At 41.1% G+C, this 288358-nt stretch overlaps 8 protein-coding genes and 1 long non-coding RNA gene across 24 annotated transcripts; 4 read left to right on the forward strand and 5 right to left on the reverse strand.

Moving 5' to 3' along the window:
• The first annotated feature begins 2119 nt into the window (after nucleotides 1-2119).
• Nucleotides 2120-43512, forward strand: mao (monoamine oxidase). Its single transcript, XM_032567456.1, is given in 16 exon segments — nucleotides 2120-2228; nucleotides 2231-2305; nucleotides 14140-14234; nucleotides 16778-16915; nucleotides 29268-29372; nucleotides 29478-29569; nucleotides 30431-30572; nucleotides 32564-32713; nucleotides 33904-34063; nucleotides 34144-34240; nucleotides 36681-36734; nucleotides 36835-36892; nucleotides 36976-37073; nucleotides 38710-38821; nucleotides 39521-39583; nucleotides 39713-43512. Coding segments are annotated over 16 exon segments (1695 nt in total). The 5' UTR covers nucleotides 2120-2134; the 3' UTR covers nucleotides 39875-43512.
• Nucleotides 30579-32563, forward strand: LOC116722989 (uncharacterized). Its single transcript, XR_004339886.1, has 2 exons — nucleotides 30579-31578; nucleotides 31675-32563. It is a non-coding gene; the product is annotated as an uncharacterized LOC116722989 (long non-coding RNA).
• A 39024-nt stretch (nucleotides 43513-82536) lies between the features above and the next one.
• On the forward strand, nucleotides 82537-230342 carry caska (calcium/calmodulin-dependent serine protein kinase a). Of its 11 annotated transcripts, none has more exons than XM_032566746.1 (28): nucleotides 82537-83399; nucleotides 136299-136411; nucleotides 146928-147033; nucleotides 151506-151583; nucleotides 151874-151946; nucleotides 177368-177470; nucleotides 182433-182608; nucleotides 183460-183582; nucleotides 186937-187020; nucleotides 187113-187212; nucleotides 188764-188781; nucleotides 189185-189306; nucleotides 201172-201249; nucleotides 204749-204829; nucleotides 209317-209505; nucleotides 209650-209728; nucleotides 210550-210635; nucleotides 213595-213663; nucleotides 214420-214488; nucleotides 215042-215077; nucleotides 218336-218377; nucleotides 218798-218994; nucleotides 220578-220693; nucleotides 224983-225048; nucleotides 225119-225199; nucleotides 225283-225485; nucleotides 226357-226440; nucleotides 229247-230342. In XM_032566746.1, the coding sequence occupies exons 1-28, from the start codon at nucleotides 83341-83343 to the stop codon at nucleotides 229421-229423; spliced, it is 2808 nt and encodes a 935-aa protein (XP_032422637.1). In that variant the 5' UTR covers nucleotides 82537-83340; the 3' UTR covers nucleotides 229424-230342. The 11 variants fall into 11 exon arrangements, with proteins under 11 accessions (XP_032422637.1, XP_032422636.1, XP_032422647.1 ...); XM_032566745.1 differs by having other exon boundaries at nucleotides 82540-83399; nucleotides 224968-225048; XM_032566756.1 differs by lacking the exon at nucleotides 188764-188781 and having other exon boundaries at nucleotides 82540-83399.
• gpr82 (G protein-coupled receptor 82) lies at nucleotides 157705-167135 on the reverse strand. The gene is made up of 4 exons (XM_032566757.1): nucleotides 167028-167135; nucleotides 162211-163001; nucleotides 160284-160418; nucleotides 157705-160205 (listed from the first exon to the last, which is right to left on the reverse strand). Exons 2-4 carry the CDS (start codon nucleotides 162994-162996, stop codon nucleotides 159966-159968), a joined length of 1161 nt encoding a protein of 386 aa, XP_032422648.1. The 5' UTR covers nucleotides 162997-163001; nucleotides 167028-167135; the 3' UTR covers nucleotides 157705-159965.
• On the reverse strand, nucleotides 168849-175819 carry gpr34b (G protein-coupled receptor 34b). The gene is made up of 3 exons (XM_032566758.1): nucleotides 175406-175819; nucleotides 173615-174167; nucleotides 168849-173524 (listed from the first exon to the last, which is right to left on the reverse strand). Exons 2-3 carry the CDS (start codon nucleotides 174139-174141, stop codon nucleotides 172972-172974), a joined length of 1080 nt encoding a protein of 359 aa, XP_032422649.1. The 5' UTR covers nucleotides 174142-174167; nucleotides 175406-175819; the 3' UTR covers nucleotides 168849-172971.
• Nucleotides 230343-234382: 4040 nt separating the features above from the next.
• nyx (nyctalopin) lies at nucleotides 234383-244133 on the reverse strand. The gene is made up of 4 exons (XM_032567090.1): nucleotides 244031-244133; nucleotides 239828-240114; nucleotides 237930-238234; nucleotides 234383-237372 (listed from the first exon to the last, which is right to left on the reverse strand). The coding sequence occupies exons 1-4, from the start codon at nucleotides 244131-244133 to the stop codon at nucleotides 236550-236552; spliced, it is 1518 nt and encodes a 505-aa protein (XP_032422981.1). The 3' UTR covers nucleotides 234383-236549.
• A 66-nt stretch (nucleotides 244134-244199) lies between these two features.
• On the reverse strand, nucleotides 244200-260087 carry ddx3xa (DEAD-box helicase 3 X-linked a). 6 transcript variants are annotated; one of them, XM_032566768.1, is made up of 21 exons: nucleotides 259752-260087; nucleotides 258005-258053; nucleotides 256736-256783; nucleotides 256045-256104; nucleotides 255104-255196; nucleotides 254920-254991; nucleotides 252994-253167; nucleotides 252522-252657; nucleotides 251677-251784; nucleotides 251495-251594; nucleotides 251284-251419; nucleotides 251032-251129; nucleotides 250856-250954; nucleotides 250607-250767; nucleotides 250362-250506; nucleotides 250134-250278; nucleotides 248962-249143; nucleotides 248688-248805; nucleotides 248450-248603; nucleotides 247916-248037; nucleotides 244200-247302 (listed from the first exon to the last, which is right to left on the reverse strand). In XM_032566768.1, exons 1-21 carry the CDS (start codon nucleotides 259794-259796, stop codon nucleotides 247220-247222), a joined length of 2328 nt encoding a protein of 775 aa, XP_032422659.1. In that variant the 5' UTR covers nucleotides 259797-260087; the 3' UTR covers nucleotides 244200-247219. The 6 variants fall into 6 exon arrangements, with proteins under 6 accessions (XP_032422659.1, XP_032422661.1, XP_032422663.1 ...); XM_032566770.1 differs by lacking the exons at nucleotides 254920-254991; nucleotides 255104-255196; XM_032566772.1 differs by lacking the exons at nucleotides 254920-254991; nucleotides 255104-255196; nucleotides 256045-256104 and having other exon boundaries at nucleotides 253060-253167; nucleotides 259752-260086.
• Nucleotides 260088-264462: 4375 nt separating this feature from the next.
• On the reverse strand, nucleotides 264463-270531 carry nup35 (nucleoporin 35). The gene is made up of 9 exons (XM_032568809.1): nucleotides 270233-270531; nucleotides 268444-268611; nucleotides 268230-268366; nucleotides 267361-267418; nucleotides 267186-267294; nucleotides 266235-266304; nucleotides 266017-266145; nucleotides 265812-265940; nucleotides 264463-264747 (listed from the first exon to the last, which is right to left on the reverse strand). Exons 1-9 carry the CDS (start codon nucleotides 270243-270245, stop codon nucleotides 264670-264672), a joined length of 891 nt encoding a protein of 296 aa, XP_032424700.1. The 5' UTR covers nucleotides 270246-270531; the 3' UTR covers nucleotides 264463-264669.
• Nucleotides 270532-271376: 845 nt separating this feature from the next.
• On the forward strand, nucleotides 271377-282841 carry dnajc10 (DnaJ (Hsp40) homolog, subfamily C, member 10). The gene is made up of 25 exons (XM_032567385.1): nucleotides 271377-271485; nucleotides 272513-272755; nucleotides 272849-273011; nucleotides 273130-273180; nucleotides 273313-273395; nucleotides 274149-274280; nucleotides 275223-275316; nucleotides 275657-275734; nucleotides 275881-275924; nucleotides 276707-276772; nucleotides 276855-276920; nucleotides 277023-277112; nucleotides 277193-277300; nucleotides 277369-277483; nucleotides 277597-277724; nucleotides 278768-278884; nucleotides 279039-279140; nucleotides 279240-279300; nucleotides 279477-279571; nucleotides 280548-280681; nucleotides 280768-280821; nucleotides 281436-281583; nucleotides 281784-281906; nucleotides 282000-282107; nucleotides 282195-282841. Exons 2-25 carry the CDS (start codon nucleotides 272549-272551, stop codon nucleotides 282204-282206), a joined length of 2379 nt encoding a protein of 792 aa, XP_032423276.1. The 5' UTR covers nucleotides 271377-271485; nucleotides 272513-272548; the 3' UTR covers nucleotides 282207-282841.
• The last annotated feature ends 5517 nt before the right edge of the window (nucleotides 282842-288358 follow it).

Consider the following 288358-nt stretch of genomic DNA (forward strand, 5'->3'; position numbering starts at 1 on the left):
GAACAGAGTGGGGCATAAATCTGAAGCAGGATGGAGACGATTCATGCAGTCAAAACCAGACGTTTAACTTTAAGGAACAAAAAGACTAATAATCATTTTTTTACTCTCTGAAGATAAATCAGAACCAAACTTCTCTTCAGTCAGATTCACCGAAATGATTTCCATTGCCCAAAAGCCACAAAAATGAGAAAAGGAATGCGTCTTCAAGATCAGAAATTTACATACATCTGCTCAGTATTTGGTAGCATCAGCTTTGTACTGGATGGATCAAACCGTTTGGGTTTCCTTCTAGAAACGTCTCCCAACATTTTTCTGGAGTTCTGGTCCATTCCTTCAAACAGAACTGATTGACCTGAGTGCCTTTTGAAAACCCTCAAACACACATTTTCAGACCTGACCACAACGTCTCCATAGGACTGAGGTCAGAACTTTGTGATGGTCAAACCAAAATGCTGACTGTGTCGTCCTTCCAGATGGACAGATTGGTGCATTTGGAAGTCCAATCTGTGCCCAAAGCTGTACTTCCTGCCTGATGTCTATAGATGTTGCTCCAGTATTTCTTTCCTCACGACGCAATCTATTTTATGAAGTGAACCAGTTTCTCCTAAAGCAAAATAACCCCACACCATGATGCCGCCGCCACCATGCTTGACAGTTAGGATGGTACTAGCATCCCTGTTCTTCCTCCAAATGTAACAATGGTCATTATGGCCAAACAGTTCCACTTTAGTTTCACCAGACCACAGATCGTCTCTCCGGAAATGAAGATCTTTGTCACCACAGTGTTCACCTGCAAAACTGAAATCTGGCCTTTTATGTTTCTGAATATGTTACAGTTTGTGGCATAATGCGACACGGTGTGAGAAAGATCCAGGACTGTGAATACTTCAGCAAAGCACTACCACAGCTTTACGCAACTACACTGAAAAATGGAAGCAGGTAATCCAACTTCAAAAACAACTGGAGTCAATTTGTTAATACTATAATCAAATTTATCCAAGGAAAAATACTAAATGTAAGTTGACGGTTTAGTTGAGAAAATGCAACTATCACTGTTTTCTATGTTTCCTGTCAATTTGAACAAAGAAGCAAAGAGAAAGCAGAAGCCAGGAACTCTTTTTATCCAATAGTTTTCTTTTTATATTTGTAGTTTCACGTAAACCCCCCCCCAAAAAACTTTGGGTGTCATTACAGTAATTACAACATACTTAGATTTATTAGGTTAAGTTACACTCACTAAAATTGCACAGGTTAATGTTACTTAATCAGCTAATTTAATGAAAACAAAAAAAAATCGAGGCCTGTTTGCATACTTTTTAAGTAAGGCGAACTAATTAGGTTTTACAGTGTTTAAGTTTTTGTCATTAAAACTTATTCAAAATGATCAAGTTAGTCAAGTTGTCAACTTAAGATGAACAGAATAAACAATTTTTAAGTTTTGAAAACTTCTTTTTTTAGGCATACTTTTTTTAAAGCAAAGTCCACTTATTACGTTTTACAGTGTACAGCTCTAGAATGGATTAGATCTGGTCTGCCTCTGCATTGCAGATGAACACTTTTTATTAATAATAAAAGTGAAAATTTCACACGTTTTATAAATTTTATTAAGAGTGAAAATCCAAAAATAAATAAATAAATACAACGAAAGCCTTGGATACAATAAATTATTGCTCATTTATTCAGCAGATTTCTTAATTCATTCAAATTCTGTAGCAAATAGAACCATAAACATCTGAGTAGGATGAATTCATCAAATATATATATAGAACAAAACTGTCTGTTTAATTTATTATTGGACCGAAGAGGAAATGAAAAGAGAACTGTATGGCCTCAAAGTGATTTGAAGTTGAACTTTTTTTTTTTTTGCTTCCCACGGCAAAAAGTGGAGACAGAACAGCTGTGAAAGGAGGATCATTCTCCTGTTTTTATGGTTTTTGGAATCAACTCAAAGATTTTCGATCATTCCGCCATCAATCTTTGACTAAAAAAAAAAAAAAAAGCCTGATAAGAGAAGACTTTGGGCCTGGCAAGTCTCATCTGATCAGGAATAAAGTTCACGTCCTGCTCACCCCGCAGACCCACGGACACCTCCCTTAATTAATCCTCCCTCCCCCGGCGCGCGGGGCGCTTTACTATGTGTGGGCGGAGCCAGGTGGGTGTGGGCCTGTTTAATACAGATGCGCTCCTCGGTGTGAAGCCCTGCGTTCAGCGGCGATCGGACGGTTCGGTTCGGGAGCAGAGCGGCAGACGGGAACCATGACCGGCGACAACTACGACGTTGTGGTGATCGGAGCGGGGATATCAGGTAGGAGCGACTACCAGGGATGATTATTGATTCCGGGGAGACTTGAGTCCGGGCGCTGTGGGCGGGGTGGCCGGCGCAACTGTTGCACAAGAGCCGCTGGATCACCGCTGGGGGAAGGAAGCGGACGCAGAGCGATCCGCTTCCCTTGATTCCGGTTTCCATCCACGCATCTCCCGCCCTCCCTCCGCTGCTTTACTGCGGGTTAAGTAGCGGCTAATCAGCCGCAGCGGACTTTGTATTACATAAGAGGAAGAGGAGGGAAGGGTGGGCAGAAACCATTCCTGGTTCCATCAGTGAGGCTGAGCAGCTGTTCGCTTCACCGCTGTTCGCTTCACTGCTGCTGCTGCTGCTTGTTGTTGGTGGTGATGGTGTTGGTGATGGTCACCATGGAGGAAACTCGGTCTGTTAGGCGACACTTTCATGAAGAGAGAGAGGCCAAGTAGTTCCAGGAATTTCCCCGAACAGATGTTGTTTAATGTGGAGCTGCTCTGGCTCCACAAACTTAACAAATCACGGTGATGTGATTAACCTGGAGCCTGGAGCAGAACACGACTCAAGTCTGCTGCCGTTACTATAGTTACTACAACTTCCTGAGGTGTAAATGACTACACTTTTAAACCCACACACCCACAAGTATTTTTTTTTTTTTTAAAATGTAAACGAATACTCTTGTTTTCTTCTTCTCTTCTTTCGCTCCATCCTCACAGCCAGTCGTCTGTTACGATTTGCGACACATTGAGGCGCCGGGCTAGAGGGGCGCCAGAAACTAACTAGGGAAATTGTTTTTCCCGCCATAAGAACCACTGTTATTGTTAATCAGACTTATCAGATAACAGGACTATGGTGTTGTATTGAGTGAAGACAGTACAGCCCAAATATTGCTGCTGCGTTTAAAAGTGTATCTGTTTTACGTTTCATTATCAAGTTAAGCAAATGATTACTGTCTGAATGAGAAAATGAAGTTGTTACCTCGAGAAAACCATCAGGACAAAAGTATAGGAGGAAATTGGTTCTGTAACAAGCACTTTTCTCTATTATTTATCTCACATGGTCCAGTTACCATTACAAATGAGTGTAAAACCTCGTCAATATTCCGCTAATGTTGAAAAAAAGGCAATTTTGCGACTGCGGTGTTGAAGAAGTTCGTTCGCAATAAGTCATTAAAAAGCGCGCCTCGCCGTCTGGTTGTCTTCTTCTTCTTCGTGGTTTGCGCCAGCGGCAACATCCGACTGTTGATCATGTGACTGGTGTGACGTGAGAAATAGAAGTGTTTCTTTTGTAGCTTTGCAAAACAAACCGATTTTGATGAAACTAAAAAAACACCTCATGCTAGCGCCGAGACTTTTTATCGAACAACAAGTCGTTTTTTTTCTTCCCAAAATCGGCGTCTCCATGAAGCAAACTTATTTGCAAAATATGAAATTACACAATGATTATACGGTCAATGGAAATTCAACTATTACCGAGTTACCATTTCTTCTTAATTGTAATTTTTAATGTTCATATATATATATATATATAGTACATTTCTGTCATAGTACACGTCTTAAACTTCCTTCGTAATGGTCTTAAAAGTCTTAAATTTGAGTTGGTTAAACTTGCAGAAACCCTGGTTTAGTTGCCTTCTTCCCGACAGCAGTGCCCAGCAACAGGTGGGGGAGGGTGAGCTCACTGCACCTCGTTATACTCCTCTAAACCACAGCAGTGGTAGGACATTGCTTTATGACACTTGTGCTCATTGACAGCCACACCGTTCTGTTCAGGGTGGTGGAAAACCCCCAGTTCCCAGTGACCACTGCCCCGTCCGTCAGTCTGGCAGATCTATCGGACGGCCCCAGAAGAATTTAGGTCAGTGTCAGGTCAAATACCAGTCAAACGGTGAAAGCAGCTCCAGCAGAGGAAACGTTCATTCACCAACACAACGAGGCGCTGATGTTCCCCATCAGGCCGGCGTAATCACACCGTTTATTTCACCGCGACCTTCTAACGTCTTCCGATGAGGACCACAAGTAACAATCAGTGTCCAGTCAGAGGACACGTCCCTGTCCTCATCCCTCGCCTTCCCTGTGTTTTGCTCTCGTCATTTTCCTGGCCGTGAGACGGTGGGCTGCCGCTTTCGGAGGAAACGCTCAAAAGTGTGTGACAGCCGAGGAAGAAGAGACGCAGAAATGATGAGGGAGGGGAGGGAGGAAGGTCTTCCCCTCGTTTTTATCCCCCCTCAGCAGCTGGTGGCGTGGGTAACTTAATGAGGCAAACACAGGAAGGGGCAGGAGGAGGAGGAGCCGGGAGTTTGGGGAACGAAGAAAGGGAAACGAGTTGGAAAACAGGGAAGTCGAGGGTCAGGGATGTGAAAACGGAAAGATGAAGGGAAGTGGTTTTAAAGTAAACCACCGATGAGGCGATTCTCACAAAGTTACTCCTAATAATCCACGAAGGGGAGGATTTGTGGAATGTCTCGACTGATGAACTCGTCCAGAATTGGACGTGCCTAGCCAGGAACAGAGCATTGTTCTGAGCACAGAGAGCAGGAAGTGCTCATGTTTACACATTCATAAAGACACGATGTATGGTTTATTAGCCTAAACTCTGAATGTGATTCTGATCAAAGGAAATTCCTCCATCTAAGGCTTAGAGGTCAAAAGCACCAACGTGCAACCTTGTTGCACAGCGCAGTGATGAGGACTCAAATTCAATCTATGTTCTAACACAAAAGTTCACTCAGTCATATTGATGTAAGTGATCCTTGTAAGAAATAAAATCAAATTTCTTCTTTTCTTGATGTGAGAAAAGTGTTTCTGTTGCTGCCTTGCAGAACACACAGAAAGACCACCGCAACCTTTGTTGCTGTGTTTCATTAAGCAGCTATTTTCATAAATCCAAGTTGCACTATTTTACGGTCAATGGAAACGCAGCTAATGACACGTAACCAAAACAAATCCCCCAGTTTTACCGAGTCCCTTGCGGGGCGTGGGGAATTTTTATTTTGCGTTACCTCGCAATAAGCAAATACTGCTTACTGGAAACATTGAGATGGAGCTGCACATAAAAGCAGTCCTTTATTAACCATTCAGACTACCGACACATAAAAGACACAATCAGAACTATTTCTGACATTTCAGATGTCAGAAATAGTCCAAATAGTTTGGATATATTTTTTTCTTTCTTTCTTTCTTATGGAAAGTGTTTATACATCTAAGAAGGGAGATGAAAATCCATGTTTGACCCGTCTTGCTTCTGCGTTTTACACATCGGTTTGTGACACATTTCTAGCCTCAAGAAAAAGACATAAAACTCCAGATATCTTACAAACGAGATATTAACATACATGGAAAAACCTTACGATGACTTTGTATTGTAGCAGAAAGTACAGTGGCCACCAAGAAAGACTTTCGGTATTCAAATATGCCACATTCACTGATCGGTACATTATTGCGAGTCGACGCTAAAGTATTGAGAGGTAACGACGCAAAAGAAACATTTTACCCCATACAAGTTCATATGGGGTAAAATATGGGGGCTTTGTACAGTTTAAAGAAATGCCTGTCATCATTAAATGTACATATCAATCAATAGTTGAAATAATAACATAAAAAAGAAACTGCATTCTTTCCCTTTCAAGAAAACTGAGCGTCTCTGTGTTTGATCAATGGAGAAGTCCAATACGGGCCTCAACAGAACCGGCCCTCAGAGGCATTTTACCCTGAGAGCGGTTCAGTTTGAGGGTCTGCTTTTCTCTCGTGTTTGAATGCTGTTGAATAATCCAGGTCCTGATTCTGGTGAGTCACTGCTTGTCAAGGAGGCGCCAGCGTGAGGGCTGCTGAAAAAACAAAACGCACAGGATCAGTCAGTTTACTTACCAGCCCGAGTAAAAAGACCTTCTTGCGTAACGTGTTTGAATCTGAATGCACCATAAATCCAACGCAGTTTACTTTACAGAAAGCTTTTCGGCTCATGTCTTGATCATAGTGACGAGTGAGATTTTTCCGTATTTAAACACAGGAAGGCAAGTTTGTGATTACAGCACTCAGTTCTGATCCTAACTAGAAGTCAACAGGTTTGTTATGGATGGTGCAAGCCATACATTCTATTGTTTGAAGGCCATAAATAGCAGCGATAATGATTGAAATCTGGATTGTTCGTACTGTTCCTGTCAGTATTTCAGCGTGGCCTTCACTGTTTTAGTGTGACTGATGAATTTGGGCCCTAAGGACAAGAACACTCAGACAAACAGGGATTTTCTTCCTAAACATTTTAGCGTACCTCCCAAAGGCTTTTACTGGCCTGGTCTGGCGACCCTTATGAACATTTTCCTGGAGCGCCGTTGCCTCAGAGTGTCTAATGTAATATATTGAATGTGGTTTTTACACTCCAACAACAGGGCAGGCCGCCGCCTCACATTGCAGCCTTATATCACTCTCCAACGCCGTCTGCTCTGAAGGTTTTAGTGTTGTTTATTTTTTTATGCAGTTCACATTTTTCAGGCTAAGGTGCCATAACACCTTATCGCTCATTCAGCAAAGCAAACGTACATTTTTCTGACTACCTGTCTAAATACCGTCAACGTGGTTCCAGAACCACATCACTACTTTCTGCTTCCAAACAGCAGAACATTTTATTAGAGCTGCCAGTTACAGTCGTTGTGTGTGTGTGCGTGTGTTTCCATTTTTAATTATGTGTATTCACGTTCCTACATGTTTGTCTTGGGTGTGTGTGGCCAGTAAAGTCATGTGTGTGGACATAACCTCAGCCCTGTTAATCTTCTGAATCATAACACTGATTACATGAAGACATGGAGCTGATGGATGTTTGTACAACTGGAAGTTTCTCATCTGTGTGTGTGTGTGGGGGTGTGTGCGTGGGTGCGTGTGCGTGTGCGTGCGTGTGTTTCCAGCAGCACATTTGAGGGAGGGGCTCTAGGCTTGAACTGTCAAACTCTTTGGAGAACGATCAAGCTGAATTCATAATCGTTCTATACAGTTGTAGTTCTATTTTAGGGTTTTACAACAATGAAAATTCAACTTTCACAACAACCAGATCCATCTGACTTCTTACAGAGCAAAGGCACAACGCTGTTAAGATGTCAAGATGCTGCTCAAAATTCAAATTCAAAAGTACTTTATTGATCCCAAAGGGAAATTAAATGTTGTCGTAACTCATTCATTTAGATTCTTTAAAGAGTTATTGAAGATGGCGATGGCTGTTGGCAGGAAAGATTTTCTGCAGCGGTCTGTGCTGCACTAAATCTGAAGAAGCCTCTGACTGAAGACGCACTGTTTTTGAAAGATGGTGTTGTGAAGAGGATGGTCAGGGTCGTCCACGATTTTCTTGATCTTATGAAGAATCCTTCTTTGCATAATTATCTCCAGAGGTTTCACAGTCGTCCTCTACATGAAACAAAGTTTATTGACCTAAGAATCTAAGGTGCGGCGATAAACTGGCCGACCGATCAGTCAGCCCAGATTTTCATTTTCAATACTCTCATGTGAGTTATACAGCTGCCTCATCTACCTCCGCAGGTCTAAGATTCAACGCCGCTGCGTTTCAGTTGACCACATAATCACGCAAATTGAAATTACAAAAATGAATTTGCTGAATGGGAATACACAAATTTAGAAAAAAAAACACATTTTGTTTTATATATTTATAAATTTTATTTAATTTTTTTGGAAAAGTCTGCAGTAGGATGAGGTGATTTTTCGGCTGTATTGAAATTTGTGTATTTGGCAAAACTGCGATGGAAATCTTTTATTTTTTATTTGCTTTTCACCAGTCATGTGATCAACAACCGGATGTTACTACTGGCAGAAATGATGAAGAAGATGACAGGAAGTGGTAGCAGGATGATGGTGCAGCATGTTTTTTTGGGGGGGGGTTTTCACGATTTATCGCGTGAACAAACTAATTTACGTGTTTCTGGAAACACGTATCGGTGAAAATAGGAATCGGCAGGTCAGTCTTTCTACAGATCGGTGATTGGCCAGAAAACTGCTATCAGTGCACCTAGCAGTTTGTGTTTAGCATGAAAATCAAAATCAGTTTAATCAATTACAGCAAAACACACGTGGGTTTATTGAAAATGTAGATTTTTGAACCAAACTGCTGTAAGTCAAATTTTATTTAAATGTACGAAAATAGCTCACCTGTATAATATTTGACCAAAATTGTAAAGATCCACCGTGGAGGGCCTGAAGAGCCACATGGGGCCGCAGGTCGCAGACTCCCTGGTCTGGGTCTCTAAATGTTCTGGTTACCACTTTGAAAAGGTCAAGTCGTCCGTTTGGTTTCTCAGTGATTGACGGCATTTCGCCTCATTTCGCTGCTGTTAGACGGCTGCGGTAAGCATCCGCTGCTGGGGAACACGAGATGGACCTAATGTGATTGCTCTGCGCTTTGTAAATGCCTCCCCCAGCGTAGATCGATATGGAGCCTGTCGGGGGAGGGTGGGGCCCGATTCGAGCGGCAGGCTTGTCAGTCAGCCTCTGTTGGATCTCTCTTGTTTGTGCCTGCGTGTAAATAGCACCCTGATCCAGACGAGACGGGCTCGCATTAAGGACGGAACATGCAGACGCCTTTAACCAGAGAGACACTAGCTTGACCTTTAGCTGGAAGACAAGATGCTGACAGCTACATGAAACACCGTGGCATGCTTTAGAAGCCACTTTACAGATTTTTGCTTTTTACATTTGTTTAATCACCCAGTTTCATATCACCAACCTAACTATTAGATATACGTAGATACCCATGTAAATCCGTATTCCAGTTCACAAATGATGATTTCAATTATTAAGCGAAAGAGTTACCCAAACCAAGCTGGCTTCTATATAATTGTCGTGTGACATGCATCATAATTCTGCATCAGAAGCAGCCAGTCGTGGTGAATCCAGACGCAAACAATATCTGAAAATTCTGATTAGGAACTTATAAAAGAAGTCCCACCACTCTGAACTCTGACTCCACATCCAGACAGATTTTTCTGTACAATTTACAGTCAACGCTCCACAAAAGACCGTTGCTATTAGCTGTGCTTTGTTTTTTTTTAGCTTCCTGTTATGATCTTGTGACGATTTGTCGCTGAATAACCTTAAGATCAATACGTAGACGGCTCCGTCCATAAACTGTTAGCTGCTGCACGATGTCGACGTTCTTCTTCTGCGCATGCGGGTCGCCGTTCACACTGAAGTCTGACCTTGGTCGGGTTTAATTAGAAGCATCAACGACCAGATCACATAAAAAAAGAAATTACGTTTCAGGAAAAACATTGGACTTGCTGTTAGCCGGGTCTAAGAGGTGCACGCCTTTCACGAAGTTAGATTTTTGTCAACAAACAAATTCCCAATTTCACATTAATATGTGAAGTTGTCTAACTGAAATGGAGCTTTGTGCTGTGTTTTTGCAGCATTGAGTTTGGAACTTTCCCATTGACGCCAGTTTTGCCGTTTTCTTACCGACTATAAATTTCTATTGGTGCTCTCTCATATTTTGTTCAGTAGAATCGGAGCTATCAGTGAAAAAAAGATCTTAGTTTAGTTTAGACATTTTTTACACATCCTTCTGTGTTCCTATAGTGTCAAAACCTGACTTCACTTTGGATTTTAAACTTTGGTATTGAGACGTATTGTGACAACCCCAATTCTGCTTTTAATGCACAAGTTTTGAACTCCTGAACCGGTCTGCAGGTGTAACTGCGTACAGTTTGCACACTCGTGATAAAAGCCAGACCTGAAGGCTCCGGGTCGGCTCACGTTTTCTGTCCCTGAAGAAAGGCCGATGGGATTTAGACGCCCTGGGGGGACAGAAGCTGTGAGAGCGAAGAGACGAGTGAGCAGCAGCAAGGAGATAACGCCACTCACAGGAAATGGCCCTTCAAGGACAGCAGGGCTGGAATAGTCACATGATCACAGACCGAGCCGGGAGAAGATCCAACAGGCTCAGATAACAACCAGTCTTTCAGGAATGGCTTTATTTACACAAGCTCTAACAGAAACATCTTTGGCAGCGAGATTCTTTGTGTAAATAACCGTTAAACTGAACTAAATCACCTCCGACTGTAAGAACTGTATGTCCACTCACGAGGACATTGTTTTATATTGTTTGACTCGTCATATTCACACTCGTCTGTGTGAGTATGACGAGTTTTTGAAAAATGTGGCCAAAAATGGAGCGTCAGATTTTAGTGGTAGGATTTCTGTCTTTGGTAAAAGACCACGAGCCGTTTCACCCGCTAGTGTTGGACTCTGGCTTTTGTTTTGGTTGTGTTTACCCAGAAAGCTCTGCTTTTGGAACAGCTCTTGACGTATGCGTACGCTTTTGAACCGTGCCAGAGTTCACTTCACCCGAGCAGAGACCTGGGTTTTCAGACAGACCAGAGTTCGCTTTGTTTGGTCCGAGTCAGAGTTCGATTGCGCGTTCGCTCCTCCTGAGTCAATCAAACTTTCTAAGGTAAATGAGTTGAGATTAAATCTGACTAAAACGGGACTGGTGTCACACTTAATCTCAGTTCAAAGTTGTTACTCCGAAGCGGGCATGTGGTTCAGCGTGACGGACACACCACTTGAGTATTCAGCCTCGGCTCTGCGTTTCAAGGAATGTGCATCTGTCTGATGAATGTCGGCGTCTACATCTTTATATCATCATGTCCCGAGGTGCAGAGAGCCTGGAGCAGCAGGGTGCAGGGCTCAGAGGGAGGGAGAGAGAGAGGACTGCTTTCTCACTCCTCACAGTCTCCACCGACGACCGGCTGACCTTTTCGGACCGTTTAGGAATTCACTGGAAACAAACGACAGATCCTACTCAGACGTGAAAACAGACACACATTAGCTGCCTTTTCTGTCCAAATACAAAACAAAAACCATAAAGCATGACAGATTTGTGTGCCCAGTGAATAACAGAAAGCAATACATCATCATGTACCAGCCATCAGGCTCTTCCTGTTTCTCGTTTCATGGTTGTTATCTCTCCCTTGCTAGAAGCATGAAAGTCCTAACTTTCATGGATTTTTTCCCAAAGCTCCGTACACTGATATGAACTTCACGTTGAATTGATCAGATATGATTCGTGTTTCACATCAACATCAAGTTGAAACCAGAAGTTTACATATACTGAATAAACACAAACACCTTTTTTTCTCCTTTTGAAGCTACATGAGACCAAACTTATCTTGTTTTAGTTGCTACAATAATAGAATGTGTCACATTTATTTATTGATTTCTTCAAGATCAGAAGTTTACATATAGTATGACGAGGGAAGGCCCAGATGGTGATGTCACGGCTTTGGAAACCTCTGATAGGCCAACTGACACATTTCAGTTAACTTTAGGTTGACCTCTGGATATATTTTAAGGAACAACCGTTCTCCACTGTGAATAGAGAGGTGTTGAGCTGAACAAGGCGGCTATTAATGTTAATTCAGTGTTTGGAAGCGAAGCCTAGACAGACTGAACAGCTTCGTTGAAACTAGCTAAACCTGCTGAAACTAGCCAGGTAGCTAGAATACAATTCTAAACTGTAGAAAATCAATGTTTACAACTTCTCCATTTGTTTTCTGATTGGCGAACACACACACCAATCATTCAATCGGTGGAAATTCTACTGTAAGAATCTAAGTCAATGGGAGAAAACCAAGACTGAGCCGTGAAATCAGATGAGAATCCAGCGGAATTGTGTCGGAAGGTGATTTCCAGGCTAACGGATCGCTGCAGTCCCTGGGGAGTTCAAAACATGGACACTTCCGGTTTTAACTCAGATATTCACCACAGGAGCAGGATACAGGCGGTTTGTAGAACCAGTTAGATTTAGAGAGGTTGCTGAGGAAACAGTCACAAACAAAAAGCCTAGCAAGCTTTACCCCATTGTTGTACGATAGATTGTTGATTCTATGTTGTAATGATGTAAAGCATTTTGAAATGCCTTGCTGCTGAAATGTGCTATACAAATAAAATTTGATTGATTGATTGATTTGATTGATGTACATTCTTATATATGATCATATTGAGTGAGACATTGACTACTGTGAAAGTTATTGACAGAGCATGTATGTAGACTGCGGGTTTAGAGATGTTTATTAGATCATTTTTTTGTTTTTAAATAGAAAAATGACATTTTCCTTATGCATTCTACTAATATGTTCATTTCCCTCTTTGATTTGTGCTTTACTTAAATTATCACAGAGAACATGCACTGAGAAAATGTAAAAATTTTCATGAGTACATTTAATATGAAAACGCTATTTTAATAGTAACATGTTGTCACCTTCCTAAAATAACAGCCTACGGGATTTTTTGGCAAAAGTGATTTTTTTTATTGCTGCCCAAATAATCTTTTGGTAAAAAAAAAAGAAAAAAAGAGGACAGGATTTTTTTTCTTCTTTTTTTTTTTTTTTAGTTTGCAAAAATCACTTTTGGCAAAAAAATGTATTGGGTCATTATTTTAGGAAGGTGTCAATACAATCCTGTACAATTTCATAAGCGTACAGTAATTTAAGTCTTATACTGAAATTTTTCTAGCAAAATTCTACTTTCCCTCGGAGTAGATGCTCATGCCTCCATGTTGCTGTCAGTTTGCTCCTTTTACACTTAAATTTCACCAGTGAGGGAAAATAAAATATATTTCTATTCTATTGTCTGTTCATTCAGTAATGGAGTTGAACAGAAAAAGTCTTCATCCTAGTTAAGTTAAAGTAGTAATTTATTCTTATGGATCTTCTAACATGTGTGTATATATATATATATATATATATATATATATATGTATAAAGCTTTTTTTTTTTATAAACTAAAAAGAAAAATAAAGAGGAAGTCTCTCTCATGGAAAACCATCTGTGTGATCTGAGCGTTATCCCAGCAGGACGTTGGGTTTTAGCAGTGATGGCTGTAGGCATAAACAAGAGACGCAGACGGAGCCTCTTTGTTTTCCAAGACAGATGCTGCCCTTTTGAGCCGCGCGCAGGTAATGGCATCAATTTAACAGGCAGAAGATTTGTGAGCCATCTCTGGTCCGGCCTGATGCGCTCTCATAAGCCTGGCTCAACCGGAGGGGGGGGTTCGGACGGGCAGGCAGGGCTGAGGCCAGATAAAACCCAGCAAACTGGACTTAAACTGGTTTAAACCCCGCTGGTCTCAACAGGCTTAGTGGGACTCAGGTGGAGCAAGTTGTGGGAAGAGCTGGGGGTTAGCGAAGATGGTGAGGGAAGAAGAGAATTTAGGCCAAAGGACATGAAAATATTTACACAGATGTGTTAACCTGGTGAGAGAGGAGCGATGGGACAGTTTGTGAGCCGCTCTGTGTGTGTCTGGACCAAAAACCGGTTCAAATCTTAGAAGGAAGATGTTTTATTTCCTTGCTGTACTGAAAGTGAGACGCAATAAAATGATCATGGCCATTTAATGTTGTCAACAGAGTGCTTGCAGGAAAAATAAAGTTTTCAATTGAGATCACGGCAAAAACACACAATCTTACCAAAGTATCTTTGGTCTAGTTTCTAGTGCAAATATCATAGTACAGTTGAAATGAGACAAAACTAACTTACAAGTAGATTTTCAGCAAGAAATATGAGCTTGTTTTAAATCAATAATATTGTTGAAAAAGCAGTGATGGTTGTGAAGTCTAATGGCTGCTGGGAGGAAGGATCTGTAGTAACGCTCATTTGTTCACCTAGGATTCACCGTCTACCAGTGAGGCTTTGCTAAGTTTCCCTAACCCTGCGGCGGTGTTTGCTTTCAACTCTCTACACTGATCTATGGTTATCAAAAGTAAAGACATTTTTTTTACAAAAACATACAAATGAACATATGTTAAGCACTTACATCTCTCTCTGTGTGTCTTTCTGTGTTTTTCAGGTTTGAGCGCTGCAAAGCTGCTAAAAGCGAGCGGGCTGAATCCTGTAGTGCTGGAGGCCAGGGATCGAGTCGGCGGCCGTACCTTCACTGTCCGGGTACGACTTAGACTTAGACTGACTTTATTGTCATTTTGCATGCACAGGGTGTATACAGAACGAAATTTCGTTGCATACGGCTCAGGACAATGTTTTGAGCTTTCAATTGTGAGGTTACTCCAGAATAAAATAAAATACAGTATAAAAATATGAATATAAAATATAAAATATAAAGTGCAGGAGTGACAGTAAAATATAAGTTATTTAGCTCTGTACATGTGCAAGGTATGAAGTGGAGACCAGATTTTAAGTGCAGTCCAGTTAAGAGTTCAGCAGTCTGATGGCAAGTGGGAAAAAGCTGTTTCGGAACCTGGTGGACCTGCACCGGACGCTGCGGAACCTCTTTCCAGAGGGCAGCAGGGAGAACAGTCCATGGTGGGGGTGTGAGGGGTCACTGACGATGTTTCGGCCTCGGGACACGCAGCGCTGGGATGAAATGTCCTGGATGGAGGGAAGGGGGGCCCCGATGATCCTCTCTGCTGTCCGCACCACTCTCCTCACGTTCTTCCAGTCGGAGGCGCTGCAGCTTCCACACCACACAGAGAGGCAGCTGGTCAGAATGCTCTCTATGGTGCTTCTGTAGAAAGTCTTGAGGATGGGCGGGGGCAGGTGTGCTCTTCTCATCCTCCGCAGGAAATACAAACGTTTCTGTGCCCTCTTGGCCAGAGACGTGGTGTTCACAGTCCAGGTGAGGTTGTTAGTGATGTGCACCCCCAGGAATTTGGTGCTGCTGACCACCTCCACAGCCGAGCTGTTGATGAGCAGTGGAGCGTGGCTGGGCCGGTTCTTCCTGAAGTCGACGATCATCTCCTTCGTCTTGTCAACGTTCAGGATCAGGCTGTTGTCTCTGCACCAGTCCACCAGCTGCTCCACCTCCTCTCTGTAGTCCAGGTCATTGTCGTCTCTGATGAGGCCCACCACCGTTGTGTCGTCCGCGAACTTCACGATGTGGTTGGTGGCGAACCTGGGGACGCAGTCGTGTGTCATCAGAGTGAACAGCAGAGGGCTCAGGACGCAGCCCTGAGGGGAGCCTGTGCTGAGGGTGATGACATCGGAGGTGTGTTGTCCGATCCGGACTGACTGAGGTCTGTCGGTGAGGAAGTCTAGCAGCCAGTTTCGCAGGGGGGTGCTGAAGCCCAGGTGTCCCAGTTTTCCTGCCAGATGCTGTGGGATGATTGTGTTGAACGCTGAGCTGAAGTCCAGGAACAACATCCGCACATGAGTGTTCTTCTCCTCCAGGTGAGCCAGGCTCAGGTGTAGGGCGGAGGAGATGGCGTCCTCAGTGGAGCGGTTTCGGCGGTAGGCAAACTGGAACGGGTCGAATGTGGAGGGGAGTCTGGAGACGATGTGTTCTTTTACCAGCCTTTCAAAGCACTTCATCATGATGGGAGTCAGTGCCACAGGCCGGTAATCGTTGAAAGAGGTGACTTGAGGTTTCTTCGGCACCGGAATGATGGAGGCAGTTTTGAGACAGGCTGGCACTGTGGCTTGGTCCAGTGAGGTGTTAAAAATGTCTGTTAGGACACCAGCCAGCTGACCTGCGCATTCCCTGAACACCCGCCCAGGTATGTTGTCGGGGCCTGGGGCCTTCCGTGGGTTGACTCTTTTCAGAGTCTTCAACACATCGGCTGTGTCCAGGCAGAGTGCCTCCTCTTCCTGGTGGGGAACAGTTTTCTTTGCCGGAGTACTGTTCAGTGCCTCGAACCTCCCAAAGAAGTTATTGAGTCCATTTAGAAAGTCAGCATCAACTTCACCCACTGGGGGGGAGGATGGATTGTAATCTGTGATCGCCTTTATGCCTTGCCACATACTTCTGGTGTTGCTGGTGTCGTGGAAGAACTCCTGTATTTTTCGACTGTGGGTTCGTTTTGCTAACCTGATAGCACGGTTCAAGTTGGCTCTCGCTGTCCTCAGTGCCTCCTTGTCGCCAGACTTGAAGGCTGAGTTCCGTGCTTTTAGCATTTCACGTACCTCCTTAGTCATCCAGGGTTTTTGGTTGGCCCGGGTGATAATGTTCTTAGTGATGCTGACGACTGGCATGGTCAGCTGTTTGGTACAGCAGGAATGTGTTTCTGGAATAAAGCCTTAAAGGGGCGGTGTGATGCAAAATTGACTTTTTTGAGCTTCATGTGATAATGTTATTCCTGTTATTATAATGTTATTATGTTATATAATGTATCATCAATGTACAGTACATGTGTGATGTACATGTACATCACACATGTCCATGTAAGGCAAGTGTTGCCAATCAAGGCATAAATGTTTACGACTGTCATGAAGAGTCATTCACTAAATAATGACACCTAATTCAAAGTTGACACATTCAATGGACTTTTTCTACAAACCAAAACATGGACTCATATTTTCTGAAAATGTCGAACTCTTGTTTTGTTCCGGTGTTTACAGTATTTTGTTCTGTCTGATCTTGTGACCTGTAAATAATTGTTGCATATGTATTGCTTATAGCAGACTCAGCCCTGTTTTATACAGCATAACTCTGATCTCTTTTTGGGATGCGATCCGTTTCCCTCTGTTGCTTCCAGAACAAGGAGACAAAGTGGGTAGACCTCGGTGGGGCCTACATCGGACCGACTCAGAACCGCATCCTACGGTTGGCTAAAGAGTACGGCATTAAGACCTACAAAGTCAACGAGCAGGAACACCTGGTGCATTATGTCAACGTGAGTCCCTCAGTTTCATTAACTCTCTCACTTTTTCTTTCTGATGAAATATTAACATGTTCCTGAGATGGTTTTCTCTTCATCTACCCCATTTCTGCTTACGGTTTCCACTTAAAGCTGCAGACACCCTTAGACTGTCTGACTATCCAGGATTTACAGACCCATTCAATAAATTACATTACTATTATTGAAAAGTCCATTTATTTCAGGAACTTTATCACTAAGTGAAAAACAAATTCTAGAGTAATTACACACAGACTTATGTTTGAAATCCTTTATTAATGGTAATTATGATGATTTTCTGCTTAGTTAATGAAACATGACATTTCAAATTCATCATATCAATAAAAAAACAGTTTAAAAACAGAAATGTTAAAAGAGTGTTTGAAAAGTTATTTTCTAAAAGTTCTTTTATTCTGATGAATGAGACTCTCATATTTTAGTTTATTGAACATGGCTGTTTCTTTTTGTGTGAGTCAATAGTCGGCGACTGGAGTGAGCAGCCTATCTGAATTAGAGTTTAGATTTATGACCCAAATCAAAATGATATGCATGATGGTCGGGTCGGACTCAGGCACCCGTGGCGCGTTTTTAATAAGCCTCCAATACAACCAGCACAGAGAAAATTAAGGCACCATAAAACTGGTGTTCATCTACTTATCTAGTCTAAACAGAGGAGCAGGAAGCTTAAAAAAAGAAAGTAACGTAGAGTAGTTAATTAGACTTAATTAGTCATGTTGGATCATGATTGGTCACCATGTCCACGGCTTTTGTCAGGATGGATATTTTAGACCCAATGCAGTCTCTAAACTAAATCCTTACGCGTTTTTTAGTCTAAGTTTCAGATTTTTTAGTCAGAATTGTCTGGTATAGAACAGCTAATCGCTTTCTTTTGTTTCCTTTGTGAACAAAAAAGTATTTTCTGTTTTTTTCAGGAGTGAAGCTTGAAACCCGGTTTGTAAATGTAACAATTTGTAATATCTGTATTCCAACAAAGCGTGAGCTCGGCCTTTTTTTTTTTTTTTTTTTTTTTTCAAATACCAAAATGATGTGTCCGTTTCTTTCCTAAACGATGAACAGTCAGCTGCATTCTTGTAGTCTGGTTTTTCAGACTTTGTTCACAGACCTGAGATGTTGTGTTTACAAAATTCAGGTTTTGTGTGACGATTTGATAACCTTCAACCAGTTTTAGGGATTGTAATGGATCAATAACGTTTTTATGTTAAGAGCACAAGTCAAGTCACATCGCAGTGTGGGAGAGAAATCACTGAAAAACAGGATTTAGCTATAATTACAGTCTTTAGCATCTTATGCTGGTGATTACCACACTTAGCATGGCTACCATTAAAACTTTTGGTCCAGTTTTTAGAGCAGATACTTTTAGTGTGGTTGAAAAAAGACAAAACTAATTTGCAAGTAACTTTTCAGCCAGCTACAAGAGCTTGTTTTTAGTTTTAGTGAGTAAATCCTTAATATTGATGAAAAAGTGACAGTTCCACCAGTAGAGTACTTAACTTATGGGAAAAATGTCTTATTAGAAGCGATTTAATCTGCCAGTGGAACCAGCACTTTCTATCAATATTAAGAAATGATGTACTTACAACAATCTTCTGTATCTTGATGAAAAGATCTAGGAGCTTTGAAGCTTTTCAGCTTAAGTTAGCTTTGTTTTTAGTGTACCGTGATATTTTCACTAGGAACTGGACCAAAAGTACTTGGTAAGGTGTTGTGTTTTGTAGTGCTCACATTGACAACAGCTAGCTCTGTGTTCTTCCCTCTGTAACACCAACCACACCGAAGAGTCTAAATTAGCATGTTGCTTTCACTGGCTTTCCAAATTTCCGACCAGTCGGCCACCGTTCAGGGTCAATTAAACTGAACATGGATTATAGTATGGAGGACCTTCAAATTTTGCTAATATATTTGTGACATATAATCCTTACAGAATATATTCTGTTGGGCTTCATCAGAGTGTGGGAGAGTAAAATCTTAACTTTAAATAATCCTGGTTATTTTTGCTTGACACAGAGTTTCTCTGTAGCTTTATGTTTTACAATTCTTGTTGCAGTTGGCTAAAAGTTTGCAGTCAATTTCTCTGGATAATTTTTCTCCCTCACGTTGGTCACACCCTGGGCTACATTATCCTGACCAGTAGGGACAGGAGGGTTTAAAAACCAAACCATATTGTTTCAGCCAGCAGGACAGCCTTCCTCTCCTCTCCACCATTACCGACCAGAGAAGCAAATCTTTGCCTATGGGATTTCTGTAATGTAGTTTCTTAATTCTTTGAGTAAATGAAAGGCAAACAAAGAGATACCATTTTCTTTAGTTCTTTCTGTTCTCTGCCTCATATCTCGTTTGGGTGGGTGCACCACTTTCCCTGCCACAGCTGAGCTCCTCCGCCTGATTAAATTAGCCTCCGCTGCCATATACTCTGATAGTCAGGTTGTAAAGCTGAGAAGTGCGGCTGGCAGCTCTCCCAGAGGAAGTGCAGGCTGTATTTCAATCGTAAGTGCAGAGGTGGACTTCGAGCTTTTGTCCTGAAGGTGTGGACACAATAGCGTGCAAATACACTTACAAAGCGTTATCAGGAAAATTGTCCAAATGTCCACCACCGCTCACCGTAGCGTTCAATTAAAGCCGTAGTAATCTAACAGTCCCGGGCTTTTAACAGGGCAATTGAAAACACTGCGCTGCTACTTTTGGCAACTCATTCATGAACACTTTCTCTTCTCTATTGCTGTCTGTGTGACAAAGCAAATAGTACTGTTTACAGTACTATTATCGTATCGTTTATTATTTATTGTGATAAATTTCTTGTTGTCAGAAAAAAATTCCAATTATTCATATTTCAAAACTAAAACTGTTGGTATTGTCAGGGTTATTATTCTAACTATTTTCCTCCACTGTTTGTTCAGTGATGGTATCAAAAAATATCAATACATTCGAAAATATGCCAAAGCAACTGACAAACAGTGTACTGTATGTATCGGGATTCAACACCAAAGAACACACAAACAACAGAACATTCGGTCCGTTACGGTGTTGCGTTGCCAGGCTTGATGTTTATTTTGTGATTGTTAATACGATTATTGATAAGTGATTGCTGTGGTATATTAGATACTGCTGTGGTAACTACTAGATTAGCTAATTTAAACATTTGCTCTACTTTGATCTGTCAGCGCAGGTGTGGAGAACACACATGGAATTCTGCAGCACATCTACATGTTAAAAGTCAAGCTAGCGTCCTCCTCTCCCTCTCAATTTTTTTTTTCCCTAAAACCTTTTCCTGACCATATCGCGTGTTGTTGTAGCGTTGACATTAGTAGCAAAACACTGCGTTCATTTTTCTTTTCAATATCATGCGTACATTTAAGATTCAGCGTGTTACGTTGAAAACTTGTCAGCTAAAACCAGTCATTGGCGAGTCGTTTTTTTCCCCCTCCAATAGGAAGCTGGCTGGTGGCATCTTGCGCGTGTGACGTCACGCTGCAGCACGTCTATATTAGTGCCTCACGTTTTTATAATGACAACCATTCAGCTAAAACGCTGGTTGTTACTTTTCTACCCTTTCATCAAACTATAACAATTTTATCAGTTTATTAAACGTAAGAATTTCATCACATGCACTTGTTTTGAGATGATTCTTTTTTATTATTATATTGGAATTTTGTCCCTAAGCCTCTATTTGCAATTAAGCTGCACCAGTTATATAATGAGTGATTGCCAGTGAAGCGTGGTTTGGACCCACCGCTGTGTCAGTATCTCTCATGTTCTATTGACCTACTTCAGCGGCTGTCTGTCATGTCACCAGTAAACACACAAGCGGCAGTCAGAAAAGAAATCTCTCACTGACTGTTGTCAACACGTGAGCTCCTGCGTCTCCTTGGCAACTATCTATTGCAAGATGTACGATCGGCGCAGCCCTCACAGCTTCCTAGCTGGTTTCCATGGCAGCCATCCTCATCAAAAGCTGCTCAACAAGACGCCTCTGAGTGGATGTTTGTGTGTGTGTATGTGTGTTTGTGCTTTAATTCTTTCAATAATACAGCTGTGTGAAGAGGTATGTAATTGATTGAACAGCTGACTGCAGAAACCTGGGAGAATCTGATTGGTTGGATGTCCGTGTTGAATATTGAACAGTAGTCCAGGTGCCCATCACTGTCTGAGTCCAAACACAGGCCGCTTTGACATTTCCACCATATAACCTCAAGTAAAAATAGTCAATTCTATTTTATTGTCCTAATGTATTACATGGTCTAAATGCTATATTTACAGCAGAAATGCTGCTGTTTAAAACGATATGGTGACGGTGGATATCCCCAGACTTTGGCACTTTCTGTGACATTCTGTTGAAATCTATAAGAAGTTTTTCTATTTTCTTGTTTTTGTTGCCGTTTAAGTTCCTTTTTTTATACTTTAATAACTGACTGCTTGCACTGGCTTATGGTGCACATAGACGAGGCTGGTTTAATTTGTATAACACCAGCAACAAATAATTATTATAAGTAAAAGTACATTAAAATAATTACAATAAGTTTGAGGCATAACTTGAATCATCTATTTTTTGTAAAGTGCCTCAAGACGACATTTTTGGTGAATTGGCGCAATGTGACTAAACTGAATTGAATGAAAGTGAACTGAATTGAATAGAATTAACAACTGTACCAGCATGCTGCCCTGTACGAGTGGTGTAATGCCATCCAATCTAGCTAGGCATGAGCTATGCAGTTCATGTAGAAAACAAACAGAAGTGACCCAAGAACACAGCCTTGAGGAACCCCATGTTTGAGCTTTATTTGCTCAAACTTATAGGTGGTGAAAAAGAACCAGAGAATCTGGTTTCTGTACCAAAATCAGTGTGAGATGATCCACTCTAGCAGATATGTGGGATACAGATGGACGACACAAATTTCAGCTTGGTAAAAAAAAAGTTATCTTGGTAATCAGGACAAACATTTCATGGTGTTTTAGAAAAACAACGGTTACCTACGGAAGTTTATAAAAAGCCGTCATTCTTGGACGAAGAGCGTTTCGAAGTTCCCTTTAATTCAACTTATGGAATTTAAAACAAGGGATGTCACAGCTGTAAAGACTCCAACAAAGCTTGAATTTTGATTCGTACAGAATGTTTGCTATCATCCTAATGTTGCTTTGTGAAGGAACAGCAAGCATTCAGGCTGATGTTTACACCAGTCTACCCTGCATGACAACATCTGGCTGTCTTTTTTCTGGTAAAACCGTGAGTTTGTAGTAATCTAGCAAGCCTTTGTGTAATTAGGGTTAGCTTTCAAGCAAGCTGCCAAGCTAATCAGCTTTTCTGTTGCAGATTCTAATCCTAAAGGCCAGAGCTGGTTTCCTTTATCAGCAAACTAGTGTCTAACAGGCAGTGCAGCTCCACACTGGACTCACTATCAGAGATGGGGAAATACTCTCTGAATAAATACTCTGCTCCTTATCAGAGATGAGGAAAGAGCCCTGCTGCTCCCTCTGTTCTGTTGGGTTCAGCAGCTTCTGTTCCTCTCTGTGTGTTGGTCCGTTTATGTTGAGAGAAGCTGCTAAAATCAAGCATGCTCATGTTTTGTAAGACCTAAACATGTCTAGAGTAATTAATGGGAGGTTTACGGTGCATTCACTGTTTAATCCGCTTTAGTCGAACTCCAGTTTGTTTGCCTAAGAAGACTCGGTCTTGGTTCGGTTGAAGTAAACTCTGGCACAGTGCAAATGTTTTTGAGAACGGCAAGAGGACCGGAGAGCGCTAGAAAGCAGGCAGCGCAGGGCATTATGGGTAAATGCATCCAAAGCAAGCTAGCAAGTTTGCGCTAACAGGAGAAATAGCTGCTGATCTTCAACCAATGCCAAAAGAGAAATCCTACCACCACCACAATTTGACACCACTCCATTTTTGTTTACCTTTCGTGAAGAAGGAAGTTGCGCTCATTGTCTTCTCCACCCCCAGCATTCCATGTTGGGGGTGAAATAGCTCTCTGTTTAGGATTTCTCAACTGTTTTTCTTCAGTTGTGAGGATATAACGTGTTTCTGCTAATTCTTTTCTTCTTTTTTTTTTGACTGTAGAACAATATGAGCAGATTTATTTGTTTTCATCTGAAGTATAATTCCTATGAAAGAATCCTTGAAAGCAGAGATCATAATCCAAACAAACAGTAAATTTTCCAATCTTGAACAAAAATTTTCCTCGCAAACAAGCTTTTTCTTCAGTGGTTCTTGGTGCAGCGCCGCCACCGGCGAGGAGGTGAACAGGTCTCTCGGAGGGTTTGCTTGCTTTGACTCTGCAGTGTGAAAGAGAAGCAGCTGAAAATGGAACAGCTGTTGTTTTACAGCTGTTTTACTCCAAATTCATAATTCACTTCATGAGCTGAAAAAAAAAGTTTTTTTATTCAATGAAAAGAAACTATGATGCCAACATAAATGATAGCAAAAATGGCTGTCTTGAATTTCTGTACACATTTCTGACTCTGATATAATCATAACGGTGTGTAGATTTGAGTTGTGGGCTGTTGGATAATTCTAGCGCCGGATCAGGACTCAGTAGCTGAGCAGATGCTGTGATTAAATCCCAGTTAATGTGATGTTTGAGTGTCAGAGAGCCGCTCCATCCTGGAGAACCGCTTCCTGTTCTGACTGACCTGCAGCTCACTGATGTGGAAGGACGGCGGCCATCCTCCTCCTGCTCCCTCCGCTCTCCTGTCTTTCTATTCAGATGGCCAGCGTAACCATGGTGACAGATCACAGCAACATGCTGTTCCTCATCCTCTGCAGGTGTAACTTGGAAAAATAAAAAAAAGACAATATCACCAAACAATTTGTGGATTTCAGCTGAAAGGGAGATTCACGTATTACATGGAGCCGTTGCACAAAGAATAACACCGCTTTATTTGAATTGTTTATTTCTGAGGGTCTGCAGCCACAAGTGGCTCTTTAGGCCCTCTAGTGTTGGCTCTTACTAACTTTGACCAAAAATGATAAAGTATTGAGCAACTTTTAAAACATGTAAGCCTAATAAATAAGTGCTGTTACAGTTTCTAATACCTATTATTTAGAGAAAGTTTTTGCAGTATTTTTTTTTTATGCAGAAGCATATTAGAACAAAAAAAACAAAAAAACAAACTCTGAAGTGTTTCTGAGATTGATCAATCTCAGAAATTGTCCAGAAAAAAACAAAACAATAAAAACTTAAAAGACATAAAAAGTTGAAAATTTGCTTGTTTTTTTTTTTCCCTCTAACAAATTTCCAACTTTAAATCTTGGAAATTTCCGAGTTTTTTCTAGAAATTTTCTGAGATTGATCTCAAAGTCTGAATTTTTTTGGGGGGGCAGAAATTAACCCCCCTTCTTTTGTTCTATCTACGTTGGCCTAATATGCCGCGGTGTTTTATTTTATTTTATCTTCGTCTGGCCTAAATAGAATTCTTTTTAAAATTCTTATTCGGAGGTTCTATTAAAGAAAATCTATGCATTCACTTTTATAGAAGTGTTTGATTTTCAGAATTTGAAGTTATTTTTCTTTCATTAAAAAAAAATCTTAAAAGATATTGATTAAAATAAAAAAACATCAGTTTTGTTTTGAAGGGTCATGCAACTTCTCTCAGCCGGACCAAAGACAAAAATGTCTCTTACAGTTGTGAAGGCTGCTGACGGCTGGGTCTGGATGAATGAGACGCAACAAAATTCATGTTGTTAGAAAATGACAAAAAGGGCTCAAATACAAAAAAAAAGGGATTGTGAATAGATGTGTTCCTATGGAGACATATGCCTGTAGACTGCACAGTGTGTGCTGTCAGAAGCTGATCAGGCCTGAGGGTCGGCTCAGGAGGCCCAGGCTGCTGTTTTATACGGCAAGTGAACCAAACCGACAACTTCATGCACTTCAGTGGACAGAGAAGAAGCCCACGTGATGAAAATACCCCGGCACAAAGCTTTTACTGTCACATACAACCTGCTACTCAACTAAAACACAAACAGCTGTTTGATGGACAAACGTAAAGCAAGACCTGCATTGATGAGATGACATAAATGTTCATGCCGTGAAACTGATTCTGTATTTAAGCAGCTTTTCGTTTCATTTCAACATTCAGCCGTCTTGGGTTCACACCTGAAACCATAGAAACAACAGGAGAAAATATCGGACAGCTTGGACGTGACGGAAACTGGACATTCAGACGAGACGGAAACTTTTGGCAAACATTTTTATGGTGCTCGACTACGAGACAAAAAAAAACCCTTAATGAATGCAGTAAAAAGTTGCTTGGAAATAATAGTTATAAGGCATTTGTGTAATTTAAGTTTTTTTTATTTTATTTTATTTTTGGAAAGGTTTTAAAAATTTGAAACTTTCACACTGGACCAAAAAGTCATAATTTGTGTTAGAATAAACATTTGGATGAAATAACTAGTTGTTTTTTTTGTTTTGTTTTTGTTCTTGTTGGTTGGTCTTAAATTTTATTTCTATTATCAATAAAAAAAGTCTTTAAAAGTCTTGAATTTAACTTGTCTTCAGCTGGAAGAACTAAAGCTCAGTAAGTTAACTTCAATATTGATCTTCATAAAAAAAACTGTAAAAAACATGAACAATGTACTTTTAAAAATTGTCGACTCATGTATAATACACTTAGTCAGCAAGAAAGTGTGAGGATTTGAGTTTTCTTTGTGTTTATTTTAGGTTTCTGTGTGTTGTCCTGTCTTCCCCTTGTTTGTTCCCAGCTGTGTCTCGTTCCCTGATTACTCTCTGCGTATTTAATCCCACCTGTGTTCCTTGTTGGGTCCTTGTTGAATCTGTCTTGTTTATCTGTCTAGCGTGTCTAGCTGTCAGTTATCAGTCATGTCTACCTGTTGCTACCAGTAGATGAGCTTTAGCCTTCCGCTCTGTGCTGCCTGGACTTTTGGACTTGGTTTTGCTGACTTCAGCATTAAAAACATAATTTCTTCATTTCAACCTGGGTTCCCAGCATCTTCCTCAACACCACTTGCCGCACCTCATGACGGAAAGTTTTCAAGTTTTGTATTATTATTCTGTTCTATGATGTTTTTAAGAATCGTAGATTCTTAAAATCTGCGATTTTAAAAAAGAATTTTCAACTTACCAATAAAAGTAAAATAAAATCCTGGTGTTTTACCACGCTGTGTGCACTTTTACATGTGTTTGATCTGGGTTTGCTGAAGGTGAATGCGTTCACGTCTAACTGAAGGTGACTTCTGGTCCACGTTGAGCACAGAAACAGTGTTGCAGAGAAATTTCTTATTGACCAGAGGGGAGTTCTTTGAATTTATGACCTGCAACTGGTTTGGAGAAAAGAGTTTCCAGAGCCATAAAAGAGAAATGGCTGACTGTTTGAATTTGGCACAGCGCTCTTGGCGCCCTTGGAAATGCGAGCGTATCCAGGGTCACAGAAGATTCATCCAAAGCAATCTGAGGTTTTAAAGTTTATTCAATTGATTTTTCAGCATTTCAAAAAAAGAAAAAATAAACATCTGAGGTTACAACATTCCCAAACCGATTTTATCTGTCGTGAAAGGCTGATATCTGCTAGTATTCAGTTACTGTTTAACATCAAAATGGGATTTTATGAGCAGAAAACAGCTGGTGAAAGCCAAAGTCAAATCTTTACAAAGAAAAACGAGGCTGATGTGGCGGTTTTATGTAAGAATCATCTGCAGAAAACCAAATTAAACGACAGTAAAGTTACATTGAACAGGCAGTAATGGTTTGAAAAGTCTTCCAGTCGCCACAAACAGACCAACTTTGACAACAGAGGATCAGTCCTGGTAGAGATTCTGGGGTTTGCAGAACAGATGCAGCTCTGGAAAAAAAAAAAAAAGAGACTACTGCAAAATGATGAGTTTCTCTGATTTTACTCTTTATAGGTTTATGTTTGAGTAAAATGAACTTTGTTCCTTTATTCTATGAACTCCTGACAACATGTCTCTGAAATTTCAAGCAAAAATTTTGTTTTTATTTGCAGAAAATGAGATAAGATCAAAATAACAAAAGGGATGCAGTGCTTTCAGACCTCAAATAATGCAAAGAAAACAAGTTCATGTTCATTTAGAAACAACAATGCTAAAGTTTTAAAAACTCAGGAAGAGTTCAGGAATCAGTATTTGGTGGAATAATCAGAAGGTTTTCAATGGGGTTCAATTCAGTGGATAATATCTGAGCTCTGATTGGACAGCATTACCTATTGCAGATTTCATGTAGACATCAGTGTTGAGGTTGTCTGAGCATTCTTAAAATGTCTTAAAAAGTCTTAATTCATGTATCTACAATTAAGGCCTTAACTGCGTTAATCACAGATTAGGTCTGTTTCATCTCATTTATGTACATTTTCTGTCAGGTGAAAGTTTGAGTCTCACACAGTCCTTGTGTTTTGTGCCTCAAGGCTAATGCTAACTAGCCGTTAACATACCCTTGCTAGCTTGTTAGCTAGCTTTTTGTTTTTGCGTATGTCAGTGCAAGTTTGTCTGCGGTTCGCTGGACGATGTTCGTCTTCACTTCTGCTGTCAACCTGTACAATACTGACAACAAAGCTTGGCACTACATGGTCGCACGGTGTGTGAGAAGCACAAAGCTGCTACCAAACAGAGCAGAAACTTCACAATTTTTTGCTATGCTTGTTTGTAATACATCATCCCCTCTTATTCCATAGATTTATTGTTTGGGGTGTTTTTGGTCTTAAATTTAAGCCAAGGTTGCAATAAAAACGTCCGTAAAAGTCTTAAACTTGACTTGAAGAAGACCTGCAGAAGCCCCGGTATCAGCGGGACAATCTGACGGTCACCGGAGGTCAGCCATAAATCGGAGTGAACGTGGAATCGGCACGTTTTCGCTCATAGCGAAGTGAAGCTTATCTGTCTCAATTTGTGCCTTCTCATCACTTTTTCCCAATGTGGCACATAAACGGCAGGTGGTCCCATTCAAACAGTGTGTGGAGTCATGGACGCTGTTATCTGGAGTAGTAAAATATTACACAAGTCCTTCCTCTCTTGTCTACACAGCCCTTTGAGTCCTGATCAGTCACTCTGACTAAGCATTCTGGAGGTCAGCCGGAGGCTAAAGGGCAACCGCTATGCTAACTTGAACAGCTCACACACATTCACAGTAAAGGGCATTCCAGGTCAGGCTTCCAGTCCAGAACCAAGGTGCATAAAGAATAAAGATTGCTTATATTTATAGTGCTTTGAACTGATTGGGATTTAGAACTTTGATGTAAGTCCTTCAGGTCTTTACTGGTGCTGCTTGGCTAATATGGTTTGTGTTGTATTCCATTCAAGTTGTTGTGGAGAAAAATAGATGTTGGTCATTTCCACTCTGATATTTAAGACGTTCGCCATGGGAAGACATTAAAAAACAGTTGCATGAGATATATTCATAAGTCTCTAGCGCTCCTTATTAGCCAACAGAGGAAACATTGGCGTCTTATTGGGGCGTTGAAGCGACAAGCTCTTTTAGTTTGGAGCGACTACGCATATGTGCGGCGTTTTAGGGGAGTCATGGGGGCAATTTTTTTTAAAGGAATAGCTGTGGATTTCAACACCTTAGAAAAACAAACTCAATGTTTATGAACTTTAGTGATGCTCTGAGGCCCCTGGTGGAGAAAGCTGAGCGTTCTCCAAGGAGACCAGAGTCTCAAATTAGCATGTCACTGCTGTATGCTAACCGGCAAAGTGCATCCGCATCATGCCGGATGCACTTTTTTTGCATCCGGCATGATGCGAAAAAGTGTTTCTGTTGCAGTGTCGTTGAAGTAAACCAATTCTGATATGGCCGAAAAAACCCACCTTATTCCAGTGCAAAAACTTTTTATGGAAAACGTGAGTTTTTTGTAAATTGCCGTGTTTCCATAAAGCAACTTTTTTTTTTGTAATTCCAGTTTATGGTCAGTGGAAATACAGCTAGTGATCACAATGCATCACAGGACCATGGAGTGTTTTATTAAAGCCAAGAAGCGATGTCAGCGGTGTGGTTGTTTTTTTTTTTTCATTGTTTTTTACAGGACACATTGCAACATTATCGGTTATAATGTTATAACCGATGAATATCTGTTATCGGTTATGACATTATTATCAGTATTGGTAAAAGATATTTTCATATCAGGGCATTCTAAAACAAAATCTCGAGAAAAGGGAACAGTTGTGGTTCAAGGTGATTGCAGTCAGAGGGTATCGGTGGAACTGATGGGTCCAATATGGCAGCCAATACTTACATCACCTGCCTGTCTCTCTGTAAACAATCTTATCTGCTTCCATTGCAAATTCTGCGATAAAGGACGCAGTCTTCAGTGACTTATCAAGTTCACGGGGAGATTATAACGCTGTTTTTTATCGATCGGACAGGGAAAGTCGTACCCGTTCAAAGGCTCCTTCCCTCCCATGTGGAACCCCATCGTCTACATGGACTTCAACAACCTCTTCAGGACGATGGACGAGATGGGCCAGGAGGTGATGATGATCTAGACTCTACGCTCAGTCTAGATCATTCACATCGCTGTTTTGCTGCTGCAGCATCCCTATGCAGTTTTCTCATGCTGCCGTGTGAATTTGTAGATTCCCAGAGAGGCGCCCTGGAGAGCTCCCCGTGCCTTAGAGTGGGACAACATGACCATGCAGGAGCTGTTCAACAAAATCTGCTGGACCAGGTGACAGAACTGAAGATTTCCAGTTTAGCTTTGTTTTTTTTTTGTTTTTTTGAATCTCTCTAAACTTTTTAGCATCCTAAAACATGCCTCCGGTTTCTAAATGCCACAGAAATAAAATCATACCAAGTCCAAATTGTAACAGCACATGGAACAGTGTCACCAAGTCGGTAACCTCGTTTTCTCCTGTCTTAAAAAAAAATTGAAGATCATTAAAAATGTAAGTTATTCAAAAGGTTAAGCAAACAGTTGGTACCAGATATTTAAATACTCTGTCAACCAGGTTATCAACCAGAATAATGACATATTTCTTTACTTTTATGTCAAACACATCTGGTACTGACCTGAGTTGAAAGGTTACACAGGCACGTAGAAGTTTTCACTCCTGGAGGAAATGGGATGAAATGTGAGAATGTCATCTAAACTGTACTAGGACACGTTTTACTGCAGGAGGGACTGGTGCGCTTCGCATGTAGAAACCTCATGAGAAAAGAACATCATGTGAAAATATAGACGTGACATCTCAAAACATCAGTCAGGAGGTTAAAGCTGGGGTCCAAATGGGCGTAAGGACCCTAAATTAGTTCCACAATAGGGGGGGGGGGGGTTAGATGTGTGTTTAGAGAGCATCTGTAAACATCTGATGTCTCACACAGAGTGATCTATCTGAAATGTTTTTTTTTCTGTTCATGAAAATTGTAGCTAATGGAAAATAAGTTTTGCAGAAATTGAGAATATGTTGTTAGAACAATTGAAAAGCATCTTTAGAGATGGAAATAAAAAAAAAGGTTTATTATTATTTCAATAAAAACCAGTGCCGTACGCTTCATGCATTTTCTTTTGTTCCCCTGTTTCCCTCCACAGTGCCGTTCGCCGCTTCGCCACCCTGTTTGTCAACGTGAACGTGACCTCTGAACCCCACGAGGTGTCGGCACTGTGGTTCCTCTGGTACGTGAAGCAGTGTGGGGGGACGATGAGGATCTTCTCCACCACCAACGGGGGGCAGGTGTGTGTGCAGGGCCGAGTTTCTGTCATCCAAATGGAAAACCTCCATGTTAAAGGGCCGGTATCATGTAAAATCGACTATTTTTAAGCTTTATATTATGTTATAATGTTATCCCTTCATCAAAAACATTGCAATAACTCTTTTATGCATGTTTGAAAAAACATTTAATCTCCCGTGGCAACTATTCACGGGGGTGCCTAAATGCTTGCGCTGACCAAGCTCTGTCTTTTCCACACAGCTCCTCCTCAGAGCTGCAGTTTCCGTCCGCATTCACAGCTCCTTCAGACTAGCGGCAGCAGCAGTTAGCAAACACCTGGTGGAACTGAGCATTTTCTGATCTTATCTTAGGAACTAGCCTTCAGCTCCTAAGAGCGATGTTAAAGGCTTTATGGGGAAACCGTTGTGCTGGAAAGAGCAGGAGTTTCTTAAAGAGACAGAAGCCCAATTTCAAGGTGTTATATCACAAAGTCACATGTCTTTTAAGTCTCATTTGATATATACTGAACAACTGACGGTAATATAGTTCTTCATTGTGCTAATTGGTATAATATGTTTGGAAAACACAACACCGCCCCTTTAAATGAAGTAAAATGTGAACCTGTTTGTTTACATCTTGACTCACATCCTTTAAATTTGGGTTTCGAGGACTCGTGTTTATGCATTATGAAATCCCCCCGCCTCTCCAGGAGAAGTACAGTAATGCAGAGCGTCCGGAGCAGACAGATCCGGGGCCGGGGCCCTGGGGCCGGGGCCCTGGGGCCGGGACCGTCAGTGGCAGATCCTGAATTAGTCACAGTGTTTTTTTTGTCTGCTCTGCGTTGGCTCAGCTTCGTTACAGGCCTAACAAAGGCTGCTTTCTTGCGGTGCTAGGGGAACTTCATTCCCTTCCAGAGTTCAGTGACCCCTCGTTGCCATAACGACCGGGGCCTGGAACTGTGTCTCTGTAAATGGGTGACACTGATGTCGTTTTGCAGTTTTCAAGTTCTAAAACTTACACAAAATGCGGGTGCAGTCACTGCAACGTAAAAAAAAAAAATCTGTCTCAAGTACTTATTTCCTTTTAAACCGTGATGATTCATGTCTGACTGTCGTTCTCTGCCAGGACCGATTCAGGTTCAGCTTTTAATCTAGTCGCGTCTGATTGGCGAATTGCACCCAAAGGCTAGAATGGAATCCGCCCGACGCGGTTAGTGATCGGGGAAGGCCGAGACGCCGACGCCAAGCACACGGAAAAGGTCGCTGCCTAATCAATTTTGTGAGTCAGAGCGTCAGCAGCACCTTGTCTCTCTCCAAGCCTCCACCCCAAACCGCAGACTGTCTTCGTGATGTAGCAGTAGGTGGCCTGAGCTCTGCACACGCAAATTTGCAGCGAAGGGACAAGTGAAGATAACAGTGCAGAACATCTGGGAGGGGCAGCGGATTCGATCGGATCCTCCACTGAACACGGCTTTGCTTGTGCAGGAAGAGCTGATCTCTGTGAGACCGGACGGAAGGACGAGGATTTCACTGAGGTTTAAGAGAACAGTTTGGATCTACACTGTAAAGAATCACTGTAAAGACTACACAATGATTGTACAGCAAGACTGTAACAAAACTACAGTAAAACTGCATTAGAATTACAGTAAAATCAGCAGAAGTACAGTAAACTAGTAACAGAATTGCAGCAAAACTGTAATATAATTCTGCAAAACTGTTACAGTAAAACTAACAAAATCCCAGCAAAGAAAATGTGCAAAAAAACCCCACAATTTTAACTCCTCACAATAATTCTTCCACACATGAATCCCTCTAATGGAAGCGCAGAGGCTTTTAAAATTCGCCTTGAGCTTTAGTTTTTCTAAACGTTTCCTCTTAGGTTGTGTATTTCATTTCAAACCAGCTCTGCACACACTTGACAAACGTGGAAAGTCTGAGGTGTGTAGATGTTTTATCCGGCCTCCGCGTCAGAACACACACTCTCTGACTGCCGCTCTCTCGGTCGTCTGTTGAAGGAGAGGAAGTTTGCGGGCGGCTCCAGTCAGATCAGCGAGTGCATGGCCAAGGAGCTGGGTGACAGGGTGAAGCTGCAGTCGCCCGTCTACAGGATCGACCAGACCGGAGACATGGTCGTCGTGGAGACGGTGAACAAAGAGACTTACACGGTGAGTGGAACCGAACCGCGGGACGGTGGGAGTCGAGGAATCGACATAAATCGCAACTTCAATGAAGATGGGACGTCATGCAGAGCAGAACACGATGATTTAAGAATCATTTTCAACCTGTGTTCAGGTGAATTCACTACAAAGCAAGACATTTAAAGAGCTAACTGATCAACTTTATTGTTTTCTTTGAAAATGTTCACCTATTTGCATTTTGATGTCTACAACACGTTCTAAATCAGAGCCATGTTTACCTGTTACATCACCTTTCCTTCTGACAAACCTCAACACGCTTTTGGGAACTCATTGTTGAAGCTTTTGTATTTTTTAATTCTTTTCCCATCGTTGTTTGAGATACTTCAGTTCTTCAGCAGCCTGGGGCCTCAGTTGCCGTATTTTGCGCTTCACGATTCAACAAACCTTTTCAAAAGTCACGGGCGATCGGCGCTGGTTCAGAGACATTTCTCCAGATTCTCTGAGTCTTTTGGTGACACTTTGAACTGCACACCATGAAATCCCTAAACTCCCTGCAGTTGCACTTTGCGTAACGTTGTTCCTAAAACGTTGGAACTGTTTGCTTGTTCTCGAAGCGATGCACCTCTTGTGAACGACTGAGGCTTTGGAGGACGCTCCCTCTGCTCCCCATCCTGACTCTCATCTGCTTCCAGCTAATAAACGAGAGATTTTTTGAGTATTTTTCAACTTTCCCACTTTCTTGTTCCCAATGTTTTTAGAACGTGTTGCCGGCGTCAAATTCCAGATGTGTGAATATTTGCATGATTGCAATAAAGTTTCCCCTTTGAATATTAAATATCTTGTCTTTACAGTGAGTTCAGTTGAATGCAGGTCGGAAGGAACTTTAAAATCATCATGTTCTGCTTTCATTCATGTTTTTATACAACGTCCCAAATTGACTGGGGTTGGGGTTGCCTCATTTCAACTACATACAGCTTTTAAATTATTTCATTCAGTGGCTGTTTGACTCATAACTTTAGTTTTTCCATCACTTTCTACTCCTCCCTCTCTTTCCTTTTATAACTTTATATGTATTAAAATTGTAATTAAACTTGGACGTACTGTGTAGCTTCAGAGCAGAAACACAAATCTCAGAGGAGGAGAGAAGATTTGTGTTTTGCTGCCATCTGCTGGCCGCATCCGTCCTGAATTGTTCTGCCAACTTTTCTTCGCTTCAGGCCAGATACGTCGTCGTGGCAACGCCGCCCGCCCTCAACCTGAAGATGCACTTTAACCCCGAGCTGCCGCCCCTCAGGAACCAGCTGATCTACCGCGTGCCCATGGGCTGCGTCATCAAATGCATGGTCTACTACAAGGAGAACTTCTGGAGGAAGAAGGGTACGGAGAGCAGGACGGGGGGACGGGAGAGGGCTGCATCCCGGTCAGGGGCAGCAGGTTCTAATGTTTGGTCTCGTCAGGTTACTGCGGCACCATGGTGATCGAGGAGGAGGGGGCTCCTATAGGCCTGACTCTGGATGACACAAAGCCTGATGGGACCGTGCCCGCTATCATGGGGTGAGGGTTAGTTACACAACAGGAGAGCGAAAGAGAAGAGAGAGAGAGGGTGTTGTTTTTCTTCAATCAATCAATCAATCAATCAATCAATCAATCAATCAATCAATCAATCAATCAATCAATCAATCAATCAATCAATCAAATTTTATTTGTATAGCACATTTCAGCAGCAAGGCATTTCAAAGTGCTTTACATCATTACAAACACAGAAACACAATGCAACATAGAATCAATAATCAAAACACGACATTAAGTCAAGTTCCATCAATAAATTTGTAATTGATTACGTTTCAAATACAATTCTAAACAGGTGGGTTTTTAGTTGAGATTTAAAGGAAGTCAGTGTTTCAGCTGTTTTACAGTTTTCTGGAAGTTTGTTCCAAATTTGTGGTTCATAGATGCTGAAAGCTGCTTCTCCCTGTTTGGTTCTGGTTCTGGGGATGCAGAGCAGAACCAGAACCGGAAGACCTGAGAGGTCTGGAAGGTTGATACAACAACAGCAGATCTTTAATGTATTGTGGTGCTAAGCCATTCAGTGATTTATAAACTAACAACAGTATTTTAAAGTCTATTCTTTGAGCTACAGGGAGCCAGTGGAGGGACTTTAAAACTGGTGTTATGTGCTCTATCTTCCTGGTTTTAGTGAGAACGCGAGCAGCAGCATTCTGGATCAGCTGCAGCTGTTTGATTGATTTGTTGGACAGACCTGTGAAGACGCTGTTGCAATAATCAATACGACTGAAGATGAACGCATGGATGAGTTTCTCTAGATCTGGCTGAGACATTAGTCCTTTAATCCTGGAAATGTTCTTCAGGTGATAGAAGGCCGACTTTGTAACTGTCTTTATGTGGCTCTGGAGGTTCAGGTCAGAGTCCATCACTACTCCCAGGTTTCGGGCCTGATTGCTGGTTTTCAGTTGTAATAACTGAAGCTGTGCATTGACTCTAGATCTATAACTCTAGATCTATAACTCTAGATCGTTCCTCTTTAGGTCCAAAAATAATAACTTCAGTTTTGTTTCTGTTCAACTGGAGAAAGTTTTGGCACATCCACGCATTTATCTGTTCTAAGCATCTGTTCAGTGATTGGATTTTCTTGCCACATTTTAAAGACTTAAGAAGTTATTTATTTATTTCAAACATGGTAGAAGTATAAAATCACACACCTGAACTAGGAATGCAAAAGACATATCTTTGTACAATAATCTCAACATTTCAGATTATGAAAGTAATTTTTATTTCCGATGAGGAAAACTTGAGTAAAAATTAAAAAGCAGCTTTCAAATGATGATTTGTTTTGCCAACAGAAAAAACAACAACCTGACCCTATGTGACAAAGTAATTATCTCACTGCCTCATTATGAATTAATTAAACATGGTGAACCACAATTTTGGAAAACGCAGCTCAGTTCTACTTGCTACAAACGGATTCCCTGAGCTGTAAATTTAAAAAATCATTTAAAGGGGCAGTATTATGTGTTTTCTGGGCACGTAGTGGCATTTTATAGCACAATCAGTAACTATGTTACCTTCAGTTATTATAAAAATACTCCCTATCAAATATGACTTAAAAGAAATTTTACTTTGTAATTTAAAGCATTGAAAAGCTCTTTAAGATCTTTCTGAAACTCCGCCTTCAGAAAGTCATCAGAACATGGCTCCTCTGTTAACCCTTTAACAACGTTTTACTAAGCAGTAGCTCCTATAATGAGCTCAGCTGATGTTCCACCATGTGCTAATTGCTGCTGGCTAGTCTGAAGGAGCTGAGTGGGGGATTGATGGGTGAGGGCTGCTCTGTGAGGCCAAAGCTTGGAAGCCTTGTCTGGAAGGTGGAGCTAGGTCCAACCAGGTGTTTTGCACAGCTGAATGGTTGCCATGGAGATTAACAGATTTTTTTTTCAAACACGCATGAAAGAATCAAAGCAACGCTCCAGGTTTAGTTTTGATGAAGGAATAAAATTATGACATTTTTTGGCTTTTTATGGCTTTAAAAAAGTCCATTTTGCAAAATGCTTCCACTTTAAATCCATTTGTATATATTTTGTTAAAGGGTTAATAGAGGAGCCATGTTGTGATGACTTAAGTTTCAGAAAGAGCAGGAGTTTCTTAAAGAGACAGAGGCCCAATTTTAAGGCGTTAAATTATGAAGTCAAATTTCTTTTAAGTCAAATCTGATATTTACAGCATTTTTTTATATAACAACTGAAGTTAAGATAGTTACTTTACTGTGCTATACAGTGGCACTATGTGCTTGGATAATACCCCTTTAATAATTTGAATCATGAAGTGACAAAAAAAAGAGTAATCAGTAAGGGGCAGTTAGTTTTTTACATCTCTGTTTTGTGTCCAAGCTGTGCACAGCAGAGCGCTGGGGAAGGTGGCGCTGTCAGATCTAATTATATATAAATATATAAATCCGTGTCTCTCCCTCTTCCTGCAGGTTCATTCTGGCTCGCAAGTGCAGAAAGCTGGCAGACCTGACCAAAGAGGAGAGGTGTGGAAACACGCCGGCGACCGGCCGTCGGCTGAGCTCAATCTCCCCCCCAAAGCTACCAGCTAGCTTTAGCCTGAACTTTGTTCTTGTTTTCGTTCAGGCTCAGGAGGATCTGTGAGATTTACTCCAGAGTGCTGGGCTCAGAGGAGGCTCTCCACGTGAGTCCGGACACGCAGAACCACGAGCAGCAACACGGCAGAACGCCTGACCCGCTTCTCACATGGCCTCTGGTGTCTTTCAGCCGGTGCACTATGAAGAGAAGAACTGGTGTGAGGAGGAATACTCCGGCGGCTGCTACACAGCTTACTTTCCTCCTGGAACCCTGACCCAGTTTGGCAGGTGAGTTATCCGCGGCCCACGCGCTTCTTGTTGCAGATGTTGAGGGTTCAAACCGAGGCTGAGGCCTCTGCTGCTGCACAGGGTTAAAGGCTGAAGAGCGAAGTGAGTTCAGGTTCAGTTCTGGTTCAAAGGGTTTTAGGGTCCCAAAGCCGGGTTCCTTCTTACTTGTCATTCATCCACAAATTCATCCATTTTCTAACACCCTGGTCCCCAGTGGGGTCAGGAGGTGCTGGTCTCTATCTCCAGCTAAAGTTCCGGGCGAGAGGCTGGGTTCACCCTGGACAGGTCGCCAGTCTGTCGCATACTTGTCATTCAATTCAATTCAAATTCAAAATACTTTATTAATCACTTTATTGATTAATAAATAGAAACTTGTGCTGAAAATCTAATGTGTTGGCAAAATGTAGTTCCTTTTATTACTTATACTGCAGTTTATTTAATAAGGTAAAATCTTACTTTTGTTGTCCCAGTAATTATTGCAATAAATGATAATATTGTTGTCTTGAGACCATTTTCAAGTAATATATTGATACTATTACTAATAATAATAATAATAATAATGCAGGTTTGCTCTCTCAAAGTTTAATAAACTTTAACTTGTAAAGAAAACTTAACACTTGAACTGGTCGGTATTTTAAGTATCCCAAATTAAACATGGCAACCAAAAATAACAAATAAAACGTAAATAAAAAAAACCCACTGACAACCTAAACTGTAAATAAATTGAAATGACGTCTCTAAACAAGTTTACCCTTCAAAAAAAAACAATCATTAGAATAGAAATGAATTAACTCATTTTAATTTGTCAAGCAATTAAATAATTACAAAAGTATACTAACTTAATATTACTTACATTTTTTAATTTATAAGAAGTATACCTTCAGTATCCTGTTACCAGCTCTTTCTAAGTTCACCAAAATCTACAGTCAAGAACACTCATCCTACAACCGCTAAAACCCATTTTTGTTGGTATTTTGTGAAAAAGGAAGTAGTTCTCATTTCGTCTTCTGAGGATTTTATGTTGATTCCTTCGGTGGTTCTTGGTGCAGCGCCACCACAGGTGAGGAGGGGAATAGGTTCTTCAAAGGGTTTGGCTGGTTTGACAATGCAGTGTGAAAAGAACTGCAGCAACTGAAAATGTAACAAATGTCAAAACTTTGGTCCCAGATTTAACCGAGTCTACCGGACTATCAGGTGTGAAAACATTCTTAGTTTTAATGTACTTAGTGTTAGACTTTTCTTTATGCTTTGCATTATAAGCCAAGTGTACTTCACTATACTATTCTTAAGCATATAAAACACAGCTCGTTCAAAGTAAACTTCAAGTACACTGCCTCATTTCTGGCATAAAATAAATCCAGCTGAATAAATCGCTTTTTGCTAAGGGGGATTTCAGGATGAGATCAACAGATGTAAGAGATCAGGAACTGGAGTTACTTATTCTAATGAACATCTAACATCAGTCACAATAAATCCAGCACATTTCTCAAATTAGTGTGTTCTAGCAGCACTAGGAAGCTTTCCAGTGGCGTACAAATGTAGAAATAAAAAGAACATGGAGGCTAAAGCTATCAATCAAAGCACAAATCAGTAAAATAACTCCTCCTGCGTGTTCTCTGTCGTTTCCTGTCTGCAGGGTTCTGAGGGAGCCTGTTGGCAGGTTGTACTTCGCCGGCACGGAGACGGCGTCAGAGTGGAGTGGCTACATGGAGGGGGCGGTGCAGGCCGGGGAGAGGGCCGCCAGAGAGGTCAGAGAACTCTTTGCATTTTTTACAGCCTTCCCCCCACACACATTTATGACTATAAAAAAAATAACAAACAAAAAAAGCACATCACTATCCAATAGAAGTGAGAGGGAAGTTTCACCTTCCAGCATAACAATCGCTCCAAACATACGGCCAGTGCTACAGTAGATGAGCTAACCTGACCTCCTCTCTGAGCTTCTATTGCCGCCTGAAGAAATGTAAAGCTCCCGGTCAAAAACAACCAATCAGAGCCAGGGGGAGGGTCTTAGCGCTGCCAATCAAGCTGCAACTTACCAACACAGGAATACTGCTTATCCATCGTCATCGGTGGCTATGCTAAGCTAACTAGTCATAGTATTCATGGCAGGTTATGTTGTGGTGGACCGGCTGAAGTGTAGCATATAGAGTAAGTGAGCACGAGAGTGATTGACAGCACTAAGACCAGCGTCCTGACTCTGATTGGTTTATTTCTTACTACTGGGAGCTAAAATCTTTTTATCTGTTTCATACTGTCACAAAGTAATGATTATTTTAACAAATATGTAAAAACATCTTTTTTTTCCTCGTAAGTTACATCCTACAGCTTTAAGTCTGGCTTTAGTCTGAAAGTCGACTTGAGTCTTTGACCCCCCGCGTCTGCTGTAGAATCCATAAAAACCATAAACTCATCTTTATTATGTCACAACCCGCTGTTTCTCACAGGTCTTGTGTGCGATGGGTAAAATCCACCAGAGTCAAATCCACCAGCCAGAGCCTGAGAGTCAGGTGAGGGTTGTTTTCACGTCTCGTCTTCCAGCAGAAGTCGTTCAACCACTTTAGCATAAACCAAAATAGTAATGGCTGGCTTATAGAAGTCGTTCAGCCAGCCATAACGTCCGTCTCTTCCCCCTGCAGGAAGTTCCTGCCCTGCCGTTTGTCACCAGCTTCTGGGAGAGGAATCTGCCGTCGGTCGGCGGTTTCCTCAAGCTCACGGGCGTCTCCGCCGTCCTGTCCGCCGCCGCCGCCGCCGCAGCGGGCCTGGTGGCCTACAAAAAGGGCCTGTTCCCCAGGAGTTAAGCTGCCTGCACCTCGTCTTCTCACTCTTCTGCAACTCAACGGGACACAACTCAATAGAAACCATATTCATGCACTTCTGTTTTTTTCTCTTTTTTTGTATTCTTTATGGGGGATTTCGAAACGCTAGGCCTTGAAAGGCAGACTCTCCAAATGAAGCAAAATCAGATTCACTTTGAGTGCAAAGAGTGAGCGGCTGTTCAGTCTTCAAGAGAAGAAGAGCTAACTGTTTAATTAGCACTTAATCTGTATCTCAGATTATTAAACCAATGAAGGAAAAACAATCTGGAATCAAAATAAATAATCTCTACTAATGTTCCACACATTCATCCTTCTCGTGGGTGTGTGTGTGTGTGTATAAGCTCTGCCTGTTTGCATGTGCACCTGATTTGGTAATTCTGCCTTTGTGAGTGTCTGTTCGTTGAAGTGTGTGTGAGCGTGGAGGCGTGTGTGTGTGTGTGTGTGTGTTTCTGTTGTCTCTAATTACCTCTGCTGATTTTAGGTACTGGTTCATTCTGACCTTGCTTGTTTAATGAGATCTAGTAACACTGAAAGTGAGTAGGGCTGTTCCATCATCAGTTCTAATATCATAGAGGACAATCAAGATTAAGGCTGTTTGTTTTTTTTTTGTCATTTTGTGATCTGAATGTTCCATTAAAACGTGAAGAAAAGAAAAATAAAACAGCAGCTTTGTGACATAGTGTCTCTTTGAGCCATTCTTACTGCTGTTGTATGTTTTTATCTGAGGTTTAGTGCTAATCGGTCTTCAGTATTTACCGTGTTCGGGTAATGTTAGCTAAACAGAAGGGTATTCTCAAGTTCAATGTTTCATTTTTGTTTAGAATGTCATAAAAATGTGGTTGTACATGTAAGAGAAGTTGCTCCGGGGTCCAGATGTGACAGGACAAAATTTACGTTTTTTATTTTGTTTGGGTTTTTTTTATCTAAAGGAAACAAATCTAAATCAAATCATTTATTCTCTAAACTCACATCCATGGCAGTTAGCTGGAGGTGAGGAGTGAGGTTGTTGGTGTAGATAGGGCTGTGGGGGTGTTATGGGGTGTATCTCCAGCCATCACTGATAAAGAGCTGTGGTCACTCTATGGATAAATTCCTAAATACAAGGCTAAGTTTTGGAAATGTGTGAAAATCCAGAGCCATTTCTCACTTGAGATGTAATTAATGAACAACTCTTCAGAACCACACCGCAGAGATAGCTAGGAAACAATTAATGACTGTAGCTGCCTGTGGCTAATTAATTCATTAACTGTGGCTAGCTTTAAGGTGTAATTTTCCCTATCTGGAGCAAATTAAGCTAGTTAGCTGTTGCATGTTACCTGTAGCTAACTGTGGACAATAAATCGTAAGGCTAGCTCTGGCTAGCTAGCTGTAGCTTTCTTTGGTTGCTCATTTTTAAAGCTAACTGTTGACTTTGGGCTGTACCTAGCCAAAGAAAACTGACGGTCAAAACTTGTGGCTATTAAAAAGGTAAAGCTGGCTGTGTTCTGCTGGCTGTAACCAGATGTAGCTAATAAATGATAAAGCTAGCTCTGAGTTATGAGCGCTCCCCAGCTAAATATGTTATAGTGATAACTGTGTAGTTAAACAGTTTTCGTGAATATCCTGCGATAGTTTTCATTTTCACTATTATACATTGAATTCCTGGTATTCGCACAGGTTAGCAGAGCACGGCTGTCCATGATTAGCTAAAATCCACACATACTTCCAAAAATGCTTAGGACTGCATAATTTAATAATTCACATACCAAATATACATAAATAAGCATCAGTGAGCACCATGGAAATTGTCTTAATGCTACTGCAGAGGGTTTCATACAGTCTTCCTTTTTTCCGCTCTTAATTTGACACAGCCAATCAGCGCCAAGAAAAGTAAATGCAGCTTCTGGATTGGCTGTTTTGCAAACACCATTCAACTAGCATTATGTTATTCCAGCTTCCCATGGTGTGTTTTCTTTTAGCTAGAATATTTTAGATATGATCTACGAAAAAATACAGCGAATAGTTGAATCTGTAAATTGTGAACAATGGATAGGGGTCCACTATGACTGAATTCAGTTATTAGAGGTGGAAAAATCCTTGTAGTCACCTAAAGTTTGTTAACACCGAACATAAACCAAAACAGTAATTTTAGTGTTGGTTTAAACTATAACGTGTAAGCAGATTGCAGTTCCTTTTTCTCCGCCGTAGTATAAAACAGATCTTATGTGTGAAAATTTTCTGTTGCAAATCTGCAGTAAAGCTTCAACTTTGTGGTAAAAACTGCATTATTTTAAACCTAAGATATATAAATCTAAATATATTTTATTGATGTAAGACTGAATTAAAAATAACAAATTACAGGGTGGGGTTTCCTAAGGAGAGTCACAATAGATGAAGCCGATCTATTGAGGAGAACTTGTGTTGGTGTGTCGGCCATGTTAAGAGAACTGTACAGTGTATGGCTACAGTGAGGATCGTGTTCTTGTTCCAAAGACTGGTGTTTGTGACTGTAGTTGTGTCTGTTGTGCCTTAATGAACGTCTTGGTGTTTTGTCATTTTTCTCAAGTGCCTGTGTAACTCTGACTGTTTCTCTCTCCTACCTTTCCCCACACACTGTTAAAGCTAACACTCACCAGGTCACTGCCTCAAGGGACCTTCGGTGACACTCAACTCAAAATTCGATTTTTAAATGCCCCCTGTGTTACCTGAGTGGAATCCTCATAATAAACTTGACTCAGGTAAAGCCAGGCGTATGAAGTAGCACTCTGACTGTTGGTGTGATCTTAACTGGTCTCCAGTGGAACCGAGTCTGTGTGTGTGCTTTGTATTGTGATTGCAGTGCTTCACCATGTGTCCCCTGTGCCATGTTGTAGCGTCCTCGTGTCTTCATGGTCGCCTCCTGTCTCACATCCAACCACCAGTAGAGGTTTTCCAAGCTTAGTGTTGAAGAAAGGATCTGTCACTAGCTGCGTTTCCATTACTAATGTGTGAAAACCTTTGTTGATATGCAGCTAATGTCGAAAAAACCCAATTTCGCAATTGGGGTGTTTCTGTAAAATGAAAAAACGCAATTGAAATCACATGTGAATAGGTTCGTCCACGCGATAAGTCATCAAAAATGACAATGCCATGATAGTTCAACCATTGCAGTTTTGCGAAATAAACCAATTTCGATGCGACCGAAAAAAACCCACTTCATGCTAGCGCCAAAACGTTTTAACGAAAAATTAAAGCTTTTCAGAATTTGCCATATTTCCATTAAGCGACTTTATGTTTAAAATGTCAAATTGTGCAAATACCGTATATGTGCAAATACAATGGAAATGCAGCTAGTGATGTTGTTCACATTTGAACCCATCTTGTTTACAGTTGGCTGATGTTAGTGAACAAACGCCAGCACGCTCTGTAGGTCTGTCATTTGGGAACTACAGCACCGACACCAAACCATCAGCAAACATAACCTACATGGTCAAGTCCTTGTTGATTTCTTTCTCTTTTATTGATTGTTTTTCTTCTTCACCTGATGTGCACACGAACCTCCCCAAACTAATCCTGTAACGCGTCCTTTGATGTCTTTGATTCCTCAAAGCAAGCTGGTGATATTCAAAATGTGAAATAAATCCTAATTTCATCTGATCCTATCGGTCTGTGTGTATAATTGTGAGCTTGATACATGCTTGTATTGGTCTTGCTGCAGTTTTTAGGGAGTCCATGAAAAATTTGGAGTAGTAAGAAAAAGTCAGGTGTGAATGGAAAGAGCTCCCTATATTATGAAAACTTTCCATTGTACAATAAGACCTGGTTGTTTTTATATAAAAAATTATTTAAACTTGCTATAGATTCCTCTCTTTCAGATATCTTTTTATTGATTATTAGAAATACACTGCCTGGCCAAAAAAAAAGTCGCCACCAAAAAATGGTCACACTCTCTAATATTTTGTTGGACCGCCTTTAGCTTTGATTACAGCCTGCATTCGCTGTGGCATTGTTTCAATAAGCTTCTGCAGTGTCACAAGATTTATTTCCATCCAGTGTTGCATTAATCTTTCACCAAGATCTTGTATTGATGATGGGAGAGTCTGACCACTGCGCAAAGCTGGTTGCTGGTTTCTCGATCAGTGACTGCATGTTGTTTTTTATGACCTTTTATTTTTGTGTTTTTATGCTGCCTTGCTGCTGAAATGTGCTATACGAATAAACCTGATTGATTTTTGGATTGATTGATTGATTGATTGATTGATTAACTTGCATGTACTGTGACCTCTGGTTAAACTAATATACTTCCTGTTGGCAGATGTTATTAACTGGAGTCACACATTCATATTTATTCATAGATTATTGGTAAGTTCAAGAGATTTTTGTAAAATGGACAGACCTTAAATTATACTACAAGCTGCACTGATGCGGTAAAGTCAGTGTTACTAACGTCGGCGTTCAGTGGTCATAATGTTATGCCTGAACATTCCAGTTGCCACAGTTAATGTACTGTATAATGTGCTTTTTTCAGAAACACATAGATCTTCCCAATTAATCAATAAAAACATGCTACTTGCAAGAATATTTGTTAGTTTTCACCAGAAGGATTTATGTCTAACGTCAACATTTTAAAGCCGTTTATGATGAAGTTATCATTTTCGCATATAAGCATAAGTAAACGAAGGTGATGCAGAACGTTATGTCCTATATCTTGTCCCATATCAAAGAAATTAAGAACAGATTGTCAAAAAGAATCACTAAAATTTCATAAGCTGATCATTTACAATTCATAAGGTAAAATGAATCAAACTGCATCTGATTCATTCAGTGCAGACACATAAATATTACAAAGTGGATTCTATGTGAAAAGGAAAATGTGGAAATCATTGCAAATCTCTAGAGCGGCGGTCCCCAACCTTTGTATTACCGCGGACCAGTCAAGACTTGGGAGGAGGACTTTATTCAGCTGAGTTTAACGCTGTACAAAAGCTGCTGGAAAAGACAAGTGTTTGGTTGTTGACTTACAATCCAGAAACCACGTGCTGCATTCTTGTTGGTTGTGCAGGAGGCTCTACTTCTGCTTTTCAAAGCTGTACAGCTGTATAATTGCGCATCAGTTTGCGGCCATTTTCAAATGCGAGTGTAAACGTGATGGGGACGTAGCTAGCGGCAGCTTAGTTGCATTTAAAGTAACAAGAAGTCTTAAAACGGCTCGTTCTAAAAGCTCAAAATAGGCCGAACTGATTAAACTTAAGTGACCCGAAGAAGCAGCACAGGAACTTTTTAACGATAAAAACTCCCCCCAAAATTTAAGATAAAACAATACAAGGCCATTTTGGGAAATTAAGCACCATTTTTAATTTGAGCTGAGGTGAAAACCTGCTGAGGGGAGGAGAGGAATCTCCCATAAAGAGGAAAACACGGTGGAAAGTCAGGTAAGCTAACTAGGCTATTATGGGTTTCACCTTCCTGTCGGAAGCAGTCTGTTAGTTTCTTTACCAACAACATAGTATTTTTATGTATTTTTTTTTACAAACAACTACCAAAGTAGTTTGAAAGTGAACTGAGCCAAGTGCTAATTCTTCACCGTTCATGCTCGGCTCTGGAGAACTCGAACAACTAAGTTTGTTTGTTTTCACTACATAAACTATTAGAACTAAAACCAGAACCGGCTGCGAGCTGAAAAATAGAGCAGAAAATGTCCAAACAGCAAAGAAGCAGGCAAAGAAACCAGAGGCATACGGACCGCTCCGGCCTATTGTCGCTGACGTCACATAGAGCCGCCATCTTAGAGCGGCCCGCTCCACTCGGTGCTGTGTTAGTGAAGTATCGGCGCATTTAATTCATCATAAATCGCTAAATACTTAACAGATTTTCACGCCTTTTTGCTGGAAACCTTAACTAAACAGCTATCATAGCTATTAAGTTTTTTAAACAATAAAAAAACACACCGACTCCAAACAACTTTTAAAAACTATTCGTCGCTCCGTTCCATACTCCCGTCCTCACTTCCAACGTCTGTCATGGCACCTCGAATGATTAAGTGACACAGTTGCAAAGGGTCAATTTTTTGGGTCATGTGGAACTGATCTGAGCGTTTCCATAGAAACGAGCAGAAACGAAACATTGCCTCAGAACTATTGTGACCTCATTGTAGCTATGACCTCATCTGTGATGTGGTCAAACGATCAAAGAACTTCTGAGGTAATGAGGGCTTGTATTTCAAATCATCAGTTCATATTCAGTCAGCTCTTCGAACTTCAACACTGTTTCTACCAAAGCTTTTCATTATGAACAGGATTTTAGTTGGCGTGTTTTTTCCCCTGGGTTTTGGACTAGGATATTTGGTTAGCACCGGAATGCAGAAGGTTTTTGACAAAATCTTTCCTGGTAGCGACACAGACGAAAGTGTCTCTAAGGACGAGAGCACTGAGTCTGTATACGATGATTTTGAACCTTCCCCGGTTGGGGAAGTTTTAGAGGAGCCTTCCTCCCCACAGAAGCAAGCTTCCCCGGCTGGGGAAGCTTGCTTCTCCCAGTATGATGATCTTGATGCCATCCTTTTTGAAACTTCCCCGGTTGGGGAAGTTTTAGAGGAGCCTTCCTCCCCACAGAAGCAAGCTTCCCCGGCTGGGGAAGCTTGCTTCTCCCAGAATGATGATCTTGATGCGTTCCTTTTTGAACCTTCCCCGGTTGGGGAAGTTTTAGAGGAGCCTTCCTCGCCAGAGATCCAAGCTTCCCCGGCTGGGGAAGCTTGCTTCTCTGAACACGATGATTTTTGTGCTTTTCCTTTTGGTCCTTCACCGGCTGGTAAGGACCCCGAAGTTGAATCCGAAGGCTCAACTTTTGCTCGGACGAAGACGGCACAAGAAGACTGGACCCATGAAAAGAGCGCTGTCCAGACCACTATAGGGAAGGATTTCTTCAATCTTCCCTCAGAGAAAGAAACAGTTGAGTCTGGAAATTCAAATGCTGTTTTGTCGAACGCAGCAATATATTGGTGCCATGCGGCAGTTGATACCTGGATCCACGAAGCTATCCAGGAAACTGTCCGAGGGAAGGATTCCTCCAATCTTCCCTCGGAGAAAGAAACACTTGAATCTGAGAACTCAAGTGCTATTTTGACAAACGCAGCAATAGAAGATTGGTGCCAGGTGGCAGTTGGTTCCTGGATCCAAGAAGCTGTCCAGGAAACTGTCCGAGGGAAGGATTCCTCCAATCTTCCCTCGGAGAAAGAGACAGTTGAGTCTGAGAACACAAGTTTGGCTTTGACCAAGGCAGCACAAACTGATGGGACACAGGCCACCACTGATAGCTGGATCCAGGTACCGAGTGCTGCCACTGACATAGGGAAGGATTCCTCCAATCTTCCCTCAGGAGAGACAGTTGAGTCTGGAAAGACAAGTTTAACTTTGACGAGTGAACAACTAGAAGCTTGGACCTGTGAAGAGAGCACTTTCCAGAGCATAGTGGTACAACTTCTGTTACTGTTGTTTTTTGTTTTAAGTTTCTTGTGCTTTTTATTTTTATTACGGTTTTGCTTTTACTTTAGTGTTTTTTTCTGGGGTTTATTGTTTCTGTACACTGTTTATAAACTTGCTTCTTTTTTCAGTTCGGTTTCAGAAATACTCTAATGAGAATGACTACAATTGGTATTTTTTAAAATTGTTGCCCCGCTATAAAATCCCAGTTTTAGAACATCCTATGTGTTGATGAACTGGACTAAATTGTTCAAAATGGGTAAAACAGCAGTAAGTGTGAACCAAAAGATGAACTGCAGTGTAAAATTGGAAGGTTATTGAAAGGCAGAACCCTGTGAAAATAAAAACTTCTGAACAAATGGATAGTAAATTATGGGTTAATATGAGTAAATCATTTATATAGAATTGGGAACTGGAACATTAGATGAGTATGTGAATTATTTCCCTCCATGCTGAGAAGGTAGTAAACATTTTTAAAAAAGCTTCAGCAGGAATATTTTATAAAAAGGAGGTTTTAGAGGGAGAAGAGGAAATCTAAGATCAAATAATTCAGGGTGTTGTGGAAAAGAAGGACATTTGGCCAGAAACTGTCCTGAGAAACAAAACGCCTGAGTATAATTAGAATCAGCTCTGAGTGAACCAGAGTCTTATAATGAGACATCGCATCCCAAATGACATGAAGTGAATGAAATGGAAATTGATCAAACAAAGGAAGTTTTGCTAAATTTACACGATTTGCTATCAATGGTTAACATTAAGCCTGAAATAACTATTGGTTATTGGGAAAAAGATCTTTTTGTGTGACACTGGTGCATGAGGAGCTACTTGTAGAGAATCAACACTAAACTGTAATAAGACATGATTAAAAGCAACTACAGAAAGAAGAGAGTGTTGCAAATAAAAATAAGCAGGAGGAAGCAACAAGTATGTTTATTTAGACTAGAGAACAATGAAGCACCAGGGAGGAGTTGCAACTCCTGCTCACAGCAGCTTGCAGCAGCTCAGCAGGGGAGAACAGGCAGAAGCTGCAGCGGTGCTGCAACTCCGACCCCCACCAGGTCCAACTGACCACCATATGAAGCCCCCTGGCAAAACACTAATGCATGATAAAAAAGTTACAACTTTAGAAGTAAAGCAACAGAAGACTCCCACATTTTAAAATGAGATGAAACTAAAACATATCTCATGATACAAGAGCCAAATGCTAATGAAGCAGCAGAAGAATTAGGAGTTTTTCTTGAAATCCTTATCAGCTCTTTTTCCTGCCCCTGCAAGAGGTGAGAGGAGGTTCATGAAGGGGGGAGTGGGTTTGTTTTGTGCTCCATCTGACAATAGAGATAACTCAGGCTAGTGGAGTAACCTTAAACATAAATTGTGAAATCTAAAATCGCAAAGGATCCAATGAACCTTTTTCCTAAGGAACATAGAAATAGGCTTTTTAAACCTTTGGGTTTTGCTTGGAAACAGGTTATAGGAAGTTGTAGAGAAGTTATTATCATCGCATAACGCAGGATTTTGATGTAGTTTTAGTTTCCTAAATTCAGGAAACAATTTCCTCAGAGTGGGTTGTTTAAGTAAGCAAATGATTTATGAGTAATGAAATAATATGGAAAGTTTTAATTGATATCAATTAATTGATATATATTTCATTTATATTTAAATATAAATTTATAAATCATTACATTTATAAATGTATATTTAAATGAGAGGATTTGAGATTTTGGTTTAATTTCAGGATGGTCATTTTTAACTAAGCAAGAAGAGATAACTGTGGCCATCTAGTGGTGTTTTACCTTGATAAATTTGACCATATTTACAAGGTAAAACAGTAACAAAACGCCCCTTTGCTAATAGATCTTCTATAAGCAAAACAACTGCCAGCTAACCTAGCAGTTTGTTAGTGTGTAGCTCACACAATAGGTACCAATGAGGTCTCTACTGGAAATAGGTTTACTGATCAAATAACAAAAAGCAGCAGCAGAAATAAAAGTGTTAAATATAGAGGAACAAACTATTATGCACAAAAAGATACCTAGAGATATGCAATAGTGAAGCCCTGAAGTAGAAAATGATTGTGGATAACTAAAAGGGCAGCTTTGAATACTGGTAGAATGTTTCAGGTAAAATAATAAACCTGTTTCATCGAAATCTCTATTTATAGTAGTAGAAATTGTGATACATTAGCATGTAATGCATCATCAGGGGGGATAATACATTACAGTTTGACCTTTTATACACTGCCTGGCTAAAAAAAAAGTCGCCACCAAAAAATGGTCACACTCTCTAATATTTTGTTGGACCGCCTTTAGCTTTGATTACAGCCTGCATTCGCTGTGGCATTGTTTCAATAAGCTTCTGCAGTGTCACAAGATTTATTTCCACCCAGTGTTGCATTAATCTTTCACCAAGATCTTGTATTGATGATGGGAGAGTCTGACCACTGCGCAAAGCCTTCTCCAGCACATCCCAAAGATTCTCAATGGGGTTAAGGTCTGGACTCTGTGGTGGCCAATCCATGTGTGAAAAAGATGTCTCATGCTCCCTGAAATCTGGACTCATCAGACCACATGACCCTCTTCCATTCCTCCAGAGTTCAATCTTTATGCTCCCTAGCAAACTGAAGCCTTTTTTTCTGGTTAGTCTTACTGATTAGAGGTTTTCTTACGGCTACACAGCTGTTCAATCCCAACCCCTTGAGTTCCCTTCGCATTGTGCGTGTGGAAATGCTTTTGCGTTCACAATTAAACATACTCCTGAGTTCTGTTGTTGTTTTTCTTCGATTTGATTTGACCAAACGTTTAAGTAATCGCCGATCACGATCATTCAGGATTTTTTTCCGACCACATTTCTTCCTGGAAGACGATGGTTCCCCACCATCCTTCCAGTTTTTAATGATGCGTTGGACAGTTCTTAACCCAATTCTAGTAGTTTCTGCAATCTCCTTAGATGTTTTCTCTGCTTGATGCATGCCAATGATTTGACTCTTCTTAAACATACTAACGTCTTTTCCACGACCACAGGATGTGTCTTTTGCCATGGTTGTTTAAGAAATGAGGAGTTACTCATTGCATCAGCTGGGGTTAAATAACTTGTTGCCAGCTGAAAGATAATCGCCTATGCAGTTCTTATCCAATAGGAGGCTTGTACCTATTTGCTTAGTTAAATCCAGGTGGCGACTTTTTTTTGGCCAGGCAGTGTGTATTGATAGATGCTGTACAAAACCATGTATGGTAATCAAATTTGAATGAATGTGTGTAACATATGTATTCTTTCTGAGCGGCCTTAAACGTGGAGTGTAAAATGCGAAGGGTGAGGCAGAAAGTACCGTGCCTCATTGATAGGGGGCAGTGCTGAGCCCAATAGACGCAAAAGGCGCTCTTCTTCTACGCATTGAAAAGACTGGGAACAATCTGGAAAATAGAGAAAATACAGCTGGATTAGAACCGTTCAAGGTCGCTCTCGTCTTTGAATTACAGGGGTGGCACAGGAAGCGGTATGAATGAATGGAGAAAAAAAAACACTTACACAAAAGTGTTTCACTGTAAAGGTGGTTAGTAGTGTGTTTTGTTGCAACCTGACGTGTGAAATAAACTTCAGTGGAGTTTGTAAACAAAATATCTGTATATGTTTATGTCTGGTTGAACGATGTGTGTGCCCTAGATAGCTATCTTGCTAGCTATCTTGTTAATCTTGTTTATTTAGCTGTCTACCTTGCTGGCTATTTTGTTAGCTATTTTGCTAGTTATCTTTTTTGCTATCTTGATTATTTTGTTTGTTATTTTGCTATCTATCTTGCTGACTCTCTTGCTAGCCATTTTGTTAGTTGTCTTTTTCCTATCTTATTTGCTAGAAATGTGGATGGATGGATGTATGGAGACCCAGGCTGTAGTTTTTTGAGTCCACTAGGGGGCAGATGATAACTGTTACAACGACACAGATGCCTGCGCAAACATAAATGCCTGTCATCCTTGTACACACTGTAGCTCTCATTGAACTCATGTTTATTGCTACACACACACACACACACAGACTGACACGGAGGAGGGAAGCTGTCACATTAATCCTGGGCCGGGGTTGGTCATGTTTAGTCTCGGGGCTGATTCTGCTGGTTGACATATGGCACTCATGTTGTTCTCATCACTCTGCGTGTGAGCAGTGATAGCCAGAGGCCCGTCCAATCCCGGCCTGGCACACCAGGCTTAGTCACTGTAAACACTTCCCAATCCCACGCTCCCAGACTGTGACAGCGCGCTCGCCAGGCTGCAGCAGGGGTTGCATAACCGCAGCGTGAGCAGCATCAGCAGCATCAGCAGCATCAGCAGCATCAGCAGCAGCCTCATGGGTTGCTGCTGGGATTGCCTCTCCCCTCCCCTCCCCATCATTTGACACAGGTGTCAACTGACAAGCATCCATATGCATACGCATGCACAGATGAACACACACCCATAGTGAGTTCAGATCCAGCGCAGTTGCAGCTCGCTGCGATAGGAAACCTGTCAATTTGCCTCCCAATCCGTCAGACGGCCGATTGGACTCGGAGTCCTGAAGTTTGACCTAGAAACCACTGGCTCGGACAAAAAAAACAACAAAAAAACAAAATCACCACAACTACGCAGCAATGTAATCAGCTGCAATCTTTCAATAAATGTCCCTGCTCCCACATGAGAGCTTTGTTTTTTTTTCTCCAGGATGTGATCAGAATCCGTTTCTGGGCTGCTGAGGGGAAATGAGGTGAACCGTTCCCGCTCAACTGTTCGCACGACACTTCCAAGAGGGGCCGCAGTTTGTTTTATGCTCCTTAGATCAATATCCACCCTGGAAATGTCCTCCATAAAACTCCTGTTTTCTAACAGAGTCCAGTTTATTAATGGCTAATAAAACGTCTTGTAGCCAAACTTACAAGGTGTTTATGGGGAGCAGGCACGCTGTGTGCTTACAAATCATTCAGGGCGTTGTTTACTGTAGCAGTTAAGCTCTTATCAATCCTAAAGCTACATTAATAAAACATGCATCTATGAAGTTTTAGCTGCATCTTTCCCTGCAGGTTGGTATGCGGATGATCGCGCACACTGCAAAAACACTAAATCTTACCAAGTAGTTTTTGGTCTAGATTCTAATATAAATGTCTTAATACACTTGAAATAAGACAAACTAACTTGAAAGTAACTTTTCAGAAAAATATAGAGGCTTGTTTTAAGTCAATAATTCCTTGATATTGATCAGAAAAATACTCAGTCCCTCTGCTCCTTATCTGCTTCAGCATAGAATCCACCGGCCTGAGTTTGTTGTTGTGATGTATCCGATAAGTCAGATCAGATGCAGTGTGCAGTCAGTAACTGTTATCCAACAAGGACATCATTTAAATTAAAGTTTCTTTTTTTATGTGGTTTGACTGCTGTATTTTTTTTTAACCTACTTAACACAAAATTCATGTCATCCAGTTCTGAGGATGGAGAGAAAGAAGAGAAGATGACAGAGGAAGAATCAGGACAGACAGGGGAAGGCAACAGGTTGGTCTAATACAGCTACTTCTTAATATCTGTAATTTTTTTTACAACTAATATACAATGCTTTTTTTTTGACCATATGACTTAGTGGAGAACACCAAAGACAAGGGATGAAGGAGACTGACACGAGGTCAGTGATGGTATCTGTTGTAGAGGAGGCAAGTGATGACATCAGGAAGGAATAATTAAATTAAGGAGGCAACAAAAACCTAAATACCGTGATGGTTTGAATTTAATTACTATATTTTACAAGTGCATGAATAAGGGAGAGCTGTATGGACATATTAAACCTGGGGCAGGAAGGGAGTGGGGTTGTGTGTGTGGGTGTGTGTGTGTGTGGGAGGGGTCGGGGGGCAGGTCGCTGATAATGTATTTGCATACACCCCAGAAAGTATGTATTTGCGCCCCTGCTAGCACCAGCTAGTGGCTTTCGAAGTATACCGTTACTGTGTAAACGAAGATTGTAATTAGAATGTCTTCATGTAAATGTGTTAACAGAAATGGAACAAAGATTACATTTTCGTTAGGGTTAGGGGGTTATCATTGTCATGTAAACAGGGCCTCAGTTTGAACGTTTCTGTTGGATTTGTATTATTGGTATGCAACGGAATGTGGCATTGAATCACTTTCCGTTGTGTTGGTTCTGTTGCCTTGGAAACGCAGACGGCCGTTTCAGGTTCATAAATCTAGACTTATTTCTGATTGCGTACCTGAGATAAGAGGAAGACGACTGATGATTGGACGGACGGTGAAGACTCATCAGTCTTTCTTAAAGGCCCCAACGTACTCGGGCGCACTTCAGTCCGCGGAGCCGGACGTTCACCGGACAAGGATAGATTTTTATGACCGCGTATTCGGTGTTGCACATTAAACTACCCTGTGGAAACAGTGTTCACAGTGAACTGGTTTTCATGTGACACCGGGCTGATAAGTTTGAGAATAAGGGTTTTATGAGTTCATGTTGTTTCAAAGTTGACATCAACATGACAACAGTCAACATAAAGTTGTCACGGGGATGTGATAGACATGTAAGCGAAAATGCTTAACAGCAACAGGCTTTATACTGTATATTCGCGCAAATATTGACATGGTGAGTTATGCAAAAGTATAAGAACAAAAAACAAGACATCATCCCAGACTTCTTTATCAGCAGCGGAGCAGAGAGGTGGTCCGTGTGTGTCTCTGACTTTTTTCTCTTTCCTCGAACAACGGCAAGGAAAGGATGATTGGGTATGTGCTCATTTTCAATTGCTGCACAGATTATTACAACGGTCACAATTGTGCTTTAGGAGCATAATAAACAAAGCTTATTGAATGGATCCCTGATTACAGCTAAAGCCAGCGCAGCCTCCTGCTGCTCCTCTGCCTGCAGTAGGAGGCTGTGCTGGCTCTGGGCAGCGGTTCACTGTCTTTGCCAGATGAACCAACATGCGATTGCCATTCTCTGTTCATTCACTGAGGTGAGTTAAGGCTTCCCAGATGGTGAAGAAACAGAGCTAGGCGCCCAAATACTTCGTCAAACTTGCTAGTTCTCATTAGGATTGTGTGAAATAAAGGAATTTATCACGAGAGAATTTTAGGTAATCAGTACGCCCGAGTATGAAGACCCAACCATCCGCGGACAGTGCGGTTCGTGAAGTGTGCACAGTATGTGGGGGCCTTTACAGTTCCAGAGCCGTGAGTGTCTCTGCTCTGCTCTGGCTGATTGTTGCAGCAGGTCTTTGGTGAATCAGCGGGCCGGATGGAGTCATTCCAGTCTGAACTGAGCCTGAAGGGCCTCCCATCCCCCCACACCCTCCACCTCTCACCGCTATAGGCTCTCTAACTTATTGTTCTGGGCTGCTGGGACCTCGGCGAGATTTACTGCAAGATCCCAAATTGATTGCAGCATCGCCTCTTGTTAGACACTTTCTGTTCGGCTCGGCGAGGAAAGGCAATCTCTTTAGTCGTCCGCCCTCATAATTTATGGAACATGTTTGCGGACGTTGTGGACGCGCTCAGAAAGAGAGGACGCAAATTATTAGGACTGTGTCGCAATCGATGCGCCGGGAATTACAACATTCAGCACCGCTGAAGTGTTTCACGGTTTGTCACGACGCAAACACAAACATCGACGTATTTTTGTTTGGAGTTCAGGTTCTCTGGATGGAAATCCAGCTGTTCTGTTCCGGACCTTTATTTCTCTGGACAAAAAAACAAAAAAGTATCCTTTTGACATTATTTGTATTTTTGTTTGTTTGTCCAACCTAAGAAAGAATATCTGGTGAAACCTCTGAGTTTTGAGGTATTTTGCTAAGAAAGAGCAAATTGTTTAGTTGGTTGAGACAAAATCAAACAATAGTGACCTCATTTACCTGCTGTTTGATTTTTGTGTGTGAAATGATTTGGAAAACATGCACAGTTGTCCTGCCGTGTCACATTTATGAACTACTCTTTGTCAGTCTGAAGCTTTTTAAGAGTAGCACTGCTTCAGCATATTTTTATTCACGTAAAAGTAAAAAGTACCTCAAGTAAGAGTAAAATAGAATTTGGTAAAAAGGCAACTAAAGTGCTGAGTAACTAATCGAAATGTTAGTAAATTAATATAAAAAAAATGTCATCGGACCGACCAAAATATAAAGTTGTGTGACAATTTTGATATTTTAAGACCAAAATGAAAATGATTCCTATAGGTACCAAAATAGCAGAATTAGACAAAAAAAATCAATTTATTTCAATACAGAAACTATGAAAGTGTATCAAAAACTGATTTCTGTGTCTGCTGAATTGGTTCAAACAAAGTTTATTCTGTAAAGTTACTCAGAATTTCTCAACTAAAAGTTTTGATACTTCATAAAAAGAATTACTCAAGTAAAAGTAGTAAGTGTAGCACAGTCAAAATACTCCTAAAGGTACATTGTTTTTATCAAAAAATTACTAATGTAAGTGATTACTACCCAACTCTACCCAAATTACAGTATTTTTTTTTTTTTTTATATTCCGTTGCATTGATTATATTTGTATTTACCAATATCTAACACTTTGGATGGAGCAATTTTGGATGGACAACATGTTAAAAGGGGGTGAATGCGTTCCCCAGACTGCCTAAAGATGAGTTTGTAGGGGAAGAGTTTGAGCTGCAGGGCTTTTGTTACATTAAGACGGAGTTGCTTATTGTGAGACAGAACATAAAATCCGCCCCAAATTGTGTCAAAGTGTCTGTTTCCTGTTGTTTGTGAAACGGTGAGGTGTGGCCTCCCTGCAGTCTGAGCTGCTACAGAGATCCCGGCGCTATGGGGTGACCATTACCTGAGCGACGGTTTCCAGGTGACATTGACGGAGCGCTGAGGAGAATTTCCTCTGATAAGGAGCCGTCAGAGCTCAGTAACGACCACCATCAGTCACTCTGTCAAACCACACAGACAAAGGAAAGCGAGACCAGAAAGAAAAATTAAAGCTCAGGTACGATGTTTGAAAATGTGGGGGGGGGGGATGAGATGACGGTGTGGAGCTGAGAAAAGAAAGTAAAGAAGAGAAAGTGGAGGTTTAATCTGGAAAACCGAGACGAAACTTTGACTTGAAGTTTGCGTCTTGATTCGAGGAGCCGGAGCTTAAATCAGCAACGAGGCAGGTCAAGGTGCTTCACGCCATGAACACACAACACAGCAACCAGTTATGAAAACGGCAACAAACGGTGAATTTTGTCAAATGCCATCATCAAAATCATCAAGATAACATACATCAAATATCCTATCAATGTTCCAGTTATTATCAATCACAAATACCTCTAAAAAGGTGAGTTTATATCCATAATTTATAGCACATGTGTCAAACGCAAGGCCCGGGGGCCAAATCTGGCCCACCACAGCTTTTTGTGCGGCCGTCTAGGCTCTGAAGGGACACATAAATACAACCTTTAAGATAACAGTGTGCTTAAACATTATTTTCTCAATCAGATCAAAGCAGTTTTTATCTGTTTACTGTCAAATCACATCAATCAGTCCTTCCACTTTTCTGCGAATTATTGTGGAAATTCAGACAAAATCAACAAATCCCTGCTGTTTTTTGCATTAATGCATAATTGTGAGTTTATTACAGATTTTTGGCAGAAGTGGTGAAAAATATTGGATCCTTGTGACCGTTTACTCCCAGCTGCAGGTGGATGTGTTTCTTACTTCTGCTAAACATCTGCCTCGGATGACTTGATTTATAATTCGTAATGAAAAGATTTCTCGTTTGTCGTTGGTAAAAGACCACCAGCCATTTCTCCCACTAGCACTAGACAGACTCATTTGTTTTGGTTGTATTTACCCAGAATGCCCTGCGCTATAGTCCACTTCCTGCTTTTGGAGTGGTCTCCGATCCACTTGGCGTTTACATCTGCATTCAAACCGCGCCAGAGTTCACTTCAACCGAACCGAGACCGAGGTTCATTTCCACGACTAGAGTTCTCTTTTTTGGTCCCCATCAGAGTTTGATTGCGCGTTCACACCTCCCCAAACAAACCGGACTTTCTAGACAAACCAGAGTTCGATTAATGCAGACTAAACAGGGCTGGTGTGGATGAACCGTTAGAGTCTTGGTTGGAAGATCATCTACAACTAGAGCAACATTTCTAAATATACAGACAGAGCTACAACTCAGTTGTTCACATCGGATCAAGCTACTGTAGTTTAGAAAGTTCTTGTAGGAAAGTTCAAGGCAAAGCAATACTCCTGCAAGGCATGACTGTCCTGTAGACACATGGTTGTGGATTTTATCAAGGTTATTTTAGTTTGCCCCCTTTTTTTGCTGCCATGGAGCAAAGTCCTTTGTTCCTCCGCCTTCTGAGCTCTGTCCATTGTTCCATCGCTTTCAGTCGCAGAACAAAACCTCAGCCGTGCTGCCATTCCTGGCTCTTCTTGTATAAGGCATTATGGAAACAGTGTGTCACTTTCTCTGTGATTACAATCCATTATCATTCAGCTCAAAAAAACAAACAAAAACGCTCTTCATTTTGTCTGTCATATTCAGTGACACGGTTTATCGTAACGTCTCCCTTGAGTGCTTTTTGGAGAGCAGCCATCGCTCGCTATCACAGCTGCTAATAAACCAGACAGGACAGACAAATATGCAGAGGATTGGAGGTCTGAGTACCAACGCTACTCCGAATGGCTGGAAGACGGGGAGGGGGGAAGGAGACGTCCAAACGAAGCAGAAGAATTGGAAATAAATCCGTCAAAGTGAGAACGGAAAACAGCGTTTCCTATTCTCTCGATATGTCAACCTGTCCTGAAAGACGGAAACAAACATTTGCTTTCAGATCATTTCCACGGCCTCAATTACAAGTTAGGAGACTTTTTAGAAATGGTTGTCATGGCTACAAGCGGCTACGAGTACTTTTTCCACATCTATCGCATCTTGTTGCGCTTGTGCTTATCACTTCCCCCTAAGATCATGTCAGAGATTTGCACCTTCCTTCCTGCCCTGCAGAGTCCTGGCTAACACTGACCTTTAGTCAACTCTTGACCCCACGCCCACCCAGAAACACCTGTTACAACTCCCTAATCAGCCGCCCACACTAGGAGCCCGACTGCTCCCACTCACATGTGAACCTCTCGCCCTACTTGCTGTGTTTGCTCCTACTGAGCGCCTTAATGAACCAACCTCCGCAGTGAACTTGCCTGTCCTTGTTCTGGAAACACACGGTGGCAAAGAAATCACAAACCTAAAATCGTCGCTGTAGCAGCTGACGATGCTGTTAACTGCTTCAACAAGTACAGCACAAAAAATAACAATGTCGTCATTTCAGGAAGTCCTAGATTTTACAGGTAGAGGAAGATATTTCAGTCCTGTGAAGACGACGGTCATCCCTGCTGCTGCTGCACCTTTCTCTGTTCCACTTCTATGAAATAAAACGTCGTCCTGGGATGTTTCACTTTATGTGCAGCGGATCTATTGCTGGGTTTCAGATGACGTGGCACCAACGTCACGCAATGGGGGTCAGGAAGTAAATGCAGCCCGTTTACTTGTGATGATCCAGCATCCAAATGTCTAAAGCCTGTGTCCTGTAGGGTCATTCTAGCCGTTCTAATAGAGAGAAAGATTAACGATATTTTCGTGTTTTGAAGGGAGCTGGTCACAAGGGAGATCATTTTAAAAAACTTACCGAAAAAAAGAGGAGAAAAGTGGCTCAATCTACAGCTAAAAACAGGAGCTGCGGAAACTAACAATGCCAGAGTTTGCTGCGCCCACTTTCTAACAGGTAACGATCCATTGCTTAGATTGTATTTTCGGATGTTTTACTGGACAGCTACTTAGAAAGACAAGCATTTATATGTCAGGTAAATGTAAGCATCTACCTGACATATAAATGATAAAAGATATATTATTTTTACGCCATAGCTTGGTAGAACCATGTTTTAATCTGGTTCCTGTAGATTACTGTGAATGGCTGGCCTGCATTGTCAAAGTTCAGTATGACTCAACATTAACACACAACTCCAGCATAAATTTGGGTTTACAGAAGCTAAATAAATTAGCTACAAGTAGATTCAAGCACATAGAAATAACATGGGGCTTTTTGTTAGCGATAGCATTGATACCATAGACTAATAACTTAAAATAGCACAACTCACTATTCGCCCGGGCAGAAACCATTTAATGCTTCTTTTGATCCTAAACGTTTGACCCAACCTGAAAGAAAATAACTGCATGCTTCCAGGATTTTGAAAGCTTTCGTCTGGTCTGCAGCACCAGATAGTTAGTTATGTGGATCGCTGGGTAAGTCCTCGTCTGTTCCAGCCTATTTAGGGCATTAGCGTACTCGTTGTGATCCATTTTGCTCTGTTTTGAACCGGAGAAATCCACTTCCTGACCCCCATTTGAATTTCGCCCGTCATCCGGGTCCCATGTCTGAAACCCAGCAATAAGAGTTTCTCCTTCTGAAATGAGTGTCAAACTTTATGACAAAAATCTAATCTTCTGAGTTGTGCGTGTCAACAGTTCTTAAACGTTTAAACTTTTAACCCGAAGGGTAAATTGGTTTTCTTGATCTCTACTGTATTTGAAATGACAAATTCCTTCTGCTTTAAATACTATCCTGTTCTCTGGGAAACAAAGTCGAAGTTGTTGAGCTGAGCTGCACCCACAGAGGAAGCTGAGAATATATTGCGGCTGCTGATAAAGTGACTCTGCGAGGAGTTGTTCTGTCTTATTAGACAATAGTTCTTTGCATAACTCGGTGCATTTCTCCTAATAGAGCCGCAGCAGAAACGGATCTTGTTGTATTTCCTCATTTTTTATTGTCTTGCTGTCTGCAACAAGGAGTCGGAGCTGAGCAGCATCTGTCCTCTCTGTCAGACGCAGGAGAAGCCATTGTTCTGTTCCCTTTACTTCACAAGTTCAGCTCCAGGTTGTGAACGACTTCAGACCTGATTTAACTGCGTTCGAAACTCGAGAAGAGACATGTACAAAGTGACAAGTATTATGCATTTTATCATGAAGTCAAGTTTATTGTAGCTCATATCACCAACAAGACAGTTGAAAAAAAACCAGTAGCAAAACAGAGATGTAATGAAACGGTGTTACGCAGACAAAATTAAATCAATGTTCCAGTTATTATTAATCAAATGCAACTCTAAGCAGGTTGCCAAAGTTCCTTCAAATGAGTTAAAAGAACAACGTTTCAGCTGTTTTACAGTTTTCTGGAGGTTTGTTCCTGGTTAGTGGAGTATACAATCTGATTGCTGCTTCTCCATGTTTGACCAGAGTGACCTGAAGGGTTGATTCAACAACATCAGTTATTTAATGTATTTTGGTCCTATTTTTATTTAGGTCCAAAGATAATGACCAGAGTTTTATTTCTTGTCAGCTGTAGAACGTTTTGGCACATCCACACTTTGATTTGTTTTAAGCGTCTGTTCAGTGCTTGGATGGGTTCTGTCTACATTTAATGTATAGCTGTGTGTCATCTGTGTAGCTATGGTAGTTAATCTGAACTATCAGGAGTACGCAGGTATTAATAAATAAGAGGGGACCAAAGACTAAACCTAGGGGAACCCTGCATGTGATTCATGTGTTAAAACAGGAAGAAAAGAGAAGAAAAAGAATGAGCAAAGAAGTAGTTTCTTACCACACGTTAAAGCTGTGTATGTGCCTGGCAGAGGATCCTCCATCTCTCTAAAACAGAACTGTCATGGCTCCCACATGCCACAAAATACTGGGAATATGCACGACTGCCACGACATTTACACAACTGTCACTCAGATATTTTTACCAATGAGCCAATCGTAGCATTAATTAATTTCATGGAACATTAAGCAAATACTCTGTGCGTATTCTAATGTTCATTCATTGCCTGAAGTTGATAGTGAATCTGACAGCATGACCTACATTCTGACTAACTTAGCATAAGGTTGTCCGATTATCTTAGAGGCGCTCAGAGTATTGAAATTTCTTTACCAAGCAGCAGTCAGTAGATCTCTGTTAATTCCACATGTTTGATCCCAACACACACACCCACACACACACACACTATACAAAGTGGGAACGCTTTAAAAGTGACACACACACATCAAAAACATAAAGACTTTAAAGATCCACAAAATCTCGTCCATCTCCTCATGTTTAGACCTCTTTCAATATGGCAGCATATGTGGCAAGAAGACAGGGCTGACAAACGTAAATATGCTTTCTTACTCAAAGTCATTCATTATTTTAATACAAATGGCTTTTAATGACACACACACACGCCGATACACACGCAAGCCCACTTTCTAGCTATTCTCTTTACTTCGCTAGGAAACTGCGAGAAAACAGGTGTTCATACAACTTCTGACGGGAACTTTCTCTGTTAAGGTGGACAAACTCCACCCACACTGAGTGACACTCAGCAGAAGTGGAGGGAAAAATAAATACTCTCTGCATGACTCATTTATCTTGATTTTAATCAGCGGGTCAATTAAAAATGTAAATTCCATTTTTTATGTCCAAATGAGTAAATGAGCAGGTTGTCGTCATTAATCCTTAATTTCTGAGAAATAATAAAACATCATTGCACAAATATTGATTGAAATGGTTAGTATTGGAATTAATAATCAGATACAAAAATGTTTTGGAGGAATTTTTTGGTTTCTGACACTACTGCATGATTGAACATTCCCCGGGTCAATTTGACCCACCAACATTTTTGCTGTACCCTAGAAACGAACACAACAAGAGGGTTAACCCTCCTGTTGTGTTACGGGTCAAATTGACCCGTTTTAAAGTTTAATTTTTTATTTTTTTTTTTAAATAGTTGGAAGTGTTTTTTTGCATGAAACTTTTTCTATTTGTCTTAATAGGTGCACTCTACATATAATTTGAAAATGATTCATTTTACACATTTGCACCCCTCCCTGCGTCTACGTTTTACATAGATACTGCTCGGGTCAATTTGACCCGGCAGCCAAGTTGAAGTGCAAAAAAAGATTAAAACATGTCCATTTCTATATGTGTCCTTGCAGCTATGAACCATATTTCACCTCATACACATACACACACCACACCACACCCCTACACGCACACACACACGCACACACACACACCCACCACATTTTGAATCAGAACCCTGGAAGGAGAGGGTGAGTGTGTATCTATTACCCTGTTAATTGAATTCAAAGCAGCTGCATAAATATGGAAACGTTCTGCCACATATCTAGTTTACAGTTCCTTCCATCCCGGCGCACTGATAACAGAAATGTGTTTATGGACGTCCTGAAAAGAGGAGAAGGGTGGTGGGGGGCAGTTTACTCAGGAATACTGTGAAGACACAGTCAACCATTAAAAACTGTGTTGGGGGGGATATCTCTTCTCCTGCCACAGAGGCTTAAAACGTTATTCTGTAGCTTAGATAGCAACACAACAGTGCTGAAGTGTTTCTCCTGATTTATTCAAAGCCCTCTCTGGAGAAAACCACTGTTGCCTTATTCATTAGATTTCTTTGGTGGCTCTAAGTAGCCGTAGAAGGCAGAGTCAATCGAAGGCAGATCACTTTATTGGTCCTCAGACAGCGCCGTGCCGCAGGAGACCGTCTCAGGAATAGTTATCCCTTTTCTCTTTCTGGCCGGCTTCGCTCCGTCTCCCACCTTCCGAGCCTGACCCCATTCACACGCTTCAGTGGCCACTTGCATTGTGGGCAGCCCGGCTGATTGTCCGGAGCCCGGTGAAGCCAGGTTCACCTTAATGTCTGACTCATAGGCCGGGACTAAAAGGCTGGGAAGCAGTGAGCAAAAGCACAGGTGGAAGCACACAATGAAGAGATTCACCTGAAGAATGCTGGAAGGTGGTGATTCTTCTAGCTTTTTTTCCCCTGATGTTCAAATTTTGCTTGTATCAATCAGTCCATCAGGCGTATAAGGTGTCCACAGACATTTTTTTAATCAGACTGAATGTTGTCGCTGTGTAGTTAGGCTTTTATTTATTTATTTATTTATTTTTTTGACATTGCTGGTTTTCAACGGTAGTTGGGTCTTTTACTCTGACTCGGTTTCAGAACAAGTGAACATCTGTATTATTGATACCAGGAAAATTGGTGTTTGCATGAACCTTCATCCGATGAAGTCAGTGTACTCTATTCTGACTTTGACAGTTTGACACCCTGTATCGATGCCTAATTTTGAAGTAAAAATGAAGAAAGGAGTAGAATAGTTCTTCTGTGTCGTCACACTTCTGGAAACTTTGTAGTTGACAGCCATCTTGATAGGTATCCGTAACTAGCTGTCATGACAGTTGCTGTGACGATGATAAACAAGCCACATTCTCGAGTCGATCGTGACAGCAGTGATTTTTGTTTCATGTGGATCAAAAGTGTCTATTCGTTCTTTTTGTTGGACTCAAAGCCATTATCACGGCTCATCATGATTTGTGCTGCTTTTGCCTACCAAGATGGCGGCTCAGTCCTGTGGGAGCTATGTATAAAATAGACATGTCCTCTACTGTTTTCACAGCAACACAGTGACAGGGCATTGAAGCATCACACGAAAATAAAAGTATTAAGACATATAATAAACAAGAACAATACGGTACAGTAAGGCCAAGACAATAACATACAATACTGTGCAGTAGTTATCTAAAATACCTTCTATTTACAGTATATCCAGAGATTCTGCTCACCACGTTGTTATGATCCACCTGCACAAAGTGTGAAGACTTGGATTTTGATCAGGAGTGTATAAAGTTCATACCAACGGCTCAAAATGCTTGTACAGAATACAACCAGCTTCACCCATCCACACTCACAACGGTCACACATTCACGCACAAACTGGCAGTATTGTTGGGCAACATGTTAATCTTGCTCATAGGCACTTTGACAGATGGTGGGATTAACTAGAATGAGCCTTGCAACCTTCAAATACAAACAGTTTGCTGTTGGACTTATTGACCACATGTTTATTTTCATTCAGGTGCTTTTGTACCCAATATGAGCTTACATACATATTATTTGTTTATTGAATTAAAGAACCAATATCAACAGAAACAGGAGTGTGAATTCTGTATAAAAACAACTTAAAACAATTCATATGCAAGATTTAAGCAATTTGATCATTATATATCCACTAAATCAAACTCTTTAGTCCCCGTAACCATCGCCATTTAACTTAGGCGATAGTTAAGTTAAACAGTATTAAACAGACTGATTTTGATATGAGAGTATGAAATGTCAAAATGGGTTTATTGTCCTCCTGCCAACTCAACGAACGAGGCAGAAATACAGTGGTTGGTTTCAGCTGCATGTTTACAGTCCAGCTGCTGAGATGCTGGAAATAACAAAGAGAAACTGAAGATTTAGGCTGTCGGTCATGAAAGTGAAGCAGCCTCATAATATCAGATCCTCCCAAATATCAACTTTTAATGCTTCAAAGTCACAGCGAACTGAAAATGTGCCCCGAGTAATGAGGAGGTGATGAAAGTGTTTGTGATTTAAAAAAAAAAAAAAAAAAAAAGAGGTGAGCGCTCCTACACCCAGCAGAAAAAAAAAACTAACCTTGATCTTGAAGCTAAGTCAAATATGGCAAATAGTGAAGCTCAGATCTCCCCACAATGCACCTCTGAGAAACCGACGAGGTCATTTTATGTCCTTGGCTGTACAATAGGGTTCTGGCGCTTGTTGGACACTCAGTGCTCTGGTTTGGTTCAAAGTATATAAAAGCAAAAGTTTTACTAAAAATGGCAAAGTTTTCTTTCCAACTGAAGCTGCCTGTCAGAGATCTTTTGTTTCGGTTATGGATATGGGTGTACATATCCGGTGAGAGTTATGTTGTTGTTTTTTCTTGACTTCCAGCTGAGATGGGAAGGTGGGGGTTGAGTTTGTTATTTAGCTTCATTTTTAATTGAAATTTCTTTCTGCTGAAAATGCCATAAGAAGGGCTGGAACTGGTGAACTGTAATTTTAAAAAAGCTTATTTGTCAGTATTGTATTGTTGAGTGTATAGATGAGAGTGTGTGTAGTGAGTTGTGTATTGTATGTTCTTTTTATTGATTTTTATAAAAAATAATTGAGAATAAATAAATAAAAGCATGACATGACCTAACACAGAGAGCTGAGAGCGTGAGGATCTCAGCTTGTTTGTTTATTCATGATTAATCTTTGTTTCTGTCTTGACTTTTGATCAGTCGTTCTCAGTATTCATTGAGATTAGATCAAGTTATTCTTTGTCACAGTTAGATGAATGTTTCCCCATGTATTAGAGTTTGCTTCTCCTTTCGTCCCTGTGCCATCCCTCTCTCTCTCTGTGTCTCTATCTCTCCCTCAGCCTGCCTTCTCCTCCTCCCTCTCAGCTGCACTCAGTCAGAAATCACTCTCCCAGAATTTAACCACGTCTCTTTCTGCTGTTCTTTCCGTTTGCTCCATGTTCCCTGGCTCCCTGCAAAGTTTTTCTCCCAGTTTGTAAGTTGTTGTTTTTTCTTAATACTCTTTTTCTTTTATCATCTACTTCCTGGATTCTGACCAGACGTCAACCAGCCAGTCCACATTTACAGAATCAAACCAAATATGGTTGCAGTCAACTGTGTTACGTTTGGTTTGTGCAGCAAAATGTTCCTTTATGACATTATATTTCCTAAGATTAAAGCAAAAAAGGTTTTCAGAGTTCAACCAGACATCAAGCCTACCCCCCCAAAATGAACAAAGTCAAACAAAATAGACATAAATTAATTGCGACATGTTTATGCAGGTAAACAATTTGTAGCACAGTTGATTGGCAGCAAATTTGTTTGATTTTGTAAATATGAGGGTGCTTGTTGAAAACACCAAAACAGAACATTCAGTCTGTTACAATATGCTGTCAGGACTTGAAGTTAGGATCTAAAATTAGATTCAAATCTCCACCGTTTCTTCACATGCCACACTTTGTTATTTTGTTTATTGTGACATTGATGTACTTACAGCAGAAATAACACAAACTTAGAACAAACTCCCTTGTACTCTCTCACCACTCCGAGGCCCTCGTTTCCAGGAAATGATCATCCTTCATCACCACGTCAGCCATAACTCCAGCTGACCTCTGTCTGCTGAACAGAGGCTAATCTGTCCAGATCTCGATATCATCCGAGCGTCAGATAATCCTACGGATGAGTTTTGGTGAACCTCCGACCTTGGCCTCATCCCCTCGGTTCCCTTCGCTTCTCCTACAACTTCCTTCCAGTCAGCCAGCACCCCTCGTTTGGGTTCAGCGGGGCGGAGAGTCAGGTAGAGGAGCTGGTGAGGGAAGCAGAGCGGAGAAAGGAGCTAAAACAACTCTGTAGACGGAGTCGATGATAAAATGTCGGGTCTTAATGGGGAGATAGAGATGAACAGGATGAATTATTGGTATGAACGAAGGGAAAAAAAAGATTAGCAATGCAACAGTGACTAAGGAGAGAAAGAATGGGAAGTAGGAGAGGAGGAGGGAGGGAAACAGTTTCCATAGTAACCTGTAGTTGTGTGAGTGTGGAGGAATGAGGTGGGAGATGGGAGAGACGGTGATATAGAGTCGTCATCCTTTAACTGCTCTACAGTTTGGTCTGCTGCTGATCCAGTGGATTCCTAAACGTCTCTCCTCTGTGGGGAGTTCATGGATCCAAGGCTTCTTTTATCATGGCAGATAATGTGGAAAGAGGAGAGAAAATCCCAGATGTGTTACAAATGAAATGTGGACATTAGAGTCAGTCAGGTCTCGGAGAAGACGATTTATGTCAATGGAAGGAAAAGACAGACGGGAGATGAATATCAGAACTTCAACGTGTTTTTTAAGCAGTTTTCAGACATTAAAAGTTTCTGTATTGGTATCAGACATTACTTTGTCACAAATATCCAGGGCAGAGCAGGTTCCTGGGGTGGAGTTTGTAAAGTTAGCATAAAAAAATAACCGCAATAATTTAGCTTATTTAGCCTGTTGTATAGAAAAACCATGTGGGTGTTAATTTTTAAGTCATATTTTGACCATGCTATTCATACATTTATAAATGTCAGAGTTCCAAAGTACTTCAATTCAAAAGCTAACTCTAACCCTAACCTAAATAGTTAGTTGTCAAGCTAAATAGGTCTGAGCTAAATATTTATCTTCCTAATGAATTTTATTTAAAAGCTAAATATTTAGATTGTAAACTAAACATTTTGCTGGTGAATTAAAGTAGTTTGGATCTCTGACATCTATATATGAATGATTAACATGGAGAAAATATGAATGAAAAATGTATTATTTGATTTGTAAACTAAATATTTATCTTGTTAATTAAATATTTAGTTTGGAACTTTGACATTTCTAAATGCATGAATGACATGGTGAAAATGACTGAACAAATGAGCCTTTTGATACATTTTGTTCAACTTTGACACATGAAATTTCTGACCTGCAGGTGTTTTTGTGGTTTTAAAATGTTTTGTGAAAACATAGGACAAAATTAGGACAGGAGTTTATTGGTGTCTGCAAAATCCTTTAACATATTAACATAATAAACAGAAACAACAGAAAGACTAAAAACATAATGGTGTCTATCTTTTCCTGCTTGAACAATTTTTTGAGGTAGCTGAGAAACAATACCAAAAACAAATACCAATAAAGTATTGGTATTTTACGTATCAATCCATATCATATCGGATCATATGCCTACTTAGTATCAATATCATTCATATTTTGTACTGATCTGACCACTTCAAGTAAATCTGAAAGGGGCCAAATACTTTTTAACATCAGTGTGTGGGTTTTCTCTATGACCAAACTACCATGTTTTTTTTCTCTCTGTCCAAAGCCGATTTTCTGAGCAGACTAAGATTAATAAGACAGATCCTCAAGGTCACTCCTGAGCTGCTATTAATTTTTTTTTTTTTTACATGTCTGGAAGAAATGTTCCTAGTTCCTAGGGTCCAAAAGCACCACAATCTCAATTTGACAGCCGGTCCGAGTGAATGACTGCATGCACAGGGGGGTCTGAGCGTTCAGCATGCGCCGCTGTGTGCAAGCATGTGTGCAGTTTTTAATAGCTTTGTTCCCTTCAGAGGAGGCAGCGAGGCAGCAGCCCGGGCAGAGAGAGATAAAGTGTTTTGAGATGCAGCTATAGCAGCAGCAGCAGCAGCAGATCTGGGCTGTTCTTACTGCTCTGCTCTGTGGAAATACTCCACCATGGAGAATCTCCTGTGATCTCCAACGACCCTGATCCCACCTTGTTTTTGTTTTCAGTTCCGACGCAGCCGCTTCAGAGTCCGAATGTCAATGTCGGTGTATGAAAACATTAGAACCATTCCGATTTTTCACTTTCTCCTGCAAAAACTTTGATACCTCCTTTGCATGTGCAGCAGAGACAGAACGAGCTGTGGTAGTTTGTCCTTTAACTGAGTCGTGCTGAGCTGTGTGGCGACTGGAAGATGGCCTTGTGAAAGTCCCCACAAAGATAACCATGCAGATGTGTGTGTGTGTGTGTTTGGGCGTGTGTTGGTGTGTGGGTGTGCGTGCGTGGGTGTGTGTGTGTGTGTGGGTGTGTGTGGGTGTGTGCGTGTGTGGGGGTGTGTGTGTGCGTGTGTGTGTGTGTGCTTTTCTCTAAGGACACATCAAATACACTCCATCATACCTTGGCACTTTGTAGCAATTACAGCAAATCCAATGAACAGGGGAGGTTTTTACAGGATCAGAAGATTATAATATCATCATGTACCATCATGTGGAGTCTCCAGGGGAGCTATCATGGTAAGGGGCTAGCAACCGAGGAAATGTATCAGAGTTAATCTTGAGGAGGAGAGAGCAGCTGCAGCGACACGCTGCTGATGCTAACAGTCAGACGGGGAGCAGCTAGGACTTCTCTAAAGTTTCATCTCTGTCTGGGAGTTCTCAGTTGTCATTTGGAGTTTGAGTGTTTGGATGCAAGCCAGCGAGCTCTGCTGAGTCGCAGTTGGGGCTGTTGTTATGCCTGCCAGTGCAGGCGGATCGATTCAGCAAACAAGCAAAGGGGAAGGCATGAGCCGGTTGATCAACTGCTCAATCAATGGGCCTACAATCACCTGCTGCACAGAAATATGAGAACTGCTTTATAGAAAGAGATGTTGCTCCTCTGCACTGGAAAAAGGTTATTTGGTGACAAACTGGTCAGAAATGTGAGGCTTGACTCAGCTAGTGAGGAAGAAGTGATGTAAAGAAGAAGGTCATCGCTAGCTGCATTTCCGTTGACCATTAAATTGTGCAATTTGATATTTTGAAAATAAATTTGCTGAACGAAAACATGCCAATTTTGGAAAAACTTTACCACTGACGCAAAAACCATGAAGAAGAAACTGACGGCAAGTTGTTGGAGAATGATGGCGTGGCATGTTTTATAATGACTTATCATGAGAACAAGCTTATTCATGTGTGATTTTAATTGAGAAACACTGGATGTTCTTTTTGACATTTTCTGAATATAGATAAAGTTTTGCTGACGTTTGTAATAGGAATATTCCAATGTCGAGAAAAAAAACCCTCTTGTTTTTTGATAAGTTTTGTCCTTAGGTGAGGTTTTCTTTGTTTTGTTTTTTTTCCCTGCAAAACTGTAACAAAAAACACTTTTTTCACATCACCAGCCGGATGTTGCCACTGGTGAAAATCACAAAGAAGGAGACAACAAGAAGCAGGTGGAGGATGATGACGCAGCGGTTTTTTAATGACGTATCGTGTGAACAAACATATTCCCGTGTGACTTTAATTGTTTTGTTTTTAATGGAAACACCACAATTGCAAAACTGTGTTTTTTTCAACATTCATGAAATATTGACAAAGTTTTGCGCACATTTGGAATGGAAACACAGCTACTGACACGATCAACATTTGACCACGACGCACCAAAGAGCATCAGAGTACACCGACCTTTTCAGTTGTGATTTTTTATTTTAGGCAAAACAGGGAAATGACTAAAACATGCAGGACAATGAGGACGAGGAGTCAGACACTCTGGTTCAAAAATAAATCATGCCACTCAGAAATAAATTCAACTTCCTCTCTAAAAAACGGTAGAGTAAGGAGTCCTTTAGTTCTACGTAATGAAAACGAAGTCATGTGATTTCATTGGGGCTCACTCACTTCAGGGTGTCCAGAGGAATATTCTGTATCAATAACCGTCTGACGGGAATCTTTTTGCCCCAGTAGGTTAATTGTACAAATAGATACTCTCATGCTTGCACACACTCAAAATGCTTCATTAGCCTCCTCTGATGAGCGCGGCTCCAAAGGCCCATTAGCACTTCGCAGGCTGCTCACAGATGTACCAACGGCCCACTGTACCCTCACTGATTTGTACACAATCACACATTTGTTGTGTTTAGATATGACTCTTTTTATTTTCTCCTGTTTGTTAATTGTCCTCTTTCTCTCTCGTCGCTTCTCTTCCTCCACTCTTGGAATCTTTCTTGTGAACCTTTTCGTTTCATTTCCGTCAATCGTTCCTGTGGATCAAACAATGAAACGTTTATGAAGGAAAATAACAGCACTGATTATAATTGCACATTAAGTCCGAACAAATGAAAGCTTTTGCCGCCATGTGTTAATGTCTGTGTTTGTGACACACTGCAATGCTGCTCGCTGAAAGGAAACTTTAGATCTTGAAGTGGCAGCACCTGGTGGACTGCCAACAGATGGCCGGGAGATTAGATAATGAAATAAAGTTTTAACTGCTTGAAGGAAAATCACTTTCAGTCTGTAATCTAACATCACTTCGCTCACTATGGGATTGTGTTTATGTTCTAGTGTGTAGATCCAGTAGGCGTTAGTGATGTTGATCCCAGTTTTTCTTTGTGTATTCATTTGGGTGAGCGCTGACTCTATGCTGCCATCAGCTGGAGGACAAACTGACCACTTTTTTCCCCCCACTTTCTTCTTCTACTATTCTCCGATTTGCATTCATTTTTTAAGAATTATTTCAACTATTAAAGGGGCAGTCTTATGTACATTTGACTTTTTTGAGCTTTATATTGTATTACAATGTTATCCACTCATAAAAAACATAGCTGCAGTGTTGCTTTGATGCTGTCATGCATGTTTAAGAAATCCTATAATCTCCATGACAACCATTCACTTGTGCAGCGCTGGATCGAGGATGAAGCTCCTCCTCTGAGCTGCAGTTTCCAAGCTTCTGAGTTTTCGGCATATAGAGCATCTCCCTACCCCTAAAACCCTCCCAATCAGCTCCTTCAGACTAGTCAGCAGCAATTAGCAAACACCTGGTCTGCTGAGCTCATTATAGGAGCCACTTCTCAGAGCAACGCTGGTAAAAAACCTTGTTAAAGGGTAAATAGAGGAGCCATGTTGTGATGACTGCCTGAAGGCGGAGTTTCAGAAAGAGCAGGAGCTTCTTAAAGAGACAGAGACCCAGTTTCTTTTATGAAGTTAAATTAACAACATAATTACTTGATTGTTATTTAAAAATGGCACTATGTGACTGGAAAACATAATACTGCCCCTTTAACTCTTTGTTTCCTCTCAGTAGTTTTTGTGTTGGCCTGTGACATTTTCCTGGAGTTGGTGATGTCATCAACTAATTGCTTCCCTCTCCTGCTCTTAACTCTGTACTGCACTGAACATCCGTTTCATCTCTGCTACATAGCAAAAAGCGTCTCTCTTCCATTTCGTTAGCATGTCTCTCACTTCACCCGGCGTCTTGAGACCTACAGGCAATTTTATTTTCACCGTAGGATATTAGAAACTAGAAACGGAGTCAGATTTAATTCAGCAGAACAATAAAAGGTATAACAGACACCGGTTTTGTTGCTGCCGTCCTCCGAGGACTTGACGGCGGTTCATATTTGCTCCAGTTGCTGCAGCAGGTCGGCGGCGCCCGACTGCAGAAAGAGACGACGGCCTTTGAGAAGGAAGTAGCAGCTGTTGCTGGGTGTGAAATGTGCGTGACGCCTCTGAGGGGACCCGTGATGGGGTCCAGCTGTGGACCGTACTCTGCTGCTTGAAGAAGGGAAGACCAGTGGAATGAAAACCACGGGAGTTGTTTTTTTTTCTTTCTTTTTTTCCCCAGCATTCACACGCCTGTGTGACATGTTTAGGTTGAGGAAGATGTTGTTCCTCTGGACTCCAGTGCTCTAAAGAAAAGAAAGCACACACACCGGAGTTTGCCATTCATCTCGTTGCTCCTCCGATCTTCACTTCCGCTGATAAGTTCTCTGCAGACGGCCCCTCTGCAGCAGTCAGCCTGACGGATGAGCTGCCTGTTGCTTTTGTACTATCTCACATCCATAAATGAACGGACGGGCGAAGCGTACACAAGCACAGGGCTCGCCTTTCATTCATCGTGTCAGCGCCGCAGCTAACCCAATTATTCATCCATTCTGCGGGCTGCGAAGTCCATTGATCCAGCCCATGTTAACCAGGATTGAATTCTGCTTTTGTTAATAACATTAGAGGGACCACAACCACCCCCCCTCCCACTCCTCTCCTCTTCCTACTGCCTCTTATAGCAGTCTTGTCAGGCACTGGGGATTCTGGTCAGTGTTCCTGGTTCTTTTTGGAATTTATTCATCCTGCGAGGTTTGAAAAGGAAAGCGGGGAACAAGACACAAATGTTGTCTTCTGCGGTTTTGTGGCTTTATCTTTAAAGAATCAGTATTATGTATTTTCCAGCCACATAGTGCCATTTTATAACACTATCAAGAAGCTGTTAGCTTCAGTTGTTAAAATAAATGCTGTACATATCAAATAGGACTTAAAAGAAATGCTATTTTGTAATCTGTCGTCTTAAAATTCTGCCTCTGTTGCTTTAAAAACTCCAGTTTGCCAACACAGGGCAATATGGCAACCCCCCCCCCCTTACACACACACACACTCATGACAATTTAGGCCAATTAACCTAAGAGTCAGACTAGAATTTGAATCCTTGCGTTCTAGGATTCTTTCAATTGTAGTTCTGTATCCATTGACCATATCGTTAGAAAATATGACATTTTGTAAATAAATTTGCTTAATGGAAACACTCCAATATATAAAAAAACTCATTTTTTAATAAAAAGTTTTGTCACTGGGATGAGGTGGTTTTTTTTTGGCAGAATTGAAATCGGTTTATTTCACAAAAAATTACAATGGAAACGCTTTCTTCGCATCACACGAGTCATGTGATCAACAACCGGATGTTGCCATTGGCACAACCACGAAGAAGGAGATGACAGGAAGTGGTTGGAGGATCGTGGCGCAGAATGTTTTTTAACGACTTATCGTGTGAACTGAACCAAAACACACTGAATGCTGCAGCTCATCTACGTGTAAGATTGTCAAAGTCAAGCTAGCATAACTGACCTACGTCTCCCTCTGTTGCAATTATGGTTTTATTAAAACTTTTTCCTAGCCTGTGAAGTGTGACATCCTGTTATGTAGTTGTCATAGTATATTGTATATTGTCAATTAGTAGCAAAGCACTATGTCCCTTTTTCTTTTATGTATCACGCTACATATTTAATGCATTATGTTGATAACTTAACAGCTAAAGCCAATGCTTTATGCACTATTGGTGGAGGCATTTTTGAGGTACACATTGTGTATGTATCCTTTATTTAACCAGGAAGATAGCTCATTGAGATTAGAAACCTCTTTTCCAAGAGTGACCTGGTCAATGCAGGTCCCTGTCTTGTGTGCACCGAGTTGTCAGAAAGTCTTAAGGCAGAATGGACAAAACACTTGACCGTAAAACCTCTGTCACAATGTCTTTTGATTGCTAAGAGAAATCAATAGGATTTTTTTTAGTGCTAAAAGCTTCAGAATCTCAATTTTCAAAGAGTGCAGAAATGGATCTGTGCTGCCAAAGTACATTTCAACAGACCAAACACTAAATATATTGGTTTCATTGTGGCACTGCCAGTGAAATGAAGTTGAAGTAATCGTCTTCTTGCTCTCAGCTCTCAGACTACGTAGAACGGTCAGAGTATTAGAGACTGACACCGGAGGATGTTGATGTCTGCACACGTTGGTTTTCCTGAAGCCTTCTACTGCGGGAGTTCTGTTTACTCTGCTCCTGAAAAATAGAACAAGCTCTGCTTCAGACTTCAGCTAGAGGCAACGCTTAATGTTCCAGAACCAAACCCAGCAGAGGGTATCGTCAAGAAGATCTGAAGCTCTGCATCTGTGATGTGCTCCGGAGCCAATCACGCGTCAGACGCAGCCGTCGCTGATGGGCCGTTTGAAGCGCGAGTAAATACAGTTGTTTCTTAAACAAGTAAATTAAATATTAATATGCTGTGTGTCTGGAAACAATTTGTGCTGCAAACACTGTGCAGCATCTGGAGCCGCGTTGCGCAGAGCATGAATTCTTTACACCATGTTGGAAGCACATAATGTGTTGAACTTACAAGCCAGTAGCACAGAAAGATAAACAGATCTTCCTTCGCTGTGGAGCGGCTGAAGACATCCAGCATTCAATCAGATGAGCACTCAGGTCCGGGTTGTTTGGAATTGTCCAATCAATGTCAAGTTGTGCAGACCATATAGCTAACATTTACAGTGGAAGTATTTTGTGTTTTCCAGACACATAGAGCCATTTTATAGCACAATCAAGTAACTGTCACTTTCAGTTGTTATAAAAATGCTGTATATATCAAATATGACTAAAAAGAAATTTGGCTTTGCAATTTAACGGCTTGGAATTGGGCCTCTGTCTCTTTAAGAAGCTGCTGCTCTTTCTGAAGCTCTGCCCTCAGAAAGTCGTCACAACATGGCTTCTCTGTTAACCCTTTAACAACATTTTTACCAGCGTTTCAGTGAAAGGTAGCTCCTATGATGAGTGTGCAGTTCTATCAGGTGTTTGCTAATTGCTGCTGGCTAGTCTGAAGGAGCTGAGTGGAGGAGTCATTTGATTTTACATAATACTGCTGCAGTCGCACTTCCTGTTTCCACACAGTTCTTATCTTGCCACTGTAAAAGGATTGGGGTTTTTTTTCAACCCTGTCAAAGTTCATTGCTTTTGTCTAATGTTTTTCTTGGTTTATGAAATGTTTTATTTCATTGAAACTGTTTGGTCCCGACTGAATGTATATCTGTTTTGTGCTCTTGTGTGATTGGTGGTGGTAAATATGGCCCCTAGACCAGTGGTCCCCAACCTTTTTAGTACCGCAGACCGGTTAAGACTTCGCACATTTGCTGCGGACCGGGTGGTTGCGCGCGTAGGCAGGAGACCGAAACCCATGCTGTTTGTGGGCTCAATGTTGGCGCGCAAGACGTAACCGACAGAATCCGGTTAAAGGATTTTCAAAATAAAAGATCCTCCAGACTCAATACATAACACGGAAATATTTAATTATTTCTTGCGCGGCCCGGTACCAATTGGTCCATGGACCGGTACCGGGGGGTGGGGACCACTGCCCTAGACCATAAACATTCATCTCCACCATAAAGATTTTATTGTAATGTTTGTAGTGGAGCCAGTAAGAACAGTGGGGATCCTTAAATAAACAAATAAACATACTGTATCATCTGGAGGGAAGATACTAACTGCTCAACATATCTCAATAGAGCCCCACATCAGAAAATTGGAATAATCTGCTTTCCTAAAATTATGTCTGCTGCTAATTTGTTGTTTTAAGTGAAATAGTCAGTCCTCATGTATAAGAGCTTATCTGCCCTCAGACTACACAGCAAAAGATTATTATTATTTTTTTCATGATGGTGTCAGTGAAGAAACTGGTATTCTACTTTTTCTCCTCTGGCTTTAGAGCGTTTTAAATTCATAAGGTTGTGTTTTCATAAGACAAGGAAACATTGTTGTGCTTCGGTTCTGCGTCTCATATTAGACTGAATAAGCAGCCTGTCAAGGAGCGATAAGTCACAGAGGTACAAAACGATTTCCTGTCAAAAAATAAATTGTGTCAGTGGACCAAATTAACGTGGAAGTGCTACAAAAAAAAAAAGAAGGTGTTGCCAGCCAAATCAAATGGTTCACAAAACATCACATGCAGAGAGACCTCAGACGACTGATTTTTTAAAAATAGAAATCTGAAAGCAGTCGCTCCGGGGGAGCGGATGACTTCCTCCAGATCACAGGAGTGCTGAGGGGCTCCAACAATATCTGTGATCATCCTCCTTTCACATCAGATGGATCCACATAATCTCCCCCAGATCTCTGAGTGGCCTCTTTAAGCAAACCGTCACTCACGTCTCTTCATTCAGAGGAGACCTGCAGCGAGAGCCGCCCAGGGCATCAACATCTGCAGTGTGTCCTGGTGGAAGCGATTTGTTTTTCATCGTTATGGCTTATGGAAAATGAAAACCTACAGTTTGATTTCTCAGGAGATTTGAATTATTTTTAAGGTGGAAAAGTTAGGCTGTGGCTGACACGGTTCTGTAGAAAGACTGCTGACTTGACGTGTTTTCAGCCACCATAGAATTGCTCAAACTGAAATTACGAGAAGAAAAAAATGCTTAGTGGGAACGCAGCAGTTTTGAATAAAACTCACGTTTTTCAAAAAAAAAAAGTTTTTGCGCTAGTATGAGCTGGTTTTTCCAGCCGTAATGAAACTAGTGCATTTCGCAAAACTGCAGCGGAAACACTTTCTTCACATCACACGAGTCACATGATCAACAACCGGATGTTGCTACTGGCAGAAACGACAAAGATAACAGGAAGTGGTAGGAGGAAGATGGGTTTTTTTTTCAGACAACATGCAGCTGGCTCCACCAGAGCTCTGAGTCTCTCAGCATCACACAGTTCAGAAAAAGTTGTCATTTCTACGTGCAAAATCTCCAAACTACAATATCTTCAAAACGCCACATATGTAACCACTTTCAAGTAGGCGGGGCTTATCACTCTAATGCCTGAGTAAGACCCAGATGTCTCCTCTGACTGGCTGATAGGTGATGAGCACTGTATTATGGATATATTTCATGTAACTGTTTACATCGGTCGCTACCTTGATTTTTAATGAGTTATCACGTGAACAAACTTATTCACATGTGATTTTAATTTCTCTCCTAATAGAAACACCACAATTGATAGCCATCTACCCTGATCACCTGTTATAATATCTACAAATTAGAGCCGCCATTGCTGGCTACATGCTGTTGCTAAGGTACGTACCTCCTCTGGCGTTTTAAACATTTTGTTGAATTCCTCAGCAAGAGGAAAATGGATTCGTGACTCTCCACTCCCCACCGGTCCAGGGACAACACTTTGTAAAAACTCTTTGCAGTAATTACAGCTGTGGGTCAAATGGGCCTTATTGTCAAGACAGAACAGCTCCTGTTCTAGAGATGGATGACCTCCGCTGGTTTGTTGCAATGTTTTTAGGTCAAACCCCAAATTCTCCAAGAATTTGACCTCTGGACTTTGACTAGGTTATTACAAAAACATGTTGGCATGTTTTTTTGGGGGGGGGAGGAGAGCGTGGGGGGGTTGCCCCTAATGCTTGGGGCTCCTGTCATTCTCAAAGATGAAATGTATGTTGCAGTATTTGAGAATTTGCCTCTCACGATTTTAAATGTTAACACTTTCACATAACACGATACTCTCACTGCTATGCATATGTGTGGGAACAGTGATCTGAGATTTCTTCAAACAAAAGGCAGGAAGGCAGATCAGTTTGGGGATCATGTGACCAAAGCTGCTTCTTCCACAGATTTATTTTGGTTAATCACTTTTTCACTCGAGGCCATGCAGGTTTTAATTCTTCTGTTCCTTAAAGGGACAGTATTATGTGTTTTCCAGACACATAGAGCCATTTTATAGCACAATCAAGTAACTGTTACCTTCAGTTGCTATAAAAAAAGTTGCATATATCAAATATGACTTAAGAGAAATTTGACTTTGTAATTTAATGGCTTGAAGTTGGGACTGTGTCTCTTTAAGAAGCTCCTGCTCTTTCCGAAACTCCACCTTCAGGAAGTCATAACATAGTTTCTCTATTAACCCTTTAAGAATGTTTTACCAGCATCGCACTGAGAAGTAGCTCTTATAATGAGCTCAACTGACACACATTTCCACCAGGTGTTTGCTAATTGCTGCTGGCTAGTCTGAAGGAGCTGAATGGGGGAGCTGGAAGCTTGGAAACTGGAGCACAATTGGGCCTAAAACTGGTGTGGGCCAAAATCAAAATGGCTTTTTAAAGCCGGACTGATTACATATCAGTGATCAACCAGAAAACTGCAATCGGTGCACCTCTACTTTTTTTTTTTTTTACTAACAGCAATATTAACAGTTACTCCATTAAAGCTGCCATAAAAACAAAATTCAAAATTTAGCACATTCAACCAGCTGCTGGCCCGACTCTGACTGGATGGTTTGTGAAACTGTCACCAAACACTCTGGCACTGTGTAGCAATATGTGACGTTCTCCTTATTTATGTCTAGGAATATGAGACTGAACCTCAGGAGATCAGTCTCACAGCATTACGTCATGTTATCCAGCTTGACCAGGTGAACCGGTCTGCTGCTGTGTTCAGCGTCCATCTGACGCTGAAGGAGTTTAGGACCAGCTCCGCTCCAGGAGACTTTATTTTAACGTGCCAAATAGGTCAAGTGCACCAATATTATTTACTGTAGGTTTTTTTTTTTTTTATAGTCAAAAATTACCTCTCCGGTTTTCTCCGCTGCATATTTTGAAATGAAACTTTGAAAAACTGGAGACGTTGGTGTCTGCTCTGATAACATGCAAGTAACCGCACGTGCTTTCACTATACCGCTGTGACCCCAATATCACTTGGATAAGCAAATCTTCTCTGTGTTTGTGATTTCCGACTGCGGCTAAGAACCTCCGGGTAGCACATACACCCCCCCCCCCCCCCCCCCCCACACACACACACACACACACACCCCTACCAGCGCCTCTCCAGCTGAGACTAGAAGAGTGTGTTTGTAAGAGATAAGATTTTTCTCTGATGTCCTGATTTCTCTGCCGTCCTAAGCCAAATAGGTTCAGAGCTTACAACCGGGCAAAAAAATAAAAAAATTCCCACTGGCTCGTACACGCAGCCTCCCGTCGTCGGCGAGGGCTCAGACTGCCGCCGAAGGTTTTCAGTGGCCCAAACAAAGGAACTCTGTGCTAAATAAGCAGACCCGCATCGAGGGAGCTCAACCAGCGCGTACAGGGAAACTGCTGAGGGGCTCGTTTAATTACACCAGATCCTTTTTTCTTGTAAAGAAAAAAAAAACATAAATAAAAGAACAAGCTCATTGTCGTTCATTAAATCTGCTTAATTATTCACTTGACGTTAATTAGGCAATCATCTGGCAATAGAGTCACACGCCAGCGTGAATGAAACATAAATCTATCTATGTTGTGCCCACAGTGGCTTTCTTTTAGGTCATGTTGTTTGGTGGTACAGGGGATTTGGGGGCCTACTGTTTACCCAGGGGCCACTGCAGGGAGGGGCCTCTCAAATAATCTGGAATGAAAAAAGAAGTTTACTGTGTCAAAATTTTTAAAAATTCTAATTAATTAATGTCATGAAATTCATTCTGGCTGAACAGAATGATTAGGAGACTAGAACAAAACACGTAAGAAAGAAAAGGAACAGAGTTGGAGAAAAGAAAGGTGAAGCTACTTTGTTGTTCCAGAATTTAATTTAACTTCAGTTAAAAATACCTTATTAATCCCAAAGGGAAATGAAATGTTTTTTTCACAGAGTTGTAGTTTGGAGCTGATGCCTGTTGGCAGGAAGGATCTCCTGTAGCAGTCTGTGTTACATAACATGTAGAAAACCCTCTGACCCTATTGTAGGACAATCTGATGAAGGATTGTCCGTAATGCCGCAACACATTATTTTCACTTTATCTTTGATTTTTGAGGTATCATTTGAACTTCTGCTATGTTAGTCAGCTGCTCCCTGTTGTAAACCACCATGTTGCTATGGTTACATGTCATAACAAATGCCCAAATGTGAAACCGTAGTAGCAAAAGTCCTTCCAGCTGCACAGAATCTAAAACCAGAGAGAATAGTTGTCCCCCAAAAATCCCCTAAAGTTTCTGGTAGAAACACGGGGATTTAAGTTTTTATAAATGGGGGGGGGGAGATCTGAATGAAAGTAAAATGGCCGCTCCAACCTGCTGCCGCAATTAGCGGAGGTGAGTAGCACAACTAAACATTTTATTTGTCTGGCAGTGTCAAGGTGAGGCCCAACAGATTTAAAAACAGAAGATAAAGAAGCATACAGAGTAGAAGTCTGCCTCTACACCTGCAGAAAGAGAGAAAAAGAGAAACCATAGCAACAGACATATGCATATATAATATTTAACACCAGCCACCGAAGGGGAATGTGACAGGACATAAGAGACATTAAAGACAGTAATAGTAAAACCAAATGATTGGTATTGATACACAGAAGTCTGTATATCAGTACTAGCCAAGCTAAACGTCATGAACTTCATGGACTCAGTATCAGTCACAGAGCCAGTCATGTTACGTTATTCAATTTGTTGCGATGAGTGAAGTCTGGTCATTTCATGAAGATGCCCAGGCTGTGAGGGTGAGCAGGAATAAATCGTCTTCAGAAGACCTTTCAGACATACAGGGAGGCGGCTTTGAAAACCTGCCAACCTCGTACTGCTGTCAATAAAATTACAGAGCTAAAAATGGCAACGTTGCAAATGATTGTAACGTAATGGAACCAATCAATGACTGTGTCAAATGGTGATAATATCTGCACATCATCAAGACCAGAGAGCAGAGCCGGGTCGTTCATTTGGTAAACTGATCGGCCATTAACGGCGAACTGCGTGCACAGATGTCATTAAGTCTAATATTAGCAATGCAGTAGCAAATGAGAAGCGCGGTCTGATGAATAACTCTCCAGGCAGAAAGGCTGTGGAGGTGGAAGAAACGGCTTAAAGCCAATCGTTTCAGCGCAAACCGTAAAAGTAATTGTGTTTCACCGTTTCTTGCTAAATTCATTTGTTTTGAGTGTTTTTGTATATTGTCACCTTTTACCGTATATACAGTACACGTCTATATATTTTAAGATTGTATGTAACAGACTATCACAAAGTAGTGCTTGGTTGGAAGGAAAATTCTGCAACTTTTTTTGATAAGTTTTCTGCTTTTCTCTTATGGTCTAAAGTAAAATCCAGCACAAGCATTCACCTCATTGGAGCGTAGCGTACCTGTGTGATTTAAAGGAGCCTTATCATGTATTACATGTACAATGTTACCTTCAGTTGTCATGAAGATCGTGCATATATCAAATATGACTTAAGAGAAATTTAACTTTGCAGTTTGATGCCTTGAAATTGGGCCTCTGTCTCTTTAAGAAGCTCCTGCTCTGGCTTCGGTATCACAACATTTCTCCATAAAGCCGTTTGCAAACATTTTTTAACGCACTGAGAAATAGTTCATTAATAAGCTCTGCAGATGCACAGTCCATGCATCCCACGTGGTGTATGTACTGTAAGTAGCTGCGTTTCCATTCCAAATGTGTGCAAAATATTCCGCTGATGTCGGAAAAAGCACGGTGTCGCAATTGCGGTCTTTCCATTAAATAACAAACGTGGTCGAAATCACATGTGAATAGGTTTGTTCACGCGATAAGTCATTAGAAAACATGCCACGCCATGATTCTCCAACTACTTCCTGTCGTCTTCTTCTTCGTGGTTTGCACAAGTGGCAACATCTGGCTGTTGATCATGTGACTCATGTGATGCGATGAAAAAAACGTTTCCATCGAAGTTTTGCAAAGTAAAGCAATTTCAAAACATCAAAAAACAAAACAACAACAAAAAACACCCCCACATCATTCTAGCACCAAAACTTATCAAAAAACTTTTCCCTCCAAAATTGGCATGTTTCCGTTTAGCAAATACATTTTTGAAATGTCAATTTGTGCAACTATATGGTTAAAGGAAATGCAGCTACTGACGGTTGACTGGGCCTTCAGGGCAGTTTTAATCAAAAATATTTAGGTTGAATTTCATACAAAAAAATTAGTTATTTTTGGATTGTAACGATTTTCGAACAGTATATTTACAAAGTAACACACCTCATTATGTTTTGTATTAAAAATGTTTTATATTTTATACCCTCTCAATTTCCTTTTTATAATATACAGACCATATGAAGACGGTTCTTCTAAAGTGATACAACTTATTTCATAGATAACAGCTCCAGAGACTTGTAAGCGCTCTGTCCCTAACATTTCCGGTTGGGAATTCCACTTTATTCCCGTCCATTGATCAAGTCTAGAGAAACTGCGGTTTTAGAGCAACGTATATGGCGCCGCAGCTCCACCATGTTGGCTCAAATCCGTAAAGGACTGAACCGAAAGCCCCGCGTATTTGGCACGCGCCAAGATGGAGGACTACGAAGCAGTTTCATAACTCCCGAGTAGGAGGAGCGTTGCTTTCTGGAAGCTCCGCGGAGCAGAGTCCGAGCAGCGCTCAGGCGACGCTGGGAGGACTACGAGGTGAACCGACGGTCTGAGAAGTGCAGCTGGTGGAGCGAAGACGGGGTGTGACGCCCCCGAATTGTCCGCTGTAAAGAGGAGTTCACCCGGGCTGTGAGTCGCACGAGCGGAGGAGTGGACTGTCCGTGTATCCCGGGAAGCTGTAACGTAAAGAGCCGTGGATGTGGGGACCAGCGTAGCCCACCTGGATCCGCGCTGTAACCCGACTCTGATGGTCTGAGCGGCGCTGTCCGCCGGCTCCGCTCCCGCTTCCCATCCTCTCTGAGCTCCACATGCAGAGCCGAGGGAAAGTGTCAGGGAGCGGACACAACAGCAGCAGGAGAAGAAGAGTTTCTCATGTTTGACAGCTTTGCTTTCTGAGACACCGGGAGGCTCAACTAAAGGCGGGGCGGAACCGGGGGTGGAAGGGCTCTCAGACTGGACTGCTGAGCTCTCCTCGTCCCGACACCCCAACTGCACCACAGCCTTATTTTTGGGGGGCGGGGGGTCGACGACGGAGGCAACAACAGGGAACAAGAAAGCTATTTTGTAACTCTTTCCAGGCAGCCGGTGTGTTGTCGTTTGTTATTGTGCAGCGGTCAGCCGCCCCTGGCCTCCGGTGACCACATCCAGGAGCATTACCAGTTTGAGGGAACGTCTATATTTCGTGGAGGTGTGGGTGATAATTCATCCCCGGCCGGGCTCGGACTATGGCGGACGACGACATTCTATTTGAAGATGTGTACGAGCTCTGCGAGGTCATCGGAAAGTAAGTGCCGCTGCTGCTCTCTTCCTCTGTGTGGGCGCTTCTTCTAACGCAGGTCACCCGGGCTTTCTAATCAACTCCTCCTGAGGACCTTGTCACGCGCAGCTCCAAAACGCACGCGCAGCTCCAGAACGCACGCGGGAAGAGCTTGGCGTCAGTTCTCCTGGAGCTGGTGGTGCTGTTGTGCTTTCGTTCGCCTTAAATATTTGTCATTTCCCCCAAAGCACCTTGAATTTTAGTAGTGTTGTTTTGTGACAGTAAAAAAACGGAGCAGGATTTTGTTCTGAGTTTATTGTTGCCTGTTGCAGCCGCCCTAACATACATTAACCGGCCGTAAAATGTGTGCGCTTTGACCCAGTGACAGTTGGCAGGTTGATGAAGAGATTAAAGGGGCATGGCACAAAGAGCGTCATGAGTCATGCACAGTGCACATCTGGTCTTCCTTAGTGACTGGAAGTCTGATCCAGGCTACTTGCAGGAATAGTGACTGCAGAGAGGGAGACATGACAGTAGAGTCTGGGAGTGATGCAACTTTAACCATGTTGTTGTTGTAATCTTGTAAGAGACAAGCTTGCCACATTGTTAATATTCAAATAATTCAAATTCCACTATAACAGATATGACTTAGACTTAGACTTGTACTTTATTGATCCTTTGGGAAGACTCCCTCAGGAAATTGAAGTTACCAGCAGCTCCCAGGCAAAAAAACAAAGTTAACACACAGTAAGCAAAAGTGCAAAAGAATACAAAATACAAATTAAATACTAAGGTACACACCAAATGTGAGTAACCAAAACCTTAAATTATGCAAGAAAAACCTTAAATTATGCAAGAAACAAGGAATAAGAATATAGAATATAAGAATATAAGTAAATATAAATACAACATAAAAAAATATATAAGAATTTGGCGGATAGATTGACCAGTGATATCGTATTGCACTATGTGGTTTGACCTGATAAGTATATGTAAAGAACCCCAAAACTTCAGATTTCATGGTAGTAGTGTAAGCTGATATCATAAATGATAATCATGTTCAACAAAGTCACCAGTGGGCTTGGTTAGACTTTCCAAGGGCAGTAGCCCAGAGCCCCCAAGTTTTGGGGGTGGCCCACAGAACTATTCTCTCTTTTTTTAATGAATGTGTATTTTTGCAAACATTGTACTTTCTTTAAAAGTCATAGGTGCAAATTAGGTGAGTCGTATTATCTAATGCAACCCAATCTACTTACATAAAAATACTTGTTTATTTTCAAATACTTACAGAAGTTTTAAGTATTTGAAAATTATGAATTTATAGTAGATTTTTTGTGGGAACAACATGGAATTATTGCTATGTAGGACTACCTATTAATGTACTGTAATTTGCATTAGTAAACACATTTTTCCTTACTGGATAGAGCACCAAAACTGGCTCCAGTCTAAGGGGCCACATCCTTGTAAATCCTGCTCTGCCAGTGGCATAAATGTTTGAACACCTGCTGTCAATTTTGTCTTATGACCTCTTCAGTTTTTTTTCCTGGCACTTTGTTGATTGGTTTCGTGTTGCTTGTTCCATATGTTTTGGATCATTATAACGACTCATCAAGACTCAGTGATGACTAGTTTGAAGTTTACAGGGAAGGTTTGTAAAAAATTTTATTTGAAATCTCCTGGTTACATAATGTCATGCATGTTAAGAATGTCTTTTGAAGCTAAATGGGCCCACAGCCTCACAGATTCCCTGCCATGCTTATCAAGGGGCCATGAAGTGCATTTCTACATTTTCTTTCCATTGTTCAAGCCAAACTCACCTTGGGCATCTGAATTACTTTTTTGTTTATTTATCTTTTCAAATGTAAGGTTTATTTTATAGTTTAGAAATGGTCATTTTAATGCTCTATGAGTGCGCCTAAGTAGTCCCTTATTAGCACAGTGGATCAGAAATTAGGTCATTCCGTCAGTTTTATGAGTTTTAAGAATCCAGTATGATTTTTTGACATGGAAAGGTACCAGTAATTGTGACAACTCTGATTTTGGAGAATGAATCCTTAACATGGGATGTTCTTCCTCCACTGTGTGAACATGCTTTGGTTAAAGCTTGAGTTTTTTAGGCTGCGTTCACACCAGCCCTCTTTAGTTCGCTTTAGCCAAACTATAGTTTGTTTGCCGAGAAACTCTTAATTTGTTTGGGGAGGTATGAATGAACTGTAGGCCAAAGTTTAATTGAAATAAAATCCGGTGCGGTTCGAATCCATATGTGAATACAAACGGACAAGGGACCGCTCCAAAAGCTGGAAGTGGACTTAAGAGCAGGTTATTATGGGGGTAAATACAACCAAAACAAATGTGCTAGTTTAACGCTAGCAAGAGAAATGGCTCACTGTCTTTTCTGAAAAACGAGAAATCCTACAACTGCTAAAATCTGACACCACTCCATTTTTCTACATTTTGTGAAGAAGGAAGTTGCACTCAGTGTCTTCTTCAGAGGTATTTGTGTTGTTTCCTTCAGTGGTTCTTGGTGCAGAGGAGAACAGGTTTTTCAAAGGGTTGGGACGTTTGGCACAGTGCAGTGTGAAAGCAGACCCCCCCAGCTGAAAATGTAATAAATGTTGCAATTTTGGTCCCCAAATCCAACCGAGTCCAACAAACTATCAGCCGAGAAAACACCCTTTTACTGCTGCAACAAAAACAGATTCTAAATTTTTTTTTTTTATATTTTCCAGCTTTTCCAGTAAACATGTCAAGAATGTTTGCTTTGTTCAGCTGTTGTATTTGCTGTATCTACTTTACTACTAAATAGAGGTGGAAGTCTGTTCCAGGCAAAGCCGTTTCTATCTTTTGGAGTCATTCAAATCGCTGGGCTTGAACCAAGCTCCTCATTGCCTGAACACACCGTCGAACACCTGATTCAGGAGGAGCTTGGCTCAGGCGCCGCCATGTGAGTCAGACCATGCGGGCCGACTGGTTGCGGGACCGCTCCGTGGTGTCGCAGGGATGGTTGACTGTCTTAACGGGGGCGACGAGGCCTGGAAGTCACGGAACGTGTTTAGGCAAGCCCGACTGTGCACTTTTCTTCTCCTCTTCAGTCACAAGCAATCTGTTTCTCTCTCACTCAAAATACTTGCAAGTGTGGGCCTGAAGAATGAGGCTGCTCTTCCTGCTCTCTGTCCTCATGCATGAAATGCAAACATATTCCTCAACAAGCAAAAGACACAACATCCTCAACCTGGATGTCGAGGAGGGTTCACTCCAAATTCAAGTGCCTTGATTCAGCTCAGTCTGACGGCCCCTGAATTGTGGCCGGATTGTGGTTGGATTTGTCAGCTTGTCTGAGATTTGCGGCGTTCAGAGGACAAGAGACACCTTTCATTGTCCCAGCTTCCCTGATCCAGAAACACACCAGACCGCAGTCAGGAAAGGCTTCACTTTAAAAGTTGTTTGTCTTTCGGCGTGTGCGATCTGCAAGGTTTATACCTATGTGGTGTGGCGTATGAGCTGCTAAATATAGGTTATCCTGAATGGTGCTTGGAAAGCAGCTCCCTGATTTCCCTGTAGGTTGTGGGAGTTGGATTTGTAGTGTCTTGAAGGAGTATTGATCTTTTACCACTTCTTTTCATCTTCCAGTCAAGAACCTCCATGTTTTTTCTTGGGATTTTACACGGTAAGCCAACACAAAGCAGGCCATAGTTGTGAAGTTGCAGAAATAGGGCACATGGTATTACTTTTTTTTTGTTCTAAGATATAAAAATCTGAAAAATGTGACATACATCCTGGATCTAGTTCTTTCAGAACCAACTCTTTGAAATAAAGCTGCAGGTCTTGTAGAATATGTTCTGTTTGCACATAAGGAGACCTATAGACATATTGCATGTTCTTGTTTATATCAGGAAATTTTGCAGCATCCAACACTGGAGAGCAAAAACACAATTCTTGTGCTTACCATCCATAGTCTTTTTTAAAAAGCTGAATCTAAACACACTAAATTCCACAGCACATCTACATATTAAGATTGTCAAAGTCAAGCTAGCATAACTGATCTACTTCTTTTAATTAAAACTTTTTCCTGGCCTGTGAAATGTGATACCATTGGACCTTGTTATCCAGCTATCCTAGTGATGACAAGTAATAGCAAAACACTGCGTCCCCTTTTCCTTTATGTATCAGACATTTAAGATTTAGCGCATTATGTTGACAACTTGACCACTAAAACCAATGGTAATCATGGTGTGCGAGTGGGGTTTTTTGCCCTCCAACAGGGAGCTGGAGAGCAGGATCCTGCATGTGTGACATGTCCATTTTTGTTACATAAATTAAAGAGAGAGATATTTCGTTAAAGGTAAACATTTGGACTCATCTTGTTTTTTACCAAATTACTGGAAAGACCGAGCTTGACCGTGTGCAAAGTTTGCATAATGAACATTGAGCCCTTTGGGAACAATGCAAATACACGGAGCCAAGGTACGGTATACCGAACGGTACAGAGGTCTGTGTGAAATGTTGTGTGATTGGTCAGAAGTTTGTGGCCGTGTTTTACGTTGAAATGCGCTTGGACAGCAATGTTGATATTTCACTTCAACTAGTCCACTTGCACTAATCCGGTCTTTGTATCTGCAGGTGACATGAATACAGAAGACAGGTTGAGAAACAATGTACTTTTTTTTTTCTTCACTAAATAACTAGAAAGACCGTCAAATTGTCAAAAACTTTGGGAAATTGCAACGTTGTGGTCCACAAAGGAGGCTGTCAGCAGGAACGTGTTGCGTTCTTTTCATGACACTTTGTTAAAACAAAACGGAGGATGGAGGGAGTAATTCCATCTAAGCGTGGATAAATATTTAAAAATTAAAAATGTAAAATTGTCACTCTACCTTGCAAAGCAGATTGGGGCAGATCACGAGGATCCTTTGCACACCTACAGCAGAAATCATTTTGAATAATTGTCTTCACTCAAGAATCAATTTTTGTCCCCCAAAAATCAGAATCAAGTCGTGAAAAAGATGTTTGTGCTTTTTTCCTGGTGGAGAACTGACTCTACCTTCCTTATCACCTAAAGTCCAGATGAAATGAGACAGTGATTATATAACACAGCAAAATATTTCACAGGAACAAATACTCATGCGAGGCTCTGTACGTAGAAGCTGGAAGCGCATCCTTGGTCTGTCCTGGTGGTTTTGTTTTTCAGCTCCTCTCCCTCTCCAGCCTGTCACTCCAGCGCGGTTTGTGTCCCAAAAACAAGAAGGGCTCGGTGAGGGTGGGAGGAGAGTAAATGGAGAGGTTAGGAGCACAAAGACAGGACTGCGTGGAGTAAATGTGGGAGGAGGGGAAAAGAGAGAGTGGCTGCGCTGGAGATGGGATGAGTGAATGAGCAGCAGAGGTCGGGGGTACAGTGGAAGGAAGCAGTCCATTAGTTTGACTCACACATCAAGAGACACTGTGTGCCTTCAGGCCATTCACTTTTCTAGTTCATCCTCAGAAAAGAGTGATGCATTGGTGTGTGTGCGCGCGGGTGTGCATGGGTGTGTGTGTGTACTTGTTTAGCTATCCTATTTAGGACCATTTCTACCATAGTTCTTAACCTTAAGACTGATGGGTTTCATGGGGACCAAAGTGTGGTCCTAATACGTTATGTTAGACCCCCTTGTGCAGGGTTAGGTTTAGAGGTATGGTGTGAATTAAGATTCGGCTAAAGTTCGGAACAGACAGTAATGGTCTATCCCTAGCCCTAGGAAAAATGTTTGGGTTAGGCATCAATGCCGTTACTAAACTCAATGGAAGTCAATACAAAGTCCTAATATAAATGGAAATGCAAGTTTGTGTGTTAGAGGTTTTCCCCCAGAAAACTTGCTGAGTTACGGCAAGTCATCCATCGACCTATCTTGTTTTTGAGTTAAAAAATGTTTGAAGTTGACAGGAAATGTGAAGATATCACCAAGTAATTACCGTATTTTCCGCACTATAAGGAGCACCACATTATAAGGTGCACCTTCAATGAGTGGCCTATTTTAAAACTTTTTTCATATATAAGGCGCACCGCATTATAAGGCGCATAGAATAGACGCTACAGTAGAGGCTGGGGTTACGTTATACATCCATTAGATGGAACTGCACTAAAGGGAATGTCAACAAAATAGTCAGATAGGTCATTAATAGATTACAAACCAGCGTTCTGAAAACTCTGTTCATTTCCAAAATGAATAAACAGCTGTTTTATTATTTTCCCCGAGGTAAAGTCAGTGACGTGGTATTTTCGTGACACAGTTTATCTTTTAGCAACAGCAAGGTATAACATATAGTGGAGGGGAACTTTTCCTCGATTCAGTAAACACGTAAAAAACAGTCTGATACTGTTACGGTAAATCAAACGTTAGTGCAATCACAATATATATCCACTTCCGCACCATTGATTGGTTCATGTTAAATTCTCTCGCTGCTGCTCTGTTCCCGTGTTTTACTGCATGACTGATCGCCTTGAGCTTAAACTCTGTGTCGTAAGCGTGTCTCTTAATAGGAGCCATTTTGGGGTCTTTAGACAAAACCCAGCATGCACCGCGCGCTTCTTCTTCTACGAGGGAAAATGAAGTCGGCGGCTGCTTACTGTAATTGCGAGACCTGTTGTGGCTCAATATTGGTCCATATATAAGGCGCACCGGATTATAAGGTGCACTGTCGGCTTTTGAGAAAATTTAAGGTTTTTAGGTGCTCCTTATAGTGCGGAAAATACGGTATGTGTTTTTGGAAGACATTATTGACAACACTTAAACAGCCTTAAAAAATAGCTTGCTATTACTGTTAGCTTAGTGAAGCATTAAGCAGGCTTCACTTGCTTAGTGACTAGCAAGTGAAGCCTGGTCACTGGGTCGGCCTTCATGTGGCAGTATATTACTTTTTAATGAATGCAGCGAGGAGAGTTCAAACATCCCAGCTGAACATTTCAGTATTGCTATTTAAACCTCTGGATGCCATATATCACCATGGCTACTCCACGACAAATAAGAGAAATGAACCTCCATTTGCATTCCTCATGGCCTCCGAGGACACTCTGGGGTGCAGTAGGAAGGCTTAATGTCAGTATAACTCTCAGACCAAGGAGGTTATGTTAAGTGTGTGTGTGTGTGTGTGTGTGTGTGTGTGTGTGTGTGTGTGTGTAGCACATGTCACTTCTTAATTCTGTTTGGTCCACTGTGTCCTTTTCCCTGAGGTGACGGAGTAAAGCCTGAGAACTGGCCCCTGTCTTAGGGTGTGTTCACCTAATGGCCCAGCTGGCCATTTCAAATCCCCAACCTTCTTTTGTTGCTGCCTTTTCCATCTCTAACCAGTGTTTTGCACATTTAGGCTGGTTTAGACCGAGCGTATTTACCGGCCAGGCATTTCCACATGTTCCTAATTAAACGTGTGAAACACTGACCTAGATGTGTGGAAGCAGCTCCTCTACTGAAGCCAAGGTCCTCTCTGAGCGGGCCCCGGGGCTCTCTGTGGTAATGGTGGCTGGCTTCTCAGTGATGATCGGCATTGCCAGCCTCATTGTGTCTAAATGAACCTGACAGAGGACAGATTCTGGTGACAGCGGCTCCATTGAACAGATTGGGGGCTGTTGGGCCGGTGGTTGTTAGGGATTGGTATTGGTCGCACAATATTTCATTATCCATGTTTTGTTTTTTGTTTTTTTTCTTTGTTTAAATTGTGATCATTTTGATTTATTTTTATGGTGATGTGTGCTTATTCCATGACATGCAGGTGTTTAGACATAAAATTTAACTATGAGGTGTAACTGGTGTTATAAAGTAGCCTGGCCATCGCCTTCGTACGTAATTCAGCTCAGATTATAATCTGATTTCAGTGCCTTTCTAAAAATCAGCGAACAGAAGGAGAAGTTGTGAACGATGATGTCAATTTTCTGCGTTGTTTTAGAATTGTAGTGTAGCTAGCTAGTTTTAGCGATGGCTAAGTGAACAAAGCCTTTCGGTCCATGTTGGCCATACTTCCAAATATTTAATTGACTTCAACAGTTGAGTCATTTAGCTCGGCACTTCTCTCTTGGCATTGGAGGATGATTGTTACTGCAGTCAATTTCCGGTAAGCTTCATACACGTTACATACGCCAGGGCTAAACGTTAGCGATTGGGTAAAAGTTAGAATTTCCAGGAAGCAATAGTTTTTCAATAGCTGAGAGTCCAGACCTTATGGATGAAGCGAAATGTGGAATAAGGTGCTGGTTTTTACCAGACTAGTTCTGAAGTAGCCTACTTACTAATCCATAAACTGTCCTCTGGGCTTTTTGTTTGGTTCGTTTTTTAAGAGCAGTATTTATGAATTGTAGGGTTTTGACTGTAGTCATGTGCTATCATTCGTACCATCTGTTGTTAAAAAAAGACAGGGATGGATTTTAAAAATACTTTTGTTGTTACTGCAGTAAAAACCAAAAGCTATAAAAAGGCTGTTCATCTATTATAGTGGTGTCCTGAAGAAGCCTATTGCACATGGGAATATTTTCCAAGAACATTATTTGTGTTTGTGGTGCTATGGACGCTGTGCATGCAGTCACAGCTATATAGTTACCTAAAAATAAGTAATACATAGTCTTTTTACTATTATCACAATGGTACCACAAAACATCACAATAAAATTCCAAGTTTATATCACTCACCCTTATTTCAAGCTATAGAAAAATAATTTTTAGGAATGCAGTCATTAAAACTTTGACCAATATCTATACCCAATATTAATACTGTTGTTATAGTGATAGCTATACCAAAATTTTCATTCAATTTCTTAAATTTGATTACTCGATTAATTGTCAGAATAATCGACAGAGTACTCGATTACTAAAATAATCCTTTACAACAGCCCTAGTTTGGATACATAACAACCTCCCAAAATGATGCACAACAGTTAATCTGTATCACTTTGCATTTGGCTCTTTTTTTTTGCCCTTCTCTTCTGCTAAACCTTGTAAATCTTTCTTAATTGGCTGCAGTTTTTTAAACAAAATCCAAATAGCAATTAGCATATTTCCGCCCCAATTTGTCAGCACTGTGACTGAATTGGGGCTGCGGTCTGTGGGGAATAACATACATGTCTCCGTCTCTGGGGGCCTTGCGAGCTTGTGGGTGTGTGTGTGGAAGCGGCACACATTATACAATCTCAGGCTCTCCGTGGGGGGGCCTAGGGGAGCAGAATCTGCTGAGAGGCTGCTTTCCGCACGCACAATTACACAGAGATGATGTAACGGAGAGATCTTACTCCGAACCACTGAAATATTCATCCCTCCTCATCACATTGGGGGAAAACACCCCCCAGCAGGCTCCAGCATCTCCGCCGGGTGCCTGCCAGCACGCCGAAGATAAAGCTCCATCCAGTGTTCGTCGGAATCTCTGCAACAATAACACCTTGTTATGTTCATTGTAAAAAAAATGTTGCACTTGGCGTAATGTGATTATCATATCTATTTACAGTTACGAGTCAACCATGAATTTGCTTCGTTGTTAGAAGTAAATGTTTTTGGAAAATGATATTCTCCCTTGAATCCATTGAGTGCTGTTTGTATAGAGAGTGAAAAGATTTTTTTTTTTAAGTTGCTTGACTCTTGTGCGGTACAAACAGCTGTTATCCAAGGACCAATTCTCCAGCCTTTTCTTCCTCTTTGTAGCATAGTGGGAAGTAGGAAGTGGGAAGTATCAATGATTCGATATTGATACCGCATATCTGTCCGATATCATTGAACAAATGAGTATCCGATTTTATCGGCGTAAATCTAAAATTTCTGAAATAAGCATGCCAGTTGAAGCAATGGATGACAAATGTCTTCAGTCTGGTGCTTTGGTGTCAACTAGACAGTTTTATTTACAGAGACTTCATAATTGATTTTTGTGGTTTCGGTTGATTTGTTCATTTATTTTCAATAATTAAAATGTCTTCCAGTTCAGGTGTTAGATGTTAAAGTTTAAAGTGCATTGATCTTTGAGAATGTGTTTTTTCATGAGTATACCATTATATAACTTGAAAATGGTTTCAAAAGAACAATAATATCCTTTTATCTCAATAACTTCTCCAACTGTTGGAGTCCACACAAAACTTTGTGAATGTTGAGTGAAGTTGCATTAATAGTTGTGATCGCATCCGCAACATCACAACTTCTGGTTTTAATTTTTTTTTTGAAAAAGTGAATATGAAAGTCAAACTTTTACAAAAACAAGAGATTACCAACTATTTTTTGTGAATACAGCTGTCTAGATCTATCTAGACCGCTCTATACCTATCTCTAGCTAGCTAGCTATCTAACTAGTTATTTGTAGATAGCTACAGCATCTCCCCCTGCTCTACCTATCAGCTTGGTTTGCTGTTGGCAGCTGAATTTGTTTGAATAAGTTCCTCTGTCTAGTTTGTCCTGAGAACTTGTACTCCTGCAGGATGATGGATGTTTCAGAAGAACAGTCAGTGTTTTCAGCTGTCAAGCCATCCCTGTCCTTTTCATTCTGGTGTTGGGCAAGTTGTAAGTGAATATTTCACTTACAACTACATAAAGTATTCTTAATGAGGTCGTTGCTGCATGCTGTGTTGAGTAGGTTTAATCAGCGCAACGCCTGTTGCCAAAAACACAAACAAGAAAGACCCTTATCAGATTTATTTTGGCTGTAAAACCCACCGGATTGGGCAAACTGACGGACCGAACCAAACACAGTCCAGGATGTTTACTAGGAGATATTTACCTTGAAGATGTGGGACGGGTCTATATGTGAACGTTTGCTGAAGGGCTGGCAGCTGACTCACCACCCTTCATTTGTTGTGTGTGTTTTTTTCCCATGCAGGGATTAGGCTGCGGTTTGAGCATTTTTTTCATCTATTTGTCCAAAGTTTGTTTACATTTTCCCTTGATTTCAGAATTAACTTCCTCAGCTAACTCATATACATACCATCTGCGCTCGTAGTCATTCTGAAAAAAAAAGACTTGAACGAAGCTGCCTCCTGCTTGTGGATAACAACAGATTTGTGTAGTTTTCTAAAATCAGGATTTGTTTTCTTTTATTACACATGGAGTAAACCCAGGCTGCTGCTGCTGCTGGGTTATTTTTATCATTAAAGAAAATAAAAGTTCCGACAGGCATTGTTAATAATGGAAGAATATGAGCTGATGTAAACACAGTGGGGGAATCCTTTCACACATTGCTTAGTAATATTTACAAATTGTCACTTTAATACAGCTAACTCAATCAAATCACAATCAATTATTTTCTTGGTATCTTCTGATGTTGAGCTAGCAGCTAGCTTGACGTAAGCTTAAAACTGGGCTCTTCTGGCATTGTTTTAACGAAGGTCTCCAGCTTTTTTTTCCAACTTGTAAGTTAAGACATTCTGGCATCCAGCTGAAAGTATATTGTAGCTAAATGTGACTTTGAGACATTCTGTGTAATTCCATATTGGTGTCAGGGTTTCCCCCAGTGTATATAAGCCTGGCGGGCCTCCAGGCTTTACTTGTGCCCTCACAAGGGGCACAAGTAAAGCCCCTGGTGGGGGCACAAGAGGCTTTACTTGTGCAGGCTAAGCACTGCTTGTTTATTTAAGTCTTTTTAAATGTTTGCATTTTTTAAAGACTTTATAGTTGGTGTTCAGGCATCAATCTTTCAGTAACACATAATTATCAAGTGATATTTTCAACTTGTCCTGTCAACTTAAAAAAAAATTTTTAACTGAAAAACACGACGGGTTGCTGGATGAATGACTGCGCTAGCACCCAACCACTGGGCTTAGCAAGTTTTCTGGGGGAAACCTTGAATATTATTTTCATACAAACTTCTAAAGCTGGATGCACACTGGTAGTGCTTTGGTGTGGAGTTGTAAAGGGACTTTTTTAAGGTTTACATCATGTTATAGTATTATTCCTTCATCAAAAACATACCTGGAGTGTTGCCTTGATTCTTTCATGCATGTTTGAGGAATCCTTTAATCTTCCATGGCAACCATTTGGGGGTGACTAAATGCTTGTTCTCACAAAGCTCCGCCTTTTACACTCAACTCTTCCTCGGAGCTGCAGTCTCCAGCTCAGCTCCTCCAGACTAGCAGCAGCAACACCTGCACACCTGCTGAGCTTATCATACAAACTACTTTCTGTGTGAAGCTGCTAGAAGTGTTGTTAAAATCTTAATGGAGGAATGTCATGATGACGTCCTAAAGGCGGCGTTTCAGAAAGAGCAGGAGCTTCTTAAAGAGACAAAGGCCCAATTTCAAGGCATAAAATTACAATGTCTAATTTTTTTTAAGTCATGTTTGATATATACAGGATTTTTATAACAACTGAAGTTAATATAGTTATATACTGTAGAATAGCACTGTGTGCCTGGGAAATATATAATACTGCCCCTTTAACATAAAAAGCATCTCACTAAAATGCAGACGTCATTAGAAGGGATTGCTGGATCCTACACTGTGGAGCGGCAGATGGCCGCCAGATACACACTGGTGTGTGTGTGTGCATGTTGTTTCAATGGAAATGACTAGCAGTGCATTTTCTTATACATGTCATATGTCGCTGAAGTGCTTTGTTTTTACCATTAATGGACCAATAAGTCAGCTTGAAAGCCTAATCTGGATTCAACTGAAATCGGTGCTTGCTCTTGTTTAGAAAAAGTTCTTTCTGGGTTGCACCTCTGGCAGTGTTGGGACTTGTTGAATTTTACAGTCATTCATAATAGTTTGATCATAGTCTCACTTTTCTGAACACAATTAAAAAGTCAAAATACCATTTTATGAGTTCAGTGTCTCTTAAGTTTGTGCTGTTTGTTTTAATATTGTACTACTTTACAGTGGAAAGTGCGCTGATGACCTAAAATTTAAATAAATGTTTCATAATATACTCATACAGGGTTTAACCCAGAAAATGTTTTTCTCATCATTTTAAGACGTTCTCTTGCTAAAGTGGCGTCTTCATTCTGCTAACATTATAACCGTATTCTCGTAATTAGTCCAAAATTCTCATATCCTGGTCTTGTTGTACTCAGTGGTACAACTAGCAGAAGGAACTGAAATGAAAACCACTTTTTGGACATATTTTCTGTCATTTGTAATTTAGAAAAGAAAGCGAAGAAGAAATCGATGAAATCGAATCTGGTTGGAATAATTCTGAGGTTTTGTTTTTACGCCGTATCGCCCGGCCCTGGCCATGTTGCTGTGCCCTGACCTGAGCTTGGGGCTGCACCTGATGAGGAGCATTGAAGCGTTACAGACGGTTCACACCCACTGATACGAGGCGAAATCACCAGTTAGCTGAGCGACCTAGTGTGTGCGTGTGCGCTGGTGTGTGTGTTGGTGACAAAGTCCTTGTCGTCTGAGTCAAGAGTTTGTGGTCGCAGCAGGTTTCTGTTAGCCAACAAGGATACAGCGCCTTCATGAATGCGTTATTAATGAATCATATTCCCGCTGACCCGTGTGTGAACGCACCCCCGCGGAGATGTGGCGTGTGTGTATAATTAGTTTGAACAGTGGGTTCACAGCACTCGCACCCACATTTAGAGAGGTGGTGAGTAGCTGAAGTCACGCGCGGCGCCGCCGTCCTTCCCTCCGCAATTGTGGATAAATAGGATTTTGCTTCCTGCCTAAATCAGCACCTGGATTCAGTTACCAAACGCTGCCGCGGCAACCAATCACATTTTATCGCTGCTTTTCACTCTCCTCGCCAGTTTTTATTCTTTCTTTTTCACTTGGCTCTCGTCGAGTTGGAGTCTTTTTCACTCCAAACCAGTTTCCACGCTGCGTGCCAAAGCACACACAGTCACCTGGGTTACAGCTGCGGGCCTGCTGCAAAAACATCACCCTCTGTGAAGCACATAAGGAAAACTCCACTCCAACCCCAGCCCCACCTTACCCCCTCCCCCGCTGGCCTGGAAGATTACATCCTGGAGTTTTACGGCTTCGTCCTCCCACACAGAGCAGCTGTTCTTCCACTGATTCCCCCCCAGTCTCCCCGGTTACTTTCAAAATGTTCATGTTGGACATGTACTGCTGAGAAAACCACAGATGAAGAGGTTACAGTGTCACAAAAGAGAACCCCCTATGCTAGCAGATGTTTTGAGGCCATAGAAGGGACATTTTAGAATAATCTCCACTTTTTCTTTGCTTGATAATGCCTATTGTTGGGACTATAAAAGATGTGTCACACATATTTGTTTTTTAAAAAGTGAGGAATCCCCCCCTTTTTTGTTTTTACAAATAAACTAGAGGTTCTTCAAATCCCAAACGGTGTTTTAAAGACTCCATGACTCCAAGACAATATAAGATAAAACAATCCTTTATTAGTCCCACAAGTGGGAAATTCAAGCTGTCATGGCAGAAAGAGGACAGAACAATAGAGTAACAGAAATGAAAAACAGCTGAATAAAAAACAGCACAGTGTAGAAAAAAAACACATCATACAAGCTAAACTGGAAATCTAAATATGAAAATATCAGTATATGTACAAAAGAATACAGATGTGTGCATATATAAATACATACACATTTATTTGCTGGGACTATATAGATACAGTATGTGTGTATATGTGTACACACACAAATGTACATTTACAAGTTATATACGTGTGCACATACACACACACGCATTCATAGATATACACCGACAGACATGTAAACGTATTTTCACTCAGAGAAACATTGTGCATCAAGCTTATTAATTGTATTATTTTATCACGTAAATTCGACTTTTTTGAGCTTTGTTTCATGCTGAAGCGATTAGCAAACACCTGGTGGAACTGAGCATCCAAATATTTATATCTCGTAGAGCACTTCTGGATAGATGCAAACTACATCTCGTTGCTTGTACTTGTGACAGTGCAATGACAATAAAGTTGAATTCTATTCTATTCTGTTCTATTCATCTGCTGAGCTCATTATAGGAGCTACTTCTCAGTGAAACACTGGTAAAAATGTTGTTAAAGGGTTAATAGAGGGGCCATGTTGTGATGACTTTCTAAAGGCGGAGTTTCAGAAAGAACAGGAGCTTCTTAAAGACACAGAGCCCCAATTTCAAGGCATTAAATTGCAAATTCAAATTTCTGTTAAGTCATATACATCATTTTTATAAGATCTGAAGGTAACACAGTTACTTGATTGCGTTATAAAATAATAGATAATAAATAATAAATAGATAATAATTCCCCTTTAGTCAGTGTAGAATAATCCCGGCTAGCACTGACTCTTCCATGTATTGTAGTTTATTCCTACTTGTCCAATCCAAAGGTTGGTTCTATTACAAATTCTGAATACGCGGCTTTTCACTTGTTGGTGGCTGATCGCTAGCGTTTGACACAATGTTGAAATTTGTTTTGGTAAATGTATAGAAACTAATTTGTCTATTAAAATCTTAGCAACATTAAAAAGGAAATAAGTACCTTTAGATGGTGGTCTGATTGTTGACAATTTACTCAAATATGCATCAAGGAAGAACATGACTTGGATCAGCAGGCTCAACAGGTTCCAGAGTAAGACTCATGAAACATGGTCTTAAATATTTAGTGAGATCCACAAGATAAGCTTGTTTTCTGTCTCTAGGCCTCTCTTTTTCCCCCAGCGGTGGGCCCATTGCCAATGGAAACACGAAGGCCTGTGTGAATTCTCTTCCTCTACATCTCCGTTATCAGACCCACACGTTTCTTCACGTCTCTGTTAAAGATCTAAATCGTTCCTCTCCATATGTGTTTCCAGCCAGCCGTCCTCAACCCCGAGGCAGAAGTGTGCAAAACACAGTTTTATTTAATTAACCTTCACTTTGCGCGGCAGGTCAATTAAGATCAAATTTACACGTACAATGTAATTAGGCGAGTCTGGCTCACACATTCATCCTCGCAATTAAGAAGACGCAGCGGCTCACCCGCGTGGTCGCGGCGCCGCTTCTGCTTTCAGCAGCCGTCGTTTGGCATGCTGCTGCTGCTGCTGCTGCTGGTGGCGTTGTGAACGTGGACAAGTTTATAGATGGTGGGATCACCATTGCTCTCAACAACTACAGATGAGAGCAGCTGCTGAATTATTGGCTAAAGGTAATGAAAACATCATCTTAAGGTTAGCTAAGAAGCTTAATTGAACGTCAGATTCATGCAGAGTCTACATGATTGTCTGAGCTGTCGCTTCCGCTGTCCTCTAGCCTGAGCTGTAACTGATCCTACATGCTCCTTTGCTCAGATGGAGCTTCCTTACTGAACCTAAAAAATCTAAATCGATAGCATCGGAATAAATTATGGCATGGGAGAGTAGTTCTCCTCTCCAGCCTTGCTATGCATTAAAGGCTGTAAAGTAATTTCATCACCAAGATAAACCAGACTGCCATGAATTTTGTGTGTGTGTGTGGGTGTGTGTGAGAGAACATGTTGAAAGATTCAGCTGTGTGAATCTGAGAGCATCAGTACTAAATTTTTTCACCTCTGCTGAGCCCGATGCAACTGCGACTCAAATGTCATCTGAATGACCCAAAAATACCATTCTGATTGTAAAACTGATGACTTGACCTGCTCTCTGATTAATTCAGCTAATATTTATCTGATGTTATTATTTGGGGGCAACCTCAGAGCCCCAAGCAAACCTTTCGTTTGAGGACTTTCTAGGAAAATGAAGTAGAGTTTTCCTTCCTTCAACATGCTAAAGGTGAACTAAACATACTAACATTCACAGCAACATAGGAAATAATGTGACAGCATCTGGATAGGTAGAACTTCTCGCAAGAGATCTCGACATATTAGAGCAGCCAAAGCAACCAAAGCGTTGTCAAAAGAAACGCTTTGGTTCTGGTGAAAGAAATGCTAGCTGTTATGAGCCCTAGATCTGAAGGTGATTGATTTAAGCTTAAAACACTGTATCTATATCTGATACTCTTACTTAGAAATAGGAATGCGCAATATAAACGGTATATGTTAGAAACGATAGAAATATAGCCTACGATAAAGATCTGCAGTCTACCGGCCAACCGCAGTAATCCTTGTTGATGGTATTTGCAGTAAGTGAGGATGTAGCTTCTGAGTGTCATGCTAAAGTGCATAATTTATCTGGGAGGATTTTGACTTGGAGAAATACTGACCGAGGGACAAGAAACATTTTGTTAGCACTTTGAGAATGTAGCCACTGGCTAAACATTAGTGAGGTCTGACGCTAAGGTTGGCATCTGCTTTGGAACTTCCTGTTGCTGCCAAACTAAAGGGCTATTTTCACAATTCTCCTTAAAAGTCTAAAATATGAACACTGATCAAACCCATCCTATACTGACCAGAGATTCTTTTGAAACGCAGCAACATAGTAATTTCCTCCAATTCAACTCCTAGACCTTTAAAGTCGCAAACATACAGAAAATAATCACAGGATCAGATTTAAAACTTCCCTTTAACCTTGTCCGGTCATAAAGTACAATCAAGGACGTTGTTGCACTTGATCCCATGTCGTTCTCCTTATAACACTGATTTCCACTGAGTGGTTCACTGACGTCACAGTCGAACAGCATGCCTCTCCTTTAGCCTGTGCTCTCAAAAGACACACCACTGTAATTCCAAATCATTTTCCGGCCACCTGGTTGTCCGGAATCGCAGTTTCTCTCTTTCTTTCTTTCTTTCTTTTTTTCTTTGCTAACACTCTCCAAATTGAACTCGATTTGGCCCCTAGAATAACAAGCACTTTTGTGGCTATTGTACTGCAGTACCCAAGCAATGTAGAGCGAAGTCAGCCAACATATTGTGGAGTGTGTTCGCCTGGCAGCCAGGTGGTTACACACCTACAAAGTCTCGGAGGCTCTAACGAGGTAGTAATCCATTCAAACCAACTGGCTGTTAATTGGACGGCGACGCACTCGGCTCCGCTCGTCTGGGGGAGCTGTGGAAGAGCGTGATCGGGAACTGTGGCTGGAATGTTTGCGAGTCTCCGTGGGATGCGGCTCCTCCTCTGTTTGGTTGTGCTTCTCCCAGCCTCCGTCCCACGAAGCCAGCCCAACGCACTCGTGTTTTCATCTCGCACTTCGCCATCCAGTCGCCTCCGTTTGTCTGGCTGAAATGATGTTTAATTCGCTTCGCTGCAGATTGCAGGCTGAATTGTTTTGTGTTTCGCACAGGTGGAAATATGGAACCGCCGGCCACTTTGTCAGGCACACTTGTTCCGTTGCTTTTGTAACACATGGTAAAAACAACTTACTGGAGATTAGATCGAAAGTTGTAATGTGGAAGAAAGGAGCTTTAAGTCGACATATCCATTGAGTGAAATGAGGACAAAAACGCCTGTTTGATGTAAGAAGACTGAGGCCACCTGGTTTAAGATTCTAGAGAAGTAGCCCAAATTACTACTCATCACAACAGAGGTCAAGTCAAGTTTATTAATGTATAACATTTCAGGAACAAGACTGTTCAGAGTGCTGTACACCATAAAAACATAAGACCAATTATTAAACAAGCAATAAACATTACATTTTGCCAACTGCTGTCATCAGACTCATCAAGCAAATCATCATTTGCTTGATAAAATATTCTTCAGGTGACAGAAGGCCGACTTTGTAACTGTCTTTATGTGACAGTGAAGGTTCAGGTCAGAGTTCATCACCACTCCCAGGTTCCTGACCTGATCTCTAGTTTCCAGCTGTAATAACTGAATCTGTGTGCTGACTCTAGATCGTTTCTCTTTTGGCCCAATGACAATCTTCACTTTTGTTTCTGTTCAGCTGGAAAAAGTTATGGCACCTCCAAGCATTGACTTATTCCAAGCATCTTTTTACTGCTTGGATGGGCTCTGTTATACGAGGAATATCATCCACAAACACACAACGTGGGAGTTTGAAGCAGCAGATAGAGAATCACCATTTAAAGGTAAAAGATCATGTTTCCAGTGCTAGTGAGGTGTACCTAATAAAGTGAACGTGTCCAGCTTTGACTTGGATTTGCTTGTAGACTGCGCCTGGTTTAATCTGATGCTCTGGTGCCTCTCATGCAAAATAAAAAAAAGTTTTTTTGTTTTTTTTTTCAGTTCATCTTCATCAAGTTTTGTTTTGAATAGTTTTTTTTTCTGAATGACATGAGTGAACTCCAGAGAGAGACAGGAAGTGGTTATCTCTTAGCAAATGCCAACCACTTCCTGGCTGATATCGATTAAATGGTAGCGCTGATTTATTTTTTTTAGGGGAATGAACGGCGTTTAGCGCCTCCGCTTGGAATCTAAGCTCCGTTTAACTCCGCCGTCAGTCAGAAGGATGTTGCAGCTCTGAAAGTGATCGGAAACGCTGAGCGGCAGATGCAAAAGAGATGGAAAGGCCTCGACGTGGAGGGCTTTAACAGGCCGGAGCCGCATTTGGCAGGGCTATTATGGCTGTGTTGACATATTGTCTGACAGATGGGCGACACATGCTCTGTGTCTCAGTGCCATTGTAAGAGCAACTGGGGCTTGGCGGCAGAGGCGCAGAGCTTCAGGAGAAGCTGTGGGAAGAGCTTCGTCTCCGTTCAAGCTGCCTCAGCCTCTCTAATTCACCCTCTCATATGGAACCTATTTATTTTATCGTTTGTGTTCAATTGATCTTAGAGTTGTTGGAGGAAATAGCGCATGCTCTGTTTTATTAGCAGTTTTATTTTTATCTGGGCCTAAAGCAGAGGTCATAGCCGTCGCAATTCAACAAGTTGTTTTCGCCATAACTGCAACCAACTCAGATCTATGTGGTTCTTTTGAAAATATGTGGTTTTATGTCTCCAGTGAAAGTGTTTAGAGGCTAAAGAACCATGAGAAAACAGGAGACATTTGCATAAAGAGGTGGGATTTAGAGGCGGGCATTTATCGTATCAGTTATTGTCATACATTTCTTTTCATGGTACTAATTCAGATTTATCATTGTCTTGATGAATTCCAATTAATAATGTTCAAATCGGCAGGCCGAGAAATTGTTGCACCCCTAATGGAGATGTTTGTCAAGAGTGATATTTGTCTATGTGGGATTATAATTGCTCTATTATGCATTCACAGACATAGAGTACCAGTAATGTTGCCTTAATTATTTTATGCATGTTTGAGAAATTCTTCAATCTCCCATGGCAACCATTCAGCTGTGAAGAACGTCTGGGTGGACCTAGCCCCGCCTTCGAGCACGAAGCTCTGCCTCAGAGCCGCAGCTTCCAAGTTTCCGCATCATAGCGCTCCCCTGCCCCAGGACTCCCTCACTCTGTTCCTTCAGACTAGCCAGCATCGATTAGCAAACACCAGGTGGAACTGAGCATCTGCTGAGCTCACTGTAGGAGCTACTTCTCTGTTAAACGCTGGTAAAAAGGTAAAAATGTTGTTAAAGGCTTAATGGAGAAACAGTGTTGTGATGATTTCCTGAAGGCGGAGCTTCAGAAAGAGCAGGAGTTTCTTAAAGAGACAATTTCCAGGCGTTAAATTAAGAAGTCAAATGTCTTTTAAGTCATGTTTGAAATGTACACCATTTTTATAACAACTGAAACTAACATAGTGCTATAAAATGGCACTATGTAGCTGGAAAACATAATACTGCCTCTTGAACAGAATTTAGCCTGTTGTCTGTTCAGAGTTAAACTTCTAGGTAACCACACATTAGTTTTTAGTCTGATTCAGAGTTAGCCGTTGTTGGCACCTATGTAATGATTAGGTGTTGCATGTTACTGAACAGACCACTTCCTTTTGGCTAATTTAACCCTTCATGCTATCTTGCTGTATGAAGGCCGTATGACATTGTGGAATTGTTGTAATTTTCCTACCGTTCATGCGAACCCTTCTACTGAAACAGGAAGGGAAATCTATTGGCACATCAGCCCCACTGAGATGTTTATTCACCAGCCGCCACACTCCACAGTCTGTGGACTCGCCGACTCTTTCTGTGCCACTCCTACTCCTGCCCTTGATCAGAGTCTCGACTCTTTATTTGCTCTCCTTTTCTCTGTTGTGAGGAGCTTAAATGGGGCTGTCATTACTCATCCCTTCTGTATGGCTGTTCATAGAGCTCCTCTCTGTTAGACGAAGCCTCTGCAGGAATGAAAGCAATGTAAGGAGCTAGCTTAGACTTCTCAACGACCTGCCATCAGGGGCCTGGAGAGGAGAAAGACTTGCCTAATGACCACCACATCGTGGCCTGGAGACAGGAACACGCTCGCCGTCATGCTCTTGTCCTCCACAGCAGCTGCTGTTTAATAACTTCCTTGTTTCTCCATTTTTGTCGCCTGCTGCAGTTGGGATTTGTGCTTACGCAGCGGAGAGTCGGCGACAGATATGATGGAGTGCGCGAGTGGCTCGCCGCATTGACAGGCTCGCTCGGTCTCGCAGATATCTGCCCTCTCTCCTCTTCCAGCCTGTGAGAACACCCACAGGCTGTCTGCTGGGGGGGAGTTGAGATTCTCTCACAGAATGAGTCGATGCTAGGAGGAGGAGGAGGAGGAGGAGGAAGGCTTCTGAGGCATGATCACACAAGCCTGCTCTCTGGTCAGCCGCGGTCAGGCATGGCAGCGTTCAGGTGCCGGAGTGACGCGGGGGGGAGTGGGGGCGGAGCGGGGCCGTCTCGGTGCGCGGGTCGCAGCTGTTTGCCATCTGCGTTGTCGAGGCATCTGTAAGTGCCGCGCGTCCTTTACCTTCTGAACTCCCGTGTGAGAGACTGTCCAACTATCGCAAGCCAGCATATGTCACCTGGTAACCATGGAAACAGAAATCAAAGCCTACACGCGCGCGCTATTAGGACTTTAAGTCAATCTGGCCCTCATTGCATGTTGTGCCGAGTGAACAGTGGAGGCCTCTGCTCCGGCCTCACAGTTAATGATAAACTACTGTAGAATAAATGACAATGAATGATTTATCGTATCGTTTATTGTGAAAAACTCTCATCACGATAAGAATTTCCATTCATCGTCGTCTCGATTAAATCTGTTAATGATGTTAAAAAACAAAAACAACAAAACCAAACTGTTACGTTAGTTTACTGGAAATGTTATTTTTACTATTTTCTCCACTGTTCCACAAGCATGAGGAAATTTGCGCTGTGTGGAGTTTAGTCATGTGAATCATGCTTTAAGTAAGTAACGTCTAGAAGTCAATTTAAAATAGGAACGCTTTTCAAGAGGTACTATGATTGCTGTGCCATTCATTGACAGCCATGCATTAGGTTTTCATCAACATTTCTATTATCACAACAGTAGCACAAAATATTCCCCATCGCCCCCTAAACAACAGAATTTTGTCATCTTGACAAACACTGTCGGGTCGGGCTGCACATCAGGAACATGATTAAATGTGATCTTTGAACCGAAGCAGTAACCTTGATTGCTGTGCCACTCAAGGCACAGATGGGTCAGTTACATTCACTGGTGTATCTTTGAGCTGAGTGAAGAATATGAATGTTTGGTGAGCATGAAAAGAGCTGAAGTGATTATTTAATAGTTTTCCTCCCCGTATCACAGCCCATGCAGCGCAGAATGAACGTTAGCCGGCGTTAGCCTGAACACACTCCGCTTTAAACGACGAGGAGGATACGCTGTTTGAGCAGTTAGCTTCTTTACAAGACCTCTGCTGGGTAAACAAACATTACACATTCCTGAGTCAACTGTCACACACGCACAAGCCCATATGTTGCTCAGGCAACAACCTAGCTTTTTGCGCATTGCTTAGTTGTGCCTTTTGTGCCATATGTGTTGTGTGTGTGTGTTTACTAAACAGGTGGAGGAGATGGAAGTGTTTATGTGTTGTGTGACAACAGGAGTTTAGGGCTATGCTTACATATAATCATCCAGAATCAGTAGTTAAGAAAAAGTCTGGGGGAAAAAAAAGGGTCTCGATGTATGAAAGGCAGGAAAACGTCTCAGTTTTTTTGGGGTGGATTGTGACCTTCCAGGTTTGAATAATCGCGTTACGATATTATCGTCCAAACAGCTTAACATGCACACAGAGTCCCAGCATGTCCTTCTACTTCTTTTTCCTCTCCCCTCAATGCGATGGGAAGTGATGTAACCATGATGTATTCGTTGAAAGGAAAGCGAAAGTCTGGCGTCGCCGTCAAACGGGCAGAGGGGATAATTGCGGAGCTGTCCGAGCAGCCGGAGATCAAAGTTGAACCGAAGCGGCTACAGGAATGATGAATGAGATCATAATGGAGTCAGTGATCTCTGTGATCTACTGCAGCTTCACTGGGATCAGAATGTCGATTTTTATTTGATTTTTTTTTTTTTTTTTATGATACAATGAGCTCCACAGGAAGGAAGGTTTCTTTGCAGCGGTGATCCCACCGCACAGAGCGAGACAGGGAAGCTTTTAGGATCATCTCCACACTGAGGTCACCGCAGCCTGCTGCATTTGAATTTCTGATTTCTGTAAATCAGAAAAAAAAAATGTTGCAATCAAAATATTTGATAGGGTAAATAAGATGTAAAAAAACAACAACAAACAAACAAAAAAAAGCTTAAAGGAGCTTCTTAATGTGTTTTTGTTTCCCTAGTAGGCAAACCAAGTCAAGCAAGTACAGGACAGTTCAAGCAACAAGACAGTTCAAAATACTTTACAAGATGAAATTACAAAACAATAAGTGACATAGAAAAGAAAAGTTCAAATCAGAATCAGTGATGTTCCAGTTGAATGCATTAAAAGCAACTCTAACATAAGTGGGATTTTAGCGTTGATTTAAAGGAACTCAGTGTTTCTGCTGTTTTTCAGTTTGCTGGAAGTTTCTTCCAGATTAAAAAGACTGTCGGTTATTGGGTATCAAACAATAACAAACAGAAACTCCTACTGGGGCAAATTTACTTTTAGAACAAAACAGATGCTGCGGCATCCAGGTCGTCATTGGCGAGCAAGTTACCGAGGGCAACCACGAGAATAATGATGAAGTGTAATGTTTCATTCTATGGTTAAAAAGACTAAATTTGGCAACGAAAACCAAATGGAAACACAGTTTGTGGAAATTACCATTACTATATTTGGCATGTATTTCATTTTTTACCTGACATACTTAAAGATTTTCAGGGAGTAGAAAAAGCCGAGGCTGTAATAATGTTGGGAAAAAAATCCCTGAAGGTTCACTGCGCTTCTTGTTAGAAGTCATGTTTTGGCCTTACTGAGTTTGTGTATATATATATGTGTGTGTGTGTGTGTGTGTGTGTGTGGGCGTGTGTGTGTGTGTGTTTGTGTGCGGAGGGGTGGTCCTGTGTGTGACTTCTTGGTGTGTATGTGGGCTAATCTTAGCTTTAGCTCCGGATTAAAGGACATAAGCTCATGACTAGTGCTACTGGACAGAGTTGCTCTGTAAGAGCAAGCTGCACCAACAGATGTGGACCCCTAGCAGAGGGAAGCACACATGCATCAACTGACCTGCTGTTCTTCAATTTTAGGTCTCATTGTTTTGCATCTGTTACAAAGAAATGACTGTCACTGTTCCTGTCTGTCATTATATTGTAATGTTTTCTGAAAACATCAGAGCACTCAGTGTGCCCTCCTGCTGTTACGCGGCAACATTTATGATTAACGACGAAGGGAGACAAAAGTCCGATAAACAAACAAACAACAAAAAGACAGCTTGGAGTGGGAGGATTCCACGATGGTGTCGGACCGTACGTCAAGCTCTGGCGATGAGGGAAGGACAAAGCAACCCGCAATTATTTATTTCAAATGAGGATAGAAAGAGAAAGGAAAAGCATGCTGTGACAATCAGCAGAAACGAAACAAAGAAGACAGATGGCAGGTTTTTGCTTCCGGCCAATAAAAATAGAAACTTTTGCCAGAGTTGTAGACTGTCCAAGATTAGAAAGACGGTTTTAGAAAGAGCCAGAGAGACGATGTGAGGACAGGGTGTTAGGGTACACTTCAACCTATCTGGAAACTGCATTTAAAGCTAATATAGGTACAGTGCTTATAAAAGTATTCACCTCCTTGGAAGTTAAATCAGTCATGATCTACAAAATTTAGGTTTTCTGAAAAAATAAATTTATGAATAAAACATTTTAATATTAGGTTCATAAATTCTACCGATTTTAGGTGAAATGTAAAATGTTCATCAATAATGTAATTTTGACATAAAAATGTGAAGGAACCCTGGATAGTGGATCAAACCTACATGTAGTTCCTCTCTCCAGCTGCCACCACAGAGCTCATAACCCAGCTGGATGTTTCTTCTCTCTGTTGAGGAGCTGCTTCAGTCTGCCTGCTGTCCACATGCTGCTGCTGCTGCTGCTAACAAGCAAGAACTTTTATCCTGACAAGTCTCTGCGGACTCTCAGTGGGCTTGCACACCACACGGCCCAGTTCATGGCAGGGATCTGCGTGTTCTGTACGCCTGGCCGTTTGGGACCTGGGCCTTTGGGAAAACATAACTAGCATGGAGAGCAGCGCTAACTCGCTGAAGAAATCAGGCTTGGCTTTGACTGTGGACGTCTTCCTGTCCGTTTGTGTTCCCTCTGAAGGTCATAACACCTCTTCTGATTGGTGGAAAACATCAAGCTGGTCCTCAGGTTCAGGGTTCAGGACTGGCTGAGGCACTTCCAAGTCTCCTTTACTCAACCCGGTGTTTAAAATGAGGTCTAAGCCTTCATTTTCCTGATTTATGACATATGTTATTAAGATAATGACTCAGCATGGTGGTCAGAGGTAGACATAACACCACTGCTTTGATGCTATTTTCTATAAAATCACATGCTCCAGAGCTGTGGGCTACAGCGGAATCTCATGAGTTTCTGTGGCTTATAGTGAGCGACCTCAACAGGACGCGGTTCTGAGATGTTGTCCAACTGGGAAGTCGATGTGAAATGTCCAACTGTTTTCCTGCTCGGACGAACGAAGTTTGTGTGTTTTAAAATAGGCTTCAGTTTGGTTTTTTATCCAAGTAGAGCAAGACAGCCACCCAGGTTGTTTCCACAACCCATAAAACCCTGAGCTTCACTCTGGCCTCCTTCTTTTGTGTTTGTGTGGAAGTTACTGTTTGATTGGTGTTTGGTTTTGACCTCCATCAAAATACCACATTTTGCTGATTAACAATACTAAAAGCATGATTCATCTAAGGCAGACCAGATTTTGCTTTTTTGATCCCATTGTGCATTCACACCTCCCCAAACGAACGACTTTCTAGGCAAACGGACTAGACTTAATGAGACTAAACAAGGCTGGTGTGGATGCACCCTAAGATGCACTGGAGCAATGTTATTAATACTTTTGTTATTGATCTGAATCAGAATTTAAAATTCTATCATTGAGCTGTAGGGTCTATCTAATGGTGTAGGGAGGACACCATTAGAGAAGAAGGACCCATGTCTAAAGTCTGGGCTTTATGCTTGGACGTCTATTTAAAACAGCTTGGCAGCAGTTCAGGCAGGTAGGAGACATCCATCTGTAATATTTTCAGCATCAGGTTGGAAAAGATGTAATTTTCTTTGTCTTTTGTAGATGAATAAATGCTGAACTTGAGATGTTTTTTTTTTTTTTTTTTAAATAGCCCTAACACAGGGATTAAGCTAGTTTTCTGGATCAGAGTAACAGAAAACTAGCTTAATAGAAAACTGAATACTGTGAGCATTGAGAATGAACAGAGGAGGTCCAAATACAGGACTATGCGGAACACCTGGTAAAGCAAACAAAATAGACTTAAATGAGAGCAATGTACAGCAGTAGGAAAAGGACGTCAAGCTAACTTTGGCAACTTCCATGAGCTGAGCAGAACCTGAGGATGGTTTCTGTTTGTAGCAGTTTGGAACAGATTGATGAGACGCTGAGCGGTTTCTGTTCAGATGTAGTGGGAACACAGTTCAGCCGCCTCTCCAGTCAGGTTTCTGTTGTCCTGGTCTCCTCTGCCTCCACCTCTTGGTGTTGCACTCCTACAGACAGGAATCACACAGGAGTATCACTCGACGCTTACATGAGAACTTCTCTCCCTGCCCGTTTCTCGGCTCTTTACTTTCGGGCGGTGCAGGCGAGTTAGGTTTGGGACGGCAGGATGGCGCGAACATCTCTGGCTGCTGACCAGTGAAATGATCCTCACGGCCCAGTGACTCTCGCACGCAGAAATCTCTGGCAGCTCGGCAGAAGTCTGAGAGTTACGTAAGAAGGCCTTGCAGCTCCGAGCGTGCGATATTTGAGGAGACGACGAGGAAACCTTGTCCCGTCCGCTCATCTGTGGCCTGAAATGAGTCTTCAGAAAAGTTTCTGTGTGTTGTGGACGGGGGGAGGAGTGTTGCTTCCCTACCGAAAAGCCGTTTGTCTGTGAGTGCTGCTGCTGTGTGGCTGTTTCCTGGGCCACTCTCAGCTTCGTGGGGTCGTTAACTTTTATGGACTGCAGCCTGAGCTCGGAGGAAACGACCGAGCCAATATGCTGACCACTGTGAGGATCCAGCCCCCTCCACCCACCACCCAGACGTCTGCGTAAAGTCCTCAACGTGATGAATTGGCCCAGATATTGGTAAAAGACAAACCCAGAGTGGTTCTGTTGGGGAGAGTACAGCAGCTTTTCACTCAAAGCTACCCATTTAAATCCTCTGTGCTGTTAATCAAAAGTTGGATTGATTTCATCGATTTCTGCGCAGCCGGAGCCCCGCAGCCTGAGCTGGGCTGTTCTTTAGGGGTGGGGATGTTGAGTACTTTAAAGGGTGCCGGGGGGATTTTTGGCACCGTGGTTTCCGCTCTTTTTGTCAGAGGACCTCACTGCTGTGCACTCTGTTGAGTGCATCTGAGCGGCAGAAAGGCTGGCGGCTGTTTTTTTTGTGTTTTTTTTTGTTCCCTCCCATCCCAAAAGCTCCGGGTGAACGAGAGGTCTGACTTGGTGTAATCACACACACGCTTGTCCTGCTCCGTAATATGATGCCACGGGGCTGGCCGCTGATCCAAGAGCTCCCACATTCCAAACTATGAGTAAACTCAGCTCTGCTACTGACCAGAGCCAGAGCCATGAAGATTTCTAAAATTAGGGATTCACTAATCCAAGTTCTGACTCGCCAATAGGGATTTGAGCTGATTTTTGATTTACACCATCTTTAGAAGCCGTAAGAAGATATCAGAACTTACAGCTGGGTATGTTGGACCAAACCATTTTAATTTAGAAGTTTGGTTTCTAGGACAGCATCTGTTTCAGTATCATCTTAAAAGGCAAAAGCATACGAAGGAAAAGAAATGACCATTAACTGAGTTATGGAGCTCATTGATTGGCTGCAAGGTATTTCTGTTTCCCAAGCTACGTACATTTGAAACTGGGTGGATTTTCCATAAATAATTTGGTGTCTCGTTCCACAGAAGAACCTGTGAATAATGGGCAGGGCTTCATCGTACAGTGGTGTACGTTGTCAATTTCTTATCCGTATTCTAAAAATGCTTAAACATGTATTGTCTATCTTACAGAAATTTAAAAACCTATGATTATTGTGTTTATTGAGATTTTGCTTCTTGATTGGCTTGATTTCTTATTTAGTCTTTAGGAAGTTAGATTAGCGATTGCTGGTGTTAGCACAGTTAGCATTAGTAAAACAATGGTCTTCTGTATATTCCCTAAAGAATGTAGATCCTTCCCACGACAGATTGAAAGCTTAAAAGAATAAAAGTATGACCTTAGCCTTACTCGGTTCAGCCTTAAAGTGCGACCACTTCCCTAAATATGATTAGTTTTAATTTGTACAATTATCAAGCATTTGTTTGTTCTTAATGTGTCTTATGCCTGTAGTTTCTCTAGGCTAAGTTTTTTCTACGTCTCATAACAATGGAGGGGTTTTATAGTTTCAGAGGGCTGATGCAACATTCCCATCTACAGGATGTGGGTCACCACTTCACGCCGCTTACACCTGCAGGGCATCAGGAAGCTGTGTCAAAGTGAGAGCGATTCATACATTCTGTCTGGTTATCAACTGTTTATTCCTCTAAAGCCTAATGACGCCACACTGTGGTCACGACCTGATCTGGGGCCAGTTCAGATGTCAGATTCCACGGCAGTGATGGATGTAGGTCCTGCTCCTGAGTCACATCATGTTATGGTGACCTGTAGAACACCTTGGCCGTCGCCCCTTGGAGCTTTAATCCATCATGGAGTCCAAGGTTCAACTACTGTCGGGCTGCGTCCGTTTTCAAATGTGAAGAGGTTTTATGAGCCTGAGCTCCAAAAGTGAGCGTCAGAGGAGAACTGTGTTTCCATTGACTGTAAAAATTTAAATGACTGAAATATGTTTGCTTTGTGGAAACACGGCAGCTTTGAAGAAGCTCCCGATTTTCAAAATTAGACTACATGTTTTTAATGGCTTGTCACGTGAACAAGTTATTATAAACGTGATTTTTTAATTCTGTTTCTTATTCAACTGAAACACCGCAATTGTTTTTTCGACATTAGCGGAATATCGTCAAAGTTTTGCGCACGTTTCGAATGGAAACCCAGCTACTGATGAGGCTTTTCAAGGCCCATGCTTCTTTTTGTATTTTTTAATTATTTGAAGTCTAAATGATTTTTTTTTTTTTTTTTACCCCTCCAGGGGGGTCTTTTGTGGGCTCTAGTGTCCCTTATATGACAGTAGGCTGACAGGAAACAGGGAAGGAGAGGGGGGAAGACATGCGGCAAATGTCGTCGGGTCCGGGAGTCGAACCCGCGACGGCCGCGTCGAGGACTCAAGGCCTCCAAATACGGGTCGCGCTACGCCCTACGCCACCACGGCACGCCCCGAAGTCTAAATGATTTTGACTGTTTAGGCTTTTAGCAATATTTGGAAGAATTTCAGTATCATCCTGAGTTATGGATAAAGGTTGATCCCTAAGCTTTTACATGAATTTATTAAACTCTTAAAAAAGTCCATCAGTTCATATCTCTGGCTAATGCATTTCAGAGTACTGAGTTCTGACACATTCAGTCAATAGGAAGAAATAAACAGATTTTCCAATATTTAACCTGCCGATCACAACTCAAGGAGAAATTAGGCTCTTCCTTTATTTGTATGATTTATTTCCTAATGATCTATGCTAGAGGCCACATGTTCACACCAGAACACACAGCTTTCTGCCTGTGGGACAATAAGCCCATAAGTGGACATTGGGTCATATGTGCTTCTGTTGCTGAGGACCCTCAGTGTTTTCCTATTGGTTCTCCTATGACCAAAGCCCCCAAAGCTCATCAATGATTTAGCGCTGGGATGATGCCATAGAACTAATGGTCCATCATGGCTATTAATGATGCAGCAGATGTATATGTGCACACTGAGATCATGACATCAGGCAGCCATTGGGACATTTTATTTTCTGGGAATGTGGGAATTATTTTTTCTCTCTCTTTCTTTCTCTGCATCCTGGATAAACTACGATTTATTTGACTCTTTAAAGGAACGGTGTCCCCTTAAAACACAGTGTGCTTAAATATTATTATATCAACCAAATCAAAGCGGTTTTTAGCTATTTTCTGTCAGATTTCATCAGTCTGTCCCTCCAGTTTCTTGCAAATTATCGTAGAAATTCACTCAAAAAACAACAAATCACCGCACTTTTCCATACAAATGAATAATTGTGAGTTTATTGCAGATTTTTCACTAAAATGGTCAAAAATGGTTTAAGTGATGCTAACAGCTGTCCCAGCCTTAATTGATGTCAGATTATAGTCCATTATTTACATGTCGAGTAATAAAAAGTCATATGCATAAGCACAAATATCGTAAATATTTTAAAATCAGTACCACAAACACTTTGATTTTTATTGCACAAAACCACAAAAACAATTGCGAAATCCTGGAGGGACTGAAAAGATGTTCAGTATTGCTTAATTTTAAGAATTCATTAATATCTTAATGGGTTTTATCAATACATTCTGGCACAACCGGCCCTTTAAGAGCATTCAAGATCTTGATTTGGCCCAAAACAAAAATGAGTTTGACACCTCCGCCTTAAAACATTTAAAAACAGAGTTGTTAAACTTTCATACGAATGAAGTATACGTTTTTTGGACATATAACTAGATGATATATGTTTTACTTTTTGCCTGTTTACATGAATAAGGAAGGAGATCGTGGTTTCATGGACCTCTGGGAAAATAAGGAAGCAAAAACAAAATTTACTTGTTTTTCAAAAGCCCTTGCAACTGTGATGTTGTGGAGCTTCAAAGCCTATTTTGACACACTGCTGGAATAACTAACCATACCTACCACTTCTTCTGTCTTGTTAGTGAGGTACCAAACAACGAGATCTTGTTTTACCCTGCTACCTTATTGCGTACATAACAGAAGGAAATGGCTGGCTACAGTTTATGAGCTGAGCTGTCTGTGGTACAGAGGTCATTGTTGGGTTTTTGCCTGTCAGTATCGTAGCCTGCATGTATTAGAACGTAGAGTCTGTTTGTACGGCAGCATTCAAACACTAGGAAGTTCAAAATGCTTCTCAGAAAACTAGTCACACAGAGAGAAAACAATCTCATTAAAAACTAGACATGCATCAAAAGAACAATGGTAACAATTCCGGCATCAAATAAAAACAACACATTAAAATGCAATTTGCATTTCAAACAAATAAAAACCCAAGACATGGTAGAAATGAACTGTTCAAGTGGTCTAAACTGACTATAATGGGAGAGTTGCAGGGAGTTCAGAGGAAGAACATTTCATCAAAAAGAGAGAGAGAATCCAGCTTGAGAGAGAGAGAGACTGTTGGTTAATGGGGAACTGAAGATACACCTAGTGGTCGTAGGTGATGTTGCACTTTACTAAGGCCCTTTGCTGTTGTATAATGTGTCCAGGCCAATTACAATATCAGGGACTTCTGGTTAGAGGGTCTAGTGGATGTCAAGAGGTGTTGCGGTGTGTCTAGCACAGCGACTTTTGAAATATTTCACACATCTGGCATTGCACGTTTTCAGATTTTGAGCACAGATTTAGTAGCGTTCAAAGTGGCAACCTCTACAGTTGGAAAATCTGAACATTTGCAGTTGGACGCAGCATGTCAACCAATCAGAGACCTGAAAACATCTTTAGGCAACAAACTCCGTTTATTTGTCTATTTGATGTTGGGACCAGGATGCAGGGTTTCCCCCAGAAAACCTTCTAAGCTCAGTGGTAGAGGCGCAAGTGTCATAATTTGGAAGCAGTAGCGTATGAGGTCAACAGGAAGGTGCAGCAGCGGTGCAATTGGGGCGCACTTACCTACCGCCCAGTTCAATGGGTCAACTATATACCTAGCTTAATCCACCTTTACTGTCTCTGCTACTGGTGTATAAAAATCCCCATTTAAAATAAACAAATGACTCTTAGCCTGGTGGGGTAAGCCTGGAGGCCCGCCAGGCTTATAATACACTGCGGGAAACCCTGCAGGATGTCTTGCTTTGGTTGATGTTGGTGTAAAACAAGCCCAACCATTAGCTGCCAGTCTGCAGCCTAAATGGTCTCTGCAATCCCCCCCAAAAAGGTTTATCAAATAAAAGTGCAGGTGGGTTTGCATAGTGAGATTGTCTGAAAAACTGAGCATGAAATGATGATTCCATTTTCCACCCAAGCTCAAGGTCAGAGTTAGGAAAAGGAAGGGAGGACAGAGATGGAAGAAAGGTCTCTTAGAACTGTGCCACCTGGGAGCTGGCTGCTCATTCAGTTGTCCACGCCTGCGTGGGCGGAGGAAAGAAAGCCTCTCGACTGCAGCACTCAGAGCTGTCACTCTTCATGCCTTTCTTCTCATCGGCTGGGAGCAGCATGCACACACTCCTCTCTGCAGAAACTAGAAGATGAGGCATTTTTCAACTCATAAAGCTCAGTTTTTGTTTCATCTTTCAGTGAGCGGAATCTTGTGGTTTTTAACTCTAGATAGACTACGATTAGAGTTTGACTGGATGCAGAAGTTCAGCCCACTCATCCAGTCAACATGGTCACAAATCTGGGCTACACACTGCCGTCCTTAGAGACACCTGGAGAACCTTTGTGCTTCATCAAAGTTACATCACAGAGTTGGAGACGAAGCGAACAGTAGAGTAGACTAGAAGGTTTGAATTGGGCCTCTACAGAGACTACGCACAAGAACTGCTGGTAGTTATACTAACTGTACTAATTGGTAATACAAGATGAGTCCCATTTAACTGCAGGGCGTTGTAACACCTACTGCTCTGTTGAACACACACTGTGTGACGTTGCCTCTGGTCTTGATATACAGAATTAATGATCATTAACAGAACCGTTTCTTATGGCACATAGCAATAGATAAGAACTTTAGCTCTATTATATTTTGTAATGTTAACTCTGATGCACATCACATTGTCACAATAAAGACAAGTTAATTAACTATAATCTGTCTTGTTGGATCTGAAAAGAAGAAATGTAACAATGCGGATAATTTTGATTTTCAGTGACATACAGAGTTCTCTCAATTTGGGTTGTTTTGAGAAAATAGTTTTTTCCTTAAAACATTTTAATATCACAATGGTTACATTTTAGATTTACCTAGAAAATAAAATGAAGCCTCTTGGTTTAAAAATTACACTCAAATGTAAAGCCTGCCTGCATTACCCAGTCACATTCAAAGTAGCATGTCCATGTATTTACAATAAACTGCCTGCCTTCTGATTTAGTTAATTTCATATCAAGAATAGTCTTGATATGAAAAACTTGTCATAGCAATACTCCATTACTTGACTGCCTGAAGTCATGTAATACTCAATGGCAGAGCTGAGTGGTACAAAGGGTGTGTGAGGAAATGCTTTTAGAGGAGCTTGAGTAGAAAAGCTGAAGCGGGACATTCTGTCATAAGCTATCAGTCTCACCCATCTGCCCTTCTCTCTCCCCTCGTCCCCTCTGTGTTCTCCATGTTGCATCTTCTCTGGGTCAGGGAACAGGTAATGTGTGCACATTTGAATCTGCCGTCTGGAACTCGTTTTGTATTTGATGGGCCGCCCAGCATGTGGCTCCCCGTTTGCTCCGACTGTGACCCTCTTTCTTTACGCTAGCAGAGATTCAGCCTGTGCTTCCACATCAGCGCCTCTCCTGATTCTCTTCAGAGACTGATTAACTGGAGGTGGACTAAGAAACCAATTACCCAGTATTCAGTTTTGACCCTGACCAGTGCTTCGCCAATCATAAGTTTGAAAAATGTCTGCTCTTTATCCGAACACCGAACATGACAAACATGTTCATCTTGTAACAGAAAAATAGGAACAGAAATTTGGGGTCACTGTTTGTTTTCTTAAAATTATTTTGTCACCTGTTCAGAAATATGTTGAAGGTACAAAAGTAGTTTACTTTTTTTCTTTACTAGTTATTCTCAAAGACAGGTGAGATAAAAACAGACAGTTGGCATTAAGCAGCTCATTATCACACACTTAGGTAATGGTGTCATGACTCTTGTGAACAAGGTGGGATATCAGCAGTAGTTTTGGAAAAATTCAGAATCACGTATTTTACTTTTACAAACAGAATAAAAGTACACATTTTTTAAGAACCTGTAATCAGTGTAACCTGGTCCAGTCCATGTGTTGCTGTCTGACAGTAAAGTTCAAAATGCTTCATTTTTGTGCTTTAAAGGTTTCCTAAATGTTGAACTGTGTTTTCACCCAGCTTATGTTCGATCAAAGCATTTTAGAGTTTTAACTACAGGTGATGAAATTCGGTTCAGACTCGTTTAGAGCAGGCAGAAAAGACCGGAGCTGACGCTATTGTTTTGTCGTTAGCGGCTAGCAGCTAGCTGTGGGATTCTCAAAGTGCTTACACATTGTTTGCATGTTGTCTCATATTAGTTGTTTTTTTTAATAACTTGACAACCTGGTGAAAGCCTCTCCAATACTATTGGAGCAGAGTGCTGTCAGCCAACCCTACCAGAAGTTTTTGTCTGTGTTGATGCAACAAGCTAACTCAGGAAACAGAAATTCAAGCTAAAGCCTCTCACCTTCAGATCCTTGGCTCATAGTGACATCTTAAGCTTACTTTACCAGATAAAACCACATGCTGTGAAGCTAGATGGAGCTCACAGAACAACTTTAAACATTGTTGTATTAAGAGGTTTTGTGACATGTGAAATGAGACCGTGTCTGTAATACTGGGCTAGCATCGTGCTGTCTTCTACATTGTGGTTGTACTATGACATGACTGAGAGTTTCCAGCCCAAACACACCATAAAACAAATAACAGGGCAAATCTCAACCTCTAATGTAGATATATATATTATGTGTAATTTCTCTGCATTTATAGACTTCTGACATTTAACAACACTTTTATTCATCCTATCTTGTAATAAAGGAACTGCTTGGGACTTGAATCTTTGAACACAATGAGACTTGAGTTTTTTGTTGGCGATTTGTCCTTTTAAATCCTGATGTTGCTCTGGGATGTTTGTTTTACAATACGACTACATAGTGACACTTTGATTAACCAATGACTAATTATTGACGATGTCACGTTCGACAACTTCTGGACATTTCAAAATAAATTAAGATCATTCGAAAACATGGCATTTTATTGAAAGTTTTGTGCTTTCAAAACACAATGACAAACCATTTCGAAAGAATTGTCTTTTGAACACGTTCTAACAACCCGACAAATGTTGTGAAAAGCTGCCCAAATTCTAACTACCAACCCAAAGCTGTTTTTTCCACTGTAACATGTTTAAAAGCAGCCCTATTGGACAGAAACCCACCCAATCTGGCAACACTGTAGAGTTCTGCTCTCTCAATTTTTCTGGGGTTTTAGTTTTCTATTATCATTGTTCTCAGAGTTCGAATATAACTTTCTGGGTTTTTGTTTTTTTTAACAGAAATTAAATTTTTGCTCTTCTACCCATCAGTATGGAGGAGTGCAAACAGGCAAGGTAAAGAGAAACCCACGAGCCGGCGTAAGCCTCTTTTCTGATCGTCTGGCCGCTGCAGATAGGCCTGACTCATAATTGCCTCCTCGCAGAGGCTTTATTGGTTAGAAGACAACTTTGCTGAATCACCACCTTAAGAAGTCTTGAGAAAAGAGGCAGAGAATTTTCCAACACAAAGACGTAAAAGCAGAAGACCGGAGACCAAAAGCAGCCCACTCTCCTCAGTGCATGGCGGATCAGCTCAGTGATTCACACTGAACTCGATAACGTGTTTTCCTCCTCACCCCCCACCCCACATTGCTCTGTTTCACCACTCTGTGATCTGACATCAAAGCCGAGCGGTTTCACAACCTCCTCCATCTCAATCAAAAGACCTCGGGGTCGTTGGGGAGGACCTCTGACGGCAAGGACGCCAACGGTTTAAAAGCTCTAATATTGTATGTTTCTCTTGGTGTTTGTCTTCTTTCTGAGGATGATTCTTCTCTTCAGACGGCACAAAAATGCAGCTACAGCAACTTGTACCACAGAGCGTCAGCACAGAGCAAAAAAAAAAAAAAAAAAGGCTTCTCAGTTAATTACCAGGAGTGGGGCAAAATCGTAATGAAATGGCATCATTGGCATGTTACCGAGAGTAGGACTGGAGCTGGAGATAAAAGAACTGGAGTAGACAGAAAAAAGCGAAGCTGCAGCGTCTGTACTTCAGGGGAAATGACTTTTGCAGGCGCTATTTAGTTCCTCTAATGCTCTTTTCTCTCTGCACAACAACTTGCGCTCACAGAAGTTAGATTTGTTTTACATCTCAGCCCCCCGTGTCTGTGCTGGGCTCGTCGCATGCCGTGAAGTGTCCTAGTCAGATGTTGAAGCACACTGGGAACACTGCCACTCATCTTCGCAGTGTCCCTTAATAGCTCACATATTCCTCATGCTTACTTCTTGTGGTTACATCCTTGTCCTTCCCTTGAAGAACACGTGGCAAATGAAGCTGGAAAACACAGAGAAACGAGTCGTCCTTTCGTTCCTTTCCATCCGTTTCTGTTAGCTTATTAAATAACCGAGCTCGGACAAAGACCCAGTGTTTTATCAGAGCTACACGGAGAAACTAGAGTCCCTGTAACTCCCCACTCAGATCCTTCAGACTAGCCAGCAGCAATTAGCAAACACCTGGTGGAACTACACATCTGCTAAGCTCATTACCAGCAGATGTTGTGATGACTTCCTGGAGAGCTGGAGCTTCCCTTACAAAAAATCCCATGACTTTCACATGGGTTCACATGTGGCACATGTGGTTCCCATTTTCCACGTGGGATGTCTATCACAGGGATACACATCACATGTGTATGTGAAACACATGTGGAAATACAGTATGTGATGCACATGAGATACACATGTTTTCACATGAAACATTCCAAAATCACACATATACATGTGCCTTTAGATGTGATCACATGTCATTCACATGTGAACATTTGTGTGAACCACATGTGTGGTACATGGGTTTCAAATGTGACTTTCACAGGTAAATTTCATGGGATTCTTTTGTAAGGGTTCTTAAAGAGACAGAGGCCTAATTTCAAGGTGTTAAATTACAAAGTTTAACTTCTTTTAAGTCACATTTGATATATATAGCGTTTTTACAACATCCGAAGGTAACATAGCTACTTGATTGTGCTACAAAATGGCACTGGATTGGTGAAAAACATAATCCGTGCCTTTTAAAAGCGTCAAATTCGACAGCTGTTGGTTTGCTAGAAAGACAAAAACCAGAACATCAGAGGAATCTCATATTTTGAAGACGCTACGTGCCAGGTAGCACCTGGCGTCGGTTTAGTTAATGGCTCACATTTTTACACATTGCTGTAATTCTAAATGTGAATATCCTGCGTCATAAAAAACACATTTTGGGACTGGATTATGTAATCAATCAATCGATCCATGCAATCCTGTGGTGAATTTCAGGCCCTGGATAACAGGAAGACTGAGGACTTTCTGTGTTGTGTTCATCTGAGTTTTCAAACTCTGGAACATCTCCTTGTACAACCAAGAGGTTACACGACAAAAATAATTAATAACTGCCAATTACAGATGTAAAAAATGTAATAAATCAGTTGAATGATTTTAGCCAACATTCTCCAAGAGAAGAGTTTGACCTGGGAAGATTTGAGTTTCTCCCCCCAAAACCAAAAAAATGTTTTGGTAAAGACTTCTGCTGAACATACTTTCAGGTACTAGAAATAATCTCCTAACAGGATCTGTATAAACAAATCTGGAAATCTTTTAGCATAATTTAGTATGTCAGCTGTGCTGTAGAGAGCATTGCAGAGAAAGCAGATGAAACAGACGCTTGTTGCTGGACAGCTAGCATGTTACTCAGCACTCAGGCTCTGGCAAAGATCTGCAGAGAAGCTCCTGCGATGGGAACGCCTGTCTTTCCATTGACCTGGGAAAACGCTCAGGTTCCCTGGCAGGGAGAGCCGGGAGCACCGCCGACATTCCCATCTTTCTTGCGTTGGGTGAAATTTCCCAGTGGCGTTCCAGAAGGATGGCGAACGCTTCCTTGCAGCAGAGCACAGAGTTCCTTTCTGGCCGCTTTAGTGACATCTGCCGACTTTTTCTGGCCGATGAAATAACTTAGTTGTTTTTCTTTCACTTAAAGGACGTAAGACGTCTTTCATGTTGTAATTTCTCTGTTCCATCAGCTGAGAGATTCTTTTTGGAGTTTCACTGCAACCCATGAAGAAATTGCAGTTGAAGATTTGCCTTATTGAAACTATTTTTCATCACTGTCTCACTGTGACACACAAAACGTGATTTTTCCATTGGAGCCAGTCCACCACGGGTTGAGAAATATAACATGCTTCACATATGGGTCCCTGCTATGGTCTTTATGCAGCGCTCCTCCAATATTGCAGCAATGATCCTAATGTGTTATTTCTAGGCCTGTCGCAATAAATCAAATAATCATATGATAATTTAAAATGACCTCATCCGTTTCCATTTGCGTGATTGTTTTTGTTTCTCTTCCTACTGGATGAGAAAAGGCTTCAGTCTGGTGCCCTGGTTTCAACAAGTCTTTTCTTTGAAGGACAGTTCAGTCCTTCTATTATGTTTGTTTTTGTTGTTTTCTTTAATTATCGTGGATGTCCCAAACGTCTTTCAATTCCAGTTTAAATGTTCATCAGTTTATTGATCCTTGAGAATGTGTCCTTGCCATTATTACTGTTATGTTACTTGAAAATGGCCTTAAAACAGCAATATTATCATTTATCACAATAACGTCTGGGACAATTCATCGTCCAGCTACATTTGTTATTGTGACAATAATGGGTGGAGAAAAGTGTCGGATATGATAAAAGGCTGTTGAGAAGAATGAAGGGAAAGATCAGCAAGACAGAAGTGAGACCAGTAATGTCGACTGGTTTGGAGACGGTCCCAAACTGGGGTTTGTGGACTGACTTACTGTGTGTTTCTCATTTCTACCTCATCACTGCGCTTTGCACAGAGGTCTGGCCGAGTTGGTCACAAAAAACCCCCAAAGACTGGATGTGTTCAGCAAACCAAGGGCACCGCAAGCATCTTCATTACAACAGAGAAACCGGACAAGGCACCCAGACGTGACATTAAGGTCGATCTCGTTGATATGCGCCGACGTCCACGCTCCTTTCAGCTGCTGGTTTCTCACCAGAGCCTGAACACCTTAGCGGGTTGTGAGGCAGACTTCTGGTCTGAGCATCTATTTTATGTCAGAACTCAGTGGTGTGATCCAGCATGAGTCCATCAGAGCTCACAATCTGAACGGCTGTTCTGCGAGACGTTTTAGGGAAAGCCTGTCAACTGTGCGGTAGCCCCGTGTGTGTGTGTGTGTGTGTGGGTGGGTGTGTGTGTGTGCGTGTGTGTGTGTGGGGGTGGGTGTGTGCGTGTGTGTGTGTGTGGACTGTCAGTGAGTCTTGCAGGTGCTGGCATGTCCGGGCTTCTGCCTAATCCTCATGGGAGCGTAAATAAGCAGCCTAGCTGTGCCTCCTTACATAACCGCTATGCCTGAGAGAGAGAGAGAAAGAGAGATTTGAGGGGGTGACAGCATGAATTCAGAGATGGCCAGATGCAGAGAGGGACCGCTGAGGAGAAAATAGCAGCGGCGCAATTAGCTGTTAAAAGAAGGTGTAGACGGATGGCCGCAATTTCCTGATTCGTTGTTACGGCCTCCTTTCATTCCCTGCCAAGCGTGGCCGATTGAAAACATTTGATTACTTGTTGTTCTGGTCCGCACACTCACCAAAACTCTTTCTGACTGTCAGGGTAAAAAAATGATAAAAGTTTACCTGACTTTCTACCAAATGTGGATCCATTTACAGGGATCTTTGGTGGAATACATCGGTACGCGTGCGCATGCAGCCAGCTGCCACATGGAGAGTCGGATAGTCAGTGAGGCACAACTGTAAACCCGCAAAGACGCAAGCATCGGGTGAAAACCAGACATCTTTATCCTTCTGTTAAACCAGGGGTGTCAAACTTAGTTTCATTTTGGGCCTTATCAAAATCCTGACTGTTCTTAAAGGGCCGGTTGTGCTAAAATGTACTGATAAAACCCATTTATCAATTTATCTGTTAAAATATTCATAAATAGCAGTCCTTCTAGGATTTTGGTTGTTTTTGTGGCTTTTTTGAAATCACATATTTTGTGATGCTAATTTACACATATTTGTAAGACATTTTTTATGACATTTGCCCAAATGTGTGATGTTAAATGTGACTTTTTAGTACTCGCTGTATCAATCACAGACTACAACGCCAGCGGTCAATTAAACCCAATGTTTTTGACCAATTTTGAGAAAACTTTGCAGTAACATCAGAAACAATTTGGGAATCTGTTGATTTCTGTATGAATTTTGAGGATTTGTGAAAAACTTTAGGGTCTTATTGAGGTCATCTCGAGTCTAGAGGGTTTGGCCCCTGGGGCCTTGAGTTTGACACATGTGCACTAAACAATTCTTCGCTGCTTTGTGTTGGTCTGCCACATAAAATCTCAATAACAAATCTAAAACTGATGCACAACATTATAAAGACAGAAGAAGAGTTTGCTTCATCTCCAACAGTACTGACAGGAATGAAGGAGATGCTAACGGAGTTTTCTGCTGCAGACTGTTAGCGCGACGTTAGCAGGAATCAAATCCATGCTGCTGGCTTTGCTAATTATTATGACATGTGCGATGGGATAATTCAACAGTAGCTGTGTTTCCATTGACCATAAAATTACAAAAATTGAAAGTACCAAAATAAATTTGCTAAATGGAAACAATAAAAAAAAAAAAAACTCACGTTTTTCGATAACGTTTTTCACTAGGACGAGGTGGTTTTTTTCCATCTGTATCAGGATGGATGTATTTCGCAAAACTGCAATGGAAACACTTTTTTTGCATCACACGAGTCATGTTGTTATGGATGCTACTTCTGGTAAAAACGACTAGGAAGGATATTTGTAAAAAAAACAAACAAATATCCCGAATAGTTTATCCCAAAACAATTCGAGATAAAATAAGCGTATTTGAGTCACATTTTCCTGCTGTGTGAACGCAGCCAGAGTTCGTCCGTCCGTCACGTTTCAAACACTGGGACTGACTGTTCCGGTCAGCATGAGCTTCCTGTTTGGAATGACCGTGCAGAAAACCTGTCCCGGTGTTTTCTGGGTTGCTTTAGGGACTGCACACTCCTGCATTTGCCTTCCTAAAACACCAGGTTTCATTTGTATGAGCTGCTGAACTGTGTTCGCTTTTTGTCCCTTTTCCCACAACTTCCCTTCATAAGCGAGGCAAAAGCTCGGACGGCCGTTGAGTGAAAGCTGATTGAAGCTTCACTGTCGACTGCTGAATCAATGTGTGTGTGTTCCGCGTTAGCGAGAGAGAGGAAGAGAATGAGGCGTCGCCAGTCCGAGATGTCTAAAAGCTGTCAATTAAATCCCGTTTAACAATTCCTGGTGCATCAAAGCTGACCGCTCTGACTTTTCCGGGGAGGAAGGATGGCAAGCTCAGTTGGTCAGCCATCCATCCGTCTCTTATTAGTGGCAGACTGCAGTGAAATGCTGCAGAAGTGTTGGTGTTCCTCTGAGGATGTAGCGCTGTGGTTCTTTCATCAGGTACCAGGTTTTCTCCTGGCTGCCTCACCTCATTGTTTGGACTTATTGCTGTGAATTCATTCAGCCAAATCCTTTTCACATGTTCACTTTAATCCACTTTGCTCAGAAGCAATCGGTGGGCTAGTCGTTAGCCTAGCGTGGTCTGAATAACCAAATAAACACTTGCAAGTGAACTGAAAACTACGGAAACCAAGATGGGACTTTTTCTGCATAGACTTTTTCTCTTAATCTTAATTCTCAAGATTAAGAGTTCATTTTCAGTCTCCAGATTAATTCATTTCCGGTTTTCTCGACACAAGTTAACATCCCATTTTCTCGAGATGAGTTAATTTCTCGTTTTCGCAAGAGAACGGGTTAATCTTGAGAAAACAAGGTTTGTTGATGACTAGAGTGTGTGTTAAATCACAATGCATACCACAGTGGCATGCATTTGAAGGATGGCATCTGGTTCATCTAATCAGGAATCTGGTTCATCTCGAACCATCGGGAAATGAACTCGTTAAACCATCGACCAAAAGTAAATGTGGAAAACATTCGCTCTCGGCGTCCATAGAAAACCGACATATGAAATCATTTCTGTAAAAGCCTTGATTAGTTTTGGTGTAATTTTGCATATCTGCACATTTTGTTACATCCGGTTTGATTAAGTAGATTTCTAGAGCCGCTTTGCTCCTGGTGGCAGCATGTTGGAGTAGCTTTGCTACATTGAGTCTGATTTGTTTTCTTTCTCTTTTTTTAGCATTAATTTATCGTTCTTCTGGTGGAATCATTGCATGTGTGGACAGTTATTCCCTCTGGTTCTGGATTCTGTGCAGCTGAAACGTTACTCAAAAGTTATCCAAAAGTTCCTTTTTAACTTTTGGATAGTCGTTACGGTGCGTATTGGTCTTGTTTTTACAACTGGCAGCAGCGTGTTAGCATGTAATGAGTTAGTTTCTAAGCTTGTTGTTTCCAACTTTTTTGAAATACTGCTATGAGCTCTGACTAGTTGTGTTACCTCCACAGGCAAATTAGCTCAACTCGAACCAGTAGAAGCCACAAACATATTGGGGAAAAAAATAACTGTGGTAAACAATGGCAGTCACTGTGTTCAGCGTCCATCATGGCGCCTCGCGTGATTGAGTAACATAGTTGCAAAGGCTCAATATTGAAAACATTTTCTCAGTGAACTATATATAATTCCTAAATTCACAACTACTAAATGTTTGTCTAACTGGACCCATTCAAAATGGGGCGATATGAATTTAAAATTATATCGAGATATTTTGTGACGATGAAAACTAACCATTACTTATTTTTTAGGTAACTGTGTAGTTGTGACTCTCACAGCAGTCACAGCTCCACAAACACAAACACTGCTCTTGAGAAACATCCAGTTGTAATATGATTCTTTAGGACACCAGTCACATAAAGACTGATTTGTATCACTGATCTGCACACAGTGACTGCATTTAATCATATTTTCAAATTTATTGATATTATTTGATATTCTTAATGAACAAACAGTGGAGAAAATAGTAAAAATAACAATCCCAGGAACACGGACAGTTTTTTTTAAACATTACTTGGAATTTAATGTGACGATAAATGTATCACAATAAACGATGCGATAAATTCCCACCCCTACATCATTCCATGTCACTTTGCAGCAGGAATCCATGCCTCAGTGTGTTACATAAAGTCACGATACAGCGTAGATGTAGTCAACCTAGAGCTGCTGCTCCTCTGAGCCACCCAGCCAGATGGCGGCTGTAGCTCTGTACCGTCCTGGTTTGTTTGGAGGAGCCTGTCCTGGTTGGGTTTGAATGTGTGGACAACGTTGGACTGATTTCTTCCTCTCTGGGCTCTTCCCGCTCCCTCCCGCCTCTCCTAAGGCTCCCTGCGAGGTGTAAACATGCTAATGACGTCCATTTAGCATCAATTCTCTCTAATGAATCCTCCAAGCTGAAGTTTCATTATACCTTCTGACAGCATTGGGCCTGAATCACTTTGTTAATTTATTTCTCATCATTCTCATTGTTCCCTTTGATTATGTCTGTTATATTTTTCTTTTCTTGCTGGCAGATTCTGTTTCTCCAGTGTTTCTTTTTCCACATGCATGCTGGTGCTGTGTGTGCATGGGGCCGGTGTGAGACTCTCACCGTCTCACAGCCTTGAAGAAAAATACAGTATCTTCACATTAAATAAGAAACCTGAAATAAAAGCGTAAAATACGATCAAATTTATTTTCCAAACAATAGAATCAACAGTTAGCTGTTTCATGTTATGCCACACCATTGGTTTATTTCTATGCTTGTTTTTTTTTGTTAATGGAACATATTGAGAAAAATCATAAGTGAAACCCTACTTCAGTCACAAGTAGTTTGATATTAAAATGAGTGTCGGTTGAAATGTGCACAGTGGCGAAAGACTGAAGCTAACAATGGCAGAAACACCCACCGAGTTCAGTGTTTATGTGTTTGACGCTAACATTAGCTCGCTAATTAGCATGGCTACGTTAGCAGCTGTGTTAGCTTGCGCTCTTCCTGAACAGACCAACCGCTCCAGATTTTTTTAGCGGGCCAGATTAACTTTCAAACTTTCGTTGTAAGATGATTTAAATTAGTTGGTAAACAAAGTCTCCACCTGAATCAACCGCCTGTCTGGGCGTGTCACATCTGTACCATTCTCAAATTAAAGTTAGGAATTAAAGTTTAAATGGACATTCATGGCTCAGCGACTTTAACGGTCTTGTTTTAAAATGTTTGTGTATTTGAAGTGGCAGTCAAGCTCGTCCTTGTGTCTCTCGCTGTGACCTACCTGACCTGCCCATGTGCTTCCTGAGATCTCTGAGACTGCTGAAGTGATGAAGTCGGGTCCTGCACAGCTGATGGCGTTTACAAAACGGGGGGGAGGGGGGATATAAGCAATTGATGTCCCGCGGAGTCGAACGGGAGTGTGGTCCGCAAATCACCCTTTGACCCTTTACGACAGCAGCACACACAGAAAGCCACGGACAGATGGCACAGCCAGTCTTTTTGATGATGCCGTAAATTCCCCGTCGTTACCCTGACACGGACTCCACAGAACACGTTTCTCTCCACCAGGCTTCCCTAAATCCTCCTCCAGCATCGGTCGCCATGACGCCCTGCCCACCACCCGTAAGCTCGGCGGCAGAGCAGAGAGAGTGAAGGCTGTTTTCATTATGTGCTCGTTTCTGCGAGCTGTGGGAGTGAAGGCCGTGCTCATTTACTTTTCACGCTGCTGTAAATTCTCGTCCCCATATCTGACATACCTGCACACAATTCAGCCCTCACAGCCGGGAGCTACTTCACCTGGTTTTACCTTTAATTAAACGTTTCAATAATTTCAGAAGATTAGAGATTAAAAAAACAAAGTTAGAACTAAACAAATGGAATGTTTCTGTTTATGGAACAAATCTGTCTACACAGAAACCATCCAGACTAGATCAGTTCTTACTTTTGAAGGGCAGAATTATGTTTTCCAGCCATGTAGTATCATTTTATAGCACAAGCAAGCAACTACTTCCTTCAGTTGTTGTAAAAATGCTGTATATATAAAATATGACTTAAAAGAAATTTGACTTTGCAATTTAGCGCCTTGAAATTGGGCCTCTGTCTCTTTAAGAGACTGCTGCTCTTTTTGTAACTCCGCCTTCAGGAAGTCACCCCAACATGGCTCCTCTATTGACCCTTTAACAACATTTTTACCAGCGTTTCACTGAGAAGTAGCTCCTATGAGCTCAGCAGATGCTCAGTTCCACCAGGTGTTTGCTACTTGTTGCTGACTAGTCTGAAGGAGCTGAGTGGAGGATTAGCTCTGAGGAGGCGGTGCTAGATCCACCCAGGGATTCCACACAGCTGAATGGTTGATATGGGAAATTGAAGGATTTCTGGATGAGAGAATCAACCTGATATAAAGCTAAAAAATATGTGATTTTGACATAATACTTCCCCTCAATCAAATATATCATTATATGAAATAGAACAGTGCTGTATCTTTTTTTATTATTATGGATATTTTTGTATAGTTATGCACATTCCATGTTTTGGGTTTAAAAATGTATTTATAACAATGGTTGAGTGATGCTTGGTTTCTTACGATACAGCCAATTGACGTTTGAAAGTAGAGGCAGACAATATAAGATTCATTTTTCCATCCAACTGCTGTTCATTCAAAACGTTTGTTTACATCAACATGTGACACATTCATTCATTTTAAATTATAAATGAATGAAATAAACAAACAAAAAAATCAATTAATTAGGTTCCTGGATTATAAATAAACGTTAAGATATTCCAAAAATACACTACTCACCTCCCCTTCCTGTCCACATTTCTACTCGTTTTCTTTTGGTTTCGTTTCCCCTCTCCGCCGTTCTCTCCCTCTTCCTGTTCTTTCAGTGTGGGTGGCTAAAGAGCAGCAGTGATCGGAACAAGCCAAGTGCAGCTGACTCCCATTCAGAGCTGGAGCGGCTGCGGCTGCGTGCAGCTGAGGCCCATTCAGACGCCGCGCGCCTCCTTTATGTGCAAGCAGAGTTCTTCAGAGAAACCGAGTTCCGCCACTTAAGCTGCCGGAGCTTCAAATCGTGTTCGCTCCACTCCTCTCCACCTCCCCGTTCTCCGAGGCAGAACCGGTGCTGATGTTTCCTACTTCATCAGGGAGCTGATTTAAACACAGGCTACTTTTGCAGATAGAGCCAGTGTAGACAAAGTATGTTGTTTACTGCTGGTAGCTACCATCAGTATTGTGTCAGTGTTAAATTTTGGTGTATCAACTCACTTTAAATGTCTCGGGGCTCGGTGACACAATGCTGTTGACTCAATACCACAATCAGGGAGCCTTTGAAACGCACCTGGAACATTAAGTATGAGGACAAACTGTTAATGAACTAACTTTCTTTTGTTCAAATGCAACATACATGAACATTCAGGTCATTTTCACAGGCTTGAACTAAAAACACATTCAACTTAACCTTCCGTCTTTAGCCTTTTTCTCTTCCTCTACTTCACACTGTCCTCTCTAGTTGTGCTACGCAGCGCACAGCAGCCGGCTTCTCAGCCAGACAGCCAGGAGCCAGCGCTGTTGTCTTTTCAAAATAAAGTCAATTTTAATGTTTCATCATATTTCAATTAACTTCAAACTCTGACTGTGGTTAGTGCAAATGCACAAATAATATAAGCTATAAAAATATTTCATTCTGAAGGTGTGGCGGCTTTTACTTTGCCACGATGAATTAGAGGTGGGACCAAGTCAGTGTTTAGCGAGTCTCAAGTCTTTGTCCTCAAGTCCCGAGTCAAGTCCCAAATCTGAAACTTTTCATTTCAAGTTCTTTCGAGTCTTTTTTTCTTTCCAAGTCTCTGAACATTTTTTCAAGCCCAGTCTAAAGTCTTACTATTAATGACTCGAGTCCAACAGAGGGAGTCCCCACCCCTGGAGGAAACCCTGCTCACAGTCTCACATTGGTGCTGCTGCTCAATACAGTGCTCACATTTCTGATGGATGGAAGAGGGACAGAGACACTGGTCCCTCTTTGTCTTTTCTAGTTTGGAGTCGTGTCTTGATGGACGAGATGTCTGAGTCGGATACGAATTTAAGCGTAGTTGCTACCAAACAACTACGCTTGTAGTAAAATATTGAGAAAATCTTTAAGAATTTCCTCTTAGCTTGTAATATTTTGTTTTAGTGAGTTTTCACTAAAGTAATAAGCGATGGTCCTGCTTAGCTTGTGTTTATGTCATTTTCCTCTGTATGTGTCATTAAGGTAAGAAGGCCTCACTGGGTGCCGTTACACTTAGCATTACCCCGGATGACTTCACATCTAAATTACTTCTAACCAACCTTCATATCTGTTTTCCTCCATCTCGGTTTCCTCTAGATCGTTTTGCCACATTCCTCTTTTGCGACCTTTTAAAATTTTTATTCCGCTTCCCCTCTCGCCTCTCTTCTCCTCTGTTCTCTCCCTTGTTTTATCCCTTCTCCTCGAGGGCTGCCTGGTATTTGCAGAGCGGTCAGCCTCGAGTGCGGCCCCTCATCGGCAGGGACGTGAAGGCAAGGGGGGGTTGGAGGCGAAGTGGCTGGACTGCAGCGTGCAAGGCGATAACAGAGCAGAGGAGGACTCAGCCAACATCGCAAATGACTTCTTTTTGACCCTGTGTGCCTGCAGAAAGTTTGCAGCTGAAACTCTTTCCTGATTGAACTGCTTTTTCCTCTCTCTGTCGACTTCCTGAAAGTGACGGATCCATCGCTTGTACGCCGGTGTTATCTTTCAGCTGGAGAGATGGAGTTCTCCTCGGAGCCCGACTCTTCGGAGTCGAAACAGTGTTAGAAAAAGCTTATTTTCTTGCTCTTTGCTCGGTTTTGGAGGCAGAGTCTCGATGCCAGACATCAAGATGTTCATGCTGACAGTGAGCTCTAATGTTGAGGAGGCTGTTGAACCTCAATCACTCAGCCCTGGATAAGTGGATTAACTGACTAAACGTAAAGATTTTCAGCAGTGAATGTGGAATTTATCACCTCTGCGCCCTTCCTAAGGTGATCTTAGTTAATTGCGCTCAGAAACGGGCCGTAAACGGAACCTTTATCACTGGACGGAGAGCTGGAGAAACGGCAAAGTGTACAGTTAACGTCAGAATTATGAGATGAAATAACACACACTCACGATACTTTAATGGAAACGACCATAATAAAACTATGCATACTTGTAATGCTTCCAAAAGAACGCAGACAAAATCTCCACTAAGGTTGACCAGTAGCCTTTATTGATGTGCTGAACTGTGACAAGAAAACTGAAAAATAGCTAAACCAAAATGACCAGCAGCCCTCTTTCTTTCTTTACTTTCTGACCCTTTAGTTAGCTTTAATACCTCATCTAAATATTCATTTACCTCATATCGTGCATTCAGTGTAGAGCGACTTCCCACATTGGTAGATGGTATAATTAAACAAGTGTGTTTGAGGTTCACATAATAATTTATTTGCTTACTTGCCAGTGAGTCAGAATGTCTGTACTGGTCGTTTGTTTCTGCCGTGAGAATTTCAAAGTTTCCTTTTGTCTCTTTCACTTGTGAGTTCAGAGGAAAATCAAAGTGAGCCTTCAGGCAGTGTGAAGTCCCACCTCACCTTTGTGACGCTAAGCCGCTTTGGCTTGATCGCCATCTGCTCAAGCAGTCCGCATTTGTGCATGACGACTTGAAATTGAACACGCACACACACACACGCCGGCTCACGCACACACACACTTGAGCAGCCCTGGCGATGCTTGAGACGCAAGCAAGTCGTTGTTTAGCTGTGAAATGGCAGGACTCTCGCATTTAGCACCGAGGTTTCGCCGAGTGTAATTTGCTGCGGGATGTGCAACTCACTCAAGGTTTCAGGTCGGTGGGGCCATGTGTTCGTTGGAGGTGTTTCTGTGTCTCTGCTAGTTGAAAGCTGCTCCTCTGGAGAGAGCCCGGCTAACCGCTGCGGGTTTTTTTTTCAATTTTTTTCTCCGAAGAGATTTTGCAGCACTAGTGGCTCGTATTTTTTAGACAGTAGGCAGACAGGAAGGAGGGTGAGGAGAGGGGGAAGACATTGGTCGTCGGGACCGGGAGTCGAACCCGCGACGTCCTCGTCGAGGACTAAGGCCTCCTACCGCTGCGTTTTTCACTTCGCCCACAAGACGGTTTCAAAGCTGATGAGGAGCAGACTCGGAAGAAAAAAAATATCCCAGAGTGTGAAACTGATGATAAAGACTCAAACGTTTCTCTTTGTTCCACGTCGGACCCTCCTGTGTATCTGCAACCACTAATCGTGGAGGACGGCAGAATGTTCAAACATAAAATAAACTCGTTTTTAGTAGGACTGTCACAGTAACAAATTCTGCTGGACGATAAATTGTCCCAGACATGATCGCGATAAACGGGAATATTGTTGCTTTGAGACCATTTTCAAGTAATGTAATGGTAATGGCATATTCTCAAAAAAATCAACAAACTTTAAATTTTAATGAACATTTAACACTGGCACTGGTATACGTCTTAAATTACCAAACAACAGAAACAAGAAATAAAATGAAGTATGAAGTCTTTGTAAACAAAATTTGTCCCTAAAAAAAAAAAGATCTAGTTGAGACTGAAGCACCAGACTGAACATTTTTTGTCATTCAGTTTTTGGTAGAAAGAGAAAATACAATAATGATAAATTATGCAAGCAGCAGTGATTGAGTTTGTTTCATCATGCGATTGATTAGATTTTTGTGCTTATTGCGACAGGCCTCATTTTTAGCCATTTTTCCCTCTTTTGTTACAGAGATAACTTAGTTAATGTGGCCTAAGAGTAATTATTCCTTAGTTGTTCCTCATGGAGTGTACGTATACAAATCTAGATATAATGTACATGTATTTAAATCTAGATATCATGTGGATCTGTGGGAATGTGGACCAATCACAGCTGGTCAACCCTATTAGGTAGAATTAATAGATTTTAATGAGGTACGACTCAAAGATGGTGTAATTACACAGCAACATTGAACCCAACAAAAACACAAACTTCTGTCAATTAGATACAATAATACATTCTAATAACTTTGACAGTATTAGAAGATAGGGGTGCACATTGATCAGATCATTTAGCATAAGAATTTTCATTGTTACGCTAAATTCTATTTAATTATAATAAAAAAAACATAACTGTCTGCGCTGTCAGGATTATTTACAAAATTTTGTCCACTCTTTGATCAATAAGACTACCAATAAATAGAACTAAATGAGAAGCGATGATTAAATGCAGTTACTGTGTGCAGTGATACAAATCCCACTTCATTATTGGACTGATGTCCTGATGAAGACTATTACAATGTTTTTCAAGAGCAGCATTTGTTTCTGTAACACAAATAACTTTATCTTATAGTTGCTTCCCATAAATATCACAGCATTTTAATATCTCGCTCCGCCGTTATTGATTCCGGAGCGGCTGGCTCCGCGGGGGGTCCCCCTGCCGATCAGGAGATCAAACGCAGGTTACCCGCTTTATGCTGCGCCTCAGTGGAAGTGGCACTGATGGTTGGCTTCTCCAAAACGAATCTGAGCGCTTTCCCCAGTCAGCAGCGCAATCCGGAGATGAACCCTGAAGGTCTGTGTCGAAGTTAATAGACTGCTCGATGGAACATCAGCATAATGCGACCTGCTGCAGCTCATCAATCCCAAAGACCCAAAGCCTCGCCCGTAACGAAGCCATAAAAACCCTCGCGTGATGCCTCGGCCGGCCTATATCGGGAACATACAGGCGCTTTACGAGTGTTTCACGGCTTAATGATCTCCATTATTTAAAAAAATGATGATCTGCTGTATGTCATCCGGTGAGTTAATGGCGGCTCAGCGGGAAGGCTTCCCCACCTGCCAGTCAGTCATGTAAGACATCACATTTGTAACCCGCTACGCTGTCGCAGAGTAAACAACTATAGAAAGTACTTGGAAGGGATTAAGAGCACGCTGCTGCCAGAGATAGCCTGCATGTCTATTCTTAGGCGAGATCAGCTGCTTCATTTATCTTTAAATCCACACACGCTGACATGTTGACTTGCTGACACGCTCAGATCGCCACGCATTGTTGAGGCAGCATGAAGGCCGGGGAGAGCCCAGTACCATGGGGAGGCCTGGAGCTTTATGAAACCGAGGTCGTTTCCTGCAGCTTGTACTTTCACCCCAACCTGTGGACTTGATAATAAACTAGAGACACTGAGTGGACTCCTTAACTGTTTAACAGAAAGGGCCACTCCCTCTGCTGAGGCGCGCCTCCATTGTTCGAGTTCTCGACTGTTAGCTTTGTGACTCTGGTCTGCTGCTTAACACTAACTATGTTTCCTTTGACCACGTTATTGTGCAATTCGACATCTTGAAAACTAAATTTGTGTCATGGAAGCGCAGCAATTTCGAAAAGTGTTGGCACAAGGATTTTGGCCTTATTGAAATAAGTTTATTTTTCAAAACTGCAATTTATTTATTTATTCGTATCACACAAGTCGCATGGTCAAAAACCGGATGTTGCCGCTGGCGCAAAATGCGAAGAAAAAGACGACAGGAAGTGGTAACCTGAATCCTGAAACTGCTACTCTGCAAGTTACTCAACAGGTTGTTGCTATGGTTACCAAAAAGTCCACTAATCTTAATTAGCTAGCTGTTAGAGGTTGAGCGGCTAAAGCCGTTCCTTTGCCTACATCTCCCAGAATGCTGTGGTGTTCTGGATCTGCGTTTAGTCAAATTATTGAACATTCTATCATACATATTATCTGTTGATATTGATTACATGCCTATCGCAATATATTTAATTGATTAACTGACCAGCCCTAATTAATATAATCAAATACTGCAATAATATTGATTCTGTTTGACCCAGATATTCCTCACCCTTCTTCTTCTCTGTTTTTGTGATATACACAGAACTCCCCCAAGCACTAGCACCACTACAAGCTAATAATAATAATAATAATAAAAAAAGGCTGTCTCATTTAGGCATATTTTATTTTGAAATGGAATCTGGTGAAAAAACATGGATGAGTTTTTGTTTCTTTTTGCCACGGAGTTCAGAAATGCTGACGTTATACGTGGAGGCCAGGGATCCGCAGTCACCCATTAATACCTATAATTTGGAAATACTTTAGACTTCCTCTAAGAACACTTATTTCCTATTTGAATAGTTCAAACACCAAATATACCTTAATATCCATCAACACATTTACAGTCTCCTTCATTTCTGCTCTTTGTGTTACAGTCAATCACTGTCAAGGAAAATGAATGCCTCTCCTGGATTGCATTCTTTGAAAATGGCGGCTAATAGCATGTCGAATATCATCACGCTGATGAATTTTGGCTGCGTTTTATTCATAATAATACAGGAATGCTCTACAGAAAAAGGCGAGGCTTCACTCTACCTACGTTTCTACTGGTTACATTCATGTCTTCTCTTTTGAAACTGGCATGTTTTCATCAGTGTCACTTTAAGCTAACTTTAGCCTTCTTTTTGGCACCAATGACTGCCACTCTGTGTGTTTGTGGGTGTGAAATGAGACCACTCAGATGTTTCCATGTGCTCACTGTTCTCTCTCTCTTTCTCTCTGTCTGTGTTGCACAGGGGTCCCTTCAGCGTGGTGAGGAGATGCATCAACAGGGACACGGGCCAGCAGTTTGCTGTCAAAATCGTGGATGTGGCCCAGTTCACTTCCAGCCCTGGTCTCAGCACAGAAGGTGGGGCCCTCACTGATGAAACCATCTCTACTTCCTTTGTCTTTCAGTCTATCTGTTATGTCATGTCCAAGAGTAAAGCGTGTGTGTGTGGGTGTCCCATGCACAAAATGCTGTTGCTGAAGAAAAGGAGATAGCCATTCACACATTTAACATCTATTCTTATGCCAAGTTAATTAGCAAGCCTCAGAATGTGAAAAGCTGTTAGTGATTATCCAGGGGAAAAAAACCAAAAAAACATGCTGCTCTGAATCAAGCCATTTCTATCCAGGAGTAAACTCTGAAAATATGAAAATACATTTGAAGATGAAGGTTATTTATTCCCTTTGTCTTACTGTTGTATTGCCTCAGAAACCGCTCAAGAACGCTTCCTGTTTGTGTTTTTTAAAACCTGAAGATAAAAATCCAGCTTTCTTGGTTTGTGTCATTGCTAACTGCTATGCTAGCATTAGCATATTGATTTTCTGTTTTGATGTGATTCATTGATAAGATGACCTGTTCCTCATTTTGGTAACTCGGGCCGATCATGGATATATCACCATCAACGTCAAAGAAGGGAAAATAGAAAAAAGGAAAATAAACACATTCTTATGTGCTTTGGCCTTTCATACACACACAAAAAAAACAATCAGTTTTATACAACTAAAAAAAAGATTACTTATAAAAACTCAGAGGACAGTGGAGATTTGAGAGATATTTGTGTCTACCTGACAAAATGGAGATTTAAAGTTTTGCGCATTACTGTCTGCGACAAATAATGCGCCAACACATCCACATGCTAGCTTTGACATGTCTCTAAATCAAAATAGTCTTATTTTAATAACTTTATATTCTAATATGCTATTTATAAATAGTTCAACCTGCCTACCTGACTGTCCACACAAATGAACCTCCTAGCGCTGTGTTTAATTCCTAACAGGAAGTCATAGTTATGTTGAAGCAATCTGATTGGCTGACAGGTTTTAGCTTTGCACTACACTGCCCCCTATGGGTTTGGCATATTTAAAACAATAATCAGTGGCAGATTTGTGCTGGTTTGTGTGGATGAAGTCCTTTCTGAAACCGATCCTGCATGTACGATATGATGTAGCAGAGATTTTTTTAATAAAAACCCATTTACATGTGGACAAGGTCTTAAAGGCTGCTAGGGAAAATGGTTAGATTGACATCAGTTAATTCATATTCTTGGCTTATAATATACTGTAGCTCTGCAACTTCACATAAAACTAGGCTGTCATTTAAAAAAAAAACTTCGATATGAGTCATTTTAAAGAAGCTTTGATCAGGGTTGGATTAGGACATCCAAAGCTTTATCAACTCTGCTTGCCTTTCTACACACTGGCCTACTTCTCATTCACTCCGTTGGAGTTTCCCCATTCCATCTGGTTTATTATGCTGTGATTGGACTGGTCCACTGTGGCACTTCATTGCCAAATAATACCTTGGGCACCTTAACAGCGACTGCTAATGAAACAACAGACGGTTTCTATTGACTATAATGGTTTTGGTCAATTCTAACCAGTATTTCCCACTTTGTGTTCCACCATGGCAGACTTTATCACAGGACGTTAATGTAAGTTGGAGTTTAAAAATACCCAAAAAACTATACAGACATTTAAGGTATTAGAAAAGCAAGAACCCTCCCTGGTTTCCTCCGTCTGCGAGCTTTTTATTTTTCAGTTTATTACAGAGTTGTTGTGCACCAGTAATCCTGAAAAGACTGCTGAGTATCGTCTAGACAAAACATGCGGAGGACTTATCCGACATCTCCCACGGGCCAGGAGAGCGATGGAGGGAGGGATGAGGGAACAAAAGAGGAGGAGAGATTGAATTACAGATATTCACAGGGTGGAGTACGGAGCGATAAGCTTGATACAATGGCGAGGGAGCGAGGAGGAATGTAGAGAGAGCGGCCGGTCTGCTGAAAAGCCGTTTACCACAGAGTCCATATTAAACAGTTTGAGAAGCGTGGCTTCTCTCTCACTGCAGTGAACCTTTTTTTTGTCTTTCAGGAAGACAGCATGTGGTGGCAAAATATTGAATTGCTCTTTTAAATGTCAACAGTTGATTATTTTTCTTAAATTTGAAGCCTTTGTAGAAACCAATTGTTTTTTGTTTTTTTTCAATGCTGTATTTTGAAACTTCAGCCCTGGAAATCTCTGCTTTCAGGTTCAATGGCTAAATTTGGCATCAGATGACTAATCAGAAGAGCAGATCTGAAACCGGGTATTACTAATACAGTAAAAACATTCAACTGTAATCCTCGGCGCGTCTGAGATTTTCCATCTTTAAAGCAGAGTGAAACCATTGTTGCTGCTTTAATCGGAGATGAAAAGAGACGTATTAGACACATTACATGCAGGAGCAAATTTGAGTTACTTCAGGATGTTTTCTTAAATGTTGCATCTCTGGATGGTCGAGTTGACCAGTTTCCTTCTCCTCTTTTCATCACGTTTGGTAGGATGCAGAAATTAGGCCAGTCATGATAACATATTTTACTGGATGATAAATTCTCCCAGAAGTTATTGCGATAAACGATAATCTTGTTGCTGTGAAACAATTTTCAAGCAATATGATCAATAAACTTGCATTTTAATGAACACTTAACAATCATTTTAAATATCCCAAATAAACAAACGGAAACAGTCTTTGTAAATTAAACTGACCTCCAAAAGACTAAAACACCAAACTAAAGACTTTTATTATCATCCAGTTTTTGATAGAAAAAGAGAAAAATGCTAAATCATGCAAATTGAATATATTGAACTCATTTTAATTTATTGTGTGATTGATTTATTGTTTATTGTGAGAGGCCTAGTAAAAACGGACATCCGTTTTTTTCCATAAGATATAAGTATGCACCATATTAATATTGCAAAGGACAGTTCAGAATTCAATAACTGATGGGAAATATGTTTGAAATGTCACATGCGCCTTGTCAATAAACGGTTTGAAGGCTTTTGAGATGCTCACCAGATAGAGTCTCTGTGTTGTCAGACGTCTAGACCAAACTGACTGTAACGACTTTCAAGACGTTAAATTACAAAGTAAAATTTCTCTTAAGTCATATTTGATATTAATAGCATTCTATGACCGCTGAAGGTAACAGTTACTTGATTGTGCTGTAAAATGGCACTATGCGCCTGGAAAACACGTAATACCGCCCCTTTAATAAACGAGGTGCTGGAATTATTCGATACTTCAAACTTAAATCCTCCAAGGGTATGAATAGTTTTGGATTCGTGAGCCAGAAACACCCTGAACACAGCCCAGACAAATGGAAGTGGGTCAGAATGCTTTGTGACTTGGGAATGGATTGGTCAACCACGGCTCACACACACACACAGAGACACACACAGGCCGGGTAGAGGTCTGTCCGTTTGATGAATAGGTCAGCCTTCTGAGGGGATGAAAGTGAAAACCAAGATGGAGAATGAAGAAAATTTATAATACTCCATCACCCTCTCTGATCTCTGAGCTCTTCTTCCGTCTTCCTCCGCTGTCCTCCATCCTTTATCTGTCTCCTCCTGCCGTCTTCATGTTCTGTTTCTGTCACGGCTGCAGAAACGGACGGGGATCCCAGCTGCTCGTCGCTCGCGTTCTTGTCTTTTATTTCCATTTAGCAGAGGCTTTCTTGCTGACTATCTCTTTCCTTCCCTCGTTTGTCCCCTAAAACAGCCCCGTTCCCAACAGCCTGGTTATGGGGCTGAGTGCCAGCAGAAACATCAAGACCGCTACATTTAGTCGCCTCTTTGCCTTGTTTACGCATTTCAGAGAAGGAATCATATTGGTCCTGTTCTGTAGTGTCGAAATGAAATTGCTTTAACTTGGATTAGAGTCTAATTTCACTGTGGAGCTCTGCATGTGCAGCTGATTTTAATAATCTGACTCCACCATATTCGGCAGAGTCCTAATAACATGGGAAAAATTCCTTATATGTGAAATAATCTGTAGTACTTTATCAAAAATAAGGAATTATTTACTTAAAACAAGTTTATATATCTTGCTGAAAAGTTACGTGTAAGTTAGTAGACTTGAAATAAGGTAAAACTAAGATATTTGTACTAGAAATTAGACCAAAAATACATGGTGGGATTTTGTTTTTGCGGTGTAAACACTTTCTTGAAGTCATAGCGGCTAACAACCTGCTGAACCTGGGGGTTCACTTAGTTTCTCCCATGATTGAACAGACAGATCTATAACGTCTCTCCACACTCTTCCATCAGGCGTACAGTTTTCCAGTCGGATCCATGTCTTCCCGCTTTTTAAAAAAAGTTTATTTGTCAATAACGCTGTTGATTACACTTCAGCTCCATGATCAATGGATGTGTCCTGGTTTCGATTGCTTCAACACACACGCACACGCGCACCCACCCCCACACGCACACACACTTGCAGACACATAAAGGCCATTTAAGAAGCAATGACGGTGCCTTTCTTCGGGCAGTCTTCCGTTGCTCTGTGACACTGGCTCAGTAATTCGCCTCTCGTTTTGACGAAGCATCCTTTGGGATCTCCAGCCGGACTTCCGGCGACTGATATCAGCAGCGAGCTCGTCCCACCACAATAAAAGCGGCGTTTTTAGCAGCATTAGCATCTTGGCAGAGCCAGCGGAGGCCTAAGCCCCCCCCCCGCATACTCCCCTCGGAGGACCGGCTTAATGTTAGCGCCGAGGCTCACGGCTTCAGCTAATTAAATGTCACTGCGACTACGTGGTGAAGCTATGCGGCGTGTTCACTCGCAGCGCTGCGTGGGTGTGATTACCAGCTACTCTATCGCAGCTTTGCAGAAATATCAACTCGGCTCCACCTTCCTCCCCATTAGTCCTCGTGGCTATGAATCCCTTCAGCAGACGTGGCCAGGGACATGTGGGACGCGTGGGACATGTCCCACTGGGACTGGAGGGTGACTGGTGAATTTAGCCAGCGTTCACCCGGACTGAGCTGGTGCAGAAGTGTCAGTCAGACAGGCAGTTAATAAAGTTAAGTGCTCTTTGAATAAACTGATTGAGATTGTTCCCGTCCAGTCAGGTTGTAAACGTGATCCGCGTTGCTCTGCTCGGCTGTCTGAAGCTCCCACTGCGGCTGCCAACGAACGATGAATGGACGAAGAGATTGAGAGTCTGAATGGAAGGATGACAGCAAGACAGAGGGAGAGGATGTTGGTACAAAACAGAAAAACAAGCGAATCCCTCGCTGTTTGTCAATCATTGTGCGAACCAGGAAGAGGAGAGACGAGCCGGGACAATTCCCACCTGATGTGTCGACATTGCTGTAGTGAATTGGCAGGGGGATATCAGCAGGAACGATCGGAATACACGGAGTCAACGTTAATCTGTTGGAGATTGTCGAGAACCAGCTGATTAGCAGAATGGAGAACTTTTTATTGTGTGTCTTAGTTGACCTCTGTTTGATTTGATTTCTATTCTTCTGTACATGGTTCAATTAATCTGAAGAGTCTAGGTTCTGTTAAAACATCCATATTCTGTATTGTAATGGGGAAAATAAGAGAAGAACCAGTACTGTTACTGGAATGACACCCCATCATCTCATGGTGCTGATGGTTATTGATTAGCGGCGCTGCAAGTGGAAGCAATAGATTCTCAGTCATCCAGGGCCTGACAGTCCTACATGTGTTAGTAGAAGGCAACTGGACTTGACTTGTTCCTTAAAAATATTTCAACTTTCATACACTAAAAAGAGGAAGTGGCTTCAGATTTCATCTTTCTAACACCTACTCTTGCAGCTCTGACTAGTCTCTCCAGGCAGAACTTCAGAAATGTATATATTGGGATATGTGACCGAAGAACTCACATTGAATTGTTAGGGACACGTTTGGGTCATTGGATTATCCCTAATATGTTTGTAACATTGAACAGGGGCGGGGTTTTTAAGGCCAGCACTCCACTTGTCCTGGTGACTTCACTACAACTTACTTCCAACTACTTTCAGAAAGGTTTAGGGTGAGACTAGAACGTCTTCTGATTTGAAGCAGGATCTATTGAACTTCTGCTGATGACTTTATGGATGAATTCACACCAGCCCTGTTTAGTTTGCTTTCATCTAACTCTTGTTCGTTTGCATAGAAAGTCCGGTTTTACTCCGAATAAGTAAATTGGTCCGCCTGCAAAGCTCGGTCTCTGTTCAGTTAAAGTGAACTCTAGTTCTGTTTGAATGCAAATGTGAACCCCAGGTGGACGGAGACCACTCCGAAGCAGGAAGCGGACAACAGCACAAGGTATTCTGGGTAAATACAACCAAAACAAACACGAGTCTTGCACCAGCAGGAGTAATGGCTCATTGTGTTTTACCAAAGAGACATATTACAACCGCTAAAATCTAACGCCACTCCATTTTTGTTTACTTTTGTGAAGAAGGAAGTTGCACACAGTGTCTTCTTCAAAGGTTTTGTGTTGTTTCCTTCAGTGGTTCTTGGTACAGCGCCACAACAGGCAGGGAGGGGAACAGGTTTTTCAAAGGGTTTGATACAGTGAAGAGTGAAAGGGAATCACACCAGCTGAAAATGTAGCAACTGTTGCTGCCTTGGTCCCAAATCAAAGCAGAATCTACTGGACTTTGTGTGAAAGACAACAACTTCTATGAACCAAGCTGGAAACGGTGTTTGTGACTTCAGTTAAAACCAGCGACTTAGAGCTCGGCTATGGCGAATCACTGCTAAGCCTGCAGGACAGGTGAAATGAAAACACATGGCAGGAAGCAAAGTGAAAGACCTTTAAGGATCATGATGAGAGCCGAGGCTCCGGACGCTGCTACTGTTTTGTTAGGTTTTGTTCTCTCTCGATGGACAAAGGTAGTAATTTTCTGTCTGTGTTTTCATCTGTTTTTTTTTTTTCTTGAACGGAAGGCAGGAATGGTGGATGATCTCATAACTGATTTTTCTTGTGTAAATATTCCAACTTGTTGTTATTTCAGCATGAAAACATAAGACAACTGGATGCTAGCGTAGCTGTGTTTGATCTTTCTGAAGCAGATTCCACAAACTGCGAGTGTTTCATTTATTTAGCCTGCAGTGGCCTCAGAAGAGAATATTTTACTGTCAACACTGGTGGATTAAACAAGCCTGAAAAGAATGAGAAGCAATTTATAACACACCATGTGAAGGAAGCGTGTAGTTTTCCACCACTCCAAGGATGTACTTACTTCTCAACAAGCCATAGGAAAGTGAATTATTACAGATAATAATTTCCCAGAACCCTTTTTTTCCATCTCTTCAAAATCCAAACCAACCCTTTAATCCATGCCTGAATGACAGGTTATTACTGTCGACAACTTTTGATCCGTGAAGGAAAACATGTATTTTCCTTTCCAACGCTTTGACGTTTTCTCCATCAAGTCCGACGCTTCTTACCGGACGCAAAAAATCCCTTCAAATCGGCTTCAGCTGCGGCTGATTTAGGTACAGTATGTATACCGAGAAAGGGAGAGAGTAGTGTGTGATGCAGTCGTTACAGGTTATTAAAGTTGTCCTCCTCCGCTGTAGCTTTCTTCTCTTCGGAGCGTCCATGTGGACAGATTTGATTTAAAGTCGCTCCTCTCCTGGAACCTCTCCTAATCGCTCAAACGGGCCTCCAGACGCCACTGCTTTCATCCCATTTTACATGACAGAGCAATTTTCCGTCGGCATCAGAGGCGGTGACGGCATATTGATTCGTCTGAGCTGCTTTTTTTCGTCTTCTTCTTCATAACCGCGCGCGTGGCTGTCATCGCAGATTTGCTCCCGTTAAACATCACCCGAATATCTGTTGAAGTAAAACTGTTGTTGTTTTGTTATTTTCTTTTCTTTTTTTTCCCCTCACTCTGCTTTTGCTCTCCTGAGATCCTGAGCTGTATCTGCTCAGTTTTTATCCCACTGTCACGTCTCTCCCTGGTGATTCCCCTAAACAAGCAGCCCGCATTGTTCTGTTCAGCTTCACTAACCCTCCTCCATTAGCCCTCCTCCTCATTACGAGCCAATTAAAGCGCCATAGACGCTCTCTGCCAGGCTGCAGCGAGACGATCTGGAGTAATGGTATGCATGCAAACAAATGGCACTTGAAAGCACATATGGGAGCTGAGGGCTGCTAGTGTTTTTTTGCATGAGACCCCCTCCTGCCGATGAGTCATCATGGTGGGTCTTTAGGAGTGCGTGCCTCATGCTGAGCTCTGCGTTTTCCATCCATAACAGCTTCCTAAAATATAGACAGCTCTTGTGTTGTATCAAGCGGCTCTGTGGAGAGGTTTGTCGGCGAATAAACGGCATCATAAGCACAGCAGACTGTAAAGCTGTGGAGACGTTTAAATCAGGTTCAGTTAATTGAAAAACAAAAAGCCTCTGTGAAAATAAGTTTTAAAGTGAAATGAAGCGACACAGGAGAGACGGTGGCAGAAGGTGCTCTGATCAGTACAGCGTCCCAAGCCGATACTGATATCGGGAATTGGTTTGATATTGGCTAAAATGCGATTGTTGGATTATACTGGCGCGGATCTAAAATCTCCGATATAAGCCTGATAGAAACACTTCGCTCCAGCATTTAGTCTGCTCCAGTATTTGTATCCAACAACACTTGCATCTTGCTAATAATAAACGGGTCAGTTGTTCTCATACATAAATATTGTTATTGACTATTGTTCTGTTTTTGAGTAATATCACTTGATCAATCCTTTATAACATTCCACACTAAAAAATAGGTAATAAAAGTATTTGACTCAGACGCGACGGTGGAGCAGGGGTAAAACGTGCGACCCAAACACGGAGGCATCAGTCCTTGTCCTGGGTGTCACAGGTTCGAGTCTCGGCCTGATGACTTTTGCCGCGTGCCTTCCTCCTCTCTCACAACCCACTTATCTGCCTGACCACTGTCAAACAAAGGCCTCTAGAGCTGGTCAAACCTAAAAAAAAGAGTATTTATGACTCGTTTTGATATGGTATTGTGCCAATATTGGTATTAATCAATATTCAAAGCTGCAATATCGGTATCGTATCTGCAGTGAAAAAAACACCTTGCAATAAAGTCAACCACACCTAGTAACGGGGTCAACCACACCTAGCAACGGGGTCAACCACACCTAGCAAGGGGTCAACCATGCCTAGCAACGAGGTCAACCACTCCTCCTCACTAAGATGAGAATTTCTGTGGACTCCTCTCTCCGACGTGCTCTCAGCCGACTGAATCACCCTTGAGCCAGGACTCGTTGTTTTTAAAGTTGTAAATCAGGTTTATTTCACTTGGATACAAAAAGCTTGAGAAATGCTGGTTTGGGCTCGTGAAGTAAACAACTGGAGTGGATACAAAGGATTCATAGTGGGAAAGGAGGAGCTCCCTCTGACGTCTAATGTCAGTGTCACAGTTAGACAACAGCTGACTGGGATGTGTGAAGCAGCCAGGTGTTTTACAGCTGGTCTACTAGAGCCGCCCAAATACTGTAAATCTTTAATGGTTCTGCTTGGACCTACAGCAGAGATGCAACAGAAGCAAATGGAATGTGACCAGAAAACGTTGTTTGTTCAACTTTTCACCCTCTAATCAGTTAGGAGGCAGAGGTTCAGGCCTGACACACAGAGTGGAAACTTTTATTGCGGCACTTTTTATAAGGTCATTCCAGTCCTTTCAAAGGTCACAATTTTACTACAAAGAAAGAATCACACTGATCTTTTTATTCAGGGGGGGAGAAAAAGTATACATACCCCTGTCGCAAGATATCGGAGGAATTTATGTAGGCTGAGAATAATCGTTATCTATTTACCCAAAAACAAGAGCTTAATATCTCTTAATTTCAAACAATCTTCACAGCAGTCAGGTGACAACAAGCAGCTGCTGGATTGTTTTGGAGGCTCCACATTAAAGAGGCTAATGAAGCGAGATATTGTGGCGCTAAACTCACACAGCATGATCAAAGCGTTTCTCATCATATTTAAGTAAATGCTTTTGAAGTGCGTATCGCCTGTTTCTTTAAAAGAGCTCTAGTCTGCTTTTTGGGCCACCAGACGAAATAAGCAGCTGGGATTTAACACGCAGAGAAAAGTCTTCGGCTACTTCCTGAAACTAACTCATGTTGTTGTTGTTTTTAGGGGGTTGTGGGAGGCGGGGGGGGGGGGGGGGGGGGGGGGGCTTTCGGCTCCAGTGTATTCGGTAGTGAAGCAACAGGAAAGAGAGTCGTGAGAGGAGGCAAACCGAACCGTGACGGCCGCGTCCAGAACCGAGTCCTCCGCCGCGCCCTTTGAAGCTACTTTTAAACCCGAAATGTGATATTTAGTTGTTCAAAAAACAATCATCTAAGAGTGGCTTTTGACATAAAATGTTTGTGATGCTCAGAAAAATCACAAGCGAAGGTCTAAAAGATCCAAACAATAGAGATGAAGAAAATAAAACCACGGAAAAGTCGGAGTTTTCCGTTACTTGAGTCGCATTTTCTTTCCACTTTATATCTCATAATTTTACTTCTTTACCCTTTTTTCAGTACGGCTCCAACAATGCCATGAGTCCTTACTGTGTTTCTTGTCTTCTTCTGTGTCTCCTCAGATCTAAAGCGAGAGGCCAGCATCTGCCACATGCTGAAGCATCCCCACATCGTGGAGCTGCTGGAGACCTACAGCTCCGACGGCATGCTCTACATGGTGTTTGAATTGTAAGCCCTCGTTGCCAGGTCACATCTGAAGGACACACACAGAGAGGTGGATCAGTAGTGGGGAAGAAAAAAAAAACAGAGGTGGATATCACAGCATGTTTTAAGTAGAATGAGGTGGGATTCAGAGAGGCGTCCACGCAGCCAGGCAATGGAAGAGGAACATGAAAAGAAGCGTGTCCTACAGCGGTTTTATGTAATCAGCACGGATACGAGAAAGCTCGTTAGCCGAGGACGGACCGCGGTGAGAGGAGCGAGGAGAGACAGAGCGGCCTCGCGGAGGAAGAAAAGATAAGATTAAGATTTCGCACTCGCTGCTACCTCCAGCTTCTCTAAAAGCCGCGCCTTCCCTGGAGCTCCTCCCGGCCCGCTCTCTATCTTCATCTCTCTCGCTCTTCCAGAACTAATTCCTTTATCGTGTAATTCTGTTATCGCCTCGACGGGCAAAACGCTCGCGCCGCGCCGCTCTGTCACGCGCACAGAGAGGGGACTTTGAAGGAAATGCAAGTGAGCTCCATTTAAAGGGATTTTCATGCTTTCGGAGCTTTTGTGCGTGTGTGTGCCCGTTTTTTTTTCACACACACATGCCGCGTCTCTCCGCTCCAGATCCCAGGCCACACTAAGCTGTAGGGTGGAGGAAACAGGTGCAGCTAACAGGTTAAAGAGCTGCAGCAGAGCAGGGTGCCCCGGGGCGCAGTGGTTGGAGGCCACTGAGCTCCACCGATCCGCCACGAGTTCGAGTCCCTTAGCAGCATTTCTTTCTGGCTACTTAATTTGAGATTAGTCTATTAATCGTTGGGAATAAATAATTCAGTAAGACTGTATATTATGGCAAATGCAGATGTAAAAATAAAATAAAAGGAGCAAACGTTTGCCAAAAAACTCAGAAATTTTGAAATGAATCTCAGAAATTTTCTATAAGGCACTCGGAAATGTCTGAGCTCAAAAAGTCATACATTTGCGATGAAAAAGTCTGAAATTTTCTGAGTTTGAAAAGTCAAAAATTTTGAACTTTAGAAACTGAAAATTTCCTGACGGGGTCAACCATTTTCCGAGCTTGCAAAGTCAATATTTTTGACTTTACAAGCTCAGAAAATTTCTAAAAAAAAAGTCAATTAATCTTATTAATTGATCCAAAGCTTCTAGATGACATGGTGTGTTGTACTGTGACTATAAAACAATGGACAGGTCATAAACGTTACTAAGATAAGGCTTAGTAATGTTATCTACTAAGATAACATTACTAAAATTAAATACCTTACTAAGGTGGGTGTTTAAATGATGCTCAGATGGTCCTAACATGTTCCAAGAGGTCCTTTACGCTCATACACTCCACCAGGAGATGGAGCCGTTGACACAAGGTGGCATAGATCCTTGATTTGCTCTATCAGAATTTCCCAGCTGACATTCCAGGAGATTTTCGGTGAATCTATGTGAGTGATGGCCTTGACTAAGTTTGCACACTTGGCTCTTGATTTAAAGACATTTGAAATGTAAATAGAAGCAACCAGAGAGAGGACCAATGGTCCTATTTACCTCACAAAGGTCTGAAAATCAACCACCTCACTCGGTTACATCTGCACCTGTGCAGTTGACAATAAGTCGCCCCACTGTTGCCAAATTAGCAACTTTGTTGCTGTATCTAACAATGTTTTGGATTAAAAAAAAATTGTATTGGCCAAAATTGGAACCTGCAGGTCAGGCTTTGTAGAGATCGGTGATTGCCCTAAACCAGGGGCCGGCAACCTTTTCTACTCAAAGAGCCATTTGGGACCGCCTCCCAATAAAAAGAAAGCACTTGGAGCCACAACCCATTTTGACGTCATATATATAAAACCTATATGCTATGTACAAAAATCGATACTATGTTGCGTTTATGAAATCTACGAACTGCTGCAGAGAACACAAAATTTTATTTCTGCATGTAACAAAACACATTTTACACTTTGTTGATGCTCAATTTCAAACAAAATACCCTCTGTCTATTTGGGTCTTTGTATTTAAGAAATAAAAATAGAAACTTACCCAACCCGCACTGAAGGAAAAATAGAAACAGAATGCAGTCACCTGTCCTCCTCTTATTCAGGAGATAAAAATCAAAACTTATCCAAATATTATCCACCGGCACTGAACGAACCAAGCAAACCAAAAAATGCGCAGTCTGCTTCTGTGTCCTGTAGTACGGAGCCCTCTAGGGGACATGGGGAATTTTTTTCTTTTGCGTTCCCTCGCAATATTGTACTGGTCAGTTATGCAGCATAATTGAACACTGTAAGCCTTTCTTACGGTGGGCGCCGTATTTTCTGCTTTAATATAAGGTTATGTGAGGTTTTTCCATAAATGTTAGTATCTTTTTGTGAAATATCTGAAGTTTTATATCTTTCTTTAGGATAGAAAGGCACCACAAACCTACGATATAAACAGAAACCTTCCGTAAGTAGGAAAGAAATAAAAATACGTTATAATTTGGACTATTTCTGAGTTATTATCGCGGGTAATAAATCATCTGACAGTTTTGATTGTGTCTCTGTTGTGTTCGTAGTCTGAATGGTTTAAAGAGCTGCTTTCAGTGCCGCTCCATCTTAGCCTTAACAGACATAAACATGCAGTAAAAAATAAATCGATTTTCAATCAGTGTTTTGCACCAAACAATTTTTTGCTATTAACAAGTTTTTATTATTAAAAACACGACAAACTAATGATGGTAAAGGGCCGCACTGGGTTAACTCGGGGAATCTCATCTGTCCGTGTATCAATCAACTCCAAACCTTTTCTTTGTTCTGTCACAATTATCGATTTATTCCATTTTGATGATCAGGCTCCACACTTTGCAAGGACTGACCGCCCCGCTCACCTGCTTCTTAATACACACAAAGCCAGTATCCTTCCCATTCATACCTGGTGACGTCACTCCCACGTCGACACACCTAAGTGTCAAAGCCTCCTGCTCCTGTCATATCAATAATTACTTATTTCATTCATATGGCTCTTACAGAGCCTCAGTGAAAACTTGTTTATTATTATTAACTGTTTGGTGCAAAACACTGATTGAAAATCGATTTATTTTTTCCTGTATGTTTATGTCTGTTAAGGCTAAGATGGAGCGGCACTGAAAGCAGCTCTTTAAACCATTCAGACTACAAACACAACAGAGACACAATCAAAACTGTCAGATGATTTATTACCCGCGATAATAACTCAGAAATAGTCCAAATTATAACGTATTTTTATTTCTTTCCTACTTACGGAAGGTTTCTGTTTATATCGTAGGTTTGTGGCGCCTTTCTATCCTAAAGAAATATATAAAACTTCAGATATTTCACAAAAAGATACTAACATTCATGGAAAAACCTCACATTACCTTATATTAAAGCATAAAGTACGGCGCCCACCGTAAGAAAGGCTTACAGTATTCAATTATGCTGCATAACTGACCAGTACAATATTGCGAGGTAACACAAAAGAAAAAAAATTCCCCATGTCCCCTAGAGTACCAGGGTTTCGACCTCTCCCCTGAAGTCCCGAAAGAGGGTCAAAAGACCTGAGTCCAAACTGACGATTCTGATGGCTCAAATTAGCATCCCTTCTTTCATTGTAAACGTGGCCATTGACCGTCAGGCCAGAAAGGAGGAGTGGAAAATCATGCAAAACTGCTTATAGGATGCTAGCTTTTTAGCTAAAATCCTTCCGGTCAGTCGACCCGTCTCTGGGCTCCAAAGGTAGAAATGTTAAAATAGGACCCTTCTCTGGTACTTACAGTGCTAGGGGGCTCCGTACGCTTCAGCCTTTCGCATCAGCTCCGAAACGGCCTTTTTTCTCTCCTCTCCCTCGGGATATTTTTTAGCAAAGACAGAGTGTTTGCTCTTGAAATGTCTTTCAACATTTGACTTCTTGTTGTTTGCCAGTCTTTCGCCACATATTAAGCAGACTGGTGAACCAGTTTCATCAGCGGTGAAAGCAAAATGATCTGTCCACGTAGCATTAAATGTTCTGCCATCTTCAGAATGTTTCCTTTTCTTGGATTTATTCATGCTGTATCTTCCAGGCAAGGATCAAAAAGTCAATAAATCAGTGCGCTAAAAAAATGCGGTCTGCCAGACATGTGGGGTTCGTCGCACATCGGCGGACATGACGTATATTTTGGGTGCTAAAAATGTTCAAAACTTTTGTTTTAATGTTACAAGTTTACCATAATCTTCAGATTTAGAAATTTATTTTAAAATGATTTTAATTTATAATTTTTTAATGATTTAATTTTAATAAAATATTCTATTTCCCAAAGTCACTGGGAGCCACAACAGAAGGATGAAAGAGCCACACGTGGCTCCGGAGCCATTGGTTGCCGACCCCTGCCCTAAACGCAGCACAAAACTTGAGCTCCATTAGCTTAAGATCTCATGTAAATTTCCTTTGTGCAGATTTGACCTGAGTTCAGACGTGAGTTTAAAAACGTTCCCTCTGTTTATGTCTGTCAGCATGGACGGGGCAGACCTGTGCTTCGAGATCGTGAAGAGGGCGGACGCTGGCTTCGTCTACAGCGAGGCAGTGGCCAGGTGAGCGTCGAACTGTTCGGTTTTCCTTCAGAGCCTCGCCAAAGTATTCAATCCTGCTGAGTCTTTTTTTTTTTTTTACATTTTGTTACATTAAAACTACACATTTCAACATGTTTCGGGGGCATTTAGGGAAATGATACGCGGGTTTCTAACTTCAGTTGTAAATGAAAATCTGTTAAATGTGGTGTCCATTTGTAGTTTCTTTTAATCTGATGCTTTCAAGCTGTTTATGTCATCAGGGTGAACAAACGCTGAGATGCAACACTAATTACATGACTTCTTGATTTCAGTCATTACATGAGGCAGATCCTCGAGGCGCTGCGTTATTGCCACGACAACAACATCATCCACAGAGACGTTAAGGTACCTCTGACTTCATCCTCCTCATGCTTTGCTGTCATGTTTAGACGTCCTTTGTTTCCTCTTTGCTCTTCCTCCACACATTCTGAACCATCGCGTAAATAAAAAAAACAATAAATACTTAAACGTAACTTTGTCGAGAATTTAAAAAATAAACAGTAAAGTTAAAACAAATAGTTAGTTAAGAAGCTGTTTTCTATGTGTTTATATTGCTTATTTTCAACTTTTCCATCTATAATAAAAAAAAGACAATACTAAAAAAACAATCAAAACAAAATGAAAAAAGAAAAAGAAGTCACTAATACAGACATAGATAAACAATATTGGCGATTAGTGGCGATAAGCAAAAATAACTTGCTTATAAAACCTGACTTAGCTCCGCCTTCAAGGACAAAGCTCCTCCTCAGAGCTGCAGTTTTCAAGCTTCCGCCCCTCAGAGCAGCTCTACCCCATTCAGCTCCTACCGACTAGCCAGCAGCAATTAGCAAACACCTGGTGGAACTGTGCATCTGTTGAGCTCATTACAGGAGTTACGTGTTTTGATGGCTTCCTGAAGGCGGAGCTTCAGAAGAAGAAGGAGTTTTTAAAGAGACAAAGACCCAATTTCAAAGTTTTAAATTACAAAGTAAATTTTTTTTATGTCATATTTGATATGTAGCATTTTTTTCACAACTGTTTCACAATAGTTACTTGAATGTGCTATAAAATGACATTTTGTACCTTAAAAACACTAATACCACCTCTTTAACAGTTTAATTTGTTTTATCGATGCATTCTGGCACACTCGGCCCTTTAAGAGCATCCGTGATCCTGATTTGGCCCGTAATGAAAATGAGTTTGACAGCTCGGCGTTAGAGATTCAGAGTTCCACTTTGTTGCAGGATGGTGAACACCTCTGTTATTGCTGTGGCTTTGTGAGCTTCCTGTGTTTCTCAGGCTTCTCAGCGCCCTTTAAAGGGACAGACTCTCATTCAGAGTGCTCACAAAACCAGAGTCATTAAATATGGAGCAGGGTTCCAGAGTCGCATCTTTTCACGCATGAAAGTCAAAGGATTCATTTAAAGCCCCTGACGGCCATAAGTCCCTCTCTCCACTGTACTTATCTCCCCAACACGCTTTGCCGAACGCCTCCCCCCGATGGCACCTGCGTGTATCCGTTTTCTGCCGATGTTTTCCCACCATTAGATCAGATTAAATCTGTTTAGTGGCCCGAGTCGCGGCAACCCGTTGTGAAGGTTGAACCATCTTTTTCTGGGACCCCGCGTTTGTGCTTCGACGCACCGTTTCCTAGTCAAGAGCAGAGCCGAATGCAGAATCTGGAAATCACAGGTGCGAGGAATCTGAAAACGCTGCGGGACGTTTGATGGGAAACATAAATCCCTGCACCTCGCTTATCAGCAGCCGTACTTCTTTTATCTGCAAACACACTCAGGTGAGAGGCTCTCCTGTCGGATGGAGCACAAGTACAGAGGGCTTTGGATCCTATATGCAGCGGATAACCAGGAATATAACTGCGTCTGTGCAGGAGGAGGGCGGTTTGCACAACCGGTTGATTGCTTCTCTTTTTATTTCTGCCACTAGTGGTCTTTATTTGCAGCAGCTCTCGTTGTTCTGAGTGATTTCAGTCTGCCATCTTGTTTTACAGTTTTAATTTTTTTGGGACTTTAGCTTCCAGAAGGGATGATTGAAATAAAAGCAAGTAAGAACAAGATAAAAAATTATTAAAATTGGAAATTGGATTTGGTATTGAAAAACCCCTGAAGTTTTATTTTCCAAGCGTGATCGCCCAGCCATAGTACCACCACCACCCTGTTTGGTAATTGATTCAATGGCCATTAAATCAAAGTCTATATGTTGTCAACATCATGTTGCATTATTTGAAATTATTATTAATTTCGCTTTCTGCTAGTTTTTATATATTATAGATATAACTATTTAAAAAGCTCATCCAGTGACAAGTGCTGCAAATTAGCTTTTGCTGTAACCGTTTGATGCACACATGGGACTGCTGTTCTGTTCAGTTTGTCTGTGTGTGTCGCTGTCAAATAAACCCAAATTAATTAATTAATCATCCACAAAGCAAAATGTAACTCTGTGCTTTGTGCTCTGAGCGACATCATGCTGTATTGTTTATTTTACATTTTATTTAGAATTTGTAATTACACTTTCTAACTACAGTTTAGTTTTTGCATGTTTGACCATGTAGTCACTCTATTGTTTATGTCATTTTCAGTTTCTTTATTACTTATTTTCCACTTGCCGCTCTACTCCTAATTGCACTGACTGAATAAATCAAAGTTGTTTTTACATGTTTAACCAAGCTTGTGAAACTTTTTGTATTTAAGTGTTGTTCTGACGTGGAGTTATTAAATAATTTGTAATTCAGTACATTTATGTCCATGTTTAAAAAAAGAAAATGTTTTAAGTCAATTCAGTGCAGCTATTCTGCATCAGATCGATTTCAGCCAATACTAAACCTCAGATATCGGTATTGGAAGGTAAAGAAGTGAATCGGTGCGACCCCAGTTTATTCCCCCAAACATTTTCTCCTTAGCTTCGGCTCAAGCTTGTTAATGCGGCGCCTTCTCATCTGAAACAGTTTATTGCTGAGGTGGATACAGATGTGATGACACTACTTACATCCCCATTGTAAAAAAAAAAAAAAAAAAAATGTAGGAACATAAATGATTGTTTTTTGCAGTTTTCAAAGGCAGCAGTTTTGTGTCCCTTACAGGCCCAGCGAGGCTCAAATGCTACATTTTGCATATGAATAGCTACAAGTGTGACTGATGGAGGCGAGACGCATTTCCCCACAGAACACGTGAATGTCAGCTGTATGACAGGAGAAAATGGCCTCAGTCCACTTGGACCTCAGAGCCATGTACTGGCGCTGCTCACAGGATCGTTAGTGGTGTGTGTGTGTGTGGGTGGGGATGTGTGTGTGTGTGTGTGTGTGTGCGTGATGATGGGTGGTTTTGTGGCGGAGCTAACGACTTCTATAATGGCATCCAATGATCCTTGAGGTGTTGACCGTGATGCTCTGTGATTGAGGGTTCTCCTTCAGTCATGCATCAGTCAGGTAGGGTCAGACGTTTCTAGAAATAAACTTTTGTAGGGTGGAATTTTTTTTTTCATTTTCCACTGGTTCATTTACCAATGACTTCCTGTTTTTATTTAAAGAAAATTTAACTTATTTTGGATATTCAAAATATCTTCCAGTTCCGGTGTGGCATGTTCTTCACTAAATTAAAGTTTATTGATCTTTGAGAGGGCAAACTTGCATTATTATGCTATTATCAATATATTAGCTGAAAATGGTTTCAAAATGACAATATTATTGTTTATCGCAATAATTTTTGGAATAATTTATTGTCCAGATAAATGAATTGTGACAGGCTTGCTGCAGCTTTTTATGTGGCCTTCAAGACTCTATAGAGACACATAAATGAACTTCAACATAACAATTTAAAATATTATTTTATTGCTCCAATCAAAGCAGTTTTTATCTGTATGTGGCCAAATTTCAGTCAGTCCCTGCTGCTTTTTCTGCGGTCGCAGAGATTCTCGCAAAAGCAGAAGTTGAACTGTCAATGGAAAAACACAAGAAAAAAAATACACACCTCAAGTTTTAAGTATAACCCTTCCCCATCTGTCAGGTTTCATTAAACAAACAAAATGAGTTGATTCTTGTTTCAGGTTAGTGATTCCTCATCATCAACCGTCTTGGTTAGTTTGATCTGCATTAAATTATTGCTGTCTGTCATTGCGGTTTATTTCACATCAGGTACATTTGCAGCTGCGTTCAGTCTTGGTGGGTCAGGTTCATGGAGAACTTCCTCTTTATACAGTAGTTCTGCTGCAGACACCTTGCATAAGTATTCAACCACCTTGGGTCTTTTTGCTCCTCTTGTCATGTTACAGCAGTAAACTCCAGCTCGTATTGTTGGGATTTTGCATGACAGAAACAAACCATGTCTGTACTATTTTTATGCATTTCAACTATACACAAGATTTTGAACTGCTTGTCAGTAACTGTGTGTAGTTCTGATTATAGGGAATGGTTTGCTGTAATTGTGTGTAAACACACATTTAGCAGCATTAACTGATTAAAGCTGCTTATCAGATGTTAATTGGTTAGTTATTTTTTGTTCCATTTCTGAAAGCAATCTTTTTTTATTCTTAATTATATTTTTAATCATCAGTGAACAAAGTGAGATTCACCTACTGACTGAAAGTAGAGTTGGTTCTGAGGATATTTAGCAGCTAAGAGTGTGTCTGATTTAATTAGGACGTCTGTTAACTCTTGTGGGTGTTTGTTGTGAACTGTTATTGTTCAGTGAAAAAGAGCTGAATCTGCATTCAAATTCATTTTAAACGTTAAACCAGAAGTTGTTGGTATTTTTTGGCTCTTTTACGTGGCGCCTTCAAGTCGGGTCAGACGGGCCATCTTCTAAGTGTGGTTTATGTAACGACCAACGTGGGATGGTGTTACCTCTAAATGCTCAGTTATGTCCATATGCGGCTGAATTAGTCAGTAGGTTTGAAGTGAGAAGTGATCAGATTCATCTGTTAGGAGTCAAAACTCAAAGATTAAGGTAGAAATGTGTAAAAAGCCCAAAAGTATCTTCATCTGTTTATGCTAGAGCATAATCTCACACCGAACATTTTAGAAAGATTTTGTGATTACTGAATTTTTCTGGGAACTTTTAATACTCGCTAATAGACTTGACCAGAACCAATATTTACATTGCCACTGCAACAGAGGGTGCCATCTTGAGTTCACCAAAGCCCCTTTATTTCATTTTCTAGTTTCTCTCCAGTCGGTTGAAGTCTGGTTCAGTTCCAGCCAAAGTAGGTGTGTCTCCATTGGCAGTGAATATGGACAGGAAGATGCGGTGCAGGGTCTGTAGTCGGCGCTCTGATGATTTTGGATGTGTACCCTTGGTTGGCCAGTTCCTAAGAAATCTCTCTGTAAATTTGTTCGCTGTGTGTTGTCCCATCTAGTTGACACCACATGCACTGTTCTGCCACAACTGAGGTTTGGACTCAAGGTTTTGACCATGGAATTATTAGGGGTTCGCTATCTTGCCAACCCCTGCAGTCTTGCCAAAAATTGAAAATGGTGTTTGAGACATTGTTGTTTATAAACCCATGGGCTAATCAACAGATGCAGTGTGCAGTACCTTAAGCGCAATACCCAACTTGGCTTGTATCAGGAAGTGCGTAGGATGGAGTCTGACTGAGGAATGACTGGTTAAAGCTACAACCTTTAAAATGCCATGGGAACCACGAGAGAGCTGTGAAATACCCAGTTTTAAATAAAAATCTGGTGAACTGTGCAAGTCAACAGAAGAACGGGACATCACTGAGTCTTTAGCAAGAAAGCAGCAAAGAATATGACTAAGCCAACACACCGCTGAAAATAAAACTTTCTCAATGGCGCCACAGGCCTCCAAACTAAAACTTACAGAAACCATGTGGGGTGAACAGAGGAGGAGACCGGAACCAGGACTTTGGACCAATCACCAGAGAGGAATGGTTCCAGATTCTCTCTCTTCCTGTTCCAACCTCGTGAAGCCTCATTGTGCAACGGAGTTGGACAATAAGACGAGCATAATAGAAGAAGATGCTATGCTCAGATGAAATGAACTGAATGACAGAGCTTCATAGATTTTTGTCATCCCACACACCAAAACAGACACCCACACACACACACTTTCAGCACATCCGCACTCAGAGTAATTCCTCATTTATAATTTAGTTCCGATTACTGAACAAGTTTTATGACACACACATATCAAATATTTACAACCTGTTTAACTCACAGGTTAAACATGGAAAAGAACCAATAGTTGTTAGAATGAGACACAAAAATGAGGTCAAAGGTCTGAGGTCAGGACTGCAGGACAGTCACCCTGAGCTGAGAGCAAATGAACTTTCAGATTATCTTTGTTGTCATCCAACAGATGCAGAACGATGCATATCAGATCACAAACAGAAACCAGTCAGACAAGCTGTAAGAAAAAAAGAAGAAAAAAAGAATAACAGAATAAAAAAGAGGAAGCCATATAAATATAAGTGCAAACTTCCCATCTGCTTAAATATTTGTGCAGGTCGTGCAGATTATTTCATGTTTAACATGGGGGAAAATATTGTCTTATAAGTGAAATAATCTGCGAATGGAACAAAAACTTCATCAATATTAAGAAATTATTGACTTAAAGCCAGTTAAAATATCTTGCTGAAAAGTTTCTTGTTAGTTTTTGCCTTATTTCAAGCACATGAAAACTAGAACATACTAGAAACTAAACCAAAATTACTTGGTAAGATTTTGTGTTTTTGCAGTTCTGTGGAACTGAACATGATCTTTATCTTCTAAAGCTTGATGAGGCTTTCCTGTCTGATGTAGCTTCAAACAGGAAAGGAGGATGCAGGGTTTGTGTGGTACTATGCACCTTTAAAGAGGCACAAACTGCTAAAAGTGCAAAAATAAATAAATAAAAAAAATGTAAAAAAAAATTTCCAAATTGTCCAGCAGAACCAGAACCAGGCCCTGTGTCCTGCTGTGTCCGACTGGAGTCGGGACAGAGAGGATTCAGAAGCACAGCAGTTTTTCTTTTTCAATCCAATAAAGACTTTGATTCAACCGTTGGTAGTTAGCATGCTAATACAATTAGTAGATTAGATCAAAATGAACAAGTCCGCCACCACTGGATTATCAGGGATGTAATAACTGTTCAATCTCAGTTACTATATATAAATATCTGTCTGCTTAGATATTGAAATAAAGATCAATGAAGGTATAAGCCCAGCATTCTTCAAACAGCAAGCTCTACACACAGAAATTATAATTGACAGCTTCTATATACGAGTTTAACAAAAAGAATACAACCTTACAGTTAAAATACTTTAATAAAAAGAACTCATGAGGCTATAGTAACAAGATGAAAAAGTAATGAAAACAAATAAACTAGTAAAAAGTAAATATCAAGATCTCGCCAAATCCTGTTGCCTCTCACAAGATGGCTGATTAAACAGACAACTAGAAGCTAGTTTAGGCATTGCTTCTTCTTTTTTTTTTTAGCTATCTCTTTCAAGTCTAAGCACCATTAATAGAGATAATTGTTTTTGAGCACTTGCGGCTTGCCAAGGCTGACCGTGGCACAAACAGACATTTAGCTAATTGCAGAGATATTTCAGATAAGCTAGCAAAAAAGAAAAAGATTATAAAATATCAGTAATGTAGACAAACTCATGTTACTGGACTATCAGTGATGAAACCACTCAGGGGAATCAAGTGTGAATAGCTTGAATAACTGATAGTCTTGGTTACTGCTTTCCATTAACTATTACCTTAGTCTAGCTAGCATTTAGCATTTCAGAAGACAGACATTTAGCTTGCTCTATAGCTAAATATTTCATATAGGCTAGGCTAGGAAAGGAAAGAAAAAATACCAGTAAAAAAAGCAGACAAGCTCATGTTCCTGGACTCTCAGTACCTTAGCAAACCGGAGCCATCCATCCAGTTTGCTAGCTTTAAGGCTAGCTCCGTTTGGAACATTCTTAAGCATCGACAATACAAAAACACAATGAAATACACAATGAGGCAATACTTAAGTTGCTTCGTCCTAACTAATTTCTCCAGCTAAGGGAAAACAATGGCGGCTGAAGCTCAGTTGCCAGGGTTTTGTTCCTTTGATGGAATAAAACAGAAGACGACGTCTTTCATCGACTGGCCTGTTAACATGATGTCATGATGTCTCAGTGAAACTCCTCCTTTTCCTGCTAAATGGAAAGTAGGTTAATGCAATGCATTGTGGGATTCATAGTTCTTATATCAGTCTCTTCTTCATCTTCTTCTTCTCATCTTCTTCATGGCTGGAGGCCCAGCACACATGCATTCTGTCCCATGTTGGACCTGTTGCATCACTGCGGTGTTGTTGTGGCATATGAGGCATTTTGGGGGGAAAAATGATGTCTAAAACACAGTCAAGGCACATCTTACTTGTCGCACTTAATCAGTTAACTTCTTTCGCAAGCTAACACCACACTCGATAAGATCACATTTCCTTCCCCAACTTTTTCTGTCTTCTGATTTGCACTCTCTGTAGTCGTCCATATTATTTGGCCTTTGTTAAAGTCCAGCTTGTTGTTCCTTAGAAGGCTCAGGGCCCGCTGGCGAAAGGTCCTGTCCAACAGGAAGTACATCACGGGGTCAGTGGAGGACCTCAGAACGGCGAGCAGAAACAGGCAGTTCTTTAGCTGGAGAGAGAGCAGAGAGAAGGTGATGCTATCTGCTCCGAAGCCAGGAAGTGAGACGTGGAGGTGGAAATCAGTTACCTCGATGAAGACGTTCAGGGGGTGACAGGTGGTGGCAGAACAGGAGGACTCCAGTGAAGAAGACTGATAATGAGCCAGAATGATGAAGATGGGTTTGAAGACGTGATATGGCAGCAGACACAAAGATAGGACAACCTGCACAGAGTTAAAAAAAATAATTGTAAAACATCACCGAACCACCTTCCTTTTTTATAAAGATATGAATACAATTTGTAATAAGGTTTTAGCATAAAACTGTGGAAAAAGTGACGCTCTATGAATACTTTCTGGATGGACTGTATGTCTTCCCTTACTACTTTGTATTTCCATAAATGGTGCAATATACTGTAACAGAGAAATTGTATTTTAAAGTGTGGATGTGAATGTAGAAGACGGACAACATTGTTAGAAACACCGTTTAGCTTTATGCTCAGTGAAATGTGGAGCCACGCTGCTGATGTCTTTTATCCAAACATCTCAACTCTCCACTGAGGCACTCTGAGGCAGAATGACATCCGGAGAACATGAACATACCTCACTTTTCATTTTTTAATTACTTCCTTTCTAAGCTATCAGGATTTCTATTCTTCCTACGCCGGTTTAGAGTAGATCCTTCCTGACAAAGAGTTCATGTTTGATCCAGAACAAAGATGCCGTTAGTCCATCACTTGAAGAGTCAGCTCAAATCGATGGCACCTTGTTTTTGTGACTTCCCTTAAAGTAAAAATTTTTCTCTGCAACAGGAAGGGAAGATTCCTTCCTGTAATATGAACAGTTTTCCAAACAAGCCAAGACTTCTCTACAGTGCAGTACAATAGATTTTCAGACCTTTTAAAGGAAATTAGTTTATTTGTGGAATGGGTTGCAGGATTATTTCTGTTTCACTTTGGGTGCATGATACCAACAGCTGCTGGAGCCACGTAGCCAGTGGCTGAACATTGACATAGAAAACAGTGGGACTGCAGCAGAAACCAGTGCGCCCAAATATTTGCTGTTTCTGTTTACGTTTAAGCTAGCGATAGCATGCTAGCACAGCTACCTGCTGCCAGAAGTTAAAAAAGCAGCTTAAATATTTTTCCTTGTTGCAACTGCTTAGAGAGATAAATACTGTAAGTTCAGTTATTTATTCTGTATTTTTCCTTTCTGCAGTTGGGATGGACTATACATATATATATATATATATATATATACTGTAGATATCACTATGCAACATGTTGCTCTAGCAGGATTCACATGCCTTTACTGTGTGCAGAATAGCAATAAAAAAAATCTAAAGCATATTAGTTCTGAAATCTGCTGTTTACAGAATATTTGTCCTTCCACTCGGAATTCCGACTTCCCAATCAGGAAAAGCAACTTCAATTCCTCTGAGGTTGGACTTTCCACTCAGAAAGTGGGAAAAACTCTAACTACCCTCAGTTAGGATTTAAAGGCGGCTCCTCGCGTCAACAGTTGAAAGCTGTGACGCGAAAGAAAACTAAAGTCAATGTCACATGTTACACAACGTTACACTGAACAAATGAAAGTGATGCTCGCTGATGGACAGCAAAGCTTAATATCATGTTCATAAAATGCACTGCAAGCAATGTGTACTTGGGTGTCGCCATGTTCAAATTCCAACATCTCCAACTATGTTAATTGGAACGCTGTTATCTATGGTCAAACCCAGCTCCTGGTTCTGTCTTCTTAGGCAAATGGAAAGCCTCAACAGTGTTGTTTTTTCTCTTGCATTTAAAAAATCTTCTGCAAGACCTTCAAAAACTCCTTAAGGTCATTGGTTGAAACAACCTTAAATGATTACAGGAAAGTGCAGGTCTTTTGAATGAAAATCTGGTGAAAACTACGTATGTTACTTAATACATCTGTGACTGGAGACCTGGAAGTTTGACTCATCACAAACAGGAACATAATGACGATGAAACTTAGTACTGAAAGAACTCATAGTCACCTGGATGACCACGATGTTCCTGGAAACCCGCGCCAGCAGGCTCTGTGAGCTGGTGATGTTTGCGTTGCGGCGCGAGCGTTTGATGTGCCTCAGGACGGTCACATACGAGACCAGCACCAGCAGGTAGAGGACAAAGAACAGAATTACAAGGGAAACGCTGGTGGTTGAAGACACGCTGCCTCCTATTTCCACCACCGGGCTGTAGCACACCTCCTCACTTCTTGTAGCTTCGTTTATAGAGTAGTAAACAGTCACCGGAACGATGCCCCCCACCGCCACCACCCATAGAATGGCGCACACCCCGTTTGCGAAGGAGACCCGCTTGAGGCTCGAGAAGAAGCTGTGGGGCAGCAGTGAGATGCAGACGCTCGGCCGGGAGGCGTGGGTGTTCCGAATGAGCACGGCGAACCGGCTGAGAGCCACCCAGGTGAGGATCAGGAGGCTGATGTAGATGTTGATGTGGAGCACAGGGGTGATGCCATGCAGGACTATCTGACATGGGATGTCCCTTATGGACCAGTGCATGCCCATGGCGAAGTACACCGCCAGGAAGGGCACCATGATGGCCATCAGCAGGTTAGAGATGCTCAGGTGGGAGAGGTAAATGTGTGTGGGAGAGATGGAAGGGATGCAGCGCAGGAACACCCACAAAGACAGCAGGTTCCCCGGCAGAGCGGTGAGGAAGAGGAGTGCATAGATGGAGGGGAGGAAGTAGAGCGTTGCCGCTGAGGGACACAGGGAACAGGAGGCATTATGGAGTGAAAGTTGAGACGATGGGTCGTCCATTTAATCTGAAAGAGAACAAATGGAGATTAACTTTAAACAAAAGTCTTCATAGTCCTTTTCAGTTTTTAAACCACAAACTTTAATATGTTTAATTTAAATTTAATATGAATGTGAGAAGCAGCTATGATGCTGTGTGAAGTGAATGGAAAAGGATGATTTTCAAAAGATTAGTATCAAAAAGTGGAACGTGCATTTGTATTTGACTGTACAGTCTGTTGAGAATGTTGAGAGTCAACGCAACCAGTTGCAATGACGAGTAGCGTGACTGCTGCTGCATTGGCAGGTGTGCAGTCGCTGCCCTGATGGAGAAGGAACTGGGATAGGAACCCAACCAGCTCATCAAACTTGCTATCATTCATTAGGACTGTGGGAAATGAAGGAATCTGTCACGAGAAATGTAGAGAACTTGTACACTTGACTATAAAACTCCAACCGTCCGCAGAGAGTACGTACAGTCTGTGCAGCTCACAGGGTATGCATGGTATTCCCAAGTATGTGGGAGTCTTAATAAATACAAAGTGTGTTAGCTAGCTGTTGCGTTTTACTAAGCACTCAGAGGTTTATAAGGGAGCCTTGGTGAACAAATATCCAACATGACCTGGTCATGGAGTTGGAAAGGATCAACGTAACTTTGGCTCTTTTGTCACAAGCCATCACTCTGTAAGAAAAGTGTTTTAAAGTTAAAAACAAGATGCGGTCTTCTTGCGTCTAAGTTAGACAAGTACCTGTGGTTGTGGTGAGGCCAGTTCTGTATCATGCCGTGCTGGTATAGCAGAAGATAAGGCACTAAGTGTCTGTCTGACCAACACACCCACACGATGTATGTTTGTTTTTGTTTGGCGCTATGCGAAATTTCTTTAGCTTTTCTTCATATCGCATTTTAGATGTTTTTATTTTCCAGACTCGATTTAATTGTAATTCCTGCCTGATTTCAGATAAATTAATTGCAAGAAGTTGATCCAAGAGTCAAAGACACATTCTGGATCTTCTGTCTATGGCAAACCAGTAGACCATAGACCAGCGCTTGAGTTTTGTTGTTTAGCTACAGAGAGTCCCTCCATGTCTTCCTACCACCTGTCTGTAAGACTGTTTCGGTTAGCATGACTCTTTTCCTTCCTGTTTTAGAGAAAACCTTTTACTTTAAGGGAAGTTAGAAAGAAGTTGCCACCAGTTTCAGCTGACATTTCAACTGAATCTTTTTCTGTATCAAACATGAACTCTGTCAGGAAGGATCTGCTCCAGCCCAACGCAGAATGGCAGAAATCATGGCAGGTTAGAATGAACGTAATTAAAACCACCAATCTCCTTTCTCTGTTGATGTTGCACATGTTGTTCTTAAAGGTAATGTGTTTTAGCAACGTCATCCTTGTAATTGTAACTTGTTGCCCAACATTGTTTCAAAGGGGAAGAGCATTTCCGTAACTGTAGGCTGGTAAAACCAGACATGCTCTGGACGCCTCACTGGGATCTTGGAGGAAAAAGTAGCATCTAAGTGGTGCTAGCTAAAAGGATTGAATAATTGAGTCATATTTTGGACTGCTGGAGGTGTTAACAGGACAGGAAACCACAACAATGAGTTAATACCACAATAATCTTGTGCTTTTCTTGTAACCTGTCATGGGAAAGCAGATTATCTTGTGCTAAAAATTGGTACGGTGCATCAGATGGTGACATTTGTTTGAGCTGTGCATTGTCCCCTTTCTAAATAAAGTTTATTACTATTATCAGCTGTAAGTGACCTTACAGAAGTAGCTGTTGGTTCCTGTCAACCTGCGGTGGGTCGTGAGGCCAGTTTTAACATTTAAACTCCAACATTATTATACGTGAGGCTAAAAAACAAAAAGATCACTGGAAAGCCGAGCAGTATGATGTTAAGAGAAATTTACAAAAACCAAAACTGCAGACCTCAGTGAAAAATTCAATTTATTACAGTTCATACCAGGACGGTAAAAAAAAAAAAAAGAGCAGAACAACTACACCTTGTTAGGAAGATTTTTTTTTATTATTATATATTTTTGCCAGCTTGAATCTGCATGAACTGTCATTTGGACAGTGTAGACCACCGTAGAGATTGTTGACATTATGTTTAAGTCAAACAGTCTATTCCAGCTGTTAAGCATGGTGGTGGAGGGGTGATGATTTGGGTTTGTTTTGCATCTGTCTGCTAGATGGTTAAACCTGCCCCGCTTTTCCTGCAATTTTACTCAAATTCTGCAGTGTGTTATATTTCTGCCACTAACTTTAGCATGTTTAGTATGCATGTTCAAATACTAAATTTGAACATGCATTCAAATTTAGTATTTTTGTTTATTTGGATATTTTTGTCCAAGCCTGCGCAGAATGTTGTGCATAATGTTAACATATCTCTGCACATCAGTGAGACTGATGTAAGCATATATGTGTATATATGTGAACAAGCAATAATTAGTGGTGTGTGCAATTAAATCTCACACACTCTCCTCCCTCACTCTCTTGAGGTGAAACGTTAAACTCAACAAAACCTAAATAAAGATCTGAACCTGTAGAAATCTTTTTCGTAATATTTCCTACAGATTCTGCATTCAGTCGAAATCAAATGTATTCACCAACTCCTTGAACAAAAACTTTAACTTCGGTTCCACTTTGCTCTTAATTAAGATATTTAAAATATAAATGTATGAATGAATCAATATAAAGTAGTTTTCCATGCTATAGGAAAAACTTTGTCCTTTTTCATCCAACATTCATGTTTTTATTGGTAAACGGTTTAAAATAAATTGATCACATCACCGAATGTTTTACGCCACACTCACTATTTATTTTATGATTTTTTTTTAGCTAATAAATAATCACATTATGAATAATATCAATATAATAATAAATAATCACTTTATTATTTATGAAATAAATAGAGGATATAATAAAAGTATTCACACCCCTTGAAGCGTTTGACTTTACAACCATAAACTTCAATATGTTTCATGCCGTATTTTGAATTCATATTTATGTAACCGTTATTTAACCAGATATGTCTCATTGAGATTAAAAGTATCTTTTTCAGGAGAGACCTGGCCAAGAGTGGCAGCAACACACCGTCATTTACATATCAAAACTACAGATATCAAAACCCATTAAAATACGATACGGATAATAAAGGAAGAAAACTAACAAAAAGCAAACACAGCGGATGACAGATCAACTTCTAGTAACATGCAACTGAAGGGAAAAAAAAGGACGTATGATTTTAAATCATCGAAATCATCAAATGAACATATTGATCAATTTTCTGTGCATTATAAATCAGAGGCAGATCTGAACAGGAGGGTTTTTAACCTCAGTTTAAAGGAACTCGATGTTTCAGCAACTTTGCAGTTTACTGGAAGTTTGTTTCAGATTCGTTTTGCATATAAACTGAAGTAAATATACAACAAGCTGGGTGTGGTTGTCTACAACTGGAACATTACGTTTTGCCAAGTCGTCTTTACACATCAAAATGTTGCTCAGTGTTTCATTGATCATGGTTCAAAAGCGACTCTAAACAGGTGGATCTTTTAGATTAAAGATTTAAAGGAGCTCAGTGTTTCGGCTCTTTTTCAGTTTTCCGGAAGTTTGTTCCAGATTAGTGGTGCATAGAAGCTGAATGCTGCTTCTCCATGTTTGGCTCTGGTTCTGGGGAAGCAGAACAGAACCAGAATTCCTGAGCGATCTGGATGACGGTTGATACAACAACAAGAGATCTTTAATGTACTGTGGTACTAAAACAAAGGAAAAGATGTCGTGATGTCCCTGTCAAAGTTTTAAGTACGGTGGCCAGACGATAGAAAAGTTAAGTAATTCATAAAGAAACTATTTGTGAATGGAAGCCAGGCTGGAAAGAGCAACAAGCGAAGTATCCTAGGCATCAAGAAGAGAGGCTGCTGAAGTCAACAATAATATTCCAGTAGTTTCTGGTTCTGCAGCCTTTGAATACTGAGGTGTTCTTTGTTGTGAGTCACAGGAGAGTTTCCGCATTGATATATTTTGACACCATGCAAAGTGTGGTTTCTACATACCTGTGGTCTCAGTTCGGACAGTATCCTCCTCACCTCCAGCCACGCATTCACAGGTACAGACAGAGAGAGAGCTGCTCAGGAGCCGGCCGCTCGACAGTGAGCTCTCAGAGCTTCTTCCTCTTTCTCTACGACTGAGCACTTTTTGTAAATGCTACAGAAGTGGGCTGGTCAGTCTGTAAGCCTCAACCTTCTTTTCACTTCATCTAAATTTATTTCAACTTCAAACAGTAAACAGATCCAGATAGACCACACAGAAGACGGCTACTGAGTTATTTCAGGTTTTGCTGTGCATTCTTTTTTTGTTGTTGTTTTTTTTTGTCAACTAGCTTCCTTCTTTTGTTGCAGAATAAAATTTTTCCCCACACCCAGGAGACTGTTTTGTTGAATATCTGCAGAGCCCAATAGTAACGTTATTTCTTCACGTAAAATGCAACTTCATACTTTGTCCGACCTCATGTTTTAAAACCCTCTCCATTAGTGCTGGAACGACAATTGTTTTATACCACATACAAAAGAAAATGAAGATATCATTACTTTTACCCTGCAGACATGCAGTGGAGAACTTTTATGTTTCACTGTGGAACTTCTAAAAGCAACACTAAAAAAATGGGAGTAAGATAAATCTGTTTGGTCACATTACAGTTTCCCATTCAGCCACAGGAACGATGGATTTAAAGGCAGACAGAGATGTCTTAAATTCATTGAAATATAATTTTTTGCCCCTAAATACGTTAATCACGTGTTGTAAATTTTGTGGCAGGACCGTTTCATCTTGTATATTCCATGTAGCAGGACTTTTCTGTCAGGGAAAAAGTTTGACATCTTCTTTGCGTTCTGTGACTCAAGGCAGTTGAGGCCACCGCTAACTAGCTGCTAACATACCATTGCTAGCTAGCTAGCTTTTTAGCATCTATCATCGAGACGGTTAAGTCTACCGCAAGCTAGCTACTAACATAGCCTTGCTAGCCAAATAGCTGTTTTGCATCTATCATTGATTAAGTGTTCATTTATTGCTGGTTGGCTGGACAATGTTTATCTTTGCCTCACTTTTATGCCACATTCATTCTGAGCATAAAAGCTCGGCACTACAATGATAAGACTGTAGACAGACATACAGTATATAGTGTGAGAAACACAAAGCTGCCACAAGGAGATCCCAGAAACTTGACAGTTTTGCTCCCGTGGCGTGGCTAATGTTAGCATTGATCTAGGAGCAGCGTTTGATGCGACACAAACTCTGGAGTCTGAGGTTTAGTGGATTTTATACATAGTGGTCAAACGCTGGTCTTACTTAGGAATTTTATTTCAACAAAGTTGTTACTATGAAGGCAAATACAGCTGAAAATGAGAAAAGAAAGATGGAGCATCACACCAAAAGAGAGCAGAGAGCCACAGTAAGAATGTAATGTAATTTAGTAAGAATGTGATATAGTTATAAAGTTAATCTTGCAAGGATTACCAGTTCTTCCTCCATTCTATAAAAATAAATACATGTATAAAATATGCTGTTTTCTTTTGTACATATGCCCGATATAGGTCACAAATGAGCAGAAACTGCTGTATGTCTTTCAGCTGCAGTAAAATAACACGTAAATCTAACATCGCATTGGCACAAAGTAAAATCTTTATGTTTCATTAACTGCAGCCTGCCTTTATCCTGGATAACCGCTAATGTCCGTCTACATCCCGATCATATAGTCACCACTGTTAGGTTCTTCTTTTTTGGACCTCTAAAGAACATTATCTACTTTTTTGTTCTAAATAATCAGCAACTTGGTAGCTGAGTAGCAGCAGAAAGAGGAAATCTGACGTTTTTGGGGGTTTTTTTCTGAGCACAGGGCTAAAAACCCAGGAAAGCTCTTCCTTAGAAAAAGGGTTCTCCTAGCAGCCCTTCAGAAATGTTGCTGTTCTGAGAACTTGTGTTCTTCATCAGATGCTCTGTTTCAGCTCTGAGCTGCCCGAACATCCCCAGACGTCAGTGAATCTCTTTTGCTTCATAGTAACTTTTCCTTTTTTTTTTTTTTTTAAGAATACATTTCAAATGTCCCTACTAGTATTTTTCTAATCAAATAATATTAATTTTTGCACATTTTTATAGCTGCAGTGTGTAACTGTAACAAAAACATCGTTTTTTACATATTTGTTTAAAGTGTTTCTATATTATGGCAGTATAATATGAGACAAATAATCTGTGAAGAAGTTGAGCTCTTCTGCCGCCTCCCTGTGGTCTTATTGTCATCTGTGGAAACACACGGCTCGGTCAGAAACAACCAGAGCCTGGCACTGTCGATCACTCTTGTGTACACCCTTCTCACATCCTCCCTCTTTGCTCTCTGCTACTCTACAGCTCCTTGCTGGTAGCGTGACCATTAATCGTCAGCTTTCTTGGAACAGCAATTTGCTTTTTTTTTTAGCACATTTAGCAGCGGCTCCACGGTAAGGCTTGACAGCGCTAAGCCCCTCCTCCTGGCTCTGATTGGTTGTAGAAGTTACACACAGCAGCTCAAACTTTCTGTTTTTATCATTTATATTTAGTTTATTTTCTCTCAACTCTTCCTTTTGTTAACATCCTTGTTTCCATTTCTGTTGTCTCCCCCTAGTGAATTATTTATATGAGCATATCATCTTGCAGGTTTTAGTATTATTACCCAGAATAATGAATGTGAGTTTTTAATTCTTTTGAAAGACAAATGGTTTCCTACACACAGATTCTGTCATGTACCTGTAACCATTACTTCTGATCACTTACTGTATTTCACAACACTGCGGTTAAATGGAGGCGCATATTTAAAGGGACTACATCAGCATGTGACTTCCTGTGACACCACGAGAATCTAAGATAAAATAAAGAAGATAACTGTTAACCTCTACTTGTTTGGTTTACTATTAGGTTCAATCTCCAGATGCCCGAAGGACCCCAAAATGTTTAACCCAAATCACAGCGTTTAAAGGATATTCTTATGAATATTTAGGAAATGTATATAAACTTCTCAATATAAAAAAATTATTTAAAAAAACATGTAAAAATGTCTCATTAGCCTTGAAACAGGCATATAAGCACAAGATTGTTCATTCTAATTGACCTAAAACAGAAAACGCTGTGAGGTTTTTATCGAGTGAATGTAAATATGTGGTTCACGTGTCTGTCCTGCTTCTCCACTGTTCCATTTTGAACTAATGAGTTACATTTACTGAACATAAAAATGGGTTTAGTGCATCATGGGTGAGTGAAAGCTGAGGAATTTCTGTAACATCCTACCATCGTCCTGAAGGGGGCGATGATGTTCCAGCTCAGAAGCACTGCAGAAGGAGTCAGTGGTGAAGAGTATCACTTTGCATTTGGTAAAAAGATGTTTTTAGATGTTTATTCAGTCTTTATGAAATATGATCCTCACCTTGTCAGTTTTCTACCAATACTGAAGAATATGGTCCTTTATTTAACCAGATAAATAAATGAACACATCAAATCTTTGACACTGGGGTGTCTTTTCCATGGGTTCTCTGGTCAAGAGGTCAACTGCACACACTTCAGAAACACAAATCACTTCAAATAAAACAGCAAATAGCAGCAATCATGTATATTGATTCCTGTAGTTATCAAATGTTTATTGCATTTTATATGATGAAATACATGATTCTCTTCTAGTCTTTCCTCATTTCTCAGACTTAGTGAGAGTCTCTTAAACAAACCTGGATGATTATTCAGAGGAGTAACCTAATTAAATAATAAATAACATTTCAATCACCCTTCCTCCATTCTGCTGCCCCATAATAACCTAAACACAACCTCCTGCTCCCTCCCTGGCAACGTCCAAACCGGGGAACAAAACAACTAAACATTGATTGTATCTACATTTATTTTGATTGTTGGATTGAAGACTGGACGGAGACAAATGTTTCTGAGCAGATCTCTGAGAGCATTTTAATAATCTCTATTGTTCTACCATACAGAGCAAGCTTTTAATAAATCACAACCTGTGTTTTAAAGCATCTCTAATAAATACACAATTATTAAATCCAGGTTTGACCACTGGTCCTTTTATAGCCGCCCCCATAAAAGTTTCCTTTCTGTTTTCACTAATAAAATAAAGAGTTAATGAAACTCAGCTCAGGATTGAACTCATTCCTGCTCAGTCTGGCGTAAACTTTTAAAATTTGGAACTACAGGCTGATAAATGCAGCACAGACTTTTTAAAACACAGACAATCAACTTCAGCATCATCACACAGAGGATGAACATGCAACTAAGCTAAAGAAAACTCCTTTAGGCTCATTAAAGAAATGTTTTGGCTTCTGGACGCCCCCAGGCCACTTCGCCCTGGGCAGAGAAGCATATTATACATAATAAAAAAATAAAACGGCTGCTTTGATTAATAAGCCCTTTTTAGTATATGACCAATATGCAGTGTATATATTTACATTCCCATTCTTCAGGGTTCCCTTGGTTTAAGGAAGATTGTTTGACTCAAAAGTTACAGCAAATGCCTCGTATGCTTTTTATTTCCTCCTCTCCTTTTTTCAAATTGATGACTTGCAAATCCAAGTTCAGTCGAATCAGACAAATTTCCAAATGGGCAGCATGATGAATAACTTCCAAGTTTTATTTTCTCGCCTTTTTTTTCTCTTTCCTTCCCCAACTTGTGCTTCAAGTTGAATCAACACCTACAAATCTGACAAATTTCTTAAATGGTCAACTTAATAGATGGCTATAACTTGTACTTAGTAAAATGTAATGTAGAGTTCAAAATCTAAAAGTCGCTCTTTGTAGTAAGTGAATTTTAGTAAAAGAGGCTACTATGATTTATACTGTGGTTTCAGTGGATTTAGGGGAAGTCAAGAGGGTTGAGTATGTACACCACATTTTCAGATTTTTATTTAAGAAGAAGTAAACACTTTCCCTGCCTTGAGGGGTATAGATTATGGATGAATGGAAAACCATGACTCCTTTTCATTTTGCTCCACATTTATGCACTGCTTTGTGTTGGTCTGTATGGAAGTGTTCACTTGCCATCAATTCAGAAGTATCTTGTTGTAACGACAAAGTTTTGCTACAGTAAGGTATAAAAATATGTTTCTCTGACAGATTATGACTTAGGATCTCCCTCTGACTCAATCTTCTCACTCTTGTTTCTCCTAAATATCTAGCTGTACAAACTTGACTGGTACAAACTTCCCTGTTTAAAAGAGAGCCTATTTTAGTTTTAATGACTTGTAAATCTTGTTATATATTAACAAGAAACTTTTTATTTTAATGAGATTCTGCACCTGAATTTGTGCCTCTGGCTGTTAAACGCATCCATACGTCTGAAACACAAAAATCCAAATACAGTACATTTAATTTTGCATTTGTAATGTGATGAATTGTGAAAGTCAAGGGGTTTAAATAGTTTTGCAAGACACATTACATCATGCTCCTTCCCTATATATGTATATAAATAGTTATACTAGCAATAAATGCATAAATTGTGCTAATATTTTTGGCTACATGCAGAGTTTCCCCCAGAAAACCTTCTAAACCCGGTGGTAGGGGCACCAGGGCAGTCCTCCAGCAACCCAACATGCTTTTGTGTTTAAAAACTTGTAAAGTTACAAAAATTTGGAGGTGCACAAGCAGGCATCATAAGTTGGAAGTAATAGTGTGTGAGGCCAACAGGCAGGTGCAGGTGGTCACCCAGTTCAATGCGTCAACTATAGAACTTTATCTGTCTTTACTTTCACTGTTATTGGCATATAGCAAACCCTATTTAAAATAAATAAATGGCGCTTAGCCTGCTGGGGGGACAAGTAAAGTCTGATGACCCGCCAGGCTCCTGATACACAGAGGAGAAACTTTGTTGCCTTACCCGTCAGTCCCCACATTGAATTTTTCAAAGTTGAAGACAAAAACTGGGAGTCCCAGTTTTTAAGTCTCTGGTTCTGCTTATTCTCCAGCTCAGCTGGAGCTTTATAAAACATCTTTTTTCTCGTTCATATTGTCGAGGGCATTCGACTGTCTCTTGTCGCTCCTGCTGTCCAGTTCGGTGCTGGAGTTAGCCCCGCTGGTTCCGCTGATGTCTCGGGTGCAAAACACACTCGACATGAAGCGACGCACCTCCTTCCTCACCGAGGCGGACAGCAGGAAGAACATGACGGGGTCCAGGCAGCTGTTGAGAGCGGAAAACACCAGCGAAATCTCGTTGAACTTGTCAGCCAAGTTGCGCATCTCCAAGGTCTCCTTGGTGATCTGGGTTTTTATGTAAAAGACCCGGAAGACGTGATAGGGGACAAAGCAGACGACGAACAGAAACAGGACAAAGAAGGAGTTGCGAGCGACTCGACTGTAGTGGGGGGCTGTGGGCAGGTCCGGTCTCTGCTGCGACCTCCGCAGGAGTTTCAGGGCGATCTTTCCGTAGGACAACACCAGAGAGACGAAGACCAACCAGAAGACGACCAGCACAAAGATGTTGATGTGTGCTTTCAGCATGCCTTCCTGCGGAATTGTCTTGTAGTGGAAACACCTGAAAACAAAACAAAAAAAACAATCACCTGCTGAGACTTTTGAAGCAAAGCACAAGACCAATGTGTAAACTCTTCTAACTGCGACTTACCTTTTCGCATTGACACATTTGTCATTGCTTTCAAGGACGAATGGGATCATGAAAACCAGGGCCACTGCCCAAATGATGGTGCAGACGACGATGCTCCACCTCGGGGAGCTCAGATTATGCCGAGTACGCTCGCTGCCGTAGATCTTCAGGTAGCGGTCGATGCTGATCAGCCCCAGCAGGGTGATGCTGACATACATGTTCATGTAGAAGAGGTAGCCCACTAGCTTGCACATCGTGTGCCCTAGCTCCCACTCGTTCTGCTGGAGGTGGTACTGGATCCTGAACGGCAAACAGACGACCAGCAGCAGGTCCGCGAACGCCAGGTTCATGAGGAAGATCCGTAGGGAGTTCTTCTTGGAGTGAACGAAGAAGAAAACCCAGAGAGCCACCAGATTCCCGGTGAGACCCAGGATGAAGATGATGGAGTAGAGCACGGCCAGCGGGGTCTGGAGCATTTTGTCGTCCACCTCTTCGCTGGTGTTACACGCCTTTGAGGTGTTCGGGGTCGTGAAAGTGGAGGTCATCATGGCGTTGTGATTCTCAACCCTACCGACTAACAGATGAGATGAAGTGAGAGGGTTTTTCATTATAGTTCACTTTTAATTTGTTGTGACTTTTTTGTCTAATTCAGTTCATTTTACTTTGTGTTTTGAGTGTGTTTGGTAGTTGTAATGAGTTAAAATGAGTTAAATATTGTTTAGTTTCAGGTTAGTTTTTGTTTGTTATAGTAGTGCTAAGAGTTTTTCATACTTTGACCTTTTTGAATTCTGTACCTAAGAATTAACCAAAGCATTGTATTGTGATTACTATACATCAATTGGGTAATGAATACTCACACCAATTCAAAAAATGTATTCAATTATTGATGAGCAACAACTGACTCTGGTGTTTTATCCCAACTTTAGCGATCACCATTTTGCGGACTAATAATTAGTAAGGCAATAAGTGCTGCCAGGAGGAGCATGGAATGCCGTAATTTGCTGACGTGACTTAAAATTATTTTGTAGGGGTGAAAAAAGCTATTTCACATTAGTCTGAATACATAGACGCAGGGGTCTCAAACTCCAGTCCTTGAGGGCCGCAGTTTTTAGATGTGCCACTGATACAAAACACTGGAATGAAATGGCTTAATTACCTCCTCCTTGTGTAGATCAGTTCTCCAGAGCCTTAATGACCTAATTATTCTTTTCAAGTGTGGTGCAGCAGAGGCACATCTAAAAGTTGCAGGACTGCGCCCCTCGAGGACTGGAGTTTGAGACCCCTGACATAGAGTAATAAATACAAAAACAAGGGATCTTGTATCTATACTTTAAGTATGTTTTAGTTAGTTTTACAAACATACAGTATAGTTCCAGTTAGTTATATTTTTTCCACATTAATTACTGTTTTTATTTATTTCAGTAAACAAAAATGTCTTCTCTGTCAGTTTTCATTATTCTGTTAGGTTTAGTTAACTATAATAACTTTGGTAGTTTTTTTTCTGTAAGCTCTGTTTCTGCCTGCTTAGTCAATTATATATTCAGAGCACACCCAAAAACTTCCTGCCTAATATCTGCTGCACTTTGCTTAGTTACCAATCTGTTGTGGTATCTGACTTTGTTCCTAATCTTGCAAAAAACCATCTGCTGGTTGGACTGCATGAGCAAATACATGCAGTCCAACCAGGTCTCCTTATCAGCACATCTGTGACATCACTAATGGTAAAAGAAGAAGGAAGCTAGTTTGACATTTCTATAACCTCCTTTGTATTTCTCACTGCAGGAAAAGGGGGGAAAAAATAATCAAACTCACCTTGTATATCAACAAATCCACATTTGACTTTCCTTTGAGTTGAGTCAGTACAAAAAGAATCCTAAACCAAAAGACGACTTAGAAAGTTTCAGATCTCCTCCTCATGTTTCCGTAGGTTCAGATGCAGAAATAGAAGCAGAGTGAAGTGAAACCAGTTCTCTGATGAGTCCTCTTCGATCTGCCGCTGCCACTCTGGTCATTGTCCCTCCCTGCAATGAGAGGCTGCGCTCTCTTAGTAACGCCGATGTGCAGAATGCTGTGGTGTTGAGCAAGAATGAACGCTGCGAGCGCGGCTACTCCCCCCGGCTACTCCCCACTGTTTCCTCTCACGGTCTATACGCAGCGGAGGCATGCAGGCAGTACAGAAGGCAGGCCCGTATCTGCGGGATCTGATTACAGCTCTGATGTATTGCTTAGTGGAGACAGCTGGGAGAAGATATGACACCTATCAGTACTGCTGTGTGTGCCCACAGCAGTTAGATCAGTGTTGTCAGAGGGAAGCTAAGCCCGGTTGGAGCTGGCAAGCTGTGACAATTCATTTACGCCCAAACACTGTGACTTTTTAAAACTGTAACCTTAATAGGACGGAGGTGAAAAGAGCACTGTAGTTTTGGCAAAATCTCAAATTAGGTCATTTATAGTTATAGTTGATACCCGCCGTTGCCTGGTTAAGATTCAACAATTTCTTTGTGGAATGTATTTATTCTAGGAAAATTTCTCTGTTTGCGTTTTTTTTTTTTAAAGAGCATATCTAAACCATTTGAATATTCTACTAAACAATTGTATACTACTTTGTGTTGGTCTTTCACATTAAATTCCAATGAAATATATTTGTTTGTGGTTGTAATGTTGCAGAATACAGAACAGAAGGGGTATGAATACTATATCTTATCCGTTTGTCTTGTCTGTGTGTCAGAAAATAGAAAAATGTCAGTGTCGTAGCGTCCACCTGCATCATAGGGCAAGTTCCTTCTGAATGACGCTGTTGTACTAGTCATTCAGGTCGCGTGTTTTTCCTGTCTATTATTGCCGTGCTAGCAGAGTTTCTGGCAACGTTTACACGAGACTGCTGCTTGGAAACTGTCTGTATTTTTCGGATATCGGTTGGGAAGAAATTCCACATTTATTAGACAGCCCCGTCAAGAAACCGCGAGTCAGCTGTAGTTGTCATGCCAGGCCACTAGATGGCCCTGTGATTTTAATATGTCGTTAAATGTGTGTGAGCTTTTGACCCATTAGCTTCCACTTCATACTGAACAGTAACCCACCTCCCATTAACAAAGTGCTGGTGGAACACCTATATTCCTCATCAGAAATTGTGCTAAACTAAACAGGTTTACGTATCACAACACAGCACAATGCTATCCGCCATTCACTCTGAGATTTATATATATATATATATATATATATATATATATATATATATATATATATATATATATATATATATAGTATATTATGATTATGTTGGAGTGTCATCTGTATCGGTCATCTGTATCGAAAACCCTATTAGTAACAGGTATATTTTGGCGCCATGAGGTTTCGTTAGGGAGTGTTTGAAGACATACTGTATATGCAGGCTTAGAAACTAGTCGTAAACAGAAACCACTGCAATCAGAGCTTCCATAAAACGTTAATGTTGGTCCATTTTACAGGCCAATTATGTTGCAGTGCCGTAAACCACTTCCATCACTTTACATCATTTTCACGTTAATGCATTTCCTCTAATTGTTCTGAGGTCTTCCTACATGTGAGGTCAGATGCATATCGCAAATAATCTGTGTGACACTACACTTCCCCACTGTGATTAAACTCTGTGTGAGTGTGTGTGAGATCACTGTGGTGGCTTGGGCGTGTCGTTGCTCACATGATTTGTGTGTTATTTTGAAGGAACTTCACCCTCTAATTAGCCTAGTGCCACCATGAACTGATGAGCCTCCGTTCCTCTGCTCTCACCCTCAGCCTCACTGCGTGCTGCTGGCGTCCAAAGAGAACTCGGCTCCCGTCAAACTGGGTGGGTTCGGCGTGGCCATCCAGCTCGGAGAGTCCGGATTGGTGGCAGGAGGTAAAGTAGGAGTTCTCCCTCCGCAGGGTTCATAATACCCACGTTCCCATGATTTTCCCACTTTTCATGTGGGAAACCTGTATGTAAAAAAAATAAATTAAAACATCAACAGACATGTTTTCTGTGACTCTGCTTGTACTATTAAGCGTTTACAGGAAATCATCCATGCAATACTTTCTGAGAAGCTTTACAGGTGTTTTTCCTTTAAATTCTTCCCAGCTGGGTTTTATTTCTTTCTCCGTAATAAAAAAAGGTAAACTAAGCATGTGCGAGCACGCTCATGTTGGCTCATCACCAAGTCAAACATAGAGTTGACAACTTCAGTTTCGGAACTGAATCCAGTCCAAAGCACATCTATCAGACACTTTAGGTTTGTCTCAGATCCAGTAACTAGCAAAAAAAACGTTCATGTGCCTCACATGTTCTCATGTCAGAGCAACAAAACTCAATTAATTTTACCGGGATGTAAGTAACACAAAGTAGTTCATAAATGTGAGGAGAAAAAAGTGCCATGGTTTTCAAAATGAAAGAAACATTTTACATAACACCGCCAGAATGTGGCGTGTTTGTAATCATCCGGATGCTATAATTCTTAGTAATTCTTAGTAAAAGAGTGAACATCTCACTGTTCAAGTTCACATTCAACAATGGAAAGAGAATGGAAGAACTGCAGCCCTGCCACGGCCGATGACGTCTAAAAAGCGCCTGGACAAGGAGAGTGTCAGTTAGGGAAGAAGCTAAGACGTTCATGGTAACTCTGGAGGAGCTGCAGAGATCCACAGTTTACCGTTTTACATCTATTCTGCCTATTCTTAAAAAGTCTTAAATTCACGTATCTAAAATTAAGGCCTTAGTATGTAAGTTAGCCTTTAGCCTTAACTACAGTAATTATCGGCCTTAAATTGTATCATTAAAGGACTATTTAATCTTATGTAGTTTTTGTTCCTTGTGGGACTTTTGTGTCATGCATAAGTTTGAGTCGCGGTCAGACGTCTTCATCGCGTTCTGTGACTCATGGCGATTGAAGCTACCGCTAAACAGCTGCTAACATACCCTTGCTAGCTAGCTAGCTTTTTTGCATCTTTTCTGGCTGATCGGCTCGACACACAGGAAGTGACAAACGACAGCGACAAAAGTTGAACATTTTTCAAGTTTCTTGTGTCGTGTCTCTAGCCCACGTGTGCATGTTTATGTGTACAACCACAAAATTACACACGGACGAATGCAATTGGTCAGTTGGCTGGAGAAGAGCTAGTGATTGTCGCCTCGTGTTTGGTGACACAGGAATCAGAGTCAACACTGTGTGGCATAATGGGTCTGTAAACTTGCATAGTCAAAAGTTTCAGACTAACACCTGTAAACCCCACAGCCAGGTGTACTGGAACCAGATGGCTTCCCGTCTATCAGTCTACCATCAGCTGCTGGTGATGCTGGTCCGGGTTCTCAGAAGGAGACAGCAGCTGGTCCTCTTCCTGTTTTGCCTTTATTTAACAGAATATGCGACTGGGATCAGTGCAATTTAAAAATCAATCAATCAATCAAATTTTATTTGTATAGCACATTTCAGCAGCAAGGCATTTCACCTACATCATCATTACAAACACAGAAACACAATGCAAGATAGAATCAACAATCAAAACACAGCATTAAGTCAAGTTCCATCAATAAATTTGTAATTGATTACATTTCAAATACAAAAAGACTGATACCAGTTAAACGAGTTTCACTTTTTGTTATTTTGTGCTATAATTAAATACTCCACAAGCCCTAAAACGCGTCCACGTTCTTCATCTCCTCTACTTCTCTACTAACTTCTACAACTCCAGCCTTACAGTTTGAGTCGGTCTCACAATGAGGCTGACAAACTCCAGCCTCTGCTTTCCTTCTTTTTCCTACAAAATGCACTGATTCTCAGTCTTCCACAGAAACTATTTCTAATGAGTTTTCTGCTCATGAATTAATGAACTGAACAGCCTTGTGGATCTGTTCTGGATCATGTTACCATCGGCTTGTTGCAACCAACATATTTTAATTTCCGTTTCTGCATCTATGGAAATAACCGAAGATAATAAAGCTTAAAGGGGCAGTATTATGTAAAATCAATTTTTTTGAGCTTTACATCATGTTATAATGTTATTCCTCATCAAAAACTTACCTGGAGTGTTGCGTCTTTCTTGTATGTTTGAGAAATCCTTTTATCTCCCGTGGCAACCAATCAGCTGGGTGGACATAGCCCCGCCTTCAAGGACAAAGCCCATCCTCTGAATAGTTTACAAACTTTCAAGTTTCTGCCTCACAGAGCAGCCCTCCTTTGGGACTCCCCACTCAGCTCCTTCAGACTAGCCAGCAGCAATTAGCAAACATTTGCATCTGCGGAGCTCATTATAGCAGCTACTTCTCAGTAGTTGTTAAAGGGTTAATAGAAGAGCCATGCTGCGGTGACTTCCTGAAGGCGAAGTTTTCAAGCCAATTTCAAGCCTTTAAAATACAATGTCAAATTTCTTTTGAGCCATATTTGATATATGCAGCATTTTTTATAACAACTGAAGGTAACATTGTTACTTCACTGTGCTGTCAGATGATTCTGTGTGGTTGTACAACACACAATAGTGCCCCTTTAAAAATTGTAAAATAGAGCTATAAGCGGAAAACGTTGATCTGGTCAGCTGAAGGGTGGTGCAGCTCTCAGGTCCTGGATCAGGTCTTTGCAGCTCTCCTGTATCCTAAACACACAACTTTCACTTCTCATGTGTCTGCTGTGGATACTTCGACTCCTGGCACTTCTCTCTTTTGTTCTCTGACACCAGGCAGGGAGCGAGTTGCCACATTTTTACCTAATACCTCTTCGGAATTCACCTTGTTGTCGTTGGAAAAATACTGGCTTCATATGCGTCTTATCTTCAAAGGAAATGAGAACAAAGACTGCCTGAAGTACTGTACATGTCCCACGTTTTCCATTTAACTAGTTTTTCCTCTTTTTTGACTCTGACTCATCCTCTGACTTGGTTTTATTTTTTTGATGCCTGAAAAGTTGACTGGTCAGTGTTCTGTGGTTTAATAATCAAGATAATATTTCTTTGAAAACAGGCACTAAGACTTGATACTGTGACCAATCATGAAACAAGGAATAAACATTACATTTTGTCAAATGCCATTCGTAAGCAAATATTTAACAAATACATTGCTCAATGTTCCAGTTACTAGGAATCAGAGGAAGCTCTAAAAAGGTTTGTTTTTAGTCTTGATTTAAAGTAAATCAGTGTTTCAGAAGTTTTGCAGTTTCCTGGAAGTTTGTTCCAGATTTGATTAGAAGAAGTTGCATAGAAAAAAAATGTCTTCCTCCCACTGTCGGCCCCTCCTGTGTTGAAGTCGAGTTCATCTATAACAGATCCAGATGAACTGAAGTGATGAAGTATTCACACCTTTTTATTTATATATATATATATATGGATGAGAAAATATACACATATATATATACTGTATATGTGTGTGTGTGGGCGTGTGTGTATTTTTTTCACATTTTGTACCATGGCAACCGCCAACTTGAGTGTACTGTATTTAGATGTTACGTGATAGACCAACCCAATAAGGTGGTTCATATTAGGAAGTAAAGCAAAATGAGACATGGTTTTTACAATGTTAGCTCAGATGCTAATCGTTAAAGTTTGCTGTGTAGTTTTATTCAACCCCATTTACTCTGGTGGCCCTGAATAAAATCCAGTACAACCACTCAGAAGTCTCCTATGCCATTACTTGTCGGACTTTAATTTGAAGGGGGAAAAAACTACAAATACATATTTTTTTCCTTCCACTTCACAATTATGTGTCGCATTGTGTCGTCCTAGCTAGGCCTGTCACAGTAACAAATTTTGCTGGACGATAAATTGTCCCAGGACTTATTGCGATAAACGATAACATTGTTGTTTTGAGACGATTTTCAAGTAAGAGTGGCATAAAAATGCAAGAACCGATTCTCAGATCGATAAACTTTAAATTCTAATGAACATTTAAACACTGGAACTGGATGACATTTGGAATATCTAATATAAATAAAAAAGGAACAACAAATGAAATAAATTATTAAGTCTCTGTAAATAAAATTATTTTTCAAAAAAAGGGATAGTTGAGACCAAAACACTAGACTGAAGTCACAGTAGTCTTTTATCTTTCAGTTTGTGGTAAAAAAAAAAAAAAAGAGAGAGAAAGAGAGAAACAATAAATCAAGCAAATGAAAATTAGAGTTTCTTTTATCATGCAATTAACTGATTTACTGTGACTGGCCTAGTCCTGTCAGATAAAACTGCTATAAAATCCATTGATGTTTATGGTTGCAACATGATCAGATATGAAAACAAAATATGTGCGATAACTCTTCCAAAGTATGCGTTGGTACAAGCTAGTTCCAGGTAATACAATCTTTTTTTTGCTTTAATCATCAGGAGCTCTTCAGTCTTTGCTGCAACATAACCAGCTGAAGTGAATACCAGAAGATCCTGGCTTGGTTTATATATGTTATAAAATTATAAAAACAGTCTTGGTTGTGTGGTTTGTGGCTGCGGGCAGATAAACCTCTGCTGGCTCCCACATCCCCTGAGAGTCTGCTTGAACTGGACGTCGTTTGACTTAAACAATGTTTCTACCATAAGAGGCAGCAAAACACGTTGAATGCCAGAGCTAAGAAATACATTTTAAAACGGCTGTTTGGACGGTAAAAGAAGAAGCTTTCTTTACGTGTTCAGAGTGAAAAAGTAGAAAGGTTTGTTTCCTCTTTCTGTCCGCCACTCATCTGCTGTTAGCCGCTTGGCAAATAAACTCTGACCCTATCATTTGAAAACGAGGAAGGCTTCTTAATCCCTTCCTCTTGTCTCTATTGTGTAAAATTAGAAGTTGGAACGGGATTGCGGGGCTGTAATTGTTTCATGTGGACGATCGTGATTTACCTGCGTGTCTCTGTGGCCGCAGGGCGTGTGGGGACGCCCCACTTCATGGCGCCGGAGGTGGTGAAGAGGGAGCCGTACGGGAAGCCTGTGGATGTGTGGGGCTGCGGGGTCATCCTCTTCATCCTGCTGTCGGGCTGCCTGCCCTTCTACGGCACCAAGGAGCGACTGTTCGAAGCCATCTGCAGGGGCAAATACAAGGTCAGGGGTCACAATACGGAACCGGCCGAAGTCAGCCACCCATCATGAGTCGACACACCGTCGGTTTCACCAGAACCTCCATCAGGCAGCATGTAGAAAGAGAGACATACTGCCTAATGTAAAAGGAAAAGATCCTTATAAATGATATTATTTATCATTTAAATAATAATAATTTATAATTATATTATTCTCAATAATTTAAAGAATTATTTAAATTATAAATTAAGTCATTTATAATTTTGGATTTTATAAAAATTATTCTAAAAAATGTTTATAAAATAATGTATAATGTATTTTTCTTCAAACTACTCTTTCTCATCCAAATTTTTTTGCTTACGTCAGCATGTTCACTTTAAGCTCTAAACGAATCAAATAACCAAATAAATTAATTAAAAGAGAAAGATTGAGACACGACAGCAGCTGCTAACAGATTTTTAAAAAAATGTTTTTAAATACTTTATTTTTAATGATCCACACACCGACATTGCTTTGATTTTCTCAACTCTCTAAAGATGTAGAGCTTCCAGAATGTGCAATGCAAGGCAAAGTTTGGAGGACTCTCAATCACAGTTACCACAGTAACAAACCTGCCTTCATACATACTAACTATTACCTTACACAACCAAATGATGAACCAACTGTCAACTTACACCACCATTCATTTCCCTTTTTTTCTACAAGTCTGTAATCGTTTTGCGTGACCCACTCTCACCACTACGTTTTACTTGAACACTTTTACGCTGTAAGCATAGCAGACCTTCTCTACACAGGAGGCCTTATGCTGGCGGGCGAGAGTGGAGCGCGTTAAAGCGCAGCACGCTGAACATGCTTTTTGTCTCGTTCTTGTATAGATGAATCCCCGTCAGTGGAACCACATCTCGGAGAGCGCCAAGGATCTGGTGAGGCGCATGCTGATGCTGGACCCAGCGGAGAGGATCACCGTGTACGAGGCTCTGAACCATCCCTGGCTCAAGGTAACGCCGCGTTCTGAAACACTGGGGGGGGGGGGAAAAAAACAAAAAAAAAACTCTGCTCAGTGTTGGGTTTCTATCTCACGCTGCCGCTAAAAGAAATCTATAAATGTCCTTCCTCCTTTGGAGAAACATGCTGCTCTTTCATTCTTACTCATCGAAAGTTTGGACTTTTTCAAACTTTCAGCCTGTTTGGTGTAAAAGACCACGGTGGAAGGGAGACTCGTAGCCTGAAGCTGGAGCGAAATCACCGTCCTCGCTGTGTAAAGACTAAACCGGTGACGGGAAGCGGCGGCTCGGCGGTGGTGCCGCTCGTCTTGTTACTGCAGTCGCTTTCATCGCGTCTCCTTCTGTGGGCAGTGGCAGTGGAGACGTGGACATGATTTCTTGACAGCTCGGCACGCCTGGGAGCCGCCTGACGCGTCAGGCAGTCGTGAACCTTTCAAAGCCAAGTCTGGTTTCGCTTTTGATTTTTTTTCAGCACTGCTGGAAAAGTTTGGCGCCTGGATTCACAAATGTTCTGACACGACAGTTTCTGTTTTCGACACATGAGAATTGGCCAGGCTGAATACTTACCCTGAATATCTTTGGCACATAACAATCAAGGATTCACACCTATAGTCCAATCATTAGATACATTTTATATACATTTTGTAACTGCGGTGTTTCCTTTAAATAAGAAACACAATTAAAATCACACTTGAATCCATTCGTTCACGTGATAAGTTATTAAAAAAGCGTGCCGTGCCATCCTGCCTTGTGTCAGTGATTCAGCCTGATGGTATTTTCGTATTTTCTTTCCACCCATCGGGCCTCTTGCATTGTTTAAATACCACAACCTTCCTCAGCATAGTTTCTGATCCAGTCCATCCCGCTGAGACCACAGTGGACTCTTAGCTCAGTAGCTCAGTAAGAGTCTCTTAGCTCCTATCATGTCATCTTAATCATGACTAATGAGTTCAGTGCCGTCCGGTCGTCTGAACAGTCTCTGGATCTCAGTCCAGTGTGGAAGATCTGCGATGAGGCGGAACGGGAGATTCACAACGTGGATGTTCAGCCGGCAAATCTTCAACAACAGACGTGTCAACATGGAGCAAAGTCTCCGAGGAATGTCTCCAACACCTTTTTGAATCTCTGTCACAAAGAATTAAGGCTGTCCCAAACCAAAAAGGAAGATGCAAGCCTAACATGATGATTTAATTTCTAGTTATGTTTTTTGTCCTAGGTGCACAGTGGAGTGTTATCGTAGATCCTTTCTTCCTGCAGCTGTTACCAACAAAATCCAGTCCCTGCTGTTATTTTTCCATTTCTTGTAGTCGGTTTTTAAAAGCTCAATTACACAAGAACATTACGTTTTACAATATTAACCTTTAGACCTTACCGTACTGCAGGGGTGTCCAACTCATTTTCATGTTGGGTCATGTCAAAAACCTGAATGTTCTTAAAGGGCCGGTTGTTCCAGGATGTACTGATAAAACCCTTTAAATTGCTACAAAATATCAATAAATAGTTGTTTCACCATTCAATAGGTGTTTCTTAAAATTAAATAAGATTGAAAATTTTTTCACAATGATCAGTCCATCCAGGATTCTGTGATTTTTTAAATTTTTTTTATTTTTTTGTGGTTTTATTTGCAATCAAAATCACAGATTTTGTGGCGCTAATTTAGAATCATTTGTAAGGAGTTTTTATGATGTTTGTGCTAATTTGTTAAATGTGACTTTTTATTAAACGCTGTATCGGTCACAGATAATAACTTGACATACATTAAGGCTGAGGGAGCAGTCACTCAAACCCAAAGTTTTTGGCCAATTTTGAGGAAAAAATGTCAGTAAAGTCAGAAAAATTTTTGGGATCTGTTGATTTTGTGCAAATTTTGTGGATTTGTAAAAAACTGGAGGATCTTATTGATATTCTGAGTCTAGACGGCCACACAAAAAAACCACGGCGGGCCACATTTGGCCCCCGAGCCTTGAGTTTGACACATGTGCTACACAGTCTTTATTTCTCATTGAAGGTACACCTACACCCCCCCCCCCCCCAAAAAAAACCAATACATTTTTACTCTGTTCTATAGATAATAACCCACTGAGGAAGGAAGGGCACTCTGTGATCTGTCGTTAATCTCTAGCTGTGTAAGATTAGCCGCCATTACAGCAGAAGAAAGCAGAGAAAGTTCAGAGGAGCTTGATTGGTTCAGATCCTCTCTGTCAGCTTTCCATTTCAAAACACTGAGTGTGAAACACACTTCACGCTCCACTCCAGGTGAAGGGTGTATCTCGAGCTTTTTTTCTCTGTAATCTAAAGCCGGTGCCAGGTTTTGGTCAGGATGAAGACTGAGTGGAATGAAAATGCCACTCAGGCAGGTATGTGACAATATCACATACCTGCAGCGCTGAGGTAATGCTCGAACTGCCAGATGTGATCTGTGCGACGCACGGTTTATTTTTGGATGAACTTACACAGCGGTTGCTCTGTTTTGGACATTTTTCTGTAAAGCGCATCAGACCTCGGCGTGGAAAATCTGTTTTTGACGGATTCGTTGAAACTCGATAGAGTTCTGAGGAAGACCTCTGTTTTTCATTAGTCAGGTTGTGGATGGAATGACTCTCTTCCTGTGCCCAGATTGTGGATGTAAACTCTTACCTGAAACCATGATCTAAAAGCCAAAGAGGCGCCTGTCATGACCCAGTTTTCTGGAATGGGGTCATACTCCAATAGTCTCCTGAGTTTCCTAACTTCTCTCTTTTCCAACCGAAGCAGTTTTGATAGTAGTGAGCTCACAGTGATGACTCAAGGAGAAAAAAAAAGTCCCCGTTGTTTAAATGCTTTGTGCATTAATGTAGGGTAACGTTTGGAAAGTTTTTCCAGCCTGGTTAATTTCTTCTACTTCTTATTCTTCTTCTTTTGTCACGGTTCTGCCTCTCCTCTGAAACAGACTGCATGTTCAGAGTTTCACAGATGGCCGTGAGGGAAGAGTGAGATGATGATCCGTTCAGGCGCATTTGAGAAACTTAAGCTTTTAAGCAAATTAGATTTTATCCATAAAAGGCGATAATTTCTAAACATGGCTATTTTGTCCAGCTGCAGCTTCTGTATGGTATTTAAATTGGCTTTAGTGTGAAGGCCAGTGAACATTGGTGAACAAAAAGCATCACCAACCTTTGAACTCACAAGGCAAATACGAAAATTTGCCATGCAGATTATAAATATTAAGCCAAATGTTCTTGTTAGCTTCTAGCTGTTCCTGTTAGAGGTGGAGCTAAGAAAGTAAAAGTTGAAAGAACGTAAAGATGGCCACCGATGATGCCAAGACGGGAATAAAAAGGTGAAGGTTCTGTTTCTCGTTTTCCGCAGGAGAGGGACCGGTACGCTTACAAAATCCATCTGCCAGAGACCGTGGAGCAGCTGAGGAAGTTCAATGCCAGGCGGAAGCTCAAGGTTCCTGTCCGTCCGTCCGTCCGCCATGGAATGTTCCGGAGGTTTGGCGGCGACGAGGCACCGCGGCTTTAACGCTCCCTGTGTCGTTTCAGGGAGCCGTGTTGGCGGCCGTGTCCAGTCACAAGTTCAACTCCTTCTATGGCGATCCACCGGAGGAACTCAACGACTTCTCCGAAGACCCCACCTCCTCAGGTGCCGCCTCCGCACACAACCTCCACTCTGGTCGAGAACGCGGCTGCCTTCCAGTGTTTATCCTTTTCGTCCTGATTGCTGCTGTCTCTGTTCCTCTCCAGCTGCTCTTAAACGAGCAGAAAATGAACACAGGGGACTGTGCTCATTATCTCATTAAGCAGGTTAATGGATGCTAAGCATTGCTGCAGGGCACGCTTTTTGTTTTTTCTCCTGGTTTTGTTTCAAAGAGCTTGGTGGCCTTTAGGAGAAGAAGGAACTTTCCTGGTCTTTTCTCTGCAGTGCACATGTCTTCAGTTTGTTTCTAACTGTTGTGAGATCAACAGAGGGATTATTTGTTTGTAAACACGACAGAAACCAACCTGCCCGCCTTTAAACTGTCGCTGGTTGTCCTGGTGACCCAGCTTTCTTAGCGTTAGCTATCATGTTGTCAGTGTATCACAACTGACATTATCAATACCAAATGAAGGTCTGGTGGCGACGGCGGTAGGAGTTCGCCCTGCAATCAGTGGATCGCTGGTTTGATTCCCGGTCTGCCCACCCTTGATGTTTGTGTCCCTGGGTGAGACAGCAGCCCCATTTCTATCAGGGGCTTCACCAGTGTGTGACTGAGCCCCTTGATATATCAATTGGAGATACAATTATAATAACATTATAAGCTTGATTATTGTTATTAATGACCTAAACGCATTGGTGAGTGGATAAATATCCAGAAAACATGGCCCAGACTTCAGCGGATATCACTTACTGGGAATATTACTTACTGGGAATTTTGTTCATGACAGGATCACCAGCTTTTAATGAGACGACTCAATGCTTCTCATTGAAAGCTGGTGATCCTATCATTGAGTCCCTCTAAATGATAGAGGGAGGCCCACACCAAGGGCAAGGGCCCCCTTGCCTTTGGTGTGCAAGGGCACCAAAATAGGGTTTTCTAAATCGGTTCACTTATTCTTTAAAGAAAGAATAAATGAAATGCAATCATCTTTACCTATTTTGGTCCCAATTAGGGGTCATTTTGACTGCAGGAGATTCAGCCCTGTTCTAGGTCAACCATTTCTAGGCGGGGGAAATAAAAATAGATGCTAGTTTTCACAGTATTGGTGACCCTAATAGAAAAGCCCCACAAATTTCACATATCGTCACATACCTGAAATAATGGCCTCAGTCTTTTTTTTTAACCAAAATTGATTGTTTTTGTTGTTGTTTTTTTTACCATCTTCTGGATAGAAAGATGGTTAAAAAAAAAGTGACTATTGTCAAAAAAGAATGAACATTATTTTAGGAAGATGATCTGGTGAGGGTGAAGAGAGGTGATCTTCGTTGGCTGCGAGTTGTAAATAACTTTATTAGCCTAACTGTAAATAGTTTCTAACTAGAAACGTAGAATAATATATTCCTGGTTTCTTTCTGTATTTACATGCGCAGCACAGTGGGTGCTGACGCAGCGCGACGTCGATTGATATTCCCTATACAGCAGCACATTTGCCTTTTTCCAAAGTGTCACTCTGTTTCTTTGTGTCTCTCTCTCTGTTAATGCTTCCCCTGGGCTAGGACTTCTAGCAGCAGAACGTAGGTATCCAGGCGCTTAGCGCGCGCGTGTGTGTGTGTGTGTGTGTGGGATTCTCTATATGCAGCAGAAAGTTGTCTTTGATGTTTGTTGTTCTCCAGCTTCAAGCGTCCGTATGAGCTGTGGCAATTTAGTCGACGTTTCAGGTGTTTAAAGAGGAAACATGAGTAGTTTGTTTTGTTCATTTATGCTGTAATTTAATTGTGGAAATGATCTAAAAGAAAAAAAAAAAAATTTAAAAATCTCAAAAACTTTATTCCACTACCTTCATGATCATTAACTACTTTTACTTTGAGTTGCTCCGTCACTAAAGGACAAAAAGATACACTGATGTTTTGTGTGGTTTTTTTTAACATGATACATGTGAAACGAACGGTGACGAGCCTGTGACCTCTGACCTCGCAGGCGCTGTGTCTCAAGTGCTGGACAGTTTAGAGGAGATCCACGCTCTGACGGACTGCAGCGAGAAAGACCTCGACTTCCTCCACAGCGTTTTCCAGGACCAGCATCTACACACGCTGCTCGACGTAAGTGTCCCTCCCACACACACACACACGCCGTGACATCATCATCGCCAAATACATAAGCGTTCACACACTCTGACCCCTCTGAGGTGGCTCACATCTGGCTCGACTCTCTCCACATCGTGATGACTGACGAACAGCTGCAGCCGCCGTAGCCGTCATGTGACCTCAGAGCCTCTGATCAAAGGATGTTTGAGAGGCTTTAATCCGACAAGACACTTTATTTAGACCTTTAGCTGCTGGTGATTCCAACAGTCTCTCACATATTTAGCACCAAAGAAAAGCTTGATTATTATTCACAGATTATTATACTGTGAATAATAATTGCAGTCAATCCATACATTTTTTTTTTCTGCTATTGACTCTTGTTTGGTGTTATTTGAGATTCAATGCTTTTATTGTCATATGCACAGTATTTGTTAACATAATGATAAACAAAAAAACAAAAAAAAAAAAACAGGGATGCACCATATTGGATTTTTGGTTGATATCTGATATGCCGATATAGTAAAACTCATTTAACCGATACCAATACTGATATTTTTTCCCTATACCTGCTTACTGAAACTATACGGCTTTCTCTACTGTGGAATTAAAATGCTGCATTATCTTTGTCAACTTTTTCAACTTGCATTATGTTTAATGTCAAATTTATTCATGACATCTGCTCTCTCTAAGACAATGACAGCACTCAGTTTTTTTATATATAAAAAAGTTAAGTACTGCAGTTTTAAAGCACAGGAAAAATTAATTAATGGAAATAATCTGCAGTGGAGCTAGTACATTTCTTTAACAATATTAAGAAATTATTGACTTAAGCAAGTTAATATATCTTGCTGAATAGTTTTATGTAAATTAGTTTTCTCTTATTTCATTTCTAATCAGATATTTGCTCTAGAAAATAGAGCAAAAATGCTTGGTAAGATTTTGTGTTTTTGCAGTGTACCTGCATCTATCCACACTCAGACTTGTTATCCATCAACACTTTTCTGTCATAGTTTTTATTTTTGAGTAGGGTTTTTTTTGTTTTTGTTTGTCTAATGAGACAAGTCGACCGGTTCTGTGCAGTAAAACCCTGAGAGAGAATTTCAACAGCTGCGTCTGACTGCAGCACCTCAGACCCAGGATGAGATCATGGGAACCGAACCGACATCAGCTTGATTCGTGACGTAAATGAACCAGACCTGTCATCAGCGCGCGGACCTGATTTCCACAGGCTGCCAGCGTGTGCATGTCTGAGCGCGGCCTGCTGCCTGTCAGGCCTCGCCGCCGTCAGTCACTGTCAGGCCTCGTTTTCCTCACAAACACGTTTCATCTTACAGTCGTTCGGCCGTTGAGGAGTTTTCGAGCTCGGTAATTTGACGTGCTGACAGCGAGGCAAGTCACTCTGCTCTTCTGTCTGACTGTGTTAGAAAATCTAATTGTCTTTGCTCTTCTGTTGAAAACATTTACTGTCAAGTCAAGTCCCACTAAAATCCTCATTTATCTGCAGCACTCATTACCATGAGTAATCGACATGGTGAATTTTTGTAGAGGATTTCTTACAAAGGTATGGATAAATAAAACGACAACAACAACAAAACGTCTGGCAATCGTCATAGAAACTGCAGCATTTGGTTATCATCGTCCTTGCTCACAGTCTTTCTTTTTATCAAACTATTTTCATATCTAAATAACAGTATTTCATACGATAGACGAAGTGAAAGGATATTTTGCACATTTTGTTTTTATCCTGAATGAGTCAGTTTGCTGGGTCGCCTGTGCAGCTTGTGTCAGACTTTAAATAGGATTTCCTATAGGGCCTCATGAAATATGTATTATTATTTTTCACATTCTGTTCTTGTTTTTTTTTCTCTCCAAATTCAACTTTATCCATGTAAATGTTTCTGAATTCCATCTTTTTACATTTTAAACATATCTATGAACTCAAAACGTATGTAATCAATTAGTTTTGTGTTATTTACAGCCATGTCTTGGTGGACTTGCAGTTATACCCTACTCTTAATCTTTTACAAATAATGAAGTTTAGATGTTCATAGTTTCGAATAATTTAACTCTGTTAAAGTTGACTCTGCTTAACTTCTCCACAACTTTGTCTGCTGGGATTTTATGAAGCTGTTTTAACAGGACGACTGCATTTCTACTGAATTTACACTTTCTTAGTCCATCCATCCATTTTCTAACACCCTTGTCCCTAGTGGGGTCAGGAGGTGCTGGTCTCTATCTCCAGCTAAAGTTCCGGGCGAGAGACGGGGTTCACCCTGGACAGGTCCCCAGTCTGTCACAGGGCAACACAGAGACAGACAGGACACACACACACACTCACACCTAGGGAGAATTTAGAGAGACCATTTAACCTGTGGGAGGACGCCGGAGTACACGGAGAGAACCCACGCATGCACAGGAAGAACAAGCAAACTCCGTGCAGAAAGACCCCAGACCGGGAATCGAACCCGGTCAGACTTTGTTAGTCTTTCTCTTAATGTGCTACCTCTGCTAAATAATCACATAATGCAAGCACAAATCTGTTTGCTGTGATTTATTTTTGGGACTATAGACTATAAGCCTTATAGTCATAAAAACAAAAGTAATGATAAAATCCTCTTGTTATTTTTACTGGGTTCCTAGCGGTCTGGGTGTGGCCAACAGAGAGGATCTAGCATCTTGTTAAAGGGGCAGTATTATCTAAAATGTGCTTTTTTTATAGCTTTACTTCATGTTATAATGTTACTCCATCATCAAAAACATACTTAGAGTGTTGCCTTGATTCTTTCATGAATGAAGGCATGTTTGAGAAATCCATCAACCTCCCATGGCAAATATTCCGCTGTGAAAAAAGCCGGGTGGACCTATCCCCCCCTTCAAGATGCAGATTCTCCTCTGAGCTCCAGTTTCCAGGGTTCCAAGCTTGTGAGCAACCCTTCCTCTGTAACTCCCCCACTCAGCTCCTTCAGACTCGTCAGCAGCAATTAGCTAACATCTGGTGGACCTGAGCATCTGCTGAGCTCATTACAGGAGCTACTTCTCAATGTAACGCTGGTTGTTAAAGGGTTATTAGAGGAGCCATGTTGTGATGACTTCCTGAAGGAGCAGCAATTTTTAAAGAGACAGAGACCCAATTTCAATGGATTAGATTACAAAGCCAAATTTTTTAAGTCATATTTGACACATACATCATTTTTGTAACATCTGAAGTTAAGATAGTTACTTGATTGTGCTGTAAGATAGCACTATATGCCTAGAAAATATACAATACTGCCTATTTAATTCCCACACAGGCTCTGAACAGTCAGCTAGCTGCTCTCTGCTGCTCTCCGTGACTCAGATGTGGACGGAGGCAGCTGCTGACTGCTGACCCACCGATGCATCACCACCTCACAGACCGTACTTCAGGAGTAGAGCAGACCTTACATAAACATGTCTTCGCCTTCCTTTCCGGCTGACCCTGTTTTCCGTCCACCGTTTTCTTCTTTGCTCAGCTCTTTTTCCGGCCTGAGTGTCCAGCAGCAGGGCTTGGGAGTTTACACTGAAAGTGAGACTGAGACCAGTCGACCTGTCTGCAGTTTGTTTGTAAAATAACTGTGTTCAAACACTTTTATTTCACAGCTTAAATTCTTTCAGAAATTACCAGTATGTGTAAACTCAGTCGATTATTCGTAAAGTAAAAAAAAACAACAACACACAATTGCAGTGTTCCCATTAAATGTGAAACGCAGTTAAAATTACAAGTGAATCCTTGTTTAATGATAAAACATTAAAAACCATGCCACACCATGATCCTCAAGATACTTCCTGTCGCCTTCTGTTTGGTGGCTAGCCAGTGGCAACATCCTGCTGTTGGTCATGTGACTCACGCGATGCAGAAAAAGTGTTTCTGTTACAGGCCAATTTTGATACAGCCAAAAAACCCAACTCAGCCCAGCAGTAAAAATTTTTATTGAAAAATGAACTCTTTTCTTTAAGTTGGCGTTTCCATTAAGCACATTTATTTTTGAAATATCAATTTGCACAATTATACGGTCAATGGAAATGCAGCTACTCCAAAAATGATGAAAGAAAAACTGTCTTCATTATTATTATTATTAATTTTTTTTTTTTCAAATTGAGATGTTTGGGTTTTTTACATTTCTTTAATATTTGGTGTAACTTCCCTTCAGACTGTCTGACTTGGGTCAAACATTTCATGGACCCATTGACTTGCATGTAAATGTTTTGAGGTGACAGGTAAGGGGTTGACTGCTCACAATAATTTGCTATTTTGACCCACTCCTCCTGACAGAACTGCCTTATATATTCTCTGGTTTATAGGCCGCTTCGTTCATACAGACCTTTTCAGCTCAGCCCACTGATCTGTGGGACATAGATGAGAGGGTTTTGCAGATGTTTGTTTTTACTTAGGAAGAAATTTTTGCCCCTCAACATTCGAATATATCTGCAACTCATAGCTTCTTTTATGTTCTTTTTCTTATTTATTTATTTTTTTTACCCCTCCAGGGGGTCTTTTGTGGGCTCTAGTGTCCCTTAAATGACAGTAGGCTGACAGGAAACGGGGAAGGAGAGAGGGGAAGACATGCGACAAATATTGTCGGGTCCGGGAGTCAAACCCGCGACGGCCGCGTCGAGGACTCAAGGCCTCCAAATACGGGTCGCGCTAATCCCTACGCCACGCCCCCCCTTTTTTATATATATATATATATATATAAAATCAACTACAAAACAAAAATCAAGTGGGTGGAACATTAGTTCTAGGAAACCCACCCTTTGTCTATCCACTGCAGCAGGGCTATTAGGGCTGGAGTGGTTTTACTCCAGTCCCTCTCGTGGCAAAATAAGCCACTCGGATCTGTTTTTCTCACTTCCATTAATGGGCAGGGAAAAAAAACAAACGCTTGGCTAAGAAATGAGAGAAGGATGTTTGGACAGTCAAAAAGACATGATGGAAAACCTTTCAGGAAGAAAATTTTCCTTGGGGAAAAGGCTAAATGTTTTTCTCCTTGAAGAGATTACTTTACAATATATTTTACAGAGAATAAGTTTGTAAAAATGTTTTTTTCATTTGCCTTTGAGGGCTTTGATTTTAATATTATTTCCAAAATATAATTAGCTAATTGTCTATTAGCTGCTTTATAGTAGCTAATAGACAATTAGCTACTATAGGGTAGCTACTCTATAGTAGCTAATAGACCACTTTGTAGCTAATTGGGCCCAAGTTGCTGATGTTTTCAGTTCCTCATGCTGTCATCTATTTTGTGAAGTGCACCAGTCCCTCCTGCAGCAAAACTGTCACTTCCTTCCCATACAGTTTAGTTCTCCGTGCAACTAAACACAACTTTACTTTCACTGTGATTTTCTTATACACGAATATAAACCTCTGGTCTCTGTAAATACAACAGATACATTTTCATAATTTCTGCTTTTGTATTATTGTATTTGAAATAGTAATTCTATTGATTGAACTGAAACAATTAATTGGATTAATCGGGATTAATTGATACTTGAAATGATTGTCAACTAATATAGTAATCAATTAATCGTTAACTGGAGTATTCAGACTCAGAAAATGCGTCGTTTTGCTGAAAGAACAACACAGTCAGAGCAGTAATGAAGACAAAACTTTACAAAGAATAAACTCAATGGTTTCAGTAAAAAAAAATCAATTAGCCACCTTTTGTTATCTAATTATTAATTGGTTAAATGACTTAATCAATGGATCAGCCATACACTGTATTTATCTTAAGTCAGTCTAAAAAGTTTGAGCTTTTCTCATGTTGATGTTAGAAGAATTTTTTATCTGCTTTTGCATATTTGCTACAAAAGATTAAGTATGCATTACATGAATGCTATATTATTGCATTTTAGGCAATGCAATGTTCTGTCCCAATGTATTTCTAATATTAGCTAAAAAAAAAAAAAATGTTAAGTTGAATAAAAATCTGCAGAATGTGCCAGTTTTTGTATCCGATTAATTGATTTTGACTTCATCCGATTAATAGACTTTATCGATTTTATTGCTTAATTGCTTACTAAAATAATCGTTAGTTCGATGAAGTCTGATATTTTCCTGCTGAAGCAACACCAGGCCAGCTGGGAACAGACGTTATTTGGATGGAAACCAGCGTCTCAGCCGAGTCTGATCAACCGGGTTCCACTTCACCATGTTCTCACTGTTCTGAGCAGGATATCTGGAACAAGTGAGTAAAGCTCAACTTCCTCCTCCCAGATGTTTGAAGCCTGATCACTGAAAGCAAAAGCTCAAAACCTGGGCCTAAAATCACAAGTTTGACAAGTTTAACTTTCCTCACATGCAGATTTATCCTGCAAGCCTGATAAATAAGGAACCCTGTGGCACACAGAGAGCGTTGAACAGAGACGTGTGTGCTTTCTTAGAGGCTGAATAGGTCAAAGTGTGCGTGTGTTTGGGTGTGTGTATCAGTGTTGGTGGGAGCTGCAGATGTCTCCTTTTAGCTCTACTTTACCCCCCTTATTCCCCCAGTTTTAAGAGAGGGGGATCAGAGCAGGATGGGACGGAGGAGAAGAGCCGAGCTTTGGTGGGAACAATGACGGCTGTTGTCGGGCCTCGGTGCCACCCGCAGGCAGCCGCCGCCGCGCTCCCACGTCCTGCAGACGCTGCCGTTCGCGCTCCACTGGTGTTTCGGGAGCCTTGTGCGTGTTTACTTCCCGTTCTGCTCTCTCCCGACGCGTGCGCAGGATCGGCGTTTTCGCTAGGCGATGCCTCGAGGTAAATTTGAAGCGAGCTCAACGCATTCCGTGTGTGTGTTTTTGGTGTGGGACGTGTATAATGAGGAGCGTTAGTCGAGCACATTTATATGATTCTCTCCTCCCGCTGCACTCGGTGCAGTTCCTGAGGCTCCTCTGGGCCCATTGAGGCAGAGACACGATTTACCCGCGAGTGAATCTCTGTTTACACCTGTCAGTGTTCAGTAATGAAGATATGTTGTTTTCATCTCAGAATATATGGTGCCGTTTTGGCTGCAGGCGCACAGATTGATTCATAGGAGTGTCAGGTTTTCTGCAGTTTGTGTCAGTAAACAAGTCATTCTGCTTGGGTATAAAACATATGAGCTCCTATCTGCAAATGTCAGGTTTCCAAAGTTGTAATCTACTGATTATTTTTACACTTTAGTTTATTTTGATGTAACATGACTCACATTGATCAGGTGGTGATAATAAGACGGTATATCATGGTCCCTGTTAGTGGACGACACATACTAGCGAACATTTTCTTCCCAGTGTTGATGTTTTAGAAGCAGGGAAAATGAGCAAACGTGAGGATCTGAGCGAGTTTGACGAGGGCTTTTCTGACCTGAGTGAAGTCAGGTTAAATTGAACAAAATCACGCGTTTGTGCAGCAAAAATTTTCGTTTGTGCTGTTAGCATTAGTAAATGTTTCCAAAGGTCAACCAACCAGTCCACATTTACAAAATCCAATGAAATTTAGCGTCAATCAGCTGTGCTACATGTGAGTTTGTTTGTGGAGCAGAAAATTATTTTGTGCCCTAATAATTTTTAAGATAAGATGAGATCAGCAGAGATAAACTGAAGCTAAAATATTTATTGCATAGTTTTATTATTGACACCAAATTTGCTTGTTTGGGTTTTTTTAAAATGTGGTGGGGCTGGTTGACCTTTGATGACCTCTGGAAACATTTTGTGATATCTTTAAAAAGATAGTGACACAAACAAAACAAAAATTGCTGCAAAAGCAGAATGAAACCGTTTTGTTTAATTTGAAGAAAGTGGCAGGGAGCGGCAACTTCAGATGCTGATTTGTCTTGACTAGACGACTGAGTCGGACTTGGAATATACCATATATCCGGTTTTTCATATCTATTAAAAACGTTTGTTTGACCACACAGCTATGAATTCAAAGCTGAGTAATGAACTGATCTAAACCTAAACCAATGTATTAGTAAAGATTCTCAGTCTTCCAGGACATTATCATTCTGTATGCATTTACCTTCAGGATAAGCCAATGCAATATCAGAAACTCTTCGTTGTGTTTATGAAACCGTTCTTGCACTTTTTTTAAGGACGTTTTGTCAAAGAATGTTTCACTTTGTCAAATGTGTCAAAGTTCTGTCCACTTTGACCTGATTTATTAAGGATTAGTTTGCCACTGTTGTCTTTTTCCTAATATATTTTCTGGTGCCACATCCTAGTACAGAAAACAGTGACTAGCCGTTGGACCAGGTCACCTTCTTTCACTCCTTCATTGTCCGAGTCAAGCATTAAAAGAAAGTCACGGGTCGGCACAACCATTCGGTTGGTATGTTCCCAATCTTGGAAATCGGGAATATCTAAAAGAACTTGTTTTCCTGGAAAGTTTGGAGACAAAGTCAGCACCTCACACTGTCCTTGAACCGTTTTCCTCGTGTAGCAGCATTTATTGCTTGATGTTGCTTTAAAACCAAACATTCACTTTGGGTAATTTTCTTGATACATCTGAGTTCACAATCTGATCTGCGTTGAAACCTACATGATGTCTCTTAGTCAGAAACCACTGATCTCATTTCAGTGGTAATAATAATTGATGTATACATTTCAGACTTTTATCTGAACTGGTGCTTATATGACTGCGTTAGAAATGGACACTGCATTCCACTGATTGGTTTTGGTATTTTTTCTTCATCAAAGTTTGAACTTCTTTCTAGCATAGTTATCTCTTTCTCCTTTGACAAGCACAAGTGATTCATCATACTGTGACATCATAAAAATAGTACGGTAGCTTGTTTTCCGTGCTGTGTAATTCATGTTTAGGAATGCTCTCAGCAACAGAAAGAAACGTCAAACTAGACGTTTTAGTTTTGAAGCCAAAGAAAAACGTCTCTTGAACTTTGTTCTTCTGTTTTCACAAGAAAGCTGTCAATTCTGAGAAAATTACACTCTGTAACTGGGTCCATAAATATTCCCAACAGCTATCCAGAATTCCTTGCTATGTTTCCAGGGTAGATCTGACAAATGGTGACAAACATGTTGGTGGGCCCGAGAGACAGCTGCGTGACTCCTCTGCTGATATTTTCAGACATTTTCAGAATAAACCAAAAACACATCTTTTGTGCATGTTTGTAAATGTTCTTCCAGTGGGAGATGCTTTACCACACATCTGCTCAGATGCTGCATATCATGTAGCATTACTATGTTTGCAGAATATTTTCAAGCTTTGCTAACTTTTTAGATCTATGTCAGACAGTGGTCAGAAAAGGGAAGAAATTGGAAGAAAAGGGGGAGTGGTGGTTTTAAATGGGTCAAAGGAAAAATGTAGATGTGATGGAGTTTTCGATTTGGTCAAGACCGCGCACAGCTTGATATTTTGAAAACAAATTAGCTTAATGGAAGCACACCAATTGGAAAAGAAAAAGCTTTCTTGAAAAGATTTTGTGCTAGGATGAGGTGGTTATTTTGGCTGTGAGAAAATTGGTTTATTTTGCAAAACTGTAATGGAAACACATTAATTACATCCCACAAGTCACATGATCAACAAGTGGATGTTGGCACTGGCTCAAAGACAGGAAGTGGCAGGAGGATGACGACATGGCATGTTTTTGAAAGACTTATTGCATGAATAAACTTATTCATGTTTGACTTTCTTTGCATTTATTTAATGGAAACACCACAATTGCCAAATTGTGGTTTTTAGCAGAATGCTGACAAAGTTTTGTGCACATTTTTTAATGGAATTGCAGCTATTGGCGTAGCCAAATACAGCCATTGATGTCAATATGATGTTTAAATCATACTGATATCAACCACATTCATGATTCAGCATCAGGAATCCATCAACACTCATTTGAACTACTACTAAAGCAAGACTGACAGCTAGATGTTACTAATTTGTCTTGGAGTGGTTACAGGTGTTAAGGTATAGCAAGGTTTTATAAGGCTACGAAGATTTTCTTTCAGATGGTTTTGCTTTGTAATCCTGCAACAGTCCTGACAAGTCTATCCTTTCATTATGACAGCGACGTTGATGTGTGATCTGTTGCAAATCCTTTCTAGAAAACTGTCAAAAGTTATTTGCTGTAGACATTAAGTTGTCCACATCTAAATGTGATGCTGCTGCTGCTGCTGCTGTTGTTAGAGAGAAAACAGAGGTGTTGGGTATCATTGCACTGCCTGGTACAAACCTCTCTTTATCTTGGAGTGTGTGTGTGGGGGGGGGTGCGTGGGCGTGTGTGTGTGTGTCTATGACTGAGTGCACTTATAGCGGCACACTGTCTGCCAATGTTTTGTGGTGCAGGTCAAATGAAAATTACACGCTCCTCGGCAAACATCACACACTCGTTCCTTTTTCATGTGATAATGGCTGTGTCACTCGGTCGTGGTCGTCTGCGTCCAAGGTCCCAAAGGCCGCTCGGTTTTAATTTGAGCCACAGCTGCTGGCTTTGTCTCGACTGCCTTTCAGGGCTGGTCTGTCCCTTTATGACATCTGCACCAGTATGTTGTTTTAAACCATTTATAATGACTCATGTCCTACAAGCAGAGAGGTGAGAAGTGCTTATTGTCAACAGATAGCTCTAATGATGAAATGATGAATTAACAACAAGCTTTTCTAAAGACTTTTTCACCCTTTCTTTTACTTGCAGTAGCCTATGCACACATTTGGCCTTTGATACCTTTGCAGACACATCTGCACAAACAATACCTCTGTCAGACTCCAGTCTTTCTAATCCAGGGGAGCCCAAAGTGGGTCCTCGAGGGTCGGCATCCTGCATGTTTTGGTTCTCGCCCAGGTTTAACGCACCTGGATCAAATGATGGCTCGTCAGAAGGCCTAAGAAGAACACTGACATGCCGAAAAGGTTGTTGGTACTACCAGGGAGAGAACTAAAGAGTGCAGGATGCCGGCCCTCGAGGACCGACTTTGGGCACCCCTGTTCTAATCATTTGATCCTCAAACGCATGAGAGTTGATCACCAGCTGAGCTGGTTGTTTTGTATTTTCTGGACCAGATTTGCTATCACTACAAAGGTTTTGCAAGTCTTATTTAACTAATCTCACACTAAGATATGCAGGCACTTTGTCTGCGCTGATGAAAATATGCTCACCTCAGCATGCTGAACGCTTGGAATGGAAACGCAACAGGGGACTTTGCCTTATTTTCTTTATGACAGTTGCACTAGTTGGTTGTTTTATAATCGTTTGTGTCCTACAATCAGTGCTTGTTGTCAACAGCTAACTATAATAAGGAAAAGACATTTTAAGACAGCGAGTTGTTCACTCTGTGTTTTTCTTGCAAAAACCTATACACCCCAGACACTCGTTTTTCCTGTGATATATTTGCAGCAAAATCTGTTCAAACAATGCCCCTGTCTTTCTAAATAACCTTTTTACTCATCAAATACTCAAATATAGAATATTTTATCACCAGCTAAGCCAGGTTGTTTTGTATTTTTTGGACTAGATTTGCTACTGCTACAAAATGTTCTTAGTCTTACTAAACCGATTTCATCCTAAGTTATGCAGGCACTTTGTCTACGCTGATGAAAATGTACTCAGCTCAGCTTGCTTGCTTGTTGGGATGGCAACATAGCAGGGGACATTGCCTTACTTTCTAAATAAAACAGTAACTATTTGACAACTTGGGGTTCTCAATGACTGGGTAATATGTTGTTGAACAATCCCAGACTGACAGGTTAAGTACGAAGTGAGAAAGTGACGTCTCAGCTAAACTAACTTACCCCAGCCTGACACAGTTCGACACAGAAGGAATCTTTGTGGAAAAGTACATAAAATCTGAGGGGCAGTAAAAGGTCACTTGGTCTCATTTGACATGCAAAGAATGAGTGGTGTAATGGACGGAGCCTCACTTTCCACTGATTCGCTCACTGGCTTCCTGCTTTCCTTTCAGCTCTACGATAAGATCAACACCAAGTCGACGCCACAGATCCGAAACCCCCCCAGTGATGCGGTGCAAAGAGCCAAAGAGGTGACTGAACACACACACTTCTTACTTTCATCTTTGACTGATAGTTTTGGGTTTTTGAAGCTTGTTCTGTGACTTTATCAGAAACAGCAGCAGAAAGATGTCAAAGGGACAATGTGTTTGTAGAAAAGGGAAAGAAATGCTCAAACTGGTGGAAGGATAACAGCAGGTCACATTGACCCCCGTTTTAGCCAATGCTAACAATTTAAAACTCAAACTGTAAATGTTCAAATCTCATGACGATATCATGAGATTTGGATTTTAAATGCACAGGAGATTGTTGAATCTTGTTGCTCACCGCAACAAGATTCAAGTTACTACAGTAACGTTACATTTGCCCCAAGTCCACCAAGAGTGGACTAAAGTTTTTGATTTTACTTCAGGCCGTCACTGTCATCATTTGTAAATGCTTTTTACAATTAATGTACATTTACTTACGATGAGTCAATACCAAATACACCACATTAGTGAGGAAACTGTTTCACAGCCTCTGTCATTAGCGCATGCTAACACGTTTAATGGATTCAGAGAAAGCCCTTTATCACAACAGAATGGTGTCTAACGAGCACTTTCACTTCTGCTTTCATGAACTCTTCTGGTTTGTGATAAGACATAAACATTACTGAAGTAAATTTATCAAGCCTGATAACCACAGATAAGATGCATTGTTGATTTACTGCCTTATGATGGGGTGGTACTATGGATATTCCAGGCACGTAGTGCACAATCAAGTTACCTTCATTTTTATCAAACATGACTTAAAAGACATATGACTTCAAAATTTGACACCTTGAAATTAGACCTGTGTCTCTTTAAGAAGCTCCTGCTCTTTCTGAAACTCCGTCTTCAGGATTACTACAACGTTCAGTAGATGCTCAGTTCTACCAAGTGTTTGCTAATTGCTGCTGCCACTAGTCTGGTGGAGCCTAGTGGAGGTATTCCGGGGGAGGGGTGCTCGGTAATGTGGAAGCTCGGCCAGTGACTGCAGCTCCAGGGAGGAGCTTCTTTGAAAAGGCAGCGCTCTGTTACACCACACAGCCTGGTTGGCACGGGAGATTAAAGGATTTCTTAAACATGCTTGGAAGAATCAAAGCAACACCCCATGTGTGTTTTTGATAAGGGAATAATATTATAACATCATGTAAAGCTAAAAAAAGTTCATTTTGCAGAATACTGACCCTTTAAGAAGCCAAACTTGCTAGTAAGTCTGACTTTAGCATTAGCGCTGGTACTAAATAAGCTAAACCTGGATACAAACTTGAATTCCTGCTCCAACATAGTAACCTCTACAACTACAAGACAAGTCTTATAACAACTTTTTCTCAGCTCATGTATTCATTCATAATTAATTTCATATGAATATAAACTGGACCCTGACATTTATGGTATTTAGCGACCACAGCTACCGGCAAACGGCTAAAATTCACAAATACTTGAGACCCCCTCTGAAAACGCGTATAACTCCCTATTTTAATTGTTCAAACACCAAATATACCTTAATCTTCATCAATACCCACAGTGGAAACTATCTTGGCAGTGCTACACAAGCTAGCATAGAGTCTGTCTTTAAATATTAGCTACAGAAAGCTAACATCTACAGTTTTCCTGTTGATATTAGCTAGAGAAAGCTAACATCTTCCTGTAAATATTAGTTACAGATAGCTAACAACTAGTCGTCCTGTAGGTATTAGCTACAAAAGCTAACATCTACAGTCTCCCTTTAGCCTACGCTCAGGAAGCAGCCGAATGACCCGTACTACAATCACACTTTGAAAAAAGCTAACTCCATTCTATCAATCAGAACAAATGAAAACAAATGACTCTTCTGGACTGTCAGCTAATAGCATGTCAAACTCTTTGTAAGACTCATTAAAAAAATAGGTAATATTGTTGGAATTCATTTATAGCTAAACATTAAATGTGCAAACTGAGGGAGTTATCAAAGAGTCAGAACAGCGAGATGAGTGGGTGAGACCCAGAGATGTAAATCCCAGAGCTGTTCAGACTGGGGAGGCCGTTTAACGGGAGGGAGCACAGAGTCCGGGCTAATTAACACAGAGTGTTTATACGAGACTTTCAAGTCCGCTCACAGAGTCCGGGTCACATTTTCCTACTTAAATCAGCTGTGATAGATTTAAAGTGGCGTGCAGAACTTCAACAGATGCTGACGATTAAAGAGAAAGAGCAGATTTTACTTCTGATGTTGCGTGTGTTTTAGCTATTCTCTGTCTAGCTGATGCTTGAAGCAAAAACATACTGCACTTAAATGCATCTGAGAGAAACTCAAAGTGTTTTATTACCCACTGGAAACAAAGGCATACTCTTAGAGTTGATTGCTCCTGCTGTAAAAATTAACAGGGCCGCTAATTTCTTACTGAAACTAAAATACTTTTCTTTTCCTTTTTACTTAAGTGTCAAGCATAAATTACAATGTTTAGTTGTGTGCTACATACGGCAGCCTTCCCCTGCCATCTCCATTTTTAGTTTGTTTTTTTTACAAGCTTTCCTTACCGTAACTAAACATAAAATCACATGACCTCAAAAAGAAAGAGGGCTGCCATACACATATAACATGTACATGATCCAACTAATACAGAAAACATCTGGTTCTAGCTAAAGTCTCACAAAAATATCGTAGCAGAATTTGTAGGAAACAATCTGGAGCACAGTTTTACATTTTTAAGTGTTACATGTTTATTAGTTTGTTTATTGGAGACATTTTTAGTCATACCACCACCTATTTGTTTTTGATCAACAAGTTTTGTGTTTTTAACCCCATGTGACAAAGCAGGGGAATTTTGGTATGTAGCCCTTTAGCTAAACACTAATTGTTGGGGTGTGTTGTTATTATTGTGGCTTGCTTGCAAAATTAATTGCCCGTTGGGACATGAATAAAGATCTGAGGACCTCAACTTTTACTTAAACGTGTAATATTGTAATATTGGGATTTTTATCTCAACATAAAGTCAAAGATGCAGCAAACACTGGATGAAAGAGACTAGCTTAGCTTAAAACGGACACATTCTGCATGTGTTGGTTTATCAGAAAGTAACACAAATATTCAAAACCAAACAAGCCTTAGTTTATTTAAGTAATATCAAGTTATACATGTTCAATGACAAGAAAAGCTAACATTTTGTGGTAGGAAGAGTTTTCTCTGGAATCTAATGGGTAAATGAGGCACCTGGATGTAAGAGGCTCCGCCCACCCTTCAGCTTTTCCAAGCGGCGACTCAATAACGCAGGTTTCAGAGCAAACACCCACACCCTCTGAGAGGCCTCTCACCTCTACAATGCCACATTCACCAGTCAGGCAGGATAACCGAAGCTGACACAACACTAAGCACTATCAGGAGGTCACGGGAACCTTAAGAGGGGAGGGGCTGCGGGGCCGCTGGGTCGGTCTCTCTGCATAGTTTGAGGTCCAGCAGGTACGTCGGTGTGGAAGTGACCCGAGCACAGAGACCTGTTTAAAGCAGACTGTCCTTTCTCTGCATCGTCAGGTCCTGGAAGAGATCGCCTGCTACCCGGAGAAGTACGAAGCTAAAGAGCTCAGACGGATACTGACGCAGCCGCACTTCATGGTGAGTAGAGCGAGTGGCAAACGGGCCTGGTAAACATCGTGGCACATTATTGATTTCCCTTTACGTCACTGTAACCAGAAATGACCTTTTACGTGACACAAGAATGCCAGCATCTTCAAAATCTCTTACTAATAAAATTCTGAAAAGTGTGGCTGTTTGTTCAGGTGGTCGTCTTCCTGGAAGGAGAACCTCCTTTTATCACATCATTTATCGTGGAAAAATCCTTGAATTTCTTTTTATATTAAATTCTTGAATTTTGATTTATTGTAGTCAAGACAAATTATGATTGTTTAAAAAAAACCTGACAGTATTATTGGAAATGTTATTTTTACTACTTTCTCTGTAAGAGCAGTTTAAATCACATTTCCTTTTGGTAAGTTTGCTTCAAATGGGAATGTCTTTCAATAGCAGCATTTGTGTTTGTGGCGCCAGGCTGTCACAGCCATACAGTTACCTAATAAAGAAGTAATAGATTTTTATTGTTATCACAATAATACGACAAAATGTTGCGATCCAATACAGAAAAACAAGTGAATTGACTTTAATTGTTTCTTCTTTGTTTTTTAACTCAGACATTATTGTACTGAAAAACAAATGTATTTGATAACTCTGCTCCTCTACAGTTCACTTAAATGCATCAATAGCTTCACAGTCCTGGTCAAACATGTAAAGACAACACAACTTTAATTTGTTCAGTCGGTGCAAAAAGGAGTAGAATAGCAAATTTAAAATAAATAATATAGAAACTGAAACTGATAAAAACAATAGATTGACTAATTTGGTCAAAGTGTAAAAAAATAAACTGCAACAAACCTTCTTTCAAATGGTTGTTTGCAATTAGGAATTCTAAATATGATGTAAAATAAATAACAAAGCATAGAATTAGACTGAGTAGATTGAGCACATTGTCACCGATATCCGATCTAGGATTGTTTTCAATATCAGGACCGATACTGATATTAATACCGGATCGGTGCATCTGTACGTTCATTGACAGCTTTCTTATTGCTGGCCCCTCCATAAAGACCAGGTCTGTTGACTACATCATGGATAGTTGTTCTCTGAAGGTAATTGGATCTTTTATTTGAGTAAAAAGGGGTGAATACAAATCAAAACTTTACTTTTACATGTTGATTTGTAGAAAAAAATTATACACATAGGATTATTTTGTCTTTGCTCACCGAAAAGAAAACACAAAAAATCTGGTGGCGTTACCATTAAGCCACTGCAGGAGGCAGCCGCCATTACTGTCGGCTGCCTCCCTCACTAACCTTATCGCGTTAGTGCCAGTGATTTCCTCACTGATCAATGGGCTGCTCAGTATCAGATGGACAGAATGTCACTGGGGTGTGGTGGGAAGCAAACAGAGGAGAGAGAAATGTATCAAAACAAAGTGAGGTTTGAGGGTGAGATTATGGTAATTAGGAAGAATAGAGGGGGGAGGAAGGGCGCCAGCAGAGCGAGTCTGATGCGATGTGTCGGGTCAGAGTACCGCCACTTCCTCCCCGTCTCTCCTTTGTGGCGCTCTTGACGCAGTGACCCGTCATGTTCCCGTTCCAACAAGAGGCAAGCTGGGAGGAACCACAGCAGGACTCCTGTTAGCGCGCCCGGTCCACTTAGGGAGGAACAGACTGTCCTGGGGAGCAGATGACTCAGTATGAGTGTGTCCATCTGATTGGGTGTGCTGTTGCTGTGACATTAATGCCTGCTAAAAATACAAGCTCAATTTTGTTCTGCCTTATCAAACGAAAAATTGTCAGAGACGCTAACCCGATTAGCTTGTAAGTCTCTGATGTCAAATGTCTTTGTCAGTCCTCATTTATCAAGAAAGTTGTTGATAAAAAGTTTGTATTATACATCTTTCCTTGAGCCTTCTTCTACCTTACCCCTCATCAGGGCCGACCCAAGAGTTTTTGAGGCCCTAAGCAGATTTTCACTTGGGGGGCACACACACCAACATGTCAACACCAGATTCTTTGCCATTCCTAATGTACTCCATCTATAAACACAGCTACATTAGCAGCATTTGTAGGTAGCTTACTTAACAGTGTCATCATGGCTATTCATGTTAGCCTTACAGGAGTAACAAACTAAAAAAAATAATGATTTGTATTTTTTGGTATTTAAGTGTGCTATTATTTAAAATTATTTGAAAGTAACAGTAGTTGATAAAAACTACATTTACAGTCAACAAGTATAATATATTTCCTCAAGAGCAGGGAGATATCAACCTATTATTTATGTAACAACAATAAAATACAGAAATCGTTTTTCCAGGTGTGATAGCATGTAGTTTGTATTATTAAATGTTATTTTAAAAGTAAATGTCCTATATAAAGAAATTTGATTTGAAGTTCAGACTCTGGGCAGATTGACAATAACAAATGTTTCCCAACAATAAATTGTCCCACTAACTATCACGATAAATGACAATATTGCTGTTTTGACGCCATTTTCAAGTAATATATTGATAATCGCATATTAATACAAGCGTGCCTTCTCAAAGACCAATAAACTTGTAATTTTGTAAATAACACTTTAATCCGGAACTGGAAGTTCATTTAAATATCCAAAATAAAACATGGCCACCAAAAACATGAAGAGAAACGGGAATAAAAAACCACTCACAACTGAAACCATAATAGAAATGGATTGTGATGTCGATTAATAACCAGAAGGGAAATTAAATCATTTAAATTTATCTTGTGATTCATTTATTGCAGCAGGCTTAGATGGAAGCCTTGAAAACTGAGTTTGCTGATGATCTTCCGGTGTTACTGTGTCTTGAGGAGCTTCCTCAGGAAACACACCATCTGAATATTTTGTGACAACATCACTGTGACATTTTGCGACGTCGTTTTCATTTCTTGAACCAAGCAGCAAACAGGATGCGCGTAATTTCACATCTTTGTTTTCCACTGACCACAATCGATATTGGCAGAGGGCAGAACTCAGGCTGACGTTCTGAGTTGCTCTCAGAATTTATGAGATTCTCACTGTGTGAGCCAGATCTAATTTAGGCTGTTGTCGCCTTCCTCTCGTTTTGCTGCTGGTTTTACTCAAACACATTCCCTCTTTTTGTATTATTCGTTAAATTCTCATCCAGCTGAGCTGCACTGAGTCAGGCTTTAAACCTTGTTCTCATTCAGACACAGAGCTCCTGTGCGTCTCAGGGCGTGTGTGAAATATTTTGACATGAATTTGGAGAGAGCTGCCAGTGTCTCTGATGTGATCTTCTTCCACAGCTGTGCGTGTGTGTGTTTGTGTGTGTGTACAGCCGAGGGAATCAGTGACAGTTTCCCCCTATTGCTGAGCTTTGATTGCCTTCTTCTGAAGTTCAGACCGGTTTGTTAAAGTGCCGCTCAAGGACCCTGTGAGGCTGTCAGCCGAGTGAAATCGAGCTGTGTGTAGGTGTGGGGCGGAGCAGAAGAACTGGGCTACGGACCCACGCCACATGTGGCAAACTGTGGAGCAGCGAGTTAACATGGAAATCCCTCCAGCTCTTCACTTCAAGGCTGGTTTAAGTTTAACACCACCTCTGAACTGTGCAGAAATCCTCCACAGACCCACATTATTACCATGTCACCTAAAATATCTCAAGTCTTCATTTATAGCCCCCTCAAGAGGAGTTAGGCAGATCATTGACTGAAGCCATTCAGCATTTATAAGTGCTGTTTCTCAGTGTCCACCAGTTATTCTTGATGAACAAGTCTTCAACGGGTTGTTGAAAACTTTTAAAATGACGATCACGCTAAAGTTTGTTTATTCAAAAAATAAAGTTTTCTTACTGTATGGATTAAGTTAAAATTTCTTAAAACTTTTTAGCTAGCTAATGTAGCACTAGCTAGCATGTTACATTAGTTAGCTATTATAACTAATATTAGTTATAATATTATTATATTATAATATAGCTATTATGTTAGCTAACAAGTTACTAATGTAACATTATTTAGTATAACTAATGTAACTTCAGCTAACATGTTATACTAGTTAGCTAATATAACTAATATTACATTAGCTAACATGTTACATTAGTTAGCTAATACATCTAATGTAACTTTAGCTAACTAGTTCAGTTGTGTTCTTGAAGATGCCTAGCTTAAGATAAAACATGTATAATACTTGTCAATATTATGTGAGATTTTGGATACTTGACCCTACAATGACTTTTTTATATGAAATAATAAATGCAGAACTACAATCACAAGATTCTCTGTAGGAAGGTGAATCTTTAATCTGTAGGCATACAGGTAATGTATTCCAGCTGCTGATCAAAATCTCCAAATGTCAGGATTGGTCGGTTCATAGTTCTAATTTTTTATACATCAAACTATTGTGTAACGTTTGAGGTTCATTCATTTTTTAAAAATGCAGCTTAAACTTCTTTATTCTGTTTCTGCTAAATCCTTTTCACTGACGCCCAGAGGCTTCTTAGTGTGCAGTCAGGTCTCCAATTTGCCTCTTTTTGTGCTCTGTGTGACCAACAGGCGCTGCTGCAGGCCCACGACGTGGTCGCCCACGAGGTTTACAGTGACGAGGCTCTGCGGGTCACCCCTCCGCCCACCTCGCCCTACTTGAACGGAGACTCCCCGGAGAGTGCGAACGGAGACATGGACCTGGAGAACGTCACCAGAGTCCGCCTGGTCCAGTTCCAGAAGAACACAGACGAACCCATGGTACATGTCCTCACAAACTCAGTATTTGGAAGGCAAACAAAATCCCAAGTTGTCCCTGTTGAGCACCACCAGCTGTCCCACCAAATGTGTGACGGTAGGAAGAAGTGCCTCTGACTGTAGATTTGTCTGTGTTAAATCATGCAGGGCATCACGCTGAAGATGAACGACTCAAACCACTGCATCGTGGCCAGGATAATGCACGGAGGAATGATTCACAGACAAGGTACGGTTTGACTGCTACCTGCAGCTTAATCAAAGATTATTCAGAAGCTTTTCACAGAATAAACACCCAACTGCATTGTTTTCTTCTTTTTTTTTGTTAAACGGCCATTATGATGTGATTTCCAAGCATATGGTGCCATTTTATAGCACAATCAAGTGACTAGGTTACCTTCAGTTCTTATAAAAATCCTGTATTTGGGGCGTGCCGTGGTGGCGTAGTGGTTAGCGCGACCCGTATTTGGAGGCCTTGAGTCCTCGACGCGGCCGTCGCGGGTTCGACTCCCGGACCCGATGACATTTGCCGCATGTCTTCCCCCCTCTCCTTCCCCGTTTCCTGTCAGCCTACTATCATATAAGGGACACTAGAGCCCACAAAAGACCCCCTGGAGGGGTAAAAAAAAAATAAAACAAAATGCTGTATTTATCAAATATGACTTAAAAGAAAATTTACTTTGTCATGAAGCGCCTTGAAATTGGTCTTCTGTCTCTTTAAGAAGCTCCTGCTCTTTCTGAAACTCTGCTTTCAAGAAGTCCTCACAACATGGCTCCTCTATTAACCCTTTAACAACATTTTTACCAGCGTTTCACTGAGCAGTAGCTCCTGTGACAAGCTCAGCTGATGCGCAGTTCCACCAGTGGTTTGCTAATTGCTGCTGGCTAGTCTGAAGGAACTTTAAACATATCTAATCGATAATAATATAAAACAGGGATTTTTAGTTTTGCTGTAGTGGTGATAGGAAAAAAAACAACAGAGTCTAAAAGAGTGCAGCGTAGCTACAATGTTCCACCGGCCTCGTCTCCTGAGCTCTCGTTTCCTCTCAGGAACGTTGCACGTTGGAGATGAGATCAGGGAAATCAATGGCATCAGCGTGGCCAACCAGACTGTGGAGCAGCTGCAGAAAATGCTGGTAAGTTGCTCTACATTGACCATCTTGCTTTTTGAAGCTTCTGAAAACAGTAGTGCTACGGGATTAGAACATTTCTGCAAATCGTTACATGCAGATCAACCTTTGAAGGCTTGATCATTACTAAATCAACAACGGAAGACACACTCTGCTTTAGAATCTGCAAATCAAGAAGCCGTCGACTGTTCCTACTTTTTTCACCCCCCCAAAAATAAAACTACTCTTTCAAACTGCTAACAAAGTGTGACATCACCACCTGGCAAATAAGTTTCAGTATTCATGACCCCATCACAATCTGATGCATTGTATTTGGATATTATGTGACACAGCAAGACAAAGTTGAACAAAGTTGCATGTAGGCCTGTCACAATAACAGATTTTGCCTAAATGATAAATTTCCCCAGAAATTATTGCAATTAAGGACGTTTTGAGACCACTTTCAAGCAATATAATGGTAATTATATTATGGTAATTCCATAATAATTAAAGATCAACAACATTTAATGATGTCTCCATCAGTTTTGCGTTTCTACATGCTGACTTTTTGCCCTTTCTTCTTTTGCAAAATTGCTCAAACTTAATTATTTTGGATGGAGAGCATCTAATAACAGTCTCCACTGGATTTATATTTGAACTTTGACTGGACCACTCATTTTCATTTCGTGTCACATCAGAACCATGTATGTCCTCAAAGTGTCGCTTATGGCAGAATATTTTTCAAACTACCCATAAACTGTTAAAATATTAAAACTTTCTCTAATTCTTGACATGAAGTAACATCTGTAATTTGGCACTATGCAAATATAACTTTATTTAATTTGATAAAACAATATTTAAATCACTCACTCAACATTTATTTGAATAGCACATTTCAACAACAAGGCAGTTCAAAGTGCTTTACATCGTAAAAGTACAAAGTCATAGAATACAGTCAACAATTGAGGAAACTAGTAAACATTAAATTTTGCCAAGTGCCATCGTTACACATAAAAATGTTGTTTTGTTTATTAGGTTTAAAAGCAACTCTAAGCAGGCAGGGTATTTTGTCTAGATTTAAAGGAACTCAGTGTTTCGGCCGTTTTGCAGTTTTCTGGAAGTTTGTTCCAGATTTAAGCGCACAACCATTATCTTCAAATTTTATTTATGTGGCTTTTTAGACTCTAGAGAGCCACATCAAGGCTGGATTTGGCCTGGAGTTTGACACATGTGCTCCAAATCAAGCTTTAGGTATTGTTTAATACACCGTAATCCCTTCACAGTCATGCGCTACTACGGTTTGTTCTGTCACATAAACTCCAAATAAAAACCTTTGACATTAGGGTCTGAAAGTGACAAAATGCCCAAAAAAGTTCAAAAGATAGAAATACTTTTTACAAGGCATTATACATAAATCTTGTTAGTTGTGAGAAGCCTGTCCAAATATCAAGTTAAGCTTAATGGGAAGTTCAGCAGTTGGAAAACACATTAAAAAAAAAATGACAAGAAGTCAGAGTCAGCAAGTTGAGGAAAAGCAAATGAAAGTTCAGAAACAGAGCAGGAGACGTCTGAAGCTCCAGTGAAACATGAGCGGGTGATGGTTGTTTCCGGTTAGCTTCACAGCGTCGAACTGGCACATTACATTCATCACGGACAAACGTTAGCGGTCGGGTACAGTTTAAAACTTGAACACAATCCGCGCCTCCAGGAATCAATTGACTCTCAGTAGATAAGGGTCGAAGTGAAGCGTAGGACAAGGGTGGTTTTTTTACCGGGATAGTGTCACGGTACAGATCACCGTCACTTTTATGTTCCCCAGGACTTAAAGGAACGGAGTCACAATAAAGAGCACCGAGCATCTCCTGCTAACGTCACCTCAACGTCTTCCTCGGGTCTCTCCCTCTTCTTCTGAAAATATTTCATTTTCCTCATCTGTAGATGTAACCAGAAATGTGTCTCAATGGAAACATTTACCAAACAATTAGCTATGACCTTCTGTTCAACACATATCTGAAACAAGAACGTCAGACTGCATTAATGAACTTTGTTACGGTTGTTCAAATACAACATTCATTAACATCAGGGCTGTTTTCATAGGTTGAAGTAAAATCACATTAAACTCAACCTTCCTTAGGTACTTTGCTTTAACCTTTTCTACAAATCTAGAACTCAACCGAGAACAACTGGAACCAACATTTAGTTTTATACCTCGCTAATCTTACCAAACATGAAGAACCAACACCTAGTTTTATCAGAACAAGAATCCAGAGAAACTCCTACTAGTTTATAAATTATGGACTACTTATTCTTATTCTCATTAAACATGGGGAGCCAATATGTAGTTTTATACTTTAACGTCTTTCTTTTGGTTTGTTGTTTTGTTTGTATTTCCTTCTAATTCATGTAAAGCACTTTGAACTGCCTTGTTGCTGAAAATGTGTTATGTAAATTAAATGACTTTACCTTACCTTACTTTACCTTAGCCTCTACTTCAGACTGTCCTCTCTAGTTTTGCGTCACTCCTGAGAGCAGCGCAGCGCACAGTCACCGGCTACGCATCCAGACTGGCAGGAGCCGGCGGTGTTGGCTTTTTAACATTTCATCATATTTAAGTTCATTTCAAACTTGGATTATGGTTAGTACAAGTGTGCAAATACGGGCTACGCATATAAATACATATCTATCTATCTATCATAATATGCCTTACATCGTTTCAACATGTTTTAAAAAAGTCAATCTGAAGGTGTGGCAGCTTTCATTGTGCTGTGACGTTGTGTCATGATCCATTATACTGGGTGTGAACAACCCTTGATTCTGCACTGGGCCATGAAGACTTATTTCTAGTTTCCTTTTCTTCTGAAGAGCCACATAAATAAAGAGCAGAACACTAGAGAACCACGTGTTCTTCACAATTATGCTCCACATTGTGCAGATTTTATGGTTGTGTTTACGACTCGGCGTGTGTGTGTGTGTGTTTTGTCCACAGAGGGAAATGCGAGGCAGCATCACCTTTAAAATCGTGCCCAGTTACCGGACGCAGGGCTCCTCGTGCGAGGTAACCCCTCTTCCTCCTCTCACTTCATCCTCATCTTCCTCCGCTCCGTACTGCTGATCGCGAGCTCCTGATCTGGTTACTAACCGCTCGCCTGGTTACTAAGCGTGTGTGTAATCCAGGAATGCTGTGCGTGTGTGTGTGTGTGTGTTTTGCTTGGGCTGGTTCAGATATTTAGCACACCAATTTCACAACAAGGATACCGGAACTCGTCTTTCTGTTCTGTTAGGAATGAGCCACACCTGTCTGATCCTGTCCTGCCCATGTCCACAGACCAACTACTGGACCTGTACACACACATCTCCAACCAAACGGACCAAACATGGACGACCAAAAGACCTGGAGCAGACAGTGGGGCTTTTTCCCAGCTGGAGTTGCTTCCATCCTCCAGCTCTTTTGGTTGTCCTGCGCACACAGACACCCCCTGTCCGCCCCAACCCCTCTGACCCCCGTGGCTCTGAGCTGTGGCTGTCTGTGCTAGTGATGACCTCACGCTCTCTGCTGCTCAGAGGAGAACAGCGCCCCCGTCTGGTGTTGTCTTTCAGTGCCATAGGTTGAAACAGGCTGCTGGTGTTTTGTTGATGCATCTCATCACGTCGGCTCTGCGGCCGTGCCGCTGCTCCAGATAGGGCCCTCCCCGTCTCCTCAGACCACTGCCCAGACATGTGTGTGTGTGTGTGTGTGTGTGTGTGTGTGTGTGTGTGTGTGTGTGAGAATGTGTGTGTGCTGCGCGCTGCTGACCTGTGTGTCTTATTTCAGAAAGAGTCCCCCAGCACCTCCAGGCAGTCTCCTGCCAATGGCCACTCCAGCATTAACAGTTCTATCTTGGTAAGGATCCCCCTACCAACCCACGTCTGTCGCCCCCACCGGTGCGTCTCATTGTCCCTCCGCCATGCCGTGGTCGTCCAACATGTCTGTGTCTCCGCTAAATGTCGCCTCACTGTGATTATCTCATGTCTGTCTGGCCTGGTGATGGTTTGAGCAGCAGGGTCTCTTGACCTCTGTTTCCGATATCTGAGTTAACAAATTGGTGTGCCTCAGGGAGCCTGCACGACCCCCCCCCCCCTCCCACTCTGTCTACTGCCCCCGTTCAGGTCCTGCAGGGCCTTCATTTCCCCGCCCAGGTTCCAGACAGATGCTGCAGGGGATTCTGTGACTGCTTGGCTTTGCTCCATGCTAGCTAGGTTGGTGGCTCCACAGCCAGACCTGCAGGAGCACCAGTCCTCTCTCTCGCCGTCTTCACCGCCTGCTTCCGTTTCGTGTGTTTCATGCCGGCTAGACCGCAGATGGTTGATGCATGCGTAGAGTTTCTTGAAAGAAGCTGCTTGGTGTTGACAGTTGACGGAAACATGTTTCTGTAACCATTGCTTCTACCCTGCAGGACCTGCCGTCCACCATCCAGCCCAAAGGTCGACAGGTAATGTACCGTCACTCCCGGATTCACCCAGCCCTCAAACGCTGCTCTGCAAAAGTGTTCACACCCCTTGAACTTTTTACATATTTCATCTTCAAATGTAAACTTTGAGGTGTTTTAGGGACATTTTATGGGGAAGACAAACACAAAGTAGCAAATAATTGTGTAGTGTCATGTGTGGCTCTTTGGCCACACCATAAGAAATGGTCATTTTAGGAGTTTTTCCGTAAGGTCTAGTCAAAAATGACAGGCTTTTCAAAGTAACTATCTTCAAACTATTTCTTCATTTTCATATTTATAGGAAAGGCTTGCCTCATTCTATAAAATACTTTTTTCTTTTGTCAATGCTTTATTGAGGCACATTTATCAATAATTCCAGCTGCAACACAGACATTTTTTCTTTATTTTGGACTTTGATTGGACCATTTTTTTAACAAATTAATCTGCTTCGACCTAAAATATTTCTTTGTAAACGTCTACATGATATTCAGAGTGACATGCACTCTGGGCTATTTGTAAATGACTAATGTTCTCTACAAACCAATAAGGTAAGGGTTGCCCTCAGGATGATTGTTTTGCTCCCCTCTGTTCATAAATGAAACAAATTTTAGCAACAAGCAAAGGCAGTTGAAAAGTAGCAGGAAGCGTTTTGGAAGAAAGACCGACCCAGATTCTTGTCTTGAGACGATCTGGCGGTTGACTAAAATTTTACATCTGACGGGCATTTCTTCTAAAACTGATTACATTTCAGGTCTATAATGAATTAAAATCCATTTTCTGGGCGTGCCGTGGTGGCATAGTGGTTAGCGCGACCCACATTTGGAGGCCTCAAGTCCTCGACGCGGCTGTCGTGGGTTCGACTCCCGGACCCGGCGATGTTTACCGCATGTCTTCCCTCCTCTCCTTCCCCCTTTCCTGTCAGCCTACTTAGTAAAAAGGGACTCTAGAGCCCACAAAAAAGACCCCCTGGAGGGGTGTAAAAAAATAAAAAAATAAAATCCATTTTCTGCAAAAAGGATATTTTTTCTCTTACTAAAATATTTGCTTAGTTTATTATTGAGAATGTAAAATCAAAATAAGCAAAAAATACTTTTAAAAATCAAGTTATTTGAGATCCCTTAGTATTTTACGCCACGTTTTAATATCAGCAGCACTGCTACACAGTATTCACAGATCAGCTAGATTTATAATAAATATATTCAACTATATTCCTTTTGACTCTGTTAGCCAATCAGGTGACTTTTGGTTTGAATACAGATGCAACTATTTTCAGATTTTGACTTTTTGGTGAAAGCCTCGCGTCGTTTCCTTCCACTCCGCGAAAATACGCTAAAATCCTGTAAAATACACTGAAGATTTGTGAATGTTGCACGACAAAATGTGAAATGAGGGGTGAGAATAGTTATGCAAGGCACCTTATAACACGTCCATCCCTCTGTTTGCTCTGTCCGCCCCTCTCCTCACCCTTTCCACCCGGCAGTAAGAGTCATTCAGGACCATTTGAATGGACAGGGTCCGTTCGGTACCAGATGTCTCTTTATGGTCTTGGTTAATGTTGCGGACAGCGTGGAAAGTAATCGGCTGCATCCTCTAAGGAGAACGTGTGGCTTCACTCTGAATGCATAATTCCATCATTTATAGTTAAAAGGCCTGCTGTTGCTCTGCTTTCAGCAGACCACAATGCATCAAGATCAATATCGCTCTGTTTTCTGAGGGGGGGAACAAACCTGATTGATTCTGAGAAGACGGTGCTGGGAGGAAGTGGTGCGAGGGATGCTGGGGAGGATAAACTGCCTGGTGGTTAGAAGAAGCTGCAGATCCAGATGGCTTCAAGAAACAGAAAACTCTCCTTAACAAGCACAATCACACTAATTGATGCTTTTATTTTGAAAGGCTGTGTAATACCACCAGGTTGTTTTGTTGACACAACTTTAGCCATTTAGTCTTTTCATAATCTCACTTCACATCTGCAAACAATCCACTGCATAACCATGTTCTTTAGTCAGGATCGGCTCATTCCTCTTGATTATTGTTTTATGATCAACTATGGGCAAAAACAATTATTAGACGGATTAAATTATCCTGGTCCCCTCAGATGTCCCCACAAGAAGCAGTGGTCCCCACAACGCTACAATGTAGACAGAAATTGGTTCCCACGAGGATATAAAAACCTGGTTCACACACACACACACACACAATATATCATATTGTTTTATGATCAACTATCTATCTATCTATATATCTATCTATCTATTTATCTATCTATCTATCTATCTATCTATAGGTTTATACTTAGATATATACTTTTCTTTTACCTTTTTTGTAGATTGGACTATTTTTCATCCCCAGCAACGCTCAGTCATTCTAGATTAGGTATTTTCTGACATCAAGCACTTGAGCGATACAAGAAAGCTACTTCAATGTTCTTCAATAAACTGTTTTGAGATGATAATATGGGTTATGACTCTTTTTAAAGCAGCTCCAGTTTAATGTGAACCAGTCCCACTTCATACTTCAACTTAGCACTTTTCTTAATCCATCCCATTTCGCTTTAAACGCATCAAAATTCAAACACGTCCCGAGTGAGCAATGAAACCTTCTGCCCTCTATCACCAACACGTTTCTTTCCATTAAACCTGCAGTTACCGGCACCATTTAACATAAACCCCTCACCCTTTTGATTCACACATTTTAGCCCCTCCTTGAAAAATGAAGCACAGCAAAAACACCAAATCACACCAAGTATTTGTCTTTTGTCTAGTTTCTGGTGAAAACATCTTAGTACACTAGAAATAAGACAAACTAACAAGTAACTTTTCAGCAAAATATAGGAGCTTGTTTAAGTCAATAATTCCTTAATATTGATATAAAAGTACTAGTTCCACTGGTACTAGTGTTTTTTCTTTTTATCAATAATACATTTTTGATTTAAAACAAGCTCCTACATCTTATACAAAAGTTACTTGTTAGTTTGTCTTTTTTCAAGTGTACTAAGATGTTTTCACCAGAAACTAGACAAAAGAAAAATACTTGGTGTGATTTGGTGTCTTTGCTGTGAGAATTCTCTTAATGGCCACTAGAGGGCGGCAGACGACAGGCTCACCTGAGTGGCTTGTAGTTCATAACAGGGTCTTAAACTCACCATCTAAGGACCAGCAGGCTTCTAAGCTACTCCCCTCCGCCATCCTCTCCCTCCCCCTGCTGTTCAGTCGTGTCGCTGCGTTTTTGCTGCATGATGCGTGTGATGCTTTCAAATCCTAGATGGGATCCAGACCTCCCACAAAGGACAAAATGTCCGTTAAGGTAAGAGGCAAACTTCCTTAAACCCCATAGAGGCTCAGCAGCCCCCTCTAGCCCCCGGTCATCCCTCCTGACTAACAGACTCTGTGTGGTTCTGGTAGTTTCCAGGCAGGACAAAGCCAAACTTATTCAGATCTGATGGAAACAAGCAAGACCTGTGCCTGAGTTCCTTAACCAACCTGCAGTGTTTGGGTTTATCTCACCACTGAGCCCCGCCCTCCCTTCTTCCTTGGTAACAAGATTCCAAGATGGCAACCTGGACCCCTCCGCCCCTCCTAATGATCCCTGTCCAGCTCCCTGTCCGACCCCATGTAGCTATATCTTTCACTTCCTACAATGCTTCCATCACCAACGCCTTTTACTGACTAGCCCAACACTCCACCTTCCCTGGTTTGAGCCTTCGGTCGTTTTGTTTCACCACAGATCTACGTGAGGGCCCAGTTCGAGTATGACCCCTCCAAAGACGAGCTCATCCCCTGCAAGGAGGCCGGCATCCGCTTCCGCATGGGCGACATCATCCAGATCATCTCCAAGGACGACCACAACTGGTGGCAGGGCAAGCTGGAGAACACCAAGAACGGCACGGCGGGCCTCATCCCGTCCCCCGAGCTGCAGGAGTGGTGAGTGCGACGGAGACGGCTCCAAAAATGGGACGTCTGCGTTCACACCTGGGTCACGCATCAGGGAGACTCCCACCTGCTAATCTGTTCTGACCTACAAGCTGCGGCTCGCAACGTGCTGCACATAAGAAAACGTCAAATGTTAAAAAAATAAGTTTTATGTTTAAGTAACAAAAACTACAAAGCAGAGACTTCCAGAGTCCTGGAGCTGCTGATGAGGACAGCCTGTCACCTTTTAGCTTTTAGCTTTTAGCTTTGCACATCTCGGACAGGGTGTCCGCACATCAGTCGAAATAAGTCAAAAATTCATATATCTAATAATAAGACCATTTTAATATGCCTTAATTCCATTTAAAAATTAGAGTTGGTCTTGAATACAGTTATCACAAGTCTTAAGCTTTGTTGTGGGAGGTCTAATAGAAGTTTTGGGGTTTTTTTTTACATCTAACAGGCTGCTAATATACTCTTGCGAGCTAGCCAGCTAACATTTTCCACCTTTCAAAGGGAGAAAGATGGAAAAAATGTATTGCCAGTTGACTGACCGATGTTTGTGTTCGCCTGTGGCTGACTTCTGTTGCCTGTCTGTACAAGACTAAACGCATCCTGTGAAACAAAATCTAACTTTTAAAGCTGGGATATTGGAAACACACTAAACCTGTTATTTTTTAAATCAAATATACTGAAATTCTGGGACCTTGTAACACTTAAAACTGTACAATTCATGTTTAAGGTAAGAAATCATCAACGTCCACCCAATATACAAAAAATGTTTTGTGACAGAGAGGGGGGTTATAATTTAAGAGGAGAGGGACATTTAAAAAAAAACAATGCATTAGAACAACCAAAGAGTTTTTGTTTATCGGTGTGTGGAGTAGATTTATGGAATGGATTGAATGATGACTTCAAAAAAAGTACAAATATAAACCAGCTTAAAAAAACTGTTTAAAAAGGATCTTATTGGGAAATATGTTTTATAAGATGAGTGTTTTAAAGTCCATAAATGCAATTGATGATATAAGAAATGTTTAAATAATTGTACATCTAAAGATGTGAGATTTAAATATCATGTAAGGTGGAAATAATTTGTGTCGTTTTGGTGTTTCGACATTTAATTGATTATAAATTGATGAGTATGAAAGGGGCAGGACATTATAAGATATTGTATCTTCTACCTGCTCCTTTTCGAACAGATAATATAAAATTGCATGTCACTTGGGCATGATCATTTGTTTTCACTTTTTTTTTCTTATTTCTTGATTTTACTTTGTCCTTTCGAAATAAATAAATAAATATTCACTAAGGGGGCTAAAGCTGTAGAGAGCCTTATGCAGTGTGAGAAGCTCAATGCTGCTTCCAAGAGCCACAAACAAACCCCAGAAATTTCACAGTTTTTGCTATTCTTGATTGTAATACTGCAGAATCACCCAACCATCCTCTATATTTATAGTTTTTCAGTCTTAAATGCAAGGGATATACAGGTGTAGATGTTCTGGGCTGTATGGCGGTGCTTTGTGCTTTGGACTTTGTAACTGTCTTTATGTGTCTCTGAACTCTAAAGCTCTAAACTCTGTTTGCTTTGGCAGGCGGGTGGCGTGCATCGCCATGGAGAAGACCAAGCAGGAGCAGCAGGCCAGCTGCACCTGGTTCGGCAAGAAGAAGAAGCAGTACAAAGACAAGTATCTGGCAAAGCACAATGCAGGTACTGCGATCACACCCACAGGAACACGCAGTGTTGGCTGGCTAACAGGGAAATCAGTGTGTGTGTGGGGGTGTGTGTGTGTGTGTGTGTGTGTGTGTGCGTGCGTGCGGGAGTTGAGGGTAAGCAGACCTCGTAGCTCCAGTAGCAATGCCACAGCCAGGAATGAGAGGAAGAGATGTCAGACATACCTTAGAAGAGCACGGCGGCGACTCAGGGAAACATGAGCAGCTCGGGCGTACTGATGAGCTTCCAGCCTGCTCATCAGTCCACACACATTTAAATACGGTTCACTCCCTCCAGGATGTTGCCATGTACTTTTTATTTTTGTTTGTGATTGTCGCAGCCTAAAACTACAGACTTTCCGCCGCCTTTGTCAAAAAAGTTGCTCTCAAAGTTGCAAATTTTGCCGTTAAATGGTCTCACAAAAACAGTTGAAATTGCTGCAGGTTTTGCGTATGATTGGGTTAAAAAACAAAAGGTGCACCTTTTGTTTTGGTCTTTGGTTACTAAAACACCAAGATAACAAACTTCATCTTTTATTGGAATGTTGCAGATTTCTGATTTAGAACAGTTTTTAATAGCCATGAGTTCACATTTCTTAATACTAAAGGGTAATCCAGATGCCTTTGAGAACTCCTGAATTGCATTGATTGCTACAGAAGTTTGGTTGTGTCATCTGCAAGTTGAGTTAATATAAGCTTATTACCAAAAAGGGAGATGCCTTCTACAGCACTATTTGGAATATGATAGGCCATGAGTTGAGCCACTCTCAGGAAGAGGTATGGCGAGGCTGGGCAGTCTTGTCTTTCCCCCTATAAAGATTAAATCTGGGGGAAGTTCCACCTGGAAGTCAAATTTATGTAAGGATTGTAAAATGAACTAATGCTCCACGGTATCAAACGCTTTATAGAAATCTAAGTATAAAATGGAGCCATCGTCATCTAACAAGTCAGAGTAATCCACCGGCAGCAGGCGGGTGTGAACGTCATGGAGACTGTCGCTGACGCCAGCTGCTGAAACTGATGAAGAGCCTCTCAGACGTTACAGGAAGCGTCAGTCAGATGGGAAAGCAGCACGGAATATGTTGATGAATATGGACGCCACTAACAGTCACCTGCGTCCGGTCATGTTGTCTGTGAACACGACTGGATCCACCGCGGGGCTCTGGAGGCCTTCAGCTGTCCTCCATGTGGTTGGGATACTGTGTTCTGATTGGTTCCTCAGGTCCCAATCAAACTACGTCGACTCTTATTCATAAAGCGAATAAGAGTCGCTTTGTGTTCATGTGATTCCAATGGGGAAAATGTATCGGCTCCTCTGTTGGTCATATTTTACTGCGGTGGTATGATCTCACACTGAAAACAGAAAAGATGGAACCTTTTATTAGTTTGGGGAAGAAATCACATTATAAAATTAAATAACAAAATATTTATATATTTTCCATATAAAGGCCATAAGAAAATGTTATTTTAGCAGCTCTGTGTTTTTAAGCAATATCTGCATTGGTTAAATAATAATAAAGTAATTTGATGTTTTTTAGCTTCAGACTATGTGCTTTATATTTTTAAGTGGGCTCCCTATTGATCTATATTTTCCATATATGGTACAGACCAAAAGTTTGGACATACCTTTTAATTCAGTGAGTTTCCTTTATTTTCATGACTATTGACATTGTAGATTCACACTGAAGGCATCAAAACTATGAATAACACATGTGGAAATATGCACTAAACAAAAAAGTGTAAAACAACTGAAAATAGCCCTTATATTCTAGTTTCTTCAAAGTAGCAACCTTTTGCTGTGGTTACTGCTTTGCACACACTCTGCATTTTCTTGATGAGCTTCAAGAGGTAGTCACCTGAAATGGTTTTCACTTCATAGGTGTGTCCTGTCAGGTTAATAAGTGGGATTTATTGCCTTATAAATAGTCATGAAAATAAAGAAAACCCATTGAATTAGAAGGTGTGTCCAAACTTTTGGTCTGTACTGTATATATAAAGAGCTCACCCTGCTGGTCTTTTTGTACAAAATATTGTTTTAAAACATAATAACGTAGTACATGTTTAGAAAATAATATCGCAGCATCAGACAAATTATTTTGCCTGGTGCTGATTGTAGCAGCAGGGCTAGAATCAAAACTGTTGCAGAACCCCGCTCTCGAGCTAATACCGACTCGTTTTCAGCTCTCAGTGGCGCCATCTAGCAGATTTTAATACTTTTAAAAAGGTTCCTGGGCTACTGGAAGAGAAACGGGTCTTAAAAAGTCTTACCTTTTATTTTATTTTATTACTTTTGAAGCTTTGCAATTAAATTTTGCTCAAGGTGTACATTTTAAATGTGCAGTTGAATGACAAAGTCTGTATGTCTATGGTAAAACCTGAGTTTAACAGTTGCTATGGAGACTTGGAAACATTTTGCCCTCGGAGAGTAAAAAAGAAAGTGCAAAAAGATTTTTTTTAAAAGCTTAATTTAGATGTATTTTATAGGGAATGTTTGGAGCTATCAATAATTGAGATTATTGCGTCGTGATAAAAGGTGAATCCGTTTTTAGCCAGTGTGTGTGTGTGACCAGCTCAGTGTCTGCTCTGTTTCTGTAACATTTTGTAAGCGGCCATGTTTTGACCCTTGTGTTGCTCTCTCTTGCTGTCTGCCTCTGACCGGCCTCTCTACATGTAAGTAACCACCGGCTCCAGCTCTTCCTCTTCCTCCCTCTCTTCTCCGTTCGCTGTCTGCGTTTCACTTTTGTTCCTGTTGTTTTTCTGCAAACAACAAGAAGATCTGAGACCAAAACTGAAACCAGGCAGCTTCCTGTAGCGTTTGTCACACTCCGTTAGACCGTCTCCAGCCCAACACGTGTTTCTCCCTCTGTGTGTGATGTTTGCTGCGCCCTCTGACATCAGCGCGGCAGTCTGATCGGCAGCAGCTGCAGTGAAGAACCCGGTGACTTGTGGGGGTTACATTTCACTTGTCAGCGGCCTCAGATTCACAGAGCTTCATGTTTCAGATGCTGGGAACACACACTGTACAGAGATCAGCAGCACAGACAGTCTGCACCCCCACTCATTTATTCTGGGCTCTGTTTACATACAGAAACATCTCACCATTACTATTATTAGTTATTTTTGTCAATTAAATCCAAAGCTGAGATGTCTGTGGGGTTTTTTTTTGTTCATGAAAATATTTGCAGACTACTTCATGGTAAAAACCTCATGATAGATTCTTGTGACAGATACGGAACACCTCAAGCTGACTGTAGGCCATTTGTGAACTGTTCAAGAGCCGGCCTCGATTACGATTGAAAGAAACAGCAAAATTATGGAATTCCAGCTCCAAACAAAAGCTTACAAGTCCCAACTTCCTAAAATTTTTTATTATCTCTCAGATTCTGTCGGACTTTCTGTCGTTTGTAAACTGATCTGTTCATAAAAATGAACAGTTGTGTTCAGAAACATACGTTCACTCCTCAGTAGCATCATTTTGTCATTGTGTCTCGGTGTTTATTGATGTATTGGACTTCAACCATTTCAGCACAATTTCATAATATAGCATATATGCTAAAGCAGGGTAGCATACTTCCTTTGACCATATATGGTGTCTTTTATGCAGTATATATTCACTTGACCTCTAAATGCCACATTAGACTCAGCAGTTAGAAAATAACATTAGAACAGCAAAACGAGGGCGTGCCGTGGTGGCGTAGGGGTTAGCGCGACCCACATTTGGAGGCCTCAAGTCCTCGACGCGGCGGTCGCGGGTTCGACTCCCGGACCCGGCGACATTTACCGCATGTCTTCCCCCCTCTCCCTCCCCCTTTCCTGTCAGCCTACTTCATAAAAAGGGACACTAGAGCCCACAAAAAGACCCCCTGGAGGGGTTAAAAAAAAAAAAAAAAAAAAAAAAAAAAAAAAGAACAGCAAAACGTTTGTAGAAACAGCAACTTCATGCAACATGTTAGCATAAAGTGTTGGTTTGTATTTGATGCATTCTTGGTTGAAATATGTTTGTTATTCATTCAGTGAAGTTACTCAGTGGGTAGAGAATCCAGAAACTTTACTCAAGTAAGAGTAGCGATACTTCATCATAATATTACTTGAGAAACAATCACCCAAGTTACCCAAGTAAATGTAGCTAGTTACTATCCGCCCCCGATCAGAACCTAAACCCGGTCATCAGCCGTCACTGTTTAGGTCCGTCTGTCTTTCACCACTCAGTTAGCAGATTCATCCAGGTGTTTTTCCTCTCTGCTCACTCTGCTCTCCCTCTATCACCTCCAGTGTTTGATCAACTAGACCTGGTCACGTATGAGGAGGTGGTGAAGCTCCCTGCCTTCAAGAGGAAAACACTAGTTTTGTTGGGTAAGTGATGCCTGGCATTAGAGTCGGGGGTCAGAGAAACGTCTCGTTTACCTCCGTGTTTACCCCTCAGGCGCTCACGGAGTGGGCAGGAGACACATCAAGAACACGCTCATAACCAAACACCCTGACAGATTTGCCTACCCCATCCCACGTAAGACCTCACCACATCTACCGTACATGCCCATCGCACATGTCCAAGTGTGAATACCTCACTTCCTGTCTCTGGGGCTCCAGACACAACCAGACCTCCAAAGAAGGACGAGGAGAACGGGAAGAATTACTACTTCGCCTCTCACGACCAGATGATGCAGGACATCAGCAACAACGAGTACCTGGAGTACGGCAGCCACGAGGACGCCATGTACGGGACGCGGCTCGAGACCATCCGCAAGATCCACCAGCAGGGACTCGTGGCTATATTAGATGTGGAACCTCAGGTGTGTGCTCTTGGTTACCTTGTATAAGTCTTATGCTGTCCCATAACACACCTTCCCAAGTTTGGTTGAAGATACGAGTTAAGTTTAGTTTAGAGGTAGGGTTAGTTTTAGGACATAAATGGTTGGAATGTTGTTTACATTCTGAAATTTTGTGCATGCGCCCAGCCCTGGAAGGCAAAAAGCCGATTCTTTTATTTGCCATTCATAGCCGTGCTGCCATGGTGGAACAATTTGGTAACAGTGTGAAACCCGGAGATGTACAGTAGGTGTTATTAATTCAGTGCGGTGCGACACAGCAAAGGGAAAATAATGTAGAAAAATGCTTAAAAAAACCAACTAAAAACCACTCGTATTCTTTGTTTTAAGATTTGATGTTGGTTTTGTGATTATTAATAACTGTCTGAACACAGCAATGATAGATTAGCTACTTTAAATCTCTGTTCTGCTAATGATCTGTCAGAGAGTTGGTGTGGAGGTCGCCCTTTTTTTTAATTGAAAAAAAAAAAACACCAAATTCCACAGCACATCTACATGTCAAGTTTGTCATAGTCAAGCTAGCTGACCTACTTCACTCTCCCTCATAATTTTTTTAATTAAATCTTTTCACTGTGAAATGTGATACCCTTGGACCTTATCTAGTTGTCATTGTGATAATTAGTAGCAAAGCACTTCGTCCCTTTTTCTTCTCTAAGGTTGAGTGTGTATTGTTGACATCTTAACAGCTAAAACCGAGGGTAGTCATCGTCGGTTAGCAGGTTTTTGCCTTCGAGCAGGGATTTGAAGTAGACATAATGTCTAAGGGATAAAAAGTAAACAAACCTGTATGCTGTATCCCAGCTCTGTTTGACCGCTAACACGTGACTCATTTCAGGCGCTGAAGGTCCTGCGGACGGCAGAGTTTGCCCCATACGTCATCTTCATAGCAGCTCCAACCATCACACCGGGCATTAATGAGGTAAAAAAAAAAACACAGGAAACACACCAACATCCTTTAGCTCCATCTTGCTCATTCGCAATGTGCGACTCAAAGACGCAATAAAACCCCGAGGCCAAGAAGCTAACCAGATCTTCACTCTCCTGAGAAGCCGTGGTCAGCTGACAAAAAGCAGGAGGACAAATGGAAACCAACAACTCAGAACAGTAGGAAGATGAGAACGGGCCGGCAGCAGCCTGGATTTGGTCCAGAAGCTGAAACCTGTCACGTCAGAGAGAATAATAGAAGTTATGACGATCAGTCAACACTGTAAATTGATTCTTCACTCAAACCGTTTGCTAATAAAGCCCTGCAAAAATGATCATATGGGAATGAAGAAAATCAAAAAGTAATGTTAAAGTGAAATAACAGAACATTTAATGTAGTATAGAGTAGAGTAGAAATATCCTTTGTTGTCCCACAATAGGGGAATGTTTTGTGCAACAGCGGCAAAGTGACAGGCAGTCAAATCACAGATTCACATAGAGATAGAAATATGCAACATATAAGCACAACATATGTACAATAAGAACAAAATTTCAACACAAATACTGGGTAGTTCTGATAAAAGAGTGAATGAATTAAGGTCCAAAGGTTAATTAGAAATGTACCAAATGTGGAAATCCACCAGCAGCTCTGTGGTTTTAGCCCCGCCTGCTGATCACACAATGTGTGTAAAGCTGCTTCCTCTTCATTCCCTTCTCACTCCTTCCTGTTGTCTTTTATTTCTGCATGCTGCATGTGTTTGCTTGTTTGCTTGGCTCTTGCCTCAGCCGCCCAGGTGGTGTCGAACTCTGCCAGTAAGTAAAGTCTGGAAGGACTGAAACTGCTAGGTGCTATTTCTAAGCCGTGTGTGTATGTGTGTGTGCGTTTGTTTGTAATATCTTGTGGGGACCATTTTCCTGACACATACTGTGTTGTGGGGACCCATTGCTCCTTGTGGGGACCGAAGCCTGGTCCCCACAAGAGGAAACGCTGTTTTTGGGTCAGGGGTTAGATTTAGGACTAAGGTATGAATTGAGTTTTGGTTAGGGTTAGGCTGTAGAAATGAATGGAAGTCAATGGAAATCCCCACAAACATGTGTGTGTGTGGGGTGTGTGTGTGGGGGTGTGTGCGTGTGTGGGTGTGGGGGTGTGTGTGTGTGTGTGTGGGGGTGTGTGTGTTGGTGTGTATGTGTGTGTCTACTATAAGCTGTAATGGAAAGTGCCTCTTTGTGTGTTAAGCCTCCATTCTCTCCAGTTAGTGAAGGTTCCTGCACACTGAGCTCAACAAGTTGACAAGCTTCTCTGAACTGTGGTTTAGAAAAGAGAGACAGTCAAACGTTTTCATACCTCTTGAACTACAACCACAAACTATGGTGACTTTTATTGGAACATCACATAAAAATGTGATCGACCAACCAGATAATGTGCATAATTGTGATGTGTGTAATATTAAAAATATTTTTAAAAAGTGGCCCCAGACCAGATCAATTCAGTCCCAAGCTGAAACCAGATTGCTAATCTCTCATTAGCTTCCTTAGTGTCCTTGACTGTTTGTAGTAAAGAAGACCCTGTTGAGCTTGACTCTAGTCTGGCATTGTGAAGAGACAAAAATCTCTGCAGAGGAAGAAACCAAACTTCAAAATACAACATTTCTCCTTTATTTACTGGAATTACAGCATGTATTTAGTGGCCTAACCATTTTCCCAGATGGGGGATCCGTTTACAACCTATTGGCAAATCTCAAACCACCGTGTCCCAGAAGGTTCAGCACAGCTACACATGGGAGATTCACATTGTAGTGACTTTGTAACATCAAAGAGATTAGGTTGACCACCTGAGGAATGGAAGACGATGACCAACTCCAGCCAGACAAACTGATACATGTTGTCAAGAAGTTTCTCTTAGATGTTCCAACATCCACGTTAAACTCCACAAGTGATTGGGATTTTGTAATTTGTGCCCCTAAACAGGAGAACAGTTTATTTTTTCATATACAGACCGCTGAGACTGGCCAGACTTTTAAATCTTTTCTCAAGACCCATTTTTATTCTTTGGCATTTGATACATTATAGAATCTGAGCTTCTTTTACAATGACGCTTATGGAGTACCTATGTATTTTGTCTTAACCTTACTTTTAAGTATTTTTTTCTTGTTCTTGTTGTTATTTTAGTTCATTTCATTGAGTTGTGCAACACTTTGGTCAACATCTGTTGCTTTTATTTGCCATATTAACAAATTGAGATTGACAGTGGCTGCGTTTCCATTACAAATGTTCGCAAAACTTTGTCCAAAAAACATAATTCTGCACTTGTGGCATTTCCGTTAAATAAGAAACGCAATTAAAACCATATCAATAGATTGTTCACGCGATAAGTCATTAAAAACATGCTGTTCCACTTCCTGTCGTCTTCTTTGTCATTTCCACCAGCAGAAACATCTGGTTGTTGATCAGGTGACTCGTCTGATGCGAAAAAAGTGTTTCCGTCACAGTTTTACGAAATAACCACATTTCGATGCTGCCAAAAAAAAAAACACCTTATCCTACAGTCAAAACTTTATATCGAAAAACGAGATTTTTGTTGAAATTGGCGTTCGCATTAAGCAAATTTATTTTCGAAATGTCAAACTGTGTCACAAGTAAACTTTCACATCACAATTATGCACTACTTTTGTTGTTCTAACACGCAAGTATCTGTGGTCCTGTGACAAAATATGGAAAAGGTAAAGGTGTGTTAATCGTGCCTGTCCCACTCTCTGCCTGCTTGATGGTGAAACCTTCCCGTTTCTCTCCTCCTCCTCCAGGATGAGTCGCTCCAGCGGCTGCAGAAAGAGTCGGAGATCCTGCAGAAGACCTACGCCCACTACTTCGACATGACCATCATCAACAATGAGATTGACGAGACCATCCGGCACCTGGAGGAGTCCATGGACCTGGTGTGCACCTCCAGCCAATGGGTTCCGGTGTCGTGGGTCTACTGACCCACTTCGCCTGCCTCTCCGGTCGCTCCCGCCATGTCCGATCTTCAGCAAGCAGAATCTAGGAGTTAAAAACAAACAAAAAAAAAAGGATTGAGCTCCTTCTTGCTACTTTTGACCTAAGACTCCCTTCAGCGTACTGTGAAAGCATCAGCAGCACTCACCTGAATCGACCACAGTCTTGTATAAAATCAGAGAAAACCAATACGTGAATATGGTCATATCTGTACTAGCTAGGAGGCTAGATCTTTGTAGATGTTTTGTTTTAAAGAGACAGTACTGTGTTCCCGTTCCTCCCATGCCAGTGTGTTGCTTGCTCTCCGGACCTCCCATCTCGCTGTGGTCCTGTTGGGTGTTGTGAACCACGTCTAGTGAGACACTGGCAGTGGCTACCTTATCAAGAGACCGAAGTTAAAAGCACACAAAGCACACTGCAGCGTCTTCTCATCCGTAGATCGCATCAGCAGCTCAGAATCACTCATCCGGTCCGAGTTGTTTCCCCTTCGTAGGCGCCCGGCGCGGCTCCACGCCCATCCACCCATCCGCCTGCCTGGTACTGTCTCTTCTAAATGAATCCACAAGTGTTTCAGACATTAGGATGAGGTTGTCATGCATGTGGACATTTTTGAGCTTCCATGCTGTCAGTCAGTCAGTGTTCCTCATGAATCTCCATCAAACAAAAGCTGAATTAAAAAAAATAAAATTTCCTCCAACATTCCTGCTGTTGGACAGACTGAATTCCACGTGAAGAAGGAGCGAGACAAAAAAAAAAACAAAACCCAGAGCTGGACGTTGACTCGACGCCTACGCACACCCTTGGAGTTTCAGGCGACATTTCTAAACCACAGATTTATAAAGAGATCAACCATGTACGTGTTTGTAAGAAAAGAAAATCTAATAAAAGTCTTGATTTGTTTCTCTATTTTTTTGATTTGTCGCACGCAAATGGGAAGAGTTCGCTCCGTCGACGAAGACATGGCGTTGAGTCTGACTGTGGACAGACGAACTCTAACTGAGAGCAGTGTGTACACTCGACTTTTTGAAGAAAGAGAAAAGCAGAAAAAGCACCACATGTGAACTTGATGGACTGATGAACTGCCCTGTGTTCTTCAGTGTCAACCGTGTTTCTTTTTTAAAATATATTTTCCTTTTATGTGTTGGGGGGGGAAAAAAAACATACGATGTAGTGGCATTTTATTTTCCCTTTTCCCAGAAGTAGAACGTCATCATCTTAAAATCCAGTGATGTTCCCAAGGTTACAGGTTTACATGAAAACTAAAAGGACAAAGATTTGTGTCTACAAAATTTATATTTGGACTTTGTTACATAGGTATGCTGGAATATTAATATTTTTCTAGAAATACAAAAAGAAATTGCTGGTGACCAGAGTCTGCCAATTTTTACTTTTATTGGTTCAGACCACACAGAAACTCAAAAATTCAACCTTTGTCCAGTAATGTATGCCTCATAGCTTATAGCTACTAGGCTGCCTGGACAACACCCTTCAGTGTGGACTTTCATTGTTGTGGCATGAGGTGTCAAAGTTAGCTAGTTTGAGTATTTGGTAGATGTCCAAAGGTGGAAGCAGAGAGAAAGTATCAAATTATTAAACAGGATTCTGTACTTTCTTTGTTCAAAAACGTTTGTAGATTTCTCAGGCTGCGAGAAGGAGAGAGAGAGCCAGACTTGCGGAAGCTAGCAGGGAGGCTAAACAGCATATGGAAATGTTTCTTGTTTTCATCCTGCCACAAACAGACAGAGGGATCTTGAAATGCTGTAAGCCTGTTGGAGAACAACGAAGCAAAAGGTAACAACTAATGCATCCAGTTTCCCTCATGATGGACTAGCAAAGATTCACAAATCTCTCAGATAAGCAGAGGGTCTCAGAGAAATGACTGTTTTCAGTCAGTATTACTAACCTCACTTGTGCTTTATACCAATGGAAGAGGCTAAAACAGTTGAAGTTGTCAAGTCTTGTTTTCAGTTTTTTTTTTGTTTTAAAATCTTACAGAAATCCTGTTTAAGTCTAGAGCTTGTGTAACAGATTTGTCTTCTTCCGCCAGTGGGACGTGGCTTTAACAGAAACAACTGATCACAGAAAAGCTTCTTATTTTTTTTCTCACAGTTACAGTAAATGAATTAATCTGACACAGATTTCTCTCAAAATGTAACTTTGACATAACTCTTATTTATTTTTGATATGATCTTCATTGAAATATTTTGTGATATTTTTTGATCTTATACACTGAATGGAGTTTTATCGTAGAGCTGTGCTGTATATATACATGCAGCGCAGATGAAAAGCCTGTTTAAATAAAATTGCAGTTTCATATACATTTCAAAGTACGAAAAAGAAAGCATAATAAATATAAACCAGTACTCAGCACAGTTTATGCACATTCAAAATCTAGGTCGAGTTCCTTAATGAAACTACCTCATGCATGCTGAACAGCCCGGACCAGCCTGTGACCCATTCCCTGAGGCTTAGGTATTTCAGGTGAATGCACACTCTGCTCACCTCTCTGTCTGACTGGCTTTTTTTTTTTTGTTATTTCAGTTAATGCAAGTGAGTGATTAGGGTGAACCAGATCCCGTACACTGTGTTTTACTCATGCCCCATAATCCCACACTATTAGTATCTGGGGGGGGAACAGAGGCAGTGTTGACAGTGTTCTGTTTGCCTCTGTCAAAGATGACCATCAAATCTCCAAATAGCGGCACCTCCGCTATAAAGATGTAGCTATTACTTCTCAGACATGGAAGAAACACGAAATGGGGCAATGACATGTCATTATATGATATTATGAAACAGTTTTAACATTTGCAGAATCACTTCATTTCCACTGTTGTCTGCATGTTTGCGATTTTGGTAACAATATTGTAGTTAAAATTACATTTCCTCTTGCCTTTTAAATCCACGGTCACACAAAATAGTGCTACAAGAAAGTACAGTGGCTGTTAGCTGGTTTATGAACCGTGTTAGCTTCCAGTTACAAAATATGTAGTAAGCTGTTTATTTCACGGACAAGTTAGCTCTGGTAGTTTGCAGTAAATGTGTTTCTAAACAGTCCTAAAGACTGAGATTGATGTTGCTCCTTCAGCAGACATTCCAATTTTACAACTGAATAAAATTGACATAATGCATAAATATTATCTTCTATTTTAGCTAACCATTTTTGGAATATTTAGCTAAAATATATGAACCAGTCTCCTCAGGGACCACCAGCAATCACTACTATATATTTTTATATATAGTACTACAGAAGCATGCCAAAGTGACTTTTGGCTGATTATTAGCAACATAATAAAGAATGAAATTAGCACTTTGCCTTTTCCCAAAGAGTTCCCTTCGCATTAAAAGTAGAGTACGTTCATGAAAGTGAAACGGATAGATTTCTTCTCTCTTCGGATTGTGTTTTTAAGTAAAGCTGTACGATTTATCTCTGAAGGTTTTTACTTAAGTGTTTTCCCAGTGTCTGAGCCAAATGAATTAATAGTATTGGAGCTGCAGCCAACATTTTCCTTCTCCAATGTATCAGTAGCCTGTTCTAACTTGCCTTCTAGTGTACCATTAGCCAGGAAGAAGGTTTTAGGGCCAAATGACATGCATTGTGAGAAAACCTTAAGTGGCCTCGCAAATAATGTGCTGACAGCTGTTGCGTTGCTGTTAAGTCCTCAAGAGCAACACACACACTGTGGGTAGAAAAGAGAAGCCTCCAGCCTCTGTTACGCAACCAAAATTTGAACTACCACAGCTTGCTATTGCACATTTTACTGGTATTAATGTTTGGAGAAATGGAAAAACTGTTGTCTGAGGTCATCAGGGTAACAAACTGATCAGGGAAATATATTGAGTTTTTAAAGGAAATTTTGTCAAGATATGTCAAATTAGAGGCAATCTATAAGGTGGTTGCTACAGACTGTCAGGGAAAGGAAAAAAAATATTTTAAATGTTCAAGAACCTGGTCCACAGACATTTTTTCCAGTCTTGCTCCTCTTCACTGGGCAAATCAAGATGTAAATTTTTGTGATATTGGCTCTTGGTTGAGCTGGAGACTTTCCTCTTCGCTGCCACTTCAAGGTTCCCTTTGATCATTTAAATCTTTGACAACTCTTGGAAACACGTTTGACTCTTCTCATACTTGGTTTGATTACATTTTTTTTTAAGTATACTATAGCTGCGAATTGGAATTGCCAAAAATAAATTTGCTTATTTTAGCTAAAAGGTTTAGATGCTAACACAAAACTGCAGTGGAAACAGGTTTTTCACGTCACTCAATTTGTGAAGGACCAGACGTTACTACTGGCGGAAACGACGATGAAGATGACAGGAAGTGGTAGGAGGAGGATGTTCTGTAAGGACCTATCGCGTGAACAAACTTGTTCACGTGATTTTAATTGCGTTTCTCATTTAAAGGAAACACCGCAATTGGTTTTTCGCCATTAGCGGAATACCGACAAAAGTTTTTTGTAGGTTTGTAATGAAAACGCAGCTAGCGTGTGTTTAAAACCTACAAGGGCCCAAAGCTCTACTTTTTACGGAGCCACTAACTCTCAAAGCTGCCACACACCTCGTCCTCTGCGACCCACATAACTGTTCTCTGTTACATCTCAGCATCATTACCGGGTAGAAACAAGAGAAGAGAGATCCAGGGTGAGCGAGGGAGATGAGGTGGAGCCTCCAGCCTCTCCCGGTTGTCTAAGTCCCGGCCTAATCCTACATTAACGGGCCAACAGATTAACTGGAGTTCACCTCTAAAACAGGTCAGTTCCTCGAGCGAGGCTGAAGGGAGCCGGTGAGTCAGCATGTGATGAGTTCAGCGGCAATCGTTTTTTTTTTCCTTCCTCTTCTTTTTATTCATAAAAAAACATATCACGTAGCAGAACTTTGGTCCCGAAAGACAATAGAACCAACCCAAACTAACACCGGGATAAAAAAAGAAAGAAAGAAAGAAAGAAAGAGAGAGAAAAGCAGTGGCTCATGTTAAACAATGACATCCTTAAGCATTAGAAAATACACAACACCGTGTATAAAACAAACACTGCGTTATGCTGTTAAAGATTCATAATCAAAAATAATGACAGTCTTTCCGACTCCGCATTCAGGCAATTGTGACTTGAACCCACCAGACTCGGAAAGAGTTAATCCCAGGAGGCAGAAGCAGTGAGAATGTCCCTCCTGGCCGCCGTAGCGTACAGTAGAAGATTAATGCGTTTATGGAGAGGCTGCGGCGGCAGAGCGCAGAGGAATGAGCAAAGAGGACATCTGTCCAGGAGATAACGACGGGAGCGCTTATCTCCTTTAATGTTACACACAGATGTCAATGAAGATACAAAAAGAAGAAAAAAAAACAGAAAGCACTCGTTATAGACTATTGCATCACTTTAATTCCAACTGAGCCTTATGCAAGAGAGAAGTGCCTGTTAACAGGTAGGTTTGGTTTTATCCGTCTGCAAAAAAATTTCTTTCGTGGAAAAGTATAGACGGTGCTGTGTAGAAGTATTTCTCCCCTTATATATTTAAACTACTCACATTTACATTGTAATGTGTAAGGTTTTTTTTTTTAAAGTTAGTTTTAAAATAATTTCTTAAATGATGAACTCCTCGATCGTCCCAGAGGCTTCTGGGTGGCGTGTCCTGCTCCTAACCCGGCATTTCAGAAAGAGAACATCATGCATAGTCAAACACGGGGGAGGTGGTGTGATGGTCTGTGGCTGGACGGTCCTGGAGAACACTGTCTGCAAATCAACTTACTGACCTTAAGTACAAAGGTCAGTAAGTTGCACAACGTCTGGTTGTGCAACAGGAACATTTTGGAGGGGTCTAGGCAAAGCTTGGACCTATATTCTGTTGGGAGAACCTTAAAGTTTATTATGTAAAATCAACTTTTTTTCATCGTGTTATATTATTCCCTCGTTAAAAACACACCTGGAGTGTTGCTTTGATGCTTTCCATGCATGTTTGAGGAATCCTTTAATCTCCATGGCAACTATTCAGCTGTGCAAAATGCCTGAGTGGACCTAGCTCCGCCTTCAAGGCCAAGTCTCCTCCTCTGAGCTGCAGTTTCTAAGTTTCCGAGCTTCTGCCTCCCAGAGCAGCCCGCCCCAGTGACTCCCCCACTCAACTCCTTCAGACTAGCCAGCAGCAATTAGCAAACACCTGGTGGAATTGCATATCTGCTCAACTCATTACAGGAGCTACTACTCAGTGTATCACTGGTAAAAATGTCAATAAATAATAATAAAGGGTTAATAGAGGAGCCATGTTGTGCTGATTAGCGGTAGAGTTTCAGGGAGAGGAGGAGTTTTTCAAGCGACAGACCCAATTTCAAGTCTCTAAATTAGGAGGAAAGATTTCTTATAAGTTATATGTGATAAAATAACGACTAAAGGTAACATAGTTACTTGATAGTTCTATAAAATAGCACAATATGCCTGGAAATTGCATAGTACTGCCCCCTTAAATAAGCTGTTATTGGTCGAAAGCTCTAGAATCTGGCTGAATTACTCTAATTTTGCCAGGTATTGCAAACACTTGGTGACATTGCCATCATCAATAAATGCCTCCTTATTGCTTATGAGGCAATTACTTATTCACATGAAGCCTGAAGATATTTTTTCTCTTTTATTAAAACATTTTGTTTTTACTCAGTTTAGCTTTTATCTCCAACATTTAATCCTCCTGCCGTCCTAAAAGAGGTGGTAGTGTCTTTGTGTCCGTTTTCACAATAGCTTTATTTTGTGATTTCTGGAACTGACGGTCTGACGGAACACCATAATCGCTACCATGACAACTGCCTGTCTTTTCCTGCGCGTCGGGCATCAGGGAGGGCTGCATGTGACAGGTATACAATAAGAGAAAAACTCTATCAGGGGTGAATACTTTTTGAAACTACCCCATAAAACATGAAGTCCAGGATATATTGAGCACAAGGATTTTAGCTCCAATAGAAACGGTGCTTGCTGTATCGTATTCCATGTGCTACATGTTCCTGGGTGAGAGGAACATCCAAAAGCCGACTCAGAGGCTCCTACAAAGGGCAACAAGCCTTCAGACCTCCTGGGAGAAATAAAAGCACATTTTAGCTCAGAAGCGATATTAAAACTCTTGACGCTAGCGTCCTCTTCTTCATGTACAGCGAAGACAGAGACTAGCATGTGGCAGGTGGAATAAACCACAGAAGAGCCACGTCACCATGAAGCAAAGCAGCGATTGAACCGCCTGCGTCCCTCGGCCTCCAACGCCCGCTGACAGCTGGCCCTCCTCCGGCAGCGTCGCGTTGCGCGCGACCTCGGTCCCGTTCCCCATCTCCTCCCTGAGCTCCTGCTGCAGCAGCTTGGAGATGAGGCTGTTGAAGCGGTTCTCCGTGGTGGTCTGCACCTCTGAGGACGCCGTGGTCAGGTTGAGCTCGGCGGGGTCGACGCACGTGCCGTTCGCCGTGGGGAACACCACCTGGCTGAGGTCCAGGCCCGCCACGGAGGACGGCGAGGCGCACGGGATGTCCCGCACCAGCTTGTAGCTCTCCATCCACTGCTTGAGCCAGTTCAGGGCGCAGTCGCACTCCCAGGGGTTCTTGAAGAGGTACAGGTGGCCCAGGAAGTAGACGGGCTGGAAAACGCTGAGGGGCAGCGTGGTCAGGTTGTTGCTGTTCAGGTGGAGTGTGATCAGGCTGGTCAGGTTCTCGAAGGCGCCCTCCTCGAAGCTCAGCAGCTGGTTCCGGTCCAGGTACAGGACCTCCAGCTCCGCCAAGTCACCGAACCACGTCTTGGACACGTTGATCAGCTGGTTGCCCCCGAGGTTGAGCATCTTGAGGCGGCTGAGCCCCTTGAAGGCGAGCCGGGGCAGGTCGGACAGCAGGTTGTCGTTGAGGTAGAAGTTCTCCAGCCGCACCAGGTCCTGGAAGGCGTTGTCATGGATCACATTGATCCGGTTCTCCTGGAGGTTCAGGTACCTGAGACGAAGAGGAAGAGAAACAGTGGCCATGTTGGCGTCTGTGGGTCAATAATCTTCCGACTACGAAGTTTAACAATCGTAAATGCAGGGACCCTCCGTCTATTTGTGGTTCAATAATCTGTATTGGGACGTTGCATGTTTGGGGGTTTAAGCCTCACTTCCTGATCGGAACATGAAACAAAGTCTCTAATTTCTTATGAAATGTTTTAGTTGCTGCCAAGTGTTTCATAACTGCATTTCATTTACTCACTTGAGTTCTCAGCAAGTGAGAACTCAACAATACTCTGATGTTCAAGGTGATGCTAAGGTTGCTAAGGTAACAACCTCACCCAACCTTCTTTCTCATCACAACCTTCAGTGTGTTTTTTTTTGTGGATTTTATGTAACAGATGAATATAAAGCAGTGTTCGACGTTGAACTGGATGGAACCTGAAACATGGATTCCTTTTCTTCTTCTTTTTTTTCTTTTCTTTTTACAAACACCATTCTGAACATGTCGCCCGTTTCATTCAGACGCCTGTAGGAAGGGAAAGGAAACATGCAGGCGTTTCTCACCTGAGGCTCCCCAGGCCCAGCAGCGAGTTGTAGGCCACCGCCTCGATCTTGTTCCTCTCCAGGTAGATGTGCGTCAGGTTCTCCATGCCCCGGATGGCCCCTGGGATCCTGCGGAAGTTGTTCTGGAAGCACAGCAGCTCCGTCATGGCGGTCTGCTCGATGAAGACGCGGTCAGGGATGCTGAAGAGGTTGCAGTCGGACAGGTCCAGCCGCTGCAGCTTCTTCAGCCCTGTGAACGTCCGGGTGTGCAGGTAGCTGATGTACTCGTTGTGGGCCATTTTCAGCTCCAGCAGGTTCGAGAGGCCCTGGAAGACGCAGATTTTTAAGTCTTGTTGTTGTTTAGATTCAGTAGTTTCATAGCTACAGCAGAAACCACTGAGTCAAAGGAGACAAACACATTTTTTTTCTCACGATCTGAAGTTAAGTCGGACCAAACTTTTCTTGATTTAGTTTAGTTAGAATTACCAAAGTTACTTCTATTTGTGTAAATGCCAGAAAATCGGTGAGAAAAATGGTTTAGATATTTTAAAAAAATATTTTTCCTCGAATTCAAAAGCTTACATACATTTGGTCAGTATCAGGGATAACTGTCTAAGATGTATGACTTTTGGGCTTCCTTCCACAAACTCCTGAGAGGTTAGCTGTCCCATTTGAGTTGATTGGACTCACTCCTGGAACTCGCTGCTTCCTGGTTTGACCCATTGGGAAGGTCAGCAGAAATCAGCCAAGATATCAGGAACAGAGCCGAACAGATGCTGGTTCATCCTTGGGAATAATTTACCTTTGCTTGAAGGAGCTGCGCTCATCTGTTCAAAACATTTTTACCGAGTATGGACACGATGGGAATGTCCAACCATCATGATCAGGAAGGTGACGGGTTCTGTTCCCGAAATGTGCAGATTGACCCCAGAATAAAAGCCAAAGACCTCATGAAGATGCTGGCTGAAGCTGCTAAGGCAATGTTATTATCCACAGTAAAACTGTCCTGTACTACATTAGTTGAAAAGCCGCTGAGCAAGGAGGAAGGCATTACTCTATAAGAAACATAAAAAGCCGGATTATAGTTTGCAGGTGAACACTGCAGTGACAAAAATCTTCATTTCTGGAAGGATGGACTGTATTCTGATGAAAGTAAAGTGGAACTGTTTGGGTATAATGACCATTGTTACATTCGGAGGAAGAACTTGAATGCTTGTGCCATCCCAGCTTTCAGTATATGTTTTGCTGTAGGAGGAACTGGTTTGCTTCATAAAATCGGAACAAAATCATGTGGAAATATTAAAGCAACATCTATAGACATCAGCCAGGAAGTAAAAGCTTGGGCACAGATTGGTCTTTCAAATGGACAATGACCCTGAACATTCAAACTGGTCATGCAGTCTTTGTGTTGGTCCAATCATCACAAAGTCCTGACCCCAGTCGAAGTTCTTATCAGGTCTGAAAAGGCGCGTTAGTGAGGCGGTCTACAGACTGGACTCAGTTCCACCAGTTCTGACAGGAGGAATGGACCAGAACTATAGGAAAATACTGGGAGAAGCTCCTAGAAGGAAACCCAAAAGATATAAATGACCATGTTCATTTGTTGCCTGGAACGTTCTGGAGGAACCTGGACTCCAGAATGAAACAGTTGCAGAAACGAGACATGGGGAATTTTACACAATCTCTTGATAGAAATTATACAAAAAAATTGAGGTTTTAGGTTCTTTATAGATTCTAAGTGAAGTCTTTGAACCTGTAAACTTGCAGAGCAACAATCGAGGTTAAGGGGTAACAATCAGGGACATCTGCTACTTTTTCTATCAAATTCTCATCACATTGAATTCCATTTAAAACCCAGCCGTCTGCCTGGAAACGGATTGCTCAGTTCGATATGGTTAAAATACGACTGAAAAGGAAACCTTGAAAGCTCCCGGGGTGATGAAGGAGATGTTGTTGTGGTCCAGAGACAGAGACTTGAGCGAGGGCAGGGTCCCGAAGGCCCGCTCCGACAGGAACTTGAGCCGGTTCTTCTCCAGGTTGATGGCGGACGCCTCACAGGGGAACTCTCTGGGCAGCTCGGCCAGGCCGGCGCGGTCGCACAGCACGCTGCAGCTCTTCTCCTGCGTGCAGGAGCAGGACGGCGGGCAGGCCCGGACGCACGCCCACCGCGCCAACGCCGACTGGGGCAGCAGGCACAGCACGGAGACTGAAAGGCAACAGGTGAGACAGGGCAGTGAGGCCGAATCCCTGCAGACGCTCCATCAGGGCAGCTGGCTGTCTGGTACAGATGGCGCCATGAGATCAGTTGCTCCATTTTTCTCCAATTTCCTCCATTAGGGAATTTCCTCCCTTGTGGAGGAAATTCAAGAACCAATGAAAGAACATTGGTGGGTTATACAGAGTTCGCTTCTTGTTTAGTTCGCTTCTTGTTTTCTCTTGTGGTTTATGTGTAAAACAACATGATGAGGTGCAGAAGTGTAAAGTTGGAGATGTCAACGTTTTTACAGATAAAATCTAAAACGTGTAGCATCCAAATGTATTCAAACCCCTTTACTCTGATAGTCAAAATTCAGTGTAAATCAGAGGTGTTGCCCAAAGGGCATTAGTGAGATTTTTTACCGACATAATTTTCTTACAAAGCTAAATGTTCAATTTATTTTTATTGTAAGCAGATCCATGTCTATCCTCATACGTTTACTGAAAAGTTCCCTTTGTTGCATTCATATCAGGACCTGACTGCATGAAGTAGGCTCCAAGGTCCACAAAACAACGCATCATACCCTAACGGAGGAAGTTTAAGAACAGATGAAAAACAATATCAATAAATGAAGAAAACATGGAAGAGTGAAGAGACTTGCAAATGCGAACCTTGTTAGACTGCATGGCTCCATGAAATACCAGAAAGTAAATAAGAATTTGATCCAATCTAGAGCTAGCTTTTCCATGACATATGGAGGCAAAACACAACTCAAAGTTCCTCTATGGCCATCCCAATCCCAGATCCAGAACCTGCTGAAAACCAGACCTACAGGAGTTCATCTGGATGATCTCCAACTGGGGATCTGCTCTAGATTAGATTAGAAACAAAAGTAAAGTTATTATCGCTGGACCTAAAGAGGGTCTATGTAGAGTCATGTGGACACACAGCTGGAAACTAGAGATCAGGCCAAACATCTGGGGTAGTGATGGAGTCTGACCTGAACCTTCAGAAACACAGAAACACAGTTATAAAGTCGGCCTTCAATCACCAGAATAGAGGACAAATGTCCCAGCAAAATCTAGAGAAACTCATCCATGTGTTTATCTTTAGTCACACTGATGACTGCAGCAGTCTTCACAGGTCTGACTAAAAAAAATCTTCCACTGACTCAGAGAATGGACTTTAATATAGTTAGTTAATAAATAGCTGGACATCTTAGCACCACCATACATTAAAGATCTTCTGTTGTTGTATCAACCTTCCAGGCTCCTCAGGTCTTCTGGTTCTGGTTCTGCTCTGCATCCCCAGAACCAGAACCAAACACAGAGAAGCAGCATTCAGCTTCTGTGCGCCACAAATCTGGAACAAACTTCCAGAAAACTGCAAAACAGCTGAAACACTGGCCTGGTTGTAGTTGCGTTAACATGGGTCAATATATTAGATGTACTTTTGGTTCATGATTTTTTGATGAAGGCATTTGACAAAATGTAATATTTATTGCTTGTTTCATATATGGTTAGTGTATTATATGTTCATCATGTAAAGCACATTGAATGTGTTGTTGCTGAAATTTTCTATATTAATGAACTTACTAGTAAACTTGTACAGATTTAACTACACTGGCCCCATTTCTTAAAAACTATTAGCTCTTGGTTCATTTTTTGGTTTTTTGTAGTGAGATTATGCCGATGCCATAAAAAATGAATTCATATTAAAGCGTTTCAAACGTTCCGGCTAACGTGTTGACAAACGACGGAACGAAACAGTCACACAGAGACGCGACTCCATCGGATGTGAAGCTGGAACTGACCGGTGAAAGTGAGGGAAGTCATTCCTGCCGTCTCTCATCCGGAAGATGCCAGGATTAGTGGAGGTCTGGAAAAGGCACCAACACCAGCGCCAGCTGTTATGAATCGTACAAATACCTCATGAAATCATCAGCAGGAAGAGACGCAACTGGAGAAGATGGAAGTGGGGTGGAAAGAAACACCTGTAGCCCTGTCTGGAGAACTGCATCCATGTGTGTTAAAGCTCCCTATCCAGACCCGCATGCATGTGTCCGTCCTGTCCGTCCCATGTCAGTCCACATTCTACAGCAAGACCAGGCAAGTGGAGCAGAGCCTTTACATGAAACACTGCTCACTGTGTGTGTGTGTGTGTGTGTGTGTGTGATGGGACACACGAACACACCAAAAAGCTATCTCTTAATGGCCATCAAATCCCCTGGATGGAGTGATAGAAGGAGGGATGGGGTCGGAGGCGGCCGGTTGGTGGGATTACACAAGTAAAGAGCTCTTATATGTTAGCACAGAGTCACAGATGTAACTTAACACACACACACACACACACACACACCCACACACACACACACACAGAGCATGAAGTTAGAGGCAAAACTTCGAGCTGCTTCTGTTTGTCCACCCAGTGATCTGATCAAACAGGTGATCAATACAATTTATTAAACAGATTAGCGGTTGGAGCTCTCTGACTTCACCAGACTTTAATGGCTCCATAACCTGCTTTTTCACAACATGACACACAAATGATACCAAATGGGCGTCACAAACAGAGCCGTTACGAAACCTGCTCAGCAGACAAAAGCCAGTGTGACCTCCACAGAGTGAGCAAAAAAACAACAAAAAAAACCGTTCAGAAAGTGGGTTAAAACATGCTTTTCATTCAACTGGAATATTAATCCACTAGTTTGCATTTTTCCTGCTCCAGATGCACCGACGAGTGTCCAGAGCAGACTGGCTGGACTTTTCTGCAATATGCAGGAGCAGGTTTCACGTGATCACAGAAGTTTAATATAGATATAAAAAACACAGATTTCATCCATGGCAGATTTTTTTTCCACTTAAAACATGTTATATGAAAAAATATGCCAGTGGAACTAGAACTTTAGATCTATATTCAACTATTGACAATCGATAATCTTGCTGAGAAGTTACTTGTAAGTTTGTTTACATATAAATGGGTCAAATTAGAAATTCAGCTCTCTGACAATAGTGGGGGGGATAATCTTCCATATTTGTACTTCCTGCAGAATAACCACTTCTTTCACATTTTCCTCAACTTCCTTGCCAACCATTCAGACTAAACGTTGCTATCCAGAAGTTGTAGCCACACTCCACACTGGTGGCAACATGACTGTAGCAACTGTTGCTGGGGCAGATTTTCCTCACTGTAGCTCAGCCTCTCACCTTGAAGTCTTACGATGCGTTCCAGTTACCTCGGAAGTCTGAACTCCGAGTTGGGTTTGACGGTAGAGACGAGGTAGCAGAGTTTTAGATAAATCGGGATTTCACCATGGCAACATCCTGTTTGCAGTACCTCTTGATCATTTTAAACTTCACTTTGCATAAACAAACACTTTTAATTTGTTCAGTTTATAGAGTTTCTGGTACTACACAGAGGCCTGTGGCAATAAGCAATAAATGAATTAATTGCATAATAAATTAAAACAAGTTCAATCTCCATTTTGTTTTTCTTTTCTTTTTTTACCAAAAACTGAATGACAAAAGTTTTCAGTTTGGTACTTTGGTCTTAACTAGCCCTTTTTTGAGAACCTAATTTACTTTATTTTGATGTTAAATGTCTTCCAGTTCAGTGTTAAATGCTGATTAGAATTTATAGTTTCTTTGAAAATGTGCTCTTGCATTATTTCACCTTTAGCATATTACTTGAAAATGGTCACAGATCATCAATATTGACTTCTAACGAAGCCTCACCGACACAAACGCTGAAATGCAAATAGATCCAGTTGAAATAAGTAAACCTGCCATGACTTGAGGTGTTTTAAAAGCTTGTTCACGTGATTTTAATTTAATGGAAAGACAATAAGCGAAGTTGTTTTTACGTCAGCAGAATATTGAAGATTTGCGCACGTTTGCAACGGACTTGCGATGCGTCAATAAATGACTGTTCTTCTCCGCAAAGGCTGGAGCCTCGTCGGTGGGCTCGGCCCCGAGGCGGCGGCGGTCGCTCTGGTTCCCCACCAGCATGAGGTCGACGTTGCCGCGCATGTACTCGCATGGTATTGTGCAGAAATGAAGCCGATCAACTTAAGGAAAAACACAAAAATGACACAGTTGAAAGTACAAATGAAATCTTTATGCATTTTTCCTCATCAAAACAAATGAAGCTCATCCAATCCATAAACTGATTTCCGCCGCCTGTCGCCCACACAAAGCAGCCGGCCGCTTGCTACAAGTCTTCTCAGCATCATCTACAGTAAACAACTTCTCAGAAAACATGCTTGATTTTTCAACAAACTTTTTGCATTCAAACATTTTATTTTGGTAAAATCTTACATTTTCTTTTTTTTGTTGCACAGCTGAGTACTGTCTCCCCCCCTACTTCCTCCATGCAGTGCAGCAGCCTAGAGGCTAACACAAAAAAAAAAAGCAAAGTCTACATCTAAACAGCTCTGGGGTTTCTCTAAAGATTGAGCAACAAGTCTCGGGTTCTGCTTGCGATTCAGAGCTGAAGACCTGTTCCACAGTCACGGGAGAACTCGAGAGGCATCATATATGCAAAAGTACAACAAGGAGAATAAACCACATGTTTGTTTCTTTAAGGATTGCCATGTGCCAGACATTGACTAGAAAAAAAAAAAAAAAGAGAGAAAACAATCGGGTCAAATTAGACTGAAGGATTAATGCACACAGTTGGAGAATCTGAACACTTCTGCACTGATATGCTTAGGAAATTTATTTGCTCTTTTGAAAGCTTTACTCCAAACCTTGGCATGTTTGCTCAAATCCACTTTGAATTTTGATGACCAATTGGGAAATTCTAATAGATGGCTGGCCATGTGGAGGCCTCGGAAACAGCTGTGGATATTTAGAAACTGAGTCCAATGGATCGTATACATTTAAAAAGCTCACACTACCCCGAAATATATAAATTTCACGCATACAGTTGACATTCAACATTCAAGTGCCAGTGTTTTTTGTACTGTCTTTTGGTCAAGTTTCTGAAACTTTCAAAGAATCACTTGGAGGCTTACAAAAATAAATATTTGTCAAAAATGCTTAATAAATTACACAAAACTAGCAGCAAAAGTAGAATCTAGAAATCTGTGCAAATGGCTAAATTCCCCCCCCAGACTGCTAAATCCCCCTGGTCCCAAATAAATCCTGGATTTCAACGTTGAGAACCCTTCCCCCTTTGTAAACAAGCTGCGTTTTTTTTTGTGGGTTTCCCCCGCCCCTCTCTCTCTTTCTCTCTCCACAAACTCCTCACACACAATATTTGGAAGCTTAAGGACACATATCAGAGACATCTATATAAAACTCTAGATGTGCAATAAAACAACTTTAGTAAAACTCGATGGGCTCGATGTACGAGGGCCTACACACATATCAAGTAGCACCATTCAATCTCTCAATACTGTCAGTGCATCTGCTTTTCAGATTGAAAGAAAAGAAAAAATTAAAGGTTTCAAGGCACATCACACCTGATGAGGACTGGGGAGCATTACGTGTTCTCCTGCTCCTCTTCTAGAGGAAAAGCTGCTCCGATTTTTTTTTTTTTTTTTCTTGATACTACCTAAATGTTCCGTACAGAAGGTAGGACCACCTTCCGATCTTTGGCCACCTTCAGTTTTGTGTGTAAACCAAACGGCGGTGCACTGAAAAAAGTCTCGCCCCGCGCCCTCACCCACCCCCCGCCCCCGTCCTGTGTGGTTGGAGTGCTGCTGCCCAACGTAAACCACCCCCACCCACCCATTTTGCCTGCAGGTTATTTGAAAACCTCAGTGATTACGCCAAATGTCCCGTCTCCTAACGATGAACCACGCCTCCAACGCAGCTTGAAAAAGAGAAAAATGTTAGTAATTAAGTTAAGCCTGCGACTCAAGTTCACGTGTCCTTTCTCCCTTGACCAAAAAACAAAAACACTTGCAAGCGTAAAATACCCAATGTTGTGGTCCTTTTGTGCAGCCATTTTGAACTTCACTTTCAAGATGGCAGGCATTGCTTCGATACATCTTTTTTTTTTTGTAGAGAAACGATTTAAAAAAAAAAAAAAAAAAAAACCTGACTGGGGTTTTTCCCAAAAGAATTTGCATACGCCTGCTCTGAGAACGTCTCAAGTAAAAAGCAACAAAAAACAACGTTCACTGTTCTTTTTTTTTTTTTTAAAGTAGCTAGCGCTTGGTAACAGACTAGCTGCCGTAACACTGTCAAGTCTATCAGAAAGCGTGGAGTTCCAGCATTAGTTTCTTGGTTTTTGTACCTCAGCGATTGTTGGCACTGAGCTTAACGACTGCTGTGTTTCTTAAGATTACGTCAGGAATGGCTAAATAAAAAAAACAAAAAAAACCAACCATGTCCCTAAACAGAGCCTGTCTAGGATAGAGTGAGCAGAAAACAAAAAAAAAAATAAGGAAAGAAAAAACACTAATGGAACTTTGTCCCCCCTTTGGATTAAAACGGCAGCTTCGCACAGTGGCCCAGTTTTAGAGAAACTAATGGCTCCATTAGCTGTTTGACAATAGAAAAAGGCTACATGATGTTAGAAATTTGAGGTTCAAATGGAATCATGACTCCAAGAGCCACAACACCCAAGAGTTTGCCAAGGTTTAAGTCCAAGCTTATTTCAACTTTTCTAGTTTCTTTTTTTTTTTTATGACTATTATTTTTTTTTCCAAACTAAATCTTTAAAACAAATTTTGAGCTCTTGGCCATGTTCATCTGGTGAAATAACATATATTTCCTGGTTAAATTCAAAAAGGCACAGTACATCAACATACAAATAATCCTCAGGTTACCCAGTTTGCGGGGTGGCGGGCCCCGCAGTGAGAACAAAAATACTTTTTTTGAACGATGAAAAGTCCGAGGTTGCGGTCGGACAGTGCATGTAAGCATCCATGCTCGCTCTGAGGTGTGCAAAATCTCTGCGGCGCCCCCTGGCGGTCGGCACGTGCTGGTGATTTTCTTTGCGTCGTGCTGCGCTTCCTTTTGGGGGGAAAGAAGCCGGTGGCAGAGAACTGGGGTTGTAATGTACTGTCTGTCAGTGGAGCTACACAGGGAGGGTTTGTTAAGGTCTGGCTTAGGTTAACATGTGGTTTCCAGCAGGTTGGCATGACAACCTGTTCCTATGGTGTTTAGTTCCCCCACCAATCTACGCTACCAGAGTGGTTGTAATTTCCGCCGTAGCCGTCGTTGTAGAAGTTGCCGCCGAAGCCACCTGGGAGGAGAAAGTCAGGAGGTCAGAGGAAATGACTAGTTTGGGAAACAGAAAGGTGAAAGTCACAGCAGTACAAAAACACTTTAAAGGGGCAGCTTTTATGTAGCCTACAGGCACAAAGAGGCATTTTATAACACAAGTAACTTTAGATGTTATATAAAAGCTATTATTATCAACTATATTTATTTGATATAAATATCAAATATAATTTAACACCTTAAAATTGGACATCTGTCTCTTTAAGAAGCTCCTGCTCTTTGTGAAACTCCGCCTTCAGGAAGTCATCACAACTTCGCTCCTCTATTAACCCGTTAACGTTTTTACCAGCGTTGTTCTGAGCAGCAGCTGGGATAAGTTCAGTGGATGCACAGTTCCACCAGGTGTTTGCTCCTCAGACCAGCCAGAAACAATTAACAATGTTCACCCAGGCATTTTGAACAGCTGAATGGTTGCCATGGGTGATTAAAGAACTCCTCAAAAGAAAGAATCAAAGAATCATGGCAACACTAGCTATGTTTTGGATGAGGGAATATAAAATAAATAAATAAATAAATAAAAATTGATTTTACATGATACCGCCCCTTTAAAAGCTGAGCCACATTAGCTTGCGTACCTCCACCAAAGCCACGGTTTCCTCCGTGACCGCCAGCGTTGCGTCCTGAGCGGTTGCTGTTGAAGCCTCCGGAGCCACCCGATGCCTGGCGGTAGTCTCTGGCTCCGAAACCACCAGAGAACCTGCAGGAGACAAACCAGTAAGTGTTTGCACATGGGAACCAAACAGATATCAGATTTAGCCAGTCTGAAGAACATAAGAACAGAGCTAACTAGTTACGTTTGCTTTAGCAACTTTTAGGAAACGTATTTTTACTACATGGTACTTATTACTTTTGAGTAATTTTACTATGAAGTTGCACTGCTCTTGAGTAAAACTTCTGGGTTCTCTATGCACTGAACTGAATGAAGAACAGGCTTGTTTCAACCAAAAATACAGACACACCTGCAGTTTTGCTAAAGTTTCATAGTTTGTTTTATACACCGAATCAAACAGATTTGGAAAAATTTTTCTTTTGTCTGATTTTCTATGAATTATTTTCACTTTGACCTCTTACTGGAAGAATTGCCATGGGACCAGATTTTGGAGCGTTACCTCTTGGAACGTCCGCGGCTGGTGCTCTTGTGCTGGTGCTCGTAGGCCAGGCTCTCCAGCCAGGAAGGAACCTCCTGCTTGGCCTCAACCAGAATGTCCAGCAAATCTTTGGTTATGTTGCTGTTTTTGTCGTTAAAGAACGACGTGGCCAGACCTGAGCAAGAGTCCACAAGTTATGTTACGCCGCTGTTCTTTAAAGCAAAGAGATCATTTGACGTTACTGAGAGCGGGATCGTACCGAGGTTGCCCACACGTCCCGTACGGCCGATACGGTGAACGTATTCCTCAATGTCGCTGGGCAGATCAAAGTTAATCACGTGCTTCACGTTGCTGATGTCCAGACCTCGAGCAGCCACCTGGACAGACGGAAGGAAATTTATTTGGTGTTCCTCAGTTGGCTCAGTTCCTTACAAGCTCAAAGCTAAGCAGGAGGTATGCATCAGCAACGTTTTTTTTGGCAACTCAGGAATTATTACATTTAGAGAAATGTAGCGCAACTATGGATAACCTACAGCAGTAGCCACCAGGATTGGGCAGCGTCCAGAGCGGAACTGGTGCAGAGCCTCCTCTCTGTCCCTCTGAGATCTGTCTCCATGGATGCTGGTGCAGGCGTAGCCCTCGCGGTACAGGAAGTCTTCCAGAGCATCAGCTCCTTTCTTTGTTTCCACAAACACCAGGGTCAGGGAGTCTTTACCTGGGGGGCCATGAGGAAGCCACATGAGTGGGCTGTGAAGTGCTAAAAATCCACACGCATGCAGCAAGTACGGAAATATAACCTGAACATGTTTTACAGAAGCAGGAACTGAAGACATCACCGAGGACGCAACAGGAAGATTATTAAAGGCCTGGTGATAAATTCCTCTTTACTGAGACATTTATTATACTTCTTTTAATTTTACTGATTATCAAAAATCCAAGATTACTTAAATAGTACATAATATCTGCTATGTTTCTAGACTGTCTGGTTATTGGGTTAAACTTCAGATATTTAATTATGTAGGCCAGTAAAACAACTTTGAAAAATAGTCTTCTTAGCATTCACTCCAGTACCAAGAAAACAGGCCAACCTTCCTCCTCCCCCACAGCCAGGCATGCAGGCCTTAAAACATGGAGGTGCTAAATAAGTTCTTCATTTAGTATCAGAGCTACACAACCAACCCAGTTCAATTCAGTTTAAATTGTATTTCCACACTTAAGACAAAACACTGAATCAAATTCCTAGGAATATGAATAAAGTTACATGACTCTGGTATGAGGTGAAGCTTTCTGTAACCTGGTCATGTTCCTGCAGGGTTTCCCTCAGTGTATTATAAGCCTGGCAGACCACCAGGCTAAGCATTGCTTATTTATTTTTTTATGTTTGCATTTTGTAAGACTTTATAGTCATTATTCAAGCATTGATCTTTCGATAATACATAATCATCAAGTGATATTTTCAAATTTCCTGTCAACTTTAAACATTTTTTAACTCAAAAACACGGCAGGCTGCTTAATGAATGACTGAACTATCGCCCCAACCACCGGGGTTAGCAAGTTTTCTGGGGGAAACCCTGAACTGAAATATCTTTAGACCCTACAGCCAGAGGCCGACATTAGCTTAGCATTGCAGACTTGAACAGAATGAGATTCATTCAACAAATAAAAACAGTTGTTGAATGAAGAATTTTTTATTTTTATTTTTTACCTGTGGCATTGAGCAGATCCAGAAGGAAAGACCTCTTGTCGTTCTCTTCTACCCAGACAACCTTTTGTGTGATGTTCTCTGATGTGGAACCGACGCGCCCCACTGCCAGGAAGATGTAGTCCTCCAGGAAGTCACGAGCAAGGATCTGAGATCAACAACAGCCAACAATGACATGACCAGACTCATTGAACCCACCGCCAAAGCGACACTGTAAAGCTGCTGTCACACCTGAATCTCTTTGGGGAAGGTGGCGCTGAACATCATGGTCTGGCGGATGCCCTTGGGCGGCATCGTGTCCTGCTCCACGATGCGTCTGATCTGCGGCTCAAAGCCCATGTCCAACATGCGGTCAGCCTCGTCCAGAACCAGGTAGCTGCAGACATGATTTGCGTTTAGCCACTGATAGATCCTGGGGTTGAACCTTTGAATTCAAACGTTTGATCTTTCAACAGCCCAGTGAGTCAGATACTAACTTGCAATGGTCCAGACCGATCTTGCCTCTCTCCATCATGTCCACCAGACGTCCCGGTGTGGCTACCAGTAGATGGCAGCCTCTTTCCAGGTCCCGGATCTGTTGGCCGATGTCGGCGCCGCCGTACACCACACAGGGACGTACATGGGAGCGGTAGGCGAACTGGACACCAGGAACGAACAGGAGGTCTTTTGATGTCACAGCAGTGAAAAATAAGAAATGACAAAGTATTTGTTAGCTCCAAACTCACCTTCTTGGCCTCATCGTAGATCTGCAGAGCCAGTTCTCTGGTTGGAGCCAGAACGAGGGAGATGGGGTACTGCTTACGACGGCCGTACCGTCCATTCTCCTGGAAGTTGAAGGAAAACTCAGGACCAACCCAACTCTGTGTGGAATGAATACAACTTTATGGATTATTGCTTTTACCTGTCCACTGCTCTTTGAGGCTTGCAGTGCATCTCCTGGCCCTTCTGTGTAGATCTGACTCAGAACCGGCAACAGGAAAGCAGCAGTTTTACCAGAACCTGAAACACACATGGGCTCTATTAAGTAAAGATGTAAACAAAAACCACCAACCATCTTAAGACAACGAACTTTACTTCAACTGTCTGTAAGGAACGCTATAGATGTTAACCAGTCAGACCAAATGCTAACCCATTTGAAATCAGGGACACTAACCCGTCTGGGCGCAGGCCATCAGGTCTCTCTTAATCTTAATGATGGGAATGGCGTGCTTCTGGACCGGAGTTGGTCGGGTGTAGCGGGTCAGGGTGATGTTCCCCATGATGATCTCCCCCATGTCCACATCATGAAACTGCACAATGAAACAATCATTAGTCACCAGGCTCTTTGTCTAAAAACAGGAACAGAGACAGTGAGGGACACCTACACTCTCAATGTGTGGTGGGCAGTTGCTTCCAGTCGCCTCCACGGGAATATCGTCGTATTTCTCAAAGTTTATCCCCGTGTTGCTTCCAGAGAAAAGCTCGCTGCAAGCAGGATACAGTCAGGATTAGTCTGAATGCAACATACAGACAGATTATCTCCAACCATAAGCTTAATGTTGCTTACTTTTCCAGACGCTCATTGGGTGCAGTAGGCTTGGACCAGTCATCTTCTCCTCTGGAGTCCTCCACCCAGCGGCTGTTCCCACCACCACCGAACCCCCCGCGCTCGTATCTGGAAACAGATGCAAATGTTCTGTTTAAATGTGCCGTTATAATACTGCTGCAGCAAACTGTTGTTTTAGCAAGTGAGTATTTTATAGATTATTCTGACAATTGCCTAAAACAAACTGGCACATTTTGACGATTTTTCATTTAACCACTTAAATTTAAAACGGCAAAAATACATAAAAGTTGTAAACAAATGACTTTTTTAAATACAAACTTAAGTGTCTAAAATGTGACAAGTTTTCCTTTAACGTATGCTTGATCAATTGTAAAAGCATGCACCTGCAGCTAAGGCAGAGTAGTAGATGTGGATAATCCTGATTGATTAACCAGTTAAAAATGGAATGGAAAAGGTTCTTAAGTTTTGTTTAATGGCAGAATTTGAACCAAATGAAGCTAAATCTGCCATCTGAAGAATTCTAGGTCATATTTACAGACAAGGTTTTTCAACTTAAATCCAAAATATATACATTTTTGTTCAGTGTTTGCTTGATTACTGCTCTGTTCTTTCAACAAATGCCGTATACGCCAGCTAGCGATTACTTGTTTACTAAATTCCAATAATTGATTCATCTCGCTTACTTGTTTCAGCCCCAAGCTATAATGAAAACCCCAGGTAAAATTTAGCATCAGCAGCTTATTTGGAAGTTTTTCTGCACAAATGACACCTAGATGTAAAACTGAAGAGATAAAACCTCTGATATTTCAGGGTTGCTGTAAGACTTTTGGAAGTGTCACACACACCTTCCTCTGGAGCCAGCCCCACGGTCGTTGAAGAACGCAGACTTGGACCGATCGTTGCGCCCTCCAAAGCTGTTGTAGGCGGCGTCTCTAGGAGCTCCTCCCCAGCCTCCGTCTTTGTTTTCGTAGCCTCCAAAACCTGCGACGAGGGAAGCGAAACCCCGTCACTGACGAACTCTGAAACTGTTCTGGCACAATCAGCTGTCAGACATCCAGAGATGTCTGCTGCTTACCAAGGCTGGAGCTGTGTGTTTTCCTTAAAGCAAAAGTCCTGTTAAATCGTCAATTTATTTCACTCCTGACCTATCCTTACAGTTACAGACTGGGATGCAAGTTTAAAAATGCATGCCTACTATCAAGAGAATGTAAACAGAGACACTTTTTTAAAAAAAAAGGGTGGGGGGAGGGCTTACGGCTAAGGCTACGCTACACTTGCGGCTACAGTTAGATATTTAAGAGAACAGGAATTCCCCACCTGTATTTTGCAATGGTTGATTAAACGAGCCTCCGCCCCTGTTACCACGGTAGGCGCCACGCCCACCTCTATCATTGCGAGGGGGTCCGCGCCCTCCAAAACCCCCATTTGTACGGTTGTCATGGAAACCATTCACAAATCCGTTGGTGCGTCCTCCGTCCCATCCAGGTGAATCTTTACATAAAAGGGGGGGGGGGGGGAGAAAACAAAAACTAGATTTAGAAATGGTTTTATATCCAGTTGCTAACACTTCAAATACACACAGCAGGTTTGATTAGGTCCATCACAACTGAACTGCAGACAACATACCAAAGCAGGCAGGTAGAAACAGGCCCCTTTGACACTATTGTTCAGCAACAGAGTAAAAATGACTGTAGCACCAATTTCAACAGCTTTGCTCCCGCTGGTGGCCACACTCGGTAAACGAGGAATGACGACCGTTAGTCTGAGCGTTCTGCTGAAACATCCTCAGCCCAAATATCAAGAGCAGAACAGCCACACGGATCTTGGCAGACTTCCAAGGTCTTTTGTTGAAGATAAGACTTTTAGACCCGGGAGTCAACAAAATCCTCCATTGTGGAAACCATTAGTAAGCACACGACAAGCCTTTTAGTAAGCGCACAACAGAGATGGCCAACACAAGCGATCACAATCCCTAGTCAGACACTGATGAGCCAAAGAAGTTTGTGTTCAAGGCCAAGCTCACTGAACGTTCAGGTTGAGAAATTAATAAAATGTTTGAAAAATTAGGCAGCTACTAGCGATCATGTTCATTTAAAGTCTTAAGAGTTCATGGGAATAATCAGAAACAATCAGTAACTAAGTATCAAAAAAAATTGTCAAAATAAATTAGCCACCTACGATTTGTTACACACCAATTTGACTTTTTTAAAGTTCAGATTTTTTAAGTGAGTCTAAAAAAAACAACAAAAAAAACTTCACATGATAACTTGATATCTGAACAGCACTTTGTTCAGTTTGTAGACCTGAACTAAGAGCGCGTTTCCACCCTTCTCCATTCAAATTACACAAAACTGGAGTCAAATGGTTGTGCGGCAAAAATGTTCGTTTGTGCCGCCATCATATTAAGGATATCAATAAATGCTTCCAAAGGTAAAAGGTCAACCACCTTCCATAAATCAAGCAAATTTGTGACCAACCAGCTGTGCTACAAATATTTTCCCTGCACAAACCGTCACAAGGTTGATCTCTGCAAACTTTCTTTTTTCCTTTTTTAAGCTTACAAAATAATGGCACAAACAAAAACTTTTTGCAGCACCCTTCAGCATAGTTGAAAGACATATTTAATTTGATTTTGTAAATGTGAAGTATCTTGTTGACCCTTGATGATAGCTGGAAAAATGTAACATTAATATGAGAGCGGCACAAATGCACAAACCAGCAGAAATTGGTGTTCAAATTAACTGAACACCATTTTTTGTTGAGTTTGAAGAAAGTGGTAGGGGCGAATTATTGGGGGTGCTGCTATAGCAGGGGTCTGCCTCTCCGGTCTGCTGCCTCTGTATAGTAACTTCTGGATGCCTTCCTGCTCCAACACACCTGAATCAAAAAACTTAGTTACCTCCCATTTAAAGTTACACAAAATCCTGAACCATCTGTTTAACTCGGGTGTGTCGGAGCAGAGCTGAATCCAGGATTCCGGTGCAGTTATGCTAAATAAAACGGGTCCAATGGCAGCACAGATTCACCCAGATTCTATTAGACAAACCTGCTCTGCATCCCTTTCACTCCCTTAAGAGTAAATCGTCAGCCGCCCAGGTGATGCGCGGTGACCCAATGCATTGCTGCCATGCAGCACCATCACGCTCATTAGCAATTGTGCTAAGGCTTTCAGCTAGCTGCACACACCGTCAAAGTGTGCTAACAGGTAGATGGGACAGCATGCACGCAGAGGTCAAAGTGTACCGCATCGGTTTCGCCAGCCGCCACCGTAGGCATGGTAAAAGGCAAGCTCTTGAGAGGCCAGTCTTGGGTAACCTGAGTAAAAAGTAGGGAAGCTTTAAGATCCGCTACTCCCCACCCCCACCCTCAGGGAGTACTGGCTCATGCAGGTTTTTAAGTGTTGGGTTTGACTTTGCACAATAGTTACCCATAGTACAGTCATCCCATCCTGAAGGACAGGTAGCTCCCTGCGTTGGCTGGCAGTCAGCCTGCCATGGTTGGGGGCACTGCTTAGGGGCGTCTTGGAGACCATTGAGGCGAGATAAACGGCATCAATATTTATATGTATGAAGAGGGTGTGGGGGGAATCCATATTGTCCATAAAAAAACCAAACCAGGACAAAGGAAAAGGTAGCCAACAATTAAATGACAAATATCTTGCCTTAGAAAATTATCTTCAACTTTAAGCATTTCAGCAAAGAGAAGCGCAACAATTAAGTTAAATAGGGATGCACCGATCCACTTTTCTTTTTTTTTTTTAAAAACTTTCGATACCAATATTTGAGGTATAGTATCGGCCGGTACTGATCTGATACTGAAAAAAGTGCCGACTTATAGTAACTTCATTTATTTATTTTACTTAAATGTACCAAATTACATTTCTTTTAATAACTACACCAGTGCAGCACACTTGAACACACCAACTTGCTTGGTCAAACAAGCGAGTGAAAAAACTTGAATTTGTTCACTCACTGCAATTAGGAGTAAACAGAAAATGGAAAACGGTAAAGAAACCGACTACCTTGGTCAAACATGTGATCAAGTGCAACAAACCTTTCAAATGGTTCAAAAGATGCAATTAGGAATTCTTAATATAATGTTGAATACATAAAGCATGACGTCGCTCAAAGCACAAAGCATAGAAATAGGCCAAATAGATCTGCCCTTGTAGAGAAGACGCATCGTCATAGATACCAGATTTACTCATCAAGATTGATATCAGTATTGGATTGGTGCATCTCTACTATTAAATTAATAGTTTTTAAAACTTCCTCTCTGTCAAACTGGCTTTATTGGTGTGTGAAATTGTTATTTCATGCATCTCTAAATGCCATTTGCCATCAGCAAAAGCAGACAGAAGGGACTTACAGAAATTTACTGGTGCCACTGAATAACCGCACTGTTTACCAGCGGGATAAGAATTTCCTGCTGTGGAATAAGAAAAACAGTACAAAGAAAAAAAAAAAAAAGAAGAAAGGAGGAAATAAGGGTCAAGTGTGCAGCTACACAGTACCATGACTTTTAGCTTGCTTTAATCTCAAAATATGACAGTCCCAATTTCAGCCTTTATCAGAGCTGCCAACAGCTAGCACTGTCTTTCACACATGAGACTGAATGAACCAGAGTTTGAAGTTCGAGGGACAAAATGGATCTGTTGAATAGTTGAGCTAAATTAAAGTGAATTGGCCCCATCCTCACACGTACGAGCAGTCTGGGGTGAAACCTGAAGGCTCAGGCTGACATACGATACCACTTGACCTACTTTGTGAGCACCGAAAACCCGTCCAGCACAGAAAGAAAACACACTCCGCACGGCGTCCTCTGTTCGTTCTGTGCGATGGAAAGGTCCTCAGTACATTTTAAACCTGACAAAAGACAACTGCCGCCTTTGGCTTAAAGATCAATACGTTACTAAAACATACTGCTGAACGCCTCTGATCTGTTCTCAATTGTGTTTGCTTTTACCATGCTCTGATGGGCTTTTCTCATTAACAGAACTTGCACATCAAACTTGTTATGATTTTTCTCAGAGGCCAGGCACAACGTTCGACAAACTCACCATTTTTTGCAGCATCTTTGTTCCTCAGGTGAGGTGGAATGTAGCGTCCTGGGTAGAGAAAACACACTGGTGAACACTGGGACACTTAAAAAAAAGAAAAGAAAAAAAAGAAAGAAGAATCCCATTCGATATATTTTGAAACCTCAATTATCTGCCTATTTTAATAGTTCAAACAACAACTATACCTTTAAATGCAGTAATGCGCACAGTGCACGCTGTCTTGGAGCTACTGCAGAAGCTAACATCTACAGCCTCCTTATCAGCCAATCAGCACCAAGGGGAATAAAAAGTGCTTCTGGATTGGCTACTTTGCAAAACACCAGCCAATAGCGTGTCAACTAGCACTGCACTGAGGAAAATCAGCTTCCCAAGCTGCATGTTCATTAGAGCAGTGGTCCCCAACCTTTTTAGTCGCGCGGACCGGTCAGCCCTTCGCAATTTTGCTAGTCCGATGCTGTTGTTCGGCGGGTGTGTGTGTGCGCGCAGTACTCCGATGTTCTGTTGTTACTTATTCTGCTGCAAGTTGGCTCAATTTTGACGCGCAAGACGTAACCGGTAAAATCCGGTTTAGGATTTTCAAAATAAAAGATCTGGCAGTAGTTCATTATTTCTTGCGTGGCCCGGTACCAATTGGCCCGGTGGTTGGGGACCACTGCATTAGAGTATTGTAGATATCCTCTTAAAAAAATCTGAGTATATGAATTTTCTGTGAAGAATTTCAAATTATGTTCCACAGAAAAATTTGTGAATACATGGGGATCTACAGAAGTGTGAAAAAGATTTTAAAAATTAGAACATTAATCCTACATTCAGTCCTCCTAAGCCACCACACTGGACCCTTCCTTCTTCCTGCTTCAGCACACCTGAATCAAATTACTGCATTTCCTCAGTGTTGAGTGTTTATCCGATTCAGGTGTGTTGATCTGGTCCAGGCCACTGCAACCTGTGGCTCTCTGGAGCTACTTTTTTTTTTTAATATAGGTGCAACAAGTGCAGATTTTAGGAGTTTAATTTTTCTGCATTAAGTTTCCACAAAAGACTGATGCCAAAAGCATCAGTAATATAATTTGTTTTCCTTGTCCTTATGTTGGAAACTGCTTTGTTTGCATCATTTTCTATGAACATCCCACAGCAGAAAATGTATCTATTCTCATTTTGCAAATGTTTTTCCTTCAATTTAAAAGCTGAAAAAAGTAGTTTGTAAAAAGTCATATATATATATATATATATATATATATATATATATAAACAGTTAAAGTTGTTACTTACTGCCAGTTCCTCCGCCTTGACCGTCAGGGTTCAAGTCTAGGGCAGCAAGCTACAAGTGCAAAATAAAACAAATTAAGAATGTGATTGTTTCTCATAAGTACCGGAAGCCAATGATAATACAGCATTTAATTCCTGTCATTAATGTGCTTTGTCACTATAAAACGTACAAATTTAAAACCCGTTGACTTGAATTATGATGAGTTCAGTTCATTTTAATGCCATGTTTCATATTAACCGAGTGCAGTTCAAAGTTTTCAGACGACCCAAGTAAATGAAATCACATGCACAATATGAACATTTTTATGACTAACCATAAAACTCATGGAAATACTGACTCTCTTGTGTAATATTTAAAATTCTTTAACAGTAACAAAAATAACAGAAAAGTTAAAATAGCGACAAATTATCAGAGTGGTCAGAATATCCAAGTATGGTCGTGTTGGCGCTCAAATCAAACTCATTTTTGTATTCTAAATGTTTAGCAAGTCACATTTCCTTTTATTGTAACTAGGCGAAAGAAGGACGGCTAACTCTAACAGGAAAGATTATCATCTTTGATGGAAGCCAAAATAGCGACCTCTTACTAATATGGCCTCACTAAGAAAGGCAGAGCAGATTATAGTGGAATATTTTAAATCCCAGGTTGTCAACAGTATGTATGATGAAGAAGCTGACTGGCATACCAACTTTCATTTTAAGAAAGGCAAGAACAGCGGCTAAGCACTAAAGCCCACAATAAAATAATCCACACATTACATGTTGTGCAACTTAGTTTTGCTAAAAAAAAATAAAAAATTCAAATTGTCCCAGTTAAAATAAGTCGGCATCAAAACAGAAATGTAGCCAAGCTGAGCTTTTGAACTTTGGAGCTGACGACGCTTTTTTTTTTTTTTTTGCCCTCCCTCGAGATGAAGAAAACAAATCTTTCAAGAGATGTTAGACACCCGTTTATGAATTTAGTTACCAAAACTACTTCCGTTTGCCGTGTTTACTACGTCTGTAAGAAAACGCTTCCGTTTTTAGGAAATAATAACTAGTTTTGTCGCCGTAACGTCACTGTTGTTAAAAGGAACTCAATAAGCGACACGATGTTTAGGTCAAGAGAACGAGAGCCACAAAGCGCCCAGTAAGCGTAAAAGTGCGATTTGCGGTGTTAAAGTAATCGGATAAAAATGTTGAAAATAAATATTTACATAAAAATGTTACACAAATAACTTTACCAACTGGATATAACTATATTTATTGGGGGGGGAAATGTGTAAATACACGTCATGGAGAAGAAATAGGTCGTTCACGGTTGTTTAAACCCCGACGCCAACATTTTGTTCCTGCGCCACGTTTCAGGCTGAGCAGGCCGCATTAGCTGCGCCGCTATGCCTAGTGGAAGAATGCCGGCCGGGTCTAAAATGTCAGCTAACCTAGTAGTTTTCCACTGGCTTTCAAAGCAGTAGTCGGTCAAACGAAACTGCGTTCGAATACATTTATGTATTAAAGGTGAAGAAATTAAATGTTAAAAGAGCGTCGTCACATATTTCAAGGAGGACTTCAGTCGGCCTGTTCGCTAGCACATCGGAACATCATGTTCCGCCATCACAATCCTCTCCACTGCGACTACAGCCTCCATTTTAGCAGCCGCTGCGTTAGCTTAGCTAACTAGCTCCCCTCTTTTCTCCGTCGAAACTAAGGTTAACAGGACAAAAATTCTCTAACTTCCCGAAAGAAATAAGAACAAGTTGAAATTACTCACCTGCTGATCTAGACCGTGTGGATTATCAACGACCACATGACTCATAACTAAAGAGAATAGTGGGGGATTATTACTGAAGAGAAACAATTTTCTTTGTTAGCACCACCGGCTGATCTCAAACGGCAAAATTAGCTATTTTTTTTCCCTCTACAAATTACGACGAATAAATGTAAAATAACGTAGACCGGTTGATTTACTTTAAATAAATTTAAAAAAAGTTGATCGTTACAAATATAAACTTTCAGTTCTATTTCCAAATGAAAAGACTAGTGTGGAGCTGTTGAGCAGAAACCCCCTCCCGGCAGGCTGGACCGTGGCGGAATGAGACTCCGAGTGTTCAGGTAGCGCGAGATATCACCTCTGTAACCTCAGGCCGGTGGGCTGATGACTAAATATCGCGATGCCTTTTACATGTCCAGGAGACTAAAGAGGCAAAACATAGAACAGGTTTTTCGTGGCTTTGACCGACACATCTGATATAGTTTATGATATATAGACAGTGGAGTTTTACAACTTTAGATTAAGTACACATAATCTTTGATTTTAATATGCCACAGTTTTAGTTAAGATAAATCTATTGACCAGACCTTTCGGTAGAATGAACAAAACTCACTTCAAATATAGTTTGTCAATTAAGAGAAGACCATATTATGCTAGATTTTTTCTGTTTGTTAGCTCATTTGGTGTCAATATTCCTGTAAATTCCTCTTTCACTTTCATTCATTATCCAGCAAAAGCACTGAAGGCCGCATGTGACGACACAACAACGCTTAGATTGCAGGAGAAATTTCCCAATATCAAAGTCATGACGCGGACCAGCCCAGACTAAAATGTTCTGATTTCATTATTATGAACAATCCACAGTGTTCATTTTTAGTCAGGTTTTTTTTTTTTTTATAAAACTCTTCTTCTGCCCGATGCATTCCCTTCAGATTAGTCCCAACAATGTATAAAGAGCTCAAACCTACCAGTTAATACCAAAATGTGTGCACCTGCAGCATGCCATGTGGTTTATTCTGAGAAAACCAAATTGTTTCTAGATAAATGCTTAGCATTCTGGATTGTCCTTAGTTGTGTTTTACCTAGATTTAGTTAAACAGAAGCTTGACTTGCAGAGTAGGTGTACTTTAACGTAAAGGACCTACTTTCAACTCAACCTGCTCTGGTTGGGTTGAAAGTAGGCCATTCAGGGTGGTTTCCCTGTCGTCTGCCTGTTTTTGTCAGGCCAGGCGAGGTCCAACTCCCCCCCCCTCCCCTGTCTGTTGTTTCTCTGCCAGCTTCCTTTCTGCTCCGAGTCAAGAGCAGTTACAGGTTGAGTGGCCTGCTCTAATCGTTTGAGCCGCACTCGTTGCTGCAGAGACCAAAAGGAGGCCATATGTTGTTTGGGATAAGACACACCAACTGTAATTAGTTTCAGGGCTGCAGGTCGACCGGGTGACACATTCAGTGATGTTGAAGAAATGTACAACCTTTAATATTGTCTTTGTCCGCTTTCAAGTTTTTTTCCTCCCTATCCTTTTGTGTTTCTTCAGCTCATCGTACAAATTTTTAATATGGGTCGAAGATAAGTTCAGGAAATATACTGGCCATCAGTTTTCAAACGATGGTAACATTTAGAAACAAGCTTTCCAACCCAACCTCATCCTATGTGGAAATGTAGTTGCCCCCCTTGTTCAACGCATACACTGTGAATAAGTATATGTAACTTTTATTTAAAAAAAAATATTTTTTACATATTTGTTGAAACTGTCACTGTGTTGTGACAGTATGGTATGAGACAGATAATTTGTGAAAAAAAAATAATCGAGCTCCTCTGCCTTTCTATCTAGAAACAACCAATCAGAGCCAGGAGGAGGGTCTTAGTGGTGTCAATCACTCTCTGTGTGGCGCTACCGGTCACTGTCTGCTACGCTGCAGCTAGCAAAGAGTGCTAAAGCTAGTTAGCATGGCCACAGATGATGGGGCATAAAGTTTTCCAGAAACAATGAGTACTTTCGCCACCATTACCACATTTAGCAGCAAGTACATGAGTATGATTGACAGCGCTGAGCCCCTCCTCCTGGCTCTGATTGGTTGCTTTTGGCCGGGAGCGGTGTATTTCTTCAGACAGCAATAGTAGCTCAGGCAGTAGCTGGAGGAGACTTACAGATTATCTGTCTCATACCATATTGTCGCAACATGGTGACAGTTTTAAAAACGGTAAAAAAAATTGTAAAAAGTTACATACTGCAGCTTTAAAAAAATCCAAGATGAGAAACGAAGTCTCTGAAATCCATCAGTTTGTAAAATTTTTTACAAAGTCATATCTAAAGCTTCAGGGTTCCAATGGACCACAGTGTGAACCGCTACCTACAAATGGAGATAACATGAAACAGTGAGGAAGAAGAAAGACAGGCTGGGCAGAGATGGCAGCCATGGTAATGTTCTGAGGCCAAAACATGTGCTGAGCAAACAAAACAAAACAGCCAAAGACCCGTCTCACATTTCCCAGAAAACACCAGGCTTCTTTACCTCGGGGTGACAGAATATTTGCCACCGTCTTGAGCAAAATGGAGGCTTGGTGGGTCAAAGTTTCTCTGCAGAGATGTAAAAAGCTCATTGCAGGTCATCATGGACACAGTGCTGCTGAGGGTGAGACAGCCAGTCTGCAGGTGTAGGGCGTAAACAACTTTTCAGGGCCAGGTAGGTTTGGGCAGCTTTTATCCCGTCATACATAAACTGTAATTTGAAAACTGCTTGTTTTTTGTATTCACACATGCTTTCTTTGTCAGACATTAGCATTTGATGATCTTAGTGTGGAGTGTGTGTATGTGTATGTATGCAAAGACAAGAAATCTGTATTGAATCCAACGCTTTATTATCCGTCCTGCAACCCACCTTCATCCTCTCTACGCTACAACAGGAACTTCAGACTCATCGACCTTCATACCTCTGCTCCAGTTTATTTTAGAATGAGCCGTAATAGATACGGTGAAACCTGAGGTTGTGGACTGATCTCGAAACATTCCAGATGCCTGAGCACAAAGCTGCAGCTCCTAGTCAAAGTACCCATCCATCTACCCGTTTGGACCGAACCAGCTGGACGGTTTTCTAATCACTGATAGATCTCAGCTGGCGTGTTGGCCTACTTCCCCCTTTTTTTTGCGAGCGTTCGATACTTTTTCCTGGTGTCATTTCACATTATTACGCGTAACTTAATTTCTGAAATGATTTGTTATGGTTTCTTTCTATTACTTGGGTTGTAATGTTCCTACTTGAGAAATTGGTTTGCCATGAAAACCATGGCCCAGCTCCGAAAACGGTGTCACAACCGCAAAACCATCCGCTCACACAGACATGCCTGATGAGGACAACATCAATCAGAGAAGAAGACAAGAGGCTTGTGGTAACTCTGGAGGAGCTGTAGAGATCCATTACTCACATGTAACGCTTTAAGACGTAAAGACACGAGATTAAGCCACTTCCACACTGTGAGCAGATTCATCAGCGAGCTGCGACTCACCTTCTGTTAGTCATTCATCCAAACAACAACATGTGTCTGTATAAACAGTTGGAGCACAAAGGAGCACCTCCCTGTGAGAAAAATGTTGCTCAACTCGCTATGAAAGCTAACAGAGGGTGTGATGCCAGCTCGTTTGCTTTATGATCTTCAGTTTTTTCTTAAATTTAAATACTTATTTTCAGCTATTTCTCTAAGAACCTCCTTTATCCTGTGTGAAAATACTTTCCTAAGTTCCTTTCCGAGGATGTCTTCTTATATGTAGCTCACTGGTCTTCTTAACCGCCTGGAGAACGTGTCATAAAGTTTATAGCGCCATCTACTGGTCACATCACTCTTTCTGATTAAAAGGAGAATCTGCTACACCCGCTTTTCTTTGCAGGGACTTTTTTTTTTTTTTTTCAGTTATGTTTTGAGGGATTTATTGTTCTCCCGCCTTGAATTGCACCGTTGGCTAAAAACACATAATCACTGCAGCACCACTTTAGATATTTAAATACTAAAATCTAGAATTTTAGCTCCCCCCCAAAAAGAAAGAAAAATAAAATACATATATAACTGTGATTATGTCGTGACGGTATAAGGGAAATTTATTTGTGCAACACATTTGGTGTACAAGACTATTCAAGATGCTTTACAGAAAAATCAAGAGTAAGAGATTAAAAATCTATTAAAAACAAGTAAAAAGCAAGAAGGAAATAATTGACTAACTGAATCAGAAAAGATTGTGGATAAAATAATAATAATTAAAAAAGCAGATAAAATGTGTCGTATAATATGTGACAGGTAGTCTTTGCCTTCCCCCAATGCAAACTGCAAAAATATACAGCTCAGTCAGAAACAACCAACCAGAGCCAGGAGGAGGGTCTAAGTTCTCCATTATACAGCCTAAAATATGTCGGAGTGAACCTGAGTTATTCTGAAATATGTGTGGACACCCTGTCCCGACACATGCCTGGTTACTCCCGGCAACAGACATGTTTTCCCTCAGCAGTTAGAATCTCCCCTTACCTGATAAAACCTGCATCATCATCACAAAAAGCTGATTTTACTTGTTTTTAAATTCTAATCTTTCTATCTTATTTACATCCATGTATCCGTCTGTCCGTCCATCCCTTTGCCCGGTCATGTGGGGGCTGGTGTCCGTATCCAGCGGTCACCTTGACTGCGTTGCCACCTTGTGCCCAATTAAAATGAAATGACTCGACTGGATTAAAGAAAAGGACAAACTTTATTGAGAAAAGACATTAAAAAATCATGATAAAAAAAAAGCAGACAGAGATTCTCCAACCGTCTCTCTCTCGCACACACACACACACACACACACACACACACACACACACACACACACACACACACACACACACACACACACACTGTAGTGAATCCTGTTCTCTATCTGCGTATATTCCTCTCTCATCACCAGCCAAACATGTACTCCATTGCTTTGGAAACAAAGCTGTCGTCCTTCCTGGGCGTCTGTCTGTCCGTCACCACCTGAGCGTGGACAGATGTACACAGATGTTCAAGCTGAGGCGATTGAGAACGATTCTGCATGCAGAGACAGAAGATGCGTTTCCACTACAAGTGTGCGCAAAACTTTGGTGTTTAACTAATGTCGATAAACACAATTTTGGCGTCGCGGTGTTTCCGTTAAATAAGAAATTAAATGAAAATCCCACGTGAATATGTTTGCTCACACAACAGATCGTTAAAACCGGACCATCATCCTTTGCTGACCCAAGTGTTGATTATATGACTTGTGTGATGTGACAAAAGTGTTTCCATTGCAGCTTTGCAAAATACAATAATTTTGATATGGCCAAAAAATATGACGGTGTAGTAGACTAAAACAAAGAAATAAATAGATGTAGATGGTAGTAAATTTCCTCCAAAATACTCAGAAATTTTGAGATAAGAAAAACTTAGAAAACTAAGTTTTTTTTAGTTTTCTAGAAAGAAAACTAGGTTTTCTTATTTTTTTCAAGCAAATTTGCAAATTTTCAAACTCAGAAATTTCCACGTTTTTTTTCTAGAAAATTTCTGAGATTGATCTCTTCATTTCGGAGTTCTTTCTAGCAAATTTTCGACTTTTCAAATACAGAGATTTTCTTGTTTTTTGTAGATTTCTGAGATATTTTTGGCTGATATATACTCATCCTTTTTTTTCTATGTATAATCAATCAATCACATTTTATTTGTGTAGCACATTTCAGCAGCAAGGCATTTCAAAGTGTTTTACATCTTCACACACAGAAACACAGTCATCAAGTGGGGGGTTCTTGCTTTTGCAACCATAAAAGGTTTTCCGGTTACACTGTTATATGGAACGAAATACCTATTGGTATTTTTATTCCCACTCACGCTCACAATCACGCAGTTTAAAACGATGTAAACAGTCTTTCAACGGGCTTCCGGCAATGGACAATGACCCTAATGCACTGACATAGAAAAGCCACAAAACACCTTTTCATTAAGCAAATTCATTTTCGTAATTCCAACTTGCGCAATTTTAAGGTGAATGGAAATGCAGACAGAGTGAGATGGAGATGTGAAGTCACCTGGTAGTCGCTGCCGGAGCTCCTGTAGGAGGCGCTGAGGGGCCGGATGGCGGACCGAGGGGTGGAGGGGAGAGCAGAGGAGGAGACGGAGAGGGGCGGAGAGACGGCTTCACTGCTCCCCATCACACTCTGGGAGAAACAATGAAGGGTCAAACCTCGAATTTAAGTGAAACAGATGGCATGCTGGGTAACAGCAGGAACGCACCTTGTCTATGCAGGGCTTAACTCCCACCATGATGGAATCTCCGAACACCTTCCCGTCTTTGGACAGGGCTTTCCTGGCCTGCAGTCTGGACTGGTACTGGAGGTGCATCCAGTTCCCAGGAGACGCCATCTGCAAACACATCACCAGTTTGTGTGTGTGTCAGTCAATCAGTTTGTAGCTGAGAGAAACCACTAAAACCAGTAACTAGCTGCTCTCACCGTGTGTTTGAGAATGTTTCCATACTGAGCGAACTGCAGCAGGATGTAGGACGCTGAGGCTGGAGGAAAACTGAAACACACATCAGTGACTTACTATACTGCTGCAGTCAAAGTGCTTTCATACTTTTTTCTTTATGATCGTAACATGACCAAAAACGGAGTACAGTGAACCCTCGCAATATCGCGGTTCACCTTTCACGGATTTGCCTCGTGCATTGTGTTCTACATTCTGATTGGCCAAACAGTCTCTCTGCTTCTTCTCTACCTGTGTGTCAATAACGCTGCGGTTTAATATGTACACGTACGTAAATCAGCTTGCCAGATTTAAGAATCTTTTTGCCCAGAAGAAAAAAGAGTGACAACAACTACCGATAACTATTTCTTCTCTCGAACAAAAACACACCTGCACCGTGGGCTGTAGAAGAACAAAAACGCTACAGAGTGGAGTCAGGATGCAGCGGCTCAGTCAGAAGAGCAGTGAAATACACGCGAGTCACTATTTGTCCTACTGTACTTTGTATTTTTTTTCTTAATCATTTTCATTTTCTCTCGTTCTAATCCAATGACTCGGGTCGCGGTGGGGCGGTGCTGATCCCTGCAATTTGAAGCCTTCAGTTCGTATTGATGATTAAAATTATTATTTTACAGTACAGTAGTTATTTGTAAAAAAAAAACAAAAAACGTTTATACAGTACTTTTCTTTGTTAAACAAATGTTTGGGCCTGTGAAAAGGTTTTGTTATTTGGTTTCAATGTATTATGGAGTACTTAATTGTATAATAATTGTAAAAAAAATAAAGGTTACTACTTCACGGATTTCGCCTATCATGGGTTCTTTTTGGAACGTGACCCCCGCAAAAAACAAGGGTTCACTGTATATTAAAATATTTTCCAGAGATTTCTGCAAGCGACTGCAAAGCTAAAAGGCTAGAAAGAGATGGAGTATGAATACCCAAAGACCGTGACCCAGGTCTGGTCCAGCTGGTCGTCAGATGACAGAGACTCCCCCTGACTGTAGAAAGGATCCACCTGCGCCGGAGAAAGGCACCCCTGCTGGAACACTGGACACAGGAAGCCGGGGTTCACTTTATGATAACTGAGTCAGTGAGGGGTGTATCAGTACGCACCTGATCCTGGAGTGGAGGCCTGGCGTGCCGAGAGGGGAGACTGCATGACTGGAAAAGACTGAAACAAAACAGAGACCCAATGTTGACATTTATGTCTTAAGAGATCAGACACCAGCTATGTTTGCGTTACAAATTTGTGCAAGTCTTTGTTGATATTCTGCTAATGTTGAAAAAACACAATTTTGTAAAAATTTATATTAAAATCACCAGTGAAGACGCTTGTTCACGCAACAAGTCAGTAAAAATCATGGCAGCAACAGATGTAAACTTTGTACAAAAAACCCAACAACAAACTACAAAGACGACCACTTCCTGTTGTCTTCTTTGTGGTTTTCACGAGTAGTAACATCCGACTGTTACTAGCGAGTAACAGTCGGATGTTACTACTGGTAACAGTCGAATCAGCTCTGCTTGACTGGTGTGAAGCGGAAAAAGTCTTTCCATTGCATTTTTTTTGGAGCACTTTATTTGAAAGTGCTAAGACCGGAAAGGTGGTAAAGAGAAATGGAAGACATGCGGTAAAGATCACCAGACCGGGAATCGAACCTGCGATTGCCACGTCGAGGAGTAAGCCTCCTTATGTGAGTTGTGCTTAACCTCTGCGCCACCACAGCACACCCTCCTTTTCGAAAAACCACCTCATGTAGCCCCCTCTTTTAAAACACAATACTTTTCTAAATTGGTGATTTAGAAAAGAATGTGTTTCCATTTTGTTTCCATTAAGCAAATTTCAATTTGCGCATTACTATGGTTAATGGAAACGCAGCTGATCTTAGATTAGCCAAATTAAAGCCTTTTTTGCTAACTGCTCTGTTCCGGTTCACCTGGATGTCTCGTCGTCCTACTCTTTTACCTGGCTGCGTACCAACCTGCTTGAGTGCACTGAGCGGCGTTCCCATGGTGACCAGGTCGTCGTAGATGCTGCGGACAGGTGGCGCTCCGCTCTTATCTTTTGGCGTGGGGACGACGGGCTGCGGGGCCGAACCTCCTCCACTACTGGCGCTTCCTGAAACAAACCTCCAGATTAACACACAGCCTACCCACCACAACAACAACAGCAACATCCAGCTTTGTTCTGCTGACCTCGACTTGCACTCAGGCTCTCTGCGAGGGGTGAGGTCAGGCTGAAAGGGCGGGGCTGTGGGGTGGCCGGTGCCGGCAGGTCACCCAGGAGGAAACCGGGGAGAAACTGAGCTCCGGAAGACGGCTTTGGCGAGGTGGGAGAACCCAGAGTCATCGGTTCAGAGCCCACTGGAAGACAGCGACAGCAGGATAATTACCAAGGGTTATATTCCACAGGAATCTTTCATGTTTTGTAATAATGCAACTTCAGTGTATAGCATTGAAGTTTAACTTTGTAGGCCACAGAGTTGGGTAATAACTATTTACATGTACAGTAGGAGTGTAACAGGTAAATCTTTATGGATGCAAACTCGACTAAAAACCCACCTGTTCAGGATTGTATTTGAAACGTAATCAATTACAAATTTATTGATGGAACTTGACTTACTGTCGTGTTTTGATTGTTGATTCTGTGTTGCTTTGTGTTTCTGTGTTTGATATGATGTAAAGCACTTTGAAATGCCTTGCTGCTGAAATGTGCTGTGCAAATAAAATTTGATTGATTGATTGATTTACTCACGTTTAGTAATTCAGTAACTGTTTTGAAGAAAAGAAATCTGCTTTTCAGAGTATTTTTACTACCCTGAACTTTTTACTTGAGTAATTTTATTATGAAGTATCACCACTCTGACTTGAGTGAAATTTCTGCATTCTCTACCAACTGAATGGAAAAACAAAAATTCACCCAATTTTTGTTAAAGTTCTTAATGGAAGAAACTGATTTGGAAACGTTCTCGCTTGCCTGATTTTCTTATTTTTATTATTACTTATATGAATTATTTTCATACTTAAAATACCAAAACTTCCACTCAACTTCATATTTTGGTCTGTCTAATTAAGTAATTTTTAAATGTTAAATGATTGATCATTTCATCACTTGCTCTTCTTGAGTAGACTTTTTTGTCAAATGTTTTTACTCTTACTTGAGTGACTTCTTGGACGGCTACTTTTTAATCTTACTTGAGTAAAAACATGTTGAAGTTGTTCTACTCTTAGTTGAGTATAGTTTTTAGGTACTCCACCTACCTCTAGTAGGCCAACACAAGCACTGTGAAAATGTTTGTAGTCACAAAAAGGAGTGTTTGTATAAATCTTTATGCAAACACACATTTGAAAAGTCACACATGCATTTGTATGCTGCCCCCTTCACTCTGTTGTCTCTAAATGAAATCCAGGGCAACCACAAGTCTGAAGCAGGGTTAAGTCATGAGGAAAGGCGTAATGACTCTCATTCACACCTTGTTATAAGTCATTTAAGGAACAGAGCAAACATGTGGAAGGTGATCTGGTTACATTAGACCAAAACCATGTCATAATGGCCTAATCAAAGACCAAATTCCAACTGAGCATGTCCAGACATGAGTGCTTTTGAAAGCAAATGTAGGAAACCAATCAGACTCACTGATAGACGGTAGAACCGAACACTTGAAGCTGCTGTGACTTCAGCTAATGATGGTTCCACACAGAGTAAAGTACTGACGTAGGGGGCTCAATATTATATACTCACCTCACTTAAGGAAGTCAGTAACATTTCTAACCACCACCGAGTTATTTTAAAGCTAAATATATTGCGCGGAATGATCACAATTACGGTAGAGAGCAAAAATATCCCAAACGAGCGAGTAATGGTTGTGTGTTTCATAGCAAGACATAAAGTTTCTTCCAGTGTTCTTGAGCACACAACATTAAGTGAAAAACCACTTTAACACTAGCAGAGCGCGCGATGAAGATTGTATAAAAGTTACAGTACCTTGTAACTCCATTTTCTTCTTTTTCTACAGCCGCGAGTTTCAAAAGTAGGAAGTGACGAAAGGGGGAAAATAGGCCAGTGGCAAACAAACTCAGCCGGCAGAGCTAGCTCTTCACTAACTGAAACTACCTGTTGTTGTCACACAAACCTCTGATGGGTTCTTTTTATTAAATGGTCTAATGTGGAGAAGTTGAGCGGGTTAATGCCCGCTTTTTGAGGGAACCACAGCTCGTTCACGGAGAGCTGAAATTATTGCTGGAGTGAGCTGATGGTTCGCCTACAGAAAGTTCCGGCGCATGTAACTGATGGCATCGGTGAGACGTTCAAGTGCATCGTTTTTTAACACTTACCCGTACAATTTAAATATTCAGAAATGTTAAAAATGTGTTTCCGGGCACAGTAAGACATAGTAATTCTTTCCGAATTAATCATATGTAAAGTAATAATAATAATAATAATAATACAAGACTAAAGTACTCATATAATATATGTTCTACCTGTTTGAATATGTTGGCTTTTAAGCTAAAAGCAGAAATAAATCTTAAAGACTTTCAAAGTCCATTTGCGGTTGAAAAATTGTGATTATGTTAGTTGCCCATGGTATTTAAACCACCTGGCAAACATGACAAATAACACTTAACTTTCATCTTCCTCGTTTGGAATAAATCTGGGCAAAATGTTTGGACTACAACCAAACATCAATCATTTTCTGGCCATGGGTTTGAAACACAATTAAAAAATAATTTTTTGTTTAAAATGTCGTTAATTTTTAATTTAGACAGACATAATTACTTAATGGGTGTGTGCTTCGTTGAGTGTCAGATAAATCAGAATTTAAGGTCAAATGTTTTCCAAATATGAAATTATAAACGGCACGATTTTCGAACGCACCATACCTTACGTCATCTTCATGTGGTTGCGGAGCGTCAAATTTCATCAAGGTGCCACAAATATTCGAGCTAGCTTCCGTGAGTTTAAAGGTTTTCGTGTCAAAATAAAAGTTCAAATTCAGCCGTGCCTATTTGGAAACGTTAGCCCTTTCTTTTACTGGCTCTTACATGGAAGCAACGAATTATGAACTGAACGACGCAGTCACGACTTTGTTTTAAACGTTTCGGTTATCCACAAGACTTTATTTTGAATGAAAAGAGACGGAAGTTGCCCCGTTAGCGTGAACAACTTGATACCGGCATGAGCCGGATGCTGATGCGGATCTTCATCTGCAGGCTGGAAGGTGTTGAATCTCCTCGGAGGTAACAAAGCTTTGGTTTTATTCCCGTAAAAAAACGTTTGTAAGCATTAGAGGAAATATTCGCTTTAACCACAATTCCGCACCGTCTGTGCCTGTCTGTAGCGGTTAACAGGATATTAAGATAATAAGCAGTTCTTGTTCCAGTTAGCTTAGCTTAGCCTTTTAAAGAAGGCTTTTTATTCTGTGAAAATAACGCTTTTCAGAAAGTTGATAAATTTATTGTCCTCAACAAAAGTTTGAATTTAAACAGGGTCGAAATGAATTGTCGTTATAACTGCATTTTCTTTCTATAACTTGTTGTAGTGGTCAAGTAGCGAATGTACTGGAATGTTTTATTCTTGTGCGAGTAATTTTATTAGGTGGAGATCTATAGTTTTCATTTAGTTGTGAGCGATGTTTATGATTAAAAGAAACGTTGTTTGCCTTTTTGTGATGTAGAATTCGGTGTATTTTCTTCAGTTCGAAAGCTGAAAGTTGTAAAGTTTCTTTAAAAATGGGGCGTACAGTTTCTGGTGGGCAACAGATACTTTTGGTAGCCAGCCAAGCCATGTTCACAAACTACTACTGTAAAGAATGGTTGCAGAAAGTGAATGAAATTTTCTGAAAACACTAAATATATGTGATAATGTCACTCAAAAACTCACGGAAGGCGAGGTAGATTATATCTCTTGTCTAATTTCACATTATTCTGTCGTGGGCACGAGAAACCAACTTTATTTTTTATTTTTTCAACCCATGTTGTTCAGCCAAAAACGCAAGTCAAATATTCATACTACACATGTCCGTGGCGGCAGTCCTTTGTTGAAAACCAGTTTTAATTATATCCACTTCCAGTTGTATCCTATTAGCAAAAAATATCTTGATAAATCTCAAGACATTTCGAAAAAATATCCTTTGGACTAGTGAGACTAAAGTGGATCTGCTTGGAGGGTTTATACAATATAGAAGAATATCATATAGTCATGCGGTGGTGGTAGAATGTTGACACCTGTATGACGGAAATTAATATTGAGGATATTCTCCTTCAGTACCAGGTTCTAGGGGTTACAGTAGGAGGACCAGAGATGGGGCCCAGAGTCGTCCACAGGGTCTTAAGGCCTGTTATCCTCACGCTGTCGCTGGTTTTCGTCTTTGCCATCTTGCTGGCGGCGGTTTGTGCTAAGGAGTCGGACTACTACGAGCTGCTGGGGGTCAGCAGGGAAGCGACGACAAGAGAGATCCGACAGGCGTTCAAGAAGCTGGCGCTCACCATGCATCCCGACAAAAACCCTGTGAGTCACAGACAGGAAAAGCCAAAAATCTCAAACATTTTTGGTAGATTAAAGTCTGCTTGTCATCGTTAATGCTGACCAACGATTGCTTAGGGTGACTCCTCGGCTCACGAGAAGTTCCTGAAGGTGAATCGGGCGTATGAAGTGCTGAAAGATGAAGACTTGAGAAAGAAATATGATAAATATGGAGAAAAGGGATTGGACGAGCAGCAGGGAGGACGCTACGAGAGCTGGAACTTCTACCGCTACGACTTTGGTAAGACTCCCATCTACATTTACCAGCACTTTAAATAGTTTTTGTTCTAAACCACCAACTCCTCCTATCATGATGTTTGTATGGTATTGCGACTAATGTATCGGTCTGTCTGTTACAGGTATCTACGATGATGATCTGGAGATTATCACTTTGGACAGCGGAGACTTTGGTAAGGTTTTAACAAAGAAAGCAACAACGAAAAGCAGTAAATGAGGAAGTAAACTGTTGCAAGTAAAGTGGTGAGAACTGCCAGCATGTGGGTTAAAAATGGTGGGTAAACTTCTATGCGTTTGTGTTCTAGAAGCAGCAGTGAACTCTGGAGAAATCTGGTTTGTCAACTTCTACTTCCCACGATGCTCGCACTGCCACCAGCTGGCTCCAACGGTAATAAAACACCAACACAAATAGACACACTAAACACGCCTCTGGAGTCTTGGGGAAATTCAGGTGTGTTGTCTACTGTTTCTGAACACACTTGAATTTCTAGCTGACTCTTATTAAAAAAAAAAGAAACAAACAAACAAGAATATGCTGATTTTGGGATTAAAAATCTGTTTACTTGCCACATTTTCATGCTGCTACAAGTTTGCCACCTTTAGTGGTTTCGATCGGTGCACTTGTTTTGGGCTAAAGAAAGTAGAATTTACATTGTTATAAAGAAAAATGTTTAATTTGCTGTGACATCACAGTCTTGTTTCATTTATTTTTGGTACTTATCTATCAACAGACAATCTGGGGGTGAAAGTTCCGCCACTATATGGTCAAGCAATTATTAGCAGAATTCACGTAAACCAAACCGAGACCTAGGTTTGTAGACAGACCAGAGTTAGGCTTTTTGGTCCACATCAGACTTTGATTGCACATTCACACCTCCCCCAAACAAACCAAACTTTATAGTGAGTTCTATTAAAGGAGACTAAACAGGGAATGCGCCCTGAGTGTGTATGCAATAAGCCTTTCATGAATCTCCAAATATCGGTGGTGGCTGACTTGGCTCAAGTTCAGGGTTCATATACTACAGCTGGATTTCTAACAAAACACAAGGCAGATATGCTGTGTTTGTAAACTTAATCATTAAGTAAATCTTTCTTTCGTCAAACTCTTAACATTGTTTTCTGTATTCTGTATGTGACGCAGTGGAGGGAGTTTGCCAAGGAGATGGACGGAGTCATCCGGATTGGAGCGGTGAACTGTGGAGACAACAACCATCTGTGCAGGAGGAAAGGCATCAACAGCTATCCCAGCCTGTACATCTATAGAGCAGGACAGGTCTGTTTTATATATGCTTATTTATACTACTACCATACTCAATATTGTAAATTATTTTAATCAACTCCTTTGATTAAAATAATCAAAGGAGATGTACAAGATTTACAGTGTCTTGTAAATCTTTATCAGTCATCCACAACTTCCCTTTTTCCAAGGAGTGTGAATACGATGCAACACAAGCTGCGTTTCCATCACAAATGTGCGCAAAACTTTGTCAATATTCCATTTATGTCGAAGAAACACAATTTCAAATTTGTGGTGTTTCCAGTGCAATTAAAATCACACGTGATTTTGTTCACGCTATTAACAAAAAACATGTTGTACCACGATCCTCCAACCACTCCCGGTCATCTTTCTTGTCTTTCCCGCTAGTAGTAACAGCCGAAAGAAGTGTTCCCATCACAGTTTTGCGAAATAAACCAATTTTTATGTGGCCAATAAACCTCCTTATCTTAGTGCCAAAACTTTTTCAATTCAGTTCAAAGTTCAATTTAAAAATACCTTATTGATCCCAAAGGGAATTTAAATGTCATTGTAACTTATATTAATTAAATAAAAAATGCTATCAAACGATGAAAGTTTTTTACAAAATTGAGGTGTGTCCATTAAACTTAATTTATTTTCGGTATATCAAGTTGCTCATTTATATGGTCAATGAAAGCGTGACTACAGAGGCACATTTCTTTTAGCCACTTCTCAATCAAAACCAAAAAAGTCAGAACATGCCATTCAAGTATAGTTCAAGTAATGTTTGTTTTTATTGTTTCTAAGCAGCTGGTTATAATGTCCCAATAAAATCACCAGCTTTCAGACGGCCTCTGGGAAGACGCCGCATTGCTGATTTGTGAATCTCCAGATCAGAGTTGCTTCTCACTGACATGCACCACAAGCAGAGTTCATCCTGTGAGGACCAGCCTCTGATCGATCTGTGTGTTTCTGCAGAGGCCGGAGAAATTCACGGGGGAGAGGAACAGAGACAACCTGGTTCGCTTCTCCATGCAGTTCATCACTACAACAGTCACTGAGCTGTGGCAGGGTGAGCTCATCCTTCATCCATTTTCAGACCAAACATTTCAAATCTGCCAACTTTTCTGTCAACCATCCATTAACAACACAATATGCATCTTTATTGTAAATTCTATACTGCTTTCGTTTAGTAAGTTGCACGCAGGTTTTCTGTTTTGTTGTTCTAAGATGAACTGGTCAGAATTTTGTGGCTTTGAATCTCTGGCTTTTGAAAAGTTTTGTCCTGCTGATGTCAGCTTTAACCCTTCTCTCTTAATTCACAGTTTGTTTCTTTGATTTCAAACCACTTCTGTACACACCTTGGAAGGAGTTTCTTTCTGTTCACCCGCTTATTCCCTCTTCCTCTCCAGGCAATGTGTTCACTGAGATAGAGAAGGCGTTCTCGTCAGGACTCGGCTGGCTTATCACCTTCTGCTCTGATACTGGAGGTAACATGGACTTTACTGGACACAGCTGTCAATGCAAAATATTAGGCTAATAACACACACACATATACACTCCTGTCAGCAAAAATGTCATTAATAATTTTGTAAATTTCTGCTCTACATGCTGACACGTGTCTTGTCTTTCTCAGATTGTTTGGAGCCCAGGACACGACAGAAGCTTGCCGGAATGTTGGTGAGAAAAAAGCTGAATTGGCTACATTTTAATATCATCAGCCGAAAAAAAGGAGGCACAACAAAACAGTCAGCCTGGGGTATATCCAAATTCTTGAATTGGTCATTGTTTTAAACCTGTAGACAAGTAATGTTAGGTTACCTTGATAAGCAGTCATAACAGTGTGTTTCAGTCGGACATAAGCCATAAGAAATGATTAAAAAACGTAGTTTTATTCATCAAGCAACCTCTCTTCCTAGTACAACCACAGATTTGTATCATTTTGCATTATTTGACATTATTCCAACAAGTGTACATGAAGTTGTTTCATTTGAGGAGGTGTTCTATGATACTTGAGCTCTATAAAGTCCCCTCCTCACTAATTTCACCACCAAATTAATCATTTATTGTGGTCTTGGAATATTTTCTAAATCCCCTCTACAATACTAATCACCCACACAGCTGTAATAACTGAAGCCATGTGCCGACTCGAGATCATTTCTCTTTAAGTTCAAAGCTAATAACTTCAGTTTTGTTTCTATTCAGCTGAAGGAAGTTAACACACATACACACACTAATTTACTCTAAGCAAGTCAGTGCTTGGATGGGTTCGGAGTCACCTGCTGACATCATAATATAGAGCTGTGCATCATCTGCGTAGTTCACTAATATCATTTCTTGTTAGAACCAGAGCTTTCAGGAGCATGTAGATATTAAATAGAGATCCAAGGATTGAACCTTGTGGCACCCCACGAAAATCTTTGCAGAGATCTCTGGTCTGAGTGACGGTTGTTTGCGTTTAGGACGGTCTTGTTAAGGTGGGATGGATGGACTGCACTACACAGCAACAGCTCTGCGACAGTTTTCAAGTAAGACATACCGCTGACATGAAGTAAATGTTGTTTCTTACGGTACGTGTAGTTGATTATTTTTTTAATTCTTCTATTTCAGGTGACAAGTGGAGCCACTGCTTTGTTCCCTCCTGGAAGTTCTCTGGAAAAGCAAGGCAGCGTACTGGTATGATAGAACATGCTAGTATCTGACTGACGTATTGGTGGAAAGGCAGTGAGTCATACTTCGGTTCATGTCGATGATTCTGTTCACGTTCATGTAATTTAGTGGCTGAAGACTTTGGATAGCAGGGAGATCTACAATCAGGTCATTAATCATCTGCCTGATCTGGAACTGCTGACAAGTGACAGTTTCAAGGTAGAAACACAACACAAGAGCAGCTGCGTAATCAGATTTTATGTACCGTACAATAAATGTTGAAATGTAACTATTTGCAGAAGAAACTGGCCCATCATCGCTGGCTGATCAGTTTTATGTTCAGTGGCCAATCGGCCTCCAGTGAATACAAGAAGCTTCAAGCGTTACTTCGAAACGATCACATACAGGTAAGCGGCCTTTCTGCTTAGCTTCTAGTCTCAGCCTGACGGTCCCAACCGGCCGTTTGTCTGTCCAGGTCGGCAGAGTGGACTGTGTCGCAGACTCTGAGCTGTGTCAGACTCTGTACATCCACAAACCATGTGTGGCCGTTTTTAAAGGACTGGGAATCCACGACTTTGAGATCCACCATGGTCAGTACCGCAACTCTTTTATTTAATCCTATTACTGCCCGTTTGCCTCTTTCAATGCAGTCAGTTTGTTTCAGAGTGTCTGAATGTCCGTGGTGTCCTGTGTCCGTATGCAGGGAAAGACGTATTGTACAACATCGTAGGTTTTGCGAGGGATAGCGTTCGCGCTCATGTGACAACACTAAGGCCAGACAACTTCCCCTCCAACAGGAAGGAGCCCTGGCTCGTTGACTTCTTTGCTCCGGTTTGTAAAACCTTCTGGAACTGCAGACTGAAATCATTTCTGTTTGTTAAATGCCAAAAAATAATGAGATAGGAAATATTTTTAGGTAGTTTATTGTACTTTGATCAAATTCAGATTTATTAAAGGGGTAATATTATATGCAGTTGACTTCTTAGTTAGTTCTTGAACAGGGATTGAAAATGATGTAAAAAAAACAAAAATTGAAGCAACATTTAAAGACCCAAGCTTCCAAAGGAGACTGCAAAGATCCCGCTGTAGAAGAACAAACTCAATGTTTTGGAGAGGCAACACAAAACCTTGATCTCAGTTCCATAGAAAATGTGTGTTTGATCAAGGCAACCCACAGACCTGATCAAACCCATTCCTGATCCATTCCTCCAGTTCTGTCAGGAGGAATGGGCCAGAACTCTACGGAACTATTGTGATAATCTTAAGGAAGGAAACCCAAATCCTTTGGCCCAAGCCTTGCATTTAAATGGCAATTCTTCAAAAATACTAAGAAAATCTAATATTAATATTTATTATTTTCAGTAGACCTGGTTGGGAAAACAAATTGATAATTTGTGTTATAATATATTTCTAGATTTTTATATAATCTTGGAGATTTTAAAAACAGTTTCAAAATAGATGCTGTTGCTATTTTTAGTTGGGTTTTATCTGTCTAGTAACATGTAGGATTGTAGATTTCCTGTGGCTTTATAAATTCACAGGAAGAAACCTGAAAAGAACCACATCATTAGCTGTACACGACCAAAACCTTAGCGTGTTTTGTAGTTTGCAGTCTTCTGTGTAAAGATTCACCAAATCTCTGTTTGCATGATGGACGGGTTCTAGTTCTACACCCAGAAGACAAACACTCACAAATACTTGTAACTGGAAGTGCAAGTATTTGTGTTATGTATATGTGATTTATATTCTTTTGTAATGTCAATGCTGAGAAACAGTCAAGAAATATAATTATATTAATCCAATTTATATCTGACCCAAAAACAGCTCAGTTTCTACACAATTTGGTGGATTAAAAATATTCATCTTGGTTGCAGTGGTGTCCTCCATGTCGAGCCTTACTTCCTGAACTGAGAAAAGCTTCCATCCAGTTGGCTGGACAGATGAAGTTTGGCACCTTGGACTGCACCGTCCACCATGACTTGTGCTCCATGGTAGGCTCAGACCCTCTGGGTGTTTTGTGCTGAGGGAAAAACACCCAGCACAAAACACCCAGAGGGTGTTTTGTGCTCTGGGTGCACAAAACACCCTCTGGGTGTTTTGTGCACCCAGAGCACAAAACACTGAAACACCCTCTTTGTGTTTCAGTATAACATCCAGGCGTATCCCACCACGGTCATCTTTAACGGCTCCTCCATGCACGAATACGAAGGACACCACTCAGCGGATGGCATCCTGGAGTTCATACAGGTCATATTTAACTTTCCATTGGGTTCTGTGTTGGTTTTTACTTTTATGAAAGTAACCAGAAAGGTGATTTCTTTTCTTCTTTTATTTTTGCTTCTCCAGGATCTGGTCAGCCCATCTGTGCTGGTCCTTGATCCCTCCAGCTTCACAGAGAAAGTTAAAGGTACAAACTTTAAATGAATGTAAGGGAAATTGTTCAGTCATATGGAGAAGAGGGGCAAAAATAATATGTCTTTAACATTTTCAGATCCTCTTAAAACTCCTTCAGCATGCTCTGGTAGAAATGCACTAGTGTCAATTCAATGTAAGCTTTAACCATGTTGGGTGGTGATGTTGCAGGCAGAGCTGCAGGGCAGACCTGGGCGGTGGACTTCTACGCTCCTTGGTGTGGTCCCTGTCAGGCCATGATGCCTGAGTGGAGACGCATGGCTCGGGTATGACGGCAAATACACAAATTCAAAAGGAGGTTAAAGGGATCAGTATTATGTAAAATTGGCTTTTTTGAGCTTCACATCTTATTACTCCCGCTTCAGAAACATCCCTAGACTGTTGATTCTGTCATGCATGTTTGAGGAATCTTTTAATCTCCCGTGGCAACCATTATGCTGTGCAAATTGCCTGGTGGAACCTAGCTCCACCTTCAAGGACAAAGCTCCTCCTCAGAGCTGTAGTTCCCGTGCGACTCCCCCACTAAGCTCCTTCAGACTAGCTAGCAGCAATTAGCTAGCATCTGGTGGAACTGTGCATTAGCTGAGTTCATTATAGGAGCTACTTCTCAGTGCAATGCTGGTAAAAACATTGTTAAAGGGTCAATGGAGGAGCCATGTTGTGATGACTTCCTGAAGGCGCAGTTTTAGAAAGAGCAGGAGTTCTTAAAGAGACGATACACCGAATTTCAAGTCATTAAATTACAAAGTCAAATTTCTTTTAAGTCATTTTTGGTATGTACAACATTTTTATAACTGAAGTCAGAGATTTTTTGTTGAATTTCCTTCATGCCGTCATTTTGAATGACAGCATGAAGGAAATTCATTCACAACTATTTTTACCAGTCAATTTTTGTAATGATACAAATCACATATGTTATTTAGGTGCATTTAATTTTAAATCGGTTTAATTAATATTGAACAAGTTGAACAGAGAATCCAGGTCCCACCACACGTACAGAAGATGAACACAGAACTGTTTTCCACAGTGACAAAAGCCATTGACTGTGGCCCCAATAACTATGAACAGTTCAATTGAACAACTCCTCTTAAATGATGACATGTTCAGATCTAATGTTTTCTGGTTATTTGCATGATGATTAGTTAAAACAACCGCTAATGGATGTGTGCTTCCCACCAGAGGAATCAGAGGAGAGGAAGTGCAGTGAAAGCTGTCTCTCCTTACTCTGTCTCTGTGTTGCAGATGGTTTCAGGTCAGATCCTGGTGGGTTCAGTGGACTGTCAGCGCTTCCAGATCTTCTGCCAGAGTCAGGGAGTGAGGGCGTACCCTGAAGTCCGCCTGTACACTGGGAACACCAGGCAGCCAGACCGCTTTACGTAAGTGATCACTGTGGAAGAATCAGCCTCAAATTCTTCTTCTGAAGAGAAGAGACAGAAGAACAGTGATCGGTTTCTCTCTGCAGGAGTTACAATGGCTGGCACAGAGACTCGCATTCTCTCAGAGCATGGGCTCTCAGGTAGCATCTTTATCCGGCTTGACTTCCTTCTTAACAACATGTTTTTCTTCCCACCTTCTGTTCTCTCTTTTTTGCTCTTTTAGGTATATTTCTGTATTCCCATATTTTCACCCTACTACTTTCTTCTTCTCCTGCTTATCTTTCATATTATCCTTCCTAGTTTCCTTCTTTCTTACTTTCTTTGTTTTTTTATGTTTTAGTTCTTTCTTTCTCAAATACTTATTTAATTATTTACTAACTTACTTAAATACTTACTTGCTTAACCCTCCCACGGTCTTAAGAGATGGGGTCATTTGGACTGAACTCACGTGCGTTTTTCCAAGTTTTTTTTTCCGACCGTGACATTTGCTGCTCTTCTCCTGAGCGACGCACTAAGACCATACGGGGGTTAAATACTTATTTACATATTTACTTACTTAAATACGCACTTACTTGCTTGAATACTTACTTATTTACATATTAATTACGTGCTTAAATACTTACTGACATACTTACTCACTTACTTGCTAACTTAAATACATTTCTTCTTCTTGACCTCATTTGAGGTTTCATGAGTAATCCAGAGTCGATGTTTGGTTTGTTAACGTGTTAATGGAGTTAGGTGTTGTGTGTAGTTCTTTGCCCAGAGCATCGGTGGATCTGACTCCAGAGATGTTCAGATCCCAGGTTCTTTCGGGTCGGGATCACTGGGTTCTGGATTTTTACGCCCCTTGGTGTGGACCTTGCCAACACTTCGCCCCAGAGTTTGAGATCCTGGCTCGGGTGAGACACATTTATCAACAGTTCATCCCAAAATTATTCTTACCCCGAGAAGATTTAGATTAAAAATTAGTCGTTTGTTTCTGATAGGAAACAGATATTACATTCAGTCTGGAGAAACATGTTGGTAAAATAAAACAAATGTGTGTGGTAACTTGACTCATAAATGTTGTTGAGCTTTTAAAGGTTCTCTGTGTTCTCAGATGGTTAAAGGGGAGGTCCGGGCTGGGAAGGTGGACTGTCAGGCTCACCATCAGACGTGTCAGTCAGCTGGAATCACCGCCTACCCAACGGTCCGATTTTACCCAAACCTGGGAACACGGAGGGTGAGGACAGAGACACACCCAGCAGAGGGCGCCTGTGTTTCAACAGTTCTACTTTACAACTAGAACAATAATAACCTGTACTTGTTACTATAGTATGAACACAGTGGGGAGCACATTAACAGCCGGGACGCAAACACAATCGCTGACATCATCAGACATCGGCTAGAGAAGCTGTCACCACGGTTACACAACACAGCAAAGGTAGCCATCTTTTCAGTTACAACTCAAAGCTTAAAGTGTCTCCTAAGGTAGAATCAGACTATTTTTCTGGCTCTGCTTGTTTTTTAGGACGAGCTCTGACAGACAAAGAGGTGCCATAGAAGACCAACAACCTGATTGGTCAGAGGAAGGAATGTATTTGGATTTGATTGGTTCGGTGAGTCAGCACTCCAAGAGTTGACAACAGATGAGACGGTCAAGTCACCGACTGATGCTCCTGTCTTGAATCAACTGAACTCTCTAGCCTTAATTTTATCTGCTTTTATTTTGTCTCCAATGTTTGTATTTACTCTATGAAGTAAACCTGTGAGACAGTATGGAATATTGTACATGTTACTGATACAGTTGCACACACAACCAAATGAGGACACACTACTGTACTGAAGTGTTCCTGAAGGAGCATTTTCAGAAATAACTTTATGTTAAAAATAACATTTTTGCAGCCCTATCTGTGGTTTCATTTGGTTTGTTTTAAACAAATATGTATATTTTTTTGTATAGATAAGCCAGACCTAAATGTGAACCGTTACCTTTTTTATGTGTCATTATATTTGATCTTGACTCTACTGGCTCTGTTGTTTTGATGGGGAATAAAAGTTCTGGATGCCAGCTTGTTAAAAAAGATATAAGTTGACAATTCCACTTATGATAATAGCAAATTGATATAAAAAAAGAATACAAATTGAAACAAATAAAATATTCTTTTTTAAATGTTACACAAATTGTCTAGTTTTTTATTTACTTTTTTACATTGACTTGCAAAAGTATGTACACCACTTAAACTTTTTACATTATAACCTCAACCTCAATGAGTCGTACAGTCTCTCACAACTCACTGAACTTCCAGCAATAGCAAACCTGTTCAAGGTGCAATTGACAGAAAAATTTTAGGTTTTCATTTGATGATTGTGTGGCCCCTCTCTCTACCCTCAAATGCCGCCCTGGGAAACCGCCCATCTTTGGCTCGTATCAAAAATCACCATGGGTCTTATTGAACTTTTATATTACTTCCTGTAGTGCTGTGGCTTATCCATAGGACTGTCATTGAACATAATATGATGTTAAAAAATAAAAGTTGCTTCTGCTTAGGACTGAAGCCATCAGGTTGGTGGCATTGATTTGTCATCAGATAACTTGTTTCAATTCCTGTCTCTAAAACGTTGAATAATATCTGTAGACGCCAGTAGAATTTATTTGTTTAATCTGCAGTCAATAATAACAGACTATGTGTAGATTTTTCTTAGAAAAAAAAATTTCTGATACTTTTCAAGCACAGTAAAGATATTTTATTTGCCAATGCTCAATTTGGCCAGCAGGTGTCACTCTTTGCATTGTGGAGGACATTGTGATTGGGTTTATAAAATTAAATATGTTTAAATCGAGTTATTTTCTGAATGTAATTTCAGGCAGTTGGAGATGATTATGAAATGATTCATAATAGAAATGTGCTAATTTGTAGCTATTGGTGCATTAAATGCCAACTTTTCATTTAAAATTGTACTTCCACTGCACATTCGCTGGGGTATTATGTCACACTAAAATCTGCCACATTAATCACCACTGACGATGCCAACCAGGGACATTTGTGGACGTTACCACGAACATCCAGTCTTTGCAGACTGGAGTTGTCGGCAATTTAATGTTGAAAGAAAGAAAGGGGGAAAAACCAGAATAGGATAGAAACAGACGATATTGTCCCACAGAGATGAAATTCGGTTGCAAAGCGGCCATAGTTATTGCAAAAGTGTTTTATGTTTTTTTATGGAAAACAGATACAAACGACTCGTTTTATAAGCGTGAGCTTTAAGTTAGAACGTCCCTTTGTTTCTGCAATTAAAAAAAATAAAATAGAGTCCCAGGAGGCGAAAATTATGCGCTGATAATTTTTTGTTAATTGATAAGAGGCTTTTATACTTGACGTGTACCTTGGTGCAGCTTCGGAAAGTAGCTCTCATGCGGGGTTCGTATAAAGCCACTCCCAGTCGACATCCGGTTTGAGTGAAAAGGTTTGCGCGATCCGTGGAGAAGGATCTCGCTGCAGCAAACAGAAAGGGGCGGGGACGGACCAGTGTCAGTCTCATACCTTATTTGGTAATGGGACCATTGCACTCCGGAAGTGAAGGGGGCGCCATTTCCTATATCATCCAGTAATGCCAGAATTAATAATAAATAATAAAAACGTTGTGGTATTCTGATTTAGTAATGTAATTAAATTAATTATGTTACCACCCCCACGCCACTAGAGGCAGTATCAGGCCCGAAAAGATACGACTAGAGCAGATTTAGAAGTACACAGAAAGCTACAGAATTCGTTAAAAACTGTGAGCTGCGCTGAAGTAAATAAAAGAGAGAAGTTCAAATACATGCTGAGAGTGAAAATCTTCCTAAAGGTGAAGATATATCACAGATTTCAAAAGAAAATAAAAACGGGAGGCCGCGGATAATATAGGAAATAGCGCCCCCTTCACTTCCGGAGTGCAATGGTCCCATTTCCAAAAAAGGTATGAGACTGACAGTGGTCCGTCCCCGCCCCTTTCTGTTTGTTGCAGCGAGATGTACTTTGATCCGTGCCGAGTTTCAGGAGAGGTAGCTCAGCCCTGGCAATCAATGAGCATGCGGCGCATCCCCTCTGCCCATCTCAAAGCATCAACTATAAACATAGCTTTGTCCAGTCTTTGCTATCAATAGCTTTGTTTCCATTACATATGTTCGCAAATTTTTATCTATACTCTGGTAATGTCGAAAAAACACAATTACACGATTGCGTAAAATAAGAAATTAAATTAACATCACACATGAGTAAGCTTGTCCACGCGATAAATCATTAAAGCTAGCGCTAGCATTCATGCTAGTTAGCGCTCATCATCTGTCTGCCATCAGAGGACATGTTGGAGTCTTATTCAGGCCAAGACCCTCATACTTGGGAGCGGCTACGTATGCGGCGTTTTGGGGAAATTGTAGTCGGCCATTTTACAGATTAGCTATGGATTCAACACTTTTGAATGACACATGATTGTGTCTTGCTGTGAAAGCTCTGGTGGCCAAAACCATCATTCTCCTTCCAACTTCTTCCCGTCTTCTTTGTGGTTTGCGCCAGTGATTACCTCCAGCTATTGGTCACATGGTTGGTGTGATGCAACAAAAAAAGATGTTTCCATTACAGTTTTGCAAAATACACCTATTTATATACAACCGAGAAACTATCTCACTCAAGCGCAACAATATTTTAAATTTAAAAAAATAAACATGACTTTTTTTCTAATTTGCCGTATTTCCATTAAACGAATTTATTTATTTTTTGTAATTTAAATTTGTGCAATTATATGGTTAATGGAAACACAGCCAGTGTATAAACAAGCTGTGTATAAGAAATAAACAAAGGTGGCTCAACCCAGCAGGGAGGAAGCAAATAAAGCCTGGCGGGCCACCAGGCTTCTAATACACTGCGGGAAACCCTGGACAACTCTTTCCACTGAGCTCCAGCCGCCCATTGTTAGCCTCTGGTTTAGTGTTTAGTTCTTATTTCTTATACTCTGGTTTTTACTATGTTTTCTCCATCGCTGGCCAGTGCAAGCTTGGCATTCTAGCTCCTAAAGTTACAGTGCTTGCCGCCAGTTTGCCGTAAGTTGCTACGTTGACAAGAAAACACCTCTTTTGTTATTCTTCAGTTTTGGAAATAAAGGCTTTTTATATGTCATTATTATTCATGTCAGCAGTGTAAATGTTACCACCAAACGCGTGGCCAGAACAATCACTCCTCTCCAACTTGCATGCAACGAGCCAAATCTCCAGCCGTTCAACATGAAAAGTGCTTTATTTTATTTTATTTTTTTTCCTGACATCATCCTCCAAACATTCGCAGGACTAACAGGTTGGTTCCCACAGCGTTGGTCCAACTTGCAGCTCCATTTCACATCATGAAACAATAGAAAGACTCACACAGTAAGTGGTTCCAGTGGTTTATGGAGCAGGGCTGCGTCAATGCTGACCTCCCAAACAAAGGGAAAAGCCCTGGTCAAACAATTCCCAAGTGGGAAAGTTGTTTAGTTAATTGCAGAATAAGAGAACATTGTAAGTTCTGGTCTTTCCTGGGAGAGAATTTTTAAAAAATATATTTGGTTACATAACTGAAACATAATCGTTGTCTATATTTCTACACACAAGATTTTCCTCATTCACTGCCGTAACTTATGGCAGTGAACGGAAAAATGTTAATAATGAGCCATTTTTGTGAGCTTCCACTTTAGATAGTGACAGTAATCAGCAGAAGTATAGACTGCTATGATTATTAGAAGTACACCTTTAGATCTGGTCATTGTGGTCTCAATTGCCATTAATAGTCACATTTTTCATACACCTATGCAATTCTTATTTTCCGGGTGTAATGATAATGCAAAAAGACGTGAAGCAATTCTAAACAACAACAGGAAACATCTCTGTCTATGATAAATGAGTAAGACTGACAGACATATTTTATTATCTTAATGGAATAAATTCTCTCAATTAACTATTTATATATGCATTTTTTTTCTTATAGACAATGTTCTATAATGGTGTTAAAGTATAAAAGAAAGTTTTTTATTACTGTTGTGTAGACATGTTTAAAATATTGACTGGCTTCATGTAAGAGTTCACCACAAACATAATAAACCTACAATGACATCACATTCACGCTGTTTAGATTATCTTAAATAACTGGACTTATGTAGAAGCATATTTTTTTTTATTAAAAACATATTTAATCACTTTCCTTAATAGCATTTTATTACAGAAGACATAATATTGATAAAATTCCATAAGTTTCAGTACTATTGAAAAGTTCAATTACTCTTCAGATGCTTTATCAAAGCCTTTATTTCTGTTACTTATGATGATTTTCTGCATATAGTGAATGCAAACATGACATTTAAAATTAAAACATTACATCAGACCAACAAAAACTACTTTTAAAACCAGAAATGTGGGCTTAATGAGCAGTGTGTTTAATACCGGCTTCAATATTGTTATTTTAAAATTGTACTTTTAATTCTCATCGGAGGACATATTATGATTTATTGAATGTGACTTCTAGATAAAACCGAGGTTTATCCTGTGGTGTCTTAGCAACAGGCCGCTGTATTACGCCAACTGGCCAGCGGATGTCAGTATGGCAAAGCAGAAACTGTTCGGGAAAATTCTATTAACAAATCTCTAATGTTTTCTCAAAAATTTTACAATTCGAGTTGTTTTTTTATTTCAGATTCACCTTTTGTCCGTTTTATTAGTCTGTCAGTTTAGATCCCCATCTAAATGTTGGTTAAAAGAAACGATCTAGAAGTTTCCACATCAGGACGGCCTAAAAAAGATGTGCTTCAAAAATAATTTCAATCCATTCTTTTATTTAACCTGGTGAGTTACTAGGAACAAATTCTTATTCACAATAACCCAACGGGGAGGGAAGTGTGGAAAAACCCAACAGGTTCCATCATGTCATTATTCTTAGATGAGCCAAACTTTGAGAAGTTGCGTGAACAGAAAACAGGCAGCATGATCTGTTAGCATGGTTCAGCAGCGACAATCAGTCTGACATTCAGTGAAATTTAGATCCAGGTTCCTTTTCACAACACTTCCTCATTGTTGCAAGACCAACTTTGAGCAGAGCTTCAATTGTTCTCATAACAGTGTCCTGTAAGTGCATGAAGTGTGGCCCCAGGGGCCATTTGTGGCCCTCATAAGGATTTTGTTTTTCTCCTAACCACAATTCAAGAATGGTATAAAAAACAAAAAAAAACAAACAGCTGATGACCTCAAAATTTTGGAAATGTTTGTTCTTTTTAAAAAGCAACAGTACAAAGCCCTTTTTATGTTTTGGCTATTTAATGAATTACAGATTTTGTAAAATTTTGTTTATTGTTGAGGAGATAAAGTAAAAAAGAATTACAATATAAAAATGTTTGCATTTTTAATGTAGCTTTCCTTCATGTTATTCGCTCATCAAAAACATACCTGGAGTGTTGCCTTGATTCATGCATGTTTGCATGAGAAATCCTTTAATCTCCCGTGGCAACACCCCCTCCTCCGCGACTCCCCCAATCAGCTCCTTCAGACTAGCCAGCTGCAATTAGCAAACACCTGGTTTAACTGCACTATCTGCTGAGCTCATTATAGGAGCTACTTCTCAGAGCAGCGCTGGTAAAAACGTTGTTAAAGGGTCGATAGAGGAGCCACGTTATAACTTCCTGGAGGCGGAGTTT

Source organism: Xiphophorus hellerii, chromosome 7 (genome assembly GCF_003331165.1).
Source record: "Xiphophorus hellerii strain 12219 chromosome 7, Xiphophorus_hellerii-4.1, whole genome shotgun sequence".
Lineage (NCBI taxonomy): Eukaryota > Metazoa > Chordata > Actinopteri > Cyprinodontiformes > Poeciliidae > Xiphophorus > Xiphophorus hellerii.

Bases quoted from the DNA above. Each gene is read 5' to 3' on its own strand.
- nyx (XM_032567090.1), bottom strand. From the start codon at position 244,133: ATGCGCGGCAACGTCGACCTCATGCTGGTGGGGAACCAGAGCGACCGC. The intron at 240,115-244,030 runs GTCATTTATTGA...GTTGCCTTTCAG, and splicing joins AGCCTTTGCGGAGAAGAACA to TCTCCGTGCTGTGCCTGCTG. The intron at 237,373-237,929 runs GTGAGAAACGCC...TCTTCGTCTCAG, and splicing joins CTGGGCCTGGGGAGCCTCAG to GTACCTGAACCTCCAGGAGA.
- ddx3xa (XM_032566768.1), bottom strand. From the start codon at position 259,796: ATGAGTCATGTGGTCGTTGATAATCCACACGGTCTAGATCAGCAG. The intron at 253,168-254,919 runs GTACACTTTGAC...TTTTATGTAAAG, and splicing joins CGGCTGGCGAAACCGATGCG to ATTCACCTGGATGGGACGGA. The intron at 248,604-248,687 runs GTACGATCCCGC...ACTCTTGCTCAG, and splicing joins GGGACGTGTGGGCAACCTCG to GTCTGGCCACGTCGTTCTTT.
- dnajc10 (XM_032567385.1), top strand. From the start codon at position 272,549: ATGGGGCCCAGAGTCGTCCACAGGGTCTTAAGGCCTGTTATCCTCACG. The intron at 276,921-277,022 runs GTATGATAGAAC...CATGTAATTTAG, and splicing joins AAAAGCAAGGCAGCGTACTG to TGGCTGAAGACTTTGGATAG. The intron at 281,584-281,783 runs GTGAGACACATT...CTGTGTTCTCAG, and splicing joins AGTTTGAGATCCTGGCTCGG to ATGGTTAAAGGGGAGGTCCG.
- gpr82 (XM_032566757.1), bottom strand. From the start codon at position 162,996: ATGGACGACCCATCGTCTCAACTTTCACTCCATAATGCCTCCTGTTCC. The intron at 160,419-162,210 runs GTGACTATGAGT...AACTCTGTGCAG, and splicing joins GGAACATCGTGGTCATCCAG to GTTGTCCTATCTTTGTGTCT. The intron at 160,206-160,283 runs GTAACTGATTTC...CTCTCTCTCCAG, and splicing joins CCCTGAACGTCTTCATCGAG to CTAAAGAACTGCCTGTTTCT.
- nup35 (XM_032568809.1), bottom strand. The intron at 266,305-267,185 runs GTATTCATACTC...TGTGTGTTTCAG, and splicing joins ACCTGGGTCACGGTCTTTGG to TTTTCCTCCAGCCTCAGCGT. The intron at 266,146-266,234 runs GTGAGAGCAGCT...ATGTGTTTGCAG, and splicing joins GAAACATTCTCAAACACACG to ATGGCGTCTCCTGGGAACTG.
- gpr34b (XM_032566758.1), bottom strand. From the start codon at position 174,141: ATGATGACCTCCACTTTCACGACCCCGAACACCTCAAAGGCGTGTAAC. The intron at 173,525-173,614 runs GTAAGTCGCAGT...TTTTGTTTTCAG, and splicing joins AAATGTGTCAATGCGAAAAG to GTGTTTCCACTACAAGACAA.
- caska (XM_032566745.1), top strand. From the start codon at position 83,341: ATGGCGGACGACGACATTCTATTTGAAGATGTGTACGAGCTCTGCGAG. The intron at 215,078-218,335 runs GTAATGTACCGT...TTCAAATCCTAG, and splicing joins TCCAGCCCAAAGGTCGACAG to ATGGGATCCAGACCTCCCAC. The intron at 220,694-224,967 runs GTACTGCGATCA...TATCACCTCCAG, and splicing joins TCTGGCAAAGCACAATGCAG to TGTTTGATCAACTAGACCTG.